General features: G+C 33.5%; 26 protein-coding genes across 46 annotated transcripts; 12 read left to right on the top strand and 14 right to left on the bottom strand.

The window, feature by feature from the left end:
* The first annotated feature begins 1,577 nt into the window (after positions 1-1,577).
* LOC145733722 (FACT complex subunit Ssrp1-like) lies at positions 1,578-7,093 on the top strand. The gene is made up of 9 exons (XM_081986670.1): positions 1,578-1,836; positions 2,983-3,161; positions 3,218-3,457; positions 3,509-3,637; positions 3,699-3,990; positions 4,334-4,418; positions 4,820-4,987; positions 6,257-6,586; positions 6,656-7,093. Exons 1-9 carry the CDS (start codon positions 1,669-1,671, stop codon positions 6,991-6,993), a joined length of 1,929 nt encoding a protein of 642 aa, XP_081842796.1. The 5' UTR covers positions 1,578-1,668; the 3' UTR covers positions 6,994-7,093.
* A 1,223-nt stretch (positions 7,094-8,316) lies between these two features.
* Positions 8,317-12,115, bottom strand: LOC145733730 (dnaJ homolog subfamily A member 2-like). The gene is made up of 3 exons (XM_081986686.1): positions 11,954-12,115; positions 10,192-10,653; positions 8,317-9,537 (listed from the first exon to the last, which is right to left on the bottom strand). Exons 1-3 carry the CDS (start codon positions 12,083-12,085, stop codon positions 8,848-8,850), a joined length of 1,284 nt encoding a protein of 427 aa, XP_081842812.1. The 5' UTR covers positions 12,086-12,115; the 3' UTR covers positions 8,317-8,847.
* Positions 12,116-12,376: 261 nt separating this feature from the next.
* Positions 12,377-15,860, top strand: LOC145733728 (FAD-dependent oxidoreductase domain-containing protein 1 homolog). The gene is made up of 7 exons (XM_081986685.1): positions 12,377-12,834; positions 12,905-13,173; positions 13,476-13,701; positions 14,649-14,794; positions 14,911-15,154; positions 15,223-15,337; positions 15,439-15,860. Exons 1-7 carry the CDS (start codon positions 12,499-12,501, stop codon positions 15,576-15,578), a joined length of 1,476 nt encoding a protein of 491 aa, XP_081842811.1. The 5' UTR covers positions 12,377-12,498; the 3' UTR covers positions 15,579-15,860.
* Positions 15,861-16,070: 210 nt separating this feature from the next.
* Positions 16,071-18,425, bottom strand: arg (arginase). 2 transcript variants are annotated; one of them, XM_081986689.1, is made up of 5 exons: positions 18,143-18,425; positions 17,476-17,664; positions 17,150-17,422; positions 16,464-16,625; positions 16,071-16,387 (listed from the first exon to the last, which is right to left on the bottom strand). In XM_081986689.1, exons 1-5 carry the CDS (start codon positions 18,321-18,323, stop codon positions 16,137-16,139), a joined length of 1,056 nt encoding a protein of 351 aa, XP_081842815.1. In that variant the 5' UTR covers positions 18,324-18,425; the 3' UTR covers positions 16,071-16,136. The 2 variants fall into 2 exon arrangements, with proteins under 2 accessions (XP_081842815.1, XP_081842814.1); XM_081986688.1 differs by having other exon boundaries at positions 17,476-17,667; positions 18,143-18,423.
* A 1,151-nt stretch (positions 18,426-19,576) lies between these two features.
* On the bottom strand, positions 19,577-23,014 carry LOC145733726 (fumarate hydratase, mitochondrial-like). Its single transcript, XM_081986683.1, has 7 exons — positions 22,814-23,014; positions 22,448-22,573; positions 22,193-22,393; positions 20,763-20,925; positions 20,554-20,707; positions 20,254-20,499; positions 19,577-20,189 (listed from the first exon to the last, which is right to left on the bottom strand). Exons 1-7 carry the CDS (start codon positions 22,907-22,909, stop codon positions 19,685-19,687), a joined length of 1,491 nt encoding a protein of 496 aa, XP_081842809.1. The 5' UTR covers positions 22,910-23,014; the 3' UTR covers positions 19,577-19,684.
* Positions 23,015-23,388: 374 nt separating this feature from the next.
* On the bottom strand, positions 23,389-32,243 carry LOC145733723 (sodium/potassium/calcium exchanger 4-like). 3 transcript variants are annotated; one of them, XM_081986672.1, is made up of 10 exons: positions 31,792-32,073; positions 29,727-30,059; positions 29,473-29,660; positions 24,911-25,058; positions 24,656-24,853; positions 24,333-24,542; positions 24,151-24,252; positions 24,027-24,041; positions 23,825-23,975; positions 23,389-23,675 (listed from the first exon to the last, which is right to left on the bottom strand). In XM_081986672.1, exons 1-10 carry the CDS (start codon positions 31,928-31,930, stop codon positions 23,558-23,560), a joined length of 1,602 nt encoding a protein of 533 aa, XP_081842798.1. In that variant the 5' UTR covers positions 31,931-32,073; the 3' UTR covers positions 23,389-23,557. The 3 variants fall into 3 exon arrangements, with proteins under 3 accessions (XP_081842798.1, XP_081842799.1, XP_081842797.1); XM_081986673.1 differs by lacking the exon at positions 31,792-32,073 and adding an exon at positions 32,103-32,243 and having other exon boundaries at positions 23,825-24,041; XM_081986671.1 differs by having other exon boundaries at positions 23,825-24,041; positions 31,792-32,071.
* A 238-nt stretch (positions 32,244-32,481) lies between these two features.
* zyd (sodium/potassium/calcium exchanger zydeco) lies at positions 32,482-40,200 on the top strand. Of its 9 annotated transcripts, none has more exons than XM_081986675.1 (10): positions 32,482-32,634; positions 34,868-35,189; positions 37,629-37,802; positions 37,888-38,075; positions 38,126-38,324; positions 38,378-38,718; positions 38,782-38,944; positions 39,004-39,105; positions 39,161-39,282; positions 39,521-40,200. In XM_081986675.1, the coding sequence occupies exons 2-10, from the start codon at positions 35,165-35,167 to the stop codon at positions 39,731-39,733; spliced, it is 1,527 nt and encodes a 508-aa protein (XP_081842801.1). In that variant the 5' UTR covers positions 32,482-32,634; positions 34,868-35,164; the 3' UTR covers positions 39,734-40,200. The 9 variants fall into 9 exon arrangements, with proteins under 9 accessions (XP_081842801.1, XP_081842804.1, XP_081842803.1 ...); XM_081986678.1 differs by having other exon boundaries at positions 32,485-32,634; positions 34,893-35,189; XM_081986677.1 differs by having other exon boundaries at positions 32,485-32,634; positions 34,876-35,189.
* Positions 40,201-41,431: 1,231 nt separating this feature from the next.
* On the bottom strand, positions 41,432-45,141 carry dib (Cytochrome P450 302a1, mitochondrial). The gene is made up of 8 exons (XM_081986684.1): positions 44,789-45,141; positions 43,573-43,810; positions 43,297-43,475; positions 43,036-43,240; positions 42,704-42,863; positions 42,399-42,647; positions 42,139-42,345; positions 41,432-42,078 (listed from the first exon to the last, which is right to left on the bottom strand). The coding sequence occupies exons 1-8, from the start codon at positions 44,922-44,924 to the stop codon at positions 41,968-41,970; spliced, it is 1,485 nt and encodes a 494-aa protein (XP_081842810.1). The 5' UTR covers positions 44,925-45,141; the 3' UTR covers positions 41,432-41,967.
* A 143-nt stretch (positions 45,142-45,284) lies between these two features.
* Dera (deoxyribose-phosphate aldolase) lies at positions 45,285-47,042 on the top strand. The gene is made up of 6 exons (XM_081986691.1): positions 45,285-45,568; positions 45,638-45,825; positions 45,886-46,051; positions 46,282-46,511; positions 46,565-46,711; positions 46,799-47,042. The coding sequence occupies exons 1-6, from the start codon at positions 45,532-45,534 to the stop codon at positions 47,003-47,005; spliced, it is 975 nt and encodes a 324-aa protein (XP_081842817.1). The 5' UTR covers positions 45,285-45,531; the 3' UTR covers positions 47,006-47,042.
* A 2,438-nt stretch (positions 47,043-49,480) lies between these two features.
* LOC145733731 (uncharacterized) lies at positions 49,481-56,278 on the top strand. Its single transcript, XM_081986687.1, has 3 exons — positions 49,481-49,739; positions 53,823-54,766; positions 55,664-56,278. The coding sequence occupies exons 1-3, from the start codon at positions 49,719-49,721 to the stop codon at positions 55,827-55,829; spliced, it is 1,131 nt and encodes a 376-aa protein (XP_081842813.1). The 5' UTR covers positions 49,481-49,718; the 3' UTR covers positions 55,830-56,278.
* A 155-nt stretch (positions 56,279-56,433) lies between these two features.
* Tsr1 (Tsr1 ribosome assembly factor) lies at positions 56,434-62,005 on the bottom strand. Its single transcript, XM_081986668.1, has 13 exons — positions 61,799-62,005; positions 61,472-61,742; positions 61,228-61,414; positions 60,214-60,469; positions 60,019-60,163; positions 59,796-59,967; positions 59,504-59,714; positions 57,945-58,122; positions 57,762-57,885; positions 57,297-57,557; positions 56,986-57,166; positions 56,786-56,920; positions 56,434-56,654 (listed from the first exon to the last, which is right to left on the bottom strand). The coding sequence occupies exons 1-13, from the start codon at positions 61,908-61,910 to the stop codon at positions 56,503-56,505; spliced, it is 2,385 nt and encodes a 794-aa protein (XP_081842794.1). The 5' UTR covers positions 61,911-62,005; the 3' UTR covers positions 56,434-56,502.
* Positions 62,006-62,331: 326 nt separating this feature from the next.
* Positions 62,332-68,468, top strand: ncm (pre-mRNA-splicing factor nucampholin). The gene is made up of 7 exons (XM_081986614.1): positions 62,332-62,536; positions 62,592-63,594; positions 63,652-63,873; positions 66,124-66,450; positions 66,518-66,851; positions 66,905-67,122; positions 67,964-68,468. Exons 2-7 carry the CDS (start codon positions 62,595-62,597, stop codon positions 68,326-68,328), a joined length of 2,466 nt encoding a protein of 821 aa, XP_081842740.1. The 5' UTR covers positions 62,332-62,536; positions 62,592-62,594; the 3' UTR covers positions 68,329-68,468.
* Positions 68,469-69,476: 1,008 nt separating this feature from the next.
* On the bottom strand, positions 69,477-71,791 carry LOC145733682 (EF-hand domain-containing family member B-like). Its single transcript, XM_081986618.1, has 10 exons — positions 71,639-71,791; positions 71,394-71,573; positions 71,152-71,332; positions 70,975-71,104; positions 70,657-70,839; positions 70,369-70,603; positions 70,129-70,318; positions 70,001-70,078; positions 69,765-69,937; positions 69,477-69,715 (listed from the first exon to the last, which is right to left on the bottom strand). The coding sequence occupies exons 1-10, from the start codon at positions 71,687-71,689 to the stop codon at positions 69,497-69,499; spliced, it is 1,620 nt and encodes a 539-aa protein (XP_081842744.1). The 5' UTR covers positions 71,690-71,791; the 3' UTR covers positions 69,477-69,496.
* Positions 71,792-73,712: 1,921 nt separating this feature from the next.
* Positions 73,713-155,938, top strand: LOC145733675 (midasin). Its single transcript, XM_081986606.1, has 40 exons — positions 73,713-73,929; positions 73,994-74,241; positions 74,302-74,538; positions 75,909-76,437; positions 76,575-76,738; positions 76,807-77,966; positions 80,647-81,130; positions 81,183-81,408; positions 81,465-81,977; positions 82,141-82,393; positions 82,448-82,749; positions 82,809-83,251; positions 83,307-83,456; positions 83,511-83,862; positions 85,196-85,424; positions 85,482-86,110; positions 86,388-86,516; positions 134,294-134,438; positions 137,309-137,535; positions 137,918-138,129; positions 138,230-139,523; positions 141,401-142,200; positions 142,335-142,824; positions 143,004-143,500; positions 143,554-143,742; positions 143,804-144,228; positions 144,304-144,464; positions 144,516-144,742; positions 144,791-145,214; positions 146,432-146,728; positions 146,786-147,163; positions 147,699-148,709; positions 148,763-149,005; positions 149,061-149,208; positions 150,079-150,348; positions 150,414-150,790; positions 150,848-151,079; positions 151,138-151,268; positions 151,329-151,554; positions 154,796-155,938. The coding sequence occupies exons 1-40, from the start codon at positions 73,852-73,854 to the stop codon at positions 155,851-155,853; spliced, it is 15,588 nt and encodes a 5,195-aa protein (XP_081842732.1). The 5' UTR covers positions 73,713-73,851; the 3' UTR covers positions 155,854-155,938.
* Positions 87,172-131,834, bottom strand: LOC145733683 (uncharacterized). 2 transcript variants are annotated; one of them, XM_081986619.1, is made up of 9 exons: positions 131,248-131,834; positions 122,694-122,830; positions 116,672-116,686; positions 108,789-108,987; positions 99,073-99,404; positions 97,245-97,513; positions 91,720-91,908; positions 90,374-90,598; positions 87,172-88,771 (listed from the first exon to the last, which is right to left on the bottom strand). In XM_081986619.1, the coding sequence occupies exons 2-9, from the start codon at positions 122,701-122,703 to the stop codon at positions 88,592-88,594; spliced, it is 1,419 nt and encodes a 472-aa protein (XP_081842745.1). In that variant the 5' UTR covers positions 122,704-122,830; positions 131,248-131,834; the 3' UTR covers positions 87,172-88,591. The 2 variants fall into 2 exon arrangements, with proteins under 2 accessions (XP_081842745.1, XP_081842746.1); XM_081986620.1 differs by having other exon boundaries at positions 88,617-88,771; positions 90,357-90,598.
* Positions 155,939-156,734: 796 nt separating the features above from the next.
* LOC145733689 (gem-associated protein 6-like) lies at positions 156,735-162,843 on the bottom strand. Of its 2 annotated transcripts, none has more exons than XM_081986631.1 (4): positions 162,752-162,843; positions 162,472-162,682; positions 161,875-162,408; positions 156,735-156,898 (listed from the first exon to the last, which is right to left on the bottom strand). In XM_081986631.1, the coding sequence occupies exon 3, from the start codon at positions 162,364-162,366 to the stop codon at positions 161,878-161,880; it is 489 nt and encodes a 162-aa protein (XP_081842757.1). In that variant the 5' UTR covers positions 162,367-162,408; positions 162,472-162,682; positions 162,752-162,843; the 3' UTR covers positions 156,735-156,898; positions 161,875-161,877. The 2 variants fall into 2 exon arrangements, with proteins under 2 accessions (XP_081842757.1, XP_081842756.1); XM_081986630.1 differs by lacking the exon at positions 156,735-156,898 and adding an exon at positions 157,059-157,196 and having other exon boundaries at positions 162,752-162,842.
* On the top strand, positions 156,898-161,730 carry LOC145733678 (armadillo repeat-containing protein 2). 3 transcript variants are annotated; one of them, XM_081986613.1, is made up of 14 exons: positions 156,898-157,205; positions 157,507-157,648; positions 158,104-158,372; positions 158,421-158,657; positions 158,727-158,974; positions 159,157-159,259; positions 159,314-159,486; positions 159,541-159,737; positions 160,170-160,338; positions 160,387-160,524; positions 160,574-160,808; positions 160,859-161,005; positions 161,060-161,320; positions 161,371-161,730. In XM_081986613.1, exons 1-14 carry the CDS (start codon positions 157,082-157,084, stop codon positions 161,586-161,588), a joined length of 2,661 nt encoding a protein of 886 aa, XP_081842739.1. In that variant the 5' UTR covers positions 156,898-157,081; the 3' UTR covers positions 161,589-161,730. The 3 variants fall into 3 exon arrangements, with proteins under 3 accessions (XP_081842739.1, XP_081842738.1, XP_081842737.1); XM_081986612.1 differs by having other exon boundaries at positions 158,421-158,974; positions 160,170-160,332; XM_081986611.1 differs by having other exon boundaries at positions 158,421-158,974.
* Positions 162,844-162,863: 20 nt separating the features above from the next.
* Positions 162,864-164,336, top strand: LOC145733687 (UMP-CMP kinase 2, mitochondrial-like). The gene is made up of 5 exons (XM_081986628.1): positions 162,864-163,145; positions 163,390-163,513; positions 163,574-163,772; positions 163,841-164,083; positions 164,155-164,336. The coding sequence occupies exons 1-5, from the start codon at positions 163,080-163,082 to the stop codon at positions 164,270-164,272; spliced, it is 750 nt and encodes a 249-aa protein (XP_081842754.1). The 5' UTR covers positions 162,864-163,079; the 3' UTR covers positions 164,273-164,336.
* A 202-nt stretch (positions 164,337-164,538) lies between these two features.
* Pex2 (peroxisomal biogenesis factor 2) lies at positions 164,539-166,699 on the top strand. Of its 3 annotated transcripts, XM_081986624.1 has the most exons (5): positions 164,539-164,766; positions 164,823-164,965; positions 165,113-165,239; positions 166,256-166,471; positions 166,526-166,699. In XM_081986624.1, exons 1-5 carry the CDS (start codon positions 164,656-164,658, stop codon positions 166,613-166,615), a joined length of 687 nt encoding a protein of 228 aa, XP_081842750.1. In that variant the 5' UTR covers positions 164,539-164,655; the 3' UTR covers positions 166,616-166,699. The 3 variants fall into 3 exon arrangements, with proteins under 3 accessions (XP_081842750.1, XP_081842748.1, XP_081842749.1); XM_081986622.1 differs by having other exon boundaries at positions 164,823-165,239; XM_081986623.1 differs by having other exon boundaries at positions 164,823-165,243; positions 166,260-166,471.
* Positions 166,634-172,996, bottom strand: Gclc (glutamate--cysteine ligase). The gene is given in 9 exon segments (XM_081986615.1): positions 166,634-166,946; positions 166,997-167,178; positions 169,125-169,313; positions 169,398-169,595; positions 169,724-170,092; positions 170,148-170,344; positions 171,504-171,585; positions 171,587-171,677; positions 172,274-172,996. Coding segments are annotated over 9 exon segments (1,911 nt in total). The 5' UTR covers positions 172,720-172,996; the 3' UTR covers positions 166,634-166,789.
* A 414-nt stretch (positions 172,997-173,410) lies between these two features.
* Positions 173,411-182,322, top strand: LOC145733676 (uncharacterized). The gene is made up of 19 exons (XM_081986607.1): positions 173,411-173,428; positions 175,540-176,156; positions 176,214-176,267; positions 176,362-176,494; positions 176,553-176,816; positions 176,867-177,168; positions 177,364-177,415; positions 177,474-177,644; positions 177,700-177,928; positions 177,984-178,068; positions 178,122-178,342; positions 178,396-178,595; positions 178,654-178,847; positions 178,898-178,994; positions 179,047-179,206; positions 181,266-181,463; positions 181,523-181,743; positions 181,800-181,916; positions 181,970-182,322. The coding sequence occupies exons 2-19, from the start codon at positions 175,555-175,557 to the stop codon at positions 182,225-182,227; spliced, it is 3,558 nt and encodes a 1,185-aa protein (XP_081842733.1). The 5' UTR covers positions 173,411-173,428; positions 175,540-175,554; the 3' UTR covers positions 182,228-182,322.
* On the bottom strand, positions 182,310-184,264 carry LOC145733684 (uncharacterized). Its single transcript, XM_081986621.1, has 6 exons — positions 183,992-184,264; positions 183,278-183,484; positions 183,048-183,220; positions 182,829-182,992; positions 182,683-182,771; positions 182,310-182,627 (listed from the first exon to the last, which is right to left on the bottom strand). Exons 1-6 carry the CDS (start codon positions 184,103-184,105, stop codon positions 182,367-182,369), a joined length of 1,008 nt encoding a protein of 335 aa, XP_081842747.1. The 5' UTR covers positions 184,106-184,264; the 3' UTR covers positions 182,310-182,366.
* A 45-nt stretch (positions 184,265-184,309) lies between these two features.
* Positions 184,310-188,003, bottom strand: LOC145733681 (2',5'-phosphodiesterase 12-like). Its single transcript, XM_081986617.1, has 7 exons — positions 187,658-188,003; positions 186,844-187,593; positions 186,600-186,724; positions 186,390-186,552; positions 186,058-186,337; positions 184,992-185,115; positions 184,310-184,936 (listed from the first exon to the last, which is right to left on the bottom strand). Exons 2-7 carry the CDS (start codon positions 187,578-187,580, stop codon positions 184,677-184,679), a joined length of 1,689 nt encoding a protein of 562 aa, XP_081842743.1. The 5' UTR covers positions 187,581-187,593; positions 187,658-188,003; the 3' UTR covers positions 184,310-184,676.
* A 208-nt stretch (positions 188,004-188,211) lies between these two features.
* LOC145733677 (anoctamin-1-like) lies at positions 188,212-195,483 on the top strand. Of its 3 annotated transcripts, XR_014179256.1 has the most exons (21): positions 188,212-188,369; positions 188,645-188,753; positions 189,309-189,545; positions 189,729-189,899; positions 189,950-190,106; positions 190,162-190,230; positions 190,334-190,405; positions 190,740-190,903; positions 190,960-191,128; positions 191,184-191,416; positions 191,467-191,627; positions 191,679-191,911; positions 191,964-192,128; positions 192,185-192,388; positions 192,447-192,575; positions 192,626-192,746; positions 192,801-193,006; positions 193,586-193,755; positions 193,832-193,870; positions 193,927-194,079; positions 194,138-195,483. XR_014179256.1 is itself a non-coding variant. In XM_081986609.1 (20 exons), exons 2-20 carry the CDS (start codon positions 188,647-188,649, stop codon positions 194,260-194,262), a joined length of 3,141 nt encoding a protein of 1,046 aa, XP_081842735.1. In that variant the 5' UTR covers positions 188,213-188,369; positions 188,645-188,646; the 3' UTR covers positions 194,263-195,483. The 3 variants fall into 3 exon arrangements, 2 of the variants coding, with proteins under 2 accessions (XP_081842735.1, XP_081842736.1); XM_081986609.1 differs by having other exon boundaries at positions 188,213-188,369; positions 193,832-194,079; XM_081986610.1 differs by lacking the exon at positions 190,334-190,405 and having other exon boundaries at positions 188,213-188,369; positions 193,832-194,079.
* Positions 195,484-195,537: 54 nt separating this feature from the next.
* Positions 195,538-196,888, bottom strand: LOC145733686 (protein lifeguard 4-like). Of its 2 annotated transcripts, none has more exons than XM_081986626.1 (5): positions 196,723-196,888; positions 196,375-196,628; positions 196,216-196,321; positions 196,013-196,164; positions 195,538-195,959 (listed from the first exon to the last, which is right to left on the bottom strand). In XM_081986626.1, the coding sequence occupies exons 2-5, from the start codon at positions 196,614-196,616 to the stop codon at positions 195,707-195,709; spliced, it is 753 nt and encodes a 250-aa protein (XP_081842752.1). In that variant the 5' UTR covers positions 196,617-196,628; positions 196,723-196,888; the 3' UTR covers positions 195,538-195,706. The 2 variants fall into 2 exon arrangements, with proteins under 2 accessions (XP_081842752.1, XP_081842753.1); XM_081986627.1 differs by having other exon boundaries at positions 196,375-196,655; positions 196,723-196,876.
* Positions 196,889-197,082: 194 nt separating this feature from the next.
* Spase25 (Signal peptidase complex subunit Spase25) lies at positions 197,083-198,104 on the bottom strand. Its single transcript, XM_081986629.1, has 5 exons — positions 197,945-198,104; positions 197,818-197,886; positions 197,629-197,762; positions 197,419-197,574; positions 197,083-197,367 (listed from the first exon to the last, which is right to left on the bottom strand). The coding sequence occupies exons 1-5, from the start codon at positions 197,984-197,986 to the stop codon at positions 197,181-197,183; spliced, it is 588 nt and encodes a 195-aa protein (XP_081842755.1). The 5' UTR covers positions 197,987-198,104; the 3' UTR covers positions 197,083-197,180.
* Positions 198,105-221,803: the final 23,699 nt, after the last annotated feature.

The following is a 221,803-nucleotide window of genomic DNA, read 5'->3' as shown; positions in this document are numbered from 1 at the left end:
ATTGACGTATAAAAGTTTATACAAAGTGTGGAAAATAAGCTAGTTATTGACGATTGAACGAAAAAATGCACCAAAAAAGTCATAGAAAAATTGGTTAATTTTGACACCCTCTAGCGGTCAAACCTTCTAACCTATCCATTCAAATTGGGAGTTAGAAAGCTCATTTCATTGGCTATACATTGACGTATAAAACACTACTGAAAATGGTGCAAATAACCGAGTTATTGAGGATTGAACAAAAGGTATAAAATGATGCACGAAAAAAGTCATAAAAAATGTTGGAAACTGTTTAGAAACGTCATTCCATTGGCTCTCCATTGACGTATAAAACTCTAGCAAAAATAGTGCAATTAAGCAAGTTTTTGAATATTAAACAAAAGGATAGGTACACCAAAAGTGCAATTTTTGTGAAAACGCCCTCTATCGAAAAGACCGAAAACTAAATGGAACATTGTTTTGGGCAGGTTTTGGGACACTCTACAGGACAGAAAATGCTCTTTAAAATGCCGCAAAACCGAAGTTTCTACGATTAGCCGTTTTCGAGATATTTCATTTTTTCAAAGCAAACTTTGGACTACCACCACTTTATTTGAAGAGAAGTTAAATAGGAAAATTCTTCGTAGAGAATAGGGGATTACTTTTATAAGATTTTTACTATACCTTTCCATTTGAATTTTCAGAGTTTTTGAAAATTTTTCATTTTTTTGCGGTATCGAAACGTCTCCTAACCGTGGATTTAGAAAGCTGAAAATTATTTTCAGTATTTTCTCCCCCACATTTACTAATAAAAATTTCTTGTAGCCATGTTCCACCGCGTGCACGGCTTATTGGGACACCCTACAGGGTGCAAAAAACTCCATTACTACTTCACTTGTCCAATATACAGGGTGGTCCGAATTAATTGTAGGATACTTAAAGGGTAGAAAGTACATGAAAAATAAACGCCAAAGTGCCTTATAAACTAGGGTCGAAAAGTGCCACCTAGCGGAGCTAGCAGGCTTTAAAGGTGTGCCCCTAAATAATAATAATAATTCAATTTCTACTTAACTTAACTTTGCGTTACTGTTTATCTTCTAGTTTTAGTTTATCTTTTCTTATTACGATAACATTAATTTGTCATTTTGAAGGTAAAAAAATACAGTTTAATTTCTAGTGCAACTTTTTTTCATCATGCATTAGCTTAAAAAAATGACGATATCTGAAAAACTGTGCAAAATAAAAAGAAATGTCAAGACAAGCTTTTTTAGGACAATGTATGGGCTACCACATGTGCCATATCAGAATGCCAAAAAAACACAACTAAAAGAAATTTGAACTTGTCAAACTTTTTGAACGGCTCTCGTATCTGTTCAGATTATTTTTAAATTGCAGAAGAAGTCAATTAAGTTTACTGATAAGGTGGCCTAACGTTTGCTCTTGTGTAGATTAGACTGTGAAATTAGATAATTCGTAGATCTCGTAGTTAGATCAAATTTCAAAACCAAGGAGATAGTGAAAAGGTGTACAAAATTTGGAGTATATGAACCATTTACACATTAACTGACAGACAAATGTCAAAAAAGTCCAAACTGTCATTACTGTCAAAACAAAAATATGTTCCCGGCGTTTTTATAAGTTTTTATTTAAGAAAAGATTGCCAAATTCTTTTCGAATACATACAAACTTAATATGTTGGAGAAAGAGCTTTGTTTGAAGGGATGGAACTGGGGCACTGCCAAGTTTAGTGGCTCAGTGCTGAGCTTTGATATTGGTGACAAGAGTGCTTTTGAAATACCATTGAACAATGTGTCACAGTGTATTGCTGGCAAAAATGAAATTACTATGGAGTTTCACCAAGTAAGTATACAAGGTTCAACTGTGGAATTATAATGTCTGATCATGTACCATAGAAGGTCCTTAAAACCTAACATGAGGAAACTACATAATGGATAATATTTTATTATAAAAAAAGTTTAAGTTTTATATCATTATTAAGTGGTTATAAACAGAAGCAAGGACTGAAGAATGAAAGCATTAAAATAATCCTACAGCATGTTTTTTTCTTTTTTACTTACATCAATAGTTAATCAGCAAAATGCCATTTTAAAAATATTTGTTATTACTGAATACTGAATTACTGAATAAAATCTAGTTTAGACACAAAATATTTTTAATAGTTGAACAACCAACCACATTCTTTTACAATTTGGTTTTGACTGCTTTTGGCATAAGTAGATAAAGGCACCAACTGATAATTCAGGTCTATGATACTATAATCTGGTTGGGTAAATGGTAAAATTGACAGTAAAATAGAGAAATGACAGCTTAAATGTTTGATTTTTCAAAATTTACTAATCAATGTTAATTTAGCAGATTTAGCTTAACTTATCCTTTTAAAGTGTGAAGAGTTTTCCATCATAAAAGATACAAACACTACCTATTTATATCAGTATATTTAATAACAAATTGAAATGTTTGTTTGACACACAGTCGTGACTTTAAGGACCTAAAGTTAGATTAAACATAATTTTGGTGGTAATAACTCATACTCCCTTCCCATGATCTTCCTTCACCAAAAATGTATACACCACTTGAATATCCATTCTGCATAATGTATTCAACTACGCCAAGAACCATGTGAATAATTCCCCAGCAAAATTATAGAATTAGACCATTTGTATCCTGAAGAAAAGCAATTAATAGTGAATATGTATGGAGATATGTACTAACAAATATTAAATGAAGATTATTTATCTAACCTAAACATCAACAAACTGCCAATGCCACCCAAACCAATAAATATAATTTGGGGATTTTCTTGGTAACTTTTGCTTGTGTATGTCAGGCTTCTTCATTCCCTCCTCCTAGTTTTTAAATAGACTATAGTGTTTTTGAGACAAAATGCTAGTTTCTTAGTATTATAACAACCATTTGGGTGCTACATAACTGTCACTAAAAACAAATCAGCATTGGTCTTTTTTTGAGATGTGCAATAAATTTTAGAATGATGATGCTCCAGTAGGTCTAATGGAGATGCGCTTCTTTATTCCTGCTAGTGAATTAGCTGGTGATACAGACCCAGTTGAAGCATTCCAAGAACAAGTTATGTCGAAAGCTAGCGTCATCAGTATATCAGGCGATGCCATTGCTATATTCAGAGATTTGCTTTGCCTCACCCCAAGGTGGTTAATTTGATCTTTGCTATAGTCAGATTAACTGTAGTTATCTTTTATTGTAGAGGTCGTTATGACATCAAATTGTACCAATCATTCTTTCAACTTCATGGAAAAACATTTGACTATAAGATTCCAATTACTACAGTCTTGCGACTTTTTATACTACCGCATAGAGACGGGAGACAAATGTTTTTCGTCGTTAGTCTCGATCCTCCAATTAAACAAGGTCAGACAAGGTATCACTTTATAGTTTTCCTATTTAACCAAGAGGATGAAACCTCACTGGAACTACCGTTCTCTGAGTAAGTGGGAGTTTATTTGCAACTGCACCAGTTTTATTAATTGGTTTTTAGTGAGGAAATAAAAGAAAAGTTTGAAGGTAAATTGGAAAAGGAAATGTCTGGCCCAACTTATGAAGTTTTGGGTAAAATTATGAAACATATTGTTGGAAGGAAACTTACAGGCCCAGGTGGTTTCATAGGGTTCGTAAACGGTTTTAAAAAAAAATGAAGCAATAAACACTATTATTGAATTATCATACAGAAATTCTGGTACTCCAGCTGTGGGGTGCTCATTTAAAGCCGCTGCAGGATTTTTGTATCCGCTGGAAAGGGGTTTTATGTATGTGCACAAGCCCCCACTTCATATCCGTTTTGAGGAGATTACGTCCGTCAACTTTGCCAGAGGCGGAGGCAGCACTCGATCTTTCGACTTTGAGATCGAGTTGAAGTCCGGCACTGTTCACACATTTAGCAGCATAGAAAAAGAAGAATACTCGAAATTGTTCGATTTTATCACATCTAAGAAACTGAACATCAAGAACAGAGGAAAAGGAGTAAGTATTTATGTTTTCTGATGGATTTACTTTATTAGTTTTTGGTTTTTTATGTTAATAACTGGGGGGAAAAATCGCAGGAAGTATCTGGAAAATAAAACAAGTATTAATTCAACCTTTTTGAATTAAGTCATTCTAATTTCACAAAAGCACTAAGGAAGCTATCTAGAATTTTTCTATACAGTCAAAATTTTTCTTAGTGGCAGTTTGGAGTTCAGAATATAATAATTGTCCACCGATTTCTCGTGCTACAAAGTTTTTTTCCTGAAATCTTAGGTTGAATACTGCCTACTTATTAACTTAATTTAATTATTTTTTACAATACATTTATTATTAAAATTAGGACAAAACAGCATACAAAGACGACTTTGGAGATTCAGATGAAGAAGCTGCACCAGATGCCTATCTTGAAAGAGTTAAAGCTGAAGGTTAGTATTATCATCATCACTCCCAATAGTATTTGCACTACATGACAGTTGCATTATCTTTTTATGTGAATCTCTTAATATTTAGTTAACCAAGATCTACAGAGAATGGAAAGGTCAATATAGTATTTCAGTTAATTATTTAAACAATGTTTGAATTTTTATTTTTTTGTTAATCAACTTCAGAGAAAACTGCTCATGAATTAATATTGGTGTGTTTTTGGAGTAATTCAGATCGACAGTTAAAGACCAACCACCACACACAAATTTCAATGCTTATTGGGGTAAAGACCTCTTTCTGTTTCAATATTTACCATTTTGTACTAACTAAAATTCACTGGATCTAATAATAAACATTATTTACTACTTATTATTCCAACTGCATTACTTAATTTTTAAAATAGGTCAAGAAAGGGATGAAGATGATGACGATGAAGATGAAAGTACTGATGAAGACTTTGATCCGGACGCGGTAAAGAAGAAAGGAAGCGGTGATGATAGTGGGAGCGGAAGTGAAGTGGCGGAAGAGTTTGATAGTAATCCCAGTACTAGTGAAAGCGAAGGCGGGTCTGGTAAGTTGTACTAATTTTAGTTTTTATCAAATTTTAATAGCATTTTGTAAACTACTATTTAAAGATCCTTCTGATTAATTATTTACATGTTAGTGACTTCTGACTGTTGTGTCACATCCAGCAAAAAATGTAGTGGCGTTTCAGATCAGTTTTAAAAACAGTTTTGGGCATTCCAACTGTCTTTGATTTTGGTTAGCTTTCGAAATGTTCCTAAATGTCTCTGTCAATTTAAAATAGTTCTAGGAAAGTTTAAGACATTTGTAGAAGGCTCAGGAACTTTTCAGAACGTTCTCAGTAGCATTTAGATATCTTTGCCACATTCAAAACGGTTCTAGAGGCCTCTGGGAAGGATTAATACACTTGTAGAGGCTGCTGGCACTTTTTAGAAGGTTGTCAGTAGCATCTAGATGTGTTTGGCACATTGAAAACGGTCTTAGAGGCTTCTAACAATTTAAAACAATTCTGGAAGGTTTAAGACACGTGTAGAAACTTCTGGCACTTTTTAGAAGGGTTTTCAGTAGCATTTAGAGGTCTCTAGCAGATTCAAAATGGTCCAAGAGGCCTTTGAAAATTTAAAACAGTTCTGGGAAAGTTTAAGACACTGTAGAGGCCTCTGGTACATTTAGAAGGTTCTCAATAGCATTTAGAGGTCTATAGAACCTTTAAAATGGTCATAAAGGTCTCTGGCAATTTAAAATATTTCTAGGAACGTTTAAGACAGTTGTAGAAGGCTCAGGAACTTTTCAGTACGTTCTCAGTAGCATTTAGATGTCTTTGCCACATTCAAAACGATCCTATAGGCCTCTGACAATTTAAAACAACTCTGGGAAGGTTTAACACATCTGTAGAAGCCTCTGGCACTATTTAGAAGGTTTTCAGTATCATTTAGAGGTCTTGGCACTTTCAAAATGACCTTATAGGTTTCTGGTAATTTTAATCCGTTTTTGGAACGATTAAGTTTAATCTCTACAGAAGCCATAGTATATGACCGACCAACCAAAGTTGATATACCGTTGGAAAGTCAATTTTGCTAGTTTGTTGCCTCTGAAACCCTCCTTAAAATGCGACATCAGTGGAAAAGAAAAAGAGCGTTGTCAAACCAAAACTAAACACTGAAAACAGCGTTTAGTAGTAATCTTTTCGATTTTTGAATAAGGAATAGAGAAACCACAAAAACGTCACCTCAATATTATTAAAACAACTTGCTCTTAGATTACAAAATATTCTATATTTGTTCGTTGCGTTCTAAATTAGATTCGTTATCCTTAGATGGTGAAAAGAAGAGTAAAAAGAAGAAAGAAAAAAAGAAGGTCGAGAAAAAAGAAAAGAAACCCTCTTCGGATAAACCCCGTAAGCGCAAAGATAAAAAGGAAAAGGACGATAATAAGCCGAAACGGGCGTCCACTGCTTTTATGTTGTGGTTGAACGCCACCAGAGAGCAAATTAAGAAAGAACATCCGGGAATTACAGTAACAGAAATTGCGAAAAAAGGAGGAGAAATGTGGAGAGAATTGAAAGACAAAAGCAAATGGGAGGAGAAAGCTGCCAAAGAAAAGGAAGAATACAACAAAGCAATGGCTGAATACAAAGCGTCGGGCGGTAAGTTATTTACAATTAATTAAAACAAATTTATTGAGCTGCTACTTACTAATTATTGTTTCAATGTAGGTGGCGAAGATAAATCTAAGTCTAAGTCTTCATCTTCCTCATCGTCGAAAAAACCATCCAGTTCAAAGAAAGTGGAAGTTTCCCCATCCAAAAGTGGCACGTTCAAGAGTCGCGAGTTTATCGAAGAAAGCGACAGCAGTTCAGGCGAGGATAGTAAGAAAAAGTCAAAACCAGACTCTAAGAAGCAGGAGAAAAACGATGATAAGAGCAGCAAACGAAAGAAGGGAAGCGACGATGAAAGTGATAAAAAGAAAAACAAGAAAGATGATGATAGCGAAGAGGAAGAAATTCTTAGTAGCCCCGAAGCTAGCGATGCTAGTGATGAGGATGATGATTAATTGGTTTGTTGATTCAACAACTTTTGAGAGTTTTTTCCATATTAAATGTTGGTTGTATTTATAAGTTTTGATAAAATATAGTTGCTGAAATAAGGTGTAATTACTATGGGTTTAAGTACTGATATCTCCATTTTTCTAACTTGAGTCCTTTTGGTTTCTCTTTCATTTGGCAATTTGACAAATTGTGTTAAGGTCATTTTTTACAATTGGCTTTTTTCTTGCCAGTACTTAAAATTGCTGTAACACCTCCGGAATTTTTTAATTTTACTATTAAAAATTTTCACGTTCTCTAGCGACAAAACCGTACCCCTAACCCATCAACTTTTATACGTTAATAGAAAGCTTATTTCATTGGCTATACATTGACATAAAAGTTTATACAAAGTGTGGAAAATAAGCTAGTTATTGACGATTGAACGAAAGAATGCACCAAAAAAATCATAAAAAATTTGTTCATTTTGACACCCTCTAGCGGTCAAACCGTCTAACCTATCCATTCAAATTGGAAGACTGTTAGAAAGCTCATTTCATTGGCTATCCATTGACGTATAAAGCACTACTGAAAGTGGTGCAAATAACCGAGTTATTAAAGATTGAACAAAAGGATGCACGAAAAAAGTCATAAAAATGTTGGGAACTCTTTAGAAACGTCATTCCATTGGCTCTCCATTGACGTATAAAACTCTAGCAAAAATAGTGCAATTAAGCCAAGTTTTTGAATATTAAACTAAAGGATACAACAAAAGTGCAATTTTTTGTAAAAACGCCCTCTAACGAAAAGACCGAAAACTAAATGGAACATTGTTTTAGGACACTCTACAGGACAGAAAATGCTGTTTAAAATGCCGCAAAAACAAAGTTTCTACGATTAGCCGTTTTCGAGATATTTCATTTCTTTCAAAGCAAACTTTGGACTACCACCACTTTATTTGAAGAGATAGAAGAAAAAGTTAAATAGGAAAATTCTTCGTAGAGAATAGGGGATTACTTTTATGATGAGATTTTTACTATAGGTACCTTTCCATTTGATTTTCAGAGTTTTTGAAAGTTTTTAATTTTAGTGGTATGAAACACCCCCTAACGGTGGATTTAGAAAGCTGAAAATTATTTTCAGTATTTTCTCCCCCACATTTACTAATAAAAATTTCTTGTAGCCATGTTCCACCGCGTGCACGGCTTATTGGGACACCCTACAGGGTGCAAAAAACTCCATTACTACTTCACTTGTCCAATATATTATCTATTTACTGTGAAAATATTTGTCGAAATATCTAACCCTGCGCACCCGCTTAAGCTTAAACTGAAATAGAAAAAAAAACACCATACCAGTTTATGCTTTATTTAGTATGAACGAATTGTTTTAGTTAAATCCCATTTTTTACATAAAAAATAAATAATATGTAAATTAAAGATCACATTAATGTGTGTAGAGGAACTCTCAAATACAAATCTTAACACTGTTCAAAGAAAGTTACAGATCTTTATGTTCCAACAGCTTCAAAACAATAATTGTTTTAAGGCACTTATGTATTAGGACGTTGGGTTTATACTTTTACAAAGTGCGTTTGATACGGATTCGCTTTGTAAGGGTTTTTAATGTTAAGATGGAATTTGAGTGCCGTTTGATTGTATCTAGAGTAAAAACTAAGTATAGAGTATAATCAGAAACAAATTTCAAATTAAAAATTTTGATTTCCTAGTTGTAAAAATAACTTACAAAAAGCGAATATCCGCTTTTAAAACTGACAAACTAAATGATTATTAAATACCTGTTATATAGTGTAAATAGTTTCCTCGTTTAGAAAAGAGCACAAACGATGCTAGCAACAAGTTACTTAATTTATTTAATTAACACTATTGGTGTACACACTGCATTCTAGGAGCGTCACGTTCCTCATAGTCACCTTCGTACGCTTCACCCCTATTACCAGAGCCAGAACTTCTGTCGTTAGGATCATAATCCATTAAATCAACCTCTTCAACTTCTTCGCCTTCGGGCATCACAAATGGCGTTCTCGGCCCAAGTAACTGTTCGATTTTCTTCAAAACTGGTTCGGTCGCAAAATGATTATCAGGGTATTTGATGTCAAACGTTATTTTTAGCCGGCCCTTTTCAAAAGGATTTTTGTACGTGGGCATACCTTCGTCTGCTACGCATTTGACATCTCCTTGCTTAATCACCTGACCAGCAGGATGTCTGATGAGTAAATCACGTTTGTCTAAATGGCGGACGACGAACGAAAATCCGCAAAGTGCCTCAGTGAGTGTGATGGTTTTTTTCATGTACAAATCAGTGCCGTGTCTTTCAAACGTTTCGTGGGGTTTCTGATGAAGAATTATTATTACATCGCCCGGCTCGTAGCCAGGTTTCTGGTCTCCTTCACCGCGGAACACAATTCTTCGGTTGTCCTCCATACCTTTCTCGACGTGTACTGATAAAATCTTTGTTTCATTGCACACTTTCTTTCCTTTGCATGTCGGACACTTGTCCTTTTCGTCAATTAGTTCACCAGCTCCACGACATCTTCTACAGCACGATTGAACCTTAAAGTAAAAATAATTTTGCTTAAACTTTACTTAAACTATATTTTTTGATTATTGAAAATTGTTATGCGACTTTATAAACTGTAAAAAGAGTCATGTGACCATTTGCACATTAGGTGACTCTTCAAATAATACTTTAGCATCTAAAACAGTCACGTGTCTTAATTCATTGGTTATGTTGTTCAAACACCGCCCTCTATACTAGAAAGCCTAAAATGTCACTTTTAATGGCGGTTTTCGTTTTATACACAAACTTATGCAGATGCAGTAAGAAATATGTATTTTTTTTTATTATTTCGTGTAGTTGATTGAAAGTTGTGAGTAAAACATCAAAAAAAAATTCATTTCTGATCCAGATATGTATAGATAGAGCTTTTTATACACAATCAAGTCCAGCCTAAACAAATTGGTTAGAACATTTGTCCTGGAAAGTACAACACACAGCAAACTAGTTTAAACACTGTTCAATATAAGAAAATCTGGAAATTCTTGTAACTAGGTAAGCAAAATTGGTAAATGGTTCTTATGTTATTACCTAGAACATAAAGACCTTGTAACAAGCATGAAGATGGTTCATTTAAAACCTTTTAAATTAGTAATATTATCAACATTTCCAAATCAATTTTATGATAACAATTAATGTAAAATAATTACCTGTTGCATCATACCATGTCCCAAAGGCCGTAGAGTCACTTCTACTCCAGAACCATCACAACTTTTGCAAGTTTCTGGTTCTACTCCAGTTTTGGTACCCTTTCCACTACAACTAGCGCAAATTACGTTCTTGCTGAGTTGAAGTTTTGAAGTTTTCCCATTGTACATATCTTCTAAAGTCACTTTTAGGGAATGAACAGTGTCTTCTCCACGGTGCCCTCCCCTTCTTCTGCCGCCCCCAAATCCGGCAAGATCGTCGAAAAAGCCGCCACCAAACATTTTTGAAAACAGGTCAGCACGATCGTGGGCTCCTTCTTGCAAGCCTTTCAGCCCCACTTGATCATATAACTGTCTTTTCTTAGGATCAGATAACACTTCATAGGCATAGCTAATTTCTTTAAATTTGTCGCCTGCTTCTGGATTCTTATCAGGGTGGAATTCCTTTGCTAACTTTCGGTATTGCTAGAACAATACATTAATAGTGGAAATAATTTATGTTTCAATGCAATCAATTTAAATTTACATACATTCTGAACATAGGATCAATAAATGTTAATTTTACTATTCAGTGTTCAAAAACACACCTTAAAGTTTGATATAAAGTCTGTGTTATTATTTATTTCAGTGTTTACTAAAGGGAAAACATGGAATTGAGCATTCTATACAAAAGATTTATTTACAATATTGTCCAAATATTTCATTCTGAATTTTGTTAATTCATATAAAAAACCCAGAAAGTCAAGAATTATTGTTGGAAGAAATGAAGCTAGCTATTTTATGATTTTATGTAACAAACACATAATGCATCTTTGAAACAATCTCTCTCCCCTGAAGGATTTCTCTCTCTGGGGTTATCTGAATCAAACATTTATTAAACAACACATCCTCATACTGAAAAACAATAATTAACATGGTATAATCCCACATGGCTGTAAAGTACAAAATAAGTTAATAAACTCAGATCACTTATAAAACCAAGATTAGATAATTGGCTAAAAATTGCAAACTAACCACAGAATATTTTACAAGAATTCTAAGATGACTAATGGACTTTTGAAGAATAAGAATGACTGACTTCTCTAGAATGGCATCACCTAGAAACTTGTATATTTACAAACATAAATCTTCAAAAACTAAATGTACTGTTTAATACTTTTTCTAAACTAACAAATTTGAGCAGCATTGAGGTTTTTTGATCCACTTTTCTAAATGTTTTTCTAAAAACAGAGACACTTTATTTCCATATTTTTGCCACAACAAACCGCATGGTTCAGGGCCAAATCATAAATTTTGGGATTCATTTGTAAAACAATGCTTTCATTTGCATTATCAGGTGGCAGTAGTCAAACCTGAGAGATCAATTTTTAATAAAATTTTAGTCTGGCTTTGCTATTTGTTACCAGTGATTATAAGAACAACAGTCATGAGCAGAATTATCCTTACTAAATACTACTTATTAGAAAAACTACTTAGGTGTTGGGTGCAAATCAGATCTTTTAATTATACCTTCTTTGACAAAGGACATGATTGCCTGCACAAAATAAAAAAATATATTTTAAATGTTCTGCCACTAAATTGCCATCCAAATTTAAGAAATGACTTAATAAAACCCAAATTAGTGTAGAAACATGTTGTCTATCCTTGAAAACTGTGGAAATACATTAAACTTTAGTCCTTTGCAAAGGACGTGCAGAATTATATCACGTGATAATTTTTACAATATATTAAACTAGGGATTACAAAGAATGTTTTCCTAACTTACCTTTTTAATCTCATGGTCTGGAGCTGAAGGGCTAACTCCTAAAGCTTCGTAAAGCGAAACGTCTGCCATCTTTCTAAACAAGGAAACGGAAAATGAAATAATGAATAAGGAATGATGTGAAGGACATGACATGAGAGTTTTGCTGTCATGTGTCAGTGCCCGACAGTTCTTGCGGTTTCACTTCTCTTCTTCTCTGATCAACTTATACAAATATTACACATTCCTAGAGCATAATTTAAGTTAAAGAAAATTAATTGATATCCAACAGTTACAGAACGGTTGTTTTATGAGTTTTAAAGCTTTGTAGTTTTGTTACTTTAGTTAGAAGGTTTTTATTAAATCAGTAATCCCTGTTTAATTCTGGCATAGGCAACCACCAATACTGCTTTAAAAGAAAAGTAGTTGTGTTAGCCCATAACCTTAAAATTTCTGTTTACCAATTTTTTTTTATAACCTATTAATAAATTTTAAAAAAACAATATAAAACACTACATAATAAAGTAACTATTAAACAATACGTAATACTGACTGTTTCAGTTAACAAAATGTTTCTATCCCGAATTTCTGGTCTTTCTTTAGCAACCAAACCCAATAGGCTTCATTTTATAAGATTGTTTAGTAAAACACCTCTTTATGCTTTTAAAGACAAAGGGGATGAAGAATTTGAAAACCCTATACTAAGAACACTGAGAGTTTTAAGTTCGGACTTAACCAATGCGTACAATGTGGTTACAGGAGGACCTGTTGCACCAAGAAACCCCACTCACACAGATGTGCTTATAATAGGTGGTGGTGGAATAGGTAGCTCCATAGCATATTGGCTTAAAGAAAAATCAAATGCTGACTCATTTGATGTTCTTGTAGTTGAGAAAGATCCTACCGTAAGTATTGAATTACTTCAGTTGTCCCAGTTTTCCTCTCATCAATACTGTAGAATTTGTTTTGTTTCAGTATGCAACTAGTGCAACAGCTTTGTCCGTAGGAGGGCTGCGACAGCAGTTTTCACTGCCAGAAAACATTGAAATGTCTCTGTTTGGATTTGAATTTATAAGAACCTTGAAGAAAAGGTTTGGTCCAAATGCGGATGTTTCCTTCACTCCTCATGGTTATCTTGTATTAGCTAGTGAAGAAGGTGCAGAACAGCTGATAGAAAATAGTAAATTACAAAATGAAATGGGAGCTAATAATGTTGTTTTGCAGAAACACCAATTAAAAGACAGGTATGTTGTTGATAATTTAAATAAATTTGTTTTTTTTGGTTTGTGTAGGTATAATTACCTTTATTAAAAAATACCCTAGTTTTTCATTTTTCTTCCACTTTTTGAATCTATATAAGGATTTGGGCATTTTATAAAAAGTTGAGAAATTTACCCAAAACAAAAATGAGTGATTTACTGACAAGTTGTTTAATTTCATCATTTTTCTTTCTGTAGAATACACAGTAAACTTATTTATCCAGTATCCCACAATAAATTGAGACAAAAATTAATATAACATTAAATATAATCTAATTTTGTACTAGATTTCCTTGGATGAATGTGGATGATATTGAACTAGGATGTTTTGGTTTGGAAAAGGAGGGATGGTTTGATCCATGGTCTCTTTTGCTTTTACTGAAACAAGGAGCTGAAGAGAAAAACGCCCATTATGTAAATGGTGAAGTTATTGGCTTTTTGTTTGATGAAAGGCAGGATTTATTTATTGATGGCGTAAATCAACGTACTATAGAACAACCAAATGCCGTTCTGGTAAGAAGTTTTATGTTTTTAATATGTTGCATTAGAAATTCATGTGTAGGATAACATAGGGCAAAGTTAATGTTTATTGTTGATGTACTTATTATATGAAGAAAGTTGGTTTGTTTTGACTGTTGGGTCACATCTTTTATCTCATTTTATTTCAACTAATATCAGATTATTTTGATATTTTTATCAGTTTTGTAAATAAACAGTGTGCTGGTAAAAAGAGGATTGAAAAACAGTACTGCTAAACGCTGTTTTTAGTGTGTATGCTGAGAGCTTTCTGAAAAGATTAACAACTGTCTTAAACTTTCCCATAACTGTTTTAAATTGCCAGAGGCTTCTAGGACCATTTTGAAAGTTCCATAGACATCTAAATGCTATTGAGAAGCCTCTAAAATGTGCCAGAGGTCCTCTACAAGTATCTTAAACCTTCCCAGACTTGTTTTAAATTATCATAAGACATTCAGACATCATTTTGAATATGCCAAAAACCTTTAAATGTTATTGCAAACTTTCTGAAAAGTTCCAGAGCCCTCTACAACTGTCTTAAACTTTTCTAGAATTGTTTTAAATTGCCGGAGGCCTCTAGGACCATTTTGATTCTGCCAGAGACTTCTAGGTGCTACTGAAAACCTTCTAAAAAGTGCCAGAAGTATATCTCTATAAATGTCTATCTCTGTTATCTCTATAACCTTCTTAGACATGTTTTAAATTGCCAGAGGCCTCTAGGACCACTTTGAAAGTTCCATAGACCTCTAAATGCTATTATGAACCTTCTAAAGAGTGCCAGAGGCCTCTACAAGTGTCTTAAACCTTCACAGACTTGTTTTAAATTGTCAGAGGCCTCTAGGACCGTTTTGAATGTGACAAACCTCTAAATGTGGGTGTGTGGTGTTAGTGATAAGAGAGTTAAGCGATAATAAGTCATTACAAAATTATTATTATTTCATCAGATAAAGATGCCAGACGGCAAAGTTCGAAAAATTAGTTTTGCTGTGTGTATACTAGCCGCCGGCGCAGATTCCGGAAAAGTGGCTGAATACCTTAAAATTGGTACTGGTAGTGGCTTATTATCTTTGCCTCTGCCTATAGAAAAACGGTGAGTGTAATAATAAGTTTCAAAAATAGAGTTTATGACAAAGTGCTCTGTTTAAAGGAGCTTCATTCAAATCGTTTTGCATTGTTAAACAATTGTTTATTGCATGTACATTCTAGGAAACGTTATGTATACGTGTTTGACTGTGAAAAAGATGCACCAGGACTGAATGCTCCTATGACAATTGATTATACAGGCGCGTACTTCAGGCGAGACGGTTTAGGTGGTAAATTTGTAGGAGGAATTTCGCCAAGTCCTGAAAACGAACCCGAAACAACTAACTTAGATGTAAACTTTGATTATTTTGACAAACATCTATGGCCAATTATTGCTAACAGGGTACCAGCATTTAATGCTGTAAAGGTATTATATTTATACTGTTATTCTAAAGTAGTTCACAAGTATAAAATTGTTCCTATACTTCACTTTAGGTTAGAAGTGGTTGGAGTGGTTTTTATGAGTATAATAGTTTTGACGAAAATGGCATTGTTGGTCCACATCCATTTTACAATAATGTTTACATTGCAAGTGGATTCAGTGGACACGGTAAGTTATTCACTATTTAAAATAATATAAATGTTCATTGGATGACTTATCATTTCTTATTATAATAATTTTAAACATCAAGTAATAAATTTTTGTTTTAGGAATTCAACAAGCTCCTGCTATTGGTAGAGCCATATCAGAGTTAATATTAGATGGACGGTTCCAAACTATTGATTTGGCTAGGCTAAGTTTCGATCGACTCTTACTGGAAAAACCTCTTTTAGAATCCAAGATAATATGATGGTGACTTTGTAAAATAATGTTTTTTTGGAAATATACTATATTCTTTGTTATGGGTACCAATATAGTACCTAATAGTGATTTTTATATAATTTGTATGTATTTTTTTTTTAGATTATAAAATCACTAATTTGTTTTTACTAAGAACGAGCGCTTAGTTATACCTTTTCAGTTTTATTTACATGTATATTCAAAAATATGTATTCAAAGCAGCTGCAATTTATACCTAATATTGGACATTGACAGATTTCTTACAGAAATAAAAATTCTGTCTTGTTCTGCATTCGTCGGTGTCGGTTTGTCAAGTCCTTAAATTTACATATTTAATTTTAAATTTTAAACTGTTAACATTACAGCATGGTGAAGAAGAGTTGGCGGAAAAGCATATGAGGAGCACAATTTCAGTTGCAAGTGGTCTGGAGGAACCTAGCACACAACTGGTCCAGAAAATGATCAAACATCCAACTTTTAACAACATTGCTTGGTAAGCCCATTTTCAAAAATTTAACCGTACTATTTATTCGAAGAGTTTAAAAAAAAACACTTAGCAAATGACACCTTAAATAACTTGTCGCGTTGGCGGAAACGTTTGTAACGGTAAGGTATCAGTGTGTTTAGGTCTTAATCCTCTCCTAGAATGTCCCAATCCAGCCGCTATAATGTAAATGGCTGCTTCTACAGTTCGTTTCACATCTTGTTCACTGCCAATGCTCGGATTCACTTCCACCATATCTATAGCGCCTAATCGTCCAGTTCTATGAGCCATTTCCATTAGTTGGATTCCTTCTCTAAGTGTCATTCCTCCTCTAACTAGAAATAATTTTATGTAGCAAATCCAAAAGAAACAATGCTATTGGATTTTATTTCGTTCATTTAATAATTTTACCTGCAGTTCCTGTACTAGGTGCTTCTAAAGAATCCAAGGAATCAATGTCAAAGCTGACATGAATTGACTTTTCCTTTTCTGGATCAATTTTGTTTAGGGCCATGTCAACAATAGTGCTTATTCCATAGTTTTCAATATCTTCCATTCCAAAAGCATTTATACCTAAGAACAGATACACAAAAAAAGTTAATTAATCAATCATAATGTCAGAGTCCTCTAAGGCCACTTTGAAAGTTCCATAAACCTTTCAGTGCTACTGAGAACTTTCTGAAAAGTTCCAGAGCCCTCTACAACTATCTTAAACTTTTTTAAACTGCCAGAGACCTTTAGAACCATTTTAAAAATTCCATAGAGCTCTAAATGCTATTGAGAACCTTCTAAACCTTCCCAGGCTTGTTTTGAATTGTCAAAGGCCTCTAGGACAATTTTGAATCTCTTAGAGACCTCTAAATGCTACTGAGAACTCCCTGAAAAGTTCCAGAGGCTTCTACAACTGTCTTAAAGCTTCTCAGACTTATTTTAAATCGTCGTAGGCCTCTAGGATTACTTTAAAAGTTCCATAAACTGCTAAATGCTATTGAGAACCTTTTAAAGAGTGTCAGATGCCTCTAGGACCATTTTGAATGTGACAAACACCTCTAAATTCTTATTTATGTCTTTACTTCTCGTACGGTTATTTTACTTACCCAGTTTGTCTATAATTAGTCTCTCATAGGGATCAACACTTCGCAGACCAATATAAGCGATATTTCTCAAAGAAATGACGGGTTGTTGCCAGTCCATTCCCGGCAAATACGGCCAGTAGTCGGACAGTTCTTTTGCTAAAAGCGCCAACGGCATTCCATGAACGTTCCCCGAACTGGAAGTTTCGTTGGTATTCAAGTCGCAGTGCGCGTCCACCCATAAAACACAAACATTTTCTTGTTTTGCTTTTATATGGCCGTCCACAGTTCCCAATCCTTTGAACGTTCATCAATTAATAAGGATTAGGTAACGCAATTAATGCCGTTACCTAGAGAATGGTCTCCTCCAAGGGTCACGCATATTCTTCCCTCATTCAGAATGTTTTCTACAGTTTTTGATACTTGATAATTGCAGGCAGCTATGTGAGCGTATTCTTTCATATTTGGGACGTTTTCGTTTTTTAAATCGGGGGGAATTTGGTAGGATACATCACCGTAGTCTTTGATGTCTAATTTTCCTTCTAGAACAAATCAAGTTGTGTTATGGTAGTTACAGTTTGATGATTAATGAATGTTTAAATTAAAGTATAAAAACAATACCAAAGCTCAGCTAGATTCTCTGAACATTAATAAAAGGTTTATTTATGCCCAGGTTTAAATTTCCCTCAATAAGAAAAATAACATTTAAAAGTCTGTTTCTCGACTGTCGAAGAAACGTTGGTTAACAACTAAAATTTGTTTTTAAACTATTAAGGTCAACAAAGAAACAGTTTCGAAACTGTTGGTTTTATTTGTAATTTATCTGATAATAGTATTTGTGCTAGTTATTACAATTAGAGAAAGTCCCGCAGAAATTAATTTCATATACATTTTGTCTGTGGCTGTGTGCTAAAATCTTTGGAAGATAAAAAAATATTAATATTTATTCCCCTCTATTTTATTTACCAAACTACAAAGCTAAACACACTCTGTATAATATATTTTTTTTAACTTTACCAATTTCTTCAAGACGTTGTATCAATCCCAAATTTCTAATAGCAGCTGGTCCATTTCCGACTCCTTTCTTGGATTGTCCTTTATCAAATGGGACGCCTAAAATTCCAACACTCGGTCCATTTCCTGAATTATGGCACCACCTTTTAATTATACCAAAACCGGCTCTAATTTTTGATCGCATTTTCACGGTATTTCTTAATCACTAAAGCGCGGGTTATTACTACTACTCTTGTGCCTTGTAGTATTCATATCAAGACTCATACTGTTATAATGAATTTTGGATAGGTTATCAAGTCAGTGTCACGACAATAATGTTTATTTTATTAACCACCGCGATAAGTTGCGTTCAAGTCATTATCTAAGATTTCTGCATCTTTATTAACTTTGTCCCAGTAAAGTGAGAATGCAGGGTTTCTATACAGAATGTTCTAAGGTTGTTTATTTATCAAATACAACAGAACTTGAATCTTCAAAATTATTTTCTCCTAGAAAACTTCAAACAAAAATGGTTTTTCTTCACTTAACATAAATCAGAAGTTTGTCATTTCTAGAATTATTTTTGAAAGCAACTTAGGAGATTACCAAGTTGTTCGTTTAAAAAGTGTTCGCCTTCTTCAGTGGAGAGGATAATTTTGGCTAAACTCTTTGGAGGTCAGGCTGTTTCAAAATTTATTGAAATTTGCCTGCTAGATGAGGAATTTCTTGTAAATTTAACGTTTTATTTTTTGTTAAATTAAAGTCTAGTAAGGAAAAGAAGTAGTGCATTTTGTCACAGTGCAGGTGTAAGTACGAATGTAGGGGGGTGATTAACCACACCTTCTCCACAATAAATTAATATTTTATTGTGGAGAAGGCTGTGTGGTTAATCATCCCCCTACAAAGTCTAGTAAGTTTCAGCGCAGAGTTGATTGATTATTTTGATTTGAACCTCATTTCTGTCAGTGAGACTGAATGTGTCGGAAATATCACTGACAAAGATAACTGCGCGTTGTTACTTTACCAGGAAAATTTGACCGATAAATTACAAATACTGTGTTTCTAGCAGTTCAAATTTCGACACTGTTTTTCTCCTTGACTATAACAAATTTTGTAGTTTTTTTTATGTTATTGGATAGGAAATTTAATGAGGATTCTAAAAATGTGCTTAAAACTGTAGTTTTCTCACTCTGTTTTGCAAAAAGGTTTTGAAAAGCCACTTCTACTAGAATCAGTGCCGGATATTGTTTGCATGAGGTCTATATTTTGATTTTCGGGGTGCAGTTATACAGGGTTGATAGCTTTTCCACTTTCTACTAAGAAAAGAAATGCACTGCTAATTTACGCTTTGAACAAAATGAGCAACCTGAATATTATTGCTCTACTTGGAAAACGTTATTTCAACACTCAGTTTTCCACTTAGTGCATGTGTTCGAGGATAATAAAACAATTAAAAAGTGCAATAAAATGTATGACTTTAATAAAAAGACAAACTTCACCTTCTATACTCAAAGAAATAAAATCAAAAAAATAATCAACAAATCAGTAACAAATATCATTAATACTTTATTTAGGTCCCAACATTTCCTCAGGTTTCACCCATTCATTAAACTGTTCTTCCGTGAGTATTCCCAATTTAATGGCGGTCGCTTTTAGGGTAGATTTTTCTTTATGGGCCGTTTTCGCAATTTGTGCCGCCTTGTCGTAACCTATGTGCGGATTCAGGGCAGTAACCAACATTAAACTCTCGTGCAACAATTTATTAATTCTTTCTCGATCTGCCTGAATTCCGTCTACGCAATGTACGGTGAAGCTTTTAGTACAATCGCCAATTAACCGTATAGATCTGAGTACGTTAGCGGCCATCATTGGTTTGAATACGTTTAGTTCGAAATGACCGTTTGAACCACCGACAGTGGTTGCCACGTGATTGCCCATAATTTGCGCGGCTACCATGGTTACTGCCTCGCACTGAGTTGGGTTGACTTTTCCAGGCATAATAGAGCTGCCCGGTTCGTTTTCTGGTAGCATCAGTTCGCCTAAACCACAACGAGGTCCAGAAGCCAAAAATCTAAAAAGTAGAAAATTGTTTAGGTAATTAGTCAATTAGGTCACTTTTTTAGGGTTTTATCTACCTTATATCATTGGCAATCTTCATGAGCGAACAGGCCAGAACATTTAAAGATCCGGACACTTCTACTAAAGCATCATGGGAAGCGAGAGCTTCAAACTTGTTTGGGGCCGTAACGAAAGGTAGGCCAGTCAGATCTGAAATTTTAGCTGCGCATTTTTCCGCAAAACCTTTTCTCGTGTTCAAGCCAGTTCCTACTGCAGTACCTCCTAAAGCTAACATGTAAAGTCTTGGAAGAGTTGCTTTTACTCTTAAAATGATTATAAATCATTAATTAATAAGTTGACAATTAATTACAATCTACCTTTCTATTCCGAAACGAACTTGTGTGACATATCCACTAAATTCTTGTCCTAGTGTCAACGGTACAGCATCCTGTGTATGAGTGCGCCCAATTTTGATTATATCACAGAATTCTTTAGCTTTTTTGTCAAGAGAATCGGCCAGCATTTTAAGTCCTAGAATTATGAAACGTTTTCCAAAATGATAAACTCCTTAATTATGTTATCACACCTGGCATAAGAGTGTGTTCAATTTCCATAGCAACTGCAATGTGCATTGCAGTGGGGAATGTATCATTACTGCTCTGGCTTTTGTTCACATGATCATTGGGATGAACTGGTGTTTTTGATCCTAATTTACCTCCTAATATTTCGATTGCCCTATTGCTGATCACCTGATAGGAAAAGAGATTAGGTTTAACTGATGTGTACTCTGGGTTAAGTGATTTCTGACTGTTGGCTCACTAGCATTCTTATCTCATTTCATTAGACGAAGATCAGATAAAAATATGGGTTTTATAACATCACTTATCAGTTTCACAGTTCAACTAACATCAGATTATTTTGACGTTTTTATCACTTTCCTTTTCCCTTCTACAAAGTGCCAAAGACCTCTAGGACCACTTTGAAAGTTCCATAGACCTTTAAATTTTATTGAGAACCTTTTAAAAAGTGCCAAGAGTCTCTACAAAGTGTCCTCAACCTTCCTAGACTGGTTTTAAATTGTCAGAGGCTTCTATAGGACTGTTTTGAATGTGCCAAAAACCTTTTAATTCTACTGAGAACTTTCTGAAAAGTTTCAGAGCTCTCTACAAGTGTCTTACCTTCCCAGAACTGTTTTAAATTGCCCCTAGCACCATTTTAAAAGTTCTTCTGTTATTGAGAACCTTCTGAAAAATGTCAGAGGCTTCTACAAGTGTCTTAAACCGTCCCAGAGTTGTTTTAGAGGAGACCTCTAGGGCTAGAGCCATTTTGAAAATTTTATAGACCTCTAAATGATATTGAGAACCTTCTAAAAAGTGCCAGAGGCCTCTACAAGTATTTTAATCGTTCCAAGAATTGTTTTAAATTGTCAGATGTCTCCAAAACATTGTGGAAGTGTCAGAACTCTCTAAATAATACTGCAAACCTTCTAGAAATTGCCAGAGGCTTGTACAACTGTCTTAAAACCTCAAAAGCTTCTAGTTCCAATTAAGAAAGTGCCAGTGGCTTCTAATTGCTTACAGACAATTGATTACAAGATATTAATAAAACTTTCTGATAAAGTGGTATATGATGAACTGTCTAACTCTAACACATGTCACCAACTTGTTTTCCAACCCTGTCAAAAGCATTAAATTGTAATGATTCTCTCTTTTTACTATTAATATTATAAAATGTCCAAATCTGTATGTTGTAATAGTTGAGTCTGTGGTTATTATAGCTTATCACTTCTATTCAGGTTCAAATAATCACTTTTTAGGGGACATAGGGCAACTTTTCTCAAGTAATGTACTAACAGACCCAGAAAAAATATTTATAACTAGTTTTCTAAAATACCACACATCTGTTACCTTGAGTTTAAGGAGCAAGGCCTTTTAACAATAACGTTAAAAAAAGTAATTTCAAGGTAATCAGTCAAGCAGATTTATGTACATTGTATAAAGAACCATTTTGACTTACCTCATTTGTGTTCATATTAGTTTGAGTACCAGATCCAGTTTGCCATATCACTAATGGAAAATGATCACAGTAGAGTTTTCCAGAAATGACTTCATCACAAGCTTTTGAAATTGCCTCTGCAATTTTTGGGTCTAAACCATAATCCTTGTTCACTTCAGCTGCTGCTTTTTTTAAAATACCCATAGCTGTTATTAATGGATACTAAAAAGATAGGGTTTATAGTTTGCTAAATAACACTTTTGTATGAAGACTTACAGGCATCCTTTCATATTCACCACCAATAGCAAAATTGATAGTAGATCGAACTGTTTGAGCCCCATAATACTTGTCAGCTGGCACCTTCAGTTCACCGAAAGTGTCTTTTTCAATTCGGAAATCCGCCTGTAAACATTTAGTACAAATGTTGTTTTCAGGGGGCCCACAACTACTCATATTTCAAGGTGTAAAATGAATAAAAGCATATTATGACTTTTACAAGATCAGCAAATATTAACTAGACATCAAAAATGACAATCACGGTTTGTTTCAACACAAAGGGCTTTTTAAATCCTTTAAACCTATTTGAAGAAAAACGTAAACAAACCGGTAATCCTTGCCAAATGATGACATAACAGGACTTACCATTGCTGCTTTAAAAATTATGGGTTCTCGATGCAATTTAAGCAAAACCTTTACGCCAGCAGCACTGCGACTGCCGAGAATCCTAGAGAAAGCCATAGTTAGTTGTTTTGTGTATTACTTCTTTGTCTTCGACCTCGACCCCTTCCCTGAATTCTCAACAGCTGCTAAAAGAAAAATTGTTAAAGTTGAAAAAACTTTTAACTGTCATCTGTCATAACCGTGCCGTTGACAGCTGTCATATAAGTGCCAATTTTGATAGACTTAAGACCAATGAATAATAAAATATAGCAGGAAGGAGAAATAGCAATGAAAGAGGGGGACAAAAATCGTTCAGTTTTTGTTCCCCTTTTTGATTGCTATTGCTCCTTCCTGCTATATTTTTTTATTCATTGGCCAACTACGACCATAACAATTATTGAACATCTGTTATTTGGAGTGCAGAAATGTCATTTTCGTTGCTCTTAATACTTAAGCGCATCCATCAATTGTCAAGAAAAAAATTTATGTATCTATGACCGCTATACAAAATCAATGGTCACGCTTAAACCAATCTTAGTCAGGGATTAATAATATAATTTAAGCCTTATGAATTTATTTCAGTAAATCACTAATACAACACGACGTAAGAAACAATAATTTAACTTAAAACTAAATTAAGTACAATTGACGACTTAAATATTAAGTACAAAAATCATAGTTAAGAGTTTTATTTTCCTAACAGAAAACCAAATATTTTAGCTACTGTCATCTGCCACATGTAGGAACATTAACTGGGAAGAAAACGTTCAATTCTACCAGGGTCGCAAACACTAAGAAGGCCGCGTACATGATTAGGCATGTCAAACCTATTTTCCAATCCAATCTAGAAATATAACAAAAGATTACGTAATACGTTTGCAGAATATGCTACACGGAAAATCAAAGTAAATTGGGATGACGTCACAGCGTGAGAGTTTTATTTTTATTTTTTAGTGTGGAGACATGATCATAATTTATTTTGATCTCACTTACTTGAATCGATTAAAGCAGATGCTCACATACAGCAATACTAGAGTCACAAGTAAGCAGGATGTACTGTAATTAATTCCTTGTGAATTAATAGTTATCCAATGCTCTCCGTCTACCTTTGGGTAGTAAGATGATTTAATATACCAAGGTATACCTAAGCATAGAAGAATGTCAAATGTGTTTGATCCAATAGAGCTGCTTATACCCATTGAACCATGACCTAATAAAATTTGATTAATCTTTCTTCAAACTTGTATTATCAAAGACTGTTATAAAAGTTTAGGAATATTTAAATTTTTGCCTTATAACAATATATTCTTAAAACTAACCTTGATTGGTGACCAACACACTAGAAACGGCCTCTGGAACACTACTGCCAGCTGCCAAAAATGTCAACCCCATCACTGAGTCCGGAATACCAAGAGTGTCTCCTGCAATTATCATTATACTTACAAATTCCCTGTATACTTGTAGGCAATGCAAAAATATGTAACTATATTATTCTACATACCTATAATGGTAATCAACCACGCTACAAGGTAAGACAAACCACCAATCCAAATTACGCACATTGAAAATGTTACAATATACAATTTTGGATAACTTCTAGTTGATGGAATCGTAAGGGATAAAATCAAAGATATCGGCCATTTGATGATCCACCATGTTTTGCCGACGGTACTGTCTTGACAAGGCCATTCCCAAACACCTGATGACCCATCTGAAATATGTTTAAATTTAAATAGGAAATAGTTAAAGTTCAGATACAAAATATTCTTCTTTTGGCAACTTTTTAGGTTCCAACTACTTTTTTAAATTTTTCTGTATGCTTACCCAATTCTTCAATGTCTTGCAAAGTCACATCCGAACTCAATATTTCCTCAACATCCCCGTTGTAATGATTAACTTTCCCGTTTGAATGTAAAAGCAACGGCTGATTTTCTGGCCTTAGTTCCCTGTAGTATCCTTTTCGACGTACTCGTACTACAACCTTGCTGACGTAGGCGCAGATACTGTCGTTAAATAGCATTACTAAAAATAATTAATCTTTAAAAATTGATTCTAACTTTTATATTACCCAGTAGTTACCCAAAACGTAAAATACATAAAATAGTACCAAGAGCAATGCTTCGTAACAGTAGATTTTGCCATCTTGTAAGAAAACAATGAGCATAATAACTGAGAACATATATACTAAACTGTCTCGCGTTATGGGGTACCATTCCAAATCTAAAACCTACAACAAAAAAACAGGATGTTTAATAAACAACATTTAATATTTTAAAATTATTTAAAAAATCAGTGAATGAAGTGAATAGACAGTTAAATTAAACTAAAGATTTCCAACAGTTTAGAATCAAAGCCATTTCAAACTGACAAAATTGTACAAACCAAAAAGTAATTTGTTTTAACGTCTTTTAGCGCTCCTTAAAGTTACTTGGAAACATTACACGCGGTTTTTCTTTATTTGAAAAACAAACCAACACCAGTTTAGACTGTAAATGTACAATAGTTCAGTACAAAGGAAATCACAGTCTGATCTTCAAAGTGAGTGTCAGTGAATACGGCCGTTACTGCGCCTCACAGCGCTCCCTCATTTCTGGATTTTAATACATTTCGTTTCCGTTAATCTGCCACTTTTCTTCTGTTTCTTTAAAGATGACAGGTGTCCTAGTTTAACACGTGCTAACTTGGTCACGATGACAGCTAGAAGATTCGTTCAAACGTCAAAATATAGTCCGTAACTTTTAACTAAACATTTCCTTTCAACAATTACAAATAACCGAGAAGAGCTTTTTTAAGTCGCAATTTGACAGCTCCTAACTTAATTCCTGTGACAGTTAGGAGGATCGTTCCAACGTCAAAATGTAGCACAAAAAGAGTTTTTATGAGAAAAAACACTAATAACTGAGAACAAAAAAGTGTCTCTCTCCGCTTCCTTCAAACCTTTATTCTGTTTTTTTTTAGGTGTTTCTTATTTGACACCAGAGCTGGAATAAGTAGTCACCAAAACTACTTTAAGTAATAAGTAGTAAGAAGCCATAATTTCAAATCTACTTGAAGTATTAAACGAATATACGTTGAAGTAGGTAATTAGTAAAGTACTTAAATTGAAACATTTGCAGTACAAGTAATAAATAAGCTATACTTGAAGTACTTTGAAAACATACTTTTAACCGACACTGACTCGCGACTAATCTGTTTGTGCTTGTTATGATTTCTTTCACTTATTTCCTTAAAATTACTTTTACCACTAATCATGTACTATTAGTACTTCTTAAGAGTATGCAAATAATTTTAATACTTAAAAATACTTTTAAATGTACTTAAGTAGAATAAAAACTTTCCAATACAAATTATAAGTAATAAGTATTACTTATTTTAATAGACATTTTTAAGTAATAAGTACAAGTACTTCATTTAAAATATACTACAGTTACATTTGAACAAATATTCCATTTTTAAAAGTATTTCAGTAAACTGCTTAAAGTAGCAAAACTACTCATTACTTTACTTGAAGTAGATTTTGGTACTAAGTAATCCAGATCTGTTTGACATGTTCTAACTTGGTTTCTATGACAGCTAGAAATTTCGTTCAGACGTCAAAATATATCCCGTAATTTCAGCTTTCTTTTAATTCAACACAATTTTCTTACAAAAATTACAAATAATTGAGATATTTGACATGACATACAACAGTGTAACTGCAGTATACTTGATTTAAAAACTAGAAGGAGGGATTGTGAATTAGGTTGGCAATAGTGGTTAAATGTGATTGGCCAGTTGGTGGTATGATTTACACAGCAGTAGTGATGGGCAAATTAGCGGTAAAGTCATTATTTTACTTTACCACGAAAATTTTACCAGTAAATTACAAATACTGTGTTTCTGGCAGTTCAAATTTTGATACCGCTTTTCTCCCTGACTGTACCGAATTTTGTAGTGTTTTTTCAGGTTATTGAATAAGAAATTTAATGTGAATTTCAAAAATGTGCTTTAAACTGTCACTTTCTCACTCCAAGTGGGTTTTCTAGGCGATTTTGTCCCTGACTGTTCTTTCAAATTGTGTTTCTGGGAGTTCAAACTTTGATACCGCTTTTCTCCCTGACTGTACTAAATTTTGTAGTGTTTTTTCAGGTTATTGAACAAGAAATTTAATGAGAATTTCAAAAATGTGCTTAAAAAATAATTTTCTTACTCCAAATGGGTTTTCCAGGCGATTTTGTCCCTGACTGTTCTTTCAAATTGTGTTTCTGGGAGTTCAAACTTTGATACCGCTTTTCTCCCTGACTGTACTAAATTTTGTAGTGTTTTTTCAGGTTATTGAACAAGAAATTTAATGAGAATTTCAAAAATGTGCTTAAAAAATAATTTTCTTACTCCAAATGGGTTTTCCAGGCGATTTTGTCCCTGACTGTTCTTTCAAATTGTGTTTCTGAAAGTTCAAACTTTGATACCGCGTTTCTCTCTGACTGTACCAAATTTTGTAGTGTTTTTCAGGTTAACGGATAAGAAATTTAATGAGAATTTCAAAAATGTTCTTAAAAAATCACTTTCTTACTCCAAATGGGTTTTCCAGGCAATTTAGTCCCTGACTGTTCTTTCAAATTGTGTTTCTGGGAGTTCAAACTTTGATACCGCTTTTCTCCCTGACTGTACCAAATTTTGTAGTGTTTTTCAGGTTAACGGATAAGAAATTTAATGAGAATTTCAAAAATGTGCTTAAAAAATCATTTTCTTACTCCAAATGGGTTTTCTAGGCGATTTTGTCCCTGACTGTTCTTTCAAATTGTGTTTTTGGGAGTTCAAACTTTGATACCGCTTTTCTCCCTGACTGTACCAAATTTTGTAGTGTTTTTTCAGGTTATTGAATAAGAAATTCAAGGAAAATTTCAAAAATGTTCTTAAAAAATCACTTTCTTACTCCAAATGGGTTTTCCAGGCGATTTTGTCCCTGACTGTTCTTTCAAATTGGGTTTCTGAAAGTTCAAACTTTGATACCGCGTTTCTCTCTGACTGTACCAAGTTTTGTAGTGTTTTTCAGGTTAACGGATAAGAAATTTAATGAGAATTTCAAAAATGTTCTTAAAAAATCATTTTCTTTCTCCAAATGGGTTTTCCAGGCAATTTAGTCCCTGACTGTTCTTTCAAATTGTGTTTCTGGGAGTTCAAACTTTGATACCGCTTTTCTCTCTGGCTGTACAAAATTTTGTAGTGTTTTTTCAGGTTATTGAATAAGAAATTTAAAGAGAATTTTAAAAATGTTCTTAAAAAATCATTTTCTTACTCCAAATGGGTTTCCCAGGCAATTTAGTCCCTGACTGTTCTTTCAAATTGTGTTTCTGGGAGTTCAAACTTTGATACCGCTTTTCTCTCTGGCTGTACAAAATTTTGTAGTGTTTTTTCAGGTTATTGAATAAGAAATTTTATGAGAATTTCAAAAATGTGCTTAAAAAATCATTTTCTTACTCCAAATGGGTTTTCCAGGCGATTTTGTCCCTGACTGTTCTTTCAAATTGTGTTTCTGAAAGTTTAAACTTTGAGACCGCTTTTCTCCCTGGCTGTACCAAATTTTGTAGTGTTTTTCAGGTTACCGGATAGGAAATTTAATGAGGATTCGAAAAATGTGCTTAAAACAATATTCTCTTACTCCAAGTGGGTTTTACAGGCGATTTTGTTCCTGAGTGTCATTTAAACTGTGTTCAAATTTCAGACAATTTCAACTGTTTAAAATATTTGTTGCACCAAACCAGCTTTTCTTATAAATAACTTGGAAACGATGAAAGTTACAAAAAAATAGCGGGAGACCAAAAATGTTCCTAATCCTTAACCCAACACCGTTTTTACTTCCAGTATACAAGGTGTACAAGAAAAGTATGGTGGTTCACTATTTTTGTCACCCTGTACGTCTAGAAAGAGGAGCTCAAAACGGTTCTTTTATGTGGTGAAACCACGCTGAACTACGAAAAATAACTGAGTTACAGGGTGTTCGAATTTCAAACCACAATTTCACCTGATGTTGCATCAAACCAAGTTGGGAGCTGTTAAATGTCACAATTTAACAGTTCTTAACTTGGTTTCTGTGACAGTTAGGAGGTTCATTCCAACGTCAAAATGCAGCCCAAAACTTCTGTTTTTTTTAAAAAAAACATTAATAACTTTCGACAAAACTCCAATAACTGACTAGTGGCCTATAGAACACTGTTGTGTACGCCAAACTTAAATAGAAAACTTTAGTTTCTTCCACATATTTTGAAGGTATAGTGCGTTCCTCATAAATTCAAACTGTCCCAGAAAAGGTGGTTTCAAGTGTGAGATTTTTTCCAAAAAAGACCGCAAAGAAACCAATATTACCTGTTTTTGGGGAAAATCCCTCCCCTAATCTGACAAACATGCGTTTTTGGATCTAAATTATGACGTTATTACTAACAGCTGGTGTCTTCTGAAAAGCGCTAAATGTTATAAGACGCGATAAGACAGACACAGACAAAAAACGACGTAAAAGTGTTAAACTTACTGTAAATCGAGCGTAAAAAAAAAATAATTAAATATGCAAACCATAACAAATCTTGTGATTGATTTGCACATTAGTAAATCTCGTATTAGAGTAAAAGGGAAGTGAATAACATCTAAACCAACTTGTCACTTACGATTTTGGCAAAAAAACCGCAACATGCTGGCACTGCTAGTATATTGAAGACAGCGGATCCAACAATGGTACCAACCCCCAAATCGCCTTGCGTAATAAACGTTCCTATACTGTTAATAAATATTTCAGCGCTCGAACTAGCCGTGGCCATAAAAGTAGCTCCTGCAATGTCCTCTTTCAAATTCATAGCTGAAAACAAAACGCAATACTAAATGTTTGGATTAAAAACTGGGTTTATATTAGTCCTTCACTTACAATGGCACATTCTTTTGATGCATGGAACGAAATACTCCTCGCACACCACCGCCAAGAACAGGAATAAATAACATACTAATATCACGTGAATTATCACCCAGCCGTGTTGACGCTGATCTCTGGTTAGGCCGTCCGAAGGAAATTCGTTTATAGCTGGCATAGTGCAGTTTTTGATTGTTACATTAATAGTAACATTCTGGGTATAATTCCATGGATGAATTGTGGTGATGCCAACAGTCGCTTCAGAAACATTCTGAATATTGATGTGGTTGTTGTCATTTTCAGCTTGTACTGCCAGCAAGTGACGAGAATGGAAAGGAGCTTCTTGGTTTTCTGAAAACAGAAAAAGTTAGACTATGTTTATAATCTTGAAAACTGCTAGTTATTTGCGCAACTAGGGAGGAAAGTGCAACAATTTTTCAAAAGTTCAAGGGTGCAAAAAGCAGTGTATTCCAGAGTTGCGCATCTAATTTAACTGCTGCTTTTTTCATAAAATATTACATTGGTAGTAGAAAAACGTAGTCTGGGTTCTGGGGTTTTAAATTAAATTTAAATCCAAGTATATGGCAAAATGTGTTATCCAGGCTCTAAATTATAATCATTTTCAACACCTTAATAGATTTCACCGTTTCTCAGATATTTCCGTGTACTAGACACTAGACAGACATAATATATGCACTTTAAACGATCAATACATATTATAGGTCAAGAGTATAGCAATAACCTTACTAGTGAGTGTTTAAAAGTAAAAAAAGTATCTCAATAGCACTTAAACATCTTAATGAACTTCAACCGTAATTGTTTCATAAAATTTTCCATTCTCATTGCTTTTCAGCGCCAATATGTAACCGTAGACAACCTTTTGATACTCTTGTAAACACTTGCAATTTGAAAGATTATATGCGATTGTGTTGGGAATTGTATTTTTTCTCACGTTAATAAATTAGTATCATTGTTTTTCCTTACCAGAAATATTTTTCTTAAAAACATATTACAAAACTCTATTTGTCGATGATTAGGTGTTATTGTTCAGAAAAATAATAATTACTTGAGGATATAATCAGCGTGTGAAGTAATTACGTATTTTTGACTTTTGGTCTTTTAACTTTAAATTTGAAAATTATTAAGCAATGTAGTAACATAAAAAAATGCTTTTTGACGATTTCACTCATATAATCTTTGTTAGGAAAAAAACATTATAATTACCTCTTAGATTTAAGGTAATGCGGTCTCGTTTTAACACATTGTTTACTATGGACAAGTATATCATTTTCTAAATAGAGGTAGTGGTATAGGATGTTTCAATTCATCTATTATTAGTAAAGTATTAAAATACCGACAACGGCTATATACAGGGTGATTCAGGTTTTAATACACAGTGTTCAAACCACGTATTGTACGTCCAAAAATAATCTCAGTTTGCTCTGTAAACTATCCCGGAAATACGTCTATACCTGGTTAAAATTTGTGTATTAAAACCTGAATCACCCTGTAGATAAAGAGTAACGGTAAAGATGCCCATCTCTGGTAATTTATTACTCAAAAACAAAATTTCAGCTTTTGGTAGCACCGGCAACATCACTAAAATTATATCCATCCTTGTTCTACTTATTTAATAGAGGTAATCTGACAAGACAGTGGGTAGATCTGGTTTTTTTGGAAATTTTCCGTTTATATAGAGTGAATCCTAAAATGAAACTTAATTATACTGAAAAAACAAAGAAAATGTTTATATTTCATACTGTGTGGCTTGGTTCATAACAAACCCCGCAGATTTGTTCTTGACGAACCCATAATTTCGAAACTTGACACTCAATTTTAATGAGGTATTACAATATAGTCACAGAGGTGCACCGTTTATTGGAACACCGTGTACAATAACCGTCAAGTGACAAAATAATCAAATGTTAGCATATTCACAGCTGTACAGGATGTTCAAATTTACTAAGGAGCGTTTCAGAACCAAGTGTGTACAGGGCAAAAACATTCTTTAAGCTTGCTGGGTATATTTATAGTACACCCTGTATTACTATACAAAAACCACTTGATTGGTAAGTTCACTTACCATAATTGTTGTCCAAACTTTCAAACCTTTTACCACTAGTAAAGAAAACTCCGATTATCAAATACGATAAACTAATAACGGATATACAAGCTACTCTAAACAGAAGAGCTATTTCTCTACTCTTAGTCCGTAATAACATGCCGATGAATGAATCTAAATATTTACTAATAACACTGTCAAATTACACTCAAAAAGCTTTATCAAAAAATTAAGTCACCAAACTATAATGTTAACAGTTATACACCTCTGATTGTAAAAGCAGAAACAACTTTCTCATTCAAATATATACCTTCGGTCTTATCATATTTTACCTGCTATTGGCAATGGAAAATTCTTACAATGAAGTGTCAAATAAATAAGCACTTTAACAGATTATCAATATTCTTGTATTGTGACAACAGAATTTATTTACTATACGTGTGTAAACGAATTACAGTGGCGTAAAGCGAAACTATTAAAGCAACATAGTTTATAATTTACACTTCCTTTAACAAAGTAATTTTTTACCACAAATTAACAGAAGAGTAAGGCATTAACGCCAATGATATCAAATGATAAACAATAAAAAACCAATATTTATTCACACCGATATCTAAAGCAGGTTTCTTTTAAAACGCAACTGAACTCAACATATTTTAACGCTATTGTATTATTCTTGTTTATTTTGGTTATTTGGGTGCTCATTTAAATATTTGGTGGATATTCTCCAGATTGCAACAATGTATTTAGTACGCGTTTATTAGTATTTAAAACCAGTTAAATTTTTACCTGTTTATAAAATTTTGATACAATATTATATTATTTAGAATATTTATATGGTGAATTTGAGTTTTAAAGCGTCAGGTTAGTATTCAATGCTTAAGGTTTCTAATAAACAACTCATAGAACTCTAAAACGCACAATAACATGGTTTAGACTGAGTGTATTGCTTTTAAACAGTTTTATAGCTTCGTGGAGTGGGATTTGACAGTTTACAAGTTTGTGACAGATTGAAATAATTATTAAAATAAAAAGTTACACGTCACGGCTGTCCAATTTCATGTCTCATTGACTTATAAACAAGCAATTAATAGAATTTACAACTGTATATGCTTTTAAGTAAGTTTTGTAGTTTTTTAGCTTTATGGAGTGGTGAACCAATTTTACCTGTAAATGTATGGGTCTAATTGATTTCAAAGATATTATTTTCTGTGATTCTTGTACCAAATGAGTAACAATCCTATAACTTTTTTTCTAAAAAAATAACATTTTCAGCTTTTTGTCACTTTTTTTTTATTATATCACGTGGTTTTTGGAAAATAATTTAGCAAGGCAGTTACGTCGCACTGTCAAAATAACTGTCATTAATCTCAGAAACACGTTTTGTATCAAATACTGTTTGACAGTAAGAGACAAAAATTACTGTAAAAACCACCAAACCACTTAGAGTAAGAAAATGACTGTGTTAAACACATTTTTGGCATTCCTATTAAATTTTCTATCCAGTAACCTAAAAATACACTCCAAAATTTGGTAGTCAGTGAGAAAAGCGCTGTCGAAGTTTGAACTGCCAGAAACACAGTTTGAAAGGATAGTCAGGAACAAAATTGTCTAATAAACCCACTTGGAGTAAGAAAATGACTGTTTTAAGCACATTTTTGGAATCCTCATCAAATTTCCTATAAGATAACCTTAAAAACCCTACAAAATTTCGTACAGTCAGGGAGAAAACCGGTGTCAAAGTGTGAACTGACAGAAACACAGTTTGTAAAGACAGTTAGACAAAATCGTCTGTAAAACCTACTTGAAGTGAGAAAATTACTGTTTTAAACACATTTTTGGAATTCCTATTAAATTTCCTATCCAGTAACCTAAAAATACACTACAAAATTTGGTAGTCAGTGAGAAAAGCGGTGTCAAAGTTTGAACTGCCAGAATCACCGTTTGAAAGGACAGTCAGGAACAAAATCGTCTGTAAAACCTACTTGAAGTGAGAAAATTACTGTTTTAAGCACATTTTTGGAATCCTCATCAAATTTCCTATAAGATAACCTGAAAAACCCTACAAAATTTCGTACAGTCAGGGAGAAAACCGGTGTCTAAGTGTGAACTGACAGAAACACAGTTTGTAAAGACAGTTAGACAAAATCGTCTGTAAAAGCTACTTGAAGTGAGAAAATGAGTGTTTTAAACACATTTTTGGAATCCTCTTTAAATTTCGTATACAATAACTTGAACAATCACAAAAAATGTGTTACAGTCAGAGACAAAAGTGGTGTCAAAGTTTGAACTTCCAGAATTACATAAAGGATAGAGACAAAATCGTCTGTAAAACCTGCTTGGAGTAAGAAAATGACTGTTTTAAGTACATTTTTAGAATCCTCATCAAATTTCCTATAAGATAACCTTAAAAACCCTACTAAATTTGGTACAGTCAGGGAGAAAAGCAGTGTCAACATTTCAACTGCCAGAAACACAGTATTTGTAATTTACCTTGGTGATTTACTGGTAATTTACCCATTATTAGTTTAGATACACCCAAAATGATCGTAGTACCTGTCAAAATTGAACTTCTGAAGCTATAAAGTACATATAACGAAGTTTAACACTCATTTAAATGTTTTTTAAGTGTTTGTTTATTTGCCAGTTGACACACGTAACATTAAATTCGAAACATACATTTGCATATCAAAATTGTATTCAGAAACGTATGACTGTTCTCATAGCAAAACCGCCAATCTCCAATTTTTGTTGTTTTGAGGAAAACAGTAAGTGTTTGGAGCACTTTCAAACAAATGTTTGATTTTAAATAGCATTTTATATGGGAAATTGGGTGTTGCAAATGAAGCTTACATAGCTCTAAATAACCTTTCTGTTTCTTGAATGCAACAAAAATGTCAAATTAACTCAAAAATGGATATTGGCAGTTTTGGTGTGAGACCACTCATATAAACATAATCTGCTTAGGAATCGGTAGAAAAAGTTCTAAAAAAATATATAAAATCCTCAAAAGAAAATAAGGATTTGTTGTTTAAATTGCTGAATTTTGTTTATACCTCAATGTAGCAACAAACTAAATTAGTTTAATGAAAAAAAGGTTGGCAGGCTTATGTAATTGATAGAGACAATCCCTTGTGACCCATACCGCAGTAGCACCGACTCCGACAATGATTATAAAAAAAATTGCTGCGAACAAAGACTTCGTTTGTTTACGATTGTGATGACTCTCGGACAATAAGGCAGTTATACATACAATAGAGCAAGTACAGTGCGAGCCAAAGGTCCACAGTAGGTGTATAATATAACTAAGTGGAGCCGATGAGTGATACCTGCGTCACGGATTCCATCAGGACGGTGGTTAATATTCGATTTTGCGCCATTCTACAAGATCAGGATGGATTTTGAGACTCTGGCAGCAGGTGAGTGGCCATTGATTTGTAATCGCTTCAATAGTCCAAAGTTCCGCGACCTACACATCAAGATATCAATTAAAATCCTAAACAGCTTCAACGTCTATCAACGTTTACTAAATTTCTTGACAATTTGACATATTCTTACAATATAAAACAATGATATTAAATTACCATAACGTTTAAATGTCTTAATTCTGAAACAGAATAGGAAACGACATTTTCATTGAATTATTATATGGGCAACGATGAATTAAGTTAAACTCTTCCTACTAAGTGAATGATTGGTCTTACAATACGGTCTAAAGGTACATCTAAAGAACGAGCCTGCGTAAAATAATAATAATTGAACATCTCTTGTAAATGTAGAGAAAATACAATATTCCTCCAAATTAGTCTTAAAGAGACTCTTACTTTAAAATGGAATTCACTATCCCACTCAAATCTTGAAACTAAAGCTTTGAAACGTTCTAAAGTTAATTATGATCTCTCTTAAACTTAACAAATCAATCACTTTTCAGACATTAACTTAAAAATTGAACGATTTTAAATCAAGTTTTCATCCATGTTTCCCTCTTGAAAATTCACTTGTTTATATAAAAATGATTAGTGCTACAGTTCGTCAAAGTGCTACTGCGACCTATAATTCTGGTGAGTGACTGATCACAAAATTACAAGCGGTTGGGTCTGTTTACAAGCGAGAACATATTTCGGGTTAATAATAAAGCTCTTAATAAAAGACATCCGCATCAAAAAAATCTTTTTACTGATGATGTTTGTTGTCGGTTTGACTGTAAGTAAAACAGTTCAACGAACCGCTCAATATGCTGATTATTATAGATATTACAAGAATTTTAGCAGGCAGGGACACAAATATTAGAAGTAGCTATACCAAAATGGTGATGACCTCACAAATCGCAAAAAATGTATCTAGATGTCAAAATACGATGTTGTCAAACTGACGTTTTGTGTATTTATGTCAAACTTAGGTTTTACTGGCATTTTTAAAACGATGCTAGAGGCTTTTGGCGTTTCCGAAATTATTCTAAAAGCCTCTAGCAAATTTTAAAATGTTCTCATAATGTTTTGGCTTGTAGACGCTTTTGGCAATTTTTTTAAAGGTTTCAGAAGTATTTAAGAAAGGATCTGATTAAAAAAAAAATTCTAGGGGCCTCGGAAAATTAAAAAAAAAAACATTGGAAGATTTAGAACACTTGAAGAGGTTTCCAGATAATTTTAATAGGTTTTCGGTACTCTTTGGATGCCTTTGGCATTTTCAAAACGATTCTAGAAGCCTCTGGCAATTTTAAAAAGTTCTTAGAGATTTTGGAACCCTTGTAGGTTTCTGAACTACTTTAGGGCCATTTAAGATTTAGAACACTTGCTGAAGGAAGTACTTCCAAAAACATTATCCAACCCTCTGACCATTTAAAAAATTCTTGGTATAGTTAAAACAATTTCTGGCAATTTTTATGAGGTTTTCAGTAATATTTAGAGGCCTTTGAAGATTTGAAAAGTTTCTTGGAAGGTCTAACCTCTAGCAATTTTTGGGATACTTTTTGGTACCATTTAGAGACTTCTGGCTTTTATAAAATGATTCTAGAGGAATCTGGAAATTTTAAAAAAGTCTTCGAAAAATTATAGGACATAGAATAGCTCTGATATGTCCAAAATTATTCTAGAAGCCTCTGGATTTTTGGGAGGCTTTCAATAGTATTTAGAGGCATCTGGAATTTTTAATATGATTTGTTTGGTACACTTGTAGAAGCCACACAAGTTATGGAAGGATTTCAATAGTATTTAGGGGCCAATTAAAAAAAAATTGGATACTTTGCGTAAACAATTGCGCAAACGCAGTAACAGTTTTTAATAGCCCATGAAAAGCAATTGAAGACAATTAAATAGCGCTCAGATAAATATAAACTACTAAATTGCCGTTGAATTGAACTATTCATTATTAATTCCATGTATGCAGTGTAGCTTATCGTTAGTCTAATTACAAAATTTGTACATTATGGTTTTAGGCCCTAAAACCGGTAAGCAAAAAGATATAGTAAACTTTAATTTAATATCTTAAGCTTTAGCGTTTATTTATTATATTTAAGCTCTCGACAATGGAGCATGTTATTTACCAAGTACTACTTCTTCCCAAAATAATTTTTATGGAATGTAGGTGTTATTAAGTAAACACCGCATGCAACATAAAATTTAATAAAGATGGTTGCGTGATTAGTACTACTAATTCTTAAGTCATGAAGGTCAATCTCAAATTAACAAATAACTTTACCTCAGATAGAATAATTGCTCCAAAGAAGTACGTTCAACTTTGTTGTTGAGAGCTAAAATTTACTAAAAATGATATCGCATATAAAAACAGGTATCTGCAAATAACTTAATTTTCTTTCAAGCCCACATTTACTTATTAAGCTGTTTAACTTCTGTTTTTAGGACTTAATTGTACTCCACCAGCTATTGATGATTTCCCTTCCGACCTTTTAACGGAAGATCAAAGACGAGAAGGAGCCGTCCTAATTCATATACTCATATCGTTATATCTATTCGTTGCATTAGCTGTTGTCTGTGATAATTACTTTGTGCCAGCAGTAGAAAAAATATGTCACGGTAAGTCATCAAATGTTTTACTAATTCTTTTAGATTGATTTTTGAAGTCAATTTTGGTAAATTAATAGCTTTATCAATATTTCAGCATTAAATATGTCAGCAGACGTTGCCGGTGCAACATTTATGGCTGCTGCCACGTCGGCACCAGAACTTTTCGTTAACGTTATTGGCACATTTATCACAGAAGGTGATATTGGTGTGGGAACCATTGTAGGATCTGCTGTTTTCAATATTTTAGCAGTAGCTGCTTGTTGTGGAGTTAGTGCTGGACTGGTATGTTTCTGGTTTAGAACAACATTCAGTTTTTCAACTGATTCTTCTAGTGCGGTGTTAAAGTGATACCATTAGACTGGTGGCCAGTAACCAGAGATTGTCTGGCGTATGGCATCACAGTCTCAATTTTAATTTGTATCATACATGATGAACGAATAGAATGGTACGAGGCACTGATCCTGGTTTTTCTCTATGTGATTTACATATTAATAATGTATTTTGACAAGACAATTCAAAAATGGGTTAAAGGTAAGTTCTGTTACGAATGTTAGTAAAAATCTGTACCTGTGCATTCATTTCAGGATCATTGAAGCAAGTGCGTGAAATCAGAAGAAGGAAAACTTCAACGGAAAACGGGAAAAATAATAAAGGTAAACAAAAATGCAAGACAAATATGATACTTATTTTGCGGTCTCTTGTAGGTCAGCGGCCTACTGAAGAAAACAGTGAAACTAATGTACCAGTGGAACCAGGAAATGACAACAATGTGCACATTATTAATCCATCTCACTTAAATGGGTCGTTAAAACCAGACAATCTTGAAATTTTTGACGATCCACCTAAATTGGAACTTAGTAGCAGGGACGTAGACGAAGAGTTGCCATTTTATAAATGGCCGGTGAATAAAGGAAAGTTTGGAAAGGTATCGGAAAACAGTTTTTTTTTAATTCTATTCTGAATGTTGAAATGTGAAAATTTGTTTTAGTTTACCTGGATTATTACTTGGCCAATTCGCCTAATATTCTTCCTGACGATTCCAGACTGTGAAAAACCCAAGTTAAAAAAATGGTTTCCTATTACTTTTTTGATGTGCATTATCTGGATAGGATCATTATCCTACTTCGTAGCCTGGATGATAACTATCATAGGTATAAAATGAAAAATAACAGAATGTTTTCAAACTACGACATTTTCCGATGATATTTAGGAGATACTTTACGAATTCCGGATTCTGTTATGGGCATAACATTTTTAGCTGCAGGAACAAGTGTTCCAGAGGCCGTGTCCAGCGTAATTGTTACACGGCAAGGTTGGTTAAAGGCAAATACATCCAGCAGAAAGTAGCAAAACATTTAAACTTGCAGGTCACGGCTCAATGGGAATTAGTAATTCCATAGGATCGAACACTTTTGATATTTTGCTATGTCTTGGTTTACCCTGGTTTATAAAGGCAACGTTTATGCCGACTATTGCTGGGAAACAATCGGTAAGATATACATTTTGAAGAGTTTAGTTTTCTGGGCGTACTATGATTGTACTCTAAATAATATTTTTCAGGAACAGCTTTTTTTTGACCAATCACAAGGAGTAAAGCTGTACTAGAGTGGTTTGTGATTGGTCAAAGAATTACTCACATTTTCCTCATATGAATGTATTAAACTACATGAATTATACTCAAATTAACATACTATATTGAAAATACTTAAACTTACCTGGAATTTTAGGTTGGAATAAACTCGGCAGGAATCGAATACAGTGCTATATCATTACTGTCCTCACTACTGATGCTTTATGTGGTATTTGCCGTTAACAAGTTCAGATTGGATAAACGCGTTGGAGTCATATGCCTGCTAATGTATGCGGTGTTTCTCATTTTGGCAAGCTTGATCGAACTGAACGCGTTCTTCCGCGTCAACCTGCCAACATGCGGTAGATGAAACAGTGCGTAATTCTTACAAAAAGGTGGTGCACATTGCTCGATCTGTTGCTGAACATTGAACAATGAACAGAAAGACTTACGAGGTGACATTTGGTGCACCAGAGTGCAGAAGTTAGGACATTGCATACCAATAATTTATAGTAGGATTCTGAACGCTCGACGTTACACCTGATATTTGTAGTCGAAGGATACCTTTACTTAATTACATTATATAGCGGGTCATTACATTTTTGTTACCAGCCGAGCAATAAAATTATCACATATTGCAATATTGTATTAACCACTAAATCTAAGTATCAAGAAATACCTATAAAATGTATAATAGTTATATTAATAATATTTTTAAGTTAGCAGCTAGCAATTTAGTAGAGCCATAGTGTTTAATAACTTTAGTTTATTGAACTTTGGTGATAGTTGTTCAGTTAGTTGAATAAATATTATATTTTCGTTATATTAAGAAAAGAATATTTTTTATTTCCATCAAAACATTTAAAGTAGAAATGCTTTAATATGAAAAAGTGTACGCATTTTAGTTTTAGTGCATTTTACTGAGGATCGGATATTATTTTAGTATTTTGAGAAACAAACATTTGATCTAAAACTCAAATTTTAAGTTTGCGCAGTGTTTCGATCAATTTAAAATATTTCTTTCCAGATATGCTTTCTTCAAGCAAAATTAGTAGGTATACTAATAAGTTAGGTATTTCATTAATTTACGTTTTTGGTATATACAGGGTGCCACAGGATTGTGTATAAGTATGGGAATATCGGTAAGAGATACAGAGTTGGTTGAATTATGCCAAAATTGCGAAATTTGGAGTCTAATAATATGCCGTCTTAAAACCGATTACTTCCAAGATTAGACAAAATTTTGAAAATCATCATCATTATCACACAGCCAATCTTGTTCACTGCTGAACGTAGGCCTCCTTTAACATTTTCCATCAAGTGCGGTCTTGTGCTACGCTCAACCAGTTACTTTCTACTCTTCTTAGATCATCTGTCCAACGAGTTGGAGGTCTCTTCCTCGACTTCTTGACGGAGGCCACTCAATCACTCTTTTTGTCCATCTATCGTCTCTTGTTCTTGCTAAGTGACCTGCCCAAGCCCACTTCACAGTAGCTATTCTTTCGACTACGTCTGCGACTTTGGTTCTTTGTCGTATTATTTCATTTGGTATTCTATCTCTAAGGCCTACTCCCAGCATGGAACGCTCCATAGCTCTTTGGGCAACTTTTTCAGCAGATTTTTGTGTGAGTGTTAGTGTTTCAGCACCATACGTCATCACTGGGAGTATACACACAAAAGACCTTTCTTTTCAGACAGACTGAAATTTCTCTTCAAAGGCAGCCCACGCCAGGTTTATACGTCGTTCAATTTCGCAGGTTTATTTGTTCTGTCCTATTTGTATTTCGTGACCAAGGTATTTATAGGATGTTACTTGTTCAATTTCAATTTCACCACCTTCAAATATGATGTTTGGATGGTCAATTCTAACTGATACCAACACAATATCATCGGCAAAGCGCAAATGATTTAAGTTTTCTCCATTTACGTTTATGCCCATATCCCCCCAGTCAATTTTCTTGAAAGCATACTCCAGCAAAGTGATAAATAGTTTAGGGAAAATTGTATCACCTTGACGAAAAAATCTTTGAAAATCACTTTTTTACTTATTTGGTAAAATAACTGACACTTTTGATTTTTTCATTTAATTACCACAGAACAGTTTATGTAATCGATATATGGCAAAGCTCGCTCAATTTTTTCTCGACAAATTACAGTTTTTTTTTAATTGTAGAGTTTAAACAATATTGTCATGTGCACAAATTTAAAAATGATTTATCTTACATATTATAATATGAAGTCAAATTTTAGTTTTCTTCAAAACAATACTACAAATAGAGCTTAACCCTTCTTTATTCTAATTTATACCAGAAATCATTTTTGATAATCAAAACTAAAATGATTATGAGTAACTTAAGAATGTACTATTATAACTAGAATACAGTATTAATAAAAGTAAAACCTTACTAGATCACAAAATACAAATTTCGGCTTTTTTTGCTAAATAAAAATGGTAAAGTATTAAAAACAGTCCTCCAATTTCTATGTGAACAGATGTTTTGAGTAATAAACAAGTTTGGTCAATTCAGTATAAACAATCATCAAAGAAAGCATAGTCAATCAGTTTTCTAATAGTCCATATAGATCTAATACAAATGTTGTTAATTACCTGGGATGAAATTTAATAACAATAGGACCATCCGGACAATTGATGAGTAAAGATTTTGAATCAAGCACTGGTTGTCCCTTCCATTCAATTTTAAAATTTCTAATTAGCTGAAATTAAAAACCGTAAACGGTTCAACCTTTGCAATACTTAATTAAAATATGACTTACTTTAAGCAGCAAGACTAAAATATTTTGCTCCGCCAAATGCCGAGCGATGCACGATCTAGACCCATGCCCAAACGGTAATAACAGAAACGGATGAGTTTTCTGGTATAATTGATGATTTTTCAGCCATCGTTCCGGTTTGAATTCGGTAGGACTTGGGAAATACTTTTCAAGTCTGCAAGATATTTGGTTTTGCGAAACCACAACAGTCTAAAAATATTAAGTGATTACTACAAAAAAAAAAAATTAAAAAACTCAAGTACATTTTCAGGCACTTCATAGTCTGAAAAAACAGCCTTTTCACTTAGAACTCGTCCAGTTCCTACAGATATCGGCCTCAATCTAAACAATTCTTTTAATGTGGCTTTGGCGTATTGAGCTTCGTTCAGTACGTGTTCCGTAATAGGGCTTTGCTTATTAGGAAGCAGTTTACTAGCCTCCTCGAATAACGCCATTTGAACTGCAGGCGCTTTGCTTACATGATATAATAGAAAACTAGTTGTGTAGGTTGCCTAACAAAAATATAGTGAAAAATGATAAAAAGTGTCGCGCAATCACCGGAACTTACTGTGTCAATTCCTGCTAAAAGAAAGTCACACACCATGCCTATGATATCTTTAAAATCTAAATCGGGATTTGCCAAATATTGCTCAAGTAAAGTCGGTTCTTTATTATTATCCTTTTCTGAGAATAGTGACATTTTAAGAGACAGAAGATCAATGGCAACTCTAAAAAATATATTTGATTGTAAATGTTGTTGACTGAACAGAATAGTTAACACACAGCTATATTAGTAAACTATACACACTAAACACAAAATCAAAAATTATTAAAACAGCTTGATTACCATAAAACCATAACCAGTTAGTTGAGTCCCTCTATAAATATAAATAACCTTACTCTTCCATAAACAGTTGAGATTCCTTTAACTTTTTATATAGAGGAGTGTCAAACTTTTTCCACAACTGTGGACCATTATCCAGTTTCAATATGCAGGAATTGGTAACATAAGCTGATCTAATCAGTTTTGAGGTTCTGGAATATTTGTTTAATTCATCCACGGAAAATCCGTTTAATCGTAAATCTAAGGCTGCAAATCCTGTCACTGAAATTTAAATATAAATTATTCCCAATGTCCCATTCAAATTTATTCATCAATACATTCTAAAAACAATCGCGACAACTCTGGTAGACAATTTATACTAGAATTGCGAGATGATATCCGTTCTAGCCATTCCGTAATTATTTCTTCAGATCCTGGCAGAAACTTCTTAACAGATACGGGTCCACTAAGACCTTTTTGAAAGTTTTTTCGAATCTTAAACCAGCTAGGCCCATTTCTAAAAATACCATTTTTTGCATGCCATCCAGTAAAGTTATAAAGATTAGTAACCTTCTGAACAATAAAGTCAGACAGTATTTACTAATTAAACTTACGTTGGTAGTAGACCACCGCTATTATATACATTTGGTCTATCTAGCCTAAACTTCTCAAGAGCTAGATGACTTCTTCTTTGTGGATACTTGCCTTCATGTCTAAACATAATTTCTATATCACTGGGGTCAAAAAGCCAAACTAAACTAACACCTGGTACTATATCTTCTCTTATCACTGGCCCATATTTTAAGTACTTTTTGAATCCATTATGATGGAGTTCACTAAATTTATATTCCCCTAAAATAATATGAAAATTTTTATTTTCCAGGAAAAAAGGTTTAAGTTTGAAAACAATCATTTACAGTTTAGCTTTACCAGAGGCTTTACCTAACCATTTTACATTCTATTACCTACAAACAGGGTGCGTATTCTTGAAACGAGGGAAGGGAACAAGGGAGTTATCAAGAGGAAGGCCTGTAGAATGTGTCAGGAACACGAAACTGTCAGCTTCTTCTGTTACATTCTATCAACACTTCTCTTGAGAATTCCATTCCGTGCTTTCAGGAATTAGGCCCCTGAATCTTTGACTGCTCCTATTTGCCATAAACAAACACCTATCTTGCCTCAGCTTTACTATTTTAATATGACTCAAAGACAATCTGTAGTAAATGCTATTTATTTTTATATTTTATTTATTGAAATTATTATTTAGAATAAAAAAAAAATATATTTTTACTCTACATTACAATCTGCTCTGACTTATCTGCTGCAATTGTAACTGTGCTACTCATTAGTGTCCCACTCACATGTAGAGAGCAGAGCGAATGTGACGTCACAATGACGTAATTTAACAAGTGGTCAAATTATAGTTATGCCAAATTACGTCATCGTGACGTTACATTCGCTCTGCTTGCTCCATGGAGGGTGAAAACAAATTCAGCCTGCAGAACAAAATTGACGCTATGATGACGTAATTTAACTTTAATTAATTAGAAATTTAGGTTGGATGTTATTAAAGAATAACAGTAACAGTAAAGTAAATAACACCCTGGATATGGCTAAATGCTAATAGGCTAATGTGACAGTACTTGACCGGTTGAGGCTAAAATGGCGAATGTACCTGTAAACTAGTCATACAACAAACACAAGCCTATAGTATTGTAAATATTTAAAAAACAGTAGTAAATGACATAATAAACATTTAAAGCACCTTACTAATAAAAAATTGTGTCCCATACTCAGATAAAGTTATAAAAGATATAAAATGCTGCTTACCTATTACTGGTAAATATTTGTGCAAACAACCGATAATGGGCAAAGATTTGGGTCCAGGAATTTCTCGAAAAGTTTTTAAACCTCGTTTAAAAACAGTAGTTACTATTTTTCTGTTATGAATACTCAGAATTTCCATGATTCCGTATGCTGAATGATCTATGGGCAGAAACTACAGGAACTACACAGAAAATGTTAACAAACGAATGTTCACATCTAACGTGGTAAAAGCATTTTAAATTCTAATTTGTAAAAATGTATTTATGCATAGATCATTTGGTATGCCCATTTTTAAATTCTTTTAAGTTAGGTATCTTTTTTTTTCAGCTAAAAAAACAGTATAACATTTATACATCATAACCTCAACGTGTCAAATAAAAACATTAAGTTTTATCACGTGATTTTGAAACTAATTAGTAATTTTATGGTCACGTGCAATCTACTTATTTCACCATAGACGAAGAGATACCGGTTATAAAGAACCTAACCTCTCTTTTTTGTTATTGTTTATCATTTTTAGTTTTTATCAGTATTTTAATGTTCTTATCTGTTTCATACGTACTTATAAACTTAAAACCTCGTTATATCTCATCTAGTATAATCATATGGCGATAAAAATTAAGTGTACTTCCTACATCAGCTTAAATACATCATATTGTAGGCAGTGATAATATTTTTTTAGATTTTAGTCTAGAAAACCTACCATTCAGTAGGTTTAGTTTAAGTATTTTGAGCTAATATTAAACATGAAAGATTCTGAACGGAATCCTGGATGTGAGTTAGGTAAGTTACATTTTAATGCCTATAATATTCACTCCCATGCAATGTCACTACATTTTTAAATTACTGTAGATTTAGGGTGGTTAAACCAGGTGGCTGTAAATCTCAATGGAGTTAATAATCTAGCAAAAAGTTTTGCTGCCAAAGAGTTGAAGAATGAATACCGTGCAGCATGGATTCTAAAAGCTATTACTTTAATAGATTTGACCACATTAGGTGGAGATGATACTGAAAGTAATGTTTCGCGGTTGTGTTTTAAGGTACCTGCAATGATGATGATTTTATAAGTTCATTGTGTAGCAGAGACATGACATTTATAGGCAGCCAGGCCAATTGCAGAAGACTTATTACTAAAACTTGGTTTCAATTATGAGGATAGTAGCCCCATACACACTGCTGCTGTTTGTGTGTATCCTTCTAGGGTTGCAGAAACTGTACAAGCACTGACCAGACTTGGTTATTACAATAAGATAGCAGTTGCATCAGGTAAATTATTAGTTTGCTACAGTATTGTAGAATATGTGTTTTTAAAGGTCCCATAAAAATGATAAGTAGCAACTTGTAACTTTGCAAATACATTTATCACTAAAAATTGAGTATTAGAAAGCAAATTTCAAAGATACTAGAACATCAAAATTAACTAGAATCACATGTATGGGCAGTTATAAAGTTTACATCCTCTGTGCTTCTGTTAGACTAGAACAGTATATTTATAGTGGCAACTGGATTTCCGGCTGGGCAAACACCACTAAAAACCCGTTTAGAAGAAATTAAGTATGCAGTTGAGCAAGGAGCTAACGAAATTGATATTGTAATAAACAGAACTTTAGTATTAACAGGGCAATGGGAGGAACTTTACCGCGAAATTCAGCAAATGAAAGAAGCTTGTGGACAAGCTCATTTGAAGTCAATTTTAGCCACTGGAGAGTTAGGGACACTGAATAATGTGAGATATATTGAATTTTGTTACCTTAAAAAAAATACTCTAAAATCTAACAGGTTTACAAAGCTTCATTGATAGCTATGATGGCTGGATCCGACTTTATTAAAACGTCTACCGGAAAAGAAGCGGTAAATGCTACTCTGTCGTTTGGCATAGTTATGGCAAGGGCAATTAAAGAATATCACCAGAAAATGGGATATAAGGTGAGAGAAAATGTAACATTATTTTCTACTATACATAAAACAATAAAAATGGCGTTGAAAGTAAAATTGTATGTTTCTATCATTTAGGTTGGTTTGAAACCAGCTGGTGGTGTTCGAAACGCAAAAGACGCATTGGCATGGTTGGTGCTGATTAAAGAAATACTTGGCAATGATTGGCTTAATCCTGAATTATTCAGATTTGGTGCTTCAGGTCTTTTGGGTGATTTGGAGCTAAACTTGTATGAATTTGTCACACAACAATATCCGGCACCCCATGAATTTTCCATGGGATGAAAACCTGTTGAATTAAATAAACTGTTTTTAAATGTTACATTTTTTTTGCTTTTTTGAAGTTTTGATATCTTTCAGAAGGTTATAAGTAGGAATTACAAGGTGTTATTAATTCCCCAAAAAAACTAAGATGTAATTAAATTAAAATCATTGTTTCTCCACACTTGTGAAATAGATAAAAAAACTTTAAATTCAGTAATGTTTTGCTTTATTAGGCAATTCACGGTATGAACGTAAACAAACTTGTAATAAAGAGAAATAAATGATTATTGTTAAATGCACTGATCACGATTCTTACATTATTAAGTCGGTGGATAATTTGTTTTGTTCTAGCTGATTTACAAGGAACCTCTGATCCCATTTAGTTTCCGCGTTTTTTGTATAATTTGTACCCTTATACTGTACATTTTTTCCACGAGTTCTTAATAGAATCAATGTAAAAAAAAAGTTATTGGGAGTATTAAACACCGTGAGCGGGAAGTACTTTCTCGAATTTCTACTTTGTGTCAACGCTTACACTTTTGTTCTATTGTTCTAAAACTGTGATAGGTACTTAAATTAAACGGATTAAACTGAGTTTCCTCTATATGTGCTACTTGTACTAACAATTGTCTACAAAATCATTCTAGCAGGTTCAGATTTGTTTGTTGCAAGGTCTCAATAGACGGTCTATCTAGGTTGCGTTGACAAGTACGCATGTTGCAACGAATTGTAGTTACACGCATATTTAGTGCATAACAAATAAAAAAATGCTTTAAATATATTCATGCAAAAAATGTATAGTTTGAACTTTGTACAAGGTTTATGTACCAAATATTTGATATTATTTATATGACAAATTGAAAATTTATAACGTTATACTTTCACCAGCCAAACTATATTGCATAATATGATAGTCATTTGCTGCTCAAAGTCTACAATACTCTATGTCAAACCGATTTTACAAATTTAGCTTCATTTATAACTAAACCCACTTCAAAGGATTTTCATATATTTTAACTTAGTTGTAGAATTTTTTTTTGGTGTGGTTATTGTAAGCCAAAAAAAAATTTGAAAACTGTATTGTTTTCAGAAATAAGTTTGACTAGCGATTATTCACAATGTAATGGAAATTTGTGCTGCTAAATTACTGTAATACACTACTGATTTTTTCTTTCTATCTCATCTAAAATTAGCACGAGTTTCATTCTGGTGGTCACACGCACCATTAAAATTCAATTTAAAATAAACCGGAAGCAATTTGAAACCCTTATTGCAGTTTTTCACATATCCACTGATGGATTAAACGGTGTTTAATCTATTAACGGATTGCGCAATCAGTTGGGTCAACCACTGTAATGCTGAATGCTTATTTACTGTCTAAAACTATTAATTGTCGTGGTTTTCTATAGATAGACAAATATTTCTCAGAGATTTCATTAACTATTTTTCATTGACCGGGTAAATTATTTTTGGTAGGCAATACCACTTTAAAATTGCTTAATTCCAAATAATTTTTGTTTCAAAATGTGCACATTATTGGTTTAAGCAATTAATTTGCATGTTTTACTAGTTTACTCCAGGATCTAAGAACAAACCAAATGATTAGTATGCTCGATTGCCTTCCCAATAAAATATAATTAAATGTTTATAACGCCCTCACATAGAATGAAAAATAAATTACAATTAAATCACTCTTAAGACTCGGATTTAAATTCAAATTATTTAAAAATTTATCATTTGAATGTAATACATACAAATAATATTCAACGTTATAGACGTATAGTTTTCTCTTTTGAGAAAAGTTTATGTGGTCAGAAATTTTGTATGAAATATGACTGTGTAGAACATACGTGTGAATTCTTTATTTTCTCATAAAACAAATTATACATACGTAGTGCATCACTGACCTCTAAAAAAAGATTATTATTTATGTAACACTACGATCACGACTTTAAATCACGATATATTGCTTGAACTCAACCTTGTATTATTTTTTTTGACATTGAATACAAAAGTGAACCCAGGAAGATTTACTTCTATGTAAATGACTCTTCTGTATTATCCAGTGATTAGAAAAAAATTTGTTACCTAATCAGCCATCAACTGGTAACCGATCAAACCTGACAACATTCGCATATACAGTGTGTCCCAAATTGATTTCAATAGCCAAGTTGAGAGAGTATGCTTTCGAGTATTTCTATCGAAAAAAAACTCATAATTTATATAAAATAGGAGAATAACCGCAAACCCAAAGATAACCCACTGAGATTACATTGGTTTATCCTTGAATTACTTTAAAAACAAAGCAAAAGTGCGATTTAAAAGTACACGGATGGTGCATATAACATTTATTATCCAAGACGAATTTGTATATCAGCAAAAACGTAATTTGGTAAATGTTAAAAACAGTGCTTTTGTTTCAAAATTAGGTAAGGATCAACAAACTTTGTTTCAGAGAACGAAAGAAAAAAAGTGGTTCTCTTTTATTTTTGTAACAGAATTCAACATTTCTAATCCTCGTATATGACAGCAAAATATAACTATTTGAACTTATTAATCCAGTGGCCTTTCATACTAAAAAACAAACTATTTTAAATTTGTGTGATACCTGCACCAAGAACAAGAGGAGAAATGGTAACCGAAGCTATTTAAGACACTGTGGAACAAATAGTTTGGTATTATTGAATTGTACCAGTGCTGTGAGAAACGACTTGTGGGTTACTTGTGATTTAAAATGAGTTTAAGATTAGCATTGGTGAGTGGATTAATTTTTTGTGGTGAAATTATGATTTTACGCTATAATCGAGTGCCCAATTTTTCTGGACTAGCTAGACTTAAACTGCAATAACAATTAAGCAATATCTCATAAGAATAAAAACCTACTTTTTGTACACATTAACAACCGAGCAAATAGTTCATTAAAATTCATCGAAGCAAAAACCCCAAACTAATCAAAATTGCGTCCTATTATTTTTGTTGTGTTTTGGACCGATAAGTTTGATGAAATCGATAATATTGTTTTGACTATTTACTAGTAAATAATAATGACAAATTTAAAATAGTTGATTACTACTGCCACACATACCATAATTGAAGGGCTTAATGTGAAACAATGACTGATTTTTCTAAAGGTTACAATAATTTTATTAATATTGTTGTCAACTATAGTCCCATAGGGTATGATGCATTGACATATCTAAATAAAAAAAATAGAGAAGAAGAGAATAGAAGTCAAATATCTCATTTTTACCTTTTTGAGGATTCATTCAATTGTTTCACATTAAGCCCTACAATTGAAGAAATAAAATAAAAGTGACTAGATTAAATCAACCAACAATATTATCTAATACCTATAATAATTCATTTGAAATCAGGAAGTAATATACATATTAGCATATAGAAACTATACTTTTAGATGTTATAACAATAAACATATGCTGGTACTAATGGTTAATTAATTTTAACAAGCAGTCATACATAAACAGCATTAAAAGGACAAAAATACTAAATTTTGACACTAACTTAAAACAATAATGCTATATAAGTGCGAATATGGTTATCTAAAAACACTTGAAAGCCATTTACTGTTTTTTTAATTCATCTTTTAAGGTCGTTATTGATTAACTCGACCCCCATTTTACAATAGATAATGTCTCTGGTGGTATAAATAGCATTGAAAAGTCATTATATCAGATTAAATGTTGTTTATATCATTATTTTATGAAACTTTAACCCTTTCAATACCAGTTATAAAATGGTGGCATTTTTGAAACCAGATAGAGATCGATTAGAACAATAAAAGTGACTGTTTTAGAACTTTTTTTTCTAAATTTTGCGTTGGAAAGTTGAAAAACATGCTAGAGGAGTACTTGCTACAATAGCATTGTGATTTGGTAAAACATTGGAGAAACTTAAAAGTGAAAAATACTTCTACAAACCAAAATGTTGAAAAAAATTACTGATACAAGTTAAACAATACCGAAAATGCAGAAACTGAAAGTGAAACCACTATTCAACTAATAACAAAAAACCGCAAATGTACTTTTTGACGTAATTTGTAACAATATCAAGTGAAAGCAAAACAGATTTGTTCAGTTAAACCTGTCATCTCGTTTTCAAGTTCACTGCTAGACGTTTCGTTTCAATTCGTAGTGAAAGGCAAACGATTAGAAGCATCATCGGTTACGCTAAAATCACTATGCCATGTTATTACATCGTTTGGCAAATGTCGAGGGGCGTAAGATTTGGAAAAACGACAAAGGTTTTGGAGTAGAAAGCGGTGCTTTTAAAATTCTTCTAGGGTTAATGATATCTATTTTATAACGATGTAGGTGGAGACGTAGTTTTGCATTTTGTTAATGATGTAATAAAGCACCTTTTTAGTAAGTAAGTGCCCATGTTGTTGAGTAAGAGCACAAACATTTTCAGTAACTAAATAATCTTAAATATCATAAACACCACCTGCAATTAACACATTTTATGTATAATTAATCTAATAGCATATTCATTAAAATTTTAAAAAAGCTTGTGGTATTTTAAGTGAAAGTTTTGGACAGTGATTAGCAAGTGCATAAAAGTAAACATTGATTTGAATAGATTATACTTGATTTAATACAGTTAATAACAGTCAACTCTGTTAATTTTTACAACTTTCTTCTATTGATGAACAATTGGTTTTTATAAGTTCACCAACAGATACAGGGCAGGGTGTAAAAATAGGTAGTAATTACTTAAAAAAAAAATAATAATTTGTCAAAGGATATAGAGAAAAACCAACAAGCAGCTTCACTGAAAAACTGTTGTAGATATTAGAGCAATCCATCATTTAATTGGATCTAATCAAGAACACTACCCAAGTGTCCTTGTTTATAATTTATTTGCAGATTTCAGTGATCAAGATTTAAAAACAGCTTGTAACATAATTCAAGTATTACGTATTGGTAACATAGGTCAAACTCGTTTTTTCCTTTTAGAGATTTATGCAGTGACTATAATAAGGAATTTCATGCTTACATTAAGAATTGCTTGAAAAAATGCACGACCTGAATTTAATTAACCTTTGGTCACAAATGAGTTTTTGCGCACTGTTGGTTTCAATAATTAGATTGACTAATATGAACACGATCAACAAACGTTTTTTTACCATAATATTGTACCAGATACCTACATACCTTTATTAATTTGGTATGGTAATTTAAACAGAATGCAATAAATCAAATAACCTACCATAATAACAGAAAAAACTACATGACATTTTATTCACCAAACAGTAACCTATAGATGACAATAGCAATTATTCTGGATTCTGGTTTGAGCAAAGGCTAAAGCAGAAGAATTTGACTTGCAATAGTGCTACTACATGCTTTTAAAGAACGCATTCCGGCGCACCTAAATTAGATTTGCAAATATTGCAAAACTGTATTAAACGATGCAAAAAAGAAGAATGAATAATGGTAATCAGAATAGGATAAATAGCCGATTAGAAGGTCGTACGTTATTACCCCATGAATAATACATCAGACTAGTAAAACAACTGAGAAACATAAAGGAAGCGATTTTATCTGCGGAACCCACCAGACATTGTATTTCTTCCAATTCAAGAACCGGTAATTAATTCGTTAATATTAAAATAATTATATGCTGTACGCACAACAATGTAATAAAACTAAAATGGTTTACGATTTTAAACAAAATAATTCATACGGCGTAATAGAGAATAAATTGCGACGACAAGTTAATATGTTTGCTCAAAGTAAGATTATATCATTACTATTTTTTTTTTCTCAGAAGTGTCGAAACCACAATATCAAACAAGGACAAGTGGGAATGCTTCGATACAGGGTGTTTTGCTTAACCAAAAATTGTTCTCCGCACTTTAAAACTAAATGTAAGAAAGGAGCTTTAAAGTTACAAAAAAAAAATATGTAAAATGTCTTTGACAGATGCACTAAAAAGAAAAAAGAAGGCCAAACCCTTAATTGTTGTCTTGTGACGTTTTTCCAATAACCTCTTGTCCTTTGTTGGTTTTATACCCAAAAATACATTAAAATGTTCAGTTGAAAATTGCATTAGACACTGAACCAAACAACACAGTAATTTAGCTACCCAGAGAGGTAGATATAGATAATACATTTATTCGCAATAATCGTTGAAATAAGCATGGCAAAATAAAATAAAAACCTTTTCAACAAATTTTTCTGCTATAAAAGAATTAAGTCATTTTAAACGGTAGGCGAATTGATTGACAAATAAACAACAATGCCTTGAATTTTTATAGATATTACGTTTTCGTAAAAGCAGAAAATTATGTTTATAGTAGTATAGTAGTGCTTTCTATGTTTGGCAGTTTGATTGCAAAAGATACATTAAAATTGTTTGCTAAACCAAAAATGTAGTAACTAATACAAGGTAAAAACACATCAATCATAACATTATTACTGTTTATCAGTCTATAATAAGCAAAAACGTTGTTATTTACCATTCAGAGCAAGTCTGCAGGTAGTATCTAGTTCCGTTATTGAAAAGCTTGTTATATCATATTTCTAATGAAAGTTATGTGCATTCTGAAGCGTTAAAAATCAAATCACTTTCATCAAAGTATAGGTAACATACCTATATCGATAAAGGAAATCCAATTCCCAGAAACGTATCAATTTAACGTAGTTATAATAACTTTCACATTTGTATACTTAGGCAAAGGCGATATAAAATGCAAAACAACTTGTGAAAAATTAATTTAATTTTTGTTTCGTTATTTGACTAGGGATTCTATTTTCCCTTCACTAAAAAGATAATTTTTTATAGTGACGTGAATTAACCATACCTTTTTCTTTTTTAGATCGCTACAGTTGCTTTGGCAACTTTAGCCCTATCGGCATCAATCCCAGAAAAACCAGTTCAAACCTCATCAGAAAGCAATGCTGAAACGTTCGATTCAGCGTCAGTGCGTAACTTGCCACAACAGATGCCTCTAGGAATTCAATTACCAAGAGAGGAACCAAGTGTGCCATTTTACTCAGCACAACCATCGCCATATCTGAGCGTACCACAAGTACTGCCGAACCCTCAACCAAACTTCTACCAAGTGCCAGTTCCCTCTGAGTACTTGACTGCACCAACTGAAGGTTCCTGGAATCCTAACAACGACCCTACATTGTATTTCGAACTGCCTCCATCCATAACGAAAGAAAGTCTGCCAACCAAACAGTTTCCCAAAAAATTCAATAAGGATGTACACCTAAAGATGAAGCCCTACTCGTTTGTGCCCAAACAAGAAATTGTCTTAGAACCTATTAACGAAAATCAGTACATCCAGAAGCAGAAAGACTTATTCAAGACGGTGCAAGAACTGAACAAGAAAGAAAACCAGAAGAATGTTGAAAAAGAAAAGGTACCTATTTACGTCACACAGACACCAGTTAGACAACGAAATAAACTGACATCACCGATAGATAGTAAACCGCGTGCAACAAAATTAAAAGTAGCAGAAGAAATTAACACCACTTTACGGCCAATCAAAAAATTGCGTCCGAACAAAAACGACGATAGACTAAAAAATCACAGAGACTCAAGCGGTTCAGACACGACAATCGAACAACAAACAATAATTGACAGTGAAAAACGCGACTCGAAACAATACAATAAAGGATTAGCACCCCGTATAACTGACTCGCTTGGTATTGCATCGAACCACGAATCGGACAAAAAAGACAGGGTGTTGTTTCACATGGTGGGACAAGACGGGCCGATGAGTTACAAATGGGGATATGACACTGGCTCAGGGTAATTTAGGATTTTTAGAAATGAATGATTCTATTTTTGAGTTGGTTTGACGGGTTGATAGGGGAGCTGGGTTTAGTTTGGAATATACAGAGTGTAAATAATTAAGTGCTCGTATATTTGGGAGTGGTGTGTAGAATCAGAAATCAAATACTCTCACTGCATCTTTCTTCTTCAAAAAGATATTTTCTCGTAGATAATTTATAAAAACCAAATTATTATAGTCAAGCAAAAAGTCACAAAAATGACTCAAACAATTAGCCTATTTTGTCAAGCGCAAAATTAGGTGCTAAACTTTCCTAATTACATAATTTCAAGCCTAATTATTATATATTTGGCACTCCATTAAACGAAATGAATCAAATTTAGTTTTTGCTAAACGTTCAACAAGCTTTTTTGAAAAAGTTAATAGTTGCAATACTTTGCCATGTAAGCGACTTGCCTAAAAACGCTAGTAGCGTATTTACTACATTTGTACAATTTCCTCACTCTCGAAAACTTACCAAGATGGAAAACAGCTTCAAAATTAGGTAGTAACTGTAGTAGTTGTAGTAGTAGTGGTAGTAAGTTTTGGTTCTTGATCCTCTCCCTTATACAGTGTCACCAAATTGGTGTAGCAAAATACATACGCTAACCAAACTGAGTCCTAAGCCCAAATCATTTAGTAAGTTCGGAACAACTAGTTTTGCCTTTTAGACACTAAAAAAGAGTTCAAAACACGTCTCGTCTTTTACAGCCTAGTTGTTGGATAGTAATACCCTACTGTTTCCAAACTTTGATGTGATTTAATCAGGCTGTAAAGTTGTGTTAATACCACAATCAAAACACCCTACTTATTCATGTAAATAAAAGCATGACGCAACCCTGCTTATGATGAAATGTTTGTATATTTTTTTTTAGGCCCAACAGGCAGTTCAGATTTGAAGAGAGAGATAAAGAAGGCATTGTAAAGGGCCAATTCGGCTACTACGACAACGAAGGCAAATTTCGAATGATGAACTACCTTGCACACCCCAAAAACGGTTTTAGCATGGAACCAGCGCCGGAAAGCGAAATTAAAGAATAGTAGAAGTAGTTTAGTTTTTGGAAGCTACAAGAAAAGTGCTTATCGCTTTCAAAATTGTGATTCATGTATATTTGAAGTGAGTGCTCATACGTAGGTAATACACATTAATTACTACATCTTTTTTTAATTTTGCTTTCTGAACGAATGCGTTGTAAATAATAACTACTTGTAAAATACATATTTATGAATGTTAGAATTTGTTTTAAGTGTAATGCAAAGAGATATCTAAAATTACACATGTTTTACTAATAAATTAAATATAGTAAAAGTATACATATTGTGAAGAGAAATATGTACTATAGATTTGTGAGGTATATAATACACATATGTGCAAGGTATTGAAAGTAGCTGCTAGTTTATTGTATTGTCTAATGAATATTTTATAATAACTTTGTCTTATTGTGTCGTTTGTAAACAATTTTACATTAAAATGGTTTCTATTGTTGCTTTATTAGAGTTTTAATCCCAAGACTGAAAGAAACATTATTTGAAATCCTTATTATTATACAGGATGTCCAACATTTTTGATGTAGGCGGCAAAAAAAAAACGTATTTGACAAAAATTACTGAATTCCGTTCACTGGCACAATTTAACAGAAACGACTTTTTAATTAATGATTTATATTATAATATCATAACAATAATAAAATAATAAATATTAAAATAAATCAAGTTATGATGTAGTTTCCATGTCGTTATTTGCACAACTTACAGTTAAGTTTTCGTACGTCCATTTCGGAAAGACTCGCTTATATAAATTAAGCAAAACGGTGTCTTGTGATTTTAATTGCCCATCAAATATGCATTTCATATGACCGTGAGTTCCTGAAAAAAACGGAATCTAAGAAAAGTTTTGAACTGTATATTAAACAACATCGCCCTGATTTGTCGCTCAAGGTTTTCTTTGAATGTACGATTTATTAACCTTCCAAGAAACTGATAACATGATAACTTACCTAAAGGTTCTTTAATGTGTCCAGTTCGTCCCATTTTTGTCCTTAGTTTGCAAGGTTTAAAAAACATAATGTCTTCCCTGTTAAAGAACATGAACCGTATCACGGCAGATCTCTTGTAAATTTTTAGTGGATGACCTAAAATAAGGTTTTCTTTAATTCAAAATGTTCTTTAAAAAAAACATTAGTAGGTGTATACGTACCAGACAAAACAATCCTTTTGATTACAAGCCTGTTAGGGTTGCACGGCATCAATGTTCCAGTAGCGACTAAAACTAGCGTTCCTAATATTTCCTTATAGCATAATACTGGTGCTGGAGGAAACGTAATAGGAGCATAAAACGTAGCCACTGCGGTAGAATCCGGTTGGAAGAACCTCTCAAACTAAACAAAAAATATAATGTTACTCAGATCTTGTTCCATTTTAGTGCGCCAAAAAGCGCTACTCAAGTTTGTATGAGGTTCCAAACAGACACTCCCAACCCTACTTAACATTTTTCACATTTTCACTTACCTTATGTTTTTGACCATTTGTATGTTGACTAAAGATCGGATTTGTGACAAATCTTCTAAATCCACACTGAAAAATTAGTCGTTCTTTTGATTTAATAGGAGCGCCGTGGTTTTGTGTCCTTTTTAAAACAACGTTCATCACCGACATTTTGTGCTCGTGCGCAAACAGTCCTATAAGGACTACGGGTGAACGAGTGTTCTCAAACGTGGACCAAACCAGTTGAGACACGTTTTTAATGTGAACAGTCAAATACCATCCTGGCTGAAAATAAATTGCATATGCCAAATAGTAAACAATACCCAAAAAGAAATAGTGATAATACTAAACTAAAATGAATGAAAAACGTGTAAGGCATATTCTATTCAGATTTTTAATTCATTATCAAAACAAAGACTAACCAATATTATATTCTCAAGATTTGGAACACACTGTATAAATACATATAAAAAGGTTATAAACTCTTACCTCAGCTCCGTCCTTGTTTTCTTCCTGTTGAAGTACTCGCTTTTTAGTTCTATCGAAACTTTCGAATTGGAAAATTCTGGCGTAGTCGCTAGGAAGATTCTCTTTGGGATCCCAAGGCGACGTTCTATACAAACAATAATTGTATAGGTTGTAATGTGGTTTTAAGTAACAAGAAAAACTGACCTAAAACTTTCCAGACCGCGAAACTTTTGAAATCTAACTCTAGCCGGAGTGTCCATAGGCGTATCGATTTCATCGGGAAACATTAAGTCCGATTTCGCAGCCTTTAATTTGTCCAATTCCTCTTTTTCTGCATTTAAATCCATATTCTCGTCATACCTATCGTCATTCGGTGCTGCTTCTGAAATTTAAGTAAACCCTAAGCTGCAGAACTAATTAAAATTGTTCAAATGAGAAACTCATGCGTCATTGTAATAAAGTGGTTGTAGTTCAATACAAAAAAAACATTTTAAACAATTATTAAAGTAGAGAGCATTTCTGCAAACATTTATTTGTATTAAGCTCCTCAGGATACACAAAACATGTTGAACAACCTTTCTTTTTGAAAACTAACTTCATTTAACCTAAAGGCTAAATATAAAGGAGCATTTAGAGATACGTTAAAATAATAAAAAATAATATTATAACAGAACTTGCACATACTTATAGCCCTGGAACTGTTACTACATCTGATCTTCATTTAATTAGTGTTAACGGTGCATATAGGTACTTAATTAAAAAAAGTTATCTTGTAGGTAGAAAAGATTTGAAATAAGACAACTGAAAAATTAACATTACCTTAAAATATGTTGGGTCAAAGGGTCGTTAGAGAGTATTTGTATAGGCCTCTGGCAAATGTCAACTTGACTCTAGAGGCCTCTGATAATTTTTAGGTTTTCAGTTGTATTTAAGAGCCTCTGACTATTTTAAACAATACAAGATTTGGAACACTTGTAGAAGCCTCTGGGACTTTTTAGAAGGTTGTCAGTAGCATTTAGAGGCCACTGACATTTTCTTAATGGTTCTAGAAATTTTTGACAATTAAAAAAAATCTTTAATGTTTTAAGACACTTGTAGAAACCTCTGACAATTTCTAGAAGGTTTGCAGTAATATTTAGAGAGCTCTAGCACTTCCAAAATGGTTTTAAAGGCCTCTGACAATTTAAAACATGTCTAGGAAGGTTTAAAACATCTGGCACTTTTTAGAAGGTTCTGAATAGCATTTAGAGGACTATGGAACTTTCAAAATAGTCCTGGAGGCATTTCAAAAAGTTCACAGTAGCATTTAGAGGTCTTAGGCACATTCTAAACTGTCTTAGAGGAATCTGACAATTTAAAACAACTCTGGGAAGGTTTAAAACACTTATAAAAGCTTCTGGCACTTTTTAGAAGGTTGTCAGTCGCATTTAGAGAATAATTAAGTTTAAACTCTGCAGAAGCCATAGTATATCACCAACCAATCAAAGTTTATATACTTTGGAAAACCCATTTTGCTAGTATGTTTTTTAAAACTTTGTTTACACTTTTAGGCTTAGATTTCAAAATGCTTAAAGCATCTGCTCTTTAAAATATGGCATCAAAATCGATCAGAATTTAGCAGTAATGATGTTTTTCAAGTCACTTTTTCTTCTGAAAATAGTCTTGATATGAGGATTTGTTTCTATTCACTACAAGGTGATGTGCAAGAAAAAAAACTGACATATGGTGACGTTTTTGCCTAAATAATTGGATTATAGTCATACCCGATTCAGTGACCGTATCAAAATCTCGATCTTCTCCTTCCGCATCTGAATAAAACGAATTTTCTTCTGAACGAGCATCCATAAACTCTTCGTCAGAACCGTGACCGTCACTTTCATCATCTTCGTCTTGTTGAAACTCGGCATCGTCATCCGGAATCCAAGCAGCCTGGTACTCTGACCAGCCTTTCGGCACCCTTTTTGCTTTACTCATCTGAAACAATATTTTGTTATGTCAAAATAAAAGTTCACTTCTAATAATTTTTGGTAAACTATCAAATCAACCAAAACCCACCTGTCGATCTTTTTCGGCCATTTCATAATCTTCTTTTGTAGGCCACGTTTGTTCAGCATCCATAGGATCGGGAATATTTTCGGAATCTAACGATTCCTGTTTAGCTGGATCACAACGCTCTAATATCCGGATTGTTCTTGTTGAATTTTCTCCATTGCTATTATCTTTGTTTCTACAATTACTTAATATTAGGTATGTCATTAAGCATTAATGGAAAAAATACCTGGATTTATCCAATTTATTCGGATCTTCCGGCGCATCAATCTGCGACATTTGAAAGTCGCCCAAACCTGGTATATGAACTAGCTGATTCACTGATAATGCTGTACCTCTCAAATAACCAGTTACTTTTAATGTTCCCATCGGCCCTAAAGCGGTATAAGTAAGCAGTGGAATTTCCAATAATGTACATTTATACCTTCATTGTCAGGAACATATTCCAACTGTTCCCCCAGTAAATGTGGCCGGCGATCTCTAAATAAAACCGATTTCCGTTTTTGTTCTCCGATTCGACGTAAAATATTTACTGCGTCCGAATTTTTATCCAGAACCATAAGTTTTTCATCTGGCAACCACTGTGTCACTATTTTTTGCACAGTTTGCTTAAACTCATTACGTTTTTTTGGGTTAATGCTATCAAGATCAGTCAAAGCAACGATTGGGGTTGGCAAACCCTAGAAAGTGACAAATATTTACTTGACTTGTGTTAGATGAAAGATATAACATATAACAAACCAAAATGAGGATAAGATTCACGACTTTTAAAAACAGTTTAATTAGTTTGAAACATATTTGAAAGGGTTGCTGCCAGGAAAAACTTTATGTTTACGAAACTTTTACACAGGTGTTATTTGCTGGTTGGAGTATCTAGTTTTATTTAGAAATTAGAATTGTTTAACAGTTTAGCTATTATTAATAGTAAAAAATTGCATAAAATTGTGTTCTTAGATAGTGTTAGTGGGACATAAAATTCTTGCAAATTTTGTACTATTTGTATGTCCTGGTCAACAAGATTTTGGAAGATTAGTACAATTTTTTATTTTATAGACAGTCTGGGATTTTATTTAACAAATTTGACCCTTCCATTGTAGGCAATTACAAAAATTCTATATTTTAGTTTTTTGTCAATATTTCAAACAAGTGATACGAACTACACAATGAACTTTAAAGTAAATTAGGAGTGAATTACTTTTATCACATATCTCTAAATGATAGATGATAAGTTGTGTGCTCTTAAAATTCTATTTCAAAATGCTTGCATAAATATACACATTAGTACTAATACTTTTTGTTTACTCTTTGGGTTTTAACCATTACCCATTCAACTTTAAAACAGTGCAGTTCCAGTTATTTTCATTCAAATAAGTAACCTAATTATTGTGCCACTGAATTAAAATCCATTTAACTGTCACTCCTCTTAAACTATACATACCTGTGCCATAGCTGACATCAGTAGTTTGTTACCCCATTCATCAACAATATGCTCTATGAATTCTGTTCCATTAATGCTGGACAGTAAAAATAAAACTGTATCTGCAACTTTAAGACTATCCAGCACATCTAATTCATTATCATTAGCAGGAACCACAAATGAATATCTCTTCTTAAATCTTGGCACACTGAAACAATTAATTAAGACGATAATTTATTTATTTAACAGTCTTACACAAACTTACCAAATGTGGGTAATCCCTGAAGGTGATTTTTTCGCAACTGCTTCAGCATCACATTGACTTAGAATTGCCATAGCTGATGTTGGATCAAACTCCCTATTTAGAGGTACCACAGCAACGAGAAAAGGAGGCAAATCAAGACCCCCTAATAATCGTTTTTTAGAAAGGACTTCATCTCTTTTCTTCTGTCTAACTTGAACAGACTGGTGGCGTCTCTGGTCTCTAGTCAGTTCACCCTTCTTTTTCTTTGAAATAGCTTTAACTGATACTTTTCCTAAAAGTGACAATAAAATGTTACCATCAGAAACCTGTGAAAACTGGTGTATGTACCTTTAGTGGCTACACTAATGGATCCTTTGGAACGATGTCTTCCATGTTTATGTTCCTTATTCGACTGTTTATAAGGACCGGGCCTATGGACTTGGACCTTGTCTACTGCCATTCTCAATACAAATTTTATTCACTTTTGAAATTAGGGAAAATGCAAAACATTGGTGATGGAAATCTAACCTCAAATTCTTAACACGTGTGGACCTGCGTAAGAAATGTGATCGGGTATCGATACGGAATAACCCTAACCCATCCATGACGTGTATCGATACAGGACTAGTCAAATAAGAGTATTAAACGAATTTTAGTTAATTTTAAGTTTAAATTTGCAAGTTTATACTAATAATTAACTAAATTAGAAAACCGGGTGAAAGGAAATTGGAAGTTTTAGATTAATTACAAAGGAAAACGAAAAATACAAAAATACAAAAGTAGCCATAACTTTCCCTTCCCAATCTTCTCATCACTAGCATACATACGGCGCCCATTTGACATTTGACATAAGTTATCCTTCAAATTGTCATTTGTCATACAAATTTATTTATGCTATGATGCATCTTGTTTAAAGTGAGTAGTGAGTTTATATTTGAATTTGTAATTTTGTATGCCTCATTGGCATTTTGTTTAATCTTTTTAACCATTATTGGCTGGGATATATCGTAAATTAAAATATTAAAGGTTCCATACAGTGTTGATAGGTTTTCAACTAGGTAAACGTTAATCCTTTCAAGTTGTGAGGTAAAGTACTAACTTACTTTTTTCTATAAAATTTCATGTATAAACGTTTATTTAGAACATGACTTCAGACGTAGAGCCTGAAAAGAAACGCTCGGCAGTTAGCCCCGCACTAGAAAAAGATAAGCAAGTAGAAAAACCTGGGGAAGATGTCAAGAAAAAACATAAGAGATCACACTCAAAGTCTCCTGAGCATGGTCGCAAACACAAGAGCAGTCGTAGGGATCGCGAAAAAGATTATCAAGTAGCACCTCGCTACTATGACGAAGGAAAAAATAGTGATGATGAACATAGGAGAAGGGATAGAAGAAATGATGATCGCTACTGGACAAAATATCCAAAAAAAGATGAAGGGTATGTTGGCAAAAGATACTATGAAGGAAAAGGTGGTGAGTCTGACAGGAACAAAAGAGACCAGGAAAAAGATAATTCAAAGGATGTGAAAGATAAAAGGGGTGCTGAGCAATCAACAAACAAACCTAAAGAGAGAAAAAAAGATATGCTAACATCTAGAACTGGAGGTGCTTATATTCCTCCAGCAAAGCTGAGATTGATGCAAGCAGCAATCACTGACAAATCATCAGCAGAATTTCAAAGAATTGCCTGGGAGGCTTTGAAGAAAAGTATTCATGGTTATATTAACAAAGTGAACACATCTAACATTGGAATCATTGCAAGGGAGTTACTACATGAAAATATTATCAGGGGCAGAGGTTTATTGTGTAAATCAATCATACAAGCACAAGCATTTTCCCCTACTTTCACCAATGTGTATAGTGCACTAGTTGCAGTGATTAACTCAAAGTTTCCAAGTATTGGTGAACTTCTTTTAAAAAGATTAGTGCTGCAGTTTAAAAGGGGATTTAAACAAAATAACAAAACTATATGCATTTCTGCTGCAAATTTTATAGCCCATTTGGTGAACCAAAATGTGGCACATGAAATATTAGCCCTTGAAATTTTAACCTTGCTCATTGAAACTCCCACTTGTGACTCAATTGAGGTTGCTATAGCATTCCTGAAAGAGTGTGGACAAAAGCTGTCGGAAGTATCCAGCACAGGTATTTTTAACATCAAATCAGTTAAATTTTGATTAAAGTACATTAATTCAAACTTAGGTATGAATGCTATCTTTGAAATGCTACGCAATATCCTGCATGAAGGCAAACTGGAGGCAAGGATACAGTATATGGTTGAGGTAATGTTCCAGACCAGAAAAGATGGTTTTAAGGATCATGCAGCTATTATTGAAGAGTTGGATATTGTTGAAGAAGATGACCAGTTTACACATCTTATAAAATTGGATGATGTCAAGCAGACTGAAGCTGAAGATATTTTGAGTATGTATTGTATTATTGTTGAATGTTTCTAGTAAATTATTTCAATGGTGAATTAAATATTAGTTTGTGGATTTTGCATGCTCTTGTGGCTAATTAGATTTGCTGTAATGTGTGCTTTCGTAATTCAGGGTTTTTTAAATTATTTCCAATAAACATAAGGTTCAGTTGCAATAACGTTCAAGGATATCCAAATAAATGGCAAGTCATAGATCTTGTCAATAAAACAATCCAACATGGAATAAAATGCCCTGCTTTTTATATTTATTTATTTTTTATACTTTAAAAGCTTAACTAATAATTATAGGTAAATGTCCCTTTATTAAACATTTTATATTCAACATTTTTTCTGTTTTTTAAAATGGGATAGTTTTAAGGCCTGTTTAGTTTTGTTTGGATATCCCTGTACTGTAATCTGTAACTAAATTTCAAATAAGCTGTTTTTACCAATATTTGTATGAAAATAGTTTTGCAAGGGTTTTGAGTTTGTGAAAATAAGGAGAATTCATGACTGCAGCATTTTCCAATGATTTGAAGTATTTTTGACACTGAAATATTCACAGGGTGTTTCAAATTCTACTGGTAGTTGGTATGGGATTTCAGAATCTTATAAATATTATATTGAAAGCCTTAATACTCTAAATGAAAGGAGCGTTGCTCAGTTCTGTCAATATTCGGTTTAAAAATCAAAATTCTGAATAATTAGAAGGTAGGGTTCTGCATAAAAAAAATGTCTGCACATAAAATGCAGAAAGCTACAGCTACTTATTTAATTTAAAATAACTAAAATACAACTACAAACTAACCAAATTGTAGCTAAGTTAGTAACTAGCTACTGCCTGGCTGCGTATAAGAAGCTAGATCTCTCATCACTGTGAGTCAAAATGAATCCTTGGCTCTAATTCTACAAAAAACAATCTTTTAAAATCTTTTTTATTTATTAAATTGGGCTGAGGCATTTTGGAGATACAGCCCGTTAAAAATTATTGTTTTGAAAAATTTTAGTCTTGATTTAACTTTTAATTACATTTGGCAGTTGGTAGAACTCTAAAACTGAATTTATGGTGTTGTAAAATAGTATATTTCATTAGGAGTACAAAGAAAAAGGTTTTTTCGTGCGCGTATGACCAATTCAGGAAGTCATGCAAGCACGGAAAACCCGTTTTTGGACGTACAGATCCTTCTTCTCAGCCCGTATTTATCCACTCCTGGATGTAGGCCTCTTCCAAATCCTTCCACGCCTATTTCTAGCAGTCCGGGTCCAATTCCTTCCTGCAACATTCTGGATATCGTCTCGCCATCGTCTCTGGGGCCTACCAATGCTCCGTTTGGTCTCTCTTGGGCGCCAAACTAGTATCCTATGTGCCCACCTGTGGTCGTACTGCCTTGCCACATGACTAGCCCATCTCCATTTCAGTTGTGCCACAAGCCTTAGAACATCTGTCACTTTAGTTCTTCTACGAATTCCTATCATAGCCCTCTCCATTGCTCGTTGGGTGGTTTGCAGTTTATTGGCAAATTTTGCGGGTAATTGCCATTGTCTCTAGTCCATATTTGAGAACCGGCATCACGCACGCATCAAACACTCTTCTTTTCAAATTTATAGGAAATTCACTAGATTTAAGAATAAATCCTAGTCTGCCAAAGGCTGCCCAGGAGAGGCCTATTGTTCTTGAGATTTCAAAAGATTGATTTTCTTTGCCAAGTTGAATTTTGTGGTCTAAGTAAACATATTCCAAGACACCTTCAGGGGTTGGTCGTTAACGGTCACCTGGATGTCTTCTGTACTCATGATCTTTGTTTTGTTCAAGTCCAATTTGCAGCGATGCTCAATGAAGCTCCCGAAGAATGTTTTTCAGCTCTTTACCTGTTCTGACAACGACCACAATATCGTCGGTAAATCGTAAATGGTTTAGAGTTTACTCCATCGATATTAAGTGTTTTCTGTTTTCAAAGAAGTATAATAAAAATCCTTTTTTCTGTGCCTGCAAAAATGTGGTTTACAACAATTTAGAATAGAAAATATATTCTAAACCAGTAAAATCAACAGTTGTTGTGTCATTTTTCCCAATTATGAGGCAACTACTACATCATACTAAACCTTCTACATTAACTACTTTCTCACCTATATCAATCTTCTTCTTAAAGTGCCATGCAGATTCCTGCGTAGGCGTCCATTTTTCAATAATTATTTTATCTCTACATCAATCATCCTACTGGACTTAGTTACTTAAAAAAAGCTTTTCTTTGCAGATGTATTTAAATTTGACGACGATTATGCAATAAACGAAGGCAAATACAAAATATTAAGTAAAGAAATCTTACAAAGCGATAGTGAATCAGGATCAGGATCTGACGGTGAGTCAGGTTCGGAAGAAGAATCTGACGATGATGAAGATGAAGAAGAAGAAAAAGGGTCAGGAGCCATAGTGGATAACACCGAGACCAATTTGATTGCCTTAAGAAGAACCATATACTTAACAATTCAGTCAAGTTTACACTTTGAGGAATGCGCTCACAAATTGTTAAAAATGGAACTGAAACCGGGGCAGGAGATTGAATTGTGCCATATGTTCTTAGGTAAACACAACAGTGGTCCACATTGTTTTTAATTTTAAGTAATACTTTTTTGCGTTTTATTTTTTAGATTGCTGCGCAGAACAGAGGACGTACGAAAAGTTTTACGGCTATTTGGCGGAGAGGTTTTGCCAAATAAATAAGATATACGTTGAACCGTTTCAACAAATTTTTAAAGATACCTATGCAACAACTCACAGGCTTGACGCTAACCGATTAAGGAATGTCAGCAATTTTTTTGCTCACTTACTACACACCGATGCGATCAGTTGGGAAGTTTTGGAGATAGTGAAAATGACCGAAGAGGATACTAACAGCTCTAGCAGAATATTTCTAAAAATATTATTTCAAGTTATAGTCGAACATATGGGATTAGTCAAACTCAATGCCAGACTGAAAGATCCGTAAGGTCAGCTTTTATTCTCAAGTGTTGGTAAACTAATGGTTTTGTATTTAGGACGATGCAAGGTCATTTTGCTGGACTTTTTCCAAGGGACAATCCAAAAAATACACGATTTTCAATCAACTTTTTCACGTCGATTGGTCTGGGTGGACTTACAAATGAATTGCGAGAGCATTTTGAGGAACTACCCAAGCACTTACCTGTAGTTGCATCCGAATCAGAAAGCAGTTCAAGTTCGTCAAGTTCTAGTTCCAGTGAAGATAGTTCCTCAGGTTAGTAACATTATTTGTTTAGTGTAAAAGTAAAAGGAAGAAGAAAATTGTTGCTCAATTCTGTTGTTTCCTTGGATATTTTAAAGTGTTGTAAATTGGTAATCATAAACTGGTTGATTATTTCCCTCATTGTACTAGCAGCCAATAAAATTCAATGAACCTTATATACTGAATAAATCCCTAGTTGCTAAAATTTTACACTGAATAAACACCTCCTACCTTTTTCGAATACGTTTTTTTGAAGAACATTTGATATTAAACGAAACGGGATTTAGACACATATAAAATTTAAGCTATTTTCTTCAATATTAACAATTAATAAATCACTATAACGTAGTTTCCATTAAAAAATTACATAAATTAAAATATTATGACGTCTGATTGTCAATCTGAAATGTAAACAAAAATATACATGGCTGAACGAAAATCTGTCGTCTGCTGGGGTGAGTTCAATATTATCATTAATTTCAATATTATCATTAATCACCTTTAGTTTAGTATTTGTGTTCTAACTAAGGTGTTTTCTTGTTAATAAACTAAAATGTGAGTTTTCAGGAAATAATCTTGACATATTATACCCCTCGGCGTTCACGTTTTATCACGTAAAATGTGCATTGGTAATTTTTTTGCAAAATTTTTCTTTTAGGCAAATATGGTTTCGACTAAATAATTCTTTGGAAAAAATTATCGTCGAATTATTTAGTCTCAATCATTTTCCAAGCAAAATTTTGCAAAAATTCACCTATGCACAATTTACCCGATAAAACTTGAACGTCTCGGGATATAACATATAACCTATGATTAACAACTAAATCACAAGTACTTTATATATTTTTTGTAGAGTCGAGTTCCGAAGAAGAAAGTCCAAAAACCGATAAAAAACGACGAGAAAATAAAAACACAAAAAAACCTAATGACAGCCCCAAAAGAAGACCTAGAAGAACTGTAGATGAACGCGATAGGCGTGATCATAAAGATGACTCACGCAGACCAAATAAAGATAAAAGGAAAGACTATGAATGGGTGAAAAGCAGATACGAAGATAACATAAATCAATTAAAAGATCGGAGAAGGGCGTTTGCGAGGTCCCGTTCCAGAGACAGAGACGAAAAAAAGCGCAGTTCTAGGTCAGATAAAGACAGGAGAGACCTTAAGGGTAAAAGTGAAAAAGTTCGAGAGAAGGAAAGCAGGCATAAAGGTGCATAAACAAGAATTGCGTGTAAATATGTAAGTATTTAGTATTTTTGTATCTCTGCAAATTGTGGTTATAAATACTAATTATGTCCAAGTAAGTTATAATAAACACATTTAAGTGTTTTGGATAAATTAAATATGTCTTAATGTTTTGTTGGTATTTTTAATCTTACTTTTGCCTTTATAAAGTTGTACCTGGAAATCCTACAAACAGTTGTGACAGTGCCGAAAAATATTAAAAATTTGTGTGGTTTTCAGTTGCATCTGCTTTGCTTTATTTTTGTTTAAAGCATTTTGTCTTGCAACTTTTCTATTTATGTGAAAAAGGTGGCGTTTTTGTGACAGATTCTTTTCAGCCGCCTTCTTTTATTAAAATGACTCGATTAGGTTTGAATATTTTTTTATTACATTTTATGGATGTACAGTGTGGTCCAGTTTTAAGTGTCAATATGTTACCAATCGATAGCCCATCAAAAAATAAGTTGACATGCATTATATGATTTTCCTGAAAAATGTTTTTTTTTAAACTCGGTTTTTCTGGCTGAAAACCTTCTTAAAGCACTAAAAACAGTTTAGATTTTTAAGAAATGCGCGAACTTTTAGCACTACGGTGTCTAGAAGTCAATTTAATAGTGACAAAGCTTATGGAGAATGTAAAAATTGTTTTTTTAAGTCTGCTATGTCAAAAACCTGGTGAAGATTGATAAGCTAGTCTTCAAGTCAATTTTCATAAACCTAATGTCAATATCCTGTATTTAAGACTATTTTCAATGCTAAAACATTGAAATTTGTCTTCAAATTAAGAAAACTTACTTCAAATGCAAATTTTAAGCTTCTGATTTCACTTTTTATTGGTTCAGAGTCACTTTTTGGTGTCCAAGTCAATTTTCAAAGTTTAAATGAGTGAATTTGTAGTCAAAAATCTTAGAAAAAGTAGTTTTTTATGTCTACAAGTCAAATTTCATTACTAAAGTCTTTTAATTTGTCTGAAAACTATGAAAATTGGTTACAAAGACAATTTTTAAGCTTCTTAAGTCAATTTTCACGGTTTTCAAGACAATTTTTAAGTTTTTATAAGAGATTTTTTCTTTTTCAACTTGTACGAAGAAATTAAAAGTGTGAAATATTGTTTAAATGATAGATAATGAAAAAAATACATATTTATAAGCGTATAACATTTTTATAATTGAATTGTTGCACATTTGTCAAGTTGTTTTTCATCCACTTTTAATTCAAGCGACCCACACTCAGATTGCAATAAGCGTTTAAAAGTATCAATGCATACTAATCCAGTTTGATCTCGCTGCACGCCCATCTCCCACAACTTTTCAAAGTTGTCTCCACGAAAATTGTATCCCAATTTCTCAAACAGGTTTCGAATCAATTCGGGAGAACGTGGCTAACAAATTATACATTAAAAAGGCGAATTTGTTACTAGAGTAGCTTACTAGAAAGAAATCTCTGTAGGACAGTCCATAATTGGTGTAAATATTGGGATTGAGAAGTGCTTTGACAGACGTGTCAGCCCCTAAATTGTCAATACCAGTACGACATTCGCCTTGCGGAACTTCTGGTCGTGGTAAATCATGTCTGATTGAGGGTAGACCAGCTTTAGGCATATCTATAATACGTTAATTTTAGTTTAGGTACTTTGAACGCCCAGTAAATTTGTGTTAACACCTACCACTGTTATCAATAAACAAGTAATCACATCTGGCAGCTTGGTTTGTTGTAATGTAATGTTTGCTTTCCTTTGGAAGATCTGAAAAACGTCTTGTTCGATTAAGTTATCTGTAAGGTCTTAATGATTACCATTTATAGGTTGAAATCCAATCAAGTCTTTATTAATATCGATAAGATTAACAAAACTCTTGTAATCAATTTTGTCGTTTACCAAATAATTCAAGTAAGCACATAAACATTCAAGTTCCTTGGATATGGTAATGTACTCACAAGCGCATAGTTCTCGTAATTCTTGAAGTGGAATAAGTCCCGTTCTTTCCTGTAATTGTCAAGTTATATAGTAATACCCACTATAATAAACACGCTCACCTTATCTAAAAATAACGCTTTTTTATACAAAGCGTCAAGAGAAAATCCTTGATTTTGTCGTTTTTTAACTAACAATCTCAATTTGTTTAACGAAGCCAACCATTCATTTAAGTTTTTTTTGAATACGCACGGCTCGACATTTGGATCTTTCAGCAGGTCCGTAACTTCGTAAAATTCACGTTTCGAGGGATTTCCAAACGCGTGCCCTTTTGGTACACACTTAATATTTTCATTCCTGAAATCTTAATCAAAGTTTCGATTACTTTTAATTAAAACTGCACCACTTACGGAGCCAAAACTTTTCCTAAAACCGGTTTTGTGCGCATCGAGAAATCAGCTTGGAGTTTAGAAGCGTGCGTTATGGGCTCTTTTTTGTACCAGTCGCAAGCGCACTTTACCCAAATTCCACGTGGATCGTATTTGGACTTTCCACCAAGACGCTTGTTTTCATCATAAGGTGGAATTTTGTATCTAAAATGTTGTATAATACTTAATTTTGCTTCAAATTGCTAAAAGAAAGTTGATTGTAATAGAAGAATTGTGACCGTCAATAGTTGTGTGAGACACTTTTTGTGTAAAATAAATCAATCATGGACTGGCACATACCCTCTATTAATTTTTTCAGAAGGATTGTAATCATTATGAGTTTTCTTATACATTTCGTGCCCAACTTGACTGTCTTTCAGAACATCATAAAAGCCTTTCGAAGGATTCACCAACTCTTTTACAGAAATATCTGTAAATGATCGTTTATACTAGCTGCAAAAGAACTAGTGTAATAACCTTTAATTGAGGGTTTTCCAAACGTTGTTTCAACTCGATTAAGTCCTGCAGGTAAGCCTTGAACGGGATCTCTAGGTTTTCCAGTTTCTGCGTTCCAGAATGACGAATATGGTGTGTCCTTAAGATCAGAGATTAGTTGCTGATACCTTGTGAGAACTGGTGGACTCAGAACTTCTTTGATCTATAAAACCAGTATCTGCTGGTAATTATATCACCCCCCGGTTGAAGGATTTGAAAAATACTTCAGTGTTTGTCCCTCTAAATTGTGCATTTTGTATTGGTGGTAACTTTCTTGGTCGCACGAAGCCTTCATCCATCCATATTTGAGCGTCATGTTTGAGGGCATCAATTTGATCATTGATCGGAAATTCTTGGAAGCATGTAGAGACGTTTTGAGTAGGGTCTCCGGATAATTTACCTGCCTTTTGAATTTATCACACACATATAAAATTAAAAGCAATTTTATTAAACCGGTGTAAATGCTTACGGGACAAATTATGGGTGAACGATCTATAAATTTTCCGTAGTTTCCAGCCATTAAATTAATAAATTCAATGAACAAAAATTACTTGATGGACATTGTCATTCAGAGTTTGTCAATAGCAAAATCGATATCAATCAAGTATACTATAGAAGAGCAATCGTAATATAGTTATTACGTAAAACCATAAGTTTTTTTAATTCTTTTTGTATTTAATCTTAAGGTGAAGAGTTGATTTCAGTAGTCATTTTTGAGATATTATGATTTATTTACGTTTTGTAATTACATGAATGAAATTTATTCTGCCCTCTTATATGGCACGGAATCCTGGACAATGGGAAAGAGGATAATGCAGCGACTGGAAGCATTTGAAATGTGGATCTTCCGCAGACTTTTGAAGATACCATGGACCCGAAGAATAACAAATGAAAATGTTTTAAGAATGATGGGAACAGACAGGGAACTTTTACAACATATGAAACAGCGCAAAACTGGTTATCTGGGACATGTGTACAGAGGAGAAAAATATCAACTTTTGAGACTGCTTATGGAAGGAAAGATAGAAGGCCGAAGAGGACTCGGAAGACGAAAATGCTCATGGCTTAAAAATATAAGGGAGTGGACAAGATTAGACACATGCACCCTATTGAGCAGCAGCAAGAAATAGAGAGGAGTTTGCTGGTATTGTCGCCGACCTTCAGTAATGAAGAAGGCACTTGAAGAAGAAGAAGAGAATTACATGAATGTGTGAATGACAAAAATTAAGTTTTCTTGATTTATATTGATTTCCATTGCTGCTGTTCTTAATTGAATCTCCAACTCCATCTCAAGCTGGATTTTTCTAATTTTATTTTCAGCTTTTTCCCAACGAATCATTCAAAAATTGAAGATCTTCTTGGAGTCACAAATTTTTATTCATGACATTACAAAACTTCCAAGGATGAGTTTAGCAGTTCTTTACGAACATTTTTGCTTTCACCGTTTTTGAGTGATTAAAGCTGGAGTTATAAACTCTGGCCGCATTCGTTTTTGCGCTCCATGGAGCGAGCAGAGCTTTTTTGACGTCACGATGACGTAATTTGGCAAAACCATAATTTGACCAACTGTCAAATTACGTCATTGTGACGTCAAAAACGCTCTGCTCGCTCCATGGAGCGCGAAAATGAATGAATTACTGACGTCACTATTAAAATCACCGCAGAAAACGATACCAACATGTGGAGTTTTGTACTCCTAAAAATAAATGAACATTCGGCAACTGGTTTCCAACTTAGAAACAGTAAATGTCAAGTTTCATTGGTTGTATGCTCACGTGACTATGACGTTTTCTGATTTGTGACCAATGGATGTATCCACCGCCTACTATACTAGAAAGCCTAGAAGGTGCTTGTCAAAAATTCCAATATTGCGGGAATAGTGGTGACAGTTCGTATTGTGGAAATTGAGTTTTTTGAGAATTAGATGAATTTTTACGGTTTAAAATCAAGACAAGGTTATTTGCGTAAGTTATTTTTGTTTGCTGCCGTTCATAAGTTTTTCAAGCCACATTGTAACAGCAATTCAGGAAAAAGCCCAACCGTGTCAGTTTTTTACTTTACAAAAAACCGGATCTAACTCAACAGTGGTTAAACACTTTGAAGTGGGATGATTTTACTCCAACACTATACTCAATGGTAGGTACAAGTGGTTTCTAGTACAGTAAACTTATTAGGTACTTGTTACATGCACAGGTATGTGAGTTACATTTTAAAGCATCCTTCATTGTGAGAACAACAAAAATAATTTTGAATGAATGTTCTTGGTAATAATATAAGAACCATTTACCAATTTTGCTTACCTAGTTTCAAGGATTTACAGATTTTCTTACATTGAACAGTGTTTAAACTAGTTTGCTGTGTGTTGTACTTTCCAGGACAAATGTTCTAATTAATAAAAAACGAAAACCGCTTACGCCCCTATTAAAAGTGACATTTTAGGCTTTCTAGTATAGAGGGCGGTGCCAGTCCTGTTATTAACCTTATTCTCGAAGTATATGTAAAAATTAAAAAAATTCGGCCGCAAAAATAGGAAAGAAGAAGAAGACACATGCTTTGATTTTGAGGTTAAGTTTTAGTTCCCTGTCGTAATGGTTTGCGGTAGTTGTATTTGAATGTTTGGTGCTATATTTTTCACTTTTTTGATTGTTTTAAAACGGTTTTTCTATAAACAGTTTTACCAAAATGGGAGACGTTAACCAATTGGTTCACGATATGACTGAGTTTTCTAAAATCAACGAGCAGTTCAACAATGTGTTTAAGGTAAGAATGAGCTGTTCAACCTCACTCAGAATGTTATTTTAATACAATTTCTAATTACTTCTAGCTTATTAATACAGACAAAAAGTTGAGCGATGGTCAGAAAGTTGCAATTCTACTGAATTACATTGCAAAAGAAATTATTATAATACCACAGTATTTTCAGTCAATATTGAAATACTTCCCTAAAGAAGTTCCTTTACTATTAGCTCAAGCTACTGCTTTTACAGACGAATTTCCTTTTAGCAACCCTAGACACATTGTAAACTGCATTTTAATCTCAAAGGTCTGCAAGTATAGACCAGATTTGAAAAGGTAAGTGGTAATAAATCCATTATTATACCTACAGTTTTTATTAGGATTTTTTATTGACAGTTATGCTCTGAAATACTTTGAGCAATATTCAGCTCCTTTTGATGAACCTCAAATAGGTCCAACTAAATCAAAAAGAAGTAGAATAGCACTAGCTGACAATATTTACATTGAAAATTTGGACATTGTAGAAGCTTCCTACTTTTTGTTGAAGAGTGATTCGACATTTTTTAGGCATAAATGGAAATGGAGTGAGTTTGTCAAGAAGTATTCAAAGCATAGTGACTGTAAAACACAATGGTAAGTGTTATTTTATGTATTAAGTTGAAATGAGTTGTTTGCAATTTGTTGTGTGTTCAACTAGTTACTTTCCTGTGTTTTAAATAAAACTTTTTATGTGTATGGTATTTTATTGTGGAAAATGCAAGAAACTACAGTTTATTATGCCTTTTTAGTTATTTTTTTTAATAATATGTTTTTAAAATAGTATGTTTTGTGTCCTGTATAAATTGCTAACTTCCAAAAGAATACTTAGAAAAATTGCAATGCTTTAATGTGTAAAGTGGTTATATGAATTATTTTTTGATTCTTCTGGACATTCAGCCACTTAGGCCTTTATACAAGTCTCCTCTTCAATTAGTAAATGAATGTTTGGAAGACAGTACTGGGGAGAAATCAATAAATTAGCACCATAGATTACACAAAAACTTGCTGCTAGAATTATGGCCTCTAAATTGCCCAATAATGCTTGATTGATATTCATAAAATGATGGTTCAAATGCAGATTCTACTATCTCAAATTATTAGAGACCCACTCTGTAAAACAGTGGCAAGTGCAGTTTTTTTTATCATCTCATTACTCTAATTTAAAACTGCAAAAAGCAGTCATTTTGACACATCATTGACATCACATGACATGACATCATTTTTTGTTAAACTTAAGTGGCTGTAAAGTGTTCTTAATTTTGACCTAGACATAATACTGACATCAGAAAAAATATTCTCATCTCATCATCTCAAAAACCGAAAAAGAAAATGATGTTTTCTAGAAGTAATCTTTTTAAGGCTAAGATTAGGCAACTTTTTCTCCATTTATCCAAATCTGTATGTATCTCTAACCATTTTTGAGATCCCCATAGTCCCTCCTTATCTTTGGACACTGTATAGTCAAATCTACTGGTTTAAAATTTATTGGAATCATACAGGTTGGTTGTTTCATAATATACAGTGTGTCTCATATGGTTTGGTCATCTTTCTAGGTAAATACCCAAATTTTGGTGCAGGTGTGATACTTTGTGAATCATATCTTTTTCTTTTTTAAATCTTTAACTATTAACTCAAAATGGAAAAATTGCAAAGCTCTGTCAGTGTAACAGTATAAAATAATATGGTGCTTTTTATAATAATTATAAGTGTCATTTAGGGAGCTTTGAAGCAAAAATTATTTAGATAATCACACACATTTAATTTTATTTTTTATTTATTTAACAGACTAAATATTATTTTACTAGTAATAATTACCAACTTACTCATTCTTAAATTTTCCCACATAACAAGTATCAAAAACTATATGTTTATTGAACCGGAGAAATCTTTGATCAGCGGTTAACAGTTTCCGAAAAAAATGCACAAAATTGAAGCTAATTTAGTAATTTAGTGAACCTTTTCAGGTTAGCTTGCCAGACAATTGCTATTGTCATGGGACTAAACGAAGCTGCATTAAAATCACTAATATTACAACGTTTATCTGATGAGCTAGATAGAGAGTTAACCATAGAATTTGACCGAAACTGCACTCTAACTAATAACTCACAAGAAACACACTCTTTGGACCAGCATCCGCTTATTCTACAAAAATGTATTGACCTACCTGAAGTAGTCGCGATTTCTGGTATTTACGTTCCTGCTCAAAATGGCCCTAGATCGGATTTGCTAGTAGACGTTCCTTCAACCTATAATAATTTAAGAAAAATAGCTCTTGGTTTGTCTTGCGGCAAAGCGTTGTGCCTTCAAGGAGCCGTTGGTTCTGGCAAAACTGTACTGATTGAGCATATGGCCGCTAAAACGGGTAGAAAGTTGGGCGAATCCTTTGTCAAAGTCCAGTTGGGTGATCAGACTGATAGTAAAATGTTGCTAGGAACGTACCGGTGTTCTGATACTCCCGGTGAATTTATTTGGCAGCCTGGTGTTTTAACGCAGGTATGATGTTATTTATACATTATTAATTATTGTTTATTTAATAAATAATGTTCTCACATGTTGCTTTATAATGCAATCTTAACTTTGTTACTTTTCTCAGTTAATTTTGTTACAATTTTGTCTACTACTTTTTCTAGGCTGTTATGCAAGGTAGCTGGCTGGTATTAGAAGATATTGACTTGGCTAGTATGGACATAGCTTCAGTTATAGCGAGTTTATTGGAAAATAAAGCCCTTACAGTACCAGGATATAGAGACTTAGTTCAAATCTCACCTGGGTTTCAACTATTTATCACTCAAAGGTAAACTTTTTCAGATAGCATTCTACTCATTATCCACGCAAATTAATGGAATATTGCTTATTTTCTAGATTTACAATTACCTCATCTGGCCAACGACAAAAACGCACCTCAAACGCTTTACATTTATTAGAAAAGCAAATGCTCCAAATCACTATTGATCCTTTAACTAGTCCAGAATTAAAACACATTTTACACGTCTTATACCCAAAGTTTGATACAATCGCAGATAGACTAATTGAGGTGTTTGAGATATTTTCCGAACAAAAAAGTGACTTATCGAGAAAACACGGTAGAGTAATATCAACACGTGACTTTTTTAAGTGGTGCGCTAGAGCGGCAATAAATTTTGATGTCAAGAGTCAGGAAAGTGCCCTTAAAGTCCTTCAGAATGCTATTGATGTGTTTTGTTGCTCAATATCTAATTATACAGAAGCTCTTGAGTTGGCCAAAAATATTTGTACCCATTTGGGAATAATTAATAATAAAGCAGAGTACTACTTTGAAAGTTATAAGCCAATGGTGAGGCTTACTACCGACAGACTCATATCAGAGAGAGTGAGTTTGATTAGAGAACATTCGATATATAGCAAACCAGCCAAGTTCTGTTTCACTCAACCTGCCGCCATTTTATTAGAAAGAATCATGTGCTGCATAAAATTAAAAGAACCAATTTTATTAGTAGGTGAAACTGGTACTGGTAAAACGTCAGCAGTACAGTATTTAGCTCAAATTTTGGGAAAGAAACTGATAGTAATCAATATGAATCAGCAGTCCGATTCTGCAGACCTTTTAGGAGGATTCAAACCAGTGGATTTAAAGTTAATCATAGCTCCTCTAAAAAAGGAATTTGAATCGGTTTTCAGAGATTACTTTGATACAGAATCAAACAGAGAGTTTCTAAGTAAAGTGACTTTTGCGTTTAACAAACAAAAATACTTGCACCTGGTATTAATGATGAAAAAAAGCGCATCAGCTGCTTTGACACGTTTAACAAGTTTGGTGAATGACAATGACGATAATGAAAAAAAGGAGAAAGATAAAAAGTTTGTGGAAAGATGGCGAACCGTTAGTGACAAATTGTACAAAGTTGAAGCGCAAATAAAGCACGGAAATGCACTTTACTTTGCGTTTATCGAAGGTAGTCTGGTTAAAGCTGTTCAAGAAGGATCCTGGGTTTTACTGGATGAAATCAATCTGGCCAATGCAGAAACTTTGGAGTGTCTGTCAGGTAAGTGCTTTTATGTTTAGTAACCTTGTTTTGAGTAAGTTTAATTACCTGATGTTTACCTACTAATTTCACATTAATCAATTATTTTAAATAGGTGTATTGATAAGGTTCAATATGCCTTACCAATCATTTTTTTTCTGTACTACGAGCTTGGTTTCCACTTTGTTATGGTACTAGGGGATTTCGGAAATGGTAATAAATACAAACTTGCTGGCTGGTTTGCCTAAAAATAATCCGGGTTAATAATGTTGTGTAATGTATCAGTTTTTACAGTATTTTCAGAATCACTATTATTTTGAAGTAGTAGTCCATTTTCACTCAGTGGAGCTGTACAAATACAAGGGTGGTCTTTGCTTGAGCTTTATTAAAAAAGCAAAAAAAAAAATATTTTTTTTTCTAAACATAAGGTCTGTATTTGTCAATTTCTCTGGACCAACAACAACCTCTTAAGTAAGTCATTGATAATAAAGAAATACGATTGATTTTGAAACATTTCTTGCACTAACTAGAAAACATTATGATAAAATCAAATCTCTTGAAAAAATGTCAAAAGTCCTTGTAAACTAAAAAATATGGATATCAAACCTGGTGATAATACTTTTAGTTTTTACGTATTTTATTTGTAACAATTTTCTGGTATACCACTAAGGCCCAGGTATAAAACCGCAGTTAAAACCCAGTTTAGTTGAACTGCGACTGGCGCAGTGTATTATGCAGAATCTAATTTTTCTATTTATGTTGAAAATAGTCAAATTTATTATTGGTTACTTTATACTAGTTTATACAGGGTGGTCCAGTTTTAAATGTCAATAATTCACCAATCCATAGCCAATTAAAAAATAAGTTAACATTCATTATGTCATTTTCCTGAAAAGTGCTTCCTAAGGAAAATACAGTCCTTCAAATTTCTGTTTAAAAAAATCGTTTTTTTTGTCATAACTGTCAGACCGTTGGAGCAATATTGATCAAATTTGGAACAAACACTTTATTACACGTTATTATGGTCATAGACCCAAAACTAACCCAACCCAACTTAAAAATTGTCTTGAAAACGAAAAATTCACTTAAGAAGTTTAAAAAATATTATTGTAGCCAGTTTTCATAGTTTCCAGACAAACTAAAAGACTTTAGTTTTGAAAATTGAATTAGAAAAGATAAACATTTCAGAAGCTTAAAAATTGTGTTTATAACCAGTTTTCATAAAAATCGAGAGACTTTAATACTAAAAATTGACTTGTAGACATAAAAACTACTTTTTCAAGAATTTGTTACTACAAATTTATACATTTAAACCTTAAAAATTGACTTGAACCCCAAAATGTGACTGAACTAATGAAAAGTGACATCAGAAGCTTAAAATTTGCATTTGAAGTAAGTTTTCATAAGTTGAAGACAAATTTCAATATTTTAGTCTTGAAAATAGTCTTAGATGCAGGACATTGACATTAGATTCATGAAAATTATCTTGAAAACGAACTTTTTGTGCTTTTTACTTTGCTTTTCATTTTCTTCGAATTCTGGACTATTTTTAGTGCTTCAAAACTGCTTTCAGCTTGGAAAATCGAGTTTCAAGACTATCTTCACCAAGTTATTGACATAGCAAACTTAAAAAACAATTTTTACATTCTTCATAGACTTAAAATGGTATTCCAAGCTTGTCACTATTAAATCGACTTCTAGACACCTCAGTGCTAAAAATTCGGGTATTTCTTAATAAACTAGACTGTTTTTAGTGTTTTAAGGCTGTTTTCAGTGCCTCAAATCGAGTTTCAAGACTATCTTTACAAAGTTTTTGACTTATCAGGCCTAAAAGCCAGTTTGTCCACTGACCATAATCTTGAAAATGTTATTTCAAGCTTCTTCACTATTAAATTGACTTCTACACTCATAGGTGCAATAAATTGTAGCATCTCTAAGAAATTCAGACTGTTTTTAGTGCGTTTTAAGACTGAAAAATCGAGTTTAAGACTATTTCCAAAAGTTTCTTCAGTAATAAAAGTAAAAAAATTTGGTACCAAATGCTACAATAATAGTCTTGAGAACTAATTTTTAGAAATAAAATAGTCCGAAAATTTAATTTACTTCTTGACTTGTTGAAAGTTGAAGAAAATTGAGTTGTACACCAATTAAAGTCTTGAAAATATACTTTTGGACTCTCTTTAGTCCTAGTAAGGTCCGTTCTAGCATTAAAAGTCAACTTTAATACTATTTTTAGTAGTAAAAAATGAGTTTCATGCACAATACAATCTTTGTCTTGATTTCCGGACTTTTTTTAGTTCTTGAATGCCAGTTTCAGACACTCAACCAGGATGGCAGTCTGAGAAAGCGAATCATAAGACCATTCCTAATAGTAAAACGCAAGTTTTTAGACTATTCAGTACAAATTTGGACTTTCACAAGTCTTGAATGTTCAGTTTTAAACTATAAAACAATTTTTTAAATTGAAATTTGGAAGACTGTATCTTCCTACGTTTTTCAGAAAAATGACACAATGCAAGTCAACTTATTTTTTGATTAACCATCAAATGGTGAATTATTGACACTTAATACTGGACCACCCTGTATATTACTAAAGTTATTTTTGCTGCTTGCCAAATAATAACCTTAAATCTTCTTTTCAAACTACCTTAAATATCTTATCTAAAATCTTAAATTCTTCCAAATGTCATTATTTTTGCAGGATTATTAGAAGACTCTAAAAGTTCTTTGTGCTTACTCGAGCGAGGTGATAAAGCACCTGTCAAACGTCATCCTAATTTCACACTTTTCGCCTGTATGAACCCAGCAAGCAACATAGGAAAAAAGGACCTTCCAACTGGTCTACGAAACCGTTTCACAGAGTTTTACGTCGACGAACTAACTAACAAAAACGATCTCGTTTTGTTGGTAAACAGTTACCTGGATGCAATGTCTTTAAGGGAGAGCGCAGTTTTAAAAATTGTTGATTTTTATTTACGCATCAGAAAGGAGATGCGGTTGTCGCTTTGTGACGGTATCGGTCATAAACCACATTTTTCGTTACGATCTTTGTGCAGGGCTTTGATGATTGCTGCAAAAAATCCATGTGGCACTTTTAGTAGGAGTCTTTATGAGGCTTTTTGTCTCAGTTTTTTGACTCAGTTGGATTCTGCTTCCTATGCTATTGTTCGAGATTTAATAGAAAGGTATAGTTATTCAGTTTGGGAACAGACACAAGAATAAGCGACTATTTTTCAGTTACTTGTTTACTGGCGAAAAAAAGGTAAAATCTATTTTAAAACAAGGCATTCCCGAACCCAAAGAACCTGGAAGTACCTTCCTTGAATTTGAGGGTTATTGGGTTAAAAAAGGCCACTTAGAACCTCAAACTCCAGATGATTATATCTTGACTAACTCAGTAAGACGAAACTTAAAGGATTTAGCTAGAGTTGTATCTATTGGGAAGTTACCTGTGCTATTACAAGTATTTTTCTTGTTAATATACGCATTGTGGTTGGTATTAAGATAAATAAATTTCAGGGTGACACATCCGTTGGTAAAACAAGTTTAATCACCTATTTGGCTAAATCAAGCGGAAATAAGTGCGTGAGAATCAACAATCACGAACACACCGATCTACAAGAATACATTGGATCTTACGTTGCGGATACAAGTGGCAAACTTGTATTCAGGGAAGGTGTTCTAGTGGAAGCGATGAGAAAAGGCCACTGGATAATATTGGACGAGTTGAATTTGGCTCCCAGCGACGTTTTGGAAGCTCTGAACCGCGTCTTGGACGATAATCGGGAACTTTTCATACCGGAAACGCAGGAAACTGTAAAAGCTGACCTGAATTTTATGCTATTCGCCACGCAAAATCCTCCCGGTGTTTATGGGGGCAGAAAAATGCTGTCGAGAGCTTTCAGGAACCGTTTTGTTGAATTGCATTTTAATGAGATTCCTTCTGATGAACTACAGTTTATTTTACACAAGAGATGTGAAATGCCTGACTCTTATGCAAAGAGAATGATTAGTGTGATGACTGATCTGCAGGTATGTTTTATTAGTTTAGTAGGAAATGTGAATCTTAATAAAAAAATGTAATTTTTCATTTAACTACTGTCTTTAAGTAATTTTTAAATTATTGGTGGTAACTATATGTTTAGTAAAAATGTGTATTTTTCTAAAGTTTACAACATTGAATACAATTTACTAGATAAGACGTAGAGGTTCAGCCGCATTCGCTGGTAAACAAGGTTTCATCACATTGCGAGACTTGTTTAGATGGGGCGAAAGGTACCGATTAGCACGACAAACCTCTAATCTTTACGATTGGAACCAACATCTAGTTGACGAAGGTTACTTGGTTCTAGCTGGAAAAGTGAGAAAGCAGGACGAAAAAGAGGAAATTATTGTTGTTTTGCAAAAACATTGGGGTAGAAAAGTGGAACTAAACAATCTTTTTTCTTGTTAGTCTTGTTTACGTTTTTCACGACACCCACAACTAACCATGTGTATTTTAGTGCATAAAACCACTTCTACTGTAACCAAGCACATTCTAGAAAATATTGAGAAACACAAGTTTCAATATCCAAAAATAGTTTGGACGTTTAATATGCGCAGGTTGGGAGTATTGACGGCAAAAGCTTTAGAGTTTAAAGAACCGGTTTTGCTTGTTGGTGAAACTGGTGGCGGAAAAACTACAGTTTGTCAACTAATTGCTGAAATGAATGGGCAAAGTCTTGTGTCCATCAACTGTCATATGCACACTGAAAGTAGCGATTTTATTGGGGGCTTAAGGCCTGTTAGAGATCATTCTAAAGATGTATGTGCTTATGTTTATTAGCATTGGCATTTACGTATTAAACTTAAACTTGCTTTTAGTCCAAATCTTTATTTGAGTGGGTGGATGGCCCATTGTTGCACGCCATGTCTAAAGGCAATGTTTTTCTAGCTGATGAGATATCTTTAGCAGATGATAGTGTCTTGGAACGATTGAACTCTCTTTTAGAGCCTGAAAGAACGTTATTGCTGGCTGAAAAGGGTATTGATTTGAACAATCCAAACAATTCTGAAACTATCGTGGCCCATCCTCACTTTATGTTTATTGGAACTATGAACCCTGGAGGGGATTTCGGGAAAAAAGAGTTGTCTCCCGCATTACGAAATCGTTTCACTGAGATTTGGTGTGAATCATGCACAGAGAGTGACGATTTGGTTTCAATTATGAACAGAAATTTAACCTTACCTAATGACACTTTATACAATTTTGGACAGAAAATGATGGAATTTATTGAATGGTTTAGAAGCACGGAAATTGGAAAACGGTTTGATGTGAACCTTTTTGCTTTACGTATTATTTAATTTGTCCTGTGTTTTTAGGTATACAATAAGCATCAGAGATATTTTAACTTGGGTTCAATTTATGAATGAAGTCGCATCGGATGATTCTAAAACAATTGCTGCTTACATTTATGGAGCTCAGTTAGTATTTTTGGATAGTTTGGGGTCAGGAGTTAGTAGCACTGAAAAGTAAACTTTACTACTTACAAATTATTTGTAACCTTACAACCTATTAATTTCTAGTATGACATCTTTAACTAAATTTAAAGGCGAATGCCAAAAGTTTTTGAACAAACAAATGGACAATCAATTTAACGGCACTGCACCCAATTTGGGCAACATTATTCGTACCGACTCACATTTTGGTGTGGAACCTTTTTCAATACAACTGGGAGCAGAAAAATCGTCGCGCGATGAGCTTTCGTTTAATGCTCCTACCACAATTTGCAACACATTCAATATACTAAAGGGAATGCAACTACATAAAGCTATTTTGTTGGAAGGAAGTCCGGGAGTGGGAAAAACTAGCCTTGTGATTGCCCTTGCCAAAGTTTCAAGACACAAGATATTCCGGGTGAATCTTTCAGATCAAACGGTAAGTTAAAAATATCGAACAAATTTCAAAAGTAGACAGAAAGTAGGTGCACCGGTAGAGGAATAGAAATTCTGGTTAATCCTAATTTATGCATTTTTTACGGTAGATTTAACATTTCCTTTGACTGTTTGTATAGATATATCATCTGTCAAAGTCAGCCTGATTCAAAATTCAAAAATTTAAAATATATTGTGACTCCGTCAGTGGTCAGTATTTTTTCTTTTCTGATAATATTTCAGTGTTTGGACAGTGACAAAGGCTGTTATAAGCAATATCATTTTAAAGAAAAACCGAACAGAGACTACAAGCCAATTCTCCAACATTTAATGAATCATTAATATTTATTTCTTTATTTAAGGTCATGCTTGCATTACTCACATCCGTGTTATTAACAGTTTCAATTAAACTACCATCTTCTTCCAAAGTATCTAATAAATAATTTTTTGGTGGATTTATAGATGCTATGCAACCTAAGACTTGATTAGTTTAAAATACTTCTAATTTTAATGCTCCTTCTCCATTGCATTTCTGTTTCTTTTTATTGGCTTTGTTTTCAAAAGATTTTTGAAATTTATTGACAATCAATCTTCTGCCTTTAAATTTCTCTCCTTATTTAACTCGGTTTCAATAGTATGCCATAGTTGTTTTTTGCATTTTGGAGAGTTTAATTGCAGCTCTCCAGTTTGCTCATGAGCTTCTGCAGTTAACTCACAGTCTGTATTTTTTGACTTCTGATGATGTCTTTTGTTGGTTTGGGTGATTTAATAAAGTATTTTCTATGTAGCCTATTTCATTTGCTGAAACCACACATCAACTTATACTTTCTCTTTGCGGGACAATATTATTTCCTTAAAAATCCATTTTGATCAAACACTGGTCTCCAAGCCTCCATTTGGTTAGGAACCAGAATTATTGATTATTTTAATTTAAATGTTGAAACTGAATTTAATACGGATACAATACGAATCATTAATCAGCCATTTGTGTCCACTACTGAAGTAGGCCCTCTCCACTCTCCTCCATTCCGTTCTACTTTGAGCCGCGTTTATCCAGTTAAGTCTAAAGTTAATTAGGTAAAAAAATGCTTTGACAAAAGGCTTGTTATTTCGCACATAATGTGAAAAAAAATTAATATAATATGACATCTACACTCCAATTTGACTTTTGTCTTATCTGCCAATTATGAACAATGAGAACCAAGAGAGTCTTTTTCTCTCGCATTTTTCGCACTTTCATAAACTTAAAATATAGGCTGCATATTTTTATTATGCGTATGTGCAGGAACAACACCGGTTATTTAATAACAAGTCGAATTAATTACTTAATATCTTAGGATATTTCGGATCTATTTGGTGCTGATCTTCCCGTTGAAGGAGGCACTGGTGGACAGTTTTCATGGAGGGATGGCCCATTACTACAAGCGTTAAAGGAGGGCAGTTGGATATTACTTGACGAATTAAATCTAGCTTCGCAATCGGTTTTAGAAGGGTTGAACGCTTGCTTAGATCATAGAGGCGAAATTTTTATACCGGAACTAGGAAAAACTTTCATAGTCCAGCCGGGTACGTTTTGATTTAACTTTACAATTGGGCCACTAAAATTGCAATTGATTGATGTAGGTACCAGATTCTTTGCTTGTCAAAATCCTACAAAACAAGGTGGTTCCAGAAGGGGACTTCCAAAGTCGTTTCTCAACAGATTTATTCAAGTTTATGTGAGTCCATTTACTCCAGAAGATATGAGGGTGATTCTAACAAATCAGTTCCCAATCTTACCTACAGAAATGATTAGTAAAATGATTGGTTTTAACTACAAGTTGGCGCTATCGTTAGATCAGCATGCTATAGGAAATAAGGGAGCACCTTGGGAATGCAATTTACGAGATCTGACCCGTTGGTGTCAGGCCACAATTTTCCATTACGAAAACAACCAATCACCAGATAAAGTGCTAAGTCCTGAATACACAGCCGAACTGATTTATGTCAGTAGAATGCGCACTATCTCAGACAGGCAGAAAGTTGAAGAAATATTTAATGATATAATGGGTTGCACTTTGAAAGGAACAAAACCAGTCAGTTATATTGCTACAGATGAAGTATATTTTGGAGAGGCACGCTTGAAAAGAGCACAAGACCAGCTTAACGATCATGTGCTAAATCAGGGACATGACCATTTGCTGCTAAGGGCTCAATCCAATGTTTTGAGAAGCTTGACTTACTGCGTCAATCAGAATTGGATGGCTATTTTGGTAAGTACATGTTCGTATTTATTTTCAAATGCACCGTGTTGTTTTAGTCAAAATTATATTAAAGTCGCGCAGTTATTGTTAGAACACCCTGTACAATATAATCTAAGTTTGTGTGTGATGTGATGGTTCGTTAACAGAATTTGAGAAAAAAACTTTTGCGGTAATGTGGCTATTCCATCATATAAAGAGCAATTTCCCGTTAAAAACTTTGCTGCCGAACCTTCAAACTTTAATAAAACTATTAAAAGTGTATACAATTTTTTTCTTCTCGTTTTAGGTTGGAAACTCGGGCGTCGGCAAAAGCAGCGTGGTTAAAACTTTGGCTAATCTGGCTGGAAAAACTTTGAAAACTTTACCGGTGACTTCGGCTATGGATACGACGGATATCCTGGGCGGTTTTGAACAGGTAAGTGGATTAGTATGAAATAACCATGAATTTCAATTATCGTGCTTCAGTAGGTTATTGCAAATGGTACAATTTCGGCGCGTTTATAGTTTGTAGGAAATAATCGAGTTGTTTACGTTAGAAATTGTCTTCAGTTTTTGGTATGGCAAAAAATACGAAATTATACTTTTCAGTTCTTTATTAATGTCATTTTAGCATCATTCAACATTTTAAATAATTTCTCTAGCTCATTCATTAAGAGCTCTACATTTTTTTACAGTCGTATGTTCCCAAAATAGCTTGTCTTATTTGAGATATGTGAGGTAATATTTTAATTTCAACTTTTCATATTATTTTTCCTAACATTTCCGTCTTGGTAACGTACGTTCAACTTAATGCAAACCTGCCCGCTTCAAGTAGGAATCTTTAAAATTGACCAGGCTTGGACAGTATAGAATGGAACTTTTTACACACTTTTGGCTTTATACATTATGTACAGTTTTAATTTTGTTTTGGAATGGGACGTTTTATTGAAAAACATGTTCTTTTAGGCACAAAGTCATTGAGGAAAGTAAGTAAAATTCAAATAAAAAACTTAATCTCATCTCTAAATTTAGTGTTAGTAGTAGTCACTTTCTTAGAATAAGGAATAGAATAATTAGCAGTCTGATGAACGTGTGATATCCCTTAGATACCAAACATTCAGATAAATTTTGAAAGTAAACGTTCAATATAAAAATATCGAACTTTTGGCAAGTGAAGTGTTAAACAATTCGTTATATACAGGGTGTTTCAGGTTTTATGATCAGGACTTCAGGCAGGGTTAGAAAAGCACATTTAAGGTGATTTGTGTTTACTCCTATAAACATTTGTTGGCAAAGTCTTTGTGTTCAATATAATAAAGTTTTTAAAAAAATATTGTTTTTATTTCGTTATTATTCTTGTGACTTTATGAGAGTATTCCGTGTATCAATTTTGGTTTGAGAATATTTGAGAGTTTGCAAATAAAAAAATAAAAAATTAATTTTTAGCTTTATCACCCTGTATATTGTAAACGAAGCCTTTGCAGCCGTATGTTTATAGGAGTAACCCACCTTAAAATGTGCTTTTCTTAAGTCCTGATCATAAAACCTGAAACACCTTGTATATTGTAGGTTGTCTTAGTTGTAAATTGACAAAATTTAATGGCGAGTAATTCAATAAGGCGTGGTTTTCAAAATACAGAGTGTCAAACTTCCAAAAAATAATGAGGAAATTTTGTTTAGCAAAAATTATACTTTTATTTTTGACAAGTCGGTAGTACCACAGACATAACCTCTGTTCAGTGACTTTTGACTGTTGTTGACAATCAATCCATATCATATTTAATCACCGACATACGTTTTTTAACAATCAGAAGTCACTTAACAGACTATAATAAGTTTTTGTTTGATCTGCTATGAAAATGTCTGTATCGTAGTACTGGCATTGTGGTTAGTTGATATTCGCATTGAGTATTAAAGAATACCCTGAATATGATAAAAAATATTTTCAAAACATTTAAGCGTTTTTTACGTATAAAAACAATTTTAGATTAAAAATAACTATTGAGAATGTGTTTGTTTCTTCAAATTTCACAAAATGAATCTATCAAATTCACATTTGTTTATGTGCTTATTTATATTTGATCACAGAACTCTTATCAAAGTAGTTAAATCTGTTAGGGTAATTCAACTAGTTATTCATAGATTATTTAAAATTATTAACTAATGATATATTTCTCTTAGCAAATGTAACGTTGTTTAAGTCAATTCCGTCTCTTATTTATACTTATATTTACATTATATTGTTTCATAAGTTGATTTCCACCTTAATGAGCTTACATTTTATTATACAACATTAAAGTTAGTTTTAATAGGTTTGCTTTCAAAATATGTTTGCAGTCAACTTTGACTTAAAAATGAGTTCATTCCATTCAATACCAAAATGGCAATTCGGATACAAAATAGTTTCTTTAACGTTCCAGTTTACGAACAAACTAATCACACTTTATCAGTCACTAGATCATTCGGAACTTTGTTTAACTCGCTGCATTTCCAACTATTTCCTCCAAGCATTTATATTTTAGTAGTGCAATTCCAGTCGGTTTTGTTATCTTTTTTGAACGCTTCTGTGGGCGAACGGTCCAAATCGGGACTGCAGAAACGAGGTATTTCAATGCCTCCATTCAGGGGATCCAAAGGCAGCGTCGGGTCCGTTGAGCTGTCCGGTGACCATAAACTCAAATCGGTGTTTCCCTGAAATAATTTCTTAATGTAATGTTAACATTTTATTATTATGTTATATTTGGAAAACATTGTAATTTAAGACGTTACAGAAAATTAGTTTCTTTCAAGCTTTGTCTATTTAATTAATAGTTGAGGATACGTTTAGTTACTGAAGAAAAGAGTAGAGTTCAGGATATATTGTCCTCGTATACCTAAGAACTGCAAATTTTCTAGTTGTGTACCTATAATGTTAATACACTCTGAATTAATAACATGCACACATACGCAGTTTACAATTTTACTACAAAAACTGATGGCATTATGTATAGGTATCTTGTGCTATATTAGTATTATCTGAACATTACAAACGGTTTAAATATAAAATTTCCGTATTATAACAACGTTCTGGAACTACACAGATTATTTCCAAAATGTAATAAAAGCTTCTCTAAATTCTTCATCTAATTTCAAGGGAAACATCCGCTTAACTGGAAACACGGCAAATAACTTAAGTGTAAAAGCTTTTAAATGAAGTGAAAGTACAAGACCAAGGTATCTAAAACGCCCACACCATCTCAGCGTAAAACAGCAAGGCCCACATAGCTGAAATTTTCATATTGTCATAAAGGTAAATGGGTTCGTAAAGGATAGGAATTTCAGTCACGTTTGTTATGTGGAGCGTTTCCCTTTCGGAAATTATAAGACTCGCTAAAAAACCCATAAATTATTCACAGCAGGATATAAATAATAATGATTAAATTATTTTTTGTGTTATAATTGACTGTTTGTTTTTCAGAATAATTATAAATTTGGTAACCTTGTGAAGCTTACACTCATTCAAACAAATCATGTTTTCTCTACACGGACACAATTATATTTGTATAGAAATATCAGCATATTTGATAAATAAATGGATTTTCTCATATCCAATTTTGCCTGGAACAGTTAGAGCAGGGTTAGAGTTAGTTATGCATCGGGAATTTCCTCACTCTAGGAAGTTCATATAAAAGGATATAGATGCTAAGTGAGCTGGAAAGTATTCATACAAATTGCATTGCTTAACTTTATCGAAAAAGGGAATTTCCTACATATAACGGAATATCGAAGTAAACTAGGTACATTGTTGCCATAGTGTACAAAAAGAGAAAATATTTAACTGCTGAAAATACGTCCTTTGGCACCAACGCCAAATCAATTAGTAAACCTTAAAAATTGTGACGGATCCTAATTTAGTTGGTTGGCTAAGTTAGTTGGTTGGCCTAAAATAAAAATATTTTAGTACAAAAAGAACAGATATTTTTTTTAAAGTAAGAAATATTTTTATTAGTATTAAAAATTAATTTGGTTAAAAGTTACATTGGCAGATTAGTGCAATAAATTTAGAATTTACAAATATGGGTTTACTTCCATATGTAATACTAAAAATTGATTTTAAAAGATAATATTTTAAATTATTTGTGTTTTAATTGTAGTTGCTTTTTTAACTTTATTAGAGCGAAAAGTATTGGGCTATATTCATATAGTTCATCAGCATGGTTGTAATAGAAGAGCCGTATTATTACACACAGACGTAACGACAATACTACACATGCATCGCGTATGTTACACCACTTACATATAATATTTAATTACCATTGCACTGTCGGGATGGGCGGGCATGGGCGGCTTGAGGCAAGCAATTTCCGGCACGGTCGTACGTCTGGGTGGATCGGGCGGCGTAGGTACGGGCGGCGGACCTAGCCAAATCGGAATCCACCCGCAACATGCCTCCAATGCTGCTTTTCTTAGACCTCTGTGCAAAACTAGGAATAAAGTGGGGTTTACTATCGCGTGTAGATAGGATATGTGGAGGGTTATCTGAAAGAATAAATTTATGAGGAAAATTCAATCATTTATTTTATGCATGTCAGAGTGATAAATGGAAAGTGGCTCCTTGTTCTCTAAAAATGGCATAAATTCTGGAATGAATGCTTTGTCCACATCAGTGACTTTCAACACGTTTACGCAAAGTGACAATGAATTATGATTAGTCCCTGATAATTGTAATAAAGCTTAATCTTTTTGGACTTATTTCGCTACGAATTAATATCAGTGTCAGTCACTTTGGTGCAAAACACATTAAATAAGTTCTTTGAAAAGATGAGGAAAATATGAAAAATTGTCGTATTAAATATTCTAAATTAAATTCCTTAAAAACTCGTTAGAAATTTGCCAGAATAAACATAATGCAACCTAATGTTTTTTTTTTTTTTTTCAGGTAAGTCCTTTCAGTTAATCAAAATATTCTTGACAATTGGTGAGTACGAATTAATATTGATTGGTCTTTAATGAAATCAAACCACATTTCTTAATATTTTTTGCATATTGAATGAATGATAATAAGCTGGATTTTTCTCTTTTTACATCCCCATTTTATTCCAGTATTAATTCACTCTTTTTCTAACTGATCCATTGTATGTACGATAGATTTAGTTAAAAGCTATTTGACATACTCTGGGCCATAAAAATATCCTTCAAAACTGTTCTGCTGCAGTAAACATATCAGAAATCCCACGATGGTGGTGAAACCCTATACATTTTACCACAAACGGCACTTAAACTGATATTGCCTTGTGTTTACAGTAATTTAAACCATAGTTTAGTTTCTTGGGGGTTTGGGTGTCGCGGATTATGTTACCGAATTATATTTAGAATTTAATAGATTTTGCTTACTTTGTGTCATTATATTTAGGAATTCAGTTACATACAGCTCCTATTTAAATTATCTTTTGTGATAGATGTAACGATGATTAAAAAAACATTATAAAGGGCTTACATTCCAATTTTTTAGTTCAGAATATAATTACTTTGGCCTGTTTGATATTATTAGTATAGTTCAACAATAAGCGACCCAATAAATTAATGGTTATTATGACACGCGGTCAAAACGAACATTTCTCGGAAATTGACGAATTTGGTAACAAGCTTGTTGTGCTTACCTCGTGCCCCAAAGGGTTGCTCCCGACAATAGGGTGATTAATAAGGGTAACAATGAATAACGGTCCCCAAAACAGAACGTAGGCAGCTGTAATGATCAAGAACATTTTGACTCTCTGAACGCCATCTCGTTCCATTTTTCGAAGATATTCTCGCATTCTTCTTTGTTCCTCCACTGCGCCGTTGGTTATCTGAAAAATTAATTTGGATTTTTCTGTTATATCTGGAAAAATCCTTAATCCGGGTGAGTAATTAGTAAAATAGTATAACAACGGCTACCAAAAGTTTAGTGTAAAGTTAAAAGAGTGACTAATTGAGTTGATCAATTTCTGAAGTTTCAGAAAGTTTGAATAGTAAAAGTTACCATGTGACTACGAACAGGTTTATTGATCATATTAGTCGCTGAAAACTATCGTAACTTAGGCAATTAATTGGGCTTAATTTCATTAAGGCTTATTTGATTTTAACGGTTATTGTAACCCATAATAATATTAAAGGTGTGTAGGACAAAATAGAGTTCTCGACAACTGTACTAAAGTCCGTCCACGATAAAATAGTTTCTGCTTTGGTTGTACTTTGATGGGTTTCAGTTTTTTCAGCTGTAAGGATCTAAATCATCTTCCAAAATTATTGCAAGAATATTCTTTTATGGGTATTTTTATACCCATCGCTTTGGTATTATAGGTTTGGCAAAAAAGGGAAAGTTTTCCTGATAAGCGTAATGGAAATTAACAGCCTGGAATGTAACCCCACAAGATGGGTGAAATAGAGCGGACAAAAATTTGTTGCAACCAAAAAAATTGCTAGTAACCGAATAACATTGAGATTTTCGACAAATAAAGTGAAAACCAATCTTGTTACTGAAGATTGCCTCTTTTACTCTTTAAACGTTAAACAGAATGATTTTTGAGATAACTGACAATGCGAATTTTTACTGGTAATTTGATTGGGGTTGTATGTAAGTAATTAGTTCTTGGTAACTAATCTGTGGTGTTGTCTTTTACATAATGATATACACGTAACTCGAATTTCACGTGTTTACAGTTATTGTCCCATGTCTAAGACCGTTGCCAAGTGTATTTGAAACAGAACAATTAAATGTCGTATGCATTAAGAGCCGCAGGGCTTAACAATGTTCTGGTGATGATCATATTTGCCTCCATAATCTAGGTCAAAAGGGTTAAATCGAAAAATTATTGCATTACTTTAATATCGTTTAGTGTAGATAAATGCGGTTGTAAAACGTTAATGATGTTTCGAAACTACTTACCAATATATCCTTTGGTGTTCAAATTCCAATTTTTTCAACCGTTATCAAAGACACTGCGGTCGTAAAATACGTAAAGCAGCAAAACGTCTTTGGAAACTTTCTACGTTATTACGATTTTTATATGCTTTCATGAACGGCAAGAATGGGATATGGTACTTTATATACACTCGGTATAGGTTTATTGCGTTTTTTCCCATTAAAAGTGCTTTTGATTGATTCGATACTCTCATCTCGAATTTTCGCGCAGTGCATACAGGGATTTACCAAACAAAAGAGAAATCGCTTTGTTGAACTGATGACTACCTTATCACCTAAATGCAAGCATTGCATTCTAACGTGTTTGGTAAAATAGTTGATAATTAACATATTTTTTGGTGGTAAAACTACCAGAATAACTTATTTCTTGTTTTTACTAAACAAAGTTTTACTGAAAATAACATTTCTCTAGCATTCCAATACAATCAATGCTCCATCGAAGCGATCCAAAAATGCGGGACGTATTTCAAATTGTTTTGCCATGCTATAATACGATTTATTAACTCAGCCACATTTCCTGTTAGAGTACAATAAAACAATTGCTTTAGATGTAACCGGAGATAAAAATCGATAGGATTTTGGTCTGGTAAACGCGAGGGCGAATGTTAGTCATTTTGAACTGAATTTTCTGATTCTAAATTCAGTTCATTGTATTAAAATGTAGGTAAAGTACAACCTAAGGTAAATGACGGATACGTCATCATTCTGCAACACTGGCTCGTTAATTATCATTTCAAAAATATACATGAGCTGTCAACTATCAACGTGCAACCTGATGTAGAATGGAAGATATTTAGTTTTTATGAAAGAGTATGTTATGATGGCACGATGACGTAACTGCCAATTACAGTATGTGATTCTATGTATAACCAATTTACTTCTTTGATATAAACTAAAAAAAGTCTTACAATGAACTTTGTATTAGTTATAAATTCCAAGACGTACGTAATTTAATGCGCGGCCTTGATTTTCTGTATTTTCCAGAAGGAAACAATATATTTGGTAAGAGGATACAGTATTTCCATGGATTTCGTTGATGTACTCGTAGTTGCCCCGGTGAATTTCTGTTCGCTTGATATAATATTACATTAAATCATTCCCTGAGCGACTTAAGGAAATAGGAGTGATTAATTCTGCTTCCCGTTGGAATCCTTACTAATTTGATCTGAATCCATTTGCAGTACAAAATGATTTAATCCTTGAAAATGTAATTGAGATTCGTTAACAATGGGTTTCTAAGCGTATTGTTCAATTGTTTTATATTGCATTTTCTTAAAATAACAATTCACTGCTATTAATTACATTCATTTTGATGAAATTATTAAATTACCAACTGTAATTTAAAAAATTGGAATCATCTTAGCATTGATAAGTTCGAAAATATCAGAAACTTAAGTAAGACTATTTTTAGTGAAAATGGTAAACGTCAGTTCTGAAAAGTGTTTCTTACGTATAAGTTACAAAACTCTCGTCCTTCATCAATCTGAATTTTCTTTAAATATTTTAGTACTTATTGTTAAATTTTCGAATAAATCAGTATTCATACTAAATATTACACATTAATTTAAACCTTTTCCAGAAGATTTAATGCACAAGGTAACCAAGAATAAGAGCTTGCCTTTTGTTTAATGTCTTTCGCAGACAAAGTGAAATATTTCAGCTAATTAGCTTTTAATGTCACCTCTGGGATAAGGCTATTGACCATTAAAAATAATTTTATTAAGCAACTTATCTCAATTGCTTTCTCGAAGTAAAACGTTTTGTTTTCAAAGGCTGCCACAATGAAAACTTAGGGCTTAGCAATGGCGAAACGACACATTTTACCCTTATTTACAGTTTTTTTAATTGATCCTATCAGACACTTTTCAAAGATTCAATTTTCTCGTTTCATTCCTTAACCAACAATGTAATGGAAAACTTAATTTGTGTAGTCTTCCAGTTTCTCAAAAGTCGTGGGCGTAGGAAATTAAGTGAATTGAATTACTACTGCGCCGTTTTTGTTATTTTAAATTTACGGTGGTAATTCATAACTGAAAAACCATTTCGGAAATTGATTTATTGTTGTGATTTTTTTTTTAAATTGAACTATTTGAATTTAAAGCATCTGTAGTAGGTTTATTGTAACCTCACAATAATTATCATTATTGACTGGTCGTAAAAATGTCAGACATCTGTTTTTCTTTTTCTTATTGTTTCGACAATAAATCGTTTGAAGGGTGTTTTGAAAGCCATTTGTCTCACACTTTTAGGAAATATATTGGATTATTCGCGTAAACAGATAAATATTTAGTAGTCTTGTATTGATATTTTAGTTTTTAGTAGGTAATTGTTAAATGCGCTAAAAGTGATTGTACAGAGTGTCCCATTATAAATCACCAGAAGAACATTGTACTTTGTATTTTGTTTTACTGATTTTATTGTGAAATTTAAATTATTTCAGTTGGTGGAATTGTCTAAGAAACTCAGTCCCAAAAAATACTGATAATAATTGCTACCTTGAAATCGGTTAGGAGTACATTTAGCACAAGTTGCTGTTTGCTAAATCTTCTCTAGGACTCATCTGTATTTAAAATAAAATTTGAACTTTGACGATTCAAACTCTCTAACTTTTTGATTTTGCTATGTTGTCAGACACTGTTTTAATAATCAATTATCTATATTTTATATTTAAACTTCAACGGCCTTCCCATATTTAATATTTAACTATAACTCAGCCGTATCTTTCTAAAGAAACTTTTGGACAATAAATTGAGAAACTTTTCCGCTTACATTAAATTAATGACTCTGAAAAGATTCGACTTAACTTTAAGGATAAAATTAATTAATACTGTACTTTATGCGCAACTTTCTACATCAAAATATCGAAACAGTAATTATGGACTAATGCTCTTTTAGGAAGTTAGTAATGTTCACATTCGCTGGATAAATAATTCTAATGTTCAGGGGTGTTTCAGTTAAGAATGTGTATCGAATTAAGGAGCCCTTTTTCTAACCATTTTTAAGCAGTTTTCTGGTCTAGTGTAGAAAGTAGAATCATTTCATGGAATAATAAGATTCTGTCAAATTAAAATACGTTTACCTGTATTTATTATTTATCATTTAAGGAAAAGGTGTAACAGTGCCGGATTTAGGGGGGTGCTAGTAGTACTAAAAGGCAGTGTAAAGTGGAATAACACAAATTTACTATAAATAATCAGGGAACTGACTATTTTTTATCACCAAATTTAATTTTAAAAGTCACGTGGCTCTTTCAAGATTAAAACTAAAATTCTCGTGAGTCAGTTTTAAATGTCAAATTGTTATTAGAAAAGTCACGTGACCGTCTTTCAATTAAAACTGATATTTTTAAGGTCACGTGACTTTTTAACATCATAAAGGATCACGTGGCCGTTTTTTTTAGTTCTAAACTGATACACTGAACCACATGACTATTTTTAAGATTAAAATGTCATCTTTAACGTCACGTGACAGTTTTTACGTTTAGACTGATATTTTAATAATTACTTACTTAATATTTAATAGAGACAAGAAAATACTGTCATTTTGTTACATAAATCAAAAATTTAAAATATTTAATGTATTAAAACGAGCCACTGGGGCCGCATTCGTTTTCAAGCTCGATGGAGTGAGCAGAAGGTTTTTGACGTCACGATGTCGTAATTTGGCAAATCCATAATTTGACCAACTGTCAAATTACGTCATTGTGACGTCAAAAACGCTCCATGGAGTGTAAAAACGAATGCGGCCTGGATGTCGCAGAAAGTGTACTCAAGAAATTGATTGACAGTTGACAACACGTTTTATGATATTTTTTGTGTTAGCAAAGCTAATATTGAATTCAATGAAACCGTCATTTTTTCCAAAGAGTGTTTACTTTGTTAGTAACGCACTTGATAGCTACCGCTCGAAATTCCCTTTTGCCAGTAGAGGAAGAATGATTGCTCATGGCGTCTTATCGATTGAAAAGCCGAAGTACGAGATAAATGTTTATTTTGTATATCGACAAAATAAGGTCTGGAAACCTTCAGCCCCATAAAATCCGCGAAAAGGATAAAACACTTTGTGGTGAAAAATAACTTTACTTTAAGATAATAAGTTTGCTCTTGCTTGATTTGATGTTTTTAAATGAGCCAGAAAATGAATTATGGATTATCTGGTTTAAAAGTTGCTGGTGTCAGCAGTTTGTAGCTTAATATCACTTTTTTTTTAAATAATACTTACAGCATGATCGATAGAGTTGACCTGATTAGGGTGGTTAGCTCCACCAGTGGCGTTCACTAACGTTGTCACCAAACCAGCCACTCTAACTGCTTCTACGTTGGCTTTTGTTAAGTCTTTATGCAACTTTCTGAGATGGAAAAGTGTCAACGTAACACACACTAAATTTACAGCTATCCATAAGGCGTTTAAGATGTAATGTCGTAATGGTCCGTATATTAATGGACAGGAGGGATGTTTATGGCCTGCTTCGCCTTGAGCCGCTAATGCACCTGGAATATTGAAAAGACAGTTTAAGGTTATAGCTTATATAAATAACATACAGACATTGAAACTATTTTTCTACACCATATACACTTCATATTAACATTTGTAGTGAAAGGTAACTGTGCTGTCATGATTACCAAGTTATTAAAAGCTTTAGTAATTATTGAAGATATGCCAGTTGGAATGTAAATTTTGTATTCATTAATGATTTACTTACAAAATTATTCTTGTTGAAGCTTTGTAACTCGTAATTGTTATTATAAAACTATTCGTTCTTTATATTATATTTTATATAAATTAATACTCCGGATGGGCGAATTTTCTGCTGTATGCCATGATATTAAAAAAATGGTCTAATAACCACACCAGAAACCTAAAAAAATCCTGAAATTCAAATTACTATTCTAAAATCCAACAGAAATTTACAATACTGAAATATAAGTTTCAAATTCTGAGATCTAACTTATACTTTCTAAAATCTTTTTTTTTAACTGCATGCGTAAATGGTGTAGATTGTAAACATTTTTGGGGCTGGTAAACTGGTAGAGAACACCAAAGCTAGTCGTTTGTGAGAAAAAAAAAAACAACTTAAAATCAACCTTTTATGAATTATTAACAACCATTATAATGTGTCAGACACAATTTTTTATTATTCTGCGTATACATTTATTTGTCCATCAAAATCTATTGTTCTTTCCCTCTTGCTGAGTGTCCATTTCAATTTGATAGAGCATCATCTATTGTGTTGTTAACGAAATATTATCGATTTTTCTCCAAACTTATTACCCACTTAAAATGAAATGAATTTCCTTATGGTTTGTATTGAACCTTGGATAATATCTGTGTTACAGTATTTTAGGTTAGGTTAGATAAAAATCTCATTAAATTTTATTCAGTCATTAAAGTCATCCCATTTTACTTTGATTTTCGTTATATACTGAAAGCATAAGTAGTAAATCATTTCTTTATTACCTTATTGATTTGTTTATCAAAATTAAATAATTTGAGAAAACTGTCAGCAAACGTCAAAATTTTCAATGGAGTTTTGTGAAGTCATTGGTCACGTGACACGGATTAATTTTTTAAACATGTTGATCAGATGACACATTGTCAAATTACGTAGTTATTTCTGAAGGGAGCACGAACATTTACGAATTTAAAAAAGTTCAGTGCACAAATAAAGTTAGAAAACTCCCAAACCTCGTCGCTTTAATATTACTCGTAATAATGGTTACTGAGTGCAACAGAAATTCGCTTGACTAAACCTTAAAATCAACTACGTTCAATACTCTTCCTGAAAACATATTAAGAGAATTGAATGTCTGAGTTTCTTGGTAAACGTCCAAACATACAATAAACTTTTCCCTACGCGCAGTTTGCTAACAATTGCACTAGAGCAGCATTCCTGTATTTTTCAATCTACCCCTGCCGTGCAATATCTAAAATTGAAACTTATTTTATGTAATTTATGTTCTTATTTTGAGGAATTTTTGGAGTAGTGCAGAGTGGTCGCAAATGTTGTTTTGATTTATAATTTGTTTTTCACTTTTTCGTTTAGACTTACCAGATAAAAAAGTAGGTCCCAAATTGATCGTAATTGATGCAAACCAAATCATTGATGTGCCAAAAAGTACACATTGAGGCGAATCCATAAGCAATGGAGCGTCGCTAATCATTCGGCTTGCATCTTCATCGTCGGGGAATACTGGTGAATCGTTGAGCACCGTGGTGAGCATATTCACAGTGGCCACTGTGACGAGCAGCAAAAAAGCTGTTTCAACCAGTGAGCATTTGTGAACAGGTTGACAGTGTAGAATCGACGTTCCTAATGGAAGTAGAAGAGCTGCACGAGCACAATCCACTGCACCTTGATGAAATAGTAGTCCTTGTGACCATCTAGAATTCAAAATTATATCAAGGTCTGCAATTCACACAAGATTAAATTAGAAACTGTTATATTGGATTTATTCAAATATAATTTAGATGATAACTGAAACGGACATAAAATAGATGAGGCCGTTTGATTAGAGGAGGTAAACCGGATAGCGTAATCCCAAAACACATTGGTCATTTTATGTATTATTGTGGTGTTTAACGCGGGTTTGCCTATTCACGCAACGGTTTTGGGGAATCAAATTAATTTTAAAGCTCATTGTCAGGAATGGGTTTTAAACTAGATTAACTGGATGGGACATTAGTCCAGGTTAAAGTTGTGATTAATTATCCTTAACTATTACGGCCTATTAATTTTTGTTTCAAATATGAAGTCAAGTTGCTTTTAGTAAACAAATAATGCAATTAGTATCTTCATTTTAATTGTTTCTTCAGGCAACTGGAGTATTTAATGCTGCTACAGTATTGAGCAAAATAAAACTTTGCAATTTTGACAAATTAGGCTACACATACAAATGTCTAACCATATAGATCATTTACGCTCTTTGTGTTGCTTCTCTTACAATTTTTCTTCCTACAAGTACATATACCGAAACATGAAATTTATAACTCAATTTAAGAGTAAGAGAGAAATAATACTTTTCAAAACTCGTTCGTGGTTCAAAGCAGCAAAGGAAATGTTAAAATAGATTTTCTCTTGAATTTTCAAAAGAATTTAAATTCTTTTCACGAAAACCAGTTGAATTAAGCCGGTTAATTCGGGCTGACCTTACGTTTTCTCGCCTGAATTTAACTGACATTCAACGAGCCGGAATTAATAGAGGTAGAAGAAAGGGTGGTTTAATGTATTTGTTGTTCTCAGAACAAGGTTATGAGGGTTTCTATTGAATGAATAAAATCAAAAGGAAAGATAATGCTTGATTATATCATGCTTTTTGGCGTCAGTATAGTCACGTTTGTATTGGGGTACACTATAGCTAATTATGTACCAAGCAGTGTTGCCAATTCAACATATTTAATGACGGTAGATATTTAAATCGGTTATAAAACGGTAGATATCGGTATATCAAAAAATAAACAAAATTCCGGATGTTTTTTAATGATTTCGCAAATAATGCCAATCTGTTTGTATAAATCATACATTTTTCATTTTTTTTTTTAGGTTTTAAGTTTTAACTATTCTAAAAGATAAGTAGCTAGGCAGTCACGTGACAACTGTCATAAATCTGAGAAACACGTTGTATATCAAATACTACAAGAAAAATTTTCTAATTCCTCATTTTTGCAACTTTTAAGCACAGACCTCAAAAAACACTACAAAATTTGGTATAGTCAGAGAGGAAATCGCTTGTAAAACCCACTTGGAGTGAGAAAATGAATGTTTTAAGCACATTTTTGGAATCCTCATTAAATTTCCTATTTAATAACCTGAAGGAACACTACAAAACTTGGTACAGCCAGCTAGAAAAGCGGTGTCAAATTTTGAACTGCCAGAAACACAGTTTGAAAGGACAGTCATGGACAAAATCGCCTTTAAAACCCACTTGGAGTAAGAAAATATCTGTTTTAAGCACATTTTTGGAATCCTCATTAAATTCCCTATTTAATAACCTGAAAAAACTCTACAAAACTTGGTACAGTCAGCTAGAAAAGTGGTGTCAAAGTTTGAACTGACAGAAACACAGTTTGAAAGGACAGTCAGGGACAAAATCACTTGTAAAACCCACTTGGAGTAAGAAAATAACTATTTTAAGCACATTTTTGGAATCCTCATTAAATTTCCTATTCAATAACCTGAAGAAACACTACAAAACTTTGTACAGTCAGCTACAAAAACGGAGTCAAATTTTGAACTGCGAGAAACACAGTTTGAAGACAGTCAGGGACAAAATCACCTGTAAAATCCACTTGGAGTTAGAAAATAACTGTTTTAAGCACATTTTTGGAATCCTCATTAAATTTCCTATTTAATAACCTGAAGGAACACTACAAAACTTGGTACAGCCAGCTAGAAAAGCAGTGTCAAATTTTGAACTGCCAGAAACACAGTTTGAAAAGACAGTCAGAGACATAATCGCTCGTAAAACCCACTTGGAGTGAGAAAATGAATGTTTTAAGAACATTTTTGAAATCCTCATTAAATTTCCTATTTAATAACCTGAAAAAATACTACAAAACTTGGTACAGTCAGGTAGAAAAGCGGTGTCAAAGTTTGAAATTCAAAAATAAAACATGTGGATTTGGTAATTTGCAGTATATAAAATGTTTCGCACCCAAAGTTATTAAAAACGGTAGATAATATACGAAAATACAAATAGGAACTGTAGAAGAACCACAAAAACGGTAGACCGGGCAACATTGGTACCAACGGCGTTACATAGAATACAGTGTGTTTTTGTTAAAATTGTTATGTGGCTATTATTTCAGTGAATTTCAGATAATTCGGTGTCATATGAAGAAGGTTTTACATTTTTTATGTGCTTTGACTCACTTCCCTGTTATCTTGTTCTTAAGATTGTCTGACATATTTTTTTCACATATGTAGGTGATTTTTACAAAGACAGTGGTAAAAAAATCTTCTGTACAAGTTATATATATCATCATATATAGTCATTAATGTTAGCACTTAGTTTTGCTGTTTTGTCAAAGCTTTTTCAATTTTCACCCAATTATGAACACTCCCGACAATAAATTCCATTCAACTTGACACAATCGAAAACAAAGATCGGTTTGATAAAAAAAAAATAGCCGGATAAAGGAATCATTCATTATTCCACCTGCACTGACACAAACAAACAACCTTCCCACTCATTGGCAATTGCTCTCATTTTGTCAAATTATCTGGCAATTCACTTTCGTTTAAACGTTTCCCTCTTGCCTGACGATAAATCATTTGCGGAATTATTCCCTTGGCACCCTACACTGAAGAGGAGCCTTTATCTTCTCATGTAATTAACAGAAAATGGTATGCGCCGTTGATATGAACCGGCATCCCGATGGAAAGTAGCTGCATTACTTTGGGAATGAATTGAAATTTTCAGAACAGCAAGATTGGTTTTCACACAATTACAGTATAATTTGCAGGAAAATTTAGTCCGAAGGTTTTTCATTAAAACTACAAAATTAGGTACATTAGCATACATTAGCAGTTTGGCAACATTTAGACAGTTGTAACGTCATCCTAAATCACGGACATTTTTTTCATTTTCCAGGAATGTTTTTTTAAAGATTGCAGAAATTGTCGATTATGTGGAAGCTCTCGTCTCTCGCCTAAAGACCTGAATTGAATTCGGTCACCGAAGATTGAGCATCGCTTTAAAAATGATAAAAGGCAATATGGGTTTTTATCTGTGGCTGGGATAAGCGCGATCTATTGACAAAGAGCAAATAGTGGAAATATTGCCTGCAAATGCTGCTTTATCAGACATAATTCATATAAATTTTCAGTCTTTTAGCTTATATTAATGTGAAACGCGCTTATAAGAGAATACGTCAAAAGAAAGCATTTTCAGGCCGCAATACGGTTTTCAGCTTGTTGTTCAAAATTTAGATTTAATAAATCAAGCTGTTAGTCCCCTTGAGACAGCCATTTCGCATATCTAACAATACGTGTTGTTCCCCCGGGGTAGCCTTTGGGTAAAATGGAAAAGTAGGGAATCTTAAGTTGAGTAACCTTCGAAAATTGTTTTATCAGGATAAAAATAGGCTCCCCTGTTTGCCTCGAAGTTAAAAACAAGCGAGATCTAAATGCAGTTATTTAGGGTAAAGTTCATAGTTAGACAATCAAAGGAAGCTTTTTAAAATTCAACGGCAGCGACACTGCTTGTATATTCCGGAGGTTGTTGGCGTTTTACCAAATGACGCAACTGAATTGTCCTTGCGGTATGCAGCGAAAATGTCTAAATTATGTGTTGCGTTTTTAGCATTAAAAATCACATAAAAAGCTGTTTTTAGTGATCTTCTCATTTTAAAATAAAGTGAGAGTACGTACCATTTATGGTATTAGAAAGAAAATAACACACTGCAAAAATCAAAGTAAATTGAGTCCCACTGATTTTGTTACTTTTTAAGGATGTTTCGTTATTTTGTACCTCCATGGAATTGAATTTGACAGTTATCAGGTTTAGAACAACAAAAGACAGAGCTAAAGGTATTGTTAATACTGGTTTTACTGGATTTTAAGACTGTTTTGTGGTTTTACAGTTTTATTTAGAAGATTTTCACGGTTATCATATTTGAAAATAGACTGAAAGTGTCAGAAATAGGCAACCAAAGGTTACAAATGTCAAAAATGTAATGATGAAGGTATAAAATGTATTCAACAAAAGTAACACTGATTTTGTTACTTTTGACAGTTTTCAGGTTTAAAACAGAACAAAAGACAGCTATAAAACCTGTAACTGACAGCCAACTGTCAAATTTGCTACATATCAGTGGTGCCCGCAGGTGGACTGAACAGTGAGTAATGACTCATTACTCATTATTATCTAAAGAGATGCCTTCATCAAAATGTCTAAGCTCTTCAAAAGCCATAACCTCAAATTAGACATCGAAGTAAAACTCCTGCGCTGCTATGTGTTCTCCATATTGTACTATGGCATGGAATCCTGGACATTGACCGAAGCTACACAAAAGAAGCTCGAAGCCTTCGAGATGTGGCTATACAGAAGGATCCTTAGAATATCAGGGGTAGGTAGAGTGACCAACGAAACAATACTGGAAAGAATGCGGAAGGAAAAAGAGGTGATGAAAACGATTAAGAGAAGGAAACTGGAATATCTCAACACAAATACAAACTCTTAAAATCCATCCTCCAAGGAAAAGTGTTTGGAAAGAGAGGGCCTGGAAGAAGAAGGATATCATGGCTCAAGAACTTAAGGACAAGGTATTCAAAAATAACCACATAACAACTGTGGTCGCCAATATTCGAAACGAATAGGCACTAGAAGAAGAAGATCTATTCAAAACTAGTAAGAGTAATAAGCATATTATTAAACAGTCATAGAAAAATTTTATTAAATCTCTGTTCGATACTTAAATAGTTATTTGCATCACACAGTGCGTTAATAACATATCCTACGTGTTACGTACAACATTTTATCTACAACGATTATTATTTTAATAATTAATTGAAAAAAAAAATAAAAAAAATAAAAATATTTTCAGCAACTTGTTAGGCATGTCAACATCTGGCATTAATTTATCCAATTGCAAAGAGTTTACCATTAATATTTATCCTAATAATAATTAAGTTTTCATGTAATTGTATGTCATGTTTTTTAATTAAAAAATATCTAACTAAAAGTTACTTTTAATATTAATATTAACAAGAAGCAAGATAGTGAAGGCAACAGAACTCCTGATGTACAAACAAATTGTTCACCGATTATTAACGCACTAGTGCGGTAATAAAGGTCATTATGACACTGAAAATAGTGCGAAATTACGATATTATGTAACTGTTGTAGATAAAATTAGTAAACCTCATAATTATCGACAGTGACTGAATTTTTGTTACAATTTTGTTTACGAAGCAATAACAGTTGCTGGATATAGAATTGTATAATATAATACCCAAATAAAATCACAATATCTGATCCTAGAAAGCAACTTTCAAGTAAAACAAAGAACGCAAAACTGCAGCAGGAAACTTTGCGTATTATTCCTGGTTTGAAGTTGGAATTTGGAAATGAGTTTCTGGTGAAAATCCGAGACATTTGGTTTAATAAGTGTCTACAATTATTCGAATGCGGCCCGTTTTTGGGAAAGTACTAAGAAAAGGAAACATTGCAACGAAGATAGGTTTGTAATTTTGTGTTGCCTTGGAATAGAGTTGGATTTTCTGGAATAACCTACAGTAATAAGAAAAATAACTAATTTTGTTACCACCTTTTTGACGCCCTGTAACGTACTCCAATATGTGGTAATATTCTGTTTCATGTGGCTCATTAAATATCACATAATAATTCGGTATTTTGTGTGGTTTTGCGTCCATTTAATCATAAAATTACGAACGTAGATTAACCGAAATGGAGCGGATTCAAACGCCTATAACCATATAACTGTAATTATGTTTAGTTTACAGATGGTTTTGGCATATTATGTGGGCATTCCTTTACAAATATGTTGAACTCGAATATTATGCTTGGTTTCCGTATAATGGTCTGATTGGGAAAAGCCTATTTAATTAGAGTAGGCTACTAATATGCAAATTAAAGGTTCAATGAATATCCTTTTGTTGGTAGTAAATTATACAGGGTTTGACGTTAGTGTTTGTAGATTTCCTGGGTGTTATAAAAAGTATGTTGTAATAGTTATTTGTATAGTACTATTTTAGGTAAAGAATAATGGTAGTGGAATTAATATTTAAATCAAATTTTTGCTCCAAACAATAATTTTCTCTAGTTGTGGCAGGTTTTAAGAATCTTAATTGTTTGAGAATTTGAGGACAAACACCCCCGAAATAGATTTAATTAAGTTCAATATAAGCTTCCTTAATTTGATATTAACGCCCTAGAGAGCATTATTTAAGTGCCGGCCTAATTCAAAATGTCCGTTGGGAGGGAGAGTTTGGTTTGGAGGGTTTTTAATTCCATTTTGTTTGCGCAAGATAATTACGGAGTTAAAATGTTTGAGAGTTATAATTGCTTGCAACTAGTTTTTAGTTTCGGAATTAACGCAATTAATGGAATAGCTATTTTTGTAGATACAGCTTAATTACTATTCAAGACCAGTTCATATAAAATCTTAATATAAAATGGTAAACCAATTATACAAAATTATAAAAAAAATGTTGGTACAAGTATAATCTAGCCATTTTATCTTCTTCTTTTCATTTACTACAAAAATGGCGCCAAAAATCTAATCCATTGTATTGGCATCATTGTTCCTTCCTTTTTTGAATTATTAAAAAATGGTTCTAAAACTCGCAACCTAATCAAACAAATTACAAAGGACACTAACCTAGCTAAAAAAGAATAAATGGCCCCAAAACACACAAGTTAACCATAAAAATCACTACTCCAATCTAAGAATTATAAGATATTGTTTTTAAATAATAAAATCAAATATGTAACAAAGGAAATGTAAAACTTTACTAAACATCTCCGAAACAGATAAGTACAATGTGACGTGACTAAAACGAAGTTAAATGATGTCCGGATTAAAAAGCAGTAAAATCGTGAAAAAATAAAATAAAATCATGCAAAAAGCATAAAATTCTGTAAAAAAAGCTTTAAAAGGTGAAATCCATTTTTTTTTTACTTTTTTTGAGTCAAGGAAATTTTTTAGACTGTTGTGAAAAACTTTCAAAATTTTTTTGAATTACTTAAGGAGAATTTGGAAGGTTTTTGGACACTTTAAAGATCATATTGAAGGTTCTGGAATGCTTTAGGGACATTTGAAAATTCTTAAATGGTTCTAAAATTTTTGGAAGCTTCTATACTGCTTTGATATCTTTTAACTTTTAGACTGTCTTGAAATGTTTTGAGACCTTCTAGACTGTTTTAAAAGCTTTTGGAAGGTTTTCGACTGCTTTAGAACTAGGCTTTTTAGACTACTTTAGGAGCATTTGGAAGGTTTCTGGAGAGAAAAGCATTGAAGGTTTTGGACTGCTTTTAAAGCATTTGAAAACTTATAGAAGCATTTTCTTATAGACTCTCTTGATATTTTTTGAGAGCTTCTATAGATAAGTTGAAAAGCATTTAGAAGCTTTTAGACTATTTTGAAAGGCTTTCGACTGCTTGAGAGGCATTTTGGAGTTTCTGTAGTGTGTTGAAATGTTTTTACATTTTTTTGGACTACTTCGGAACATTTGGTTGGTCAGTTTATTACATTTTGCAACAGATAATTGTTATGTTTTTGTCTCTCAGAAGCGTTCAATATCTCAATATAGCTATTGCAATTGTAAATTAACCTTTATATTGGTAAAATAGCACAAAAAGAAGAAAATAGCAAAAAAAGCATGAAACCAATCTGTCAAATTACAGTGTTTTTGCGTAAATCGATCACACTAGATATCAAAGGTTGGTTGCTTTTATTATTTACAAAAAGCAAAATTTCTAGAAATCAGATAAATTGCAGGTTGAAACGACAAAACGACAGTGTCGAATGGTGTTTTGGTCACGTGAATGTTTTTGACGTGCCACCATGCGTTTACAGTGTTGCCAGCTCAAAAAATTGCATTCTCAAAGTCACGTGACGTGTATTCTACCAATTAAACCAGTGTCTAAATGTCATTTAGCACATTTTCACAGCTTAAACTATATTTTTGTAATTCAGACTAACTTTTTATGGTTATGTGACTATTTTGGTTAGTTTCACTTGGGCCAGTTTTGCCAGGTTAAAAATTGCATTCTCAAAGTCACGTGACGTTTATTTTACCAATAAAATTAGCAAATTTTTACAGCTTAATTTACCTTTTTGATGGTCACGTGACAGTTTTTGACTAGTGTCACTTTGCCCTTTACAATATTGTCAGTTTTAATTTGATTTTCAAAATAACCTAAAACTGCCACTGGTGTTCCTGTCTATGTTGCATTTTAATATTTTGTTAATTTTGTATGATATAAGACTACCCGTTCTAAATCAGTACTTTGTAGCTAGTTGGAACAGCTTTTTATAAATACAATTTTTATATCTTGTCAGTAATATGACGTACTAGATATTACTCTCGGTTGGAACAAACCTATTATGGCAAACACGAAAGATATAGAACTTCAATTAGGGTTTAAGAGAAAAACTGTATACAGAGTGTCTCATTTATAATAAGTTTCTTCAGGTATAATAATGAGCACACGTAATTAATACTAAATGTTCATTTTTGCTCATACAATTCTACCTCTTCAGTACAGTTACGTATTAAGTAAACAACATTACGTTCAAAGAGTTAAAAGCCTTTAGTTAAGCTAATAATTTTCTACTGATATTGCGCGGATTAGTTCCGCATAGTTAGTTAAAACAATATGACAGGCAGGTATATGACTACACTAAAACAAGAAACTTTAATTGTCTATAAATCCGAGGCATCCCGGAGATAAAGTTGTTCATGAAAAGGACAAGTCCGCATTTTGGACGAAAATAATAAAAATAATTCCACGCTGACGGTGCACCCAGGACTAAATTATTTCCGTGAACAGGTCACTGAATAAAGTCCTTAGGGTTTTTACAAGCAAGTCTGTCTGCTTTTATTGTTCACTGATGATGCTATTTTCCTTTAGGTTTTGTGCTCCAAATCTCCTTTATAAAATTCTTTAGCTAATGTTAGAGAGGAGTTGGCACTGACAATGGCCAAGACGAAATGAATTGATTTTTATGTTTCGGTTAACGATGATTTCTTTGAAAACAGTGTTAATGCGTAATTTCTAGCTTATCATAGCAATTTCTTACCTTCTTAGTTGTCTGTTCGATAATATGACTCCCATCAAAGCCAGATTTGCCGCCATTCCCAATGTCCCCAAAGCGAATATTAACGCAGCTTCAGCTGTGCCTCCAGGGTGGCATTGAAATACTTTGGTAACGTTCGATGTAACATTCGCACTGCTGCTCCCAAAGCGAAGATTCGCTCCTATCATCGCCACCGCCGAACCTGTTAACAGATTTTCCAGTTGTGATTTATTGTTCACAGAAGTTGTCCTATAAAGGGCTGAAAGAAGACGGTTACGCCCGTTGCCAAAGTTTTTTATTCGGTTAAAAGGTCCTTTTTTCAGCCCTGTGAACAATCTAAATGATCTTTCTATAGCAGAGTTGTATGAATGCTGTCAATGACTACCAATCGTAAAAAGTATTCAAAAGTTCTACCTGGTAAACTGCTTCTGCCCAAACCTAAACTTCTGCTTTTGGTTTTGAGCTAATTGCTCTTTTATGGGTAATAGTTGTTATTTTCGTTAAACATAATCGTTTGTGTGACATAAGTGTTGGTAAATTTTACCCTCAACAGGAAGATCCCTAAAAACTAACTGCTTATAATAAGGGGTGATTTTAATGCAAAAGCGGCCAGAAGAAGATCAGGAAACCATATTGGACCCCATGAGCATGGAAAATGCGTGTGGAGAAAACTCGTTTGCAGGAGAAAACGATTTAGTTATAATGAACACACTTGGATGGTACAAAGATATAGAAACAGCTGTAAAATGGCTAAAACTTATTCGAGAGCGGATATAGATTCTGATCACAATTCATTGGTAGCAGAATTTAGGGTACAATGGAAGAAACTGAACACTTATGGTAGAAGAAAGATCAGTGAACCGGAGGTAAGAACTCAGGTCATGAATCTAATAAGTAACGCCTTACTGGATGTAAAAGACAGCTCAGAAGTCGATGAACAAATAGGGAGAATAAAGTTAAAGTTGCAAAAACAATAAAGTAAGAGATACTATTAGCAAATATACAGGATGGTCCAGTTTTAAATGTCAATAATTCACCAATCCATAGCCAATTAAAAAATAAGTTGACATTCATTATGTCATTTTCCTGAAAAGTGCTTCCTAAGGAAAATACAGTCCTTTCTCCCCTTTCCAAATTTCTGTTTAAAAAATCGTTTTTTTTTTTTGTCATAACTGTCAGACCGTTGGAGCAATATTGATCAAATTTGGAACAAGCACTTTATTACACGTTATTACGGTCAAAGACCCAAAACTAACCCAACCCAACTTAAAAATTGTCTTGGAAACGGAAAATTCACTTAAGAAGGTTAAAAAATATTATTGTAGCCAGTTTTTATAGTTTCCAGACAAACTAAAAGACTTTAGTTTTGAAAATGGAATTAGAAAAGATAAAAATTTCAGAAGCTTAAAAATTGTGTTTGTAACCAGTTTTCATGCAAATCGAGAAACTTTAATACTAAAAATTGACTTGTGGACATAAAAACTACTTTTTCAAGAATTTGTTACTACAAATTCATACATTTAAACCTTAAAAATTGACTTGAACCCCAAAATGTGACTGAACTAATGAAAAGAGACATCAGAAGCTTAAAATTTGCATTTGAAGTAAGTTTTCATAATTTGAAGACAAATTTCAATATTTTAGTCTTGAAAATAGTCTTAGATGCAGGACATTGACATTAGATTCATGAAAATTGTCTTGAAATCGAACTTTTCGTGCTTTTTACTTTACTTTTCATTTTCTTCGAATTCTGGACTATTTTTAGTGCTTCGAAACTGCTTTCAGCTTGGAAAATCGAGTTTCAAGACTATCTTTACCAAGTTATTGACATAGCAAACTTAAAAAACAATTTTTACATTCTTCATAGACTTAAAATGGCATTCCAAGCTTTGTCACTATTAAATCGACTTCTAGACACCTCAGTGCTAAAAATTCGGGTATTTCTTACTAAACTAGACTGTTTTTGGTGTTTTAAGGCTGTTTTCAGTGCCTCAAATCGAGTTTCAAGACTATCTTTACAAAGTTTTTGACTTATCAGGCCTAAAAGCCAGTGTGTCCACTGACCATAGTCTTGAAAATGTTATTTCAAGCTTCTTCACTATTAAATTGACTTCTACACTCGTAGGTGCAATAAATTTTAGCATCTCTAAGAAATTCAGACTGTTTTTAGTGCTTTTTAAGACTGAAGAATCGAGTTTAAGACTATTTTCAAATTTCAATAAAAGTAAAAAATTTTGGTACCAAATGCTACAATAATAGTCTTGAGAACTAATTTTTAGAAATAAAATAGTACGAAAATTTAATTTACTTCTTGACTTGTTGAAAGTTGAAGAAAATTGAGTTGTACACCAATTAAAGTCTTGAAAATATACTTGTGGACTCTCTTTAGTCCTAGTAAGGTCCGTTCTAGTATTAAAAGTCAACTTTTATACTATTTTTAGTAGTAAAAAATGAGTTTCATGCACAATACAATCTTTGTCTTGATTTCCGGACTTTTTTTAGTTCTTGAATACCAGTTTCAGACACTCAACCAGGATGGCAGTCTGAGAAAGCAAATCATAAGACCATTCCTAATAGTAAAAAGCAAGTTTTTAGACTATTCAGTACAAATTTGGACTTTCACAAGTCTTGAATGTTCAGTTTTAAACTATAAAACGATTTTTTAAATTGAAATTTGGAGGACTGTATCTTCCTTAGGAAACGTTTTTCAGAAAAATGACATAATGCAAGTCAACTTATTTTTTGATTAGCTATCAAATGATGAATTATTGACACTTAAAACTGGACCACCCTCTAGACAAGAGGAAATCCTGGATGACAGAAGAGATACTGAAATTAATGGAAGAAAGAAATAAGACCAAAATAAATAATGACATGAGCTATAGATCCATCAATAATCAGATTAGAAAAAAAATCAGAGAGGAAAAGGTACAAGAATTCAAAGAGATTGAAATAGTACAATCAAAGCACACACATTTGGTCTATATAAGAATATCAAGGAAATAACAGGAAAATTCAAGAAGAAATCAATAGGAAAAATGGAAATGAACAAGGCGAGAGAGATATCGAACAAATAAAATCAACATGGAAGGATTACGTTAATGAATTGTTTTCAGACACAAGAACAGAAAAACAAACGAGATAACAGGACAGAACAGGAGGAGGTTGAGTAATGCTGACCAAGGATGGAAAAGCAGCTGGTCCAGATGAGGTGCAGTCAGAGATTATCAAACTTTTTGATAAGGATATAAAAAAAATCATATTCAATGTAATATACAACAGTTCAAAAATACCCAAAGAATGGTTGAGATCGGAGTTCATATTCTCCCAAAGAAGCGGGGGGTCAAAAAGTGCAGTGACTACAGAACAATAAGCCTTATGAGTCACTAAACTCTGTGAAAAACAGATTTGGAACAAGAGATGCCCTTTTCATTGTACAGGTTGTATTTTCAGTACTGTTGATTTTCTATGGTTAAAAGAAGATTGGCAACTCCGCTTTTTAAAATATATTTATATCGTCATTTTCTCTATTTGTCTTGTTAAAGTGTTATGTCGAGGCCGATGGTTTAATATATCTGAACTTTTATCCTCTCAATTTTGTGACCCATTCAACATAATCTAACACGAGGAAACTCGGTCAGTTCATCAATAAATGCCAACTCATCCTTTGGAAAAACACATAAAACCTTCGAAACCATTATTGACCATTCGTTTACGACTCTCCAAATGGACAATCCTTTGCGGCACCGGGATATCAATCTCTACCGGTATTAAGTTGTGCAGATTTCTTGCGGATTGGATAAAGGCTGATTGTGGAAACGCGATTTCTTTATGGGGGATGCCATAAATGGGGTAATGACGTTCAAGGGGTTACGAGAAAAGGTGAAATATGAAAGGTAGATAAGTTCTAAGATGGAAAATGTTTTTCGGCCTTTTGAGCAAGATTAATCTACCTATCTATAAGAATTTACCCCGATCAGTTTATGAGACGTTAGGTAATTTATAATTTCTTATTTGTTTCCTGAGTGTTATTTTAATAATCAAACTAAAACAAGTAAATGAATTCGAAACTGTCTGAATGCTTGCTAATACTATTAACGGAGTCACCTAGCGGAAAATGCGATCGACAACCGTTTCGAATTGCAATTTTAAAACTTTTTGCAACATCGATACGTTCATTTGAGAAAACTTGTTTGGAGATGTTTGTTTTGCTACTTTGCTGTTTCGGCGTCAATTTATCACATTTGGCAAACTTTTCCAACTGCGTGTAACTTTAGCTAAAAATAAGCAAAACTTTAAATAACATCTTAAAAAGTTGACACTTGAAAACAACAGGCTCACCGGACTTTCTACACAAGTTGCACCCCTAAAAAAAGCTCTTCCACCAAAGTTACATAGTTGTGACAGCGCTGAGCTTTGTTTCGTTGTAATGGTAAGTCTAAACTGACCAGCTAACACAGATTTCCACTTTCCTACATTCTTTCGGTTCGTATGCTAAAAGTTTGTGACAGTGACACTTTACTATTACACCACGAAGAGGGTTTCTGTCAAGAAAATTAATTCAAGTTATTATAATTTTTTTTTTGGTATTGATACATTTAGGATCAAAATGATTGGCGAACGGATAAAAATCGATATTCGCGACAACGATCATCCATTACTTACGATCCGTTGATTTTGCATAAAGCAAAAATGAGAAATTGCTTTTCTGCGTGTATAGTGAAACATTTTTATTGCTACCATTACTCTTTCAGCAATTTTCAATTTCAAAACAGTTTCCGAAATATCGAGAAATTTTTAAGGAAATATTTTAACGTCTGGCAGATATTGTTTTCTTATCTAGACAATTTTTAGTGTATTCCTTATAAAGGTTATCGCCACAGTTTAAATTTTCGTATTTTTTGAATTGCTCTTTAAATTGCATATTAAAACAGATGTACATGTTTTCCCCTGATTTCTGTGAGAAGAAAGAATTAAGAAATGCAATAAATCTATTTGTATCTTCGGAAACTATTAATTTTCTTTTTTGATATCATAAGAAGCTTTCCTCCATATTTGTTGGGAGCATTGGTTTTCAATTTGTACAGGGTGGCCAACTAAGAATGCGAGGTACTGTATCTAGGAAACAAAAATGATACATGCTTGAAACAAAAATTTTATTAAGCAAGGAATACATCTAAAATATTGTCGTGATTCCAGCGTTGCCGCATCTACATGAAATCAGTGGCAACAATGGATTTTCGTTAGACAACCCTAGCAACATGCTATTTTTTGATTCTGTTGCTTAATCTAGTCTAGATCTATCTCACGGTGGTATTTTCAAAAATACAAATTTTGATTATTTTTTTTTGAAATTTTTTAAAATAAGATAAATCTCAAAAATGTAAGACAGGAACATGTAAACCCTTTTGCTCTATCTTTAACCGTTCGCCTGCTACAGCCTCCCAAAGAGTGAAAATTCCAATGTTTAATAGTCAATATTTCCATAACGACGACTGATTAAAACAAAAACTGTCTAATCAACAGAATCAAGAAATAGCATCAGTTACTACAGGGTTGATTTCATGTAGATGAAGCACGAAAATATTTTAGATATCTTCCTTATAGCCATATTTTTTAATAAAAATTTTGTTTAAAAAATGCATTATTTTTGGTTTTCGAGATTCAGTATCTCGTATTCTGAGTTTCCTAACAAACTCAGACATTTATTTTCAGAAAAACGTTGTACTTTTTTTGGTTAGGAAACACCATGTATAATAATAAAAGTGTATCATAAAGAAACACAAGACATCAAACGGAAAGCTTGTATTATTACCGGAATAAAAACGCATATTCATAAAGCGGAAGAAAAACGTTTTGCCCCACATAAATGTACCGCAATTTAACTCGACATACATTTTTAGAATGAAACAGGAAACAGGATTATCTGGCTGCTCCAAGCTACGTTTAAATTATAATAAAATTTTGCAAAAAGTCTTGATGCTTATGTCACAGCTGTTGATAATAAGTTTTGTATATGAATATGGGTAGGAAAAAAAAACAACAAATCAATAAAAGTTACATATTTTCCAGTGTCACTTATGCGATCATAAAAGACTACAACGATAATTCAGAAGAGTGCTCCATGTTCATATAAGGGCGATTTATGATGTCCATCATCGGATACTCCGTGTAGTAGCAAGATTCCCGGCGAGCTTAACGTTATTAATCACGGAAGAAGATCGAGTACTCTTTCAGTCTCACTTGGGATTACACGTCCATCTGTTTCGCTCTATATAATACTGTTTTTAGATTAAAATGCAATCCGCAAGATTAAATTGAATAAAATCGTAAAGCCACACTTAAGAGAATTATGTTCGTTTTTGGTTTTATCTCGTTGGTTGCGACGAAAAGTATAACTAAAAACGTTATGTAAACAGTTACGAAAAGTTCAATTTGAATGAGTTACAGAAGGTATTTTCCAAACGAGATTTTTCTAATACAAAAATACACCTTTAAACAACCTTTTGTATTTGATAAACTATTCATATATCTCTGGAACTGTAGACTTTTCTACAGCAGATTGTCATTGTCAAAAATATACAAAATTTTATAAATAGGGGTAGATCCAAAAAGATTTCTTCTTATATTAAAAAATAAAATATGTCATATATTTTACAGACAGTTTGAAATGACACCAAAACTGCTACTTTGCTAATGTAAACATGCGTAAATTTTTATGAATCATTTAAATTACCAAAATAGCTACTATTTTAGATTTTATCGGACATTCGGGCATCTTGGATATTTTATAGATCGACCGTTTAGATTTAGTGAGTTTTTTCCCATCCTGTAATGTATATTCAAAACGTTTTTCCTTTCGACTACCGATACCCAAGAAAATGCGTTCAAAATTTACGATCTTAAGTTATAATGTAAAAAAACCCGAGATACATCAAACGGGATTTTTATTTATTACTCGGCGGATAAAGGCACGATTCGCATTTTTGTTCCCGTTTTATCCTTTTCATGAATATAAAATGGAAGCAGTATCGTTCCGCCATTTATTTTGTTTGTTGATAAGGTGGTAAAGAAAGTATCACTTTCGCCTATTTACATATGGACACAAACCAACATCATTGTCACATCTAAATTTAATAGAAATGTAATATTATTTTAATTTACACCAGTTTCATATTTGTAAATCGGTGTAAACGCAGTCAGTTCTGTTCATTTAAGGCAGTTTTTTTTTAATTTTGGACACCCTGTATATGTCAGATCTTATTTTGGTTAGCACGAGGTGAAAGAGCTTTTCAAGACAAACATATCGAGTTTTTTATGGTCACTGACATCCTAAAAATATCCGAGATACGAAATTTTGAAAATTTTTGGTGCAGTATGCAAAAAAAATGTCGAATATCTTGAAAACGGTTAGAGAAACAGAAATTTCACATGAGATCAAAAATGTGTAAAACATCAGGTTTACACCAGTAGCATATTTCTAAAATGGTGTAAACGCCAGTCAGTTTTAACAAAACCATAATTTCTAATTTAAAGCAGTTTTTTTTTAATTTTTGGACTCTCTGTATATGTTTGATGGTATTTAGGTTAGGACCAGGTGAAAGAGCGTTTCAAGATAAACATTTTGAGTTTTTTACGGTTACTGAAATCCGAAAAATAACCGAGATACAAAGTGTTCAAAAAAAAAGTCAAAACAATTAAATATCTTGGAAACGGTTAGAGATTCGGAAATGTAGCTGTTATAACTGTTCTTTTCGTGAATAAACAGTGGTATAAATAACTATTAAACTACTTCATGTTGACCGTTGATACTTCTCTGTGTTTACTGGAAATAAGCTGCAGCAGATGTGATCAGATTCCATCCAAAATAATTGACCTGTACTTACCCTTTACTGATGGAACTGAAAGAGAAAATAAAAATTAATAGGTTTAGTAGTGTAACAAATATACTTTTGTAAACTATAGGCATAGTTTTAAGGTATTATGTTTTGGATATATTGAACTTAAACCTTGTATAAGTTCCATAAGCTTGTAGAATCATCACCAACCACCCAAAAACCTTTTAAATAGGCCAAATCTGTCCAAAAGCAAAGAAATAGTGAACAATCTCTTAAAAATGCTTCTCTAATAATTTATTTTCAATCACATAATGCAATTACTAATTTAGTTCTATTTTGTTTTGCACAACAGTAACCCAGGATTATTTAATTAGAGGAAAAAAATACACTCTTGGAAGAAAACTGCAAACTATGGAAAGAAAAAGCAACATGCTTAGAGGAACAAATAAAGAAAACCAATCAACCAAGTTTAGCAAACAAAAGGACTGATTCATCAGTATCATCACAAAAAAACTCCCAGATTCAAGGCTGCAATAATGATAAGGATTGTAGTGCAGTTAAAACGGCAAATCAAACGTTGCCAAATACCATTGTTGCTAGTAACGCTTATCCCCGACTGAAGCAAACAATTGCCCAGGATAATCTCCCAAGCAAAAATGTTAACAGTGCCAACGTCGCTAGGACTATCTCAAAACCAATCGAGATCCAAAGCGTGGTACCCGATGTAAAATCAAATGCCGATGAATCCGATGTTTTCGACGATCCCCCGGAACAAACTGAATTTGAATTTCAGCGAGCTCGGCGCCGGAGACACGAAAAAGGGATAACAAAGCGTAAACGGAATTTTTTGGTGGGAACCAATGATGATGCCGACAACTGTAAAATGTTTAACATGTCAACTTCTAACAACAGAAAAATATGGCTTTTCATTTCGAAGGTGAACGGAGATGTAGCAGAGGGTACGATAAAAGACTATATCGCAAAGCGAACAAATTCAAAACCTGATTGTATCTCAGTCAAACTGTGCGTTCCAAAGGAGGGCAAATCCAAGAAAAAATGCTTTATGATAGGGGTGTCACCGGACCTTAAGGATGCAATTTACGACGTGCAATTTTGGCCTACTGGAGTGGCTTTCGAACGATTCAACTTTTCAAGAGGAAAAAATTTTTTAGATTAATCTCATCAAACGCCGAACCCGATGATAAGGCAGGTAAATTAAAATCGAAGAAATTAATTAAATCAGTAAAAATATTACATTTAAACGCGCAAAGTATTAATAATAAAATGCTAGAATTAGAAGTCCTTACATCTGTAGAAAACCCCAACCTGTTATGTATTTCCGAGCACTGGCTTAAAAACCAAGATATTGAAAAAGTTTATTTAAATGGATACAATCTCGAAAGTTACTCTTCTCGATCTGAGCACCGAGGCGGCGGTACTGCAATTTTTGCTCGAAACATTAACACAATCTCCACTCGCACTCAACTTGGAACAATTGAAAAATCTTTTGAATTTTGTACTTGTAAATTTATTTTAGGTAATCAAGAATGTATGTTAATATGTGTGTATAGGCCCCCCAGTGGTGATGTGGATGTCTTTCTTTCTAGGCTTGACGAACTACTGCATGAGTCATGTGTCAGTGATGGCGGACATTTGATAGTGTGCGGCGATTTCAATGTGGACTTTGCTGTCAATTCAGAAATGGTTAACACCTTATTGCAACTTATGTTATCTTACGGCTTGACACCCCATATTTCAGAACCAACTCGAGTGAGTGCTACCTCATCCACCCAGATAGATAATATTTTTTCTGGTTTCGGCAGTGAAGTTCTGAACTGTTTTGTACTCCAATCGCATATATCGGATCATTACGGGCAACTAATGATGATTCGCGATCCATCAAGCATCGTGCCCAAGCCTCCAAAGGTGAAAAGGCGATCGTTTACAGACGCAAAGCTTGTTCGTTCAATTGAGCGTCTCAGTACTGTCTCATGGCAGGAGGTCTATGCGACTGTCGGTGTCGAGGCAAAGTATGAATGTTTTTTCGAAATGCTGTTTAACTGGTTTGAAACGGCCTTCCCTTTAGTGGTTGATATTCATAAATACAAACCAAAAAGCTGGATCAGTAAAGAAATTAGAGACTTCTCGGGTCATCTGAAGGACTTATATGTTTGGTACAAGCAGACTAATGACACAAATGTATACTATCGATATAAACAGGAGCGGAAACAGTACAGAAACTTGCTAGCTAATACAAAGAAAGCGCTTTTTGATAATCAGATCTCAAACTCTAATAACAAATCGAAATCAGCATGGAATATTTTTAATCAAATTACAAATAAAATTAAGTGTCAACGCAATTTAACTCTTGAACTTGATAATAATGTGGTCACTGATCTTGAGGAGATATCCAACCTATTTAATGTACACTTCACTGAGGTAGATGATGATCGAGAATTTGTTTCACCTCTGGGTGATGCACGTCAATACCCCACAATATTTTTAGAACCAACAGATCAGGAAGAGATTTTCAGGCTATTGATGAACTTGCCAAATAAGTTTTCGGCCGGATTTGATGAAATTCCTGTAAAGATTCTTAAGTACGTAGCGCAGTTCATTTCCCAACCATTATCTGATATAATTAATGAGTCTTTTTGTGAGGGCCATTTTCCGGATTGCTTGAAGAATGCTAAAGTGGTCCCAATATATAAAAAGGGTGATCCCACAAACATAAAAAATTACAGACCGGTGTCTCTTCTGCCCTCTCTTTCCAAAGTCTTCGAACGAGCAATTTATAATAGGCTATATAAGTATTTTGATACTTTTAGTATTCTTTCAAAACACCAATATGGATTCCTACCTCGTAGATCAACAGAGTTGGCCATATATAATACAGTTACTTATATAATGGAAAACCTTGACAAAAATATTAAAATTGCGGGAATATATTTTGATCTGTCAAAGGCATTTGACAGTATCAACCATGCCCTTTTAATAGAAAAACTGGCAAACTACGGTATACGAGGCATCTGTTCTAATTTGCTCGAATCTTATTTGCAGAACAGAAGACAAGCGGTCTGCGTGACACAGGATAGTGAATCGTACATATCACGGCCGAGAGATATTTCTCAAGGAATACCGCAGGGATCCATTTTGGGCCCGCTACTGTTCTTGGTTTATGTCAACGAGCTTGCGGAGCGGTTGAATGGAAATATGGTCTGCCAATATGCCGACGATACGTCCGTTGTCTTGGCAGATCTCTCTGAGAATGCCTTGTCTGCGGCGTGTTCGTTGGCCATCCAAGATATGGAAAACTGGTGCTCAGACAATTGCTTAAAACTAAACCTACAAAAAACTGGTTTGATTAACTTTAGTAAAAGTAAACCAAATTATTCACTTTATGTCCCCTCTCATGGCAAGGCCACCCCAGTGAGTGAGAGCATAAAGTTTCTGGGGGCCACGATGGACTCACAGCTTGGTTGGGAGGTCAACTGTCAGATACTCGTATCTAGATTGTGCAGCGGTTGTGCTCTGTTACGCAGACTTCGAGATGTTCTCACTATCCAATCAATCCGGACATACTATCTTTCTTGTATCCAGTCATTGATCACCTACACTGTCTTGTTCTGGGGTGCTTCCAGTAGCAGCGCATCAGTGTTTGTTGCACAAAAACGCATTATTCGTGTGATTTTTAACCTTAAACCCAGGACAAGCTGCAGGCCTTACTTTGCTAGGCTTGATGTACTCACCGCCCCATCTTTGTACTTTTTCTCCCTGGTAGTGTTTATGAGAAAGAACCCTCATTTGTTTCCTAAGAACCGTGATCATTACGCCCTAGGAATGTCAATTGAGACTAGAGGTGCAAGTGAACCCCGCATCCCTCAACACAGGTCAACCTTTTTTGAGAGAAGTCCATCATACAGGGCTATAAAAGCGTACCAAATGCTGCCGCCCGCTGTTCGTGGCGCGGGTAGCGTCGCCGTGTTTAGAGAGAAAGTCATCCACTTTTTAAAACAAAAGCAGTTTTATTCTTTTAATTTTACTAGGTAACATTTTATTGATTATTTTATGTATCTATTTTCATATTATAAGTGTATTTTACTATTATTACTGCCGGTGTCTTTTATTATTGTATACTGGTTGGTATATCTGCTGCATGTTTTGTAACGTTATACACGTATTTAGCCATAGTTTAGATCAGTAAGATTATTTGTAAAGGTGTTACAGACACCATTTGACGTTGCTTTGTGATTTGTATATCATTTTGTTGGCAAATAAAGTTTATTATTATTATTATTATTATTATTATTTACAACAAACTCTTCTGATAAAAACAAAATTACTAAATTGAATTTTTTTTTTCGTTTTGTTTTACACTTTTCTATGTTATTAACTACTTAATTTTTATTGTGTGTAAAAGTTTTTGATTTTTAACACTAAATCTCGAAAAACAAGAATCTTTGAGAGATCGAACAGGTGGTGAATAAAACTTTCATTATCCTTGTAATATTGAAACTTTTGTTTTATAACTGTTCGCTTCAAATTTTCGAATACGGTTCATTGGTTGATTTATTGCCTAACCTCAAATTAATCTAAAAAAAAAATGAGAGGAAAGTTTCTAATTAGGATTTATCGATGGGTTTCTAGTTAAATTGTGATTTACTATTCGAAAGAGTTCGGATTAAAATAGTTGACTAAAGAGATTCGATACAAAAAGGGATTGATGATATATGCACTATATCTTAATTGCTTTGCTTTCTCGCTTGCTTGGGTAATGACAAAGTATGCCCTTTGTTTACGAGAATAACAATCTGCTGATGAATGATGGCTGCATTTCCTAGGCGTCGTAGTTTAAAGTTTTTAGAATGTTTTGTGTAAATTTCCAAATCCTTGTACAAAGTAATGGGTGGCATTTATCGATAGCGGCAAAGGACAAACAGTTACTGCTCTTTTGACAATTTCGTTTGTATTGGACAAACGCTTTCAGCAAATTGCCATAAGAGCAGTAAACCGAGTTCGTCCAGGATCGATAAAAGCGCAGACGTCTGTCGCAGTAAAATCAAACCTTAAGGTCCCTATTATAATCACACCTTGAGAATTATTTGGTCTTTATTATGGTAAGCTTTGCCATTGTCTATCATAAAAGGTTAAAGACCAAAGAGGAACAATAAATCTGCAATGCAAACTATAATGGATTAAGCATTTTTTCCTCATAAATTACAAAAGACTTAATCGTTAAACTGCGATATTACGTTAGAAAATCGCATCACGTAATCCTAAAATAAAAATGGAAAACTTTTTCCATTTGCTGTGCAAACGACCCGCCCTTACTTAGCAAAACTGATCGGACATCACATCTGGTAAACTTTTTCTGCTTATATCGTACGCTAAACTGGACACCGCATGTTTTTGTTCCTTAAATGGTTATAAGCCGCTGCTCTTCCGGTTTTCTGAACCCTATTCTGAGATTGTGGTTTCTTTTCATATGGAAAAACGTTCAGTAAGGCAAAAAGATTTTCACACTCTTTGATTGCTTACAAAAATAGGCCACATTGAAAACTGTTTTTAAATTAAAATTACAAAAATTTCCAGGAACAAATGAGATGCAAAAAAATGCAAATTAATTATTACTCGAAAAGCAATTATTAAGGACGCGCTAACCAAGTTTAAAAACTCAATTAAACTTAATGCGGAATTTTTAATAAGAATTTGCACGCTACAAATAATAGGACTCTCTAGTAAAATGGAAAACTTTAAGAAATTATTATCGATTTGATGCTTTTTTAATTGTGCCATTAAAGTTAATTGTGTTTCAATATTTTAATCGCCTGTTTTTATTGTGGAACAGTTTGAAAACTTCTGATGTTGTAAGGTCATTTTTTATCGGTAATAGAATGAGTCAGAACAAATTAAAAAATGAACTGGAGGAAAAAAGGGGAAAACACAATTGTTGAAGATACTTTTACTACTTACGAAAATGAGTAATAGAATGTATTAGAAAATCTCATTGTTCTTCAAAGTTTTGTGTATTTTTAAAAAACGATTTTAAACGTAAATCTTACTTACATACCTGAAGACATGGTTGAAGTTCTCCTTTCTGTCCAACTTTTCTCGTGATTACGTATTACTTGAGGTTAGAATCGAAACGTTTGTAGGTCTTCTTATTCTAAAGTACATCTCTGCTATATCTGTACCCTCTACTTCTATCTGTAAAAGAGAAAATGATTTGTGATTTATTAAAAGTAACATCAGAATACATGTAAGGGAGTGTATAATATAATAGAGTCTGAGAGGTTTTTAGGAACTTTTTCCATATTCTTCTAAATAATCAATTTCTAAGGTCAATGTTGATACTCTCTATTTATGATGTCTATAAAATCTGCACCTAAATCTGCCATATTCATTACTTTCAATAGGTTCTTACAGAACTGGTCTGTAAGTGGTTTGACATCCCAATTTTTTTCATAGTGACGCTCAGCTCCCATAACAATAATTTCTCATAATCTAAAAATCATGAAGAATTGACCATAAATTAGGTCAGTTCTAATTATTCACCCTTAAAACAATGCTTTTGTGTTGTTTATCGATTACAAACTGATGTGTGAAACGTAACACTTTAATTTCCGCCCAGCTGTGATTGACTTATATGTTGAAATAATTTATTTAGTTTTATTAATCTACTATGACTGATTTGGCATTAAATTAACTCATTCAAACTTCCCCTGGGTTGATATTTTTCAAATTAATTTCAGTCATTTAAATGAAGATTAATCCGAAAAATATTCACTTTTTTCAGCTAGACCGTTGTTCCGGTTTTTACGGATTACCTAGTCTTTTAATTACGGTAAAAATTATGCAGGCCTTCATCCTGTTGGCTTTACCGTAAAGTAAACCAAATTGCAAAAAATGTCGTTCAGTGTTATGTTTAAATTTGTTTTTTAAATCGAGTTTTCCGGAAAGATTTTGTTTGGACAGATTTAATAATAATTTTAAATTTCAATGAAAAAGTTAAATTTCTTTTATACTATTTAAAGCTGAGTAAGTGGAACTTCACATTGTAAACTATTTTATATCCAATTTGCATGGTGAATCCTTCAAGAAAATTTATTAGGCGCGAAGATATAAGAAACCAATAAAACATTGCTGAGTTACAGCCTTCGAATCCTTTCCATAAAATTAATGGAGCAACCAGAAAAGAGCAAAGTTAATGGATAGCGCAATAAAACGGGCAATTGGAGGTTGTTTGGTTATTTGGTAATTGAAGGAAAATTACATTTATATTTTTGTTCCAACGCATTAATGAAAAATTTAGTTAATCTGATTTTGCAGTTTTAGGAATGTTCATGTTATGTATAGGTTTGTTTCGGTTATACAAAGGGCGACCCTTTCAGTACGGAAAATATTTTAAGCATAAGAAATAAAGGGAAATGAATGGTTTTGCCGTTATTTTTTTGGTAAGGAATTGCTTCAATTTATCACTGTCCAGTTTGTAGAGATGATAAAAATATTTTGCTAAGGCAACGCCCCTTCGAAGGCTCCAAATAAAATTGTAATAAATCGCTTTATTAAAACTGATTTTTTTTGTGAAAAACGAACTGAAGGAGACTCCTCAATTTGTCATAAAGAAGTATTGGTTAAACGTTAAATATGTCTGCAAATTCAGTGTATTTTTGATGACAAACATTCAATATAATGATTGTATGGAATTTCTTGTCGTCGATTTGCACCAGGAACTGCACTTGCAGAAGCTGATTATTCACAAAAGTTAAACAAACTTGCAGATAATTGTGGACAGGACGTTTACGTTAACCGATATAACCACTTTACTCGAGCTGCTTCAAAACTTGAGGATCTTCAGACAAGATGGAGCAACGAAATGTTTCGAGACTGGTTTAGTGTAAGAGCATTGCAATTTTGCGGTGCCAACATTCCGTCCTCTCTAAGGACAGGAATATGCATTTACTGTCGTAGAGTGTCGCGATAAGATAGTTTTCGAAGATTCTGTATAAACTGCAAGTTTGGTGACAAGCTATTCGTTCCTTAAAGTGTCACAAAGTAAGAAATTAACTAAATATTATATGGAATGTCAAAGTAAATTGTTGTATTTGAACCAGAGATGTCGCAATTACTCAAAAAAAGTAATTGAATTACAATTACCCACTACTCTAAAATGTATGAATGTAATTTAATTATCAATTGGAAATAATTTTAAATAGTAGTTAAATTATCAGTTACTTCTGTAAAGTGGTTTACTTGAATTAATTTAACTACTTAATTGAAATCGATAGTTGAAAGAAGTTTATAAAAACTGTAGAAAGAGTAAAGATGGCAAAATAAATTTTGGAAATGTTACTGAACAATTCCCTACAGTTTACACGAAAAATGGCGTCGATATCTGTACTGATTCCTAAAATACCCTAATTCAAGTAAAAGTTCAAGTTTTTAACTAAAACTGACACAACAGACAATTTAAGCTTGTGAAAACTCGTGAAGAAGTTAGAAAAGTGAATTTTGGATATTCACCTGCAATTTCTCAACAAAAATGGTGTCGATAACTCTACTGGTTCCTAAAATACCCTAATTCAAGTAAAAGTGCAACTTTTTAACTAAAATTGGAACAATAGACAATTTAAGCTTGTGAAAACTCGTGAAGAAGAGTGAATTTTGGATATTCAGCATTAAATTACCTACAATTTCTCAACAGAAATGGCGTCGATAACTCTACTGATTCCTGAAATATCCTAATTCAAGTAAAAGTGGAAGTTTTTAACTAAAACTGAGACAATAGACAATTTAAGCTTGTGAAAAAGCTAGAAAAGTGATTTTTGGATATTCAGCATTAAATTACCTGCAATTTCTCAACAGAAATGGCGTCGATAACTCTACTGATTCCTGAAATATCCTAATTCAAGTAAAAGTGGAAGTTTTTAACTAAAACTGAGACAATAGACAATTTAAGCTTGTGAAAAAGCTAGAAAAGTGATTTTTGGATATTCAGCATTAAATTACCTGCAATTTCTCAACAGAAATGGCGTCGATAACTCTACTGATTCCTAAAATATCTTAATTCAAGTAAAAGTGGAAGTTTTTGACTAAAACTGAGTCAATTAACAATTTAAGCTTGTGAAGAAGTTAGAAAAGTGAATTTTGGATATTCAGTATTATTTACCTACAATTTCTCAACAGAAATGGCGTCGATAACTCTACTGATTCCTAAAATATCCCAATTCATGTAAAAGTGGAAGTTTTTGACTAAAACTGAGTCAATTAACAATTTAAGCTTGTGAAGAAGTTAGAAAAGTGAATTTTGGATATTCAGCATTAAATTACCTGCAATTTCTCAACAAAAATGGCGTCGATAACTCTACTCATTCCTAAAATATCCTAATTCAAGTAAAAGTGGAAGTTTTTGACTAAAACTGAGACAATTAACAATTTAAGCTGGTGAAGAAGTTAGAAAAGTAAATTTTGAATATTCAGCATTAAATTACCAACAATTTCTCAACAGAAATGGCGTCGATAACTCTACTGATTCCTAATTCAAGTAAAAGTGGAAGTTTTTAACTAAAACTGAGACAATAGACAATTTAAGCTTGTGAAAAAGCTAGAAAAGTGAATTTTGGATATTCAGCATTAAATTACCTGCAATTTCTCAACAAAAATGGCGTCTATAACTCTACTCATTCCTAAAATATCCTAATTCAAGTAAAACTGCAAGTTTTTACCTAAAACTGAGACAATAGACAATTTAAGCTTGTGAAAACTCGTGAAGAAGTTAGAAAAGTGAATTTTGGATATTCAGCATTAAATTACCTATAATTTCTCAACAAAAATGGCGTATAGTTAGTTCAATTTTTGTTTTTGGAAAGTAATTCAATTATATTAATTTATTTACTGGAAAGTATATATTTTTCAATTAAAGTAATCCAACTATCATAAGCTCTGATTTAAACACATTATGAAAGTACAATCTATTTTATTAATTATTTTGTATACACCATTATCCTGAATATTATGTAAGACATGAAAGTGTTTGGATAATTTACTTCACATTTCTTAAATGAAAGCTCCATCATGCAAGCTCTTTTTCTAATGCATTTGTTAGGACTTTCATGCTAAAATCATATCTATCATTTGCCTTTATGTTAAAAGCATTATAAAGTCACTATCAAAGAACAAGAATATTTTTGTTTCAGTGACAAAATTAAACGATTTTTCTCTTCAGCCGAATTTCACTCCAACCTAAAACAGCGGCGATAAATCTCTTAATGTCCGAATGATCTGAGTTCATCCGTAATATCATTTCATTTTAAACCCTGCTATTCGCTAAAAACGTCGCAGTTAATCCCTTTGATTTATTGCCAGTTTTATTTGAAAAAAATTTGTTTCTGTTCAAATAAATATATACAAGGTGTCCGAAAAACAATGGTACAAATTGGTATAAAACCATAAAGCGTCAAAGAAAGTAACCAAGTAATTAGTTATCAATATGTTAAAAAATATGGATTTGGCTTGCCTAGTTCATAAAAATATTTCTGTAAATTTTCAAATACAGTACGTAGAGTGTCTAAATAGTTAAGGCATTCTGAAGTTTGAAAGGTAATTCCTGGCACGTCACCACCACTAAAAACTTTTTCAATCCGAACTCCAAAATAGTCTCCGGTTGCAAATAATTGTAGATCGATACAAGTCGTCCAATCTGTACGCTTTTAATTTTAATACTGAAAAAGAACACACTTTATTAAAAGCTTAAAAATTCCATGGTAGCACATTAATGCTCCATCTCAGAGGAAATACCAATACCAATTCCAAAATGCAATTAAATCAATAGACGCTGTTTAGATAGCGATCACTCGAGATCAATAAGCTAGCAAAAGACAATATCTCCCGGTGCTTTATTAAAGAAATCAAGCACGTAACAAATTGCTATTTCCTTTGGTAACTTTTTTTATGCTAGTCCAATTTTCGGTCCACGCTGTAAACTAAACATGCTAAAATAGTAGGTTAATGTAATCAAGTAACCATATATTTTAGTTTTTTAGGAAGTTTTAATAAGAATATTTTCTTGTATAGAATCTGCTTAAGGTTTAAAAAAAAACACACAAAACAGAACACTTTTCAGAATCTTTAAGGTTTCTCAGTATAATGGGACACCTTATACATACATACAACTCGATCTAGTTAACTAGCATATTTAATTTTGCTCATTTCAATGATATAGGACAGTAAATGTTTTAGTTAAGTGGAGTTTTAAAGGTTCTAGTAATTAATCATTTGGCAACATTGCTAGGGCAAACAACACTATTAATTCAATGTTTTTTGTCATCAAAAGTTCTAACCTGATTTAGCTTGAAGTAGTAAAGTTTCCACTTCAATAAAAAGTAACTCAAGTCACTCATAACTACAAAGTGTAACAGTGGCAGAAAAATAACTATTTTAATTTAAAACGCCACAGTTTTACTATCTCTCCTATAAAAACCATGCTTTCATAACTCTACTTTTAATGGAATTGTTTTTAAACTTACATTGTTGACTTTTGCTCTGAGATTAAAGTACTTGTAATGCTCCGATTTAAAAACTTTTAATTACAAAATTACTTAATCTTAGTTTCCTATTGTTTGCATACACTATGCAACACTCCCTCTTCAGTGATTACGATAATAAACTTCAACATCCTAATCAGAAGAGAAACTTGCCCGTGTGGGTGCTAATTAAATTATCAGGACTAAGTTGGAGGATATGCTGTAATGTACCAGATGAAACCTTTTGATAAGATTAAGCATTCTTGGACCTTTATATGCTTTATCTGGTCCATTTCCCTGGAAGTTTTATCAAGTTGAATGGAGAACGTTTTTTGTTTATGAGCAGAGATCATGCAGAAAAATACAAACATTCTATTAAGGAAATTCTCTTGATCTACACTAACACTCTTTCTGGTTATTTACCAGTAAGGTAAAGTAAAATTCAGTGTGACTCAGTTGAAGTTTGAGCTCCCTGTAACTCGGTTATTTTTGGGGGTCAATCGCCATAGTTTTCATGCAAACCCTGTATACTGGAAGCAAAAACGGTCTCGCAATCTTACGATGCTGAGTAAAGAAGTTGATTAGGAACATTTTTGGTTTCTTGCAAATTTTTCGTAACTTTCACCGTTTTTGAGTTATTTAGCAAAAACTGGTATGATGGGACACATTTTTAGATCACTTGAATTTGTGGTTTGAACAAAGGTTATTTTTGGGAGTTCAGGGTCGTTCAACCACTTAAAAGAAAACGTTTTGAGCTCCGCATTTCCATATGGTATGGAGTAAAAAAATTGTGTACAGGGTGACCAAAAACAGTCAATTACCATACTTTTCAAGCACGTACATATTCATGAGGCAGTTCCAAATTGCTGATTATTCACCAAATGAATTAATTATCCTTTGATAAATAATGAGCTTATTGATGAACTTACTTATATTTCTCTCATTAAATTTTGTTAACAATATTAGTTAATCGGCTCAATTCAGAATTTAAATGGCTTCAATTCAATCGCATTTACTGAACAGAAACCCGCATTATACAATTTTAAGTATTCGGGTACTTGAAAGTCCGCATACTTTTTCCTAAACTATGGAAAAAGGCGGAAAAATCAGGAAATCGATGGGTTTTGCTTTCAAAAGCGGCTTCATAAATTGCTATTTTAGAGAAATATGAGCGTTAGTCATGTTGCATTTTACGCGACCGCATACCAGTAATAAGTTACTGATTACGATTATCGGAAGCGAATAAATTGGTCGAGTTTTAAATTTGCGATGATATTATCGTGCAAACCATGTGTTTTATTTGCGATAAAATAACTAATTTATCATTTTATACGCTTTGTTTTTATCCGCCAAACAAGGTTTTCAATTTTAGTTTGGCTGAAACTTGTTTGTAAAAAATAGATCTACCTCCAAATTACCCTTCTACTTTATATCCAGAAAAAAGCCATCATGTGGTAGTTACTAAAGTTATACATCCAGTATACGCTTACAAAATTAAAACTAACTAGTTTTCCGAGTTGGGAACATTTTCAGGAAGAACTGACCCATATTTGCAACCAGGCCAAAAGTTAAATTTTCCGTCTGAATTAGCTTTTCGCGGGTTGTTTGGCAAAAACTATGATAAACTTGTGGAAAACAGAATATTTTGAAGCTTATTCATCATTTTTTGTAATTAACAAACTGTCAAATAGGTTTGTTCTAAACACTACAGGGTAAATCACGATGAACGTCACTTTTACAGGTGGAATTCAAATTTTTGACAATTTTTGCCTTGATACGTCAAAAGAGTAATGAAGACGAAAGATAGTTAATTTCCCCGACACTTTGAACTCGATTTTAAGTACAACTTAAGCTAAGATGAGGTCTGAATGTGACAGATCAGGTGCAAAATTAAACAGTCTAAAATAAACTTATCTAAGTTGTCCTTAAACTTAGCGAATGTTGGGGAAACGGACTTTAAGACAGAAGATCGTAACTTGCAGATTGTGACCACTAGAGGGCGTCAAAATATTATAAAATATGTTTAGACAGTTGACGTTTTGTCATCTATACAATTTTGTCGTAAATCTAGTAGCTTTTTAGTCAAAAAGGAAAAAATGTCTTTACTTCAAAACTGAAATTGTTCTCATTTAGAATCTTCTCGTTTTTTCGGAAAAAAGTTTAAAGCAAACGGTTTTTGAAGTTCGTCATTAAACACTAAAATTTTCCCCATTTATACGTTTAGTTAGTTTCATACTGTCTTGTGTTATAATTATCACTTTTTCGACCAGTTTTGTAAATGTTAAGCTATTCATTGAATTTACTTATTATTATGTCTGTAACGAATAATAAAATTAAAAATGTTACAAATTATGCAGAAACATATAATAAATTGTCTTTAGTGAATCAAAATCAAATTCTAAGCTATCAGAGAGTCAGTTCATTGACTACTGTAACAAAATATTAAATTTTATATAGCACAATGCTAAGTGTGTATCATACTCTTGCAAATTGTGTATTTAAATTTGTATTAATAAATTTGATCTGGTTTAAGCGTGAAAGTTGCTTTTCAGACAATTTATTTCTAAAAGAATCAGGATTTTGAACAGTTTGCAGTATATTTTTAAAGATAAACGAAATCTTCCTATAGATGATTCAATTATTGACTTTTTTAATTAGTTCAAATAATCGTCCTAAAAACAAAGTTTAAATCAAAATTCACTGATATAGTTGATGTAATTGTATCCACAGTTTTACTATTCCTTACTGACATGACTTCACCAAATGTATCAAAACTTTTATTACGTTAAAACATTGAAGTAACGCCCTTAAAATTGAAGCGGATGAATTAGCACGACTTCTGAAGTAATTATACAGTAATTAGATGGCACTTTGAGGATTTAGTGCTGTTGAAACCGTTTGCCATTGTTTCAGAATTGAAATCTCTTTGTTTACTTGAATTGACGTTTAAACTTATACACTGCACAGTTACATAACAGTAATTCCGAATTTGAATTAGTTACATAACCTACTATAATTCGGCAAACTGTTCATGCTAATTATCTCAAACTAGACTGGATCTGACAGGGTTAATTTATCGAAACTCGAGAGATAAATGTTTACCTTCTCAAAACTAGAGGAAATGGGCGGGTCTTCCAAACACTACACTCCTTGTTTACTTTGTTTCTGTGATTAATTGACTTCTGTTCATATCGGTTTGAACTTCACCAGAGATTCAGACTGATTCACGAATATTTTAGCATAACTTTAATAGGTCATTAAGTAGCACTTGCAAAATTCGAGAAAGGTTTAGCTGAATATTAGAACTTTCTTCATATTTCGTAGCCCGACGTTCCAGAACGGTTGACATTAAACAAAAAAATGTCTCAAGGGAGCGCGTAACTTGGCGAAAACTTTACGAATTTGTGACGTGCAGGAAAGCCGCTCGATTTTCGGATTTCGGGAGTGTCTGGAACGCTTTTCCAACGGAGATCCCGATGATACTGCAATCCTGGATGCTGATTGCCACGCCGGAGCGCGCTCTTTCCAGTTTTCCCACTCTGGGGTTTGGTTAGTCCGTTCCGGAGGTTTTCTAACTTCACAGTGTTAAATTAGTAACACGTGTTTAGAGTTCCAAGTGGTGTATTATCCGGTTATAACAGCAAAGGGAGTTGCAATAGTGAAATTCGCGACACAACCTACAAAGATTGGTTTAGTTTGGAGCTAAGGTTAATGCGCGAAGAACAAAACACCATTAATGCCAACTGCCTAATATGGTAATACTTTTTGTTCTCAATAATAATTGTTTAGTACAATGTTTCACTAAATATTTCCTTCTGTTTTGCCAAAAAGTTCCAAAAAGTATGTTTCCTGGGCATAAAAGATACAATATAGACATAATTTAAATCAAAAATCGTGTTGATCTGAATTTGCCAAACTGTAACAGCGATATTTTATATCCAGATAGATGTTATTTGCAGTTCTTAAAACTTCTCCTGTTGCAAAGTACAGCAATTCCAGGAAACGGGTTCATTACTCCCCCCGTAATAAATTTGTTTATATAGCAGTAATCCAGTTTGGGATCTAAAACTGCCACTTTCAGGATCCCGGGCTAAGGAAACTGTGCTTTTGAACTTTCGGAGACAATGCGCTGCTTCAAGTGCATGTAGGACAGAAGGAGTGGTGCGATAAATTACTTCCGTATGTACTGTGTAAACGTAAATCATTTTGGTTATTTAGTGAAATCTCCACTATATCTACAGGATGAATTTGTTTTTAGTACAGAAATTTACTGCAGATGCAAAAAGGTTTAGCAATCAATAGTAAAATGCGGTACAGCAAATAGAGAAACAAAAAGGAAGTCAATGAGTCAAAGTTTTTAATTTCAATTTTCAAGTTTATGGAAATGTTTGTTCATTTGCCATGACAGATAATAATTACATACAGTTGAACACATTAGTCCAATTCTAACTAGCTATCCAGTGCATATTAGTACATTGTTACCATCAAACAATTCCTAATGTGTTGGCAGATAAAGTTGTCAAAGGTAAGTTTGCAGTGACGTCAAAAGTATGATAAACTACACCCAGGAGGTCAATAATTTTTGACGTCATATGTTAAATATACGTGTAATTTAAATATCTTCTTCACAACTTAGACCCCTTGGTATAGCAGCAGGTTTTGGGTACAGTAGCTAATGATACAAAAAGAGTGCTATTTTTTGACATAATCTTTATTGCAATCGAGATCAGAAATGCCATTACAATTTTTCACACATAAAAAAAAACAAAACCTACATTTACGTAATTATTCCTGATTAGGCTAGATTTATTGCAATAGAAAGAAGACTTTAAGTATATTTCAGATTCGCACGAATGCAATTTATCAAACAGGTTATTATGCATTCGTTGCTATCTCCATTTTGCATTTTGCATGCAGACATTCTTTTCTGCTAATAAAAATTCATTGCTATTTTATTATGTTACGTTAATGTAGGTATGTCTATAAAAAAAGTAGTATACTTGATCATTCATTCATGACATCAACTTAATTTAGTTTGATTTTTCGTATATCTTTTAAACTTACGTAGGAATCATATTGTCATCTGGCTTACACTATTACTACTTTACTGTAACTAATATTAACCGGAATAATTGTTCCCTGTTACCGTAAAATAATTGAATGCGTTTGTAATAAATAAACTTGGATCTGCATTCTTGGTCATAAATTATCGTTCAATTAGGCAAATCAACGCTATAACACCGCGTTTTCATTAATATATGTTTAGTTTGCCAAAGTCAGCGTTAAAATGTCACATACCGTTTATTCGAAAGCTGTATTAGGGCAAACATTATTTATTTTTTGTTAATTGACAGTGTTTAATATTGGCTTGACCAGTTTAAAACACGTGACTTTGATGGATATACCCATATTTGGTATGGAATTTACACACACACATATATTTTCAATTCACGTTTTCGCTTGGATTCTTCCCAATACATGGTTTCCAGTTTGAGAAGTCAGTAAAGGTCGATATTTATGGAAACCCTATTCCTAGTCATCATCCTAGTCTTAAATCCTTGTTGTTAAATACTGGGCAAGTTTGATACCAGAAACTTCCAACTTAAGAAGATTAAACTGGATGACTGGGAGCAAGGCTATGTATATTATACTGCGTGTTACAGAATACAGACTAAAAATTTAGCTGGCGTAGCAAATCGATTTGTTTGGGATTTATGCAAAACGTTTTTTGCTGTTTGTTCAACAAAGCATTATGTGAGAGAAGATTGATGCGATTTATTTCCGATAGTCAGAAACTATTTCGGGGAAATTTTAATTAAAATCTCGAAATTAATCAAAACATTTGGATTGCTGCTATCTGCGCTCTGATGTGGGTCAAGTTTTTAGGGCAAACTAATGGAAACTTTCTTAATTACCGAAAAACACCTTGAAAACTTAGCTCTAGAAAGATAGTTTGAAGGACTTAATAACATTTGTGCGCCAACTGTAATGAAAACTCGACTCGAAATAACGAAAAAGAGGGTAATTTTTGTTGAATTTTATCTTAAACAGAAAACAGCATTTATTTATGATATTGATTTACGTACTCAAACCTTTTATGTTGATGGTTTTCACAGTATTTTTTTAAAGTTTTGTATTATTTTTCTAGACAAACTACAGCAGACATTTAGAAGAAATTGCCAAACAAGTGGAACGTTTGACTTTGATGACTGTGCAAAATTTGTTGTTGGAAGAAAAGGACAGCAAAGCAGTATTTTTGCTGGAGTTTTGGGAAGAATACTTAAATATCTCAGGTTAGTTTTGCTTGAGTTCTTCTGGATAACTTTCACACCTTTATATTTGTTTAAATTTCTTTAATGGCTTTTTATGCTTTTATTAAAAACAGAAATCTTTGCTTATTTGTAATGGGCTATAAATCAATAATTATTATTGGCTATAATGTACATCTGCGTATAATAGTGAACCATCTAGCCTCTACGTGATCAATAAGTAAACAATGTGGATTCAGCCTGTGAACGCTATTAATTTTTCCCGAGCAAACAATAGATATTCATAATAGGATCCAATATAGATGATAGGGGCTTTGCAATCAACTGCCAACCAAGTGGGAAATATTCCATATTATTATATTTTTACTGGGATTAATTTCTGTCCTAGCTTTTCTCGTGGAAATTGAATTAATAGTTTTTCGTTATGAGGGATGGTTAGATTTTAGCCAGCCTGCAAACTTGGTATTTACTCTTAATCTGAACAGCTGGCAAGTGCATAGTTTACTGTGTATTATTGTCTGTGGTATTAGTAAAAGTTGGAAAAAGTCCAGAGAGCCTCAAAATATTGTGTATTGCTCAGTTTGGAAAATTTTTTTAGAGCTAGATAAAGTGCAGTATAATTTGCGCAATACCCCATATTATGTAAATTAGACGTGCAGCAACGTGCAAAGTTATATCAGTTGTTTTATTAAACAGTAAATTAGGAATACCTGATATATTAGCTGTGTATGTATAATATTAAAACAATTCACTTTGTTCAACAACACAACAACGAACATTTAAGTATTATACAGGGTGGTCCAGTTTTAAATGTCAATAATTCACCAATCCATAGCCAATTAAAAAATAAGTTGACATGCATTATGTAATTTTCCTGAAAAATGATTCCTAAGGAAAATACAGTCCTTCAAATTTCTGTTTAAAAAATCGGTTTTTTTTTGTCATAACTGTCAGAAAGTTGGAGCAATATTGATCAAATTTGGAACACGCATTATGAAATTAATACTCATTATGAATGACGTTTGCCAAAATTCTCTAGTAGCCTACATACAGGAAGATGGTTTTAATGTTTTTGCCTTATCTTCTACGTCTCTAGATATTTTTCAAAAATTACGTGTGTTTTTTTTAATTTCATTGTTTACGATGAAAAAGAAACTATCTCTTATAAAATTCTGATTTGAAACTTCCTGTACGAGAAGTTCAAAGACCCAAAACTAACTCAACCCAATTTAAAAATTGTCTTGGAAACAGAAAATTCACTTAAGAAGCTTAAAAAATTTAATTGTAGCTAGTTTTCATAGTTTCCAGACAAACTGAAAGACTTTAGTTTTGAAAATTGACTGAGAAAAGATAAAAATTGATTTCAGAAGCTTGAAAATTGTGTTTGTAACTAGTTTTCATGCAAATTGAGAGACTTTAATATTGAAAATTGATTTGTACTTTTACTACTAAAACTACTTTTTCTAGAATTTTTTACTACAAATTCATACATTTAAACCTTAAAAATTGACTTCATCACCAAAAAGTGACTATAAATTAATGAAAAGTAACATCAGAAGCTTAAAATTTGCATTTAAAGTAAGTTTTCATAATTTTAAGACAAATTTCAATATTTTAGTTTTGAGAAGAGTCTTAGATAGAGGACATTGACATTAGATTCATGAAAAATTGACTGAAAAAAAAATTGTCTTGAAAACTAACTTTTCTTGCTTTTAACTATTCTTTTAATTTTCTCAGAATTCTGGACTATTTTTAGTGTTTCAAAACTGCTTTGAGCTTGGAAAATCGAGTTTCAAGACTATCTTTACCAAGTTATTGACACAGCAAACTTAAAAACAATTTTCACATTCTTCATAGACTTAAAATGACATTCCAAGCTTTGTCACTATTAAATCGACTTTTAGACACCTCAGTGCTAAAAATTCGAGTATTTCTTAAAAATCTAGATTGTTTTTAGTGCTTTAAGGCTGTTTTCAGTACCTCAAATCGAGTTTCAAGACTATCGTTACAAAGTTTTTGACTTATCAGGTCTAAAAGCCACACTACACTGTCCACAGTCTTGAAAATGTTATTTAAGCTTCTTCAGTATTAAATTGACTTCTACACTCATCATAGGTGCAATAAATTGTAGCATCTGTAAGAAATCCAGACTGTTTTTAGTGCTTTTAAAGACTGAAAATCGAGTTTAAGACTATTTCGAAAAGTCAAGTTTCTTCAGTAATAAAAGTAAAAAATTTTGGTATCAAATGCTACGATATTAGTCTTGAGAACTAATTTTTAGAAATGAAATAGTTCGAAAATTTAATTTACTTCTAGACTTGTTCCAGTCCAGAAAATTGAGTTGTACACCAATTGAAGTCCTGAAAATAGACTTTTGGATTCCCTTTAGTCAGTTCTAGCTTTAAAAGTTAACTTTTAGATTATCTTTAGAATTAAAAAAAGAGTTTCATGCAGAATACAATCTTTGTCTTGATTTCCGGATTGTTTTTAGTTCGTGAAATCCAGTTTCAGACACTCGACCAGGGTGCTTATTCTTGAAACGAGGGAAGGAAATTATCAAGAGAAAGACCTGTAGAATGTGACAGGAACCCGCCATTGTCAGCTTGTTCTGTCACATTCTATCAACACTTCTCTTGAGAATTCCGTTCCCTGCTTTCAAGAATAGGCCCCCAGGATGGCAGTTTGAGAAAACAAACTGTAAGTTCCTTAGGAAACGTTTTTCAGAAAAATGACATAATGCAAGTCAACTTATTTTTTGATTGGCTATTGAATGATGAATTATTGACACTTAAAACTGGACCACCCTGTATTATGGTTTTTAGGAAACAAGTAGTAATAGAGTATAGTAAAACCAAAGAAAACTGCAATGTTATTATTCACAATTTTGTCCACAGAATCAAAAACAGTGACAATGGATGAAGAAGTTCAGCTATTCACCCGACGGATAATCAAACTGGAAAGTTTGCTGAAAGAATTGTACATGAAGTGCGCTAGTTCTGAAGAAGGGAACGATTTGTTAGAGCTTATGACTAAGTGTTCGGCAATTTTGGGAAATGTGGAAAATGACAAATCGTTAAGTGCTGGTGGACGCTTTGAATGGGTTGATTCCGTTTTAGTAAAGGTAAGTTGCCAAGTTGGTTTGAACCTTATTTGCCTTTACCTATTATGTATTATTTTATTAACATGTAGCTATCGTATATCGCCAAATTATGGCAAGGATGGTTAAACAGGTTTCATGATAATTAATTAATTCATTATTATTCGTTAATCATCATTATCAACCTGATTTGCTCAAACGACTTGTGCTTTCAGCTGTCTGCTTTCTTGACCAATCAAATTTTTTCACCAGTGCTGCACATGCGGACTCAAAATTATATTAAATACAATAACCCGCAAAGAAAATACGAAGCTATCTCCGTCACTAAATTACTCTTATCGTGTGTAGTCACACTGCGCTCTTAAAATCTGTAAATACCTAACCGTTTTGTTTGTTTTTTTTTTAGTGTTTGCAAGAAGGATCTTGGCTGCTCGTTGATAACGTGAATTTATGTAGCGCCGCGGTTTTAGACCGTCTAAATGGGCTCTTGGAGCCGAATGGAGTGTTAACCGTGTCGGAGAAAGGAGTTGACGAGAACGGTAAAATGTTTATTGTAAAACCACACAAGGATTTTCGTATATTCTTGACGATGGATCCTAAAAATGGAGAAATATCCAGGTGTGTATGGTTGTTTATTGTTTCTGGTTTCATTACATATTGCATCTGTTAATACCATTGTTATATTTAAAACCTACTTAATTAACATTACATTTTGCAGAGCCATGAGAAACAGAGGAGTGGAAATTTATATGTTGAACGACTCAGAAGTAACTGGCTCAAACACCTTTGATATTAAAAGTATGATCCAGTTACAAGGACTCTCAGATCAGAAGCTTATCAAAGCTTTACTAAAAGTCCACCAGTTTGTATCCACTATAATACTGAGTGAAAAACCTGGTGTTAGTGAACTGCTGCAGTGTTCCTCTCTAATATCTCAGCGTATATTGCATGGCATTGATACTACAGAGGCTTTTATCCATGCGTGCATCGAGGTTTACTATAAAACTCGAAATTTATCAGAGTTCAATTGCAATAATGTTTTGGAACTAATGCAAGATGGTATTCGTAGGAATTTAGTTACTGGAGATGATAGTTTGGATTTCTATGCCCGAGAAGTGTCATTGAATACCAGGAACTTAAATAACTGGTCTATACTAGAGAAAGTGAAACAACAGTCATCCATTTACTTACAGTCAGTAGAACTATTTGATGACAATCTCAAAAAAGCACGACAGATTGGAAATCCAACTTCCAGGCAAATACCAGAATTTTTAGGCAGAATTTCTAAAACTCATTCTGGAAGTAGCAAAGAATTGTCTATATGGAATGACATTGAAACTGTAAAAATTAATAATGAGTTTTTCACGAAAATCAACTTTTACACTCTTGCCAACCTGTTAAGTATTAGCTTCAGTCTATCTACTCTCAGTGATGTTGATTGGAAAGAAGAATACATTCAGAAAGTTGGAAAGCAGTCGAAATGGGCGGTGGCCCTCGACAGATTTGTTCGAGTAACAAAGATATTAGGAATACGAGATTCACCCTTGCCATTTGACCATCAGTGGATCAACAGTGTAATGAAAAACGACAATTCCGATAAAATTAACTACACTCTTCAGATAGAAATTTACACTCTGCATGATGCACTGCAAATCAGATATTCCCCAAATAATTCTTTATACAACTACCTACTCTCAGTACAGAAGAACGAACGTCTAGAAGGATTCTCTAATCCTATTTTGTCTAATTATTTAAACCTGAGAGGGAAATATTTTACTTTTGTTAAAATGCTTTTTCGAAGTTTTTCCAACGATATCGAGATGGAAGGAATGGTTTTGAAGCTCATAGAGCTTCTAAGTTGGCGATTAGCACTTCATGGTTTTTTGACTAGCATCCGTATACCAGAGACTGCCCATCAAGCTTTTGAAAGCAAAATGGATATGTTGACTCTTTATTATAAATGGTTTCACAAGTATTCAGTACGAGCGGTGGCCCAACTTTTAAAAATTGATGTAAGTGTTGTTTAGATTGTTGCTTGTAAGTAGTGTGTATTCTCTGTACCAGGATAAGTGACAGTGACGACATTAACTGTGACGTTATATTGAAATTTACTTCAGTCTTAGATTAGTTATTTTTTTTAGATATTTTGTGGGTGCTTTTTTTTCGGTGATTTAAAAAGTAATTTGTGGGACATCCAACGAGGTGCATTTGTGGTACCTCTAACTTGAGGCGTTCCTGAGATCTTCAAGAAAAACTAGAGTCAACTCTGACGACCTCTTGCCGCCAAATGGTGCTAGATCTGCCCCCTCAACGTCTCATTTATTAACTTTCTTTTGCCATATGGAGTGTTTATACAGAATGTTTCAAATTCTTCAAATTCGTTTTTTTTTTGAAAAAGTCCGCAAAATTTTCACTCAAATTTAGGACTTTTGGATTGAATTTTGCTCAGTCAAAGTGACTTTTGTTACTAATTTCAAACTGGGTAATACGAACCTGACATTTTGCTCTAACTGGCACGAATTCGGAGATGAGCTTGAAATTATGGCAATTTTGAGAGTTTTTGTGGTGTAGAATCCTTAAAAAATTACATTTTGACAAATGTCATTCCTCGTCACATTTATACCATTAACATAAAGCTATCTAGGCAATTAATCACAATTGTTAAAATTAAAAAATTTTCCAAAAAAATCTATAGGGTGTCCCCTGTGAAAAATGTCACAAACTAATTTTTTTATTTTTTAAGGTCGTCAATGTCATATTTAGTAAAAGGTATTGCTATTGTGGGTACATTTCGATCTGTCGCGATGGTGTTACCGGGCTTATAAGCACCGGCTCTCGGATTTCAGCACTGTTATAGTTAATTCAGTTGTAAATCATGTTAAAAGCTTGTTTAGAGGTCCATGAGTAAAAATTGGACAGTCGTGACGTTTATCTGTTTATTTTGAGTATATTTCAATCTGTCTTAAACTTGAAATCTGTCAAATACCATTTCATGAAGCTATAAAAGTACCAAATTTGTTTAAAAACAATTACAATCAGTGTAAACCATATTATGATGCATTTTATAGTTTCATGAATTATTTTTTTGGTAGTGACGTGTAACTGTCTATTGTGGATACATTTCCATCTGTCACAATGGTAGTAACTGTCAAATACCACTCCATAAAGCTATACAACTACAAAAATTTCTTAAAAGCACTGTTATAGTTAATACGGTTGTAAATCATGTTAAAAGCTTGTTTATAGGTACATGATTAATAATTGGACAGTCGTGACGTTTATCTGTTTATTTTGAGTATATTTCAATCTGTAATATTCGAAAAAAGATAATCAACTTTGGCGTCCTCTAGCGGCCAAACGGTACAACTAAGCCTAGCCCCGTTAATTAGCTTTCTATTGTTATCTGGTGTGTCTAAACTGCTGGATAACCGCCGCCATTTGGAAACTATTCAATTAACACTTAAAATTATAGGTAAATTTGGACGTTGGGAATATGATTCTGCTGTCAAAATGACGGAAAACGGAAATAATTGTATTTGTAATATCAAAATTACAACTACAGCTCCTTAAAATAAAAACTAAATCAATAAATGCGTCTGCCCCAAACATTTGTAAATAAAAAAGTGATGGGAAAGAACACACAGCCTTCTCCACAAAAATTTGGAGAAGGCTGTGTGTTCTTTCCCATCACTTTTACACTTACACCTCCACTTTGAGAAAAAATGGACTACTACTTCACATTTGTAAATAACATACGTTAATGATGCCAAATTTCCATCTCGCTCAGTTCACATGTAATAGAAAAGGAACGACAATTATTACGTCACTGTCACTAGCCCTGGATGCTTGTTGTTTTAATATAAACTTACAAATTATGTGTATATTTCAGGTCACGGAGGGTCTTCAATTAATTTTGGACGACATAAACGAAAAAATGGAATTCCACTTTTCCACCATTCACAAAACTGCCAGCAACTACAAGAAATTGAATAACGTTCCTGATTTTTACACATCGGAGAGTCAGTTGGCAACACTAGATGTTCTACGGAAATATGACCTGTTTGACCCATCCAATAATTCAAGAAAAATCTTGGCGGTTTTAAAAAATAGCCCTGAATTAAGAAAACGGCTCATTAATCTGCAATCTCACCACTTGGAGGAAGATTTACTAGACGAGCTCTCGTTTCTGGCATCGTTCGACATAAATGAAGTCGGAACGAATTTAAAATTACAGGAACTGGAAGTTCTCCCCGTAGCGGACATTCTAATGCAAATGTTCTTACTGTCGATGATTAAATCCATTGGAAGTAGGAACTTTTCCGATGTGACTTCGTTAAATAATAATATCTTACTTAATGCGGATTTTAATGGAGTTTTGCTGAAATATAAAGAGACCAGGGACGTGAAACTGCTGCATGAAATTAAAAAATGCTTTTACTTGGCGGCGGCAAATTCGCCATCTGCTCGCCCTGATCAATTTATAGATGGGACGGATAATTCCGAAATTACTCTGTCGATTGCCGGAGTCGAACCAGTGTTTTTAACTACCATTATTAAGTTATTAATTAGTTTGGATGATAAATCTACAACATTAGGAAATTTCCAAGATGTGGAAGCTCAACGACAGTTTCTCAGAATCGCTTTGTGGGATAATATGCAAGCGTTGTCCGGTGATCAATTTGATTTCATGTAAGTTGATTGATTGATAGTAAAGTAATCTAAAGCTGCTTTTCTTGACCAATCACAAACTATCCACTGTGATGCGATTTACATATTTTTAAATCTAACAACAAATATTTTAATTATGTGTTTTCTTCTTTCAGCTCCTCCAACGTAGCCATATTAGAAGAAAACATAAACAGTTTTAACACTCGCTTGCAAAAAGCTTTAGAACTTCACAACCAAACAGAAATCAAGGATTCCGCCCTTAAGCCCATAATTAGCCGTATACATTCCAAACATTCGGAGCTCAAACAAGGGCACTCGAACGACATTCCCATTTCCGGCATCGGTGATCTTCACATGAATTTAAGCTTTGCCGAAATGTACTTGAATTCGTTGCTGCCCGCCGTGGATCCGTTAGCGAAGAAAGCTATGAAGAAAAACCACTTAGTTTACGTGCTGAACATGTTCGAGCAAATGAAAACGAGTTTTGAGTTGCACAACAGCGTTTTTACGAACGATGAAGAGTGTCAGCATCCGTATTATGCGATTATTAAGAAAAGCATTCGGGAATTGGAAATAAAATTGAACAAATACGGCGATGGTATTAATGCTGGTGTCAAAAACTATACATACAGTTTTGTTGTGCAGGTATGTATCGTTTTATTTTGAAAGCATCTGAATATTGTAAAGTGGGAAATTTGTATTGCGTAAGTTGGGAAATTCTGTTACATTTTTGGGTAGTAAAAATGTGGGAACCCTTTATAAAGAAAGTTTTGAACAATTAACATATTCAGCTTCATTAATAAACAATATTAAACATTTTTCAGCAAATCAAATATGCTTTCGCAAGCATCTTCAAGGCTTCAATACTCACAGACCTGGAAACATGCGATAACCTAATACTTGCTATTAAAACGGAAGGATTGAACGACTCTACTGTAGAGAAAATCCAAAAACACGTCAAAATATTTGAATCGAGTATTCCAAGTTTCGAGAAAATAATCCAAGATTGGAAACAATATCGCGGTTCATACCCCGATATTGTTGAACCTTTGCTGGCCAACGTTGCACAATTTTTGTACGGATTTAAGCTAAAGCTGTGGAGCATTAAACGAGAGTTTGTTAAGCTAACTTATGCGACGTTATATGAGATTGATTTGGAAACAGAATTGACAAATTTAGTTGCTTTACCTTCGATAAATGGAAATACTGCCAGTCTTAATGCTTTGGTAGACTGCTATACTTTACAGCGCACTGGTTCATTTGTAGCTAATATTTTATGTGCACAGCAGCCAAACTATATTAAAGAGGAGACCAACGTAAAGTACGTAATTTAGAATATAAATTAGAGCAGGTTTTCAAGCTAGTTGGTTTTAGGTTGTTAACGTGTGAAATCCAGGAAAGTTTCAACCAGTGTCTTGTTAGGGGACAAATTGGTAGGGGACTTAGTAAAAGCTCATTTAAAAAATTTGTTACTCTGGTTGATCATTTTATTTACATACGGAATAAACAGCAGGAGAGCCAAGAAAAAGAGAAAGCAGAGGCTGAAAGCTTATACAAAACTAGGTAGGCAGTGTGAAGGAGCAGGAGCATTTATTTTGATATGTTGACACATTGCTTATTTTAGAACAAAATGCGAAAATAAAACCGATGAGGAACAATTTGAGGAGGATCTGAATGACCTTTTTCCTAATTATCATGTTAAAGACTTTGCGGACTTTCAGGAAAAGCAGCTTTCGGATTCAATAGCGGAGCCCGTGGAAAAACATCAAAGCACAGCTCAGTTTATTACTGAAAACGATTTGAGGGTTATCGTTGATCTACATACTAAACTTTTTAACAATTTTACGAGAACGGAGTGGCTGGTCCCCCAATTGAATAAAAACGTTCGGACGGATTACGTTACGCCTTTAATGGAAAGATACAGGCTCGTCAGAAGATTACTGGAAAGTCAACAGCATTATTTTCAATATCACACTGAATCTAAGCTTTATCCAAGTTTGGCAGTACTATTGGATGCATCTAGTGATTATAACAGCAGAAATGATTCTGGTAAGTACTCTTTTAATGATCAAATTTGCACATCTAAGAAAAATTACTATTACATCAAGGATGATTGTATTTTAGTTGCCGAACCATCATCGCCAACGAAAGCTAAACGGACTAGACATTTTTATAAAGACCCTGATGTGGATGAGGCCAAGTCATGTCTACCAATTTTACAGATCTTAAAAGTAAAGGTTAAAGAACTTTTACTGGAATGGCCAGATCAGCCCACCCTAAACTCTGTACGTATTTTCAAAGTTTCATAACAATCTGTTTTAATACATTTTTTCTAGATATTAGTTGTCATTGACAGGATTACAAACTTTGATATCAAAAGTCCGCTTTCGCGTTTTTTAACCGGACTGGATATTCTTTTATCCAAGTGTTATGAATGGGAACAAGTAGCCCACAGTGGTGTAAGCTTAACAAGTGCTATTCCCGATCTTATAGCTAAAATTATTGAGTGGAGAAAAATTGAATTAAGCCGGTGGAAGGATTTACTCGACACTACATACACTGAGTAAGTTGTGATGCTCACTAATTCCTAAATAATCTCTTTGTTTTTCAGTCTTGCCAAAACTTACAGCAATTGGTGGTTGTATTTATACAACCTAATGCGACAATACTTGTCAACAGAACAAGTATCATCAACAGAACTAGTCGATACTCTGCAAAAATTCATTACCAAGTCACCAATAGTGGAATTCTTTGGTCGAGTGAAGTTGCTATTACAATTTCATTGCCACGTCCTCATTTTACCAGCAACTGAAAAATCCGAGTCGTTGATCAACATACTTTGGAATTTATACAATTACTTTAATCAATTCCAAAGTTTGATCAGCAATAAAGTGAAAGAGTTGCGCTCTCCAATTGATAAGAAACTCAAGGACTTTGTTAAAATTGTGAGATGGAAAGATGTGAATTATTGGGCAGTAAAGGACACTGTTGTAAAAATGCACAAAGGGTTGCATAAATTTGTCCGAGAATATAAGGTGAGTACAGTTAGTAATAGTTATTTACCGTAAGTGTCCTCGAAATGTTTTAAATTGCCAAACGCCTCTAGAACTATTTATGTGCCAGAACCTTTAAATGCTACTGAGAACCTGGTAAACAACCTTTTCATAACTGTTCTAAATTGCTAGAGGCCTCTACAAGTGTCTTAAAGCTTCCCATAACTGTTTTGAATTGGCAGAGGCCTCTTTAAGTGTTTTAAACCTTCCTAGAATCGTTTTGAATTACCAGGGGCCTCTAGAACTATTTTTAATGTGCCAGAGACGTTTACATGCTAACGAGAACCTGCTAAAAAGTTCCAAAACCATCTGCAAATGTCTTAAACCTTTACATAACTGTTTTAAATTGGCAGAGGCTTTTACAAGTGTTTTAAACCTTACTAGAATTGTTTTAAACTTGCCTAGAACAGTTTTAAAGTGTCACAGAGACCTTTAAATGCTACTGAGAACCTGCTAAAAAGGGTCAGAGCCTTCTACAAGTGTTTTAAACCTTTCCATAACTGTTTTAAACTGTCAAAGGCTTTTACAAGTGTTTTAATCTTTAATATCAGAGGCATCTAGAACAGTTTTGAAAGTGTCAGAGACCTTTAAATGCTACCCACATAGCAAAATTGTATGTCTGGAATATGCCTGGCAGTTAGTTTCAGACCAGTTTACACTTCTCAGACTCTTGTCTGACTTCTCAGGTGAATCCCTTAAACATTTTGCTTTGTCACTTTCAACAAAGCTGCAATCTTGTAGAGATACAGAAAGTTAAAATGTAGAGTTAAAAATGTTGATTTCTATTTACAAAAATTGCGACTACTCTGTATGCAAATGCGTCATTGCACGTTGTCAGTTATGTAAAACTTTCTTGTTAACAAAGTTAGTTGTCCTTTGAACGGTATAAATTAAGTTGAGAGAATGATGCAACTGTATTTTTTTAATATAAACTTGTAGGTAAAAATATTTTGAAAATTAAAGTAATTTAGCATGACGTCACAGCTAAAAAACTTTTTCAAAACAAACTTCAGAATTTTTCAATATAAATTAGATTTAAGTTATTACAGAAACACAATAAAGACACTAAAATGACAACAAGTCAGTATTACTTTTTACTATAATAATAACTGGATTATTTTGAAACTTTAATGCTTTTTGCTGAAGTATGTTAGAGTTTTCTGTATATGTAGAAGTTAATTAATATTGTTCGTCTTTAGGACCTTTTGCTTCAACCAGTAACCCCTTACTTAATCAACCACAGTTCAGACGGTTTAATAGAAAGTGTCGGAATTTGGGATCGACCGCAACGCCAAAACCCCAAAGCTTACCACTATACCCTCGATGTGGATTCTTACATTATAAAGGGGTCGATCAAGAATACTCCGTATTTGTTAAAGGCCCGGAAAATTTGCAAGGAAGCAATATTAGGCGCCAACTACCCGAACTTGGTAACATCTTTAGATAGTTTCGTTTCTGACATTATTGAAACTAGTTCACATCTTGGCAAACTGGAGGTATGTATACTTTAATTCTGTGCTGCACATGCTTAGGCACAAACAAACTGATTACAGATTGATACAGCCCAGCCAAAAGAGAAACAAAAATCACAAGCTAAGAATATTCTGCAGCAGAAACACCGAGCCTTGGCCGATTTGTTTCAAGCACTGTCAAAGATAGGGCTGTCCTACAAAACTGGGATAATGGAAAAGAAACTGAAAGATCCTGTTGAAGATTTCATTGTTAAACCAATCGATTTGTGTGCCAGTTTTGCATTCTTTACTCTGAGCAGAAGTGAAGAGAAGATGTTGACCATTTGGGATTCCTGCGAACTCTATTATTATAGATCGTTAATGAGATTTGATATGTTAGAAAGTGCCCTCATATCACCTGCAAAAGACTTAGGGATGCAGAATGTTCAAAGGTGTCAAGGGTTTGCTTCACATTTATTGGTGAGTAACACATCAATATTACCTATAAGAAATGAGAGTTAATTAATTGAATATTAACGTAAACGTAGATTAGTAATAGGCACTTTAAGTGGCATTCCGTACGTTTTGTAGGATTCTGCGTTTATGTTAAAATTTACTTTAAGTTTTACCTTACACGATTTTCGCTATTTCGGTATCAAATGACACTATAAGTCAGGAAATCTGTTAGTTTTCCTTTGTTTTTTGGTGTTTTTTTTTGTGTGCGGTAGACGTTCTTGTTTTCTTTGTACTACATGTTGCATACTTACAAAACGTATGCTACATAGTGGATGACATTTTTTAAATTGCCATTTTCGATGCCAACTCGGAAAATGAAGAGAACTTAGATGATTTACTGCTTATGCACTTGCATAATAAAAATAATATAGTGATAAGATATACACCTCTGAGAGTCCTCATAATTATGGGTTTTTACCATAACTTCCCTTGTCAAATGTAGATCTAACTTTTTTTTAAATCTGAAGCGCAATTTGAACTACAATTATTTGTTTTTCAGAATTTATGTCAGAAACAAAAACAAAGCTTAATTAACGCCACAAGATCCCACTATATTCTGCGAGGATACGGAAAGCAATTGCATGAAGTCGCCGATTTTCCCGACTTTTTAACTTCCACGATGTTACTCGATATACAAAACGCTCTTTCTTCCACCATAACTATTGCAGATCAGATAGAAATCATATTAGACGCTTGTCCTGCTAATGAAATTAACGATACTTACTTCATTGAAGTGCTTCTGCTGGATGTAAGGGAAGATAAATTCCTCCGGAAAAACGATGAACGTTGGAAAAAAGCCCATGCCTACTTGAACGACGTGAAGTCACTCACAAACAAAATTTTGCATCTCATTCAAAGATCAACGGTTGATCCAAACTTAGGAACAACTGTTAAAGGTTATAGATATGTTCCATTTAACCACAAAAGTCAACTTTTTACAGAACTACATAATTTAACTGACTGTTTGAATAAACTACAAACCCATTTTGCGCCTATTAAAGTAATCGATTCTTTCAGCTGGCTTGCCAGCTTGTTTGATGAAATTATTAAAAAGCACGAAGAAACTTCAACGCCAATAAGTCACAATGAGTTTGAAAAGTCTCTCAGCAAACTTACCAAATCGTTGCTGTTAGTAATGCAAAACATCTATAAAAAATACCAAACTGGTGGCATGTCTTCCAAGCCTAGTTCCGAAGTGGATGCTGCTGAAGATATGGGACTTCAGGAGAATCACCTCAAAGCCCTTTTAGCCGACAATTTATCTTTAGATATTGCAACATTAGATTTAATGCAAATTTCCAAAAATGCAGGAAAAATTGTTAAAATTCTGCTAGATGGAGCAGCGTATGCTGATGAAAAAATGCGCACGCAAATCACTCGTACGATCCCTCTCTATGATCAGATTCTTCAATTATCCCAGTATTTTATTACTCAGCAAGTTGCTGCTTATAGGACTACTTGCAAGTTGACTTCAGTGTTGCTCAACATTTTCATTGATCTTGCTTCAAAGGTAACTTAATGCACACTTTAGTGTGCATTACAATTAATATAAAGCATTTTTAGGGCTTCTGCATTCCGCCCGAATTTTCAGACGAGTTAGATAAAGAAGGAGTGAGTAAACCTTCAGATGGCATGGGCTTGGGTGAGGGAGAAGGCGAACGGGATGTGTCCGATAAGATTGAGTCTGAAGACCAATTGGATGATGCACAACCTGCAGGCAAGGAGAAAGAGAATAACGAAGATCCGGATTGTAAAGAAGAAGATAAAGGCATTGAAATGAGTGAAGATTTTGACAGCAAACTACAGGTTTGATGTTTATTCCAGTTGTTTTGAAATTACCTAATAATTTTTTGTTTATTAGGATAAAAAACCTGGGGATGAAAATGAAGATGAGAGCCAAAGTGATAACTCCGATGCAGAAGATCAAATGGGGGAAACTGAAAAAGGGGCTGACCGTTTGGATAAAGAAATTTGGGGTGATGACGAGGAGAAAGACGCTGATGATGAAGGTAATTTTATGATTCAGCTATTGTGTAACATACATAACCAAATTGTCATTTTGCTGACAAGTTAGCATCATTCAACATTTAACAGTTCTATTCATCACCAGTCATTTTGAAGATTTCAGTTCAGACTGTGAATGTTCAATAGTATGGACTACACAGAACATCACATTCTGAACTTAGACCTTCAAAATGACTGTTTGTGCAACCTAAATACTTTCATTGCGTACAACGGTCAATATTGTTGAAATTTAGCATTGATTTTGTCACATCTATGCAGTAGTATAATTTAGAAAAAAATAGTGTCCGCGAACGACAAAGCTAATATAACTCACATCCTAAACGACGTAGAACCTCGATTTATGGTGTAAAGACAGTTGACCAAAAATCCAGGCAGAAATTTGAAGTAAAAACGAATAAGGAGGGAAATCGTGTCTAGCAACGGCAAAAGTTGCATAAGTCACATTCTAAACGGCTTAGAAATTGGAAATTTTGGTGTGAAAGGTGTTCAGAGTGTACTACAAACGAATCAAATCAATCGGTTCTAGTACAGGTCCGTAGCAGGCTTAGAAATCCAAAAAAAAATTGTGGTTAAGAACGGCAGATTTAACTCTACTTACTCACATTCTAAACTCTCTGAATTCATGATTTTTGGTGGGAGTGTAGTTAATACTGTAAAGAAGTCGTGCCTACCAAATCAGGTCCGTAAAACTTACTACAGTGTAGTGTAGTAACGTTTGAAAAAAATTATTTTACGTTTATATTTACTTGTTTTTTATGTTAACGTCCCTTGTGAAAGAGACACCAACTTTAAAAATGTGTGAAATTATTATAAGTTAGTTTGATTTTCTGTGTGTTTATTCGTCTGTAATTTAGGCGACGACAACACTGAAGAAGATGGTACTGGAGGGGAGAAAGATGGCGATGATCAACTGGATGCCAAAGATGAGGATGTTAAACAAAAACCGCAAAACAAGGATCCTACCCCGGATCAGAAGGGTGATTCTGAAGAAAATAAAAAGGAAATTAACGAGTTAAACGAGCCAGAATATGACGATGAGCAAGTCGACCCTTATCATGGAAATCAGGCTGAATTACCCGAACCGGAACCGATGGATCTGCCAGATGATCTTCAACTTGATGAAGGTATAACATTCACTATATTCATTATTATGCACAGATAGAAAAAATGGTTTTATTCAAACTACTAGGAGAAGAAAAAGATGGTGAACAACCTGAAGAGAATCCATTTGATGTAGACCAAATGAAAGACCAAACAGTTCCGGAAGAAAATTTAGAACTTCCGCCAAGTCCCAAGGAACAACAGAACGATGAAGCGCAAGGATTTAGTAGTGACGACGAAGATATTGCGCAAAATGACGAGAATGATAAAACCGAAGACTCGAACGAGGATTCTCAAAATCAAGAGGAACCGACTGGTCAAGACAATGCTGAGGCAACTAATCCTGAAGAAGAAAGTGCGATAGAAAATGATGTAGATTTAAATGAGAGTGCGTTAGATGAGAATCCTTCCAATCAGGAAAATGTGGAAGCAATGGACGTTGATGATGTCACTGCTACTGATAAGGTAAGATTTGTAGTCGCTAAAGGTTTCAATTTATATTTCTAGTCAATCTTATTTCAGACTCAAGCCACAGAATCTGAAAACTTAAAGTCGAATCAACCTATTGAAGAAACTTGTCAAGAGGATAAACCGGACAAAGAAGGCGTAGGTCAGTCGCAAATGGAAGAAAACCAATCAGGACACTCCGCACAAACAAACGCTCCTCAAGATCTTCGCAGTTCTCATGAGGAAGAAAAAGCTGAACAGAATCAAAAAGAAAAACCGGGACAGTCTGATTCACATCGCAGCTTAGGTAAATATACTCCTTATTTTATAAAGATTTTAGTTTTTTGACGTGTCAACGAGTACAGGTGATATAGCCGAATCTGTTGAGAAGAAGTTAAAAGCGTTAAATGCAACAGACGACAACACCACGGAGCAAGAACGAAACGCTGACATGTACCAGCATATCAAAGAGGCTAAAGAGGAAAAGTCCACTCAGGTATATTTTTTTATTACGTCTTTTTAGTAACACTTTCTGCAAATTTATCGTTTTTTATAGGTTCTTGATGCGGCGACCAAAGAACAGGCGGAAGAACAAAATAAAGAGATCACACACAAAGACGATGAAATTGAAGATGAAACCATGGACGTAGAAGGTGCGAGTGACGTACCAGAAAGTAAACAAGAGGAAATGGATGTGGACGTCACCGATACTGAAAACCAACAACCTCTAAAGCAAGATCAGAACAAGAATAAGTCTGAACGATCGAAACAACATCCTGATGGTAAGTAACATTTCTTGATTTTTTTTGTTGCTAAATGTATTTTTGTGGTTTCAAAATGTTTTATTTAATTATTGAATTAACAATCAGAAACGCCGTTGACTTAATTGATAAAGAACATACTAATTACCGATACTGCTCATTTTCTATTTTTTGGAGTGGTCGCAAAATGGATAAATACAAAGTTTTTTTTCTGTGATTCTAAAAGTTAAAAAGTAAATTTAATTAACAAGAAATAATTGAGATCAAAACTCAAACTGAGGAAATAGAATTTTTATGTTGCCAGATATGTTTTCTTAGATATTGAATTAAAAGAACTGAATTGGTAGTTTTTTTTCTATTTTGTCTGTAATGCATCGGTAATGTTATCTTCTGGAAATAAAACTAAATTATTTCTTGTTATCTAAAATAACTTATAATAAGGGAGAATGGTGGAAACTCTCCGAACTTTAAAGTTCATATAGTAGGTAGGCAACACATTTTTATTGTTTATGTAACTGTGGTTGCCTACCAAGGTGCCCAAAGTAAAATGTGATGACGTAATAATCTAATATTTTGAATGGGTACGTTTACCCGGCGTCAATGTCAGCGGCTTAGGAGTTAAGTATGACTGCTTTATTAACTTTTAAGCCGCAGTTGTACTTATTTAAAATAAGCTCTGTTCAGTGACTTCTGACTGTTGCCTCACATCTCTTATCTCATTTCATTAGACAAAGATGAAATAAGAATGTGTTTTATAACATGATAGTATAGTTTATACGAAGTCAGTTGGGACAGGTCAAAATACGGGGTTCGATCAACACACCACATAAAGCATAGGAAAAAACGAGCAAATTTGTATGTGATTGTTCCTCATAGTAATTTACGAGGAGTAAACGTGGACTTGACGAGTAGGTGTCACAAATAATTTTACGTGTAAGCACCGTAAGACCGTTTAATTGGTCACCCCACAGTTCTTATTGGTCGGCGGCTTAAAATCTGTTTTTAGTTTCTTTCTATGCTTTAAAGGCAGTGCAGTCCGGTGTTTATAGTTTGCATTGGAGTAAGCAATAATTAATAAGCGTTTATGTACAGAGTCCCTCATTATTTTTTATTTTCACGCCGCCCATGCTCAACAAAGACGCCGACTATTTTGGTTTTTTCAGTTGTTTCAACTGACTTCGTATATACTATACCAGTTTTTGTCAGTTTCGAAAGTAAATAGCCTGAGTCATCTTATATAGAGCAGTTCTGTGTCCAAAATGCTGTTAGTATAGTGAAAAGGAAGAAATCCATATATTAAGACTTTTCATAGACTATTTCCAGAAGAAGAAAGTGACTTACATTTGCTTGATTTAAATTGCCAGAATCATCTAATGCCATTTCCTCTAATCATCTAATCATCATCATAAAAATCATCTAATGCTACTGAAAACCTTCTTAAAAGTGCCAGAGGCCTCTACAAGTGTCTTAAACCTTCCCAGAATTGTCTTAATTTGTCAGAGGTCTCTAGGACCATTTTGAAAGTTCCATAGACTTCTAATTGTTACTAAGAATTTTCTAAAAAGAGCCAAAATCCTCTACAAGTGTCTAAAATCTTTCTAGAATTATTTTAAATTGTCAAAGACCTCTGAGATTATTTTGAAAGTTCCATAGATTTATATATTCCTCTACAAGTGTCTTAAACCTTCCCGTAACGGTTTTAAATTGCCATAGACCTCTAAATGCTACTGATGAGAACCTTCTTAAAAGTGCCAGAGGGCTCTAGTACCGTTTTTAAAGTTTTATAGATCTCTAAATGTTACTGAGAATTCTCTAAAAAGTGCCAGAGTCTTCTACAAGTGTCTTAAACTTTTTGAGAACTTTCTTAAAAGTGCCAGAACCCTCTAAAACTGTCGTAAACTTTCCTAGAGATGTTTTAAATTTCCAGAGGCTTCTAGTACCATTTTCAAAGTTCTATAGACTTCTAAATGCTACTGGGAACCTTCTTAAAAGTGCCAAAGGCTTCTAGGACTATTTTTAAAGTTCCATAGACTTCTAAATGTTACTAAGAATTTTCTAAAAAGAGCCAAAATCCTCTACAAGTGTCTAAAATCTTTCTAGAATTATTTTAAATTGTTAAAGTCCTCTGCGATTATTTTGAAAGTTCCATAGATTTATATATTCCTCTACAAGTGTCTTAAACCTTCCCGTAACGGTTTTAAATTGCCATAGACCTCTAAATGCTACTGATGAGAACCTTCTTAAAAGTGCCAGAGGACTCTAGTACCATTTTTAAGGTTTTATAGATCTCTAAATGTTACTGAGAATTCTCTAAAAAGTGCCAGAGTCTTCTACAAGTGTCTTAAACTTTTTGAGAACTTTCTTAAAAGTGCCAGAACCCTCTAAAACTGTCGTAAACTTTCCTAGAGATGTTTTAAATTTCCAGAGGCTTCTAGTACCATTTTCAAAGTTCTATAGACTTCTAAATGCTACTGGGAACCTTCTTAAAAGTGCCAAAGGCCTCTAGGACTATTTTTAAAGTTTTATAGATCTCTAAATGTTACTGAGAATTCTCTAAAAAGTGCCAGAGTCCTCTACAAGTGTCTTAAACTTTTTGAGAACTTTCTTAAAAGTGCCAAAACCCTCTAAAACTGTCGTAAACTTTCCTAGAGATGTTTTAAATTTCCAGAGGCTTCTAGGACCATTTTCAAAGTTCTATAGACTTCTAAATGCTACTGGGAACCTTCTTAAAAGTGCCAGAGGCCTCTAGGACTATTTTTAAAGTTTTATAGATCTCTAAATGTTACTGAGAATTCTCTAAAAAGTGCCAGAGTCCTCTACAAGTTCTTAAACTTTTTGAGAACTTTCTTAAAAGTGCCAGAACCCTCTAAAACTGTCGTAAACTTTCCTAGAGATGTTTTAAATTTCCAGAGGCTTCTAGTACCATTTTCAAAGTTCTATAGACTTACTTTTACACTTTTACTAAATGCTATTGAAACCCTTCTAAAAAATGCCAGAGTCTTTGACAATCAATCAATATAACATTTAATCGGCGACATTTTTTATTACATTATTACGTCATATCATTTTACTTTGGTTTTTGGCATACACAATGCCTATGTCGTGCAGTCCTAGTAGACAACCACAGTTGATAACAAACATCAACGTAAAGTTATGTAACTGTAAAATCTCAATGCTAATTTTATTGTTTAAACTGTAAATTAAAGTAAAACTGCACCTATATAATTAACTCTAAACAGTAAAACATTTTTTCTTGTTACAGGTGAAATCTTGGAAGAAATCGACAACGTTGATGTAGAAGGTGACGTTATAAAAACCTCGACAGTGTCACGAGAGGTAGAATCATCTTACCACACTCAGTATCACCTGCTTCAAGAAGCAGCCGCTTCGAAACTGACTCAAGAAGAAATTAATAACATGCGAGAGCAGGTGGAACAAGAACTATCTTGCTGGAAATCCCGTCCGTCTACCATAGAAGCTGAACAAACCTGGCAGAAGATATCAGCAGTAACTTCAAACCTGGCACAAGACTTATCCGAACAACTTAGATTAGTTCTTGAACCGACCAAAGCAAGTCACTTAAAAGGCGACTTTAGAACGGGAAGAAGAATCAATATGCGAAAAATCATTCCTTATATAGCGTCCCAGTTTAGAAAAGACAAAATTTGGTTAAGAAGAACAAAACCTTCAAAAAGAGAGTATCAAATCGTACTTGCAATTGATGACTCCTCAAGCATGAAAGACAATCACTCCAAAGAGCTGGCGTTTGAGAGTGTAGCTTTGGTATCCAAAGCGTTGTCTTTGCTCGAAAGTGGACAGTTAGCTGTGGTTGGTTTTGGAAAAGACGTTGAAATTCACCACAAATTGACTGAACCATTCACGGATAAAAGTGGAGTGGACTTACTTCAAAACTTCCAATTCAACCAAGACAAAACGCACATAGGAAAGTTGGTTCACTTTGTAACGGAAATGTTTGAGCAAAACAACATTCAAGCGACCGTTTTAAACGCGAAACTTTTGGTAATAGTAAGTGATGGACGTGGAGTATTTTCGGAAGGGAAGACTTATGTTATGCAAGCTTTAAGACAAGCGAAACTGGCCAATGTTTTCATAGTTTTTGTTATTATCGATAATCCGGAAAATCAGAATTCAGTTCTGGATATTCGTAGTGTTACTTTCAATGAAGGAAAAATGCGTGTGGAAAGCTATATGGACGAGTTTCCGTTTTCTTTCTATATTATTTTAAGGGATATTAATTCGTTACCTGGTGTTCTAAGTGATGCGCTAATGCAATGGTTTGAAATGGTTACTTGCGAATAAGCTTACTTTATACACTATATTTTTTTTATTATTATGTCTAGTTTATAATAATATGTTTTTTTACTAAAATAAATGTTGATAAGTATTTGTTTAATTTTTATTTTCTCCTGTAAGACTCCTTCACCAATTGTCAAGAAATCTTAATTTACCTTCTCTCATTGCTGTGTTCCTGATATAAAATTCAATTATTGCAGAAAACACCATTTTTGTACAAAATTAAATCTTATTAGCAGAGCTGAAACGCAACGAGGTAAATTTCAGTTATTCCTAGTACTTGACTCCTCCCCCTCCGCCAATTGTCAAGAAAGATTAATTTACCTCGTGTTACTTCTGTGCTCCTGATAGACCATCTAGGCATTTACGAATATTCTACCGGTAGATTTTAAAGATTTTTGCAGAAAACCATATTTTTACCGAAAAATCGAAAATTGTATTAGGAGAACAGAAACGCAAGGAGGTAAATTTCAGTTAAGTGCCAACTTAACTCCTTCGCCAATTGTCAAGAAATCTGAATTTACCACTTGCCATTTCTGTGCTCCTGATACAAAACTGAATTATTGCAGAAAATTACCATTTTTCGACAAAATTGAAAATTTCATTAGGAGAGCGGAAACGAAAGGAGGTAAAATTTTAGTTGCTCCTGATAACTGATTCATTCACAAATTGTCAAGAAATCTTAATATACCTCCTGTTATTTTATGTGTTCCTGATACAAAATTAAATCCCTCAAAAAAAGGGAACCGAAACAAAAGGAGATAAATTTTAGATGTTCCTCACATAAGATTCATTCACCGAATTGTCAAGAACACTAGATACATTCACCAAATGTCAAGAAAATCTTTGTTTGCATAGTACACAAGGTTGACTACAAAAAAACGCTATTTTTTCATAGAATAAAGTTTTATTTTATTTTTCTCTCTGTATATTAATACAACGGACGTCAAACAGCAAATCTTTCAACCTACAATCTCGACTTAAATCTACCGAATCGATCCTCGACGTCGTCCTGTCCATTTGCATGTCATGCTCGTCGCATAAAATTTTCCTGGAATAATCGATATCAATTCGGTTACTTTCCACTTATCGGCAAGGGTTGAAAATTAGTACACAAACATTCACGACATAAGCACGTTACGTCCGTGGGATTGCAAGTTTAACGTATTTTGCGGTGAATTTATTTTGAAAATTATTATTATGCTTACCTACATGATTACAAGCAGCAACAGTTATGGAGTTTAGTCATTTGGCCGGCAAAGCAATGGATGGCATCGACTTGACGATATCTTACCATGAGGTGTCAGGCAGGAAGACAAGCGCAGAAATTATTAATGAAGCCCGGTTAGCTATAAAAGGTAAAAAGGTTAATTATTTATATAATAAATTTTAGTGCCAAATGGACATTTTATTTATGTACGACAAGAAAAGTTGATATTTTATAATTACGTATTAAAACTCCTTACTTTTTGAATATAGAAGGTAAATAAAAATATACAAAGTGTCCCATTAAAGAAAACTGTCCTCACCTGAAAAATTGCCACGTCAGTTTTTTAGAGTTGGAGGAAATATCACCAACTATGCTAATATTTAACTCTCTCTATATCTAGTATAATGAGACACCCTGTATATAGTACATGACAGAGTTCATAATTTCAGAAACTGAAAATTTGGAGCCAAGTTTCGTGTCTCCGGCAATAAAGCCTCTTCAGACGCAAAGACCATTTACACCTCGAGACAAGGAAAGACACCTATTTGGCAATAAAAAGTCAAAAACTGACAGACCCCCCAGTTCATTCAGGTAAGCACGTTATAAATCAATCACTCTGTGTATCTAATTTAACGCTATATAATTAACAGTCTTTGAAAAACAGCAATTGCAAATATTAAACGGTTGATGTTTGTGCGCCCTTAATTGTTTTTTTGTTTTGTTATTAGGCCTATTTATAACACTTAATTTGATATCAAATACTGCGCAATGTATAACCCTTTTAACCTAGTTTTTGAAACCCATTTGATCCACTTCAATCCATCAATATATGTCAGGTCTAATATAACAAATGGAGGGCTGACTATCAATTCCTAAATTTAGTACAAATAAGTTTCCTCCAGGTAATTCAGATCTAGGGCTTGGATTAACTTTTAACAACCATCGACTGATTAAATAATAATTATTTTGATATTTACATTTTTGTTATTCAACCGTTGTTTGTCCACGACCAAACAGAAAATTGTTTACTGTGCCCTTTGTTTTAGCTTAAGATATCTGCAAAACGAACCAGATTTACCATCAACACCACCAGAAAGCAAACTCTATATTCCTTCTCCGTATGTCTCAAAACAACCGTCCACACCACGAATTGATGAACTCAAAAAGTACAGTCGGTCTACTTCATTGACAGAACTAAATGGCAACATTTTTAAAATTGGAATTAAGGAGCCATGTAAGCTCAGGCTTCCTTCATTAGAAAATCGACCTTTACAGAAAAGAAAGATTTTTAATAACACCACTTCTTTGGACAATCGTAAGAAAATATTTTCTTTGAAACTTGTCTCTTAAATTATGGTTTCAGTTCCCGAAGAAAGTGAATACAAAACGGAAATTTCTAATGTGGAATCGAGAAACGCATTCAGCTCACCGCAAGAGCGTACCAACTTCGAAAATCACACCACTCAATCACTGTTTGGACGATCCTCAGCAAAACAATCAAACCTCTCAGAATGTCTACTTCTCGGCCCCCAAAACCTAACAAAAATATTCGATAACCGCCACATAATCGAGCATTCCGAAACGCTTTTTAGCAGCACAGGTTACCTCACTAAACAACATTTTCTGCACAAGCAGGAGCGCACAGATTCAAGAGCAAATTCGATTTTAGTTGACGCGAAACAGACAAGAACAATCGATGATATTTTAAATGATCTCAATAAAACGGACCTACAAAACTATAACGATGACATTGTGCAACATTTACTGGATGAACTGTACGCTTATATGGAGGAACAAGGAATGTTGAACGCCAAGATTACTTCTAAACTAAAGATTGTTATACTGAAAAGCTTGTACAGATTTGTTGAATCAAAGAATGAACAGATTTTGATTAACATAGCTCAGATTATTTTGGCTGTAAGTCCATGAATGCAGTATTTAAGTAAATCCTAGCACTGTTTAGTTAAGCAACCAGCTTTTTTGACCCACTAAGATTTACACAAATGCTGTAGGCATAAGTTTGTGACTTATGGCCACTGATAACAACACTAATTTAAGCTTAAAACATAATAGCACAGCTAAACAACTTTTTATTTTAGCTAAAAGTTACTGGCAATAACCTAAGTGGAGTATGCAAGCTCATCTTTAAAATATCCAAAAACGATGAGAATGACAAACTATTTTTAAGAAAAAACTTTCTGGGTAACTCAAGTTTTATGATTAAAACTAATTAAAATTTAATAACAACCGTTGCAGAGTTGTTTTTGGATGCCCTAGGCCGATCAAGCCCAATTGAAGACGCTGAAGCTTGCGTCTATGCTTATGGAGCCATAAAGTTTTTAACAATGAACACAAAAGTGTTGCAACAAATTTTGGATTTGGGAATTTTACCCCTTATGGTGCTTCACATTAAGCTAATCAACACGGCAGTAAGCAGTTTTTATTACAGCTTTGTACCGTTTGATGGCAAAAAACATTTTTAGAAAACTGAGAAACAACCTCTTCCAAGACAAACCAATCATGCTCTTTACCAACTAACAGGCGCTTTAAGAAACTTAGTTTCGGAGGATCAAATCTACGAGAATTTTGTGTTTTGTGGCACAATTGCACAGCTATGTCAAGCACTAGATTTGTTTTCTAGTGATACGGATATTGTTACAAATGTATCACGTACTTTAAGGTAAGTTTAAAATTGTTCTTTGTGGAGGTTACCGTTTGCGTAAATCTCAGCACAGTGAGGACAGTTTGTGATTGATCAAAACAAGCAGTAAGCTGAAAGCTGCTTTTTTGACCAATCACAAACTACCCACTGTGCTGTCACTCTCACTCAAACCTACTAATTAGGTAAGTAATAAATACCAACAATTTAGCAAAATACTCCACCATGTCCTTAGAGGTGATTCTCCTGTGTGAGATCACTCGCAAACCTAATAGCAAATCCCATTAAATTAGAATTATTTGTCATGCAAATTTAGAACGTTTTATCAGAAAAATGTAAACAACATGTAAGCACAGTGAGGACCAATCACAAACTACCGTCAACCAGTGCTGTGATTTACGCAGATACTGCACAATTGCCTACCTTGTTAATTAAAAAATTGTAATCTTTAAGCACAATTTCAACAAACGAAGTATGTTGTGATAGTCTGGTAGAAACAGACCAAATTTACGTCACATTCATAAAACTATTCGAACTACATGAAGAGAATGAGGAAATAATTGTTAGACTCACTTATACCCTTGGGAATATTGTGGCTAAAATTGACAACAGCAGAGTAAAGGTAAACTGTAAAATTAATGAAAAACTATTATTATTAAAATCATTTCAGTTTTTCAAAGCTGACAATTCAATCAAATCTCTTTTAAATCTCTGGAGGACTTATTTGGAAAGAACACTCCAAATTTGTTCATTGAAAGTAGAAAATGGCAACATTGCTAATAATTCTAGTGAGGATGTTATGATTAAGGTAATAATTAAAATTTTTAATAAAATATCATGCATAAAATGGTTTGCAGGTAATTCGAGTGATAGCCAATATTGTCATAAATCCCGACATTGGCAAAGCAATCAATAAACAGTATGGTGGAAGGCTTATTGATGAATTTCTCAAAGTGATTATTAGTAACCCCTTTAAAAAGAATCAAGAATTGGTTTTATCAGTTTTGAGTACTCTTAATAATCTCTCCTATTATTACTCAAGCGAAATGGAGTATGATATTTTTCACATGAAGCAAATTGACATAGTTGAAGGTAAGTAAAGCACCTTGAAGTCAGATATTTAGTAAAAGGTGTTAATTCAGCAATTGTGGAGTATTTCCAATCAAAAAGCAATGATCTGGTAATTGAGACCATGAGAATTTTAGGAAACCTTTCCAGGTCGAAAATTACAAGGAGTTATGTTACAGAAACTGAAATATTCCGCACGCTCATCAATCTCTTGGATACTGGTAAAACTTGCGTTTTTATGTTACTACAGTTTGACTAATCTTGCATTGCAACAGCTGAACCTACACTGTTAAAAACAACAATCGGCGTTTTCGTCAACTTAATGTCCGATAATAAAGCCAGAAAGTTATTCAAGTCTTCTGGAGGAGTTTCAAAGTTAGCTGCAATTTTAAAAAAGTACTGCGAAAACGATTGGCTTCTAGGCAGTTTAATATGCCAAGTACTTTGGAACTACTGCATTGACACCACTGACTTATATCAGCTACTTAATGAAGACGAAATAAATCAATTACTGGTCCTGTTAGCGGATTATTTAGGTAACTACATATCACAATAATAATAATCATTCATTTTAAACAAACTACAGATGAAGAGAAATTATTTGGTATTGATGAAACATCACAAGAAATGGAGGTATTTGTAACTCAAGAATACCTTATATGGGAAGAGTTTGCAAATGTGGCAACTAACCTTTTGGAAAAAATTGAATACTTCTTGGATACTTTTGACCAAATACAACTCAGTGGAGATGAAAACTCTACCATAAAAGAAGGCAGCACAAATATTAGTTATGCAGCTTGGTAAATTTAAATTAGTTGATTGTGATTAGATTTTAGAAATTATTCTGTTTTTTGTTGTTGTGATATAAAGTAGTTGCACCTGCTTAAAAATGTTTATTTAGAATATGTCAAGGTGTATAATCCATAAAATAAATTTTCTTGCTTTACTGAGATCTTTTATTGTTCCCATTCCAAATCTGGAGAAAACATGTTTTACCAGTTTGTTGGAAAAACACTTTTGTAAAAAGAAAGTCCTCTCACTGTATTTTATTCAACTTATTTATATAGATCTTACCTTAATTAAACCTTACCTCTTAAACAAAATCGCTTGGCATTAAACTAATAATATTCCTGATCTTCTCCAAGATAATAACATTATTACATATACAATTATCTAAACCATAAGGAGGCATAATAAGTAAATGATCATCAATTTTTAAATACACACCTACTTCATCAACATTAATGTACATTTGTTCCAACCACTTTTTTAATCTTTTCTTCTCATCAACTGCTTGACTGGTATCCATAAAGGTATCCTCTGTTTTTATATAAGTTTCATCCAATTCACCCGGATCAACTTCTAACGACTGAATTGCATGATGAAGAACAAATACAGTGTCAGGTTTACTTGGAGCAGTCTCTTTTGTGTGTAGTACTATAGTTTTGTACACTGGATCAATGACATACACAGTTCCACAAATTAACTGATTATTAGCAGTTGTAATTTTTACAGTTCTCCCGATCAGACTTTTCATATAAATAACGTCGTTTTTGAAAATGTTATCCTCAAAAAGATCCATTAGGAAATATTTGTGTTTATAGTGTAGTACTTAAATTTGCACCTACAACAAACAATTTAATTAATACTTGAGGTAATAAATTAATGTGTGTTCATTTGTACTTACATATATTTCTGGTGTTTGTATAAATGTGATTTGGATTATTTATAAATTAATTTTTATAAAAAAAAATTGAATTGAAAACATTGAGGTTATGTTCACTGTTCACATCTCTGATTGTCCTGCTGGCTGCTGCCAAATTGTGTCAAATTATTTTCTGTTTTTGCTTGATTTATGACCGAGTCCAGAAGAATCTTTGGATAGTGGATAAAAGGGGCTAAAAGAATATACTGTATATTGTACCGCATGTGTGTAAAAATACCTGTCCTGTTTTATGTTTATGTACCATTTATTTAGCCTTTTTTTCATATGATCAGCAAATAGTATTTGGCATATTGGCAATTATACACTAACATTAATGAAAAATGACAGCAGATAATTTTGACTTTTGACATCTAAATCAAAACAAAACCAATTTGGTATTCTTTTGCTTGGGTTTATGTTTTTGGGGGATTACCCTGCTGGTTAGAGTATTTCTCAGATCAGAATCTAATCATAATCTATCAACTATCATTTATCAAGAATTAACTGGTTAGAACTAGACCATTCTGTTCAGTTTTTTGTTAAATTGACACACCCAGCTTTAAAAGTTATAGTGCTGTTAATTTGAAATAATGAATACTTTCTCAAATTTCAATCTATTTAAGAATTTAAATCAAATACTGGAAGAATTATCCAAAGTAAGTAGATATTCTGTTTTTATTTTAATAATAATGTATTCGGCATTACTAAAAACCATTGTGACAAGCCAGAATTAGGAGCGACCATTTTCTGGCAACAAAAAATATATTGGAGCCCCCTGATGCATAAAGAGTTATTAATACTTTGATTTTGAGCAATTTGAAGACTAAATTGAAATGCTCCTATAGAATTACCTCATAATCTTGGGCCCATGTAATTAAACTTAACCAATTGTATTTGCAGCATGAAAGCCTAAGACCAGTTCAACAGTTACTCCAGGTATACAATAATGCAAAAATAAATTATGACAAACAAAAGGAAGTGGCCAAATACCCCCTAATTGTTTTGGAAGGATTGGATGGTTCAGGTTGGTAACAATTACTACATTTCAGTATGTCTCTATAAAGAACAGTAATAAATTAACAAGGTAAAACATCTATGAGCAAGAAGTTAGCGAAAAAATGCAATGCTGAAAGATGGTTAACTCCGCCTGAGTCAATCAGGTTTTTGCGCGAATACTTTGACACTAACGCGGATTTAAGGACGGCTTATTACTCTTTGGGCAATTATATTGCTGCTCTGGAAGTTTCCTGCATATTGCATCAGCAACCTGTTGTCATGGACAGGTAATGACAATAAACTTTATTGTTGTTTCATTTCAATTTATACTCCAATTTTTTTCTGTTTTGTACAGGTTTTGGCATTCCACAATGGCATATAATCTTGCGCAAAGTGTGGCCGATAATCCGGAGCGTTTAAGTCTTCCTGAACCTTCTGATGAGGTTTACAACTGGCCGGATGATCTTCTGAAGCCTAACAAAGTCATTTTATTGTATGTAAGTGAAGAGGTCAGATTGGAACGACATTCACGAAGGAATGAAAACTTGGTTACTGAACAAGAAAGACTTTTGAAAAAGAATGACTCTTTTAGACAAAAGTAGGTTCAAACAGTGTTGTCAAATTTAGAGCGAATTGCAGTTACTAATGATTTATTTTTTTATCTTTCAGCGTTATTCAAGCTTACAAAAATATGCGAGAACCCGGTGTAACTATCGTCAATGGAAATGAATCATTTCCTAAAACTGTGCATCTTCTTTATGATACTGTTAAACCTTTGTTAAACTAAGATGTAACTGATTAGTTATGGAAATGGTAATAATTATAATACCAGAAATAAATATTTAAATGTGTTATTGTGTTATAGTTTTCCTCTCAGTTCCTTTTAACTATTAAAAATAAGATTAATAACATGTTTGTCCTCCACAGTTTAAATCAGCTGATTTTGACATTTCCCCACTAGCCATTAAGCACTCCAATGAAATGTCAAATACAATCAGCTGTTTTTGACATTTTATTTGAAAAAAACAAACAAATTTTGAGTTTGAGGTGATCAATTATTACATTAGATTCTGTAGTGTTTTAGTTATAAACAAATTTAATAGAAACAATATAACTCACCTTAAACTAAAGTAGATAATTTCAATAAGTGGAAGTGATAATTAAAAAAAAATGACACAAAACCATCTGTTAAGAGTAACACAAATGAATGCTGTTTATTTAGATAAGGAAATAGAAAAATCTTTTCAATTAATTATTCAGGAAGTAGTCAAACACCTTCCGGTAGGTATAAATCAATATTACCAAACCAAATTTTATTAGGGACTACTAAATTTCAGCCTGGGATTGCAACCCCCTTCAATGAAGAATTGAATTTTCTAATCAAATTGGGAATTTTAAAGCACTCAATATTTGATCAAGGAGCCACATTTGGCCAACAGCTTATGAACATCCAATATCAAGAAATTTCAACTTTTAAAAAGTATTTGTACATCCTGTTTGGGTGTTTAAACTATATTAAATCAAAGTCAGAAATGTGTTATCCTAATCACAGAATGCATTCGACAATCTTCAAATTTGTGGTGCTTTTCAAAATTTTTAATTTTATAAATATGTTAATGTTCTTAAGGCGTGGAGAAAAACCGTTACTTGTGGAGAGGATTTTAGGGCTTAAACAAGTATACAAATCGACCACACCACCTAGAATGTTTGAGAACAAATATCTGGCTAGAGAATTGTTATGGAATGGATTTATTGTAAGTAGTGTGACAATCATTTTATGCATTAGTTACTGAAATTGTTAGTGATATCTCATTTTAATTCATTCTGACAAAACAAGATGGCCTATTGTTAATTATACCCTGATTATTATAACTTTAGTTGCACGTCATCAAGGTGAAAATGGGCGGCGTTGTCAATGTTAAAAAAAACGAACCGAAATTCAAGAATATGATTTATATTATTTTAAATTGTATTTGCAGAAATGTCTGAGTGGTTTTTGGTATTTTGATTAAACTTTTGGGGTATTGAGAGTGAGGGAAGCTTAGTTTAAGCGTGTTTAGGAGACCCTGAGTTGAGGGGTTTGAGATCTGATGTGTTTTACTTGGCATTTGTGTTTAAACTTTGAGCAATAATGGAGAAATGTTTATTTGCGTAGATTTTCAGATAGTGGCTTAACAATTCAATGTTTTGTATTGCTTGAATAAGCTTACTCATGTTAGTAAATGGTAATACTTAGCTTTAGTACTACAGACACATTTTTAGATCAAACTATAGATGTAAGCTTCACACAAAAATTTAATAGAATAAAGTTGCTTGGAGCCAGTATTCGACGATATTGGTATAACAGACAGCTACGTGGCAGGTTGTTTGTCCACAAGTAAACCGTTTAATGACCACAGGAACGTAAAATAGGATCACAAGTCACAACAAATTTCGAAAACGCTGATATTTACCTCAAACTTTTACACTTTGAGACGTATAACAATCGGGTGGGATAATCGGAATAGCTCGGTAGCAAGGAAATCGAAAAACAGACGACAACATTGCGCACTATTGCCAACATATTTTCAGTTTTAAGAGTTCGGTTGGCAATAGAATCACCTGTGTTATGACATGCAACTAAAGTGATTGGCGTTTCAAGTTAAGATTGCAGCGCCAGTTGCTCAAATTCCAAAAAGTCCCTTGCATTTGAAACATTCTGCCGATTTTTGTTGGCAATAGATTTTTAAAAATGGTTTCAACTTTATAATCTATTTTTTTCTATCTCTAGGAAGTTTTAGTGCATATAATTCCGTTACTTAACTACTACAAATTGAGAAGATTGATAAAACAGTATAATCCATTATCATCAAGAAAATTGAAGGTTAATGTGGTTTCTAAGCAGCAAAATATAACCTTAGATTGGAAATGCGCACATTGTGGCGAAAGCCCCATACTTCCACGTCATATGGGCTGCTCTCATGTATTTTGTTATGTTTGCTTAAAGGTATAACTTATCATATAATTAGGATAGTAAATATATAAAAAAAATTACTTTCAGGGTAATCAAATGGCAGATTCAGAGTATGAATGTCCGAAATGCGAGCACCAAACTCCAAACGTCACATGTCAAAGAGTAATCAGTACCTGACCAAATAAAAAATGTTGATTTTGTTATAAAAATTTGAAGTTTATTGGCTCCCAAAAATAATAAAAGTAACACAACATTTTAATATATTTTTAAATGCACTTTTCTAAGTTCTAACAACATTAAATTGTAATATTCGGTTCTGCAAATAATGTGCTAAAAGTGTTTGTTTAAAGCTCAATAGTTATTTTTTAAGGCATGCGGTATGTTTTCGTTAGTCTTTGATGTGGCGCTATAGCCCAACAATTCGGGACAAGATTTAGTTCCATCTTGGATATCTTTTAAGGTCTTTAACAAATCGTAATTTATCCCTTCTGAGACTACGGAATCATGACTGGAAAAAACCAACATGACTATTAGCAAATAAAAAAACTCTTTACTTACTTGTAATCAGGGTGTTCAGTAACAAACTTTCTGATAAATGAGGCTGTGGTAAAAATTTCTCCAGACGCTCGTTTCTGAATGAATTTTAAATACTGTTGGATCGTACAATGGGTGTCTGCGTCAACGTCCATGCCGTTTAAGTAACTGTTTATTAGTGGAATTAATCCAGGAAATTCGCCAGCCTGCAAACACAATTTGAATGATATACCATAATAGTTATTTAAATACTTGAATATTTGCTGTTTTGGCAGATCAGACATGTTTGCCAAAATCACTTAGAAACACTAATTGCGTCTGAATTGAATCCTATTTAAGTAAAAAACCAAAATCCAGATACTTACTAGAGGTACTAGACAATAAAAAAAATGTAAAGAACTGACTTCAGCTGATATCTGTCACAAATGACACCCTCACACAGTGCAGCAATTCTAAGTGGTAAAAGTGGTAATAATGACTTGCTATATTGAGATATTGAAAAACAAAAACTAATACCAATTATATAATAGTCCAAATAGTCATTTACCTATTTTTTAAATAAGAGTAAACCTGTTGGAAAATGTATTTAAGCAGCAATTTACAAATTAATGTTTGATAAGGCAAAACTATAACAGCCACACTGTGCCAAAGTTATATTTTTATTGCACATAAAAGATCCATCAAATATTGCAAAAATGCTTTTGGGAATTTGCGATTTTTTGCGCTTATAGTTATACAGAGTGTCTTGTAAAAAACACATGATCAAGAGTACTGTGACATTCTTTAGATTGAAAGATAACGACTTGACGTAAATGTCATTAAAAAATCTATCTGGTTCCGTTGCGATCAAAGAAGTTTGAGAACAAGTTCAAAATGCGTCCAAAGTAGTCAAAAATCTTCCAAAACAGTCTAAAGCTACCAAATGCTCTTCAACTAGTCTAGAAGCTTTCAAAACCGTCTAAAAGCTTCCGTATGATTCTAGAGCAGTTTAAAAGCTTCCAAAAATTTCTAGAACAGTCTTTCAAGATTATCAAATTCCTCTAAATCAGTCCAGAACTTTTAATATGCTCTTTAAATTGTCCAAAAACCTTCTAAATACCACTGAAGTACTCCAAAAAGATTTCAGAAACTTCCAAAACACTATAAAAACTCCAAAAGAGTGTCTAGAAGCTTCCAAATGCTCTTCAACTAGTCTAGAAGCTTTCAAATGCTCCTGAAGGAGCATAGCAGCTTCCAAAAGATTTCAAAACAGTCTAAATGTCTCCGTATGCTCCTGTTTTTATAGATCTTAATGAAACTTCCTGTAAACTTATTTTTAAGTAATAATATATGAAGGTATATAATAATAATGAAGATACCACTCAACTCATAAAGAAGAATATTGCAAATAGAATCAATAAAAGTCAAAGTTATAAAATGTACCGTTAATCAATTTTATAACAAAAAATGTTGTTAACTTCTAGGGTACAAATTTTTATTGCGTAAATTTATATTTTATTAGTAATATGGGTTTTTTTACTTGTGTGCATTTTAATAACTGAGTTATAAATTTTCTTTAAAACATACAATATTCTCTAAAATATCACTTTGTATTATGATTGCTACTGCAAACTGGTGTATCTACAACAATGGTTAGTTAAATCTTAAGTGTAAATAAGCTTTATGAATTTTATGATCAGACTTTAACACAGACCAAGCTTAAAAAATAATGATCAGTAATATTTATTAAAACTAAACAATTAATTAAAATTAATACTACTGACCAATTTTAAAGACAGAAAGGAAATTCCAACATTCTTTCCAGCTAGATTATAGCTACCACTGTACGTCAGTGGATTATTAAATTGCATCAGGAAGGTGATTAACCTCAAATTCTCAATTATTGTCAAAATCGGTAAAAACATGATCTTAATTGATATACCATTCCTCTCTATTTTCTATTATCTCCTAAGTCCTAAAATTGTATTTAACTTCAAAATATAATTATTATAAAACTCTTATTCCTCATAGTGGTTTTCGATAATACTTACTTACTATCCTTTCATAGGTATGTGTCAAACCAAATAATTATTTTTTTACTACCAAATGAAATAGAAAATAAAAGCATTTTGTCAAAGTACAGTATTTTGTAAACAATTGAATTAACACTTACCTTTCCATTAATAATTTCATTTGCTGTCATTAGTCCTACTAAATCACATTCTTTTGGATCACAGCTTGTTCCGGCACAACACCGATTCGCTTCAGGAGGACTTACGTCCGTTGTTATATCTTTCCTGAACCAAAACTTTTGTTCCTTGCAAGCGTCCCGTTTTTGGGCGTTTTGCATGTTTTCGTCTACCTAAAAATGGACACGACCTTCACAACTAAAGTAAAACTCTAATGTAAAGTTGCGTTTAAAAGCAAACTTATGTGGAGTACTAACCTTGCTAATAGGAATGAGAAAATTTAACTGATAAGACAATATGACTCTAGTCAGTAAGACAACGAAACAAACTATAGCGGCATTTTCAAAATCAGTGACCTGGACCTCGCAAGGCCTAAATTCAACTCTCCATCCGATCGTGGAGTGCGGAGGTGGTGGTTTGAAACGCATTGTTTGCCAATTAGTAGACTGAATATTCTGTAAAAATAATATAACATTATTCATGCAAGATGATGCAGACAACAGAATTTTTCTATCAAAAAGTCATAACATAACATAAACATAATTCCAAATAACTCATAGTTTGTTTTCCTAGAACTACTCACCTCAAAATGATCTGTATCTTCTTCATCGTTCTGATTTACCTTCTCAGAGAACAGCGACACCGTATCTCTAATAAACAAATGAGCAATATGTTGCGCTAGCAAATGATCAATTCCATTATCCCTAAGTTTCCTGTAATCTTCTTCATTGAATAATACTGTAATGTCGTTATACTTTTCACCTTGTGGTGATAAATAGGAATCGATAGAATCATATCTAGACTTTTTTATCACAAATTTATTTTCTTTCAATGGTTTAAGGCCCCTTTCTTCTTCTGTACGACAGTCAACAGAACCGGATATTACGTTCCAACGACAGTCCACATCCGTTAAAAAGCCGCGATGTATGGGCGATGCAGCGGTAAATGCCAACTGAATGTTTTAAAATATTAACTTGATTTGATTAATAATTAATTAAAACAATTACCATAATAGGACACAGAGGTGTAAGCTGATCATACAAAATTCTGGCTTCCTCAATATTGCAAGCTTGAAAAGTCAATTGTAAACAACAGCAACCCATTCCAAAACCCATCGCGTCCAAATAAACACAATCGGGTTTTGCGGCTTTTCGAATTGTATGAGAATCGTCGACAGGGATTTTTGTATTTTTGTCTCTGAAAACTTTTGGAATTTGGTAAAGTATGAAATTTAAAACTTGCTGGAAACTTGTTTTTGACTTTTTGTTGTTGTTTTATATGTATCAAATCTGTTTAGCAGAACTTGTAGGAAAATTATTAGCTCTCAACAAACATAAAGCGTCCAAATCAAGTTTCAATCAGTAAGTGTTGGAAGAAGTTAGAATTTTAGATCAGTAAGTCAGATTTAAGTTAGAAAATGACGAAGTTTAAGTCAAAAAACTTGAAAATTGACTTCTTGACAGACAAACTTAAAACGTCCAAATCAATTTTCAACGTTAGTGTTGGGATTTGAGTCAATATACATGGAAATTGGAATTTTAAGTTAGTAAGTAAATTTTCTAGCATAAAGTCAATTTAAAACTAGAAAATAACGAAATTTGATTCCAAAATTCCCAAACTGTCACTTTTCTTCTGTTTCTTTTAAGATGACTAACTTGGTTACTATGACAGTTGGAAATTTAGTTTAAACGTTAAAATGTAGCCGTAATTTTGACATTTTTACCTGAATACAACTTTCTTTCAAAAATCACAAATAACCAAGATATTTGACGTGAAATACAACTGTACTAGAAATAGTGAAGATCTTACAATTTCAAAGCCCCTAACTTGGTGCCTATGACAGCTAGGAGGTTCATCCAAACGTCGAAATGTAGCTTGTAATTTGAATTTTATTTTATCCCAGCATATATATTTTTTTAATCATAAATAACACAGATAGGAAATAAAGCAGTGCATGTAAACAAGTTTTATTAAAACTATCATAATTTGACAGTTCCTAACTTGGCTAGTGACAGTTAGAGGAGATTCGTTCAAACGTGAGAATGTAGCCCAAAACTTCTGCTTCCTTTTGTCAAGTCAAGGGTTTTATGGAAAAACACCAACAACTAAGAAAACTGTCTTAGAACACTGTGGTGCACACCATCAGTTAAACATAAAACTTACTAATATATTCTCTTTCACAGATTTTAAAGGTACAGTGTGTTCCTCATAAACTCAAAAGGGATGATTTTCCCACTTAGTCCCTTGGTAAATATTTTTTCCCCAACAAAAAATATCCCCAAAGAAAAAAAATCCTACTTTTTGGGGAAAATCCCCTAGTCTGATTACAAACCAAAATCAGGTTACAAAATAAAAACAATTACTTGGCAAGTTGATGGCCACATGTTCACCGCGACGTTTCCGTATATTTCGAACCAGATTCATGAATCGTGGATGACCGGGAAAAAACTGCTTCATCAGGAAAAAATAATGATTTGGTTCCTCCTGCATTAGGAGTTGGTTTTGATGGCGGTTCTGTAAAATCTGGACAGCCTAATCTAAAACCAAAATATATTGTTTAAGTCAATTGAATCCATTAAACAAAGTTTTTAGCCTACAAGGTTAAACTCATTCATTCAAATCATAAAAGCTGATTTATTAGCACAAGTATTAATTTCATAACATACAGAGTATTTTAAATAACTGTGCAAATAACAATTTGATAAACTGCAGTTTATTAAAAAAGAAAATCAATGCCATGAGATGATTATATTATATTATGAACCTTGAAGTACTTATAAAACATCCTTTTATGTAGTATTTATTTTTGTAATTGATGGTTTGGAGAGGATGGAATAAATAGCAAAAAAACTGTATATAAAATACGCTAGGATATATTGTTTTAACTAAATGGTTGTAATGGTGTTGACAGGACAGTCTGAATAATAAATTACAAAATATAACAACTGATTTTAAATGCAGCAAACAACTTAAAAACATCCAAATTACCAGTTTTAAGAGTGAAATAACACAGAATACCACTTTTTAATGTTAAGCCAACATATTGAAGTGATTTTAAAACTTTGTCCACTTAGAAATCTCATCTTCAAGTCAAGGTGAATAAAACCTTTAAAAAATCTAAAAATCTTATTACCTTGGGAAACTTGTGATTGACATTAAACACTCTTGCTCCTGTAGCAGTTCACTGGCTTCCTGTCTCCTCAGTTTCATGTTAGATTCCACAATATTAAAATGGGCTAAAGTTCCTCCATAAGGTTGGCCAGGTGTCCCCTCAATCATATAAGCAGCAAACTCTGGCCTCCACAAATATTTTACAGTGTTTGGATTTTGGTGTTCCTTTTCATTGAGAATGGCTAGAAGCTCTTCAGCTCGAAGACTTACCTTTGCTTCCTTCTTTTCATCATTGAACTTTACAATAATGTACTCAATTTCGTCACCCCACTTTAGTACATCACCTTTTCGTTCTTTCAATTTCTTATAGATGTTAATAAACTGATTTATACCATGTTCTCTTACATGAGAGGCTAGTTTTTTGGTTTCTTCCCATGACAATGGAGTGCCTTCGGTAAGTAGTCCCATATTGTCAAAATGCTTAAGCGTCGAATGAGTAAGTAAGCAAGAACTTGATTTTACACTACTTCTAGTACCAATATATAATAGGAATGCTTATCTATACAAACAAATATTGCGCAAGAGTTATGACATTGCAGAAATCACATAGAAATAACCAATGAATCACAATTTATCCTCGTTGAAAAAGATTATTAAATTAAACAAGGTCATATTACAAAGCAGGAAAGGGGGACAAGACAAAAACTTTGTTTTTTTTAAATAAATTCAATGGTTTAAGATTTCAAATTTGTCATTCTGTCAAAGAAATGCATGAAATTTCGACAGATCCCAGACAAACAATTTGGCATGTTGCCAAACATAGAATAAAGTATACAAATAAAAGTTCCGTCCCTTTACCATTACCGACAGTAGATATTACTCAAAATTAGCTTAATCGGAGCAGGGTACTCATGTTTTCGGTAATCACATATTACAGACCTTATTTCCGAAAGATTTTCCTATTATTTACGCGTTATTACATTCACCGTTAACAAATTGAGCAGAAACCATTGACAACACTGCATATGAATTGCAGGTTGCAGCCGAAAGTTGAACCGCTGTCAACAATGTCAACTATCATTCCTAACATAACCTAATTTCATATTTGGTGTTATGTTTAATTTCAAAACAGTTGTTTCTTGCTGCATTTTCTTTGTGTTATTTGGATATAAATCAGGTAATAATTAGTTTAATTGCATTAAATTCATTTTTCTTTAAGTTAAAAACATACATATGTATATTTGGCTGTGGTGATTTACCTATGTACACCTATTTCTTTATAATTTATATTGTTATAAAGTGTTAATAACTCATTACTTTATACTAAACTTAATTTATATATTTATTAATATTACTGTAACACCCTCCTTTCACCCTTTTAGTTTATAATACAATACTTAAAAGTTAAGGCAGCATTTTCTATTATTTCAGAGATCAAATTAAACCAAAAGCTGTGGAAAACCTAAATTGAAATAGGTAGGTAAGTCTCATACTATTTGAATTATTAATCTGATATTTATCGGTTATGGTTATTCCCTATTTTGTGTATGTATAGGGCAAAATGAACTCCAACAACACTGGCAGTTTACAAAATGTGGTCAACAACACAAATAACAATAAACTTCAGAGCCAGAATGACACTTTCCATTATACTTTAAATTTTGAAGGCATTTTAATTAATGTTCAAGAAGTGAAAGAAAACCAACCTTCAAGTTCCACAGTAAAAACTCTGGATTGTCCTAATACTGAAGAGAATGTCAATCATACCATCAAAAAGATTAAAACTGCGCCAGACCCAGAAAAATTGAAAAAAATACGAGCAAACTTGGATAAAATTTTACAAACTGATCGCCCAATAAATGGTCTGCAAGGTGTTACATACCCAGCTCGTAATAAAAAGAGAGAACCTATAATTAATAACCTGGAAGAATATAAAGCTGCAGTCCTAAATGAAGGAAAATTGCAAAAAATGCATACTAATTTAAACAGAATATTACAATATGACTGTATTTCCCAGTCAGCACCAAAAAATCAATTTTCAGAAACTGAACTAGACAACTTTTTGTTGAATGAGATTTCAGACATTAAAAAACTTGATGCAGTATTAAACCAACAAAGTGAAGATGATTTTGATGAAATTGACAAATATTTAACTGAAGAATCACTTTCAATACCAACACCAGAATCTCATAATACAAATGTGTATGAATGTTCTTCATCAAATGATTCTGGCACTAGTTCAATTGATTATTCCATAACTGCTGATAGTGCTAAGGCAGTTACTGTCACTTTAAATTTCGATCAAACTGAATCTGAAATTCCTGAAACTCCAGTCCCCAAAATTAAAACTTTTGCCCCAAAACCAGAGTTTAAAAAATATTTTGCAAGAAAAAGGCAGTTCAAAGTAGTGAAACCAAAAACTAAGAAAGTTCAACAAGTAATTAAAACTGAACCAAAAACTGTAACAGTTGAGGTAAAATCAGATCCTGAGATAAACAAAATGGACTCAAGTAATTTTGAGTTTGTAAACTGTAATGTAGGCAAAATCAGTGTAAAGCCTACTTCAGTATTGGTGCCCCCTGAACGTAAATTTCCAGTTGTTGGTGTGCAGAAAAGGCCTAGGATGATTAAAGATTCAGGCGAAAAGCCAAACGTAAAAGTTTCAAAAACTGAGCCTAAATCTGAGCTGATTATGTGCACAGAAGTTGTAGGTAATGTGCAAAGGCTGACCGTGAAAACAGTGGATATGTTGAACTCACTCTGTGATAAAGACGAAATCGCCCAAGCTCAAGATCGAAAATCATCTTTAAGGAGCAGAAATACTAAAAACAATATAGCAAAATGTTAATGGCTGCATATTTGTTTTTGTTCTCATGTAGCAGTCACTTTATAAATGACAATGTGTTTTTTGTTTTTAATTTATGTGTGATTTTGTTCCTGTTTTTAATGTAGTTTTAAATTAATTTCTGGTATCGGTCCATTTTGTTCACCATTGCTTAGGTTAGTGTTAAGTTTTTTAAAGTTAAATACAAGAGGTGAATTACAATAAATATTAACGCCAAAATACATCTAAGGTCAGTCAACAGATCAGTTGTCTTGTAGCTGTAAATGTATGTCCAAATTGCAAAAATAATGTCCTAGTTGGGAGAGTTAGAGAAATGCTTTTAATACACAAAAAAATTAGTCAGTTACATTTAACTTGTTAACTTCCATGTTAATATAATCACTATTTTTTTTTATTTTTTATGCTCATTCAATCGCATTGTCATTTATTTTGTTGATTTGCAGCTTAGAGACTCTACCATGGAAACTGACCAAAGCGCCACTTTGGGCAACAATGACGACTCAACATTCGATAGTAAAATAAACATTCCACTTGATACAGGTAATTTAGACACTGATGTGAAAAATGCTAAACGGAAAAGGGGGCGACCACCAAAAACCACAAATAGTAGGAAAGCAAGAAATACTGAAAACAAGGAGGATGATAGCTGCCAACCGCGTAAAAAAAGAAACGTCACCCCTCACGTACAAAATTATAATGATTTACTTGGTAAGGATTCGAGTGATGGGGACGAGTCAGATTCGCTTTACTGTAAGATCGGAACTAAACCGAAAAAAGTGTCAAATGTGAAGAAAAGACGGGGTAGACCTAGTAAAAATGCTACCTCAGACTTGTCGAGTTGCGTGGAACCAGAAGCAACTGAAACTGTGGAGATTCAACCGCAAAAACCTCTCGCATCCGAAGACGTGGTGTTAGAAGATGTCAAACCTGAAGCAACCCCTTCTGAAGAAAACGACGCCGTTGAAATTGCTTCCTCCAAGTATAAGAAGACAGGGCAAAAGGCGGTGATCATAAAACACCTTTTCAGGGGTTTACAGGGAAAAAGCGCCAGTGACGAGGTGTAAGTAACATAAAGTCACTTTTTGATTATATTTATTATTGGGGTTTTGTTGTGCAGGGTCGATACGGATCTAGGACAATCCAAACGTAAAAAAGGCAGGCCTAAAGCCAAGTAAGTATAACTAGAATTTGTAAAGTGTTTTAAGCTTTTGCGAAAAGGAGACTGCGTTCTAAATTTTAATTTCAATATTACTAATGAAATTCAGACCAGACTGTAGCAGTGAAGAGGGAGAAACTACCTGCATGATTTGTAATGAGACGATTCAAATGCGCGATTGGTGGACGCACAAACGTAAACTTCACAACAATCTAGCCTGGAAACAGGGAGATTTACCGATGGTATAACTCGAAATATGTGAATTAAGTAGTATTTTACTGACGTGCATCCACTATGTAGGACTTACAAGACCGCGCCATAGTTCAGAAGACTTTAACGCAGCTGCGCAAAGAACAAGGGTACCTCAAGTGTCATAAGTGCGAAACAGAGTTCACGGCCGTCAAAAAATTCATTGATCACTTTGAAATTTGTATCGGCATTGAGGATTCTAATGGGTTTGTTCGATGCGCCATATGTGAAACGCAGATGGTGAAAAATGATTGGACGTATCACAGATATAGAAAACATAACAATTTGGCCTGGAGAGTCGGCGATACGCCACTGGTAAGGGATTCACTTATGCAATGTATTCTGTTTCTAAGATTTTTTTTTAGAATTTGGCAGATCAAGACACAGTAATGCACATCTTATCTGCATTGTACAAATTGCGAAAACCGTTATACTGCGAGATATGCGACGAGCAAAAAAAGTCAGTTTTGGGATATTTGTCCCATAAGAGTGTGTGCCAATTGGGCGGAGCCGCTTTGGACGTTTTGAAAGTGGCCTGCGAGGTGTGTGGCAGAAAAGTACTGCCCGTTAGTTTGGACTTTCACATGAAAATTCACAACAAACCGAAAGAGGAATTAACGTCAGTGGAAAGCCAAATCAGTGACAAACCAAGAAGAGCGGCGACCCAGTAAGTTTTTGATTATTTAGTTGATTTGTTTACCTCATTTCTCCTTGATCTACTACTATCTTTGTTGTTTACTGTATTCTCCTAGTGTTTTTCATTATAATTTTCAGGTTATTTTTTACTATTTGTCATCTCTATATCTTTTCTAATGGTTTAAGAGAACTTTAAGAATTTCAGTAGGTTTTTATTAATTTTCAGAGCTTTACAAGTCATAAAAGGAATTACTGATGAACTTGGCAGTAGCAATAAAGTAAGTATTCTCTGTCGGCTTTAAAACTTTTTAAAACTGAGAAATATTTTATTCATAGTACTATTCAGCACAATGTGATTTCCAAGAAAATTTTGTTGTAACTGTTTTGCAAAAAACCCAACACAAACACCTTGATTTGTCCTGCATTTTTACGGATTGCACTTTTAAATCGATCAAAGTTGAAAACATGGTGGCCCACTTAAAGTCTTGTGATAAAAAGCCAGCCGAGGTAATAACAACTTCTCTCTCAGTTATTTTGGTTATAACCTAAATTTTTGTTATAGTATTATGTCTGTAAAGTATGTCTGACGTGGAATAGTAGCGAAGAAGGGATGTGGCAACATGTAAAAGCAGCTCATCGAAAAGTTAGCGAAATGGATGGTGAATTTAAGGAACCGCAAAGCGACAAAGACGAGTCTGGGGAGGATGAAGAGTACTACGAAAGCGAAGCGCATAAAAAGAGAATTACATCTAAAACTAAAACCCAAATGATAAACAAGGATTTCACCAGAGGTAAACAAATAGTGCAACTTACTAAAAATCTATAACAAAATGTTTTTTATTTCAGTCATTCCTCTATTTCTACTACATCCGATTAGAGAAGACTATTCTAAATTGGTGTATCCGCACGCTTACCCTTGGACTTTATGTTTGTAAGTTCTTGAATAATCGCAAAGTGAAATCATTCAAAAGCATTTAATTACAGCTGTGAAAAATACTTTGCTAAAACCGGCCTGTTTGACACATTTCGTAATGCTACGGCTTGGCCTTTATTAGATTGTGATATTTTCGATCTTTATTTGCCCAAGACTCAACAATCGTGTGACGTCACTTTTGTGTCACTCGAACAACCTTCACCATTAAACAAAAGCGAAAAATTTGAGTTTACTTCCATAGACTTGTTTGAAGTTCGGCGGCATGATAACGGTACGTGACCCACAAAAATGTGTGCATTAATTAATAAAATACATAAAATTTAGATGGGGCAACACTGTTTTGTGGTGGACCAATCACTAGTCTTGCATGGCTTCCCACTCCATATGCAGAACAGAAAAACGATCAAATTTTGGCCGTTGCCGTTCTTAATGATTGTGACACAGAGTATTCAATCAGGCAAACCTATAATGAACGTTCTGTTGTGCAATTTTGGAATTTTGGACACCTATCATCTAATGAGGTTGTAAATAGGCTCCCTACCATTTTCAGGCCAAAATTCTACTATTTGCTCTGTCATTTAGGAAAACGACTTTGAGCCTTGTCTTCTTTACGGATTAGCCCTAAATTCCGGTCCAGTTTGGTGTCTAGAGTGGTGCCCTTCAGGTTGTATAGACACAACCAAAACTGTTACTCCTAAAAGGTTGGGATTACTGGCAGTAGCGACGTCTGATTCGTTTGTATACATTTACAGCGTGGATACTGTCGGTGATGATACGTAAGTGTGTTTTTTTTTTGTTTGTTAAAGTTGTAATAAAAATATTGCAGAGGATTAATTTACAAGGGAGAACCAGTAGTTAAGTTGCAACTTTCTTCAGAATTCAGCTCAAATGAGTGCTATGCTACGAAAATCTCATGGACAAAGGTCTGGTGTGGGTTATATTATTGTGCCCAGTGTAAAAACATGCTTTTTTTAGGCTGAAGGACATCGATATATTGCTGTGGGGTATACTAATGGAGTTATAGCCCTTTTTGATCTCGTCAGCACTTCGGCCCTTTTGCGACAAACAGGTTCGGATGGAGTACAAATTATATTTCCCTCTAATTGTTTTCAAGGACATTTTACGCAAATAATAGGTAAGTAGAGTATACTGTTCTCGCGGAGTGAGTTTACCCGTGCGTCACGAAGGCTACGTCATTTCTAATCATATGAATCAAATCAAGTTTTCGTCAACAAACCTGTTGTGTTCATATTATAGAAAAGGGCGTGTCTAAAGCTTCGTCACGTTTAAAATTTTGCGTGTATTGTCAGTCAGAAAGTAGAGATCTTTGGCTGCAAATTTGCACACAAAACAACCTTATACCAAAGCAAATCAAAAATATCTTGACCGAAATAACATTTTTTATTTATGAGAAGTCCCCGTTTGGATCATAGAATTCCGTCTAAATTTGAAACCTAATTTATTTACCAAAATTCGCAGAGATGTATCACCAATATGTAGTATTTCTTTAACTTTAAGCTCTTGATTTAGATTCTGGATGGTTACATGTTTCTCTAAAATAAATACAACAAATTAAAAATTCAATAAGACATTCTGAGTGATGCTGTAGTATCTCATATCTCATTTTCAGGTTGCAATCCACTAATTTTATTTTAAGCCCGCTGGAAAACATTTTAGACGCTTATTTTATTTTTTCTATGACTTTATTATTAATATGTTTGAAGAAATTTTTATGAAAAATCTATAATGCAACCCAAAAATCTCAGTCTCTGGAAACAATGAAATGTTAATAGATGTTTCTTACAAAAGTAGATATATTTTACTATTATTAACATACTATCGTTGTACATATCATATAATGTATTTCAAACATCCATTTTAATGCTTTCAGATAAATCAGTGGTCTTGACCCGTCGATAACGTCTCGATTTAGGTTTTCTAGGTGAGGAAATCATAAGATTACTTGCTTGCTTTTCCCGAATCGAATAAACAGTTTCGCGGGAAATTTTCAAAGCAGCTGCAACCTTCTAGTATCAAAAAATACATCAGTAAGAATATGTAAGGTCTTAAAATTTCTTATTTTCTTCCTGAACAGATGATAAAGCTTCTAAAGGTCCTCCATTAGTTTTTTCCAATTCAAAATATTCACAAAGGTTAAGAATTAACTGCTGGGCTTGTCTGTAGAGAATTTTTCCAGGCATTTTTTAAAAAAATACTGTAATAGTAAGTAATTCCGAATTTAGGAAAAACCAAATGGCTAAATAAAAATCATAATAGACACTCCCACTTTTTTTTTTCAAAACAGGTTAGTAATTGTGCCAATTTTGATTAGATCGTGACAGCCGACATAAACAAATAAAAATATTAATAATAATATTATGAAAGTACTTACAGAATGTTAAAAGCGTAGAAACAATAGCTCTTAAAAGAACTGTGGTGGTGTGGTAAATAGAAAACTTTATAAATGATTAACAACCCAAAGAAACGGAAAAGAATTAATAGTAAACAAATCAAATAAATTTCGATGGTTTTTTTTTGGAAGACATTCACTTAGATATTTACCCTTTCTGAAAGTGAACAATAGACAAGGATGAAGTCAATAATGCATGTCTACTTCTAAAACTCAGACCGCGAGAACAGTAATATCTCTATGGAGCGAGCAGAGCGAATTTGACGTCATGATGACGTAATTTAACAAAACCATAATTGAACCAACTGTCAAATTACGCCTAATTCGCTCTACTCCCACCATGGAGCGTCAAAACCTTTTGAGAATAACGACATTTTTACATCTTCCGCTGATACATTCAGAGTTCGTCCAAATTCCTTTATCGTTTTCACAAAAACTATTGACTACACGGGAACGAAATTGGAAGTTTTGTTTCTCTGTCCGCACTAAATCCATACAGTTCCGGATAAACCAAACAAAACAGAAACCCTTTGATGTTTACCGACAAGCCAGGGGACTGAAAATTGTTGGGGAATAAGGGGACAAAACAGAGGTGCGACAAAAAAGTTACTGAAATGTTCCAACTTTGTTGAAAAACATAAAGTTTGTGTTATGTTTCTCCTTTGTCGGTTTAATGTGGACCCGGCATAATTCAACCATGCGTGTTTTTTCACCTGCTTGACGTCATTATTAAAACCAAAACCAATACAATTTCTTAATTTAATTTTATATTATTTTGTTCTAGGACTTACCTTAAGCCATTTGGACGGCGGAAATCGTTTCTGTTGCTCCTCGTCACATGACAAGATGATCACTTATTGGGATTTGTTCAACAATAGTAAAGTGTTCAGTTGGCGCTTGAATAGCGTGGTGGACAGCTTATGGCCTACCCATTGGCCTATGTGTATAACCGGCGAAGACGAAACCACTTTTACTGAAATACGTAAGCATTTTGTTTCGATTTAAAAAAAATGAAAATTTTGCATTCATAAATAACTTTAGTGTCAGCTCGTACTTACCTCACTACACTGAGGCACAGTCTAACCTCAACACAAAAAACTACCTGTACCAGTTCACCTTCAGGGATAAATTCAGTGGGTTTTAGCGATTGGTTGAATTTGATTTTGCATGGCGGCAACGCTGGAGAAGTAATGGGTATGTTTGCGCACCGTCTTTTCGCCAACATGGAGCAGAAAAGATTCAAAAAGAAATACACCAAATTTGTAAGCTTTACTAATTTAGCTAGTTTACCTTGGTTAGTTAATTTAAAAATTTTCAGATTTTTTCTACCAATCATTTAATTAAAAAGAACCAGTCTGACGAAGATAAAACCAACCAGTTTACATTTCAACAAATCTCCAAGCACTACGGACTAGCTTTAGTCGATTATAACTCAGTAAGTAACTTTTAACGATCATCATTTTTTGTTATACAAACTTTTACTTGCAGGACAATATAAACAATATACCAAACTCGACGAATGAAAAAATCACAGACATCTCCAACACTTTAGAAACGCTCAACATTAGCAATTACCCCTTGCAAGCTGTAAGTAAAGTGGTCCCTAATCCAAATCAACAAGCGTACAGCTTTTACGCCACTGGTCTTCAAGCCGGATTTGTTAGAATTAGAAAAATGCGATTTTTAGATAATGCCTTTCAACCCTTATTATCGTTTATGGATCAAAGTTTCACCGAACATTTATGAGAAATGTTTTGTTGTTTACTAATTTATTTTGTTTTGTGTTTTACCAAATGATTTTTGATATTTTCGTAAGTGTAAATAAACGTTTTATTAGAAAATGCTCACTTTATTCAACCTCATCAAAATTTCTGGGAACTATAGATTATGTAGGAGTATCCGTAATTTCAATGAGTTCAATTTCATTTTTTACAACTGTAACATCCACTTGTTCAAGGTTTAACAACTCACCAGGCTGATGAATTAGTTTCTTTTCCATCTTTTCGAGTTTGTGGATGTTAGTTTCGTTTTCTACCATAAGTTTCATATTAGCACTTTGCTCTTGTTTCAAACGTTCTGTTAGCGCAACCATAATTTCGTTTTTAGCTCGGATTATTGTGTTGTAGTGCTGACTAAGTTTTTTACACTATACAAATCAGCCTAATCGGTACTACTTTTTTCATTTTACTTTTAGAACTTACCTGATTTAAATATGCCCTTGCCTCTATATTTTCCTCTTCCATTATAAGGTTGTGATCCGAAATGTATGTTTCTAAATGTTCAGCTTTAGCTGCAAGCAACATGAAAAATTATATTATGTGTACAGGTTGTTAAAAATGCAAGAAACCTTTTTGTTTGACACACTCTTCTTCTAGTTCCATCTTTTCTTTTTTCAACTTTTTTACAACGGCGGACAGTTCGTTGCATTTTTTAGTAGATTCCTGGATTAAATCCACAGTTTCTGTCAATGTTTTAGCGTATTGTAAGTCAGCATTTAACTTTTGTTGCTCGCTGAAATGATTCTTCAAATAACTCAAGTAAACTATGTAGAAATTTAGAAAAATACTTGGTCAACAATGCTACGACAGCCTGAAGTTGTTCCAGTTTGTTCAAGATATCTTTAGTGTACATAAAGTGATGTTTCTTTTCCTCTTCGAGACCGCTTATCTTGCGCATCAGCTCCGCTCTTTCTAAAGATATTTTTTGAACTTGATCCTTCAATAAATTCTTATTTTGCATCTAAAATCAATCTCAATTTTTGATTTTTAATTTTTTTTCCAATAATATCAACCCAACCTCCATTTCGTATTTTAATTCAGCTTTAACGAAAGCGCGTCTGGTTTCGAAGAATTTCGGTTCAATGTTTTCATTTCTTTGCTTGAACATGTCTTGGTTGATTTTCATTTCTTCTGAAGATTTATGCAATTTGTCTAAGGACTCTTTCAGAGTGTAGTTTTCATGTTGAATCTGCTCAAGTTCTGTTTTCAGTTTTTCCACTTCATTCTGATGTATTAAACAATGAATGAGTCAAAATTAAAATAGGTACCAGTGTGTCCGTAAAGTCGCGCATAAATTTTATTTAAAATCAGGGATTTAAACAAATCTCTCTGGGAAAACGCTCGGACACGTCAATATTTATTTTTTATTGCGATTTTTTTGATAATAAATTCATGTATACCCAAAAATAAGTTACTACTGTCAAATTTATTTTTTCAAATAGAAACCTCTATTTTTTATTTCATTTTTAGATTCTGCATCGAATTCCAAGTATAACCTAACCTAACCTAACTTAATCTAAATATTAATTGAGTTATTTTAACTTATTTTTGGGTCACCCTGTATACATACATGTATACAAAATCGTAATCAAACGTATCCGAGCCTTTTCCCAGAAAACAAATCACTGATTTTTAATAGAAGTTGCGCGTGACTTTACGGACACAGTGTATAGAGTTGAAGGTAATTTGCAACACACCGTTAATTGAATAGCAAAAACCAAAGTCCACTCACCCTTTTCATATCGAATTCAATTTTTAGTTCTCTGAAGGCTAACTCAAACTCGGTTAAGCTACTGAACGAAACCGGTTGACATTCGGTCGGTTTATTATTATCGTTTTCCTGCATTTAAACGTCTCTTAAAATGATTGATAATTCAAAATTAACTCAATTAAGGCACTTTGATCTGAATTCCGATTACGCAAAACGAAGCAATAATTAAAGAAACTCTTTTTTTCAGGAAAATGTAAAACGCAAATTACAAAACAAACGCCATTTTGTTGTTTGTACTTGAAATTTGACATAGGTATATGTTGACAGATGACAATCAGCAAAATGTAAAACATTTTTATATTTATTTCTAACAGTCAAGTGATCACTTCCAATAAAAACACTTAGAGAGCACGTGATACTTCAAAAAGTTGACTTGTCACGTGACAATTTTGTTTCTACAACAATTTAGCCAATATTTGTTTACAGGTATAATTTAATAACATATAATTAAACAATAAATTCTATTTTGTATATTTATCCAGTCTCATTAGTATATTTGATAAAGTACCCTATCCTATATGCAGGTTATCCTCGAAATATACATTTTTTTAATATTACCATTACATTCGTTTATCAATCAAATTTACTAGGAAACAAGTAACAATACACATTAACTTCTACTTCAGGAATAAAAGGTTAAAAAATATTATTTGGAACGGAACTGAATCTCAACTACTAAAGATAAATGATCCGAAGGATAAACGTCATTAGGCAATCCTACGTACTGTTCCAATTCCGTAGGTGAAGGAACTGGAATCGTTTTGATAACCGAAAACATTAAAGTATCCACAAAAATATAATCTAAACACCCTTTGTAACTTGAAGTGTAATTGGTAAATTTTGGAGTACCACTGGCGCTAATCAGCCTGAGTTTATGGTAAATCACAGCGTCTCCTGAGGACGAAACTAAAAAAAAAAACATTTTATTCATCCCACTGTATTTATTCAAAGTCAAACTTACTCTTTAAACAGTCTTTATGTTGCGGATCCATAGTTCCGATTATCATAAAATCATACAGTGACTTACTGACGTCACTATTAAAATCACCGCAGAAAACGATACCAACATGTGGAGTTTTGTACTCCTAAAAATAAATCAACGTTTGGCAACTGGTTTCCAACTCAGAAACAGTAAACGTCAAGTTTCATTGGTTGTATGCTCACGTGACTATGACGTTTTCTGACTTGTGACCAATGGATGTATCCACCGCCTACTATACTAGAAAGCCTAGAAGGTGCTTGTCAAAAATCCCAATATGGCGGAAATACTGGTGACAGTTTGTATTGTGGAAATTTAGTTTTTTGAGGATTAGATGAATTTTTACGGTTTAAAATCAAACTTGCTGCCGTTCATAAGTTTTTCAAGCCACATTGTAACAGCAATTCAGGAAAAAGCCCAACCGTGTCACTTTTTTACTTTACAAAAAACCGGATCTAACTCAACAGTGGTTGAACACTTTGAAGTGGGATGATTTTACTCCAACACTATACTCAATGGTAGGTACAAGTGCTTTCTAGTACAGTAAACTTATTAGTTACTTGTTACATGCACAGGTATGTGAGTTACATTTTAAAGCATCCTTCATTGTGAGAGCAACAAAAATAACTTTGAATTAATGTTCTTGTTAATAACATAACAACCATTTACCAGTTTTGCTTACCTAGTTTCAAGGATTTACAGATTTTCTTACATTGAACAGTGTTTAAACTAGTTTGCTGTGTGTTGTACTTTCCAGGACAAATGTTCTAACCAATTTGTTTAGGCTGGACTTGATTGTGTATAAAAAAGCTCTATCTATACACATCTGGATCAGGAATGAACCCTTTTTTGGTTTTTCACTCACAACTTGCAATCAAGTACACGAAACAATTTAAAAAAAACATATTTTTTACTGCATCTGCATACGTTTGTGTATAAAACGAAAACCGCTAACGCCGCAATTAAAAGTGACATTTTAGGCTTTCTAGTATAGAGAGCCGCGATGTATCTATTTCTCGAACAGACATTTAATTGATAGGCAACTCACCTTTAATAGTCTATTTTTCAAATATCCTAAATGCTGAGTGGCCATGCAAGCTTGAAGTATCCGAATATGGTCCGCATCCGGATGATAAAACAAATGCGTGTTACCCACAATAACAATTTTCTGAGTGTTTTTATCTTGTAACACAGTAGTCTGTAAAGAGGTGCTTTGTTTTATAAATTCGTTTTTAACTTCCACATTTGACTCTAATAAATTCTTAACAATCTTGAAATGATTACGGTCAATGCAGTTCCTGAAAACTAGCTGTTTACTCTCTAAAAGGCTACAAAAGATGTTTATGAAAAACAGTTTGAAAATAAGTAAAAAACATTTACTTGTATCTGTTGGCGTTAAAGGCGCAGAGCAACCCTTCAGGTATGCAATTGCCCTTCCTATTAAATACACTGTTGTAGCCTCTATCATAAAAGGCTTTTTTGTAGTATTTTTTGTACTGTGTTTCATCCACTTCTTGCATGCATATTATGTCCGATTTAAAACCTGAAAATTGTGTCAATACATAGAATAATAGGATTTTAAAAACTCACCTTCTAGCTCTTTCATAACCAACTGTTTTCTGTAATGTATACCCAAAGCTTTTGGGTTACAATAGTCATACTGGATATTATCAACATATCTATCAGCCAAGACATTGTAAGACACCACTCTAAATCTAATAAATAAAATAAAAATAAGTTAAAAATGTAATTTTTAGTTTTTTTAAAATTACAAAATAATATTTATCTTTTAGTATTTTAAGTAATCATATTACTTTCAACTCTTTATACTTACTTATTTCCATTTAATTTCTGATTTATCAATTTATGCCTTTCCTCAAAAGGACACTCTGGAAATTTGTTAATTATTTCCACTGGATATTCAGAAATGCATTCATAAATTGGACCTTTAACTATAGAGTTTTTACTGTAAGGTATACAGCAGAATTTTAAAAAATGTCCCAAATCACTTTCCTGCACATCATATGAAAACCCTTCTCCCACTTTATTCCATTTGATTTGGTCTTTTGATTTTGACCATATATATTTTGAGATATCTTTATCCAAGAAGTAGCTCCTAAATATTATAGGCTCAACTGAGAAGTTTGCACATATGGATAAAGGTAATTTGGCAATGCGAACTATAGGTGCATTTTGGACAATTCTGAAATTGTTACTTAAAACTTTAAGCTTTCTTTTCCCAGTGAGTTTAAGAAAGTCCAGAATTGTTTTAGTATCAGCATAAGGCTTGTTTTCACCATTAAGAAATGCCACAGGAATATCAGCACCAGACTCAGGTAAATCATACAAAACTTCCACATTATCTTCAGTTTTCTTTAAATTAAGTTCTAAAAGTCGGTCTTGAATGTCTTTCTTCAAAACTGCCAAAGTATCAGTAACTTTGCAAAAACCAAGTGATTCTTTAATAACAGTTTCTCCAGCCTTTGTTTTCAATGTCACATTAAATCTGATATCACAGTTCTTGGAGTCATACTCGCACAGGTATGCTGCTTCTTGCTGAAGTTTCAACATGATTGCTAATTACCTAGAGAAAGGTAGTTGTAGTCAGTCAAATCTATGAGTCAAATTTAGAATTATTTATTTCTTACCTTGCACTTATGGGATTTACTACTGACTCACCATCCTGATAAAACTAATTTTGATGTACTTAAACTATGAGCTTTTATTAATAGATTAGATTAAATATTTAAATAGGATAAATACTCAATTGGTAATAAAAAGTAAAGAATTTTAAAATTTACAATAATTGATTGCTAAAGTTGATAGAAGAGCTCCAAATGGAAAAGCACCAAAATCAAAATAATTATCCGTTTTTTACAAAGTCGAATGTATTAAAACAATCAAGACTAAAACAAAAATGCAAGCTACCTATACAACAATAATAATAATAACACAAAACACATGGACAGTATGACAGTAACCTGGGTAACCACAGTTAACACACCTTAGATTGGAGGTTAGAATTTTGACATAAATCGTATGTTTGACAGGCTGAACTACTGTTTCCTGGAACAGTCAGATGCTCACTTCAGCGTGCTCTCTCTCTCTCGTACTTGTGAAGGCAAAGTGAAAAACCTATAGTCAGGCTGTATTTTTTTTTAAAAACGAGTTTTGACCTTCAAATGTTTAGCACTGCCCTAACCTCAAATTATATATTGATTATTTTCATTTTATTGATCTATTGTTTTTGAATTTTTAACTTATTTATATTAAGGTTTTATCAAATATTTATCACTTTTGACTGTTCTCCACAATTGTAATGAATTTATGCAATTAGTTTTATTAAGTGTTTTTTTTTTGGTAAGTGGCAACATTTTCTTATCAATAATACCATCATAAAATTTGCACTTCTCTTTCAATTTAAAAATAGAAAAACCTACTTAGCTTGCTGTTCCCGGTGTATTTTTGTAACAATTACTTGTCGTATGACAAAGCCATTTAGCTGCTGAGAATCACACTAAAAATTCATTTTTATAACCTAGATTAAAAGCACAAAATATATGTCCAGAAGTGGTTGTGAATTTAAACTTGTTGTATGCATAAGCTATTTTTTTAATATTTATGTTTGTAATCAGGAATGCACCGCAATTATAATGACTTTAACCATGTTGGAAACAAAAATGCATTATTACGAAGTTTGTCCACATCTGCAGTTGAAAAAGTTGCAAGGGCTTCCGCACAGAAGTAAGTATGAGTTTTACATACTACCTAGATCAAATGTCGGTTATATTATAAAGAATTTTAAAAGAGTACTTTTTGCTTGTTTATGGTGATCTGAGCCAGTGTACACAAGTTGACACCCATTTTTATTCAATTATTGCTGGCTTTGAGTTTAATAATACCAATTGCAATGTACTCCTTATTATAGGTACCTATCTAATATAAAAGTAAACTGTTTAAACTGTTTAAAATTTCATAAAGGTTTAATTATCAATAATGTAAGTTTATTAGATGTTAAAGGTTTTGTGATTAAAATTTCAGTTTTTTTAACTTTAAATGACAAGTAAAACCTTAATAAATAAGCTTAATCTCACTTTGAATTCATGATAAATAAGGCTTTACTGCCTCATATTTCAAAGTGATTAAAGGGATTATTATGACACTAGTGGAAATTTAAAAAGCTGGAACATAAGATAGGTACAGGGTGCCTCATTATAAATGACTAGGTGGATAGTAAAATGTAACAATTTACAATCAACTCAACTTATACAGAGGACTGATATCTGCTGCCCATTTTAGAGAAAAACATCGTCATTCATATTCCCTTCGTGAGTGGAATACAATAGCAAATCCTCTGGACATGCCAAAGATAAGTGAGACTGATGAGGTCAAAAATCAAAAAATTTTAGAATTCGAAAATCAAACTTATAATTGTGGCTGTGATACCTCTAATCCTGGAAATGATCTTTCTGCTATGTCTGTGATCAATTTGTATGAAAGCGGCGAGAATCTTGATCATAAAATGGACACAACTAGGTAAATGTTTTCCCATCTAATGTTAATTAGTTGAAAGCGTGCCAATGGCTAGTTAGGCGTGCTAATACAGATATTGCAAATATCGATTTTTCTAGCACTAAATGAGGTGTGTGATGGTAAATTAACAACATAATTAAAGTTCTATTTAGTAGAAATTGTATTTGGGTAACGTGGATATTTTAGGGATGTTGATAATGACAAAGGTGATTTAGAAGTAAATCGTTTAAACCTAAAAGGAGGCGGTAGTGCCTCCAAAGTGTCTTTAAATGTGATTGAAGAACCGTTAAACATGTACAATAATGTCAGAAGGGGAAATTGTCCTAAGCCCACTATATTTTTTAAGGATAACATCAGGTGTGTATTACAGAGTTGAATTGAATGTTTTCCGAAACTGTTTTATATAGATCTGTAGATTTTGTTTTGGTATGGAATTGTGCAAATGAAGACGCTTTCCCTGAAGAAGCGCGTCGAAAACGGGAAATTTTTCAGAAAAACTTGTGCGCCAAAGGTTTAGAACTGGAACGTGAACAGGGCGAATGTGGCATATTAAATTTCGTGAAGGCAAGTTTAAGTGATAATTGCAAGTAAAACGACTGTCAAGAAATTGAAATTTTAGATCCACGCGCCTATAGATGTTTTAAAAACATACAGTGAAATACTAAAGCTCCGAATGCCGATGAAAGAGGTAAGTCTTTAGGCGAAAAATGTTCGCATTTTAGCACCATCACGCACCATTATAATACTCTTTTCCACTAATACACATTGTAAATCACTTTTACTTTCTTTAGGGATTATGCGTAGTGCCAAGCGAACGCACTCTGAACATGTTTGATACACCAACTTCTTATTTTTCACGGAAGGTACATTAACGTTTTTACTGAATTGGAGTAGAGTGGTTTTAATACTAAACTAATTTAATAACTGTGTTGGTGCTTGGATTTGTTAATGTAGCTTGGTGATCCTGTGTTTTTTTTTGTATATGTCTATTTACCTGGCAATTTTAAATGTATTGACAGCTATAAAACGTAAATTAATTATCTTTGTGTTGGAAACTGACTTAAATATCATTTATTGCTATTTGGACCGTATACAACTGCTGTACTTTTGTAACATAGCTTTGTATTGTTCTTCCCATGACTATCAAACTAACAAACACAAGTTCTAACTTTCTTTCTCTCTCATATCTGCACTTAGATTCCCGCAATAAGGCAAGTATCTCATAGAACCAATATGTTTGTAAGAGCAATCTCCGATCAGTACCAGAAACTGCGTGAGCGCATTTTTATTGATAAGGAAAAGTTTCCAGAAAAGCTCAGCCATCGTTTCACTGCCATTTACCGAAGGGATAGGGAATATTTGTGAGTTTGCCGATTTGTTGTTAGTTTTTGTTTTTGTGATGAGTCGTTTTGTACAGGTTTGACACTGAATCACCTTGTTTTTTTACTCCCGCTATTCATTCGCGTGTAGTTCAATTTATTTTGGATCGGACGCGATTTGAAGAAGGTTTGGACAATAATTTTGCATTTGGTATGGAAAGACTGATCGCTGATAATGTTTATGAAGCGGCTTATCCTCTACATGATGTGCGTATTAAGCTCGATATTTTTTTTGTTTTTAATATAATTTGTAATCTTATAGGGTGACTTAACTACTGTAGGTTCCACTAGGAACTTTCTCTACAACGAATGGTCGTCTCTACAAAAATGGTACAAGTACCAACCTTTAGACTGTGTAAAAGAGTATTTTGGTGTTAAAATTGCCTTGTACTTTGCCTGGTTAGGATATTACACTCACATTCTAATAGCGCCATCAGTTGTTGGAATCGCTTGTTTTATCTACTCCTTGTCAACCATGTATTCGAATAAACCTAGGTTTGTTCTGTTTTGATTGGGTAGCAGTTTTTTTCTAATTTTTCTTCCAGTAATGATATTTGCAATTTGGATCTCGGGACTAAAATGTGTCCATTATGCGACTCGTGGTGCGGTTATTGGAATTTGAATGAGACTTGCGTTCATTCAAGGATAACTTATTTGTTTGATAACCCGACTACAGTGTTTTATGCTGTTTTTATGTCGATTTGGGGTACGTTTATGACAGGGTAGTATTTGCTCCTACTGATTTTTATACGTTTAGCAACAACGTTTTTGGAAATGTGGAAACGTTATTCGGCCGAAATAACTCATCGGTGGGACTTGACCGGTTTTGATGTTCAAGAGGAACATCCGCGACCACAATATTTGGCCAGGTTGGCTCACGTTAAAAGAAAATCGTACAACCATATTACCAACACACAGGAACCGCACGTTCCCTTTTGGAAAATTAGGGTACCCATGACAATTTTCAGTTTTTCTATGGTGTTGCTCTTGGTAAAAATAATGTTCTAGAGTGGCTTGTTGTTGATTAGAGTGAAATGTCTAGGTATGTATGGCACTAGCAACTGTGGTCGGTGTTGTACTATACCGAATGTCAGTTTTGGTGACGCTAAAATTTTATTCGGACAAAATTGACACTAGCTCGGCCGTTTTGATTACAACAGCAACCGCAGCCTCAATAAATTTAGTTGCAATTCTGATTTTCAATCAAGTGAGTTTTAAATAAGTTAACAGACAATAAGATATTCATTATCCATCAATTTACAGATCTACACTTATGTAGCAGAGCGTCTGACTGAGTTTGAACTACTAAGAACTCAAACTGAATTTGATGATTCCCTCACACTTAAAATCTACCTCCTTCAATTTGTAAACTATTACGCTTCAATTTTTTATATCGCCTTTTTTAAAGGAAAATTTATTGGCTCTCCAAAGCGTTACAACACTTTTTTTGGGTATAGACAAGAAGAGGTACTAGATACCAATAAACTATATTCTGATTTAATACTAAAACTAAACTAAATTCTAGTGTGGACCTGGTGGATGCCTCTTAGAGCTATGTATTCAATTAGCGGTAATAATGATTGGTAAACAGGCTATGAATACAGTTTTGGAAATGATGTTTCCGTTGTTTTTCAAGTGGTTGAATACCCTTAAGGTAAACGGTATAGTGGGATCAAAGTAAGTTCGTTCAATTTGTGGGTTTAGGTGAAAACGGGGCTCACGAAAGAACAACAGTCTTGCAAGGGGGCTCAGCCGCAGTGGTTGAAAGACTTCAAGTTAGTCGAATGGGGACCGAGGAGTTTGTTTCCGGAATATTTGGAAATGGGTAAGTCCAAACCCGAATAATACCAAGCAAAATGTAGACGTATTGATTTTGTAGTGTTGCAGTACGGGTTTGTAACAATTTTCGTGGCTGCCTTTCCCCTTGCCCCGCTTTTTGCTCTTTTAAACAACATCTTGGAAATGCGTTTGGATGCCAAAAAACTAGTAACCATGTACCGAAGGCCAGTGGCGCAACGAATGAGAGATATCGGTATTTGGTACCGAATATTGGACTCTATTGGGAAGTTGTCTGTGATTACTAATGTGAGTTTTATGAAAAAATAATAAAATTCTTTGAAGGTTAGGACACTTGTAGGGGCTTCTGGCAGCTTTTAAGAAATTTTTAGTACTCTTTAGAGAACTCTGGTGATTTAAAAATTATTTTAAAAGCCTCTGGATCTTAAAAGAATCTTAGATCGTTTAAGACACTTGTAGAAGGCTTCTGGCAGTATTTGGAATATTTTTAGTAGTATTTAGAGCTCAGGCAGGTCCCAAATGAGTGTCAAGGCTTCTAGCAATTTAAAAAAATTCTTTGAAGCTTTAGAACACTTCTGGCAGCCTTTAGTTAAAGTTTTCTGGCAATTCCAAAATTATTTTAACTCTCTTTCAAATCTCTTGGTACTTCTAAATACCAATTTATTATTGCCATTGACAATAACAAATTTGTTTAACTTATTTTCAAGTAGTTCAACAACAAAACGATTTGTGAGTAGTTGGATTAAGTTTGAGTAGTTCAACAACTACTAGTACTACTTTATTTTTTAGAATTATTTGATACTGATAGTTGGACTACAATCACAATTTAGTAGAAGATAATTGTAGTTAATTTTTTACTATTTGCAGGGGTTTATAATAGCGTTTACGTCAGATTTTATTCCCCGCCTAGTTTATCGACTGTACATCAGTAAAGATGGCAGTCTGGAAGGTTACCTCAACAATTCCTTGTCTTACTTCAATACATCCGATTTCCAAGCTAGTTCTCGTCCCAAAGACAACTCTGTAGAACTGTGCAGGTACGCCAAGTCAAAAAATTATCGATTTCTCTGACTGTAGTACCTAAGACTAGAATTGACAGACAACAACTTGCAGGTATCCGGAGTATAGAAGTCCACCGTGGGAAAGCGACAAGTACGAATACACGGCGTTATATTGGCGCATTTTAGCCGCCCGACTATTTTTTGTAGTCATTTTCGAAAATGTGGTCGTGTTCGTAATGATTGCGATTAAATGGGGGATCCCGGACATGTCCAGCAATTTAAGGAATAAAATACGACGTGAAGCTTACCTAACTAATGAGATTATAATTAAACACGAACAACTTAGGGCGCAAAGTGCACGTAAGTTCCTTCTTTTATATCTCTAGGGTTTGTAGGTATAAAACGTCTGGTTAAGCAGGTCCTAAGCCCGAACTATCCTCACCCGAACAGTGGGACAAATACATTAGTAGGTCTTTATCTAATTTGGCATGTGACAGTGATGATTCAAACAACGGAAACGATGATAAACCCTCACTTTCTTAAGTTCTGAGTAACGTTGATAAAACTGCCTTTAAATATTTACGGTTATTTTTTATGTATAGTACTGATTTTTTCCAAGTGGTTAACCTCATTTTAATGCAGATATACTTAATCTTATAGAAATTATATGTGTGTGGTTCCTAACGTATTTGCCAAAATACCAAAATAAACCAGAAATGCTTACCTTGTTTAGTTTTCAAAATAGTAATTTAAATCAAATTTATTTGAAAAAATCAAGCTTTCTTGAGGAGTTCAGCTGTATTAGCGCCATCTCTTAGAGTTTACCTACAACTGAAGCGGCCGAAATCATCTTTTTTGGGTGCCACTCAATGAGGAAAAAGAACAAGTATCAGGAGGTAACAATAATACAAATTATAACCCGTTTGTGCATTAAGCGAGGGGGACGGAAGTTGATTGCGCATTCGCCTACTGCGCAGTTGAATTGACGCAAAGTCATTGTCAGTTTGGAGTTTCAAACCCGCAAAAATTTGTTGTTTGTATTTAGTGTTAATTTGTTTTGTTTGTTTGTGGTTCTTTAACAGTTGAGTTTTGCAAATTTAAATTAAGTTGTACAGTGGACAATAATAATAGTGTTTTATAGTGCCAAACGAAAGTTGACGGCCGCCATATTACTCCCCCTCTCCCCCTTGTTTCTGTCACCCCCTTTGTTTGCTATTGCTCCTTCCTGCTATATTTTTTTTATTCATTGGTGCCACTTTAATTACATTTGCGCTGGTTGGCTGTACTTGTTGAACTATTGATAGAAATTTGAAATCTTGGAATTAAAATAATTTCCAGTGGTGCTATATTTTAAAATAATTTTCATCTTTCTCTCACTTCCTTAATTCCAAAATTTCAAATTTCTATACATAGTTGATCCTAATACATTTTTAACAAACTGAACTTTAATGAATTTCTATTACTCCAACTTATAGCATAATTTGGTTGCTCTATAACTTTCTCTCTCTCTGTACAAATGGTTTATAACTTAATTACAAACTCAATTGATGACCTAAACCTCTCCTTAAAAGCATTTCTGGCCAGAATCTCCCATTTATTATATCCCCCTGTGTTAACACATTTTTGTGATTTTTTAATTGTGCTCTTCCTAATTATTAAATATTTTATTAGGTTTGCTTGTGACATAGTTCCTATACAAGTTTATTTTTGACTATATTATATACTTTTTAAGTTTTTCTTTTTAAAATATATGCTTTGTTACCAGATGGACACTTATTTCACCACCTAAAAAAATAACAAATGAATATAAACACAAAGTTTGAACAGTATCACAATAAAATAATATATTTTAAAATCATAATAAAAACATTTTTACATAATTATCACAATTAAGTGCAAGATTGGTTAGGTGAGCAACACTGGACTAAATTTAAATGCAGTCTACTAAATGGCTGCAAATTCTAATCAATAATCACAAAAAAGTACTTTATTGCCTGTTCAAAGCTTGTAAAATACGCAAAATATACAAAAACAAATTAATAATATCCATGTACAAGTTAATAGTTGCTAAAATGTACTCTTCTGGCGACAAAGTCTCCATAATCAATTTAGTGTCATAAATTATGAACAAACAGAAAAGGAAAGCCCCACCAAATCCAATCAGTAATTCAAAAATGGGTGACTGTAAGAATACTTGCAGAAATCCACCAATTATCAAGATAATCAGTCCTGCAAACAAACTAAAAAGAAAACTTGTAGGGTCAGTTTATGCTGTGTATAATGTAAAGCTTACGCTGAATGCATGGCCGAAAAATCGCGCTTAGTTTGAAAAGTGTAGGCAGTCAGCCCACCCAAAACCAGCAAAGTCAATAAAAGAGCTTCCAGCACTATGGTTTTTGAGTAAAAAGTTACTATAACCCCAACAGTGTAGGCCTGGATAACAGTCTAAAATTTCTCTAATAAGAAATAGTTTTCTTTAGAAAAAGTACTACTTACAAATGCAGTCAGTAAGATCAAGTTGGTGGGAGATTCTCTGCGCTTGATGTGCAGGGGGATGAGAATGATTATACCAGCAAAAAAGCTCAGCATAATCATCCAGTCACTAAAAATACCATATTATAAAGGAACAGCGCACCACTGCTAAGTGAGACTTACTTGGTTTGAACAAACCCTTTAATTGGTGGCGTAAACATGAAAATCGCTGCAATTATCATAGTCAAAAACACCTGCATCGTTAACAGCCCATAAACTTTGCGAAGGAAAGCCAAACGTATGTTTTTTGTAGCTTGGGCTACATTATTCCTGTAGGCAAAGTCATGTTCAATGCCATCCTCTCCATACTCTTTGCCACCTTGTTCAACGTCTTCAGTAAGAATCAAAGGCACGGTTTGAGACATTTTGAATTCACACTAAAAGTGAAAAGTAAAGTTTTTCCCCTGTAGGATTTTGAGAGATATTTTAGGTGCTAATTAGGGAGGATACCATTCACTGTTTTTCACCTACCTACACTGCTGACAGATGTTTTTATATGAATCCTGTTTATAAATAGAAACAAACACCAGACTTGTTGTATAATTATTGCCAAAAAGACTTCAATTATTACTACTTATGTTGTGTTGTAATTTATGATAATTTTTATAAATATTTTTCTTGCAAAAGTGGTTGACAGTGACGTATGCCACTAGCAGCTGGTCGTGGTCACGTGGTTCTTAATTGCCATTCCCATACAAAACCTTGTGACCATTAAATTTAACCTGAGAAATGTTAGGATTGGTGTTTGGAGCAGCATGCCATCTTTCTCTATTGCTGTATACTAGAGAGGGCACACAATACAATTCCAATTTAATACAAAAAATGAACAAATTAATCCCAAAATTACCATGTTTTATTCACATAACTACACAGACAGACATTTGAAATGGATCTAAACAGTCAAAGAAACATTTGTAGTAAAAAACAAATTATTTCTCTTTGCGCTCACTCAACAGTGAATTGTGCAGTCTTGTAACTTCATTTTCCACTAAATCTTGACACACAACCCCATCTACAGTAACAAAGTTTGCGCAGCTTTTCTTAGACTCAGTGCTTCTCACTGATCCAGTTTTAGGGTCCTTAATACTCAGGTGCAGTTCATATTTGTCATCATACCTTAAAAACCATTATGAACCATTTTGAAGCTTAAATAATTTCCAGTGTTACTTTTCCATTGAAGAACTGGCAATCCAGACAGTGCCCTTTCTCTGTCCTTCTTTTTGTACGCAAACAGCAAAAATACCCTTTTCTTTGTAGGTGGTGTAAAGGGTTAAAACTCCCATCATAAAAAAGTAAGTGGTCACACTGAAGATCAGTACTGGCCTGAAATAATAAACAATTAGAATGCTCCAGTAAGATTGAGGTAAGTGTGCTCACCTAGATTGAGGGAACGGATAAAAGTAGTCCCACAACAGTGCAAACATAGCAACACCTACAGCTATAGTACAGATCGCTAATCTTCCATCCATAAGGGCAAAATTTTCCACATAGTTGAACTTCTTGGTGAGCACCTGTTTATGTTCAAAGCTGTAAGCATAAAATACCTACTTAAATGTGAGTTTTTACCTCTTTAACTGCGTCGTCTAGTGAATTTTTTACAGCTGAACTGTCCCATTTATTAATTTTCACAGTCTCCTGAAAAGTTTATAAAATCCAGTTGTTTTCTTGTATTTTCTTTGAAGTTGTGACTTACCTTTTCGTCTTTGCTTTTAGGGTCTGTCTCTTTAGGAGCCATATTCTAAAATGTGCTTTAATATGGGATATTTATTATAAACAGAAAAACGGTGTTTTTCCAATATTGTTGCCCCAAAAACACATCAACAATCCGGCCAAGACACGTCAGAGCAAACTAATTGTCAATGTCAATTGTCAAAAATAAACTTCTTAGATAACAGCCAGCAAAGCAGATGAATCTTTATTAGGATAGGCAACCAGTCTTACTTCAGTAGTAGTGCTAAATTGAAACAGTACATGATTTTTCTTGATGAGTTTGAGTAATGTATTTAATAAGTGTATTTTTAATTATGCGGTGCCGTACAATAACGGTTAATAAACAGGTACAGTACGAGAAATCACTTCAAATGGACTTAATTGCATTTATGATTCGGTTAATTAAAACGATTGCTTCAATTAAAAGTCTTCATTAAGTCTAACCTGAATGGGTACTTTTTAATATTTGCGACAGTGGTAAATGGTCATTAACGGTGGCGTCCACTTCTATGATTTTTTTTTGTTTGGGTTGACCAATTTTAGTTCATTTATCATTTTATCTGTCTATTTTTCATCACAAGACTTTGGAGATGATCTTACAACTTTGCCATTTTGGTTTAGAAGTTATTTGATTTTTATATGCTTCAGATTAAATTGGGTCCTCCCGCAACAAAGCGGTTTTCTTCGGTTTTCAAGAGAGAAAGTACTGGTTTTAGGTCGGCTTGGTTTGGTACCCAGTACCACTAAAAGTGCTGGGTCATGGGAGAAACGCGCTATAAAAAGCCGGAGTGGAAATGAAACACATCAGGCAGGACGGCTAATCTATTACCTATTCTATCGGTTCGATTTGATAGAGTATTGAAATCACCCATTGAAACAGCATTTGAATGGTTGTGGTCGTTGTTGCGGTTAAACTATATCACCTATTATTTATTTTCGAAAAAATTGTTAACTCCGAAGAGGCAAAAGAACCATCAGGAGCCGCACCGTGACCAATTTGGTGTTTTTTTACTCAGTTGCGGTGTAGAAAGTTACGTTTTCTCCCCTTCTGTCTCTTCTCATTTCACGTATAAAAGTGTCACAGTATTTTTGAACATTTTGACTGGTCATCAGTTGATAACATCAATTTATTTAAGACCTTGAAATGTTCAGAATCATAAAGCGTTACATGTAATTTTCGACGTAACATAATGATAGGAAAGGAAATGGTACATCAACGCAAACGAGTTTTGGACCAAATCTTTGTACACCGCATAACTTTCGACTTCTTTTTATATAAATTGTGTCATGTCACAATGTTATTTTATACCCGGAGGAAAATTGTATTGTTTGAGTTTTGGCAGGTACATAACATGTTGGGTGGCACTGGACACATATCAAATTTAATAACATACAAATGAAAAATGTTCAACTAATTGTACCATCTTTATCCAAAGCACAATGAAGTGCTTGCGCCCATATGGCCGAAGATTCTTTTAGGTCTAACATTTGCAAAGGAAGCAGCATGCAGCAACAGCGAACACACATTCTTCTTTCTTCGATTAGTGCCGTTAGCGTCGTCGCAAACCTGAGAGGAGCACATCTTGTCTATAGGAAGACCCAGGCCAGCTGACACGGTACCAGCCGGTTCCTATATTATATTTGCACCACTCCGCAATGGTACTGGAATGCGAAAAATATAATCTACAAATGCATTAACAGAGTTAATTGAGTCGTGTAGAGAGGCCTCCTAGATGGATTATGGAATGTCTCTGAATGCAATAAGTATCTGTTTGTTCGCCTAGTGGCCGATGTAAGTGCATTAGGAACTTATTTAATTTACGGGGTAATGATCTTCGTTATGTCCTTCTTTTCGTTAGCTGATTGGGTTTGACACTGTTTTAAATTGATATCATTTTAAAATGAATCAAATTTTATTACAATGACAAGTTTGTATGGTTGCCTACAATGCAGCCAAAATGACTGGATAGGGGTGGATTCATTTCAGGTGTTTTTTACCCCGGAGCAAGTCAGCCATGAATCTATTTGGTTATTTAACTAAAATATCTCTTCGTTTGATTTTTAACTAATAAAAACCTGCTTATTGCACCTACCAAGAAGTCAGGGTAGCAGAAAAAACAGAAACGATAAAGGGCTGTAAGAGAATTTTTATAGAATAATGGGGCCTTTTCTCATTACTTGGTTCTAAATTTAATTTAGACTCATAAAATATAATGGGTTGGGCGTAAGGGCCTAGATATTTTAAGAACTTATAATTCAAAATTTCAATTTATTAATATCTTGATTGGCTTGTCACGTGTCACGTCACGTCCAATTTAAACAAATCAAATTTGGCACAAGCCGGCAACTCCGCAACAATGTAACATGCGCTTTCAATTTGACGTCCATCTTTGATTTTTTGACATTTCAACAAATAACCAAATTTTGTTGTTTTTTTTTTTGGCTTTTTGTGCTGCGTTTAAGCTTTAAACTATATAGTTTTCGGTTATAATGTGTCTAGAGTGCAAACTGTGGTAATATTCGGTTGGACTGGCATTCTTTGAAGCTTCTTTACGAAGAAAATTGCAATCCCTGTTGGATAATTTAAGGTATGTGGTTTTGTAAATGTAACGAACCAAAACTAATAAAACGTTTAAGTATGAATTATTTTAAGTCAATATTGCAGCATTTGCATAAATCTCAGCTCAGTGGGTATGGGGTTTGAGATTAGTCAAGAAAAGCAGCTTTCAGCTTGCTGTTTTTTCGTGACCAAACACAAACTACCAACTATGATTTACGCAAATACTACACTGTAAACTTACCATAATTCGCTACTTAACTATTTTAAAGGCGCTTGATTTACATAGACAATTTCAAAGATGATTGCCATATGCCATTATAAACATTTTCATCAACATTGAGTGCATCATGTGATTTTAAAATGGCCTGCAGTGTTTAAGTCACGTGCTTTGAGTTGCACTTCCAAGTAAAATCGAACGGTCATTTTTTAAAAATTATCCGACGTTGCCATATATCCGCTATTTTAAATAGTGTCCCTCCAAAAATGTAAAAACCTAATTTTACGATTGAAACAGTTTACAAAAAAGGCAATCTTCTATATTAGAAAATTACATAAAAAAATATGTTAAAACCCCATTAAGCACTCTCGTACAGTACAACAAGTAGCTGTCAAACTGTAAGCAACGTTGCCACGTGTTGTAAATTATTACCCAATTTACAGGCAGGTTTTGTAAATTGCAATTAACATAATTACCACATTAATTGGCTTTATGTTATAAATATTATTGCCTGACTTCATACGCGAGCAAAATAATAATAAAAAAAAACTGGAAAATCATCCTCTAAATTTTACACTGTATTTCATGAATATCTAAACGCATTTGGATGCGGTAGGATAACAAATGTCCGTGAGTTTAAAATTGTAAATTATCACCATTCAGCCGTAAAAATCTTGGAAATAATCACAGACCAGTGGAGGACGTATCGAAAAGTTGACGGTTTCATTTTTGTTTTTCGAAAAATGTGCAACCTTTACGCACTCCGGCTAATAAAGGGCCGAACCCGCTATAGTCTACATGGTTCATCGGTTATAAATAATTTATTAGGCCTTCTACCTAGGCTGTGTGGTTCTATAGCAGGTACATACAAGGGGGAAATCGCTCTAGTCGAAGCACGTTCACCTTTGCACTATACAAGCAGTTGCGAACTAAAAACCCTGACGATGGTTTTGCGGTAAGAAACCGGCATAATAGAATCAAAAAAAAAAAAAATTTGTATCTGGTGCTTCTCGTAACTAGATTTAGATGGGAGCGTCACATCGAAAGTGTAAAACGTGGTTGGATGCTGAAAATCCCTTTCTCTTCCACTTCGCAGATTAAATCTCAGGCACGATTCTTCTATCCGTCTTACCTTTTAAATGCTTTCCTCAACAATGTTGCAACTATAAAACGGTCCTTTAAGGCCGTTTTAGACTATTCATTTTTATGCAGAAGTTTTTGGATTATAGTAAAATTTGTGGTTTTACAAGACAAATTACTTACTTTAAAGAAGATAAAATAGTGAAAACAACTCAAACTATATAAGTATTTCATACTTTTACTGTTACTGCCAGTGTTGATATGACTTACTTAACATCAGCCTAGTAAATGTGTCTTGGACTACTTTTACTCAGTTCAAAAACTGTTCCAAAGGAGATAATAGTGTATTAAACCCGCGTTACCTATCCAAATTTTTCAAGATTATGAATAATGCACTACGTTGTAGAAGTAAGTCCGATTAGACTTTCAAATGAACTACACACGGGCAATAAAAATGTTAATACATTTCAGGTTTGATAAAGTAAAGCAAAATATGGTTCCAAATACTACTAGTACGAGTTTTCTTTCTCTGACTCTCTCGGATTGAAGTACAAATGATTCGACAATAATACTGTCGCTTGTTAATACATAATTCATTTGGACGGTATATGGGTGGTAGTAGCAAAAAGTAGCCGGCTTCCTGTTACGGATGCTAGAAAATCAAAGTCACTACGCCAATGACCAGCGGTTTGAAAACCCGACCATTGCGTGTCTAATGAATTTGTAATTACAGTTTAGAAACCGGTAAATAATATTTTCCCAGCTTTAATTCCAACTGGCACCGTCATAGATTTTACTCGTTTTCGACACCAAAACAACACAATGTACAAAATAAAACTATTTCGTATTGAACGAGCATTACAATAATAATGGAAAAAAAAGGTAATAGGAAAATCTTTTTAGATAGTGGAACCGGCATTATTCATGGTCTGAATTGCAACAGGTTTAGTGGTAAATCAATTAATGGCTTTGAAATTAACTATGGGGTCATGATGATGCAGATATTTCTGGTATATCTCCCTATCTCTTTCTATCGCCATGAAGTGCATTTGGTTCTCAACTCAGGGTACAATGAACCTTTGTAGTGTAGCTGATCCATGGTACAGTTTCGGTTTCGTTAAAATGGACACTTTTACTCTTTTGACCCATCCGAGTTTACGCCTCCAATCACACAGCGTGTGTAATTATTACATTCACGTGACGACTTTTAAGAATCCGTTACTATATTTGGTGCGTCCCACATTTTGCTCAATGACTATTGTTCATTTCGAAAAATCTTTTAAAACCATTTGCATGGGACATTGTCTGGTTTTCGTTTGCGTAATCGGTCGTAATAGGTTCCGATACAGTTTAGGTAATAGAGAATGTTGCAAAAACACTGCAGTGTTTTAGGTTTATGCAAACAGGCTGTAAATAATTTTTTTTTGGCTTCGTAGAATTTAAAGTGCTGTGTAAAGCTTTTGCTTGGCTTATTTTTGTCAAACCCAAACCAAACTGAAGCCATCACTGAGATTTGTAATTTTTCTGATTGCAATCAACTCAAGACTCTTAAGAAGCCATTTTTGGACCACCCTGTATCAACAATTTTGACCTATTTCTGCATCCACTTTTAGAACAAACCTTGTTTAACACGAAAATATACAAACATCCAAAAAAAAACTGTTTCTATGTGTAAATTAATTAATTTTTCGAAGCTGAAAATATAAAATTTTGCATAAAATGGTAAATATCTCAGAAACGGAGACAGGAACGTATGACATTAATACACGAAATAGGTTTAGAATTTTAGGTAGAATCGGAAAATACAAAAAGATAAAGGGTGTCCCATTTAAAATAAGTAGCAGTTGATAACTACTTCCGGTTAAGTTGTTGCATGAACATTTTCATTTTTTTACTTTTTTTTGATTAAAAAAGGTTTTTTAGGCTCTCCAGTTGTGGTAATTCAGAAAATTAGTGGATATTGATAGATGTTATTGGAAATAATTAGGAATTACTGGGCATTACGAGGAATTAGTGGACATTATTGGCATATTTGAAACTAGTGTACAAAATTTTAATCAGCGGTTTACCCTTCGCCCTAAGACTATTTCAAAGACAGGTTTTTTTGGTTTTCTGGAGTAAAAAGACACTAGCGAATACTAGAAGCCATTTTTTGACCACCCTGTATCAACAATTTTGATCTATTTCTGCCCCCACTTTTAGAACAAACCTTGTTTAACAAAACAAAATAAAAAAACCCAAAAAAAAAATTGGTGAGACTGAAAATATCAAATTTTGCATAAAATGGTAAATATCTCAGAAACGGAGCCAGAGAGGTATGACATTAATACACGAAATTAGTCTACAATTTTAGGTAGAATCGGAAAATACAAAAAGATACAGGGTGTCCCATTTAAAATAAGCAGCAGTTTATAAAATCTATTTACTAATATCTATCTACTTTTATCTACTTCCGGTTAAGTTGTTGCATGCATATTTTCTTTTTTTTACTTTTTTTAATTAAAAAGGGTTTTTTAAACCTTCCAGATGTGGTAATGGGTTCATCCCAAATATTTTTTTATTTAATTTTTGATTAGGGCGCAAAAAAATATGAAATACATTTTTTTATTATTTTTCAAAATACCAAGTCTAACATAACAAGAATTTAAATTAGTCTTGACAAATTAGAAACGATTAAAGACGGTCTTTATTTCTATAAAACATCTCAGTGTTTACAGTTTTTAAGTTTCTAACAATCACTACACTAAAGACATTATGTCAAATTGACATCAAATTACTTTTTGTCCAGTGAAATAAAAAAGTTGTCGTGTCGTGCTATAAAACGTGTTATTTGGCAACATTGCACTCTACGGTTATAAATCAGACATCAGACAGCCATAGCCAATAAAACTGCTGAAAGTCGTCTACGTCATATACGCGGCAAAACTGTGGATTTGAATTTATTTACGCATTTTCAAAGTCCTGTAAATTACCAAAAAACCGTCTTTTTTGTAAGTAAACTACAAATTCGGACATTTTAGACTAAGCTTTCCTATAAATTGTGGGATGAACCCATTCGGAAAGTTAGTGGGTATTGTTAGAAGTTATTGGAAATAATTAGGAATTATTGGGCATTACAAAGAATTAGTGCGGTTTACCCTTTGCCCTAAGATTCTTTCAATGATTGCGCAAAAGAATAATTAAACTTTGTTCTAAATACGACAATTTTGTACTATTTTAGATGAGTTAGACTTAGAAACTCATCCTTGTTAGTGCGTTTATTAAAGTACTGGGCAGCATCCTGATTCATGTAAATTAAGCGCCAGTATTTATGTTTCCCCGCTTTCTGATGCATTAGGCTGTCTACAGGCAAAAGATATGATCTCCTCGCCAATCGGTATCCACAGAACTAATACACAAGAAAAGGCAGTAGAATTTAACTACTTCCTTTTCGGTCCCGGGGAATAATATTTGAATAATTTCCGATGAAAATTATTTACATACCCACTTGCGGGCTGATAATGCGCCCGATACCTCGAAGTTAAGCGACCTGGGGCGGCCACGAAGAAGACGGTATCGAGGTTATTTATTGGAGTTATCGAGTTGCTCCAGTTGTCTACCATAATGTTAAGTTTCAATTTGGTTTAAAGTGTCCTCCATTATTGTAGTTTGTGGCAGCTTTTTCTTAACCTCCTAAAATTTGTTAAACTTAAGTACGTTGTGGCAAATTATATCCGTTTTATGTTAATGCAATCAATATTTACTTTGATATCACAAGCGCGACTCATGTGTAATTTGCGTTATTTAATGCCTTCTAGTACTTATACAAATTCCAGCCATTATGATCACTTTGTCCGTGTGTAGTGGGTATTCAAGCCAGATTAGCGACGTTATTACTGTACTACACACTTGATACAAGCTTCATTTATCATCATTATGTACAGTTTTCCTATGACTTGAATAGTTGCAGAGGCTAGTTACAAAAAGTAATGTTTTAGCCGAATGGTCAGATGGATTTCAGACCAAACTCCGCTAGATTTTTATTGGATAAAATTAATAACAAAAAAAACCTCATTAACATGCTTTAAAAGAGTCTATCAGAACGAGTTGGCAAGAACAATATCGTGGTCAAACCGGAGTCTTTGGTGAGGAACTGTAATAAGTTCGATAATCCGAAATAATCGAAGGAATTCACGGAAAAACTCGTTCCGCGCTTCTCACTAGATTGAACCTATTTCATAGTTTAGAGAACAAGAGCGTACAAAAGAAGAAAAAAACGATCACAAAATCACAGCAATCTACGTGAAATCAATTTCTCGTCAAGAAGCGATAAAAAGTAAAAAAGACACGCCGAACGAAATTAGTAACAGGATTCGTGAAGAGCTGAGGTTTTTTCTTAACTTGAAGAGAAGTGGAGAATAATGACTTTGCGATCGCTTTTGCTTCAGTATCAGTTCGTTCTTCGACTATTTCCTAGGCCCCGATGTTTGTCAGTGGCGTATCTTATAGATAGGATATCGACTAACGATTCTCGGACTTGTGGATGATAATTGGCTTGTTAGCCATTATCCGCCTGCTGCTATATACGAGATACAGAAATGCGTGTTTCTTAAATTAAACTCGTTTATTTCTAGGACTTCAATAAATACATCACTAGTGTCGATGTAAATTACTACTGAAGTCTAAAATCATTACTATGTTACTTTAAATCATTGTCTTGCCGTTAAACATGGTAGAAAACTATGCACTTCAGTGTAAAGTCATTAGCATGCGTAACAAGAAAATCACTAGAGTGTTTACAGTGTGTCTATCTCATTTTAACTCATTCTGACTAAACAAGATGGCCTCTCTACAACTTGAAATTCGAGTGTGCAGTATTTGCACTGTTTGTAATTTGTGATTGGTCAAGAAAGAGCAGAAAGCTGCCTTTTTTGACCTATCACAAACTGTGCTGGAAATTATGCACATGTTACAATGACTTCAAAATAATTTAATTCAAACTAAATTGTGTTTTATTGTCTCAAAACTCATTGACCAAGCTTAAAGACAGTTTACTCATTCGTAATTCTCAATTTGTTGTGATTTTTGTTTGCTCAAAATAATATTACTTTTCATTTAACTCAATGGTCTCAGAGTCTTAGACGTATATTGATCAAAGTATCAAAGTATGAACCTGAGTTTTAAGCTGTAATAACACTGTATCTCTTTTTGTCAAAATAAGTTAAAGTGAGATAGACATAGTAAACACTCATCTCCAAGTTAATAGTTGGCAATCATTTGTCAGATGTCAAAAAATTTGGATGACAAATACTGAAGGTAAGAGTTATAAGATCAGTGTAGGTTCTACACTGTTGGTTGGGAAATATATGATGCAATTTTATAGTTGTACATAATTAAAGTGTGGTCTTTATCAGGGGATCTCTCAGGGTAAATACAACTACAATTAGACACTTCAACATAACAATTAATTTGATGTTTACGTAGGACAATCTGTCATTATAACGCATTTTGCAACTAACCAAGTCAACGGATGGGATGAAGGTCTTACTTAAATTACACTTAACAACTCATTTTATATAAAAAAAAAACACATAAACGCTGTTAAAATGTACAAACGAATTCCGACAAATGGTAGCTCTAACTCAATTTTGTCCTACCAACAGTTTTACTTGTCACGTGACTTTGTACGGAGGTAAGGTTAGGTTTGGGTGCAGTTGGTAGCATTATTGCATTCTTCCTGTTTAAAAAAACTCGTTTAGCAAAGAACTGTCCATCAAAAACATTATAAATCTGGATTTACATGTCAATGGGACTGTTTGAAGTCACGTTTCGACAGATTGGACATAGCTGTTATGATAGTTTCTCCGCGAGAGGGCGTTTTGCATGGCACACTAGATATGTTTCGCTAAGCCGATTATATTTGGTTTACATAAACCAATAAAAACTCTAGAATAGTTTACTCCCTTATTTGACAAGTTACGTCAAAATGTCATAGAAAATAAAGGATAGAGCAGATTTCAAGCTTCCCAAAAATATCCCCACATGATTTGATTGATCACCGTTTGGCCACTAGAGAGCGTCAAAGTTCCTTCACCATAAAATGTGCGAAATGTTTTATTGTTTTTCTATTATATCAGGTTTTGAAAAAAAAAGGTGTGTACTATAGTAAATAAGTAGTAAGTCGTACCATAATGCTTTTACCAACGCCAATTCAATAATACTATAGATAACACCACAACATACTATTTGTGAAAGTAGTTTAAAAGCTAGGTCATTTCCTAAAAAGGTTTTCATAAGTTGGGGTTTTTTTCGGGATTAGGAAACTTAGGAAACCTCCTGCTGCTTTGGTTCATAATCTGACACCATCATATCACTCACAAAACTCACGAACAACACAAATATGCAACTTTTAACACCTTTTAGCACTTTAGTAAAAGATATTCAAATTTTAAATTCAAAATAGATGTCACAGTGACAACAACAATGACAACTAGGAAATTAGTTGTTTTCTTTCGGATCTAAACGCGATATGATCCAAAGGTCACGTGGCCTGCGTATAATTTTGTAATCATGGGGTCACGTGGTGTTTAGAAAAAAATAAAGTGGTTCCCTCCGGCGGCGGATTCTATCGAAATAGCTTTTGATCAAATGTCAAATTTTGTGTCTTCATGGCCTCCTATTCTGTATTTTAACAATACTTTCTATCCAGTTTAAGTAATTCGGATCCTGGCTTGTAAGTGACCAGGGGGACTATTCTTGAAAGCAGGGAACGGAATTCTCAAGAGAGGTGTTGATAGAATGTGATAGAAGAAGCTGACAATGGCGGGTTCCTGTCACATTCTACAGGTTTTTCTCTTTTTAATTCCCTTCCCTCGTTTCAAGAATACGCACCTAGATGTTTCCATAAACTTTGCGGTGTTCCTGCTCATTTGCCTAGAGGCAAACCATCATCTGTAATTTGTATTTTGAAGTCCAGTTTTGAGCACCAGGACACAATTAAGTTAACCTTAAAAATATATTCAAAAATCAAAACTTTCTTTCCATGAATCATAATAATTGTATTTCTTCATCACACAATTTAAACCTTAATACTTCTGTACAGTTACACAACTTGGTTATTGTTAAATATATGATCGAGAGAGTTTGTAATTAGTTACTTACATTCGGTCTACCTTCAGAATAGTTATAATAAATAATTCGAAATGGGCGCGTTTTTAGTGTACCATCAATCAAATCCGATGACTTCTTTAAAATGCTGCATTGCCTTCATTATCTGGGCAACTGTTTAGTATTGATTTACAAAAGTACAATTGAATGAGAGATAGTAATTATCTCTAGTTTGATAACAAGTTATGGGGGTTTTACCCACATAATGGCGGTTTGTACCGTTAAAGATTAACCGGTTTGTGTGCATTTGGCGTTTCGGACAATGTTTGTATTGAATTTAGAAGAAAAATTATTGCTTCAATGCAATTTTACGCTTTAAATACAACAAAAACGAACAAACTCGTAAATTTAATTACAACATTGCCACATTTATGTATTATGATAAGTCTGTCACTGATCGTAGTTTGTGATTGGTCACAAAAAGCAGCAAGCTGAAAGCTGCGTTTTTGACCAATCACAAATAACTAACCACTGTGCTGTGACTGTCATTCAAACTTACCAATCAGGTAAATACTAATTATTTAGCAAAACGTTGTTCTTCTTTGAACAACATAATAATAACATCAGCTTAATAAATAAATAATAAACATCAGAACCCAGAACTGTTTGGTTCTAATATTCCGGTACCATAGTGCGTTCACCTACAAAATTCTTTGAACTGTGACGCAATAACACCGGCTCAATTAGGTACCAACACCGAGCTTGCTTGTTCTTTATTGATTAACATTTTATTATTATTGTTTCGGTCATTTTATATTATTAATAACAATCGTAATTGGCTGATGGTGCCTTATGGCGATGATGATCATGGTTACGGTACTATTTATGATTGCGTCAGCCCAATGTGGTGAGTAAGAGGTGGTGTACCTTTCACATTTCTACATTAATGTGTTTTAGAAGTTTATGGGAAAGGGCAAGGACTTAAATGGGCGTCAGTGCACTTTTAGTGATGATTTATACTTTTATTGTATTGATAAGTGAGCAGTAGATGGTCAATTTAGACAGAACAGTTAAACCTACTATCAATTTGGTTGGAATTGACTTGGCAATGTCGCCAAACTGACATTCTCTACTAATTTGGTGTCAATGACTTGGCAATGTTCTCAAACTGACAAATTATACCAATTTGGTTTAAGCTCACTTGGCATTGTTCCCAAACTGACCAACATGACCAATTTGGTTCGAATTGAGTTGCCAATGTTGCCAAACTGACAAATTCTACCAATCTGGTTGGAAATGACTTGGCAATATTGGAAAGTCATTTCGAACCAAACAAATTATACCAATTTAGTTCTAAATTCATAGAAATTGTTAGGAAGAAGGAAAACAGTTTAATAGATTTGATTGATCCAGCAACTTTGTTTTTCCTGTGATTCGCTTGTATTTAATGTCAGTTCTGTCATTTTGCTTGAGTAGTTAGGTGTCACGTGTTTGGCTCTACCGTTAAGCAACCGTTACTTGTCACTGTCACTTCTGTGACATTGCGATGACATACTAAAACTCTTTCAAATCGCTAGCCATCATAATTTGAATAATACAAGTATGGAAATTTCCAAATTAGAAATGGAAATCCAATATTAAAGAAAAGAGAGTGCCAAAGTGTGCCAAAACGGATGTGACGTTATTTGACAGCTGCCATCAGACATCCTAGTGGTCACGTGACCAATTGTTGAATGACGTAGCACAATGTCACTTACAAAGTTATGCTTTATTAGAACATCGATTTGTAATAGCTCTCTTCTTCTTATCATGTAATTTCTATGTATGTATAATATTATAATATTCAAATTTCATGTTACAATTTAGGCTTAACATGATTATAGTCATTGGTGTATCATACTTTTAAAGATTATGAGTAACTCTTAGTAACTATCTAAATTAGTATGTAATTACGCTTGGTTGAGTACTTTCCAAGTATATTTTTGTGGTGAATCCAAAAATTGAATCGACGATTGCATCTACCCCGGGGATGGCACCGAAAGAACACGGGATCCAAAAATAACCCGTGAATTCTTCTAGTGCCATTCACTGGTTGATGAAAATCCCAATTCTACTCCGACCATCTGCATTGAACTTTTCAATATTCCGTCCGCTGAACAATAACAATATAAACCTCCGGAAGTGTTACATAAAAGCTCATGTCGTTGTTATTAAGCCTAATATACACAGGTACATAACGGGATTGGCGGACAAGATGAAACAGAATCAATTTATCCGATCCTATTAAAAGCTACACAACATTAAAACGATTTTGTATGATCGTAATTATGTTCGTCATTCCGGTTTTAATTTCTTACTAATGTTGTATTATGACTAAATGACGAAAAAAAACGGTCATGCACCGTTTCATCTTGCTCGAGACTATATCTATGGACTATAAGCTATAATAATACTGAAGGGGTTAATCAATCTTGGTTATAATAAATGGTTCGGGCCTAAATAACATACTTAAAACCCGGCATTTGTATTACAAATAAAAACTTGTGACACGTGTTTTTGCTGATGATTATAGACACTTACTTTACTGTTAGTAAAAATTAAACACTGACTTATCATAAGGAATTAATCTGTAATCTTGTGACTATACACAGTAAGAGAAAAATTAAATTGTGGCACAAACACATACTTTAAAGTCTTGGAGCTTTATCCAAGATCTTACTATTATTCAAATTGACTAGAGTGTACAAGAATGCGGACATTCCAACACTTCTTGCAACCTTGTTACGCAATAAATTGTATTCCACCTACTCTAATAAACACAAAAAGCATATCCGTTCTTAATATTAACGGAAACATCGAAAAACATATACAAGTTCCGCAACATAAATATGTATATTGACCACGAGACCAGTTCTTCGGCATTCTAAATCAGCCATCAGTCAGTTTGATTTTTATTTCCTCAATTAAAAACGAATCGATCATTGAAGATACCAGTCAGGAAGTAAAATGCGGTTTAATTAAATTGGTTAGGCGAAAGAAATTAACTATGTTAACATAGCGGTGCTAGGAACGGTCACTGTCGCCATTTTAACATGTTTCGGTACCCTTAAGTAGGTTTTGCGTGTTTTAGTACCACGGTCATGTTAGAGCAGCACAGCTAAATGGGTAATGAAGTTATTGTTCAAATATCTAGCTATGCAAACTCATTATTTCAACAGTTCTGCAAGTGCCAGCACTAACTGTGAATAGTAAGTAGTTTTGTTGGTTTTTGTTCATTACACCATTTTAAACTTTTAAAGCTGTATTTACAGTGGGAAAGTACACCACAAAACCAATACAAATCGATTTTTATTTATGTTCTTATCCTTATCTTTGAACTTGAAATAAACGCCGGCGCCGTTTATGTCTGATGATGGCTTTTAAGTAGGTATCCAAAACGGTAAAAAAAAACTTATAACGTAATACCATTGTATTCATTAATGCTAAGTTTACATGTACTCTTCTACATGAATGTAAATGTAATGAAAAAAATGAAAAAATAAAAATGACCCAAATCTGGACATTTTTGACATAAATAAGTTGATAAATGGAAACATACTTAAAAACAGATTTGAACGATTTTGGATGACACATCAATCAAAACTGTTAAAATGAATAATACTTTTTTTTGGAATTTTAATTTAAATTATTTTGTATTGTTGTTTAATAAATCACACAGTTCACCAAAAAGACGATCAAATTGATACAAAAACAGGTGAAAGTAAAAAAAAGTAACTAATAAAACAATTTCACTAATTAAAATAAAACTATCTTAAAAATAACAGAGACACCTGTTAATGTTGGTTACTTCCTGTTTGGTTTTTGTTATTGAAATTGTCTTTGTGTTTCGTTTTTTTTTTTTTAAGCTGACTTACCCATGCGGATGTTAATTGTTCCGCAATATCCACTTTATATTATTATGATTAGCATATAAGTTCAGCAAATTACGCTAATTGGTTCAGATTTTTCCCAGAATTGAATAGACCAAGATAACTAGGCGATTGCTCATTTCAACGATTTAGTATGATCGTAAAAGTTTTACAATAAACCTGTACACGTCACTTGAACGTAAAAAAATACTAAAATAATTACTTATAATATAAGTTATACTTACAGAGCATTGACACCCAAAGCGACAACGTGCTGTTATGTATATGATATTTTATTATAAAAATAGCAATAACCTTACATCCACAGCAAAATCAGCGTTAGTAGTACCAAAGCGATCGTGGCTTGGTAACCGCGTACCAAACAAATTGAATAACTCATCGAAACCGGTAAAACAGTAATTGGAAAGCACATCAAACAAAGGCAGATCAAAGTGGTTCTGATCGTACCCCGGGTATATTAAGCACCGGTACCGGCGGTACCAAGTAGATTCGCGTGCGTTTACCAACGCCGGTGAACTCGAACTGCAAACCATGGACGGTGCTCGTCGACAGGTAGTACCCCTACCTTAACCCAAAGGTCTTTGCACCTGTGGAACCGTGACAGTGCTCTGATGGGCAGCTATTAGTCATAGTGGGAGCTCACTGGTTGTGACAACTGACTCGGAACGTTCGCCCAAGCTATAGTCAACGGCGAAGATCTAGACCATTTTTATGTAACTGTAACGCCCCTGTATTTAACAGACTTAATGCGGTTTTCCTTGTTCTGGATGTAAATGCAGTCCTACAGGATCAGTGGCTCTAGGACTATTCAGATTTTCAACTTTTAAGATAATATGCCAGTGTCTTTACGGTTCATTTTTGTTTGCCACCAGTTTTAGTATTTAGGGTAAATATCATTAAAGAAAAGATTGGTTTGAAACTAATTACGACTCTGTGGATTGCAGTCCATTTCCGCTTTTTTTTTTAATACAAACCTTTGTAATTAATTGGAATTGTCTACTAAAATGTAACAGAACCGCGAAAGGTAACTAAAATGAAATTACCACTTGTCTTAAACTGTCTTTGATTTGAATTGAGACGATTTACAGTGACAGAACTGTATATGTTTATTTAAAACAGAAAAAATCAAAAATAGAGAATGGTTTTTGCCTTTTTTTAAACTCTAAATTTACCTAAATAGAATAGTGCAAGTGAACAAGCTTTTTAGAGATGTCACTATTTGACAGCTCCTATCTTGGTTCCTGTCATAGTTAGGAGGTTCGTTTCAACGTCAAAATGCAGCTCATAGTTTTTCTTTTATCTACACCATTTACATATGTAATTTAGAAAGCATCAGTTGAATTTTAGAAACCATGTGATGGATTTTAGAAATATCACTTGTATTTCGGACACGGTACATTTAATAATAGAATAATAACTTTGATTTTAGAAATTGCAAATTGTATTTTAGAACAGTTTCTTGAATTTCAGAAAAGTTCAGTCAGATTTTTGACACGGTTATTTGTAATTTGGAAAATTAAAGTTGTATATCAGAAATCTTCATACTAACATTTGTGAAAGGTAATTGTGCTGTCATTGTTACAAAGTTATTAAAAGTTTTAGCAAATGAATGCCAGTTTGGATGTAAATTTTGTATTCATTGACAAAGTTATTCTTGTTGGCGTTTTGTAACTCGTAATTGTTACTACATATAGAACAATTCGCTGATATTAAATTTAAAAAAATGGACTAATAAACACACAGAAACATAATAAAATTCTGAAATTAAAATAACTATTCTAATATCCAACAGACCTTTTCTGAAATACAAGAGACTAATCTGAAATCCACCTCACGCTTTCTAAAATCAAATTTACGATACTGAAATACAATTTTTAAGTTCTGAGATGCAACTTATATTTTCTAAAGTGATATTTGCTAAACTACCTGTGAAAATGGTGTAGTGATGTAAGGTAAAGTAAAATTGGAAAAGTAAAGTTTGGTGTGACCAGTAGAGCTCGAATCAGATGAGAAAAGGCCACCGCATCATCAATGACGCAGTTTTTAAAACTATTTCTTTCTCCTTCTACAGTTGCCGTCGCATTAGATATAATCAGAGGCGTCCTATTAAAATATTCCCGAAAATATATTGTTAAGCGGTCAAAAAGCCACTTGGCAACGTAGTACGGTTTTTACTTGGACACAATTAAAACAGATGCGGCAGCGGCCAGGGACATTTGGACCTTTTTATATGCTTTTTCTAGCCGGCACTCTAAACGGTGTTGCCAAGTTTAAAAAAATGTAGTGGCGGACAGGGAGACTTAGGGGGTTAGGTTAGGTTCTGTTTTAGTCTGGTGTTTTGGTTGTATTGTTGATGGTCGCAGTTGAAGTTCACATAGTGTTATGAATAAAAAACGTTATTTTGTCAAAATGTCTTTCAAAAAGGTTGGAAAGAAAGGTGTTATCATATACAGCCAAGGCCGTGAAATCGTCAGTAACGTCTTACAATTTATGAAGAAAGAAGCAGAAGGAGTTTCCATTCCTTTGAAAAACTTTTTGTCTTTTATTTTCTTTATTAAAAACGACGAAAATGTTTCATTTTACTGATAAAATAATAGCACGCCACTGACTGGCTGCAACAACTTGGAAAGTAACGAGAGCAGCAATATTTAAAGCGAGACGTACAGAGATCGTGACATCATCGTTTGATGACGCCTGTGGCCTTTTCTTAGCTGATTCGAGCTATAAATTCCAATTTGATCAGTCAATTTACGAGCCTAATTAAAATTTGCTTGAATGATATCACTTTTCTGTCATGGCTGTCGTTAATTTAATTAATGAAATATTTACTCTTCAAAATAACTGTAATAAATCTCAGAAATGTCTCGTTTTGAAAACTGTGTTAAACTGTAATTATTGCAAATTCTAGGTTGACTATTTTGACATTAGGGACAGATATCACGTGACCACTGTCATAAATCTCAGAAACTTTTCCAAACTCTGATTTTTGCAACTTTTTGACAGTTTTATAGTTAGAGACAAAATTGCTCGTCAAATCCACTAGGAATGAGAAAATGACAGTTTTACGCACATTTTTGGAATCCTCATTAAATATCCTATCCAACAACCTGAAAAACACTACAAAATTCCGACAAGATCATCAAAATGTAATTGGTTGATTGAAACCGTTTACAAGATCAGTTTTCATCTTCTTTTCTTTAAAACAAAAAATAAAACATTAGAAGAAAAATAAAAAATTACGTACTTACCCCTTCCTGTTACAAACTGGGTGGTTACGTTTACATCTTACACCTTGGAACTTGGTAAAAACACACACGTTGAACGAGATTGATCGCGCCAACTATAGAGAAGAAGAACCGCGCTATTGTTCCACGACTAGGAAAAACAAGTGGTGGGAACAACACAATAGAAGGAAGAATTTCTAGTTAAACCACCATTTCTTGGTGCTTGCTACACTTTTTTTTCTCAATGACCGTTTTACTTCCTCTCTGCGTTTCGTTTCGGATAAAGCGCGCAGGCGATTTCAGTTTCCTCAATGAGAACCAAGCTGTTTTTTGTGTTTCAGTTCATTTAAATTATTAAAGAAAGTCACCGGAGTGTGGAACCAATAGATTTAAACAAAAACACATTTAAAAAATAGCCACCAAGAGTTGGTTGTTCTAATGAAAGCAAAATATCCAGGAAATGTTTCAAATTCTCCTGGTTGGAACTATCACTCGTCCTGGGTGCCATTCATCTCAGCCTAAAGTACCAAGTCGGATGTACGGCCTATTATACATATCCTGTAATTACCATCATCATACAGGCGATAAAATGGCGTGCCCCAGGTTGAAAATCATCATCGGATATTAATATGTATTTTATTATTATATTATTGACAACGTCTCGAAATTGCCTTCTTCAGCTTGGCGAAATGGAAATTGATATAAAACCAACAGAGACGATTGAGATTAGCGAGAAGGCGAAAGGAAAGCAATTTCGAAAAGGAAATATTATATACCAAGGCTGTAATTATTGAAGGTTTTTACCACTTTTTCTTTCTGAATAAATCAGTTGGGCAAACATAATTTGTGCCGGGAAAATGTAATGAGGGGCCAACGTCCTTACTAACTTATGAAATAAAATTTGAAGAATTCGAGCAGTAGACGAACGTGGTTTGACGAATCATGTTGGAACCGAGTGAAACAAGCAGGGACAATCAAGAAATGGTCGTTTCTCTAAACTGTTATTCGAGGAAAACGACCAAAAAGTTCAAAGGGCGTGTGATCGTCCACTTTAAGCCAGATAAATGGGTGAAATAAAGTTACCAGACACGTTAATATGCCCAGTATATTTATTTAGTTGTTGGTTAAGTATAAATTGTAGTAGGAACGTATTTTTTACTTACTTAATATCAAATTTCTAATTTGTTTCCTCATTGTATTGCTTCCACACACACATTTTAGATAATTATTAGTGATGGGTGTTCAAACTTCAGAAAAAGATCAAAGCTAAAAATTTGGATCATATTATCTGTTTGAATTCAAATTTCTTCTTCTTCCACTTGTAGAAGGCCTGTAATTCACTGATTTTTTCACTGCCAGCTGTCTCTCCATCTCTTTGATGGTCTTCCCAAGGATCTTCTTCCTGTTGGTATGTCATCCCTGACGATTCGTTGTAATCATTACAGTATCTCCGTCGAGCTCTACACCGTCTTACGATATCACTGGTGTCAGTTGATTTTCTTAGGTCTTCGTTCCTTTTCTTATCCAGAAAGGTGTTGCCTGTTATTGCGCGTATTGTTTTCATCTCTGTTGTTCTGAGCATTCTTTTGGTTTTTGATGTATCGGCTTTTCTCTCTGCTCCGTAGGTCATTACTGGCCTTACGCAAGTTTCATAGATTCGTGACTTACTCTGAATGCTTATCTGTTTGTTTTGGCAAATGCTTTTTAGATGGCCGGAAATTGATGTAGCTTTATTCACATTTCGTTTGACTTCTTCCTCCAAATTTCCTCGATAGTCGAGATCCATGACCTGCTCTATCGGTACATATTTCCTGGCTTCCTTGTTGGAGGCAGATTGGTTATTAGAACAGCGTCATCTGCATAGCAGAGAACTTTGAATTCCGTATTGCCCATTCTGTATCCGAAAGCGGTCTCCTTGACTCTGTCTATTATATTGTTCATTATAATGTTAAATAATAAAATGTCCCCTTGACGTATACCAACTGTATTGTTTATTTCTCCAGATAATTCGGAGTTGATTCTTATTTGGGTGGTGTTGTGAGTGTTTAGTTCCAGTATTAATTGTAGTTGATTTGGTACATTTTTCTGCTTCAATGTGTTGATTACATCCTCCAATTTTACTTTATCAAACGCTTCTCTGCTATTTCTCTGAATCTATTTTTGCGAAAGCCTTGTTGTTCTTAATTCAACGGTGTGTGGGGACTTAATTTGGTAGCTAAAATGATGGTAAATAGTTCCATCTCTGATCCTATAGGAGGGTAATGCCTCTATAGTTAGAAGGGTCAATTCTTTCTCCTTTCTTAAATAAGAAGATTGTTGTGCTTTTTCTCCATTCGTCAGAAATTTGTTAAATGTTGTTAGTTCTTGGGTTAGTAGGTCTCTTCCATATTTAATGAATTCATTATGTATCCGGTCTTGATTTAGTGTCTTTCGATTCTTAAGTTTGCTGCTTCTACTTCCTCTCCTGTTGTAATTATTGTAGTTTCCTCCCCTTTATCTAATACCATATTGGGTGTCGTCTTGTTTAGGTTATATAAGTTTTCAAATTAATCAGCCCATTGTTCTTTGTTAATGCTTTTGATCTCTATGTGTTCATTGACTGCTTTCTTCATCCCTCTTAACATTTTCCAAACTCAAACGAGTTGAGTTCCGTAAAGGTCGTTTTCCATTTCTCTCCCTAGGTTTTCCCAGTATTTCTGCTTAATTATTCGGACTCTGTTATTGTCTTTATTTCGTTTTTGTATATATTTGTCTTGTCTGAGTTCTTGTGCCTTATATAGGCTCGTTTTTTCTCTTTTGTAATCTATTTTACTTCTTCTTCCTTAGTTTAAAGTTTTTTTGAAAAAGTATTGTTGAGCTATCTGACACATAAAATTTAAAAATAAATCACAACTGTTCTTCAAAAATACAGATTTTTATTTAATTTTTTGACCAAAATGTTAAATTAAAAATGAATCTTGACAGGTCAAAGGCACCACTCACTTAAATCGCAAATGGTGAGTGATCTTATGAGCAAAATTATATTATTGTGTGCAAATGGGGCGGTACTAATCTCATGGGAATATTTCCTGCCAATTACTAACTTTTTCTTGGTGGTAATGAGTCCATTCTCTCCAAGTTCATACACACCATTAAACTTATTTATGTCCTTTTTATATGTACAGGGTTGTAGTGCAAAATTAACACCACAACTATCAGTACTAGAAAATTCTATTTTGGCGTTTCTGGGGGGAAACTAAAATTCCACCCTTGTCTATTCTGTACGAGGGTGACTCGCTTGGTAGCCCAAGGGTGAAATCAAAGAGTACAATGCACCTGTTGCCGTTTCGGATCAAATTAATCGGTGCATGACGAAGACGAGGCTACGAATGGGTTTGATGGCGTGCGTGTACGCGAATTACCATTTTCTTCTATGGTACTGTTGCCTGTGTATATGACGTGTCTTTTACGTGACTGATGGTATTCTTTAGGATGGCTTATCTTTACGCAATTATAATTTGTAATAATACACCTTTCTAATGTTTAAAGCAATTTATCAAAATTAGTTGCTGTGAAGAAGGTATAAGAAGAAAACATTTTGTTTCTCTGAACTGAAAAAACTCCTATAAGATACACTATTCAAAAATCACAAAAGCTGGTTTTACAAACTCGCTTCTCATTATGGGCGTTTAGTAGAACCGAACGTAAAAATGACCGATCATGACTTTTTAGTCAGTTTCCTGTTTTAAAACGAGAAATCGTTGAAAATCGCTGATGTGTAAATGGAACCACGGTACCGGCGGTTTTTAATTCGGTATTTTCGTCACCGCAACACCGGTACCGGTTCACAAATCGCTTTGTTTTGTTTTAATTCCACCTTAAAAGACAAACGATGAGAACATTTCCAAATTGTCTTTTTGTTATTTCATCACAGTTTCCTCGTTTCTCCCCCCTCTCACAAAATCTCCAGCCTTAATTCGGATTTCATCCTTCCGTTATGCTCATTTCTCCTTATTTCATGCCAACACACGTAACAGGGACGGATTCGTTTCTAGTTGTCGCTTAATTAAACTCTTAGATTAAACGTTATATAAATATTTGATTCGATTGGACAGGCCCGTAGGAATTTGTTTCACGCTTTTTCGGCCACCACAACGACCACAAATCAAAAAGTTTACTATCTTCAAATTCAATTACAAATCGTTTTGATTTTATCGCCATCTATATCAGTTTAAAACCTGTTAACAGATGCAAATGTTTTGCATATCTGAGTATAAATAAAGTGAAAAATTGAGTTAACCGGTCTCTATAATGGTTTTAAGATTGGGTCGCAGGGTTGTCAGATTATGGGATTTTTCCCACAAAAATAGGGATAATTTTTTGTGGCAGTGACGTAATAATTGTCGTCCTTTTCTATGTCATTTAAGAATTTTTAAATTCGTTCAAGTTTGGGGTCTGTTCAAAAGGGCCACGTTTAAAAATAAGTCCAGGTCCGTAATTTGACAATAGCTTTATTCCGGTTCATGATTCTGAACTGTTCTCGAACTGATTTGGACCATCTGCATAGATGGGATAAGTGTTGCTGTATACTGATTTACAGCACTATAAACAAATTATTGTGCAAATGGTCCAAACCCATATTTCAAACCAATTCAAAATCAAAAACCCAAACAAAGCTAATGTATCATTTGATCAACATATTTAATTAGAAATTGTGTTGTGAACCTCCTAGCTGTTATAGTAACCAAGTTAGCTTGTGTCAAATAAAGAGACCTGTAATCTTTAAAGAAACAGAAGGAAAGTGCCAATTTGAAAGAAGAGGAGAGAACGACTGATAAAATGTATCAAAATCCAGGAATACCAAATTATATCTTAAGATAAAGTGATTCCAATCCTCAAAGTGGCTAATGTTTTTACTCAGGAAAGGGAAGAAAAAAAATTGAGTCGTTGCCACAAAATTTTTATTCCGGTTTCGGCTCTTAAGCCATCACCAGAGAGCAAATGCCTGTAAATTTACAAAAACGGTCCAATAATGATAAGCAAATTCTTGTACCATAAAACGATGAATGTTAACTTTAGATCGCCTGACACTCTACACTGAACAATTCTGTGGTTTTAAGGGAAAATCAATGGTTTTTTTAGAGAAGAGAGAGATATTTACTAGTTTTGTATTTAACGTTTCTTGCTAAAATCAAAATTAAGGTAGTTAAGGGGGTGGTCAAAATTCAACCAATCACCCTGTACAATGTTCGTCTTTGTGTGATCCTGACCACCTCTTACGTTAACAACACTCTGTACCATATAGGTCTGATGATGGCTTAAGCCGAAACCGGTTTCCTTTTTTTTTTCTCTTTTCCTGAGTAACAAATTGTATAAAAACATGTTTTGAGGACTTTCTTTATTTCGACTGAGAGGAAATCGATTCGATGACCATGTCTTTGGTCGATATCATCTGACAACCCTGTGTCATGGACAACATTCTGGGTAATTATATAAACGCCATGGAAATGCCGTAATTATACGACCAAATTGAACTATTTTTGTTTGTATCAAAACACTCATTTGAATGGCTTGAAATTGCTAGAACATCTTAAAGTAAAAGAATATTTAGACAAACTTGAAACAGATAAACAACTCCATAAACCTCACATACGAAGATGACGGTCTGGTGCGTGCATTATCAGATAGCGATGCGCAAAAGGTCCCTCGTGGGCATCGCTCCCTCTATCAGCGGACCGTAGATCCGTCCGTGAGCTCATTACCTTCG

Source organism: Ips typographus, linkage group LG9 (genome assembly GCF_016097725.1).
Source record: "Ips typographus isolate SLU linkage group LG9, UJ_Ityp_2.0, whole genome shotgun sequence".
Taxonomy (NCBI): Eukaryota; Metazoa; Arthropoda; class Insecta; order Coleoptera; family Curculionidae; genus Ips; species Ips typographus.
The sequence above is the reverse complement of the archived record's forward strand: the minus strand, read 5'-3'. Positions and strand labels throughout refer to the sequence as shown.

Coding starts and splice junctions, on each gene's coding strand:
- LOC145733675 (XM_081986606.1), top strand. CDS start 73,852: ATGGGAGACGTTAACCAATTGGTTCACGATATGACTGAGTTTTCTAAA. Junction 86,517..134,293: donor TCCTGGGCGGTTTTGAACAG/GTAAGTGGATTA, acceptor TTATTTTTCTAG/ACAAACTACAGCAGACATTT. Junction 151,269..151,328: donor AAGAGGAAAAGTCCACTCAG/GTATATTTTTTT, acceptor CGTTTTTTATAG/GTTCTTGATGCGGCGACCAA.
- LOC145733722 (XM_081986670.1), top strand. CDS start 1,669: ATGTTGGAGAAAGAGCTTTGTTTGAAGGGATGGAACTGGGGCACTGCC. Junction 1,837..2,982: donor TTACTATGGAGTTTCACCAA/GTAAGTATACAA, acceptor AATAAATTTTAG/AATGATGATGCTCCAGTAGG. Junction 3,638..3,698: donor GGCCCAGGTGGTTTCATAGG/GTTCGTAAACGG, acceptor ATTATCATACAG/AAATTCTGGTACTCCAGCTG.
- LOC145733678 (XM_081986611.1), top strand. CDS start 157,082: ATGGAGTTTAGTCATTTGGCCGGCAAAGCAATGGATGGCATCGACTTG. Junction 157,649..158,103: donor AGACCCCCCAGTTCATTCAG/GTAAGCACGTTA, acceptor CCTTTGTTTTAG/CTTAAGATATCTGCAAAACG. Junction 159,738..160,169: donor AATGTATCACGTACTTTAAG/GTAAGTTTAAAA, acceptor GTAATCTTTAAG/CACAATTTCAACAAACGAAG.
- Tsr1 (XM_081986668.1), bottom strand. CDS start 61,910: ATGGCAGTAGACAAGGTCCAAGTCCATAGGCCCGGTCCTTATAAACAG. Junction 60,164..60,213: donor ATATGTTCCTGACAATGAAG/GTATAAATGTAC, acceptor ATACCGCTTTAG/GGCCGATGGGAACATTAAAA. Junction 59,968..60,018: donor AATAAATTGGATAAATCCAG/GTATTTTTTCCA, acceptor AAGTAATTGTAG/AAACAAAGATAATAGCAATG.
- LOC145733676 (XM_081986607.1), top strand. CDS start 175,555: ATGGAAACTGACCAAAGCGCCACTTTGGGCAACAATGACGACTCAACA. Junction 176,495..176,552: donor AACAGGGAGATTTACCGATG/GTATAACTCGAA, acceptor TCCACTATGTAG/GACTTACAAGACCGCGCCAT. Junction 177,929..177,983: donor AAACAAGGATTTCACCAGAG/GTAAACAAATAG, acceptor TTTTTATTTCAG/TCATTCCTCTATTTCTACTA.
- LOC145733728 (XM_081986685.1), top strand. CDS start 12,499: ATGTTTCTATCCCGAATTTCTGGTCTTTCTTTAGCAACCAAACCCAAT. Junction 15,155..15,222: donor CAGCATTTAATGCTGTAAAG/GTATTATATTTA, acceptor ACTTCACTTTAG/GTTAGAAGTGGTTGGAGTGG. Junction 15,338..15,438: donor AAGTGGATTCAGTGGACACG/GTAAGTTATTCA, acceptor TTTTTGTTTTAG/GAATTCAACAAGCTCCTGCT.
- zyd (XM_081986675.1), top strand. CDS start 35,165: ATGGATTTTGAGACTCTGGCAGCAG. Junction 38,076..38,125: donor GTGGAGTTAGTGCTGGACTG/GTATGTTTCTGG, acceptor TGATTCTTCTAG/TGCGGTGTTAAAGTGATACC. Junction 38,945..39,003: donor CTGGATGATAACTATCATAG/GTATAAAATGAA, acceptor GATGATATTTAG/GAGATACTTTACGAATTCCG.
- LOC145733683 (XM_081986619.1), bottom strand. Junction 91,909..97,244: donor TCAACTCTATCGATCATGCT/GTAAGTATTATT, acceptor TTAATTTTTCAG/ATAACCAACGGCGCAGTGGA. Junction 90,599..91,719: donor GCAACCCTTTGGGGCACGAG/GTAAGCACAACA, acceptor TTATTCTTTCAG/ATAACCCTCCACATATCCTA.
- Pex2 (XM_081986622.1), top strand. CDS start 164,656: ATGACACAAAACCATCTGTTAAGAGTAACACAAATGAATGCTGTTTAT. Junction 164,767..164,822: donor AAGTAGTCAAACACCTTCCG/GTAGGTATAAAT, acceptor ACTAAATTTCAG/CCTGGGATTGCAACCCCCTT. Junction 165,240..166,255: donor TGTTATGGAATGGATTTATT/GTAAGTAGTGTG, acceptor TTCTATCTCTAG/GAAGTTTTAGTGCATATAAT.
- LOC145733689 (XM_081986631.1), bottom strand. CDS start 162,366: ATGGATCTTTTTGAGGATAACATTTTCAAAAACGACGTTATTTATATG.
- LOC145733677 (XM_081986609.1), top strand. CDS start 188,647: ATGCACCGCAATTATAATGACTTTAACCATGTTGGAAACAAAAATGCA. Junction 191,628..191,678: donor TGTTTTTATGTCGATTTGGG/GTACGTTTATGA, acceptor TTATACGTTTAG/CAACAACGTTTTTGGAAATG. Junction 194,080..194,137: donor ACTTAGGGCGCAAAGTGCAC/GTAAGTTCCTTC, acceptor CTGGTTAAGCAG/GTCCTAAGCCCGAACTATCC.
- LOC145733681 (XM_081986617.1), bottom strand. CDS start 187,580: ATGTTGAAACTTCAGCAAGAAGCAGCATACCTGTGCGAGTATGACTCC. Junction 186,553..186,599: donor GGTTATGAAAGAGCTAGAAG/GTGAGTTTTTAA, acceptor CACAATTTTCAG/GTTTTAAATCGGACATAATA. Junction 184,937..184,991: donor ACATAAAGACTGTTTAAAGA/GTAAGTTTGACT, acceptor TTTTTTTTTTAG/TTTCGTCCTCAGGAGACGCT.
- LOC145733723 (XM_081986671.1), bottom strand. CDS start 31,930: ATGTTATTACGGACTAAGAGTAGAGAAATAGCTCTTCTGTTTAGAGTA. Junction 24,854..24,910: donor TTATGTATTTTACGTTTTGG/GTAACTACTGGG, acceptor AATTATTTTTAG/TAATGCTATTTAACGACAGT. Junction 24,543..24,655: donor GCAAGACATTGAAGAATTGG/GTAAGCATACAG, acceptor AACATATTTCAG/ATGGGTCATCAGGTGTTTGG.
- LOC145733684 (XM_081986621.1), bottom strand. CDS start 184,105: ATGCAGGAAAACGATAATAATAAACCGACCGAATGTCAACCGGTTTCG. Junction 182,993..183,047: donor GTCGTAGCATTGTTGACCAA/GTATTTTTCTAA, acceptor GAATCATTTCAG/CGAGCAACAAAAGTTAAATG. Junction 182,628..182,682: donor CAAGGGCATATTTAAATCAG/GTAAGTTCTAAA, acceptor TGATTTGTATAG/TGTAAAAAACTTAGTCAGCA.
- LOC145733682 (XM_081986618.1), bottom strand. CDS start 71,689: ATGGCTGGAAACTACGGAAAATTTATAGATCGTTCACCCATAATTTGT. Junction 71,333..71,393: donor TTAGAGGGACAAACACTGAA/GTATTTTTCAAA, acceptor CTGGTTTTATAG/ATCAAAGAAGTTCTGAGTCC. Junction 69,716..69,764: donor CCTACAGAGATTTCTTTCTA/GTAAGCTACTCT, acceptor ATAATTTGTTAG/CCACGTTCTCCCGAATTGAT.
- LOC145733730 (XM_081986686.1), bottom strand. CDS start 12,085: ATGTCATGTCCTTCACATCATTCCTTATTCATTATTTCATTTTCCGTT. Junction 10,654..11,953: donor CAGACCATGAGATTAAAAAG/GTAAGTTAGGAA, acceptor GTATTGTTCTAG/CAATACCGAAAGTTAGCAAA. Junction 9,538..10,191: donor GACATGGTATGATGCAACAG/GTAATTATTTTA, acceptor TTTTACTTTAAG/GTTCAATCGTGCTGTAGAAG.
- Spase25 (XM_081986629.1), bottom strand. CDS start 197,986: ATGGCTCCTAAAGAGACAGACCCTAAAAGCAAAGACGAAAAG. Junction 197,887..197,944: donor CTAAAAGCAAAGACGAAAAG/GTAAGTCACAAC, acceptor TAAACTTTTCAG/GAGACTGTGAAAATTAATAA. Junction 197,368..197,418: donor GCCAGTTCTTCAATGGAAAA/GTAACACTGGAA, acceptor ATGGTTTTTAAG/GTATGATGACAAATATGAAC.
- dib (XM_081986684.1), bottom strand. CDS start 44,924: ATGGAAATTCTGAGTATTCATAACAGAAAAATAGTAACTACTGTTTTT. Junction 43,811..44,788: donor CAAATATTTACCAGTAATAG/GTAAGCAGCATT, acceptor ATATTATTTTAG/GGGAATATAAATTTAGTGAA. Junction 43,476..43,572: donor AGCGGTGGTCTACTACCAAC/GTAAGTTTAATT, acceptor TGGTATTTTTAG/AAATGGGCCTAGCTGGTTTA.
- LOC145733731 (XM_081986687.1), top strand. CDS start 49,719: ATGAGTTTAAGATTAGCATTG. Junction 49,740..53,822: donor TGAGTTTAAGATTAGCATTG/GTGAGTGGATTA, acceptor TTTCTTTTTTAG/ATCGCTACAGTTGCTTTGGC. Junction 54,767..55,663: donor GGATATGACACTGGCTCAGG/GTAATTTAGGAT, acceptor ATTTTTTTTTAG/GCCCAACAGGCAGTTCAGAT.
- ncm (XM_081986614.1), top strand. CDS start 62,595: ATGACTTCAGACGTAGAGCCTGAAAAGAAACGCTCGGCAGTTAGCCCC. Junction 63,595..63,651: donor GTCGGAAGTATCCAGCACAG/GTATTTTTAACA, acceptor ATTCAAACTTAG/GTATGAATGCTATCTTTGAA. Junction 66,451..66,517: donor ATTGTGCCATATGTTCTTAG/GTAAACACAACA, acceptor TTTATTTTTTAG/ATTGCTGCGCAGAACAGAGG.
- LOC145733687 (XM_081986628.1), top strand. CDS start 163,080: ATGAATACTTTCTCAAATTTCAATCTATTTAAGAATTTAAATCAAATA. Junction 163,146..163,389: donor TACTGGAAGAATTATCCAAA/GTAAGTAGATAT, acceptor TTGTATTTGCAG/CATGAAAGCCTAAGACCAGT. Junction 163,514..163,573: donor GGAAGGATTGGATGGTTCAG/GTTGGTAACAAT, acceptor TAAATTAACAAG/GTAAAACATCTATGAGCAAG.
- LOC145733686 (XM_081986626.1), bottom strand. CDS start 196,616: ATGTCTCAAACCGTGCCTTTGATTCTTACTGAAGACGTTGAACAAGGT. Junction 196,322..196,374: donor AAAGGGTTTGTTCAAACCAA/GTAAGTCTCACT, acceptor TGGTATTTTTAG/TGACTGGATGATTATGCTGA. Junction 196,165..196,215: donor TGATCTTACTGACTGCATTT/GTAAGTAGTACT, acceptor GAGAAATTTTAG/ACTGTTATCCAGGCCTACAC.
- LOC145733726 (XM_081986683.1), bottom strand. CDS start 22,909: ATGGCTTTCTCTAGGATTCTCGGCAGTCGCAGTGCTGCTGGCGTAAAG. Junction 20,926..22,192: donor CTAATATGAACACAAATGAG/GTAAGTCAAAAT, acceptor TTTTCCTATCAG/GTGATCAGCAATAGGGCAAT. Junction 20,190..20,253: donor AAGATTGCCAATGATATAAG/GTAGATAAAACC, acceptor TCTACTTTTTAG/ATTTTTGGCTTCTGGACCTC.
- arg (XM_081986688.1), bottom strand. CDS start 18,323: ATGCGATCAAAAATTAGAGCCGGTTTTGGTATAATTAAAAGGTGGTGC. Junction 17,423..17,475: donor TGGAGGAGACCATTCTCTAG/GTAACGGCATTA, acceptor GAACGTTCAAAG/GATTGGGAACTGTGGACGGC. Junction 16,626..17,149: donor ACTAATTATAGACAAACTGG/GTAAGTAAAATA, acceptor ATCTGTTCTTAG/GTATAAATGCTTTTGGAATG.
- Dera (XM_081986691.1), top strand. CDS start 45,532: ATGAAAGATTCTGAACGGAATCCTGGATGTGAGTTAG. Junction 45,826..45,885: donor TTTCGCGGTTGTGTTTTAAG/GTACCTGCAATG, acceptor TGACATTTATAG/GCAGCCAGGCCAATTGCAGA. Junction 46,712..46,798: donor ACCAGAAAATGGGATATAAG/GTGAGAGAAAAT, acceptor TCTATCATTTAG/GTTGGTTTGAAACCAGCTGG.